Source organism: Parambassis ranga, chromosome 2, assembly GCF_900634625.1.
Source record: "Parambassis ranga chromosome 2, fParRan2.1, whole genome shotgun sequence".
Taxonomy (NCBI): Eukaryota; Metazoa; Chordata; class Actinopteri; family Ambassidae; genus Parambassis; species Parambassis ranga.
The window spans coordinates 9,741,361-10,028,206 of NC_041023.1; the positions used below are offsets into that span (position 1 = coordinate 9,741,361).

Here is a 286,846-nt window from a genome sequence, read left to right on the forward strand (position 1 = left end):
GTTAAGGATTAGCGTTGTGAAGTTATGTCAGTGGAGAGGGCGCTGTGGGAATAATGTCTAGATTCACGACTCCAGCTGCAATCTCACATGTCATTCCACAGACCCGCATGCTCCATAAGCTGCAGCACAGCAATTGACAGCGATGCACATAGTTAGCATGAGTAAGCTGCCTCTGCTATTGTTATGGAAAGCTGTAAAACTTACACAATGCTGGATGCATGGTTGAGGTCAGTTTCTCTGTCAGGCCGTGAAACAGAATAATGATTGTATATTTTACTGTAGCGTCAGAAGGTTAGTGATGAGGTACTGGAGCAAAAAGAGCAGATTTGGTCCTCTTTGTTTTGAAAACTTTCTATGGAAGATCAAACCCCTCATTTATTTTCTTTCCTCTGAAGGTAAACGTCCAGGTTCACATGGTTCACTGGTGCTCTTAGCTTAAAGAAAACACATCACTGTGAATTATCCCAGCACTTGCTGATGTCACTATTGTCTCACTACAGAGGTTTGGGGGACCACCTCATGTGCATTCCTCAGAGGCCCTCTGACAGGTGATCTATGTACGTGGCAGCGTGCTCCATAACCCTTTATTTGTGTCATAACCACAAGCCTCTCTGTGTGTCACAGTCATAGATTTAGAAAGCTGTGTCCACACTCAGGAGGCGGTGCTGGTGAGTGTCGCTGTGTCGGACAGCACCTGTCTCTGTGTCCCCAACTCCTGTAGCCATGGATTTAATCCTCCTGCCACAATAAACACAGGGAACTTTTGTTGCTTCAGCACTTCTACATTAAAAATTAGCTTATTTTTGTAAGCATGACACAAATAAGCTTGATGTTCCCCCAAAATGAAGATTATATTATTATTATACTGTGCAGCTCTTAACCAGCTGAGCAGCTCTGTTTGGGATTCTTCCCAGAAAGCTTCATAAACACGAAAACTCCTGTGCCGTCCCTCTCTCTCCGTGTCTGTGTGCATCCCACGCTCTGACCCATCCCGTGCGCCGCGTCCTCGCCTCCCGCCAGGACTTCTGTTTCTATGCGTCAACTCGCCAGAGCACAGAGGGCTTTCCATCATCGTGAGCTCTTACAGAACAAATGCAAACATCGACGGGCGCTTGTTTGGGATGTCTATGCTGAGTTTTGGAGTTCAGCGAACCTCATCATCACTCTGATGTTCTTCACTTCTTCTGCGCGCTCCACCCCTGCCTGCCGGAGCGGAGGAGCGCAGGACCACAGAGACGCACAAGGAGGGGGGGAGCGAGCTGATGACAGCGGCTGTGGCGAGGCTGAGTCTGCCAATTAAAACTAGAAGGGAAACAGCCAACTTATAATGAACGGATTGTGGGAACTGAGGTTGGTTTAGATAACATGGATCCACTGCATGAGCGCTGCCCTCGCTTGTTCTGTGGTGCTGTTTAAAGCCATTTCGTGCTGTCATTCGTCCAAAGTGATGGCAGCTCGTTAGCAGCTTACTTTAACAGCTTTCTTGGAGTCGGTGTGTGTGTCATTACTTTTCTACACCCCGCTGATTAGGCGACTTCTTACACCTGACTGCTAACAATGATCGCTGAAGGTCACGTTTCAGCGCGACGCACTTATCCAACTATTGTGCATCTCGTCTTCTGCCACCGTGACTTGATTTACAGATAACTTTTGAATCTGTACCAACCGAACAGAGACTTTAGAAGTCAGGGATGACGTTTAAGTCTGACTACTTTTAGTCCACTTTAAAGCTTCAAAGACGAATCGGACTATGACTTGGCCAAAACTTTACGCTGCGCTCCTGCGGTCGATCCAGTGAAAAGTGTCAAATCATTAGTTTAACCGTGATGTTAGGAAGTCCATCAAACAACGGCGGCATCAGAATGCTGGTGCCCCCTGCTCCAAACGACGACCGGCGCGTAGAGTTTGTGGCTCTCACCGCCGTCCACACGGAAAGAAGCGAGCCATCCACCCCGGAACGCGGACACCCTTCTCACCGCACGGGTCTGCTGGGCACCCCGCTACCCGAACCGCCCGGACCCCGGGCCAACCACTCCGCTTCAAGCAAGCGCTACAGGAAGTTGCAAAATTGTCTCTACAACGTGCTGGAAAGACCAAGAGGATGGGCGTTCATCTACCATGCATTCATGTAAGTCATCATTGTGGCATTTCGACAGTTTATTTTCTGAAAACAACTTTTTAAAAAGTCTAAAGTTACAGAACTTCACACACTATGAGAAAGATGTAAAAACCCCAGCAGCAGCTATTGAATTGATGATTTTCCAATTAACCAGCAAAGTTGCTTATGTGGCAATGATCTCGGTTACATGCCATACATCATCTCAACACGGGGCCTTCTGTTCAATTTCCCCCATGGCTCTGTCTAATTAAATGATCAGGAGGACATTTAATTTGTCCAAATTTCCAGGGGAGGCAGTTTTCATTTTTCAATCAAAGTCCATTTTGACAACATTTTGATGACTGTTGGTTGTCACTCTACTGAAAGTTTGTGTTTGAATTATCCAGTGTCAGACTAAACATGTTGCATAACAACTCTAATTTGCTTTGTTATCCAGAGAAAAGCTTAATCTCACCCACATGCATCAAACATATGCACAGGACCTTAAACTAAAGCAGCCCTGCTGCTGCAGAAAGTATACAGTCAGGACTTTAAAGTGCTGAATGTATCCACCATGTAAACAATGGGGAAGTATGAGGTCACTGCTGGTGGCCCCTGTTCCCCTCTGAGGCTAAAACATTAGGTAATAAATGAACTGTGTTGAATTTGTACCCGTTTCATCTCTAAATGTAACCTTGTTAATAACCTAAGTGGGTCTAAGTATCCATTTAAAAGTTAAAGTTCACTCTGTATATTTACTCCTGCTGAAGTGTGTCAGTATATTTCAGTCTCTTTTTTACATGAAGCCAGGACAGTTGTGCACCAGCAGCTGTCTTCCAGCTGTGCCTTGTGGACGGAGCGTTAACTGTGAGGGAGCTCCTTGGATCGGGTCGTGCTTTCTGTGTCGTTGTTTAGACAAGTACAGCTGTCTGCCTGCCAATGCCATCATGTGTTTATAACCGAGGGAAATCCTCCACTGAAGAGCCACGGCTATCATATACTGACAGTACATTAGTGCGAGCCTGATGGCAAATGTTAGTTTCACTTAGCCCTGTTTCACTTCTCTATAGTTGTTTCTTGCTTTTTTCATTCCCACGAGACGTGTCTTTGCAGCACAAAGAGGGCTACATGCTTCCACCCAGTGTGTCTCTCATTAGGAACGATGGCCTTTACAGGGTAGCTGCTGGTGACATTCTCCCTGACATTACTGCGTGTCGGAGTGGATAGAAGCTATGCCATTGTTGTTACTTCTTGGTTAGGGTGGCAGAGCTTGCTCCTGGAGGTGCCCAGATCATGTTTCAGATGCCACGGCCTCTGACTGATTTTGGAAGAGAGCCGCTCCTGTGACAGATTTGTTTTATGTTGCTGTCTGCACCATAAACTATACGAGATGCACGTATGTCTACTTGAGTGCAACATCCCCCCTGATACTCTGTCACTTTTAGCTGTGTATTTGACGTGATTAATTACATATGTGTTGCACACCAGCTTGAGAATTGTACCCTGTGTGAGGGGAAACGTTCAGCCTACAATGAAGCCCAATTAAAGCGGCATTGATCTGTTGTAATTAAACTGAGCTGTAGTGCCGTGTAGAGTGCTGTGCTAACTTCCCTTGATCCTTTAATTAGTTGTGCATTGTAACGAGGGACCCTGGAACAGATGCGCTGCTTCTGGAGGGGCTCTCAGTGCAGGTAGGAGCGGGCTGAAGTAGCTCTCCACTGTAACTCAATGGTTCTGTCACAGCTGCACACATGATGCGTCCGCATAGAGACAACTTTAACATCATTTCCAACATTTTGTCTTGCATGTGAACATCTGTATCTCCTTCTCACTTCCCGCTCCTGCTAGTGTAACAGCTGTATGCTAATTCAGAACTGGCACCTCTCCTCTTCTGGCGCTCACTATATCTAAAAGCTTTATTGTCTGCTCTACCAAGAAAGGAGGGGCAAAAAGAAAGGGACTTGTAAAACCAGAGACAGAAGTGTTCCAGGAAGGTTTTGTAAAAACATCCCACTACTAAGAATTCTTCTGCTCACAGTCCTTGCCTTCCAGGTTGCTTAGACGACATGGCAGGCACACACAGTCACAAAGACTGTGGTTCAGATGGGGTGTGGAGCGTTTAAAATGTTAAGTGCCACATGTCATGTAATGGTCCCTTCACTGACTCACTGTAAAACTCCAAGACCTCTTTAACACCTTTGAATGCCATCTTTTGTTTCACCTGCAGTAAAGCTACTGTGTCAGTAGGAGGGTTGTTCTGCTTGTCTGAGCCAGTTAAATCCATCCTAACACAGAGGCCAGGGTTTATGTTTAGACACGCACCTCTTTGTGTGTTACTATAGATCAGTCTGTTCCATATATAAGATGTGCCAAAATAATCCGAATTTTTAAGATGACTTTTTAAAATCGTTGTTTATTAATAGACATATTGTATAATCTGTGTGTGTGTGTGTGTTTACCCTATGGGCTTGGCAGATGACCAACAACATTCAGAAGGATCAGTTGCAGTGTTTCCCCTCACCTTTGGCCTCTCACCCGTTTCCACTGTAGGCAGAGCCGCATATAGACTTCACATGAGGCCATGTGTTTTGCCCATTTTAATTCATCACAGCAGGAGGTCTTTTAGGGTCGAGGAACTCCAATGTAAAATTAGGTTACCAGCCTCCGATCAGGGTCGCACTGCCTCCTGCCAAGTAATACCCAGATGACACGGCTTGTCATGATCTTGGTTTTGGCTACAAACGCAGCAATCCACTGGATCTCAGCCTGAATATACAGTAAGAGTGCACGACAGGAAAAAGAAGGCAAGACTGAGCACTGGCCCGGCCATAGTGATTGATTAGTTCATAGGAGGATGAAAATATACTGGTCATGTATTATTGATGTTCTGTAGAAGAGGAGCAAGGATGTGAAGCAAAGTTATAACATGGAGGTTTTAGATATGAACATGTGCAGTATCACAGATACAAGTGGAAAATGGAGTAAAGTTTTTATCAGTAAATCATAATCAAAGGACAACTCCATGAATTTAACACATTAGTCCACTCCTCATGAGGAGTCCTACACAGCCTGTGGAAACAGCTGTATAATGTCTCTCGTGGCCCTGGGGGGAAAAAACTTTGATAATGTCAAAGGGATGCCTCAGCGGTCATCTGCGGGACAAAACAAAATCTTAATACAAAAACAGGATACACTTTGGAAAAAAGGTCATGGTTTGGATTTAACAACTGTAACCACATGGTTGAAAGAAACCAGTGTTAACGGGTGTGAGAAAATCTGAAACAAAGAAGAGCTGACCCGTCTTTTTAACCTATTCTTACTCCTTCACAAACCTCATCTGACTTTGTTACATAAATACTTGCAGGCTTTCTTTTTGTGAACTTTCTTAGAGCCACCTGACTACTGCCACCTGCTGGTTTGGAGTTTTTGTTCTCCCACATGTCTCCCACAGTATTTTTTCTATGATGTCTTTTAAAGAAGTCTTTTAAAGATCTCCACAAGCATACCTTACTTATGAATAGTAGCTTAAAGTCACAATATGCACACATAAACACTATCCAGTCATCTGAAAGCAGTAGCTTGATACATTTCCAGTGTAAGCTTGTCCTGTCAGATCAATCTGCCAGATAGACCGTTCAGTCTCAGTGTGAGGGAAACCCTTCTCTTTAACCTTTTATGGCACAAGCCCCACAGATGGTGTGTGTTTATGACAGATTGAGCCCAAAGAAACATTAGTTATAGATGTTGAACGAGATACCGACAACAAGACGTGCAGCCTAATGCTCTCTACAACATCCTCACTCATGGTCTATGACTCTAGTTGATTCTTCTCCCAGCTTTTCTGTTGTACACACACACAAGCTTCCTTTAAATGTGAATTGCCTTTCTGACATGATTAAATTAATTTAGCTCAGACAGCTTGTTGATTAACTGGGTTACCTCTGTCTGTTTACGCTCACAGTGTTTTTCTTCCTTCTCAACCCAGTTTGAGTCGGCTAATCTGCTTCTTCTGGAAACAGTCTGGTCTGCTTTTTCCAGGTTTTCAACCACGCGACACAAAATCCAGTAAAACCGCCACCCTCCAAAAAAACCACTGACGCATCAGGTGTAAAACCTTTCTTTATTATTAATAGTTTGAGTAATGTCAGAAAATAGCTTTTTGTTTTGTTGTTTGTTTTTTTAGTCAGCACACAAATGTGTTTTTATTGATGACTAAGTAAGACAGAGGAGGGAGGAGAGGGGGAGTGCCGCTGTGGGAAGGCACTCTGCACTTTGTGTGGGGTTTTTAACCTGCTAAGAACTGCAGACTGGATGCTTGTTGTTCATTTAGCACTGCTGTGTTTTTTTAATCTGTTCACCTCAGCAGGTTGTGTTAATTCTGCTCCATTAAGAATACTTTCTTCTTTCATCCTTTCTCTGCTTCATTATTCCTTCCTTCCACTTCCTCTGAGTGAGAATATCATCTCTGATTTCATATACTGTCCTGTCTAATTGATGTCCCCTCCCTCACTTGATGTCACCTTCCTCCTCCTCATTACTTATATAGAGGAAGAATACATACATTCACACGATAGCCTGTCAAATAATTAGATCTTAAACACTCAGTTATTTCATGTTTTAGCTTTTCAAAATGCTTTTTTTGTCATAAAATAGTAAATTCAATAAATATTGTCTTTGGCTTCTTTGTAAAATGATGATTTTTCACTATTTTTAACATAAAAACATCACGACTCTAACAAAAAGATGACATGAAAATGACAGGATAGTTACAGGAAAAACTGTGAATGTTGTAGACTGAGAACGATGTATGTCATCAGTGATGTTTGTCATTTTCTTTAATTTAACTGAACTTGGATAATACATTTGTTGGCAACATGCCGCAGTGTGTCGGAAGTTCCCATGTGGCTGTCTTGACGTCTGTTTTCAATGGTCTGCCGCCTTCTCCCTCAGCTGTTTTAAACGTCTTGGCTGCCCTGTGGATTTATTTTTCCGTGGAGCAGCTTGCATGCCCACTTACTCCGGAGTGTGACCGAGGACAAGCAGAGTGAGGAGGAAGGAGCAGGAGGAGAGAGAGCTTGGTTTTAGTTGTAAAGGATCCCATTTTCACTATTGATCCTGTTGGAAAATTCTCTTTCTGCTTGTCCCCTACTACAAAATCCAGAGATACAATGTCTTCCTCAAGGACATGTCAGTGGGGTAAATGCTTGATAATAATAATGGCTTGGATATTATATCATTGTTGTCTAATACAGTAGATTAAAAAGCAAAGAAAACATCCTTGTTTTGGAAACGTGTCATCGTCAGATCGTCCTTCAAAAGGAAGAAAGGGCTTGTAGCAGGACGCGTGACTGGTGTGTATACAGAGAGGAAGGAGAATAGGACTGAGTTGGAGAGAAGGGAGAGTCGAGGTTAGTCACTGTATTAATTTCTCCTTTCGGGGCAAAATGTGTCTCCCTGGGGAGGGGACTGTCTGTCCTGGGATGGCCAACCAGGAATCAGGTTTCCCCCAATATCCAGCCCAGCTCCCTGTGCTCACTTTCACCAGGAATAGGACACACACACAGCATTATCATCAGGGGTAAAGCAAACTACTGTTGTTTATTTACTTGACAGTGCAGAACACATAAAAAGCTGAAGGTGAAATTCAGTACACATGAACAAACACCACAGAGACCTTGAGCCCCAGACAATGATTTAGTTATTTTCCTGCAGATATGTGTCAGTAGGGGGTGTTGACACCCCCTAATCTGCTGTAATCTGTGTTTATGTAATGTTATTGTCGCCGGAGTGGGCCAGAAATACTGTGGCATTTGGCCCAGAGTTTCTAAGGGAAACGCCAAGAGTTTATTTTGAGTAGTCCACACCTTCTAAATACTCCAGATGTGCTTTCACAGCCAGAGACAGTCTCCCAGTGCCCATCTACTGTATATCTTACATCCCCTGTCTCTCTGCATTGTACTGTAGCATCAGTAATTTCTGCACAAGTGGTGAGTCTGCAAACAGACCACAGCGAATATTGACAAATTGTTGTGTCATTTTATTTCAGCCATTATTAAAAACAAAATGCTGTGGATAGGGCATTTTTGTGATGTATCCCCCTGTGTTCATCACACTGTCCAAACCTCTTTCTGTAGCTGCTGACAGATCTTACACAGGAACTTTATAGTTAAGGAAGGATATTAGTTATCTGACTTTATTTTGACTGGAAACAAGCTGTGAATGCTGTTCTGTAACATCAGCTGCACCCTTTGTTTCTATTAAACTGTGTTTGTATACAAGGCCAGAGAACAGTCACCTCTTGTCCGACTGCCATCTGCTCACCATGGGATGTGTTCATGAAGGTGCGAGTCAGTGTGGTGTTCAGACTGCTTAGGAAGCAGGGTCTGTGTGTCGCCAGCAGCTGCGAAGACTATAAGGCAAGTAGAAAATAAATCAATAGTGTTAGCCATTATCTTTTAGCAGCACACTTAAGGTTTGACCCTAATGGGCGGCTGCACTAGCACGCCGCTGATCATCAACAGATGCTGAATAATGTGGAAACTAACTCTGTAGATAACCTCAGATGAGAAATTAACATGTTAGTTTAAACATATTGTGGTGTTTTATTTGCTGGTTTAAATGTCATAAACACAGAGGTGTTCAAGGATAGGTGATGACAGTTTGAAAGGCAAGATTTCAGGTAGTCATGCGGGGCTCTTAATACAACAAGAAATGCAGTTAAATAGTGTTTAAGTTTGAAGAAGTGCATTCAAATGTAAATGTGAGTAAGCTTAGGTGTATCATTAACAGGGTGTAGTGGTCCGACCACCTGACATGCTTCTTAGTGTAACTCTATGTCTTATGTATTTGTTCTTTGAATGTTAGGGTGTGCATTTATAAGTAACTTGCCATGAAAAGAAAATAAGATATTGAATATTGCTTTCACGTGAGTAGAGATCATTTCAAGATCATTCAGGGTGTACGGCCCTGCATAGGTGGGCCAGTCTCATTGATGCAGTTGCGTCCAGCCTCAAACAGCCCCTGCATTTCAGTGTGCCTCTCTGGCTGTTGGTGTTAGATTTTATTCTCCATCCTCGTGTTTGTAACTTTACCCCACCTGTCACGTGACCGCAGTCGATAAAATGTAGTTTTCAGGAGCAGGAGGCTGCATGACTGTGCAGGCAAACCTGATGTGTACAGATTTTAGTATACTTTTTGTCACAAGCTGCTGTATCCCTGCCTCTCTTTGTCTCTCTGTCATTGTGTCTGCTCTCTTTATCCCGGGATAGCCCATGTCTCTGCATCTTTCTCCCGTGTTGTCCCTGCCTGGCTGCACCGCGTACATGGCCCAGCTTAAGTGTTGTTAAGATCATTTTAATTTATAATGGCAGCCACTATAAACATGTGAGGAAGCAGCACCATGGCGACGGCGCTCAAACAAAATCACAATATGGGACAGTATTTATAAGGTCTGCTGCCCATGCAGAGAGCCCTGTGCAGCGTGTGTGTGTGTGTTGCTGCTAATGTGGCTGTATTTTGATCTGCAAGATACATGTGCATCCATGCGTGTAGAGTTACGGAGATTGTGTGCTTGTGTATATGTAGAGTATGTATATAAATTGCTGGCCAGTGTCATTGTGGGCAGAGCATAAGCAGTAAACAAATGTTAACGAGGAAGCTGTAATTACACGAGCTGCCTGTCTTTTTAGTAAAATTGTTTTTTCCTGTGCACAGCCATCTCACGCTCTAGAATGTCTTACTTGCAACTGGTTGCTGTGTAATGTTTTCTATTTCTGTGTAACTTTTTCAGTTCCTGTTGCTTCTTTCACCAGAGTGTTGTGCTTTCTCTTTGTATTCTGTGCCTCTTTGTACTGTTTCTTTCTGTTCTTACCCCCTCTCCTGTGTGAAGCGATTTCACGTCAACACGTGTGTATACAGAGAGAAGGCGATGTTGCAAATTTGTCCAAAAGCTTCATGTTCTGCTGCTGCTCTGGCTGCTCTGTTGTAACAACAGCGATAGGATATAATAAACAGTTATTGATGATGAAAACATCGGTCTTTGTCAAAACATGTGGAACATGGAAAGCATAGCAAAGTATGAAATACAAGGATAATCATAAACCTGCCACATCAAACTGTCCTCATTTTTGTATGTTATAATGTCACAGATTTTTTTTCATTGCATTAAAAAAACACAGCTCCCAAACGCACACTAAATCTCTCCTTACATGCTGGTAGACATCTTCACCCTGTAGCTGTGTGTGTGTGTGTACGAGTGTGTGTGTGGACCCTCTGGTCTTCTCTTGGCCCTGAGATTAAAGCAATGTCAGCAAGTGTGTGATGAGACCTCACAGACGATACCTCTCTCTTTTCCATTCTGGCTCTCCTTGTCTCGCTGTCTCTCGTCTGTCCAATCCATTATTCAGCCACCTCTTTCTGTCTCTTATCCTCTTTTTTCATGATCTATCTATCTCTGTCTGGCTGATATTAACTCATTGAGGTCATTGCTGCTCTTCCCACCACTGCTCCTATCAGAATATATATTACTGTACTATTCTCTTCCTCTCATTACTCTCTTGCACACTCCATCGATCATTGTGATGTCCAAGAAGTATCGCAGAGTGGACATCACTGAGGGCAGTCATACCAGGTTTATCCATCTACAACAAGCTGCTCTGCCCTTTTCTTGGCTGCCATGGTGACAGGCCAGCCCGGCTGAAATATTTTACATGCACTTCATTCATTCACATGACCCCTGTAGGACACATAGCTGTGTGAACAGCAAAGACAAAATAACAAGAAGATGTTAGACGTCTGAGCAGTGAGGCAGGCTAGACGTAGGATGGGATTCAGTACAGGGATGAATAATTCAGAACACTGTTATCATCTTGAGCTCAGCCGATCTTCCACTCGCTGCCCTATCACATAATTGGTTGTAATGAGTTAAAGAGGGGAGCAGGTGTGGTTAAGAGGGCCAAAGTGGTACACTCTGATCCTGGCTCTGCTTCAGCTACACTACAATGTAGAGGAGAAGGAAGACCGATCAGAGGGTTCCACTGTACAACTACAAATTTCTGACAGTCGTACCAAATGAAAACAATACTATGAAAAGTAGAACACACCACAGTGTACACTGTCAGATGCTTACAACTCCAAATTTAGGAAACAAGAAGGCCTGTTTGAGGCATAGAAAAGGTGCTTCCTGTGCCTGCTGTAATAATTCTATGAACAAGTTAAAGTAACAGTTATGTTGAAACTGTACATGAGGAGCGGTGCTCTTTGTCCTACAAAGACTGCATCCTACATTAGCTGTGCTCTTTTACCCACTGTGATAGGTTGTCATGTTGCTCAAGAAGAGAGAATTAAAAAACCAGCACTATGTTAAATTCTCAGTTTTTGGTGAGGTGTTTGTGGTAGGTGGTGTTTCCCGGGAAGCAGTTGTTGTGGAAAAGGGCAAAGCATTGTGGTATGTTTACGAGGACGGTGGCTTCACTGCGGGGCTCTGGACTCTGTCTTAAAATTACACAACATAAAGACAGTCACATAAAGATGCACAGAGGCAGAGAAGGCAACATGACAGCAAGCGATAGCAGTGCTGACACTGAGGAGTAACACAGTGCAGCCCCTCTGTGTGTTGTGACCCGGGTATTACCATGTTATCTTAACAGCAGCACAGATAATGATAGCAAAGACGGATTCTCTTTCCTCATCACAGAACTCAGGGTCATGGTGTTGCTGCCATGGTAACCACCTGACAACATACTGCTGCCAAGATTCTTGTGTTGGCTTTTCTATTGCGATAATATTTGTAATGTTCTCTAAATGTCCTCAAGCCAAGGTATTAGTTATGGTGGCCTAACTATTGTGTCCTTTGTAAATCCTGTCAGCTCTTCCTCGAAATCCGCTGACCACCAGGGTTGTGTGTGACCTCTGCTCACTTTCTCACACCCCATGCCTGAAACTGTTAGGTCAATCCCATTACTCTAAAGTTCAAATGTTACAGTCGCCGCTTTCTTTTTGTTGTTTCTCAATCCTCTAGTGCTGCCCCTGACCCTTGGTAATCCATCACTAGAGATCCCTGCTGCCATGGTTACAAGATTAGACCTGTCACAGAGTAATGATGATCGGCCTGAAATTCAGTCATAGCCATGGTCAAGGAGGAGGGGGGTAGCTGCAGAGCAGGGAGTACATTTTAGGGGGGGGTGGTACTTAAAAAAAAAATAATAAAAAAAAATAAATAAAAAGTTACACGATTGTTTGCCGGCTTGTACTTGTTCATGTTTGTTGCAAAGTTTTGGAGTTCTCCAGAGCACAAAGCAGGAAGTCCCTCTTTCCATATCAACAAACAGCCTTCCCCAACCTCCAGCCTTGCTGATACAAGCGGTGTGAAGGTTGAGCTAATGTTGGCGAAATGTCAGCATTATACAAGCCACACTGGTGTGTGAAGTGGCTTCTCGTATTCACCTAAGCGTTCGTAGGCTCTGTGCTAATTGGCTAGCTCCTGGTAACAATACCACAGTTAAATGTCAGAGCCCTCTCAGCAGTTTGTCCCCATCCTCGGCGCATCTCCCACTTCTGTATAGTACACTTCACTGACGACAACTCCATAAGCAGCAAAGAGCAAGGATTGGAAAAAAAAGAAAAAGCAGCAGAGACAATGGAGCCCAGAGAAAGGTTGTGTGTGTGCGCTTATGCCTGATTATCAGCCCATTCAGGTTTTTATGATGGCCACCATTTTTCCAGCTTGGTGCACAGCTGATGTCAATGTGGATATAAAAATGGCAGTTTCAATTTTTTTGCACATAAATCTTCTATTATATATGTGAACAACTTCACACTGAAGTGTTGTGATGTTGTAAAAAAAAAAAAAATCTTGTGATTTCTCATCAGGTCAATCCATGGACCATGCACACACACTATGCTGTGCTGTCTCCATGAAAGCATGTCATGAACTTATCCTCCCTCTGTGGTTATACTTTAATTTCACTCCATTTACTGGTTAAAAGTGTGACCACGCAGGACATAATTCTTCTGTGTGTTATCATCTGTGCTGCATATTTGCACAGTCGTGTCACAGCGGCACAGTGTCACAAACACCCCTCTATATGAGTATTAATATACATTTATGGGAAGATATAAGTGGATTTGCCTGCACAGATACACAATTGGAGAATAAATGCTTTGCATTAAAGCACATTTAAATGCTTCTGAATTATAAATCAATTTGCTTAATGAATCAGCAGATAATTAGAAGAGAGCTTCTCATGAGGAAAATTATTGCACAAAATAGCAGCAACGCCTTCAGTTAAAAGGCAAAAGCGATTGGTAATTTTCACTGCATTCCTCTGTCCTATCACAAGCCTACTTTTTGTCTACACAAATGAAAGATGATTTCAACTTTCTCTTTGTACTTATGAACTGATTTGATACATTCCAAGATAACTGTTGCTTGTTTTAATACGTTTCCAACGTGTAAACCTGCAGTCAAGGTCAGCACTGCTACTGAAAACACAAAGGTTTTGTATTTAGTGTCTTTTTTTCTGCATACCAAGACAAAACAGTGATTACGGTTTAAATCTAGTTTTGACCACTTAGCAGATGGGTGATCACAGCTTCTCAGCCAACAGTTTTGCCGTCGTCAGGCTGCACACTGGCATATACAAACATACTGCAAAATATATCATAATAAAAACATCTAATTTCAGTGTAATGGGACTTTAAAGGTAAAATTGTGCTGAGTGGATAGATGGCGTGGTTACAGAAATTAATTTTAAATTAAATTAAATTGAGGTAGAATTCCAGGTCCAAATTTTTTGTTTGTTTGTTAAAACCATGTTTTTAAGTAGTTAGGAGCTTATTAAGTTTACACTGTGATGTGTTAGCATTTAGAAATCGAACTCTAAATTAGTGGAAACAATTAGAAAATATAATCATTAAAATATTGTAAATGTCACTTGAAAATTTCACATAATTGATCCTTGTGTTCTGAGGAAAAGTCACTGAAAATGCTTTTTTTATTGGTTTATTACACCAGATTAAATTACTCATATTCAGGCATGTGGTTAAAAGAATAGCACTACTTTACTTCTCAGACCTTTTCACAGCTTTTTTTCTTAAAAGTCATATCGTTGTGTGCAGGAACAGGTAGCTTCTGCGTCACAGTGAAGGAAAGCAGCCTTCTGTTTACCCGACAAATGAAAAGTTTCATTCAATCAGAAGCAGGGAACAGAAGGTTCAATAGTAATGTAATGTGGATTTGGCTGTGTGTGTGTTGATAGTAGATACTTTTAAGGCTGCTGTGACTGAGAGTGACATTTACCAGCAGGGTAAATGTGTCAGTGTAATTGGCACTCTGTTTGAAATGCATCATCTGTGGACAGACGATGGCGCAGTGTGGCTGTTATGCGAGTGTACCATAACGTATGATTGCGCAGTTTTGGTCAGAGTGCAAGCACTTTATTTTAGTTGTGCGTGATGCCATCTGCCAAGGTTGCGCTGGACTCTTTCATTCATTACCACTCTCAAGATTTAAATAATAAATCTAGTCACGTAATATTCCCGAAGGTTGTGGCATTAAGCGCAAAACAAACACAATCCTCTTGTTTTTTACACAACACTCTCATGTCAAGTCCACCCCCCCCCCCCCACACACACACACACACTCCACCATCACCACCACCAACCCTTCCTGGTGCAGTACTACAGCGTCGGATTCTCTCAGTCAGCTCCTTTTCTCATGAAAAAGCACATTTCATCTCTTATTTGTTTGTGTGTTGGTTTTTTTTGTGTGTTTTTTGGTCCTGCCTTTAGAAAAGTTTTTTGTCCCAGAAGAAGGAGGGAGGAGAGGGAGGGGTACCTAAGAGGCCCAGACCTGAGCCTGATCGGAGCTGTGCTGCTCTTGTGCTTTGCAGCCTACCTGCGCACATTTTGCCTGCAGTTGCTATTTAAGGAGAGTGAAATGCTATTAATATCTTTCCACCGTTTCCACATTTCTCCGCTTGCTCCCTTCTCGTCCTCTGCTGATGACACTCTCCTCCTCCTCCTCCTCCTCACTCTGTGCTCCTTTTCCCTTTTTCCACCACCAAGGCTCAGGAGTCCCTGTTTGTCTGTTTGTGTTTACAATCTAAATAGTAAGCACTAGACATCTAAGGTGACATTTGACATGTGTTTACATGTGTTGTGTGTTATAACAGAACTTTCTTGGTGCATCGGTTTGAGCCGCTCTATATGTTTACCAGTGTATGTCCTGTGAAAGTGTCACTGCGGTGTATGTTCAATAACTGAACTGTGTGCTTGTTTGTGTTTGCAACACTGCAGCGTGAGCATAGATTATGGGCCAGTGTTGTCAGAGGCAGAAATCCATGTGCACATACATGTGTAGACACAGTGACGTGACCCTGTGCCCCTTTATGTTCAGAAGCTTCATCTTCCTCCTGCTCTGATGTGTGTGTTTCTCTTTTAACTTCTACTTGTTACTTTGCCAACCATCTGTCTTCACTTCACATCTTTCCTTCTCACTTTCATCATATCCTCTGCATCTTCCCTCTCAGTCTTCCTTACCACCCTCTCATCTCCCTCCTCTTCCTCCTCCTCTTCCTCCTCTGTTGTGTGTAACTGATAGCTTCTGTATCATACAGGGGTGATTCAATCAAAGCTGCATTTTTTCCACAATCCAGCTGTGTGTCTCTGTATGTACGCTGACTGGAGACATCACACATACACACAGTGTTACACATGTTTATTAGAACCATTTTTACCTCACTTTCTCGCTGGCCAGTCAAAGTAATGTGAGATTTCACTTATTTATGCTTACAGGAAAACACGGCAGTAAGAGCAGCTCACTGAGCTTCCATTAAAAGCAGTCTGGTTGCCGTACATTTATTTGTCGTCTGGCCCAGCAGCAGACCAGCAGCCCTCTGGTGCTTAACAGGACTAAGGCCAAACTGTATGCACTTTATATCTACAGAGTTGTAGTGTGTAACAGGTTACTTTGAGGTCAGCAGAAAGACACATAAATATGCAAAGGGTATGTGAATTTCTTTCTTAGTTTCTTCCTTCCTTTCTTTCTTTCTTCCTTCCTTCCTCCCTTCCTTCCTTCTTTCTTTCCACTGTGCTTGCATTTTTCTTGATTCTCCACAGTGTCCACGAGACAAATTACACTCTGTTGGATTTTGGGGAAAACTCAGATATTTTCTGTGTGTATAGCAGAGCATGCATTATGCTTTCTGCAGAATTCTAGTGCAATTACTGAAGCAGACAGCCTTACAATAAATGCACTGAGTTTCATATTATTTCAATCATTACCTGATGATGATTTATTTGAGTATATGTGTGTATATATATATATATATATATATGTATATATATATGTATATATATATATATATATATATATATATATATATATATATATATATGTATATGTATATATATATATATATATATATATATGTATATATGTATATATATATACATATATGTATATATATATATATATATATATATACATATATGTATATATATATGTATTTGTTTATTCATTGGGGACAGCAGGGCAGGGCGTCGTCTTGCCTGGTACTTCCAGGTACTTAAATGAGGAGCTGTAGCTGGACACTGACGACAAGAGGTGACCTAAAAAGTCAACAATCACACAGCATAACTTCACTTAAATCTTGTTTATTTCCCCCTTAAATTTATTTAAATTTATTTAATTTATTTACCTCTAAAAATTCATTTTTAGAGGTGGTTAAAATGACTGTATTTATGTAGCAATGCTTCCCTCTGTGGTCCTTAATGGTTCCCACCTTGTTGTTGTGTGAAAGGTATGGAGGTGGAAAATAAGGCACCTCTGCACCCACTTGTCCTTGTCCCAGAACCAGCCATGATGTCTTCTTGGTGCAGTCTGGGAGATGTTTTGAAGCTGGTCAGGGATAGTATTGTATTCCAGTAAATGGAGAGTTGTGTCTGCATTTTGCTGAAGCCAAGCTGTCGATCCAGCTACCTGTGCTGTTACTGGTTTCTGCAAGTCAGTGATAGAAACCACCTGCGACACCGCTCCAACTCGTCTCCTCCTCGCGGACACACACACAGCATTTTGAGTTAATCGAGGGGAAAGAGAAAGGTTTCGTCAGCACATTGCTCAGCTGATGAACAACCAAAATGCATTGTTTGCAGAGACTCATCTGAGTGTATTTTTCAGACTAACTCTTCCGTGGCTGAAACACAAACTCTCCTCCATGCATGCATCACTGGGCTTGGAAATATACAATGGTAATTGGGGGTGCTTATTCACGCTCGGTGTCCGATGTCTCTCTGACTGTCTAAGATCTACTTTGTCTTTCTATTTGTAGTGTCTCCATCTGGAAACTGCAGTCGGGGCAGGCAGACAAAACAAAAACAAACTCAGAAGTCACTAACCATTTTGTACATAGTGTATAATTTAGATTAGGAGGCCTGTTGGTGTGTATGGCGATGAAACATTTTACAGTAACAGTGCTTCTCAACCACACCACTGCTGTTTTTGTATTTGTCTGACACGTTTTTTTTCCATTTCACTATTATTAACCCAGTTAGAGACTTGTTGATCGTACTACTTATTTTAAAAAGAAAGGGCACCATTGTGTGGCGGCCTCGAGTTCTGTGTTTTTTTTTTTTAACTTTGACATCTAGACCAGCTGGACCAGCAGCTGCCACCTGGCTAATCCTGCCTGTTTTGGATTCACGTGGTGCAGAGGGCAGGCAGTGGTGTGTTTCTGTGTGGATCCAACAATGTTTATCTGCCTCTCTTCTCTTTTTTTTCACACTGTGTGTTGTCATATGATGTTCACACTGTTCAAAGAAACATAATTATTGTAGTGGGGTTAGTGTCACTGATGCAGCACTATGGTGTCACACATGAGGAGTTTTTTGGGTGACGCAGTCCAGCATTTAGACACAACTAGGCTCCATCTGCTTCTGAAGCAGCAATTTTTTCTGGTGCATTGTTTCTAATGGTGTGAATCTTTATTTTTGGCCAATATGGCTGAAATGTTTTGACTCAAAGTTAGTAAGCTGTTTGTTCTGTTCTTTAACAGTTCGTGTTCTTTAACAGTTGCCTCAAACCTAATGATGTAAACGTTTGAGCAGTATTTTTCCATGTCCCCAGAGGAACAGAAAAAGTGAAGTGTTTATACGAGAGCACCTTAAACATGACAGGACACACAATTGATCAGGATATATGCTGTGTTTTATTTGGAGTGGTTCTCAAGCTGAAGTGGTCATTACTTCTACAGGGCAGTCATTTCTGTCCCAGCCAGACTGCAGTTTTTTTTGAAGCGATGCTACAGTTCCAGTAGTTGTACTATGACTAAGACTGCTATTTATGCTTTGCTACACCAATATTATGCACACCTTCTGATGGGATTTGTGTTGGTGTTATGGATCAACAAATCTCTTTTGTTTGCAATTTAGTTTTTTCCCCCCTCTGTTGGTCAATCATGCAGAGAAAGTGAACAGAGCATGTTTTAATGAGTTTTTTTTTTACTCTCAAAAATGCTCTGCTGTCTGATTGATGTGTTTTATTGTGACTTGTGTGTTTCAGTTTTCTGTTGGTGTTCAGCTGCTTGGTGTTATCTGTATTCTCCACCATCCCCGACTACCAGAAGATGGCCAACCAAGGCCTCTTCATCCTAGTAAGACCCCTTCCTTCTCTCTCTCTTTCTTCACGAACACAAACACAGTATATGACCACATCAGCAGACACCATCACAACCTGTCCTTGCATACATGTCGCCTCGCTTACTGCCACTGTTTTGTTTGCCGGTAGAGGCACAGACCGCCATGTAAGCAGGTGAGAGGATTCAGGTGTTGTTGACTGAGCAGGAAATCACAAACATAAAGCACTAATCCTAATAGCTACCCCCTAATCTCCTCTCTTCCTCTGTGCTCCAGCTATGTTAGTAAAAGGTAATGGATACCCACTTCCTCCTTTCTAACCCGACTCGTCCTTTCTCCACCACCTCTTCGCCTCTTTCTTCCCACCTTGCCCTCCTTTTACATGTTATTTAATGGGCAGTGCTTTCACATTCCCTTCATTCTCTCTTCCGATCAATCATCTGGACATTAGCAGTGAATGAGCCATTAGATGCCTTTACTTACATAAACATTTGCTTTATAGCAGATTGGTTCACTGCACATTAAACGCTCTACAGAGTCCAGGAAGTTAACAAAACACACAGAAAAACAGGCTCTGATATAAACAAAAGTCACTCTTGAATATACATATAAATTACATGAAGAAGAAACAGCTGTCACCTATACAGATAAAGATGTCGGATGTGTGGGGTGACACCTTCATGTGCTGTTTTAAAAAATAGAAAATTGACCTCTTAGGTGACGTACTGTGCATTTCTCATGTCATCATATTCAAGGGGCTAAGCACCTGTTACACAAACACTAAATTTATGGATGTGTGTCGCTGACCTTTCACTTCATGTGCGTCGTACAGGAGTTTGTGATGATTGTGGTGTTTGGGATGGAGTACTTCATCAGGATCTGGGCGGCTGGCTGTTGCTGCAGATACCGTGGATGGCAGGGACGGCTGAGATTTGCCAGGAAGCCCTTCTGTGTCATAGGTTAGTGTGTGTGTTGTCAAACTGCTGCATGTTTTCTTGTGAAAAGCGTGACATTTCAGCACCTTATAGGGACTTTTCCCTCACTTTCTGCCTGTCTCTTTTCTTTGGTCTGAACCTCCTCTCTGCAGACTTCATTGTGTTTGTGGCTTCGCTGGCAGTGATCGCTGCAGGGACGCAGGGCAACATCTTTGCTACGTCAGCTCTGCGCAGCATGCGCTTCCTGCAGATCCTGCGTATGGTTCGTATGGACCGACGTGGAGGCACCTGGAAACTACTGGGCTCAGTGGTTTATGCTCACAGCAAGGTGGGAATGACATGTTCTGCTATGAGTTGCATTAAAAATGTGTGTTAATGGTAGCCACACATAAAAGGAGGGCTGCCATTAAAAGGCTGGGGGTTATAGTCATGATGATTACAAATGGGATAAATAATCACAAACATCACACTTTGTGGTTAGTGTTTGTGCCGACTTTTACACATAAACCCACCAACACACATATAGCCAGCTGTGATGATGATGAATCGATGCATCAGCTGTCTAAGCAGAACTGTGCAGCCAAGCCAGAATGAAAGCCAAATGTGATTATGATGACAGTATAGCCAATAATGATGATAGCGATACGTTAATGACAGCAGGAATTATGTGTGGTGCTGACATGTGTGATTGATACCTCCTCTCTGTCTCACAGGAGCTGATTACGGCCTGGTACATAGGTTTCCTGGTCCTGATCTTTGCCTCCTTCCTCGTCTACCTGGCAGAGAAAGATGTTAACACAGACTTTAACACCTATGCAGACTCCCTCTGGTGGGGAACTGTGAGTACTGCATGATGTGCCCACACACAGTAGCAATGGATTTCATCATTTTTATCAGGAGTCAGGCACATTACAAGCATTGAACAAGTGGGTTGAAAAGCAGTGTGTCTATTTTCAATTCTCTCTCTGCCTAGATAACTTTGACTACTATAGGGTACGGTGACAAGACCCCTCGTACGTGGCAAGGACGGCTCCTGGCTGCCGGCTTTGCTCTTTTGGGAGTCTCCTTCTTTGCCCTGCCTGCTGTAAGTCTCCTCAGTCATTCCAGGTCTCTGGTGACTCATCTAGCCTTGACTCATTCTGATTTAAACCATTCAGGGAATTCTGGGGTCAGGATTTGCCTTAAAGGTTCAAGAGCAGCACCGGCAGAAACACTTTGAGAAGAGGAGGATGCCCGCTGCAAACCTGATACAGGTACTGAGTTCTTTTTTTTTATATATACGACATCAGGTAGGATGTGAAGTCTCACCTCTGTTTTGTGTGTTTTCGTTAGGCTGCATGGCGTCTCTACTCAACAGATGCCAAACACTCCTATCTCACAGCTACATGGTACTTCTATGACAGCATGCTGCCTTCGTTCAGGTAGGTGCTCCCATCAGGCTTCATGTTCATCGCTCAGCAGATTCAACCGCAAGAAGTCTGTTGCTTGTTTGGAGTGTGGTGGTAAATGCAGACAGAGATTTGAGATGAGACTGGAACTGAATCATACTCACACACATGCTTTTTCAGTTAAAGGTGGGGTTGTGTTGGCAGAAAAAGTGTTGTTTTGCTCATGATTGAGTTTTTAAATCATATTTCAGTTTCTGTTGTGACTACTTATGACTTTGTTTCATGCTGTGGTTTCCCACATTTTGCATTTATGTATTAATTTGACTAATTTTTATTTGCTTAAACGGAGAGGAGTGTGCGATACACTTTACATCAGCCAAACTTTCTATCTTAAATTTAAGTCTTCACACATCATCCCCTCTCCTTTTAAGTGTTTGGACCATTGATTTGGCCTTTTTGTGTTTTTTTTTCCCCATCATTTGTTGATTTTGTTCATTTGTCATGTGTTTTTATGTTTATTTGTGCACGTGGGTGTCAGAGAACTGACGCTACTGTTCAGTCACCTCCAGCGACAGCGTAACACCAAGAAGGTTCTCCACAACTCCTACCACACGCTGCTGTCTGGGCTGCGGCCCTACAGCTCCCCCTACCTGTCAGGGGACAGGTACGCACCTCGCCACCTCTTACAGCCTCACTGTACACACAAGCAGGTGGCCAAAGGTCTACATACAGGCATCCAACAGGTGTACACACACTCACGTAACAAAACACTTCCAAGGCTTTCTGCATGGTTGTGTTGTTTGTCTAACTGTTCTTCACTAATGCAAACCAGTGTGTTGCAGGCCCTCCTGCTGCTCTGCAGCTTTGTCTGCTTCACTCATACTCTCACCATCTCCACCGCCTCCTGCTTTACATTCACCGGTTTCCTCTTCCTGTCTTCCTCTTCCTTTATTTCCATTGTATCTTCTCCATGCCATCCATCCTCCATCCTCCATCTGTTCTCAGGAAGGCAGAAGTTCCATGCAGGTTTGTTCTTCAAGTCCTGAGCTGTGCCTGTTGACTAGAGGTTGTTAGGACAGAACTGAATAGTGTAAAATTAGAACCAAAGTAGCAAAGAGCTGACCATGTATTTGGTGCATGTGTTACATTAGAGTAGTCTGGTGCAATTGTCTTGTTTTTGAGGAGCCATGGTGTTTAATGGGCTGTCTTGATGTATATACTCTGGGGAAGCCATCTTGGCATGACTCTCCCCCCCCTTCCCCATTCCTCTCTGAGTGCGTCTCCATAATCCAAAATTGCCAGCTTTAGGTAAGGTCACCATAGCAGGACAGAAACAGGCTATTTGGACTATTGAGATGTCACACTTCACTGTTCCACCTCCCCTTGTTTTTTCCTTTGCTGCCGCTTGGGCTCACCACAGGCTCCCAGACCTTCTTGTTCTCCTTCACCCCCACCACACCTCTCTTCCCCTCACCTTCTCTCCCTCTGACTTGTGTGTCTCCCCAGTCAACTCCTTTCTAAAAAGCGGGGTCTCTTCCGGATTCATGCCGGCCGCAAGCAGAGGTATCCACGGCAACAAGCCTGTGCACGGAGCACGCTAAAACGTCACGATCAATAACACCACTCCTGCTCCTCTGCTCCTTTAATGACACGTCCTCCTCATTTTGCCTGAAACAATAAAAACTTTGTGGGCCGGTGCAGTGACTCGTGAAGAGTTTTGTCTCTGTTGGTGACATTTTGTCATAAGAATTAGATGGGAATTATAATGGGAATGAATGACGTCATTTTAACAACCAATTGAACCTTTTAAAAAGCACTTTTGGTCCACAAATGCTTTACTGTGAAGACATGTTTATTTTAATGAAGTTTCTCCAGGTTTGTGTATTATTAGGAGTGCTGGAGAAATGAGGGCTGATGTTGGTTGCTTTAGAAAAAGGTTCCACATGTAAGAATTTGAATAAATTCACATGTCTAAATTAATTTGTGTTGTCAAATTGTAAAAGGGTCCTAATTTATGAATAGATCAAGGGAAGTGTGATTCTTACATTTAGAACCTTTGCAGTCATGATGAATTATTACTCTGTCATGACTGTCTCTGATTTTTAAATTAGGAAAGAATACCAAAATATTCTCACTTTTTTATTCTCTCCGAGAAAAGATTGAGCATGACGTGCTATGTCCTATTAGTCATATGAACCTTTATATAAAAACAGTGTATTTTTCTCTGTTTTTACAAGGCTAATATATTTATGTTTGCATGCAGCATTTTGGAAAGACTCAGTGAAGTTTATGGTCTTGAATGTGTCCAAACCATTTACTTCCTTTTCCTGAGAGCATGCAAAGGTCTTTCACTCTATCTAACTCCATTTCCTTCAGTCTACCTGAAGCATTTCAGATTGCTTGTGTGAAATGCTGTTCCCACTAACATTCCTTTAACTATTTTAAATTTTAATTTAAATGGACGGCTACTGTGTAACACACGCAAGACAAAGAGTATATCATCGTAAAAAAAAAAATGTGCGAGTGAACGGCTTGGCTGGAATTGCTCTGTGGTGCATGACGTTAGCAGTGCCTTATGGATCCGTGACAGAATGTAAGTGGCTGTAGAGTGGGAGTGGTTTCAAGAGCATGCGTTAGAAGTCAATGTTGTTGTTGAGAGCGGCCGCCAAATAGCTTTTCTCCTGTAAATAGATGACCTGACATAGAGGCCTGACTTGCGTTTTGGTGAGTGGTGTGGAGTACTTAATGAGACACCTTTTGTATGGCTGCACTTTGAAGCCAATATTTTGATGCTCATACACTCCATTGAAAGGATTAAGGGAGCTTTTTTGATGGTAGGTGGAGCATTTTCCGCCGTCCCAGCACTACTGCAAGTCTTGAATCAGGTTTCAGTCTGATTTTGCTGATTCAGGTGCTCTGATAGGCACATTAAATAAGCAAATCCTCAGGACAGAAATGCTTTTTAGCAATATAAAGAATGGTGCATTTAGTCAAACTGCCTCCATGATAAGTCAGACAGTCTGTCTTTCATTGAGACAAATTGTTAATGTCTGTCTCCCTGTTTTGTCTGTATGTTTGTGTTAAAAAAAAAACTGACGCCATATTTTTATGTTAATTCACTATTACTAACAAACTCCTTTCTAACAAGCTCAGGCTGCCCCCGTGCTGCTGTCTCAAACTCCCAGGATACCGAGATGTAGTTTCTTATTATGTTCAAAAACATGACCTCTGTGATCTATGAGAAAACTCAGTTACCCAAAAAGAACAGTGCCTACCGGTGTTTAACTCTTTTACATTGGTTGTCAGCAGTAAAATGGGCTTCCGGGATAGGATCAGGATGAACAATTCCCGTTCATCCCAGACCATTCGGAACAAGGCGTCACCGTTGCCGCCTGGTTCCGGTGTCCGTCGCTCTCCCAGCCAAGAGAATGTCCCTGAAGCCACCAGCCCGGGGAAAGTCCAAAAAAGCTGGAGCTTTAATGACCGCACACGCTTCCGCACCTCACTTCGCCTCAAACCACGTCCACCTGCTGATGGTGAGCAGCACACACGCTTTTTATGAGCATACACCCAGGTATCACCTTATTGTAGTAATGTCTATAATGACTGCTTTCCCACAGTAGAAGGGGTTGGAGAGGACAGCGTGGAAGACAAATCTTATTGTGATGTGGCCATGGAGGACGTGATCCCAGCAGTGAAGACACTTATACGAGCTGTCAGGTGAGTCCTGACACCTGAAAACGTTTAGTTCCAGGTATCCATAGACAAGATTTAGATATCTGAATCACACAGCTGTACCTCCGGTCAGACGAGGGGGTGCTTCTCATGGTGAACAGCCCACATTAACAGATGATCACGCTGCTTCCATTTAGGCGCTGGCGTGAGCAGATTCAGCTGACAGAGTAGAAATGTCCACTTAACTGGTAACTGAGCCCTCCTGCATGCAGGGTTAGCTCCCCTGCGTGACCTTGTCGCTCAGCAAGCTCATTCAGGCCGGTCATGTGTGAGGTGCCACGATTGTTATTGGAGAGTACACACACATATATATATAAACACAATCCAGTTGGAGGATCACAACACAGTGTGACAATCGGAATGTACAGAGGCAAATGATATTGTACAGTTTCAGCAAGGACAACTGTAATAACAATTGATGGATGTTCTTACACAATATGTGCCTTATACAGTATATATACAGTACACGTGCACCACATATACTCAGTGCTCTTATTACTCGCTGTATGTGTGAGGAAATGCTTTGCTGTTACATCTATACCACCTATAATAATAAGTAATTTATCATGTTGTGTGAAATTCCAAATTACGCAAATAGCCCACATGGCTCCCAGCAGTATGTTCCATGGAGACACTTGTAGACATATGTGCGGCCTCCCCCCCTCACCACACACACACATATGCTCACAGAATAACTGTGTTTTTCACTGATGGTGGCAGAAAAACTACAATTGCTAGCAGACATCTGGTGTTGGGCCATGCTGGTCTCCAGGGGGGTTTGATGAGAGCGGATTATAATGACTCAGATTCTGGTCCCTGATGTCAGCACTGTACCTTTTTCTTGTGGTGGCTTTTTGTGCATTCTGTGATTCTCCTAAAAGAAATGGAAATGTACGCGCCAATCAATAGTTAGTCTGAACATGTTGCTATATGCTAACAGCTACACTGAAGTTTTCTTCTTCTTAGGTGTACAGCAGATAGATGATTAGCATTCCAGGAACGCGGCGTGATGTATTATTGTTTGATGGTAATATCACCGATAGGGCATTATCCTCAGGTTTGCACTTGACTCAGCAGATCGCTCTGACCTCAGCTGCTCTGTGCTGCAGACAATAGAAGAGAGGGAGTTCCTATAGATAGTGCAGGTGTGTAAACAGCAGGTGCTTAGCACACACACACATGCAATGTCTTAGTGGGTTTTATGATTGATGTCGGCGTAACACAGAATTTTGCAGCAGGCCTTAGTGCTGAGGCTTCACTTTAGATGCGTGTGGTTTATCAGTGCCGGGCTGCCTGAAGGACTGTGTATGGTGTTCTGGGTTTATGTGTAGAGAGAGCAGGAGGATGAGGGTAGGAAAACAAGGCTCGGTGTCTTTTTGTGTGCACAAATCCAATACTGCAAAAAACACACATTTTCTGCAGCCTCAGATGAAGTGCCGACTTTATTAAATAAATAGTTCAGGCATGCTTACTATTTATATATATTTGAGGCGTCGTCATCAGTATTTGTGGTGTTTCAGGTGCAATGTTTTTAAACTCCTATAATGTTTACGCAGTATATAATTACGTTTAAGCGTAACTGCATGCGCGGCTTGGGTCAGATTTTGTTCAGTTAGCGGGAAGCCATATTTGGCAGGGAATCAGACCTGCCCCTGCAGTGGCTCACCCTACTTGGCCCACCTAGGGTTTGTGTCAGCATAACAGTCATTTTTAATTCCTACATAAAACCTCGCCATTGGAGACTATCAGAGATCCACCTTTGCTGAATTGCAAAAAATATTTTCATTGGCTTTGCAAGCATTTCAGGGCACAGCCGACACTTTCTGTCCCTCCAGTCGTCACTGTGTTTTCACGTCTCATTTTGCCAGCATTGGGAAGGTCTAATATCTTTCAGTGAGGTGTGCCAACTGTGCAGTAAGACTGTCAGTGACTGGAAGTGTTCTGAAGGGTGGGAAAAGACAAGACCCCACTCAAACTTGACTGTGTGTTGTGAGAGCCATTTCTTTGACCAGGAAAGAGAGTCAGCATTTTGAAGAAACCCTCGGAGGATCCCAATCTAAAGCCGCCTCCACCTTTCCGCCTCTTCTGTTTCAACCTTTTCTTTTACCCACACCTGAGACCCACCCTGGCAAAAAAATCTGCATCTACCTGCAAAATAAGAAAAGACCGTTTGCAAAAAATACCCTGAACGCAGAAGTCATCAAGAAACAGAGTGCTGTGTGAGGGGGAGGAGAGCGCTGACGGCTGCTACGGCACCAGCTGTAGACCACCGCTTCTCCTCCTCCTCCTCCTCCTCCTCCTCCACTCGCTGCTCCTCTCCTTCACTTGCACCTTCTCCTCCTTCATTGCAGCACCGGTCACTACACAAACTGTATGTGGTTACTGTAAATGCAAGCACCGCAGAACTCAACAAAGGTTATTTCAGAAAATGACCCCTCTCATAAGTTCAGATTTCACTGCTCGTGCAGTGGGGTGCAGGTGTGATGACCTGAATGAGTGTGTGTGTGTGTTGATATACTCCATTGCATTTGTGCTCACAGATGTATGTGTGACATTTTCCTGGAACAGCTGAGCGTTTCTGACATTCAGCTGATTATAGTGGATTTAGTCGCCTGGTGGTGAGAGATATGATTTCTTCATCCCTTCCCGTCCCTCCCTTATTCTCACGCCTCCGTCACTCCTGGCATGACCTGACTGTAGGACGTTCTATCACAGGCTGAGATGACAGCCTGAGTGTTTGTATCTGTTCTGCTTTGCTTACGTTTCCGGCCCTTTTGTGGAGCCAGCATCTCTGAGCTGACAATCGTGTAAGTGATGAGAGGAGAAATGAACGACCCACACAACACAGAACGCCAAAAAAAAACACACACACACACACACTCCTTCAAACTTTCCTCCACTCCCTTCCATTATCTCCCGCACACCCTCTGCTTCCTCCTGTATGACGTCCACCCAGAACAACTCTGGCAGAGGATGCTGTCAGTGATGTCCTCGCCGGGTACAGTTGTGCTGGGTCAACATTCCTCGGTGTGACTCCTCCACACAGGGGTGTGGGTGGTGATGATGAGCTATGTGCACTGGGGAGCAGGAGCAGCTGTGGTCCACTAGTGACTCCAACACTGACAAAGGAGCAAGGGATAGAGGTGTGTGTGTGTGTGTGTGTTACCCATTCTTATCTGCAGAAATGTGCTAATTGCTGAAACAGCAAATACTGATAAGAAAATGTCTCAGGGAGACATTCCATCATCACAATATATCCACATGGTTTAGCAGGTTTGTGACTGCGCTCTTTATGGGGCTGTTTGTGAATGATAAGGTCATGCTGACTTTAATTAATCTTGTTATTCTTAGGGTGTGCTGCATCATTTGAGTGTGAAGCTCTTTAAAGGTGCCCACAGCAGCGATAACAGTTATTGTGGTCCGTTTGTGCGTCTGTGTACGTGTAGGATCTTGAAGTTCCTCGTAGCCAAGAGGAAGTTTAAAGAGACACTACGTCCATATGATGTGAAAGATGTCATAGAGCAGTATTCAGCTGGACACCTGGATATGCTGGGCCGCATCAAGAGTCTGCAGATGAGGTGGGTTTCCCGCACATAATCAGCACTGCCACTGAGATATATGGTATCAAATGTTTGTGAACACATTGCACTTGTGTTCTTTTTTTGTGTGAAAGGGTGGACCAGATAATTGGACGAGGACCTGTTCAGCCCGATAAGAAGGCGCGCTCTGAAAAGGGAGAGAAGACGCCACCAGAACTGGACCAACTGGATGAACTGAGCATGATGGGACGTGTCGTCAAGGTGGAGAAACAGGTAACAGAGGCAAAAATACAACAAGCGCAATGTTTCTGGAGACAAGAAATTCTGCTGTAGAGAAGGGAGAGAAATCATCTCAGAGAAGCCAGACACATTCCAGTCTGTGTGTGTGTGTTCAGGTACAGTCCATAGAGAACAAGCTGGATGCCCTGCTCAACTTCTACTCCCAGTGCCTGAAGAAAGGCTCGTCCCACTTCACCCTGTCCTCCCTGCTGGACCCTGACCTGACATCTGACTACCACAGCCCCACGGACCAAAGAGACCTCTTCCCGTCCGCCAACACACTCAACATCTCCCAGTCTGAGAGCGGCAACCTGGAATGACAGTGAGCTGAGTGTTGGAACACAGTCACAAACCCTTTACTGTACGTCTTCCTAAGGCTGAGTCCTCACTCTGAGCAGCCCACACTGTCATTTTTCATCTTCCTCTGCAATGATCTGTCCCACTCCATTTTTAAAACTGTGTCCTCAGCCCTCATTTCCTTCCAGTGAATGTTTCCAGAGTTGATACAGACAGAGGCCACCGGGTGGCTCCACCTAACAAGGAGCCTCAGCCAAAGCTGCTCACTGCACACGCCTCTTAACCCACTGGATGAGGATGGAAATCAAGAAAGGACACATGTACTATTACTTGACTACTGACCCATTCTGACTCACTCACCTCATGCTACATGACTATCCCTACTGTAGGTGATTAGAATGTGCATTGAGGGTGATTTTTGAAGTTGCTTTTCCCTTTAAATCAAATAACTGGGTTTTTTTGATTCACTGTCAAGCCGGTCGTTCATCCAGTCACCACTGACACAGAAGTAAAGCACTCCCTTGGACCAGGAGGGGCACACTCAGCTGACAGGCAAAGCACCAAATTTCTACAGTACACTGTCTCTTCCACACAAGGGAGTAAACCCTGCTTTAATCACCCAATCATGCAAACAGATCAAGGACGGAGTGTTGCACTGGACAGAGTTTGTTTTCATCTCCATCCCCTCCCCTTAGAAGTTTGATCTCCAACAAGCCCACTTGCAAAAAAAAGAAAAAGAAAAACACGTTTCAAAAGAGGAATGTTACCTATTTAGGATTTCATAAGATGTTCTCTAGCAGGTCCTTCCTCTGCGATCTCTCTGAGGTGCAGTGGCTGACAACCTCTGCCTTGCAGCCCACTCTCCTGACATGCATGCTCCCTGTAAGATAAAACCTCAGATCCTCAGTCAGAATGTTAGACACAGACGTTCTGCACCGCTCGTCATCACACACAGCCCAGCCTCAGGTCAGGTTTACCATCCTTCAGCTGGTTCTGGCAGTCAGTCATCTTCTTACACAAGGGTTGTCCTGTCACAGTGAGTGAATGAGTTCCAGCTTCAAGCTGTTACTGACTGTCTGTGCCAGTGAACTTTGCTCTCTTCTGTCTTTTCTCATGTCCCTCCTGCTCACTAAACACTGATGGACAAAACTGGAGAGTACACAGCATACACCTAATAATGAAAGAAATTCCTTTACTTAAATACTTTGGCACTTGATAAATACAACACATGTTTTTGTCATGTTTTGATTTTACTGTCATTTTGTCCATGAACTTGACTTTATATAACCGATAACAGTTTTTTAAATGATTTAGGTTGTTACAGTGAATATAGGATTTAAGTTAATGTAGAAATGTAGCATTGTTTTTGTAGAGTTAAATCATTGTAACCACACACAGCTGATCACGTTGACACACTAGCAGAGCGCTTGTGTATATTTTTGTAATTGCTGCCAGCTTCGAACTAAAAAAAAAAAAACAACAAAACAAAAACTGCATCATCCACCATACTGTATTTGGCCAGTGGAAACATTTCTTGTCCCCTCCTTTATTTGGTCCAGTCAAGACAGTTGACTCAGGTGCTCCACTCTCCCGTTCAGGCTCAGATTTTTAAACAGTGAATGTACTTTGTTGCTCTCTTGATCCTTATTTTTAGATCTGTTTAAGGTCTGCTGCTGCCATGAGGAATAAAATGGCACTTCAACGCTCGCTGTTGGCACCATACAAGTTTTGCAATTTCATAGAGAGACGCTGTAGGTGGCTCCATTCTTTGAATTAGATTCTAGAAGAGATGCCTGTTTATTAGAGATGTTTTTAGTCTGAGCAGTACTGTTACTTCATTGTCACCAGGAATGTTGAGCTTCACTGTATTGCATGTTGTTGTTTTGTGGTGGCCCCAGTATTAGAAGTAAAAAGAAAAAAAAGTTAAGACGTCTTGAGTCAAGACGTGAAAGGAAAAGACCTGTGCCTTCTACGTCCTCGCTGTCAAACCTAAACATGAACCTTTAAGTGTTTTATAGGACTGTCTATGAAACACCACACAAATTGTTGTTGAGTGTGCTGCATTATTTTCTGAGAATATTACTCTACATTCAGTGTATCCTCTTTGCATCGACGTCCACACTCGTCAGATCTGGAGGCGCAGACATTCGTGTTGTCACAGGAAACTCGACAGGCATGTGTCCTTTCATAAGCATGTCACATAGATCAGAATGGCTTCCACACAACTACCTCTGAGGCCACTAGGGGGCGCTAGTCTAGGATCTTGAGTATGAGAAACAGTAAATGATTGTCTAACTGACTGAATGCTATGCATGACTCAAATCTGCACGTTCTCTTTTTCACTTCTTCTTCTTCTTCTTCTCGTTCATGATGTCCTACCATCAGTCTTTCACTTGACTTGCTGCCATTTGACATTCCAGCTCATTACTCTTTGACTGCTCTCTTACTGTAGGTGATGGAACTGTTAAAATGAAACACAAACTGATCGAAGCAATAAGCAAGAAGCTAACCTAAGTCTTCCAATTTCGATTGATGTGGCTACTGAAGAAATATGGCGCTGATTTATTTTCTAATCTAACGCACACCTCTAGAGATACAAAAATGTGTTATCTGCTGAGGAGAAAATTAGATCACTTGACTAACTTATTAATTTATTTGTTTCAATAAAGCTCTTTGGACTGTATGTTACTTTTGGTCTCTTCTTTTTTTCCCCCTCTAAATGTAAGTGCAGTTGAGTAAGATGCTTTCAGAAACGTTGGGAGAAAAGGTTTCAAATATTTTACTGACATATTTGTCATGACACAAAAAAAATTACACTGCAGATAAACTTAGATGTTTAGAGTAGAATATGAAATACTTTATTCATCCCAAGCTGGAAAAAATTTGCTATTTTTGTTGGTACATTTAGTGAAAAATGTGGGTTTTTTCGGTTCTTATCAGTCACAGTGTTAAGTCTCCTACACCGTAGAAGTGATAGAACAGAGTCACGTGTCGTTTTAATGGGTCGACGATTAAATAGGCAAATGTCTGTTCCTGCTCTTGTGTCCCAGGGTAACATCGTCCAGACTCATCCTGCGTGAGGTAAATATCACAAATGTAACTTTAAAATATCTGTAATTTCACTACCACATCCTGAAGTTTAAACACAGTATTTCTTTGAAGTTACATTTACTGTCATGTCCTGTTAGAAAAGACTAATGACTGAGCCGCCATTGTTTTCTTCCTAAAGTGGAAGCAGCTGTACTTACATAGGCAGTCACTTTGAGCACGGTGGAGATAACGCCGATCCTCTTTGTCTCTGCATCCTTCTGCACACTGCAAAATGATTATTGTTAGAGAGTGACTGATTTATACAGAGGAAGCACTTTGTATGTATTGTGGTGTATTATGGGCAGACTGTGCTCACCTTATCAGATCTTTGTATATTTGCTTTGTAGTGCTGATGTAAGGTTCAATAGTGTCTTCATACTGACAGAGCTCACCGCCAAGACACAGGTGTTTAAAGAGGATGAAGAGAAACTCTCCTCGCTCCTCTCTCCCAATCACACAGAAGTGCTCAGAGTCCTCGTCTTGCAACATCTGGAGGAACCAATAAGGTCAGGAACCCACTCCACGTCAAAAGATATCAGACACACAGACAAGAAAAGAGCAGGTCACCTGTCTGAGTTCATCGTAGTCAGGGTAGACATCATGAAAGCATTTAACCACGTGTCCAGAGGGCCTCAGGATGCCACATGAGTAGATTGGATCAAACAGCTCCATGGAAACCTTACTGCATGGCACAACCTCCACACGAACGGACACCACTGGCTTGTCTACAACATAAAAACATTCCACTGAGATCTGACAGCAGATGAGATCAATCAGTGAGGAGAGGCTCTCTGACTGCAGGACATGACATACCAAGAGGCACCGTGCCTCCGGCCTCCATCCTTCTCAGACTGGATGCCACAACTGGATCTGTGAAGAAACACTACATAAACACAGAGACGTCACTAAACTCTTTATGAGAGGAGGAGAAATACAAATCACAAAGAATCTTATTCTTACCTGTGCAAACTTTTCACTGTTGTAAGGGTAGAAACTGTGGTCAAAACTGTAACACTGAGCTGAAATCCTCCCCAGCATGGACCTGCATCCAACACATACACACACACACAGCCGTTAAACACCACACAACCAGGAACTACACTACAAACGTTTTTCTCAAATCACCATTTCATTAACAGCTCCAAAGTGTCTTTGTCTTCTAGAAAATAAAACTTCTTGGTAGGAAGTGGAATAAAAGTAAATTTCTGCTCAAACGCGCATCCCTCCTCTGCGGCCATGTTTACTCTCAGGTTTGTGTCGTGTAGTCGTCGCTATGGTAACGACAGCCTGTTACGTCACAGTTTGGTCGAATCAGAATTAGAATCAGAATTACTTTATTTACACCCGAGGGGAAATTATTTTTTGTTACAGACAATAGAAATTAATTGAAGTATGAAATTGAAATATATAATAAATATCTAAATAAACTAATAAATAAACTACCGTTTAACTTCCCTGTAATAATAATAATAATATAAATAACTTCTCCATAATATACTTTGTTAGCTTCATATTTGCGTCCTAAACACATTTTGTACCGTAACTTACCGTTTACAACCAGACGAATTACCACTGACCAAAGTAACTAGTCTTCCCAGCCGCCAGAGGGCGACATTGTACTTCTTTAAAACACGCTCCTCTCACAGGACGTAAGTTGCACTGTTATCAGTTTTGTTTTTTCCTTTTTAGTCTCCCTTTAGCCTCAGTGCACATGAAACACCTGCCTCTTATAGGCCTTATTTCTTATTTGTCACTCCTGCAAGAAATGTATTCAGTTAGCAGTTTAGCTAATATGTTAAAACACGTTAGCATCCGTGTAGAAACTTTCCCATTGGTTTTGGATGAAGTCCTTGTGAAGGCCTTGTGATGCAGTCAGAAGTGAAAAACAAAGCCAGTGAGTGAACCTTGGTTTAAATAGTTTTGCCAAAACAAAATGTAGCTTTGTGCTGTCTCCTCGCCCAGCTTAGTTTTCTCTCTTTCCCTTCTCTCAGACTTGTTAAAATGCCCTTTTGGTACATGATTGCGTATCTTAAGTTTAATGCAACTGTAAAGCTCAGATTGTAAAATTTCCAATCTGGAAGAAACAGCTGGTGCAGCAGAGGCATCAGCCTTCATTTATATATTATATTGTTCTTCTCATTGGTTTGTCATTCTCTTGTAAGTGTGTACTCTTTCACAGCCTGTGCACTACTTCCAATGGATCACTACAAATATGTAAACTTATCCTGGCTCAAATACTCCCAACATTCCAGGATGGACATGGATGTGGCATCCTTTTGGTCCACATTCCAGTCGAGGACCCCAGACCCTTATATTCCTCAAAGAGGAGAGATATAATATCTCGTATGGCGATACTGTGATATCAGGATAATGTTGTGTCTGTAGTTATACACATGTATATTAATAGTGAGCTTTCATTTGGAAATGAAAGAATGTTTCTTGGTAGACAACATCATGATAATATGGTGCCCCACTCAGTTTCTTTCAGTCAGTCGTAGAACATTGCATTTATGATTACCCTGTCATTAAATTCTGGTAGATTGTTAAATAGGTCTGCAATCAAAGGTCATGTAATCTTAAAGAAAACAGACAGCTGGGGATAATTCACTGTATCTAGACAGTGACAAGCTCAGTGCAGATTATGACAGGACAGAAGTGGGCCCAGATGCAGCTATTGTATCCTGAGGAGTTTTAGAAGAGAGGAAATTGTGCCAAATGAATGTTTTGACACTGTACAGCCTGGGTATGAAATGACATAACTGAGTGAGTTACCCTGTGTGCCTGCTGATTGCTTCACAGCAATTGCACTTGATTCTGCTCATTAGGTCTATCAAGATCAGAGATGAGACTTGGCAGGCGTGTGAGAAGATGTAACAGCTGAGAAATGTTGAGATGATGGATTGCAGTTGGTGATCATATCTTTCCATGCCGGCATCACAGGTCTAATATCAGATATGGACTTTTTCCCAAATGCTCTTTGTTGAATAGTGATGATGGCATATTAGTTCATTTCCACATATTATCCATGTTTATGTTTATAAAAGGTATGCTGTAGGAACATGCACAGCCATAGTAACCATAACAGCACCCTAGAAGTCATAATATCTGTGTTTTTAACTGATTATGAGCTTATTCCTGTATTGTTTTAGCCTCAGTATTAATATATTTTCACACAGTGTGGCACTGATTTATCTCTGACAAGAGAGAAAGTAAACAAAGTTTTATTTTGTATTGCATGCCTATAGAAAGGTTTCTTGAGCATACAATGAGAAAACAGTCAAGGATGATGATATGATAACAATTGTTTAGCCAAATCCTCTGCTTTAAATTGTGTGTGATGTGCTTGTAAAATGACATTCAGACACAATAGTTTCATAATGAACCATAAATATTTAGGTTATTGAATGGAACAGAACATGTTTTTGTGAATAACTGCACCTGCACATCTCGTTTCCTTTCCACTGCAGTGCCTAATGGATGACAGTCACAAATGTTTATTCAGCAGATGGCTATCCATTCTCACCTGCACCTTGGCAGGAGGAATGTGTTGTGTGGTAACTGTTTTGCACAACAGTGACATAAAGCTACGGATAATGCTCTCTTGAGTAGAAAAGGCCTGTGGCAGCAGAGTCATTACTGACGGGTCTTAGTGTTTCAAATTCCCAGATGTCACTCAGAAAAAAAATTAAGAGGCTTAGTGTGGCTTCAGTTCACTATACCCACTCAAAGAAGCCTGCAGGATGAGCATTTTACACGGATAAACTCATACTTAACCTCTGTATGAGGTCAAGTGTTATTGTCTTACATATCCTTGTACGTAGATGGCAGAATAAGTTGATTTGAAATAACTGGTGTTCATAAACTGCAATGGAGGAGGACATCAGACCTTCAGGAGAGCAGGGTCCAACAATTTCCTTTGTTTTTTATTTGGCCGTCAGTCAGATTCAGCCACAAAGTCTTTTCATTTACTCCTCTAGATATAAAGGGTTAAAGGGAAATGTTGAGATGCAGACTATGCAGAGAAGAGTATGAACTGTATGAACTTATTATAGACTGCACACGTACAGGATACAGTGCACCTTTGCTATTGCAACAGACGAGCTGAAGCATAATAGAGTTGTGCCCAGACACGGAGAACAATGGAAAAAACCTACTGGAGTATTTTGATAATGGATGAATCAGTATCTGAAACATTTCCTAATGATGTCATGGTCTTTTTATTCTAGTCAGGATCAGACAATGAGGCGGGTTGGTCATTCTCAGTCAGTCTGCTACCACCTGCTGTGTTTGTGTGGCACATTGTGATGGTTCATTGAATTTAGGGACTAGACCTAAACACTCTGATAAACACAGCGGTTTAAATTATTTAGGGTTTCTGGCTATCTTGATGTGCCTGACACTGTCAGCTGTGTTGTGCAGAATCAAGGTTGGTACACCGTTCTCTACAGTGAGTACTCCTATTCAGCTGCTGTTCAAATCCATAATATTTAAAAAAAATTAAGGGGAAATTAAAGTCCAGTTTTTTAAGACATGCAGGTCAATGAGCTCAGAAAATACCACAAATTCCAAGAATGAATGCACCCTCCATCCATTATTTCTGTTTTTAACAGGATAATGACCCCAAACACACCTCCAGGCTATGTAAAGGCTATTTGACCAAGAAGGAGAGTGATGGACTACAGCATCAGATGACCTGACCTAAACCTAACTCAGATGGTTTGGGTTGATTTGGACTGCAGAGTGAAGGCAAAGCAGCTGGGAATGTTGGAAAACCTTTCCAGGTGACTATCTCATCAGAGAACGTGCATGAGAAGTGTGCAAAGCTGTCATCAAAGCAAACGGTGGTTACCCTGATCGATCTAATCATGAAAATATAAAACATGTTCTGGTTTATTTTAACGCTTCTTTGTTGACTACAATTCCTTATGTGTTTCTTCCTTTGATGTTTTAGTAATAATCTACATTGTAGAAAATGATGAAGAAAACATATTGAATTAGAGGATGTGTCCAAACGTTTGACTGGTAATTAACTGATTACTTTCTTGGGTGTGCTTCTTACAGGTCAACGAGCTGAGCTGCAAAGATGTTGACAGCAAGAGTCGGGAAACCTATCAATGACGTCACACAGGTTTGTTCATTTTTATATATATTCCTGGGTTGTATTGTTTAGACTGCTGAGTCTGAGTGTTGGTTGGATCCAACCTGCATGTAAAGTTCTTTCAGTGTAAAAAGGATTTATTGCTCCAAGTCACAAACTCAAATAAGTACATCATACAAACACATCTGTGTTGTCAAGTCTTCATCTGAGCACTCTCTTTTATTTCCCCATGTTTATTAAACTCCCATCCTTGCACTCTGATAGTATATCTAAGATATTCTGGGAATCCTCGAGGAGCCTTGCAGGGACACGCCAAGGGAGGAGCACTAAGACAGAGTGAGGGATGAGACAAGAGGGATGGAGGTGGATAAGATTCTCTCTGATGTGATGTGACTGCCTTTTAATGTGTGTCTGGGTCTCACCTTGCTGCTCTGTGCCTCATTAACTTAACACTGTTAACTTACTTTTGGATATCAGGTGGTGTTGTCAGATTGGTCTTAAGAGAGAAGTATTGAGGGTCTTACAGGATTAGAGTTATGAAGGTCAAAAGTCAGAATCATTACATGTAGTGGCTGAGAGCGCTGTTGTCATTTCACCCTCAGTTTGATTTTAGTAAGAACAAAGCAAAACAGATGACAAACACCAGAAGCTTCTCAGATTATCGCTACACAATTATCTTATCCACAATGATGTACAACTCAGAATATTACAAAAGTTGCCAAACAAAATGCCTGCAGTCAAATTCAGCTTTAACTTTGTTTGATTCAAACAGAAAAGCTGCTCTCTCTGTCTGTTCAGGTATCAAAAGCTTTCTACAGACTCTCTTTTTTTATGCAGTCCAAGAAACTCCCACACTGCTCTGCTAATAATTTGGGTGCAGTGTTTTGTCTTCTGTTAGACTTTTTTTTGTAGACCACAACATGTGAGGGTTTTTCCACTTCCCAGACATATCAGTGGATTTAGAAAATCACACAAAATCATCTCTTAACTGTGTGTTGTTAGCTAGACTGCACTGAGGGCACATTTATCTGGGTGTCCACATACTTTTGGGCTTCAGTGTTTCACCAAAGGTTGGTTCAAGCCTCAGAGGTGATATGTGACTGATCTATGATCAAATGAGAAGAATTAGCAGATGATGCTTTGCTTTGCTTCTTTTCAAAAACACTTAACATAAGAGCATTTTACACTGTGCATTTCATATGAACAACACTTTTTATTTATATCCTTTGTGTTCCATGTTTATGACTGAACTTGCTCCTCTCGTGGCCTTTTGACATTCATGAGACAACAGAACACTCTCCTCGTCCTGCTTCGAGACACTTCTGTTTCTGTCCCATGTCGCCACGGTTACAGTCCATGGACAGTGGAACATGATGCTCGATGTTCCAGGAATGCAACCTCAAGTCTTTGCCAGCTTGTCGCAGCCTTTGACAGAGACAGTCTCCCTCCTGTGACACCAATCGCATACAGTACTCTGCCCACTGCCCCCAATAAATGCTCATGTTTGTCTGCTTATTTATGGGCTTCCAGCAGGCAAGACCTACAAAGGTCCTGTAATTCAGTACAAACCATTTAAACAACTTTCTCAACACTGAAAGAAGAGTGGGAGACATGAGAGGAGGGAGGAAGTGGCAACGAAATGACCACAAAACATCTAATATTGACCTACCATGGCCTTTAAAGAATATTAATACACTAGCATAAACACAGAAATGAGACTGTTCCAAACCATGAGATGTTTGTTCAGTTTGCATTCCCTGTGGAGATCAGTGGATTGTTGTGTTGTAGTTGTGTGGGAGTGAGATAGGATAAACAGATGAAAAACATGCGAGCGCTGCTGCTGATGCTGCTGCTGATGCTGCTGCTCCCCAGCTTCACTGCTGGCCCTCTAAACTCGCTGTGCTCCAAATAAAATAAAACTCAGGGCCAACCTACTTCCACTAGTAAAATCTGTTATGAGTCATACAAATATTTCTTAAATAAATTATTTTTGCGTTTAATAAGCCCTTGTATATTTACCAGCAGCACGGCACTGACAGGGCTGATGTGGTGAGGACTTCCTGTCTCCTAAGCAGGCCATTCAGAGGTGATGCTAAACAGCAGAGGTCAGTGGGCTTACATATATGTAGTTTGTATTTGTAAGATTGTGTATTATCGATTGCTCACTTTACCTATTTGTACAGCTATGAGTTTACAAATATACTGTCTGAGCTTGGATGTATTATGCTCCATTAGGAGGGATGAGCACCATCACGGGTGGATGGATAGTTGACAGGTATTGAGTGTTAAGAAGACCACCATGCCTGGTTCAGTCCCTGCGGACCTGCATGGATGGATAGATGTTGGAGAGAGCATATGCAGGACCACCTAAGTCCTCCAATTGTCTTTTTGTATTAGAGCAATGACATCATTGATGAGGGAGAATGGTATGTGTGCAAGTGAGATTCTTCCTCTCATTTCCCTGTGGATGTGCACACACATCACAGATCTGGCCAGCTCTTTAATGTTTCCTCCACTGTCCAATGTTCTGTTTCCTCCTTTGGAAATACATGAACCTGTTTCCTCCAACTGAGTCAGTTTAGCGTTTATTGTGATTACATAAGATGTGACTTTAACATATTATAACCAACCTGTAATATTTGTCTGCCATGCACACACCCATATCTAATAGAGAAGTGACGTGTATGTGTGTGCAAAAAAAAATACAAAATCAAAGCGACACGTCCCTGCATGCCACACTCACTGGCTTGCAAGGCACCTGTGGCAACAAAAACACGCCCTGAGGCACTGACTTTATATTGTGTCATTTCTGGTTCTTAATTTAAAGCGATAACATCAAGGATGGGCTTATATTATTATTATTATGTCTTTCATTTGTGGGTCATCATTCATCATTCTTCAGCATATGAGTGGTCTCAGTTTTAAATATGTGCACAAATTAAATCTACTCTTACCTTGCTGCCTCTCACCCATGGACAACACGAGTTCAGGGGATGGATGGATGGATGGTCGGATGGACGATGGATGGATGGTCTTGCAACTCTGATTTGTACATATTTGCTGTAGCATCACTAAAATTCCACAAGGTTTGCTTTTTCCATGCAATAATAGCTGATTCAGCATCTGCCAGACTGGTGAACCTTATTGAGCAGAAGTTGAAACTGATTACGCTGATATAAAGACAGATTCCTAGCAGGTCACTTCTTGTTATGACTGAATGATTCAGAATCTGTTTCATAATCAATCTGCAACTCAGTGGTTTCATTTGCAACTGTGAATCTGAGGTGACAGATGTGATTGTGGCAGAAGTGACAGACTAATGGTGATATGCTTCAGTGATGATGTTTGTCTGGTGGCCTGCTCTTATAGGGCAAGGAATGCAAAGCTGTGCACATTTTGGACTAAAGCACACTATTTTACTTTTATACATTTTCCAGAATTGACCTTTAACATTTTTACATCAAATCTTCTGTTTCAAAACTTCTGCACACCCTATATTTATGGTCTTTGTCTTGCCACACAGACTGTGGACAGGTGCTTTATCTTACAGACATGCAGTACAAAGCAAGTGTAGATCCCAAGAGAGGATAGGGACCCTTTTAACATGAGAAGGAATTTGAACCTGAAACTGACCTGAACAAGAGATTAAGAGAGAAAAAAAAAACAGAACGTGTCTGGATGTATCTCAAATTAAAGTACATCCACTGCTGTCGAAAACAAAACTGTCAAGTGCCACAGCTCCAGCTCCAGCTGCAGAAAAGAACAAACAGTACAACGACATTCTGATTGTCTCCCATAGGTCTGTGCTTCTCATCAACATTAACTTGTGGGTGTTTTTCCACATACCTGCCACAGAATTATCCAGAAAGCTCGTTGAGCTGCAGCCACGTGTTTGCTTCCAGCATGGCTTTTTGTTTTTTTTTTTTTTAACTATCAGCTGCACACGTCCCGCATGTAACTGGAACAGGAAATGCACCAGAGAGATGGAGATGGATACATGTCCACTCCACCCTGACACAGTGCAGCTGGGACTCCCAGCCCCGCTGCGTGGCATCATGGGAGGATTATGATGCAACACTCAGGAAAAAGAGAGGGATTGTTCCTCAGGATGACTCTGTGTGTGTGTGTGTGTGTGTGTGTATGAGAGACAGTAATGGGCCTACGCCTGTCAGTTCCAATGCTCTTTTTCATGAAGGCTCCATTTAAAGCACATTCACGTAAATGTGCACATCTAACTCTCCTTCTTTGTGCGTGTGTATTGCTTTTCCCCAGAGTGCACACAATGCTGATTCTTTGTGTATGTATAGGCTCTATTGTTACCATGTGTCTTCGGCCTCCACAGTTTGAGTCTATTTTCGGGAAATTACTTAACAAACAGAAGCACCGGCTGATCTGAAATCTGGTTCCCTTTTATCTGCTTCTGCTCTAGAAAGTCAGGGTTTCACATCTGGAAGACTTACTAAGGCCTGAGTCACTGCAGTGAGGGTCAAGGCTACATATCAAATGTACACCCATACATGAGTCTTGCAACATACCACCTACACATGTTGTGAAATATGTTTCAAACAACCATCTAGGATGATTCACTGTTAACTTCCCTGATGAATTGGAAGTGAATCATACACACTCCCTCGTCTGGTGACTTACTCTACTGATTCAGGGGTCACACACACACACACACACACACACTCTCACACACACACACACCTTCTGATACAGATAGCTACAATCTGTGCTCTTGTGCATTTACGGTCAACTAAGCATCACAGTCACACTTCTCTAAATGTGACTCACTGCTGCTAGTAGCTGTGCACAACAGCATTCTTTACATGTTAGCACAACTGAATCACTGAAAGGTAAACAACATGTACAGTAGGAAGGTATAATGATGATTGAGAATGTGGTGACAATAGAATGCAGTAAACATAGCTTAGGGCACTGTTCTCTGGGAGGTTGTGTAAGAGGTGTTAAATCTGTAATTACAGCGTTGCATGAAAAGTAAACCAGAATGCCGCTGATTTAAAGACACACATGGAAGACGAGAAGTTCTGATCAGACTTTCAGGAATGAAGTGAGTTCAGAAAAGTGCTTTTTCACAAGAAACTACCAGGTGTACAACATGCTGTTTTACAAGTCTTTAATATTAAAGTGGAATTCCTTTTTGTGGTCATCCATTTTAATGGAGTTCCGTATATATTGTTAAAATACATTATTGGGATTTAAGAAACAAATTTTTTATTATGGATAATATTCTTTGATTTAATTTTGTGCCAATTTTTAAATGTAAAGTAGCATCTTTTACAGGGGCTTTGTGCAGTCCCAATGGACTGAAAATATTTGATTTATTCATCAGTATTTTCATGCAGTCCAGGTAAAGGACAATGCCATGATATTTTCCGTGTTTTCGTAAATGGTAAATGTATGTAGAAGCACTAACATTTAAGTACCTTTGTGTGGTCAGTGTTTCTTTTCTCCTCTCTGCCTGACACCCTGCTGTGTCACACTTATTGATTCAGCCTTTAACTTATTGATGAGGCCTTTGGGCGGGGGTCTCTGGCACAGCTGTGTCTTTCTGTACCACCATTGTGTCTGTCCTAAATACCCATTCGGCATTCTTTAACCCACACAACACAGGAAAGCTGAAACTAATTAGTGTTTTGTCGTGAATTTTGTGTTTTTTTCCCCCTCACAGACTTCACATATACATAAGAGGTTTCAATGCTTCACCTTTGTCGAACACACACTGGTAGTCAGCAACGTAGCTGTGTGTATGTGTGTGTGTGTGTGTATTGAGTTCTGTATTTTGTAATATTTTCACTGTTCTCCACAAAAAACTTCCAGATTGTCTGGATTGACTGAGTTCAGTTTGAAAAGGAGCACATATTACAAAACAGACTGATGATGTAAACAGATGCAGAATAACTAACACGTGGCTTCTGCAGAAAGAAAACATCCGTAATGTCTGGTACATGCAGAGAATCTGGCCTACCACTCTTCCAAAACTTCACCTCCAGAGGTTTGTACGTTTCTAGAAGTTGGGAGGTCTTTTTACAGGATTTCCCTTTTTTCCCCTTGGCCCATTAAAATTTAAGTTATGCAACCTGTGGCCACTAGATGGTGGGCAGGAGGTCAGTAACTTCAAGTAGACATGACCCTGCATGGGAAGAGGCACAGATAGTGGAAGGGTAAAATCACAGCTAGAAGTTAAAGTGACAGTGGAAAGTGAATTTAGATGTGTTTGAGTGCATTTCACTGTGGAGTCTGATAAGAAGAGGAAAGCATACAGAGATAGCAAACCTGTGGGAGTCACACAGAAAGAAAACGTGAGAGAGACAGCGCAGTGAAGCAGGGGACAGGGCTGAGACTGAAGGGGGGTCGGGGGAGTGGTTAGCCTTGCTGGCTGCCTGTATATAGAGAAGACAGAGTCTGACAGAGCAGATCCTGTGAGGGAAAGAGGGAAGCAGAGAAGAGGGAGACTGACCTTTTAGCCAAACTCGTCTTTACCTGTGAATGACTTCCTGAACACCACATCAACAAAGCTTACACTTTTATATCGGATTACTAAAGCAGGATTTCTTTCTCCACTCAAGGTAACAAACAGTTTGTTTTTTTTCTTCTTCTGCGGAGGGGCAGGTGCAGCCTGCACGTCACTGCACAGCTTACACTGTTCTCGTATTACTTTAAACATCTCTCTGAACATTTAATCATCCCTTTATTCTCTGCATTGTCTTATATTATTTTAAAGCCTGTGCTGTTTCAAGGTATTTACCTTCAGGGTGTGGGATTGAAGGGCACATTATTCAGGACATTTTTTTCTGAAAGGTTATTGGGTCCAGTGTGGGTGTTCCTCAGATAATACACAGACTCACCTGTTGTGGTGGTGTCCTGGTAAGACATCTGTTATGGTGTTGTAAATACTCCCCACAATGACCTGTTTTACAAATAGAGCTGAACAGTCAGAGGAGTCAAGGATTGTGTGCCACAGAGGGAAGTAGAGCTGAAAGGGCTTTTTATACACTCACAGCGAGCCAAGACTGAGTTATCTGGTGGGAGGTGGAGCAGTGATATCTCAAAGTTCAGCTGTGTGAAGGAGAGTGAAAGAGTCACGTGTGTGATCAGTCTGCTTTCTGAAATCACAACATGGAATGTGCCACTTTGTTAGCAGTGTCTAGCTGAAGAGCGAGAGCTCTGTTTCTGTAAAGTACAGTGTAATACAATAAATGAGTCCATTTTAATTTTGGATTCTCCCGTTTGTGCCATTTGAAACAGTGTTTCTCCTGTTGAATTAGATGTCTGGTGTTTTATCTCTAAGTGGCGCTCACTTTACGGACCGTGGTCCTGATGCTGGCTCTGTATTTGTCTGTGTGTACATATATATGTATGTTTGTGTGTGTACTGAAGGGTCATCTGTCCTGTGGATGCAGTAGTTTGGCTGCAGCTGTCTGGAGCACTGATTAGCCATCTGGCAGTGTGTGAAACATCAGTGTGCTCAGATTAAAATCTGTTATATTGCATCATACACTCCCCCATTGTCTTGTTATCCTCCACATATTGACTTTTATGTGAAACTTTGTCTCATAATAAAAAGTGACTGACAAATAGAGTGAAATATTTCACTGGAGATTAACAGTGAGTTTAAGCAACAGATGAGGTATAGTGTCAGGTGGCAGAATTATGATCATCACTGGATTCTATTCGCTATCAGCTTGACCTGAAGGCCTCTGAGCAGACTGGTGGGTGTTTTATTGCACTGCTGCTTGGAGTCTGCCACAACAAAACACTTGTGTAAAGGAGGAGACCTGCCCATCCCATGCTGCCATATGCCTCTCTCTGTGTGTGTGCGTGTGTGTGCGCGCGCGTTTGGACTAAAGGCACAGTCATGCAGAAAACAGACCAGCAAAGATCTTTTCCGGAGCCTCGCTTTATGTGCAGAGTGTCCATTGTTCCCAGAGATCTGATTAGATAATTAATGATGCTATTTATGTAACAAACCCCTCCCATTGGTCCAACCTTGCCCTACTCACACAAACAAACAGCAGTACGTATGGATGATGGTGTGACCTTTAAGGCTCACAATATAAGAGAGCAGACATGTGTAGGAAAAGAACTGGTGCTCAGACCTGACACCTGAAATGACCCCCCCAGCACACTTAAAACCCCTCTGTTTCTGCCATTGAGTGGCTCTCTTCTTTCCCTCGCTTCTTGCTAAGTGCATTTTCACATTTAGCTGCTGTTTGTCTTGGCTGTTTAAAAGGAACTTTGGGAAAATAAGTAGAAGATCTCCAAGAATCACATGGTTTTTTGTATTTGGACCATTTGCTGCCAGCTCTGTTATCTTTTGTGTGTATGTATGTGTGTGTGTGTGTGTGTTCCACCAATGGAGTATTGTGTATGTGAATTACACAGCAGGAGGTGGATGGTGTGTTGGCAGCAGTCATATCCCAATTACCCTGTAACCTCCGCCCTCAATTCCAGTGAAGTGTGAAGTATTTAGACTGTGTCTTCTTGAGAAAAGCAGGCCATCATAGTTCTGTTCATTAGATAGTTATCTTAATCTCATCCTTTTTTTGTATTTCCTGTTCCCTTTAGCAGATTCATCATGAAGCTCATTCTGTTGACTGCAGCAGTGCTGCTCCTGGTGGTGGGAGAGGGGACTGCAGACAGAATCCTATCTAGGAGGACCAAGAGGGAGCTTGCCAGTCCGCTCCATGTTGGCGGGATCAGGGACCCATTTGGCTCATACTGCCAGAGGAGAGGAGGGTGCTGCCCTGGCAGGGATGACCTGTGCACAGTGCCATACCTGGACACCATCTGCTACTGTGACCTGTTCTGCAACCGCACCGTGTCCGACTGCTGCCCAGACTTCTGGAGTCACTGTTTAGGCGTGGAGCCACCTTTTATTGGTATATACATGCACAAATGTGTGTTTTTATGTGGGGGTGTGTGTGTGGGCCTGTGAGCTAGACATGTGAACATGAATTGCAGTTACATACCTGTGACGCCCTGGCCTCACTGTGTTCAGCCTCTTTCTGCAGCTCCTCCTTCATTATATCTAGCCCTCCATGTGTTCAAAATGAACATGTTGATTTCACTAGTTTCTTCTTTAGTTGAAGCTAATGACTTCCAACCAGTATTGTATGTGGTAAAGTCCTAATAAATCCCATACTCCACCCTCTGTAGCTGCTCAGTTGGCTACATTTTGAACTCCCCACACAAGCTTTAGCACCATTCTCTCAGTGCAGAGGTGTAAAAATATGCCAGCAAGAGCAAAAGCCTACCTGAGAACAGTGCAATGAACAGTAGGCTTCTTATTAACCCAGACAGAGTGAGGAGGGGTGGATGGAGGGATGAATGGAGGTCAGGCAAAAGAATGTTGGCTATGTGGAGGGTGGGATTGACAGACAATGGGTACAGGACGGGTGGTAGAGGAGTCGGTGTAGGTATAAGTTCACTGGTCGAAAAACTCATGAGGTGACATGTGTGTGTGCACTCACACCTGTCTGACCACACATTTGGTCTCGAGGAAAGTTATGTCTTTCAAAAGGAAGGAAATGACAGGTTTTCTCTGTCATCTTTAAACAGAGACCTGTCTCTAAACAGATGTTTGTAGTCCATAATATGTATTTTCAGTGTGTTAAGGTTCAGTTCTACATCCGGTCTTTATTACACTAATGTGACTTATTTTCTACTTATTTTGTTATAATAGACTGCATGAGACAGCTGTGAATGGGAAGACTGGTGTGTGAGGGCCTCAACCATAAATCACTCTATCAGCTCAGGGACTCACACCAGAGGCCAGGCAACCTGCTCACACTGTAAATTCCCAGCCAGCTCATGCCCTAAATTCCACATGAAATTCACACTGACAGCGCCTTCCACTGTAAATCAGGTTGCAGATAAATGTCCCTGTTACTCTGTCAGCAAGTCAATAAAGTTTTCACAATCCATAAGTGCAAACTTATAACGTCAAATGAATTCCTAAGGAATGCCAGTGCTGTGTCACTGCTAAGTAGTGCCTGTGCTTTATGATAATGCTGAGTGGACTTTACTTCGCGGCTGCAGCTCACAAATGTTTGTCATTTTTCTGTGTTTAATTATTTATGTAATAGGAGGGGGGGCTCTCCCCTCTATCTCACATGAGGTGGTGAAGTGGAGTGTAAGCTGGTTAAAGCATGACGAAAGCCTGGGAAGGCAGGAAAGAAGCTAACGCCACATTCCTGCAGTGGATTATTGAAGCTCAGAGCTCAATAGACCTCACATATTCTTTGTGTGTGTTTTCTGCACACAAACACACAACTTACTGTTTTTTGTTGTGGTTGCAAGTAAAGGAGTATGGCCAGTATGTTTGTATAGTGTATTAACTGTGTGCGTGCTGTACATGCAAGTGCATCTCGTGTGTCTATATGTGAGGCTCGGCTTTCATAGAGATTAGTGGAAGGATCTTTGTTGTTTAGCCACATCAAACCCATGTATACTAAATTGCCCCTCTTTGTCGTTTCTCAGGCACCTGTGAAAGAAATGGAAACAGGTTCTTTACTGGACAAACATACAAAGAGAACTGCAATTTATGGTATGTGAACCCGTCTTACTCTTTTTTACAAGCATAGAGTTTTCTCTCACCTTCTGACTGTGCCCGGTTTCCACTGAAAAGATTCCATTTTATTTTCATGTTGCACCACAACAAATAAACATCATCATATTTCTCTGTATCCCTCTCCGGCGTACAGTACCAGAAACTGTTAAAATGTCTGTGCACACCATGTGTTTCCAATAACAAATTCACTGGTGGCAATGTGGAGTTATAGTTTATATTCATGGTCTTGCACTGATCACATGATTCATACAGTCTGATCTTTATTCACTCACAGACTCACTTTCCCTTCATCAACACCCTATATTCTTCCCCTGAGGAGCCACTAAGAAAGGCACATGCATAAATAATATTTTCTATCTGAACATTAAAAGTTTTCAAATGGAGTTCCTCAGCAGGCCAGTATGACCTTTAACATCCTTTAAGTGTTTATATTTTGTAAAGCTTCAACATGCTTGTTTTGACTCCTTCAGTTCTCCTTGATAGTGTTTTCCAATTCATTAACGGGACAGATGGGCAGACGTACAAACACTTTATGACCCTGACAGGAAGAGTTTCTAAAAACAGCATTTGGGTGTCTGCTTTTTGCATGACAGACGGCAGTCATGGAGATGTAGTGCACTCCTGAAGAGACTGGAGGGAGGAGGTAAAAGTCAGTGAAGGCAGGAAGTTGAATTCCTCACCTGTTCTCCACCCTAGTTTCTCACATCTGTGTCATTCCATGTTCCTCACAGTCTCAGTTGGTGTGAACATGCACACTCGTAGAGAAATGTTGATTTATGATCCATTTGTATGTTTGTATTTGTTTTCAAATGACAATAACACTGTTTGTCCAGGCCCAGCTGTTAACCCCACTGATCTGAGCTGTTCCTGACACAAGTAGCTGTGTTGTGTCAATCTAATTGCCCTGTAATATGAGTCTTATCAAGACACCTCAATTAGGATGAGGGACAGGTCCTGATGGCTGCATAGACAGACAGAGATGGAAGCTGATAAATGCTGAGGCTATTTCTTGAGTAGCTGTGAGGTGAATATGGGCTCTAGTGTTCCAGGTCATACAGAAAACAACATATATGTGCTAACCCCCCTTTCACCTTTAAACAAAAGGGTCTTATGCACATACACTCTCACATGTGCTTGTTAAAGCAATACACACAGACACTTGAAAAATTGCACCACAACTTTGGCACAGAGGGACACACTCACTCCCTTTTCAAACTCCTACTCTCTCCACTTGTTGATTTCCCAAATGTGTGTCTTCCCAGCTCTTTTCTTTTAGCAACTGCAGGGTGGAGAGCAGTGCTTCCGCTTTAGGTCGACAGGCAGCTCTCCTCCTTATTTTTTCCCCTCCAAAGGCTCTCATTAGTGAGCTCCTGCACACTCTTATCTGCACCTTCTTCCCTGATATCAACAAAATGAAGCCTTGTTTGTGTCAACTATTATAACGCTAGGGGCTGTAACATCAGAGTTCTACTGGCCAAAAGAATTCATGATAACAACTGATGTGTATGACCTGAGTCTCTGGCGGCTCTTTCTCTGTTTTCTGTGATGTGTCTGTCTAGGTCGCGTGTGTTATTTCGTCAGTCATCCCATTCTGACATGATTTTTTCCTGTCAGACAAGAGTTGTCACGCACTCTCAGCTAGCATCTTCATCTGCTTTTTGTTGTTGTATAGCGGAGTGTAAAGGGGCATTACTGCCACCTACTGTGACAAAACAAGAACTCAAACCGTGTTCATTGTTATACACAGTGTATCAGTATTAGCATTGATTGCAGCATATTGTGAAACCCCTTAACTACACTTAATAACTTTAAATGCTCTGACAGCAGTGTTGGAAAACATGTAAACTATCTAACTTTGTAGCAGGAAATAACTGCAGGTCTGACAGCACGACCTCCCTAACACAGCACCTATGTTCAGTGTTGTTTGTGTAAAAACAAACCTGGTATGTGTGCAGCCTTTTGTTGTGTTAATGGGATTTCCAGCTGAGGCCTTTTCCCCCCCTGATCTTGGCATCCTGATATCTTTTTATCTGAAAAGTAGCGCCTCCTTCTTGCACCGTCATTTTAACAGCCTGAAGAAGAGGCTCTATCTATGCTTTTGAGTTGGCCGCCTGTCTGCCTATACCGCACGTCAGATCAGATCCCAGCCAAAGCCAGCATTCTGAGTTGTATAGTTTCTCTGAGGGTGTAGATACCTTGTATCTGACACACAGAGATCAGCGGTCAGATCCAGGGAGACGCCGCGCCTCATGTCATACAGCTGTGTGTAGGTTCTCCTGGGTGTAAAAGGTGTCTGTCTTTAATAGGGAGTGTGACAGAGAATGTAAAATATGGGCCCCCCACTGTCCTCATATTTTATTTTCTGTCTCCCCCTCCATCACCATAAATCTGTCAGTAGACCTATCCCCCATGTGTCCATGGCTATTACTGTACGAACATGCTGCTGTTTTTTACCTGACACCGAGCTGCAGGCCTGCTGTAGGGAGGAAGCGGCAAAAGGTCATTGTTGCGTTCCTCTAATCAAAAGCCTTCAGATGGTGCCTGTGGGACACAGAGCAGACAGTCACTGATATAAACTTTGCAACTGTGCGTGTATTTCTCTGTAGGTGTACACTGTATGTACACAAACATGTCTGAGACGTAGCAGTAAGGAGTGGAGTGATACTGTTTGTAGGTTTCTGTGTGACTAAAGGGGAATTCATCCTCCTCATCACTGTGTGTGTTTAATGATTGTCTTGGGCAGGCCCCCCCCCTCGGTAAATATGATGTCTCATGTACAGGCGGCTTTATAATGTAGATGTCTTTACACGCCTGTGTGGGGAAACACCCCTCATTCCTCCTGTCTCACCACAGACTGTCCTTATAACATTATTCGTCCAGGATTCAGAAAACAAGGAATCAACCTAATATTCAACATTTAAAAGCTGAGTAATATCTGAGGCAGGGTATATATCATCAGAAAGTCTATTTTTGAGCATCCTTCTGAGAGTAGCCATCTGTGTGTCATCATTAATATCCTGCTCTCTTATCGTGATTTCATCCGTCTAAAAATGGATCTGCATTCTGCAGCCTTAAAAGGCTGAATGCTCCCTTTAACCTTTCCTTCTGTTTTTCTTTATTGGCTATTTTTCCACTTGTTGACATTCCCGTCTCAATTAATTTCTTAGTTGGGAATTCCTCTGAGCCTCAAACATACTGTTCTTTCCCTTTTTGTCGTTGTCTTTATTTGTCCTAACATACATATAAAAATAAAAAGCCACGTAGTTCCAGCTGCTTCAGCCTTCCCTAACAATCCCTTCATTTTTTTCCTCCTCTTGTAGTACCTGTGGGACTACAGGACGTTGGGAGTGTGAGCAGAATGCCTGTCTAATAGAGTCTGACATGATCCATGCTGTCAACAGAGGAAACTATGGGTAAGAAGAAATAAACACCAAAAGAGGAGCTATGATATTCATGGATCTGCTATAAAACGTTTATGGAAACCTTTTTTCTGTCTTTCTGTTGCCAGGTGGAAGGCAGCTAACTACAGTCAGTTTTATGGCATGACTTTGGATGAGGGCATCCGATACCGCCTGGGCACACAAAGACCCACCAGAACTATCATGAACATGAATGAGATTCAGGTACAGTACAGCCTGCTGTCAGAAACTTGTGGGTGGTCAGGTTTTTAAAGGGTCATATTCTTCTCTCAAGTGCCCCTGAGGAGGTCATGTAATACTTTATACTTGGTGCTACTGTGTAGTAGGTGGTATTTTTACCTACTTGGCAACGGGGAGACCTAACATTTTTAAAAAATTGTATATTGAATTATATATTATATATATTGTATAATTGTAGATTGACCTATGTGCCCTACATGTATGCATGAGTGACACAAGAAGGAAGCAGGAAGTTGTTGGGACAAGTGAGAATGTTGATTTAAGTGAAATGTGACAGCTGCATTGTATCTTTTCAATTTTCTACAAGCTCCTGCATACCTGCTGTGAATTGGTGAGTCGAGATATGCAGGTTTTAAAACCTATTACAAAAGAGAACAAGAAACGCTGATCAAAACGTTTTTCAACTTAATCAGGGTGGCCTGTTGGAATGCGATGGCGTCGCTGCCTGGAACTCGGTGTCCTCTGATCCGCTTGGCCTTGTTTGCATTTTACCCAGACAGATTACATAAGACGGAACCAAAACATCAGGCTAAGAAGACGGAGGAGATGCTGGATGCCTTCAGTCTACGCCACCACCCTCCATCCATCCATTCCCACAAAAAAACTTAAGAACCCCCCCCCCCCTTCTCCTTCCGCTGTCAGCGTGTCCCTACCTGTGCCAGATCAACCAGATCAGAGCCCATTCATAAACCTCAGCCCCTCCCTCTGTCTTTTTATAGATGCCTTTGCAAATTCATGAATGAATTTATCAGACAAATCACATTTTTTCCGCATTTCATCTTCTTCACGCCTTTAGATTGGAGGCTTTTTGGACTTTGACCTTCCACAACTGCAAATCTCTGACCAGCAGTGCATTCCTTGGTTATGTATCAGGTGCTCAGAATACTTCAGAGGAATGCTGCGCAGGCAGCCAGGGTCTTTATGAAAGGGAGGGGAAGTCAGTCGTACAGAAGTGTGTGCTCAGTTATCACATATTACTGAGAGATTAGGAAAGCCTCCAACCTCGCGTGGAGATTAATAGATGAAGTATGTTTGGCATCTTAGAGCTACCTGAAAGTAAATGTGAACCATCAGGACTTATCATTGAATTGATATTAATATTTTCAATAGAAAAAATGCTTTCTGGGAGCTTTTAGTTAAGTGGGTCTGAGTGACGCACTCAGCTTCCCTCTGATGTAACCAAACGTGGTCATGGTTTCAAAGGGAGAATTGCCATCAAAGGTTCTTGTCTATTTCTGCCGCATCAGAGATGGACACTGGGCCAAATCGCCTGTGAAGAAGCCTCTTCTGCTGCATGGTTGATTAGCTGACTTACGTAATCTGCCTGTGATCCAAACTCGCCAAACAAAGCTCTCCATAGTATTTTAATTGCAGCCTTCAGTTTGTGTGCTTGTTGTGGGCAAACAATTACACTGTGCTGCCCAACAGAGGCCACATTCAAATTCAGGTTGAATGGCTGGAATCCCTGTTTGACATGTTGGACTGTCAATAGCTGTTGTCCTAAGAGGGATGTGTCCATTAAGAGTCAATTTTGAATGTGACTGTCCAATAAATGTAAATCAAACAATAAGTCTTTATTTATGATATATTTTTGCTCAATCTTTATTTTTCTGCCCTTCTCTCAGATGAACATGGATCCTCAGGGTGACCGCTTGCCCCTTTACTTCAATTCGGTAGAAAAGTGGCCCGGAAAAATTCACGAACCACTTGATCAAGGCAACTGTGCTGCTTCCTGGGCCTTCTCCACTGCAGGTGGGTCCTAGTGAAAAGGTTCTTTTTCTCAGCTAGATGTGTTAATCCAAAAACAAAAGAACAAGAAGAGGGCCAGTATTAATCTTGTTTATCTTGTTCATTAGCTGTGGCATCAGACAGAATCTCCATCCAATCAATGGGTCACATGACTCCTCAGCTGTCCCCCCAAAATCTCATCTCCTGTGACACACGGAACCAGGGAGGCTGTGCTGGAGGACGCTTAGATGGAGCCTGGTGGTATCTCCGGCGCAGAGGGTCAGCTTTTCTTCCATTATCATTAATAGTTGTGATTACTTGAATGATCACTGCATACTCACATCTCTCACTCCGCCCTGATAGAGTCGTGACAGAAGACTGTTACCCGTACCGGCCCCCACATCAAACACCAGCTGAGGTCGGTCGCTGTATGATGCAGAGTCGCTCTATCGGCAGGGGGAAGAGACAAGCCACGCAGCGCTGCCCCAACACACACAACTACCACAACGACATCTACCAGTCCACGCCACCCTACAGACTCTCAACCAATGTAAGCACTGCGGCACAACACATTCAAAACTGTTTGTGCTTTATGCTACAGATTTGAAACCTTAAAAACAAAACTCAACCGTGAGGGCCACACTCCTTGAGCAGATTGGTCGAGATAGTTTCAGTAGGGTGTTTAGATTACTTCAGATTTTACAGAAAGTCATGATGTCACTTTTAAAGTGCCACTTGCCCTCTAAAACTTTGTCCTAACTCTGTTCAAATTTAGCCTCATTGGTTCTGGTTTGGCAGCAGACAATGACATCACGTTGATGTTATTTAAACTGCTGTAACAAAAAGCTAAAGTTAGACTTCCTTGTGCTACAGTGGACATAATCTGCTTCACGTGTGGTGTGTTTTTGCACTTTCCTCATGCGTACTTGACTCGCCTGTGAATGACCATGAGAATGTACTGAATTAAGTGCTGAACTCTGAACAAGGGGCAGAGGATGTATTTTTACCAGCTTCCAGGAAATAAGATTAGGGATAAAAACAGTTACTTTAAACAATATTATGAAATTGGACAGTTTATCTGTACATACTGTAGCACTGGATAACCATTACATCGGGTGAATCATACCATTTTACAGTCGGCTCTTTGGATGTTGTTAAGCCATTAAAGACTTTTGAATTATATTCCTGTTTACCTTTGATCCAATGACTCAGCATGTACAGCATCAATCAGCTGATGTTTATCATATGAGGAAAGAGGTAAATATTTGTATTATTATTTTATTGTTATTTAAAGGCACCGTTTAAAGGTACAAAGCACCTCTGCCCTCTCTGTACATACATCTCCCCCTGTTCAGTGTCTAAGCTGCACCCAACATGTAGGTTTAGCATAGCATCCATCAGCTCTAAATGACTGCTAATGCCTCCTAAAATCATTACAGCCTGTTGTTTTTGTGTCTGAATACCCTGGGAAGTCAATAAGTCAGGCATAAGACCAATAAGACCCTGGGTCCTTGCTGAACTCAATCTTGTTATCTGACTTTTAACTTCCAGGGGGGTTGTTTTCATCCTCTCCATTTTACTGACATGTAATGATCTTTCTGTCTGTGTCTCTGCTGTGCCTGTAAATCGTTCCCTCTATCGTGTCTCTTAGGAAAAGGAGATTATGAAGGAGATAATGGATAATGGCCCTGTGCAAGGTAAGGTGATGCCTTTTGTGTGTGTGTCAAATACTTCTGTAAATAATATTTAATGTCCCAAGTGAGTGTGGCTCAAAATAACCCTGCCCTCCTCAGGGACACACAAATTAAAACATAAGCACCTTATGGCAGAGTGTTTGGTGTCTGACAGAGGATGATGTCATGTTTGTCATCCTAATGATTCTGTCCTGAGTTTCAACTTTGACCCCTCCACCTGGTCAGAAATGATGGACCTTCATGTCAGTGATGGCAGTGACTGACTGTCCTTTCTTGCCTTGTCTGGCCCATCTGCTCTGCTGTCAAGACCACTTGAATAGTCTGTGTGTGTCCTCTGTGAGCCTGAGCAAGCCTCTTATTTTTTTTTTTATTATTGTTCAGCAGCGGTGCAGCAACACCGAGTGGCTTCACATGAAGTTTTCTTTTTGTCCTTTGAGTTTCCCTTTAACACAAAGACCTCACGGTGTGTGTGTGTGTATGTGTGTGAGCTGTTAAAGTTCACTTAGTGTTCTCAGTTGGGGAGCACCGAAATGTGCAGGTGGATTTTATTTATTGTACATTCACATACACATGCAGAACTTTCCTCTTTGATGTGTGGGTGTGTGCCTCTCAAGGGAAGCATCAAAATGTGTTTAGTGAAATTACTTGATTGCTTTTAGATTAATCTGAGTTTGAATAAGATTTCTATCTCTGTTCCCTAAAAGATTCAAAGGATAATGAGAGTGTGTATATCCGGTTATTCACCCTACCTTTTTTGTTCTTGCAGCTATTATGGAAGTCCACGAAGACTTCTTTGTCTACAAGAGTGGAATCTACAAACACACCGATGTCAGCTTCACCAAGCTGCCACAGTACCGTAAACATGGCACACATTCAGTCCGGATCACCGGGTGAGTCACCAGAATATAGAAACAGCACTGAACAAGTCTTTTTTCGGGGTCAGTTTTTGAACCAGCAGTTTTGGTCATAGCTCAAGCTTGATATTTGTACAAACACGATTGGACTCAACATAAATATACTTTGGCTTTGTGTTTAATGATGAAAGCTTTTTGCTCTGCGTTATCAACAGGAACCCCATGTGCCATGTTAAACAAACTTTTTCATGTTCTTCAATGGTCAGTTTTCTTTTCCCTTTTTTGGGTCAAATATGTTTAGTCCACTATTGATAAAGATAAAACAGTCCCTACGGCCCCTATGGTCACACATTGCATAGTTACTATCTGTTGTACACTAAAAGTGTTTGTTTTATGCTGTCGTGCATTTGTGTGTACACATGCCAGGTCATTCTTGATAGGAATCCATCCATAATGTTGTCAGACACTTATGATAACAATCTGAGCCTGAGTCAGCAAAACACTTAATGGCCTGTGGACAAATGCCCCCAGTGTGTTTATGCTTGCCAGTCATAGCATTCAGTTTCAATATTGGACCCATTTTTTTTACTATTCATCAGTTTTAACCAAAATTAGGGAACATTTTTTAAAACTCACAGATTATCCTGAAGCCTCAGGCTGGTGTGTCTGACACCACTTCAGCAGAAAAGGTTGAGGATGAATCAGGTTTTAATTGTGCAGTTACTTGTTTGATTCAAAGCTCTGCTTGCACATGTGTTTGCACACATATGAATAAGCCTCACTCCCAGACGATTGCTCTGGTAGACACGCCTTGGCTCCGCTCCTCCGCCTGCCTCAGACAACATCCCCTTCCCCCATCAAGTAACTTGGGCGACCACAAATATGCAGGCGGGTAGACGGCTGACACACCTGGACTTACCTGCCCCCACCCCTACTCTGTCTTTCATTATTCCCTCTCTCTCCTGCTACATCTCCACTATAGCACTGTGTTGTCTCCATCATCACTTTTCATCTGCCCGTCTCGCTCCCTGACTGTCCCGCTTCCTCTCTTTTTTCCCCCTCTTCACATCCAAGCCAAAATACTCCTGTTATCATGTACACCATCCCCAGACAGACAGTTAGCTGTCTGGTGTGTTATTATGTGTTCTTTGGAGGGCAGTAGGAGGCCAGGAGGGGGTTCTGACCTGCAAAATGTCATAAACAGCATTTTTTACTTGTAAATAGTTGACAGGACTCCCCTCTGTGGTTCGTCCAGCTGTTTTTAACGTGGTGTCTGTCGTGACAATGATATGTTGCTGCTCACAAATCTCACTTTACAAATTGGAACCCTATTATGGGGGGCTAAGGAATGTATGTTTTGTGACCATGACCATCCTTCGGTGGCCTGATCCTGACCTGGACAATAGCTTTTCTCTGGCAGCTTTCACTGACATCATGTGTAGGCATGTGTATGAGCCTGTTCTTAAAGCACATGCTCCATGAGAACAAACTGTTTTCAAATGTCTTTCTGCTAAACTGAGTATTCACATGTTTCTTCACCATGCATGTATCAAGACCACACCCTTTGGAGTGTAATTACAACCTCAGTGTCAATAAACAGTGAAGGTATGCAGAGTGTGAGGATCAGGAATCCCAGGTTTCCTGAACACCTTCTCCTCTGGATGTACCAGCAGCAGCAGCAGCAGCAGCAGCAGCAGCACAGGTTTCAGGATGGATGGAGCAGAGCGAGAGAGGAGGTGGTAGGCAGAGGGTTGAGGAGGGCACAGTGTTTTTTTGAGCTCCAACCTGCCAGCCACAGGCATCAGTGTGTTTACATAGGCCAAATCCCATAGCTGTGCATTCCTTTAAGCCCAGGGCCTGGGAAAGTTTGTGGAAAGAGCATTGAGGTCCACTGTGGTGGAAAGGGCATTGTCTGGCCGGCTGATCCTGACTGCACCAGACAGAGAGAGGGGGATCAATCCCCCCGGAGAAAGGGTCAGGTTTGGGATGAGGGGCGTTGAATGAGGGTGGGGTACATGGGCACTGCGGTATGTCCATCATTGTCCTCCGCGAGCAAGTGAGCTGATTGGAGCCTGATAACAGATCAGGAGTGGTCTGATTTTGTCTGCCTCTGTACCAATAAGTAAAGAAATCAGGCATGCATATGGAATCACGCAAACATATACAGGCGTGTGTGTGTTCACTCCTGATTTACAGATCCTTTTCCTCTGGTCTATTTTGGCCTGTTTTGTTTACATGGCTGTTATTAATGTCTGCTCCTGATCAGTGTGACGTTTGTCTCCCCTCAGAGTAACACTAGGCTAATAAAGTAACTCACTGATGGACAGTTGGCATGGTCTGCCGGTGTTGTGGCGGCTGGCTACCGAGTTGGCACGATCTAAGGCCATCCGCTCTATTCCCAGCATTCCTTTCCCTTATAAAAGATAACAAACGAGTGGGTACCGGGAGTCTCTTGGGAAACCAAAGGCAGGGAGTGCAAAAACAGGATGGGAATTGGCTTTGGGAGAATGTTTTGATCTTGACTAGCAGAAACGGCGGGCGTTGGCAGCAGCTAAGCTAGGACCAAAGTGCGTGGCATGATGGGAATTTATGGGCCTTTGCCAAAGTTTCCTGACAAACTGCCAGCTCCACGCGTGTGTATTTGTGTGTTTAGAAATATCTTGTCCTGTTTTGGTGTCCGCTGTTTGTGCATTGACGGGACTGAGGTGGTATTCACTTCCTCATAACCTATCCTCTCCATCCTGTCTCTGGAGCACGGAAATGGCAGAGGAAAAGGGGAATTCCTTGTTCTTTGGAATGATGTAGGAGTCAAACTAGGCGCCATCCAAATATTCTTTTTTCAGGATGTTGTTAACAAGAAGAAAGTTTTTCTTAACACTACCCATGACCCTTGCTTTTCGTATCTGAGCTGACGACATTCCTGATAAGTGTTTACAGCACATGCAGCTCTGATACACTATCGATGTAGCTGTTAACTCTTCTGATTCATCATCCTCTCTGCTTTGTTGTCCAGGTGGGGAGAAGATCGAAACTTTGATGGAACATCGAGAAAATATTGGGTACGTTTGTTTTTTTTCAGTATGTAAAGCACACATCTGTTTGTCCAGCTGCTGAGCTGCCTGCGGGAATACAGTTTAACATAACTGGTGATTGATAAGTTTGTGGCCTAAAGTGGAGGCAGGTATAAAATAATACAAATATTATCTCAATAGTCTGAGAAAATGGAAAACTTACTCCAAATGTTTGTTTTTCTTTGTTTTTTTTTATATGATAAGGATTAAGAAACAAATCAAATTTTTGTCACTTTGTTCCCAGATTGCTGCCAACTCCTGGGGAAAGAACTGGGGAGAGAACGGCTACTTCCGTATTGCTCGTGGGGGCAATGAGTGTGAGATCGAGTCATTTGTGATCGGTGTGTGGGGCAGAGTAACGATGGAGGACATGCACAATCACCATCACCACCACCACCGTCGCCGACACATTTAAAGACACTGCAGATGCTAAAAACCCCACGAGACCTTTGTTTTTGTCTCAGCTACAGTTTTTAAATCGGGGACGGCCTCAAAATCAACTCCAGAGCCCCTCTCCTTTTACATCTTACTTCACTCTGGGGATCAGTATCAATTACTCTTCTCCACCCTCTCTACCTTTTAAACAGAACAGCCCTCCCCACCTCCCTTGTTACTCAATGTTTATGGCACCAAAACAAATACTACGCTAAAGTTCTTTAACTTTGCCTTGTGATCAGGCACCTCAGGTACCTACTGCTCCAAAGACCACACATCTCAGAATCCTCAGAATACTATCTGGTGAAAGATGCTCATGTCAAAGGTGGGTGATGACAGGCAGAGAAGCTCCATCTGATCCTTTTTATTCCTCCTGGATACTTAGTCCTTTCTAGCTCTAAATCCACCAGACAAGAGATGAACCCAGCATCCTAGAGACAGCTTGGAAAAGTGGAAATCTGAGAGCCAGATTATCAGACATCAGACCCTTTTAAAAAGACACGCCCTGCTAAACTGTGTAACCTGATAATATATCATAGGTGCCCTTACTGACATGTATCAGAGGCAGAGTTGGACGCCTCTGACCTCTTTAGAGGAAAGTTATCAGCTGCAGGCTGTAGATTTTCTCTGAATTTCGGCTCAATATTTGGCAACATGAGGTGGTGTCAAATGCAGAGTTTAAGAATGAGTCCTCATACGATTAGACATGTAAAAGCAAGATAATAAATCATGTAACAGATGATAATGTGGCCCTTCATGTTTTTGGTCCAGAAACCATCAGCAGAAATGATATTAATGCTATGTGTGTGAAACCTATACAATGAGCATATGTTAAATGTAAGCCCCTCCTAACACAGATTAAACAATCCACACCAGGTCACCGGCCTAGCACCAACTCTAGGATGTCTGCTGGTACAAAATCCACAGATGACACATTTCCTTGCTGTCTTGTGAGCCATGGACAGTCCAGGGTCACGTTCACCTTTAACACTTTCACTGCCATTAAACACATATGTTTTGGGGCTGCATGTTAGACATCAGACTCTATATGCAAAGATAAAGATATAAATAAAAGCCATGCTTCATCATTCCTGACCCCAACACTTAACAATGAAACACTGATGAGCTGGGAGGTTGAATAGATGTAATGCCTTAAAAAAAAAGAAAGAAAAAAAGTGTGTTTTGACCGCTGATAAAGAAAGTCGTCTTAATGGACTCTGTTTTGTGTACACTGTTACAAATTGAGCTAAAGATGTTATTTTTTTTGTTGCAGTCATATTTTAAAGTTTTATTTTACTACTTGTGTTAAGATGTACTGTACCTAGTAAGTTTCACTCTGTCGCTTTTTTGCTAGTTGTAAGTGTGTGAACACAGCGAGGAGGATGAGGGCAAATGCTGCTGCTAAAGTCGTCTGTGCTGCGATATCTGTCTTTAGCTAGATGCATCGGTGTGTAATAAACACGTACAGCCACTTCTGACTAACACTGAAACAGATTGGAGTCACACGGAATGCAGATGAGCTGGAAAGCTTGTTTAAGTTCTCATTTTGTTCCTTGAGGCCTGTGCCTATCTTTGCTACAGCTTTAGATTCCTCTATTTCAACTGTTGTTTTGTTTTTGTTTTTTTAGCATAGCTTCACTTGAAAAGTAAAACATATTAAACACAGCATATTATTACCATGTACTTTAAATTACATCCCAGCTTGCTTAAGCTATAACTTCAAAAGACTTTTCCATTTCTTCATCATCATGTCTTGTGATCTTTAAGATCTTTCTTCAGGCATGAATAAGCAGTTATAAAAGCAAAGAGAACTGCCTGGATGGACAAGCAATGTGCAGAGTGGTGGAGGAGCTGGAGAGTGTTTCTCATGCGATGTTTGCTTTCATTCAGAAGTAAGGGCGAAGGCAGGGAACCATCAAGAGCAGCCCGACATGAGATGCACAAAAGGTTTACAGTGAATGACTTTACACCAAGAACAATGTGAAAATGAGTCAGTTGAATCTTTATTCTTATTTGTGGACAAGTTGTTCCTTCAAAAGAGAAAAGATTTCTAAACATGACTGTGTGGCAGTCGTCACTACCAGTCTGTAACAGGTTGCAGTATAAACTGGTGTGTGTATTGTGGGATTTGACCAAAGCTGGATATTTTCTATCTGTTGACCAGAAACCTCTTATTTGGTGCGTGATCTCATGCAGTGAAAACCTTCATACACAACTTAATTTTTCTAAGATACAGATTCAGATGGGACCAACTGCAGTTACCTAAATCTGTTTCATAGAAAGTTTTTTTTTTTAAATTTTCAACCAAAAACTTTTCTCCAACTACACAACCTCTCCATCAGAGGAGCTGCAGCAGACATCCACTCAGAAGTTGTGTGTTAGCATCAAATGAACCACTTCATATTCACTGATGTGTAGACTTTATTTATGATGAGATGTGTAAATTATATACAATTGTTCCTCTTTGTTTTCCTGTGCAATGTGTTATCTCCCTGTCTCTTGTACTGTGTGCACTAAATGTGCTCAGTTACACAATAAAGCCTTTCAAAAAACCACACCTGTGCCATGAAACAAAGGAAAAGTGCTGTCATTTCGCACATGCAGGCTACATCAGGTGGTGCGTGTATGAGATTTCAGAATGTTTGTGATCAGTGAGGAGGGACTGGGTGCTTGGGATGAAGCTCGACAGGATGTGGCTGAGTGGAATGGGGACAGTTTTTATAAGGTCCTGCTGCGTCAGCGTACTCTTCTATCACTGAGAGCAATAACTCGACCATCACTCAGTGGAGAATGAGGGGAGGGAGTATGAGCTGTGGTAACAAATGGAGGCAAAGTAAGGAAGGTGTAAGTCCTGATCACCTGTTAACTAGAAGCCAAAGCTCTGCTGGCTGCAGGTTTGTTTGTGTGTTTTGTGTCTGTCCCACAAAAACACCTGTGGATGAAGATCTGTCTCAGAGGGGGACAGTGCTGAAACCTGGTGAAAAGACACACTGCTGTTTAAAGTGGGAGAAATAACAGGTCTGCAAAAATATTGGGGGAACTGTCACATATATCAGCAGTGAAAAGTACCAGCTGTTCTCATGGATGAGCACTTTTCTTTTTCTTTTTTTTACTATGTAGGAGCGGCTGTATCCTTACATTCCTGCATCAGATCTACTATAATTAGCACATTTAGGATGGCACCACTCTTACTGCACATTTAAGTGACCTGCTTCTGTTCCAATACATGAGCCTTTAAAACAGAATTTTACCATAAAATGTCTCATGCCACACCAAATAAATGTTAAATTTAAATGTGAAAAGACTTAAATGTATGGAAAGTTGTTACAGTCACAGCACAGACTGTTACACGCAGGCCCCAGTGAGAGCCTTCCAGCTGGCTATGAAGGAATCTGGAGAAAAGCAGTCAATATTACAGGGCTTATCTCTCTACAGCAGCCACAGGGACCAAGTATGGAAACTTGGATCAAGGCATCTGTTTACATTTCGCTCATTGTTTCTGCGTCACCAAAGCATTCAGTACCTCAGCAGCTTACGGGCTACTTTCCTCACAGCTGATGAAGAGGAATGGACAAAGAAAGAGGAAGCATTTATTACAGATAGAGGCGGTGAAACAATCAGCGGCTGGAGACCCCACCCTGGTCCAGGAACATGATCTTCTTCTTTTTCCAGCCTGTTCGACACAAACTCCCTCCCTCTGCTGTGTATGTTTGTTACAAAGACGTCTGGAAGTATGGAAGATCTTGTTGAGCCCAAGGCAGGGAGCTTTCCCAGAAACAACAATCCAATAAAGAACATGCATTTTACTGTTGGTTAGAGGAAATAAGGTAAAAATCAAATAGCTATAGGCTACGGACATATGTATATATACCTTTGATGTCTTGTTCTCTGCGGTGTGGAATATATTTACATGAAATACCAGAAATATACTGCCACTATAAAGTGTTTCCTGAGGGGATGTTACATTTGTTCCACCATTGTATAGCTTTAGATAAATGGCAAACCACCTGTGGTCTACCACATATTCAGTCCCTGATCCAGTCTGTGATGTGAAGCCCGCATCCCTCTTTAAACCTTTGCTCTGGTGTTTTAGTGCTGCCATCTTCTGGTGGCCTCTCAACACAAAAAACTTCACACTCACCGAGCACCAACAACACTCCAAATGTGAAAATACCACTAATATTACACCCATTAGACACAATATTTCTTTTATTATTTAATTTTTGATCTGTGCTATTCCTAAAAAACCTTTTAAAAAACATGTTAAGCAGACCGTCCTTTCAGTATTGACATCAGACGTCATCTCTTTAGTAGATCAGTCCAGACTGCCTTGTTCTGCTCGTGTTTTATTCAGAGAGGCAGCATCCTGTCTGCCTCCCTCTAGCGTGGACCAGTTCCTCTCCTGCATTCACACATTCTGTAGGCACATATGTAGAAAATACCTGCAACAGACAAAGTGTGATTTTATAATGGAATTAGTTGCACTTACACATATTTTAATCTTTTAGACCACCTTGCAGTCTTTGAAGTTGTGCTCGTCCCGCCTTTCTCACCTGCAAAGAAGTTCATGAGCATGGCCACCCAGCCCAGTATGTACGACCAGGAGAAGCGCCAATCACCAAAGCGCCTTCCCAGGAAGTTGACCGTCACTCCGGTGTAGATGGCCATTCCCAGCAGAACAAAGAAAGCTGACGGAAAAATGATGAGGCACATCTAAGTGACATACACTGTACTGTAATTACGTATATGTGTGTGTTTGTGTTGTACAGAGATCACTCACTGGAGACAAAAAACATGATTCCTGCAGCAAATGAGCGGTTGAACCTCTCAAAGGAGGAGAAGTGTGAGAAGGACATGATGCCAGCGATGATGCCTGCGAAGCACGACATCCCTGAAAGGATCATGAAGGCCCTGGTGGCATTCCAGTAAGCTGCAAGAAAGCAGGTGGAGATCAACAACATGCAGTGTAACAAACATATCCTTATGCTAAATGAACTCTGACACAGTGATCTTCATCACCAGCTTCAGGCTCTGGGATCAGCTCTGAAGCCTTTCAAGCTGTTCAAACAATCTAACTGCTGAGAACTCAGGCAGAGAGTTGATCCCACACATACACACACACACACTCACTCACTTTTGATTTGTTGCAACAACCTTTGATGCCTCACACAGAATTTTTAAGAACGCTGTGTGTCTTACCTATGCTGTCTGTCTGCATGTAGCACTTGTTGGACATGCAGTACCTCCACAGACCCTGGTGGGCATAGTTTCCAGACAGACGGTACTGCATCCAGTAGTCCGTGGCAGTGGACACCACTAACAGGATGTTCCCCACAATAGCACAAAACAGGCCCCCTCCCATGAAGCTGTACATCTTGAGCTGAGGTATTGGGGCAGCTGCAGAGCGACTGAGAGCAAAGTGGATGTTAGGCATAGTAACAATATTATATCTGTGTGACTGCACTACGTACTGTGTCAAAATCAGGCAGAAAAAAAATAAACATAAAATCTATTCATACTCGAACACGTCATGTCAGCTGAATAACATTTTATAATAGTAAGTTAAATGAGCCTCAAGATAAAAATGGCAGAAAAATGAAAATATCTCTCTTTTGCTACAACATGTAAAACACGCTCTCACTGTGCAGCTAATCTAGAATGTGAAGCAGAAAGGATCACACATTTACCTCCTCTTCAGTGGAAACATCACTGTTAGTTCAACTAGTCAAATCTATTCTTTATGATGCTGCAGTTTGTCCTTGATCCCTCTTCCAAATCCTCATGTCCCACCAGTGCTTGTTCAGCAGTAATGAGGTTATATCTGATTCTGACCTGCCTCTATCCAATCACAGTTCATCGTAAATGTATCACTGTGGCATAGCTACACACTGAAAAACATACAGTGAAATTTGATCCCTTACCTTGTTTCTGGAAATGCACCCTCTCTACTGCCCACCTTCCAGAGGTAAAGATAGAAACGTGTGGAGGGGAAGAGAGAGAGAGGACTGTTGCTCACTTTAGGGGGAAGAGAGAGATAGAGAGAGAGTGAGAGAGGGAGAGAGAGAGACAATACTACAACCAAAAAGTTGCCCCCCTCAGTTTTTTGTCGATGAAAGCAAAATCCTTTGCTGCCATCAGTTTCCCTCTGTGTGATGCCCTTCAATGAGACGCTGCAGGGGCCACAGTGCATGTGACCTCTGTATATTGGTGTGTGTGTGTGTGTTTGTCGGTGTGTTTGTCGGTGTGTGTGTGTGTCTGCGTGGGGCCTTAGAGAAGGGGTGGTGGTCCATGTTTCATTTTTTCGGGGGGTTTTGTTTGTTTGTAAATGGTGTGCTCTAGAACTGTGGATATGCATAGGCATGCAGGACTGTCTGTGTCAATGCAACATGCTGAAACACACACTTTTCTTTCAGCGCTGCCCCACCGTGACGGCAGGGAGGGACACATATAGAGGCAGCACTCTATAGAGTCAATGTCTCTTTATGGCGGCTATAGGACTGTCTCAATTAATCTAATCTCTTTTTTTTATTATTATTCATGAGCGATAACTTACAGTGTTTAAACCTTACAGGCCCAAAAATAACTCACACATGTTTGCAAACTGGACACACTAAACACACAAAGAGATTTAAATTCTCACTTTCTTTCCAGCACGCTATGATTTATCAATAAATTAAATCTTACCGCACAAAAATATGAGCCAATTTATACATTTAGCATCCAGAACTTCAAGTCAGTGACTACAATAGTAAACTAATATTATGAGTTATTTGTTAGATGCTCTATTATTATATATTTGGCTTCACTGAGAGCTCATTTTCTTATTTTTTCTGCTGGCAGCTAAATGTGTAATAATACTGAACTGACCAGTCATGCTGTCATTGTCTGCAGATAAGATGATATTATATCTCATATTACTGTCTTAGAGGCCTGTTGAGAGGACAGTCAAATGAAATGAAATGAAATGACTGTCATGGTGGATGTAGGGATGAAAAAAACACACAGACTGAAAGAATGTGTCATTTTCTTTCAATGTGTGGAGGAGAATAAGTGATTTAAATCAGAGATTGCAAACCCAATATTAAACAAAAAAAAGTATTTATACCGCTCAATACAACAATAAAATGTTTAATATTGTCATTAAGCAGTCTGATTAAAAGTGTTTAAAATAAAGTCCCTGAGTGAGTTAGATACTCATTGTTTAATAGTCATAGCAGTTAAGGCACATTTTTATTTGTTTATTTTGTATTATTTTTATTATTATTAAGTTGATTAATCCTACTGTCGACAGTGATCGATTTTTCTGTTTTTCTGTGTTTTAAAATAGAAAGGAAAAATTTAGCAATAAATATTTGTTAAAGTGTAAATAGTTTTTGCACTGCTTCGCTTTTTTGCTGTCACGATTTAGTGTTTTTCATTTAAGAAATCTCATCTAATAGATGATTTTGAGTTTTATCAGAGTATTGACAGTAGTTATACGTGAGATGAGCAGTCAGGCACAGGAACTCCTGAGAATCGTTCTGGAAAGACGGTTGACCTCTTATGACCCGGAAGCTGACGCCAGACCTGAGCTGTTCCATCGGCGGAGTAAAGATGGCTGACCAAGGCGCCGCAGATCCTGGTAACAACAACAATAATAAACCTGAAGCCTCAGAGGGAACTATTATTAAGGTCACAGTGAAAACCCCTAAAGACAAAGAAGAAATCGCCATCGCGGAAGATGCCTCTGTTACTCAGGTTGGTGGATTTCACAGGCGGGTGCTGGCTGGTGCGGTTCATCGCCGTGCTCTAACGTCATGCCCCTGCCCACAACTTCAGCTAGGAAGCTAACTCGTTAGCTCCGTTAGCATTTGTCGTCACTGTTACCGGCTAACTGAGAGTGTGTGTAATTAAAGCGTTTGTATGTAATGAACGTATTACTGCTTAGGTTCACGCTTTATGGGCAATATTACCGTTATTGGCGTCTAACGGAGACATATGACCACGCTAATATTTGAAGTTGCTAACCGGCTAGCCAGCTAACGTTTAGCTAGTTAGCAGCATGCTAGCAGAGCAAATCCCACACCAGCTAGCTATGTAGCCAAACAAGTGTCAGCTGACGGGTACGCTCCTACTGTGCCTTTTTAAATAAGCCGTAATGGTCCAAAAGTGGTTGTGGAATAGGTTATATGTTGTGTGGGTTTCGTTACTCATTTTATTTCAACAGCTTAACAACGGTAAAGCTTACATTCAGTCTAGAACATTCTCAGTGCTGCCACCGAGTCATTCTGCTCATCTTGGGAATATATAGTATTCTCAGTGCAGCTGTTGGCTTGGCGACGTGTTATAGTGAAACCATAACGCAATCCATGTAACCAGAATGAAATCGGGGTTCAAGGAGGATTTGTGTCACTTTGGTGTTTCCTTAAGTAGCCATTTTAAATGTTGTATCTTTATGGTTGACTAGACGTGTGCCCCCCTCCTTGAGACTTGGCTTTTAAATCGGATCTGCGTAATGATGGTATTTGGAGTTCTTGGGAGATGAAAGGCCCTGGGGATGACATTGTATACCTTGACAACTGACGTGACTGGCTGTTTGTTGTTTGTACTTTACGTTGATAAGTCTAGAATATTGCATACATGTATTTAAAGTCACACCACTACATCAATACTTTATTGATTCCCCCTGGGGATCAATAAAGTATCTATCTGTCTAGAGCAACTTAAATATCAGTAAATAAAATGAGGTTAATTGGTAAAATACTGAAAGCAAAACTGTAAGCATTGACAACAAAGAAAAGTTACTGAGTCGGGAAAGTCCCAGACAAACTTGCATGACATTACTTTTTGTTTTATCAACTCAATGAAAATCTACTTATAGTCTTCTATATTGTTTGTAGCCAAAGACAAGCCCAATATTGCTCTACAAATTCTTACATTTTCATAAAAGATATATTTTTGTTGCTTTGCCTTAATGTTCAGTTATTAAAAAAATATGCTAGTTGACGTATTTCAGATCAGAATCAGAAATACTTTATTGATCCCAGGGGGAAATTGCTTTTGATTGGCCAACATCAAAATTGCTATTATGCATTATATAATAAAAGAGTAATGGTAGTTTACCAGATTTAAATTACGGGACCACTGCTAATAGGATAAGGACTTTCTTGGAAAGCATAAAGGTTGCAGCAAAACAGAAGCCAATTAGAGCAGCACTACTGAGTGTTAACACTCTAATTCCCTATATCCTTTATTAGTCATTTCCTCTTTCTGTCTTTTTTCTTTTTGTTCTTAATTATTCTGTCCATGTTTTGTCTCATTGGTCTTTTTTGCTGTTTTTATAGTTTAAAGAAGAAATCTCAAGGCGGTTCAAAGCCAAACAGGACCAGTTGGTTCTGATTTTTGCAGGGAAGATCTTGAAGGATGGAGACAGCCTCAGCCAGCATGGCATCAAAGATGGCCTGACAGTTCACCTAGTCATAAAGACAGCACACAAGTAAGGCAACAATATTACACAAAGCATGAGGGTTTAATATTAGCTCTTTAAGAAGGATTTATCCGTTTTGAAGTATAATCCTGATGTGCAGTTCAGTGAGTCTGGATTTATGGCTGCAGTTATGTTTAACTATGTCTAACTTCATTATGTCCACACATGCAGTCACCTTTTACTACATTTTTCATATGACCTCAATCATCATTGTAGGGCAGGAGATGGTGGTAGCACTTCAGCCTCAAGCTCATCCTCCACTCAAGCAGGCAGTACCGCCACCTCTAGTTCAGGCGCCAACCCCTCCTCTACAACAGGATCTACCGGCTCAGCCCCACCACCCACACAGACACCCAACATACTGAGTGAGTCCAGCTGTGGGTATATGTTTACATCCAACCACATTTCCTGGTGAGATTTACTATGTGTCTAACCGTAACTGTACTCCCCCTCAGCTGGTTTCGGTGACCTGGCTGGTCTGGCTGGACTAGGCATGGGCTCAGCTAATTTCATGGAGCTGCAGCAACAGATGCAGAGGCAGCTCATGTCCAATCCTGAGATGCTCTCTCAGATTATGGAGAACCCGCTGGTGCAGAACATGATGTCAAACCCAGACCTGATGAGACAGATGATCATGGCTAATCCTCAAATGCAGCAGTTGATGGAACGCAACCCTGAGATTTCCCACATGCTCAACAACCCTGAGCTCATGAGACAGGTTAAAGAAACTGAGAATTCCCACATTACGTTGCTGTTGCTTTCTTGAGTTTGACTGGCTCAATTTAAAACATCTCCTCTTTTTATCACATCTCTTAGACCATGGAGCTAGCAAGGAACCCAGCCATGATGCAGGAAATGATGAGGAACCAGGACCGAGCTCTGAGCAACTTGGAGAGCATCCCAGGAGGTTATAATGCCTTGCGACGGATGTACACAGACATCCAGGAACCGATGTTCAGCGCTGCCAGAGAACAGGTAGCTGTGAGAAATGTTTACTGATCAAATATTTGTTTATGTTCTCTGTGTTAGTCCTTATTTCACCTTGTTCAGTAACATTTGTTGTGGCTTATATTTGCCAGGGTTACATAATTAACTATACTTTGAGTTTCTAAATGTGCCTAAACTCTTTCCCTGTAGTTCGGTAGCAACCCGTTCTCAGCTCTAGGTGGGAACTCTGAGTCTGGTGCACAGCCATCAAGGACAGAGAACCGGGAGCCCCTGCCCAATCCATGGGGGCCACCGAACACTTCTAATGCATCTGAGAGTGGGGGCACCACCACAGGAAGCAGTACCACCACAGGTGGCACCAACCCTAGTGTGTCCAACCCTCTGGGAATCAATCCTGGCAGTCTGGGAAATGGTAAGGCAATGGTAGTGTTAACTTGTCACTTTGTCATATGTCTGAGTTAAATCGATAAATGCATTTCTTTTTGTGTGTGTTGAAGGTATGTTTAACAGCCCGGGCATGCAGAGTCTAATGCAGCAGATATCGGAAAACCCTCAGCTGATGCAGAACATGCTGTCTGCTCCCTACATGCGCAGCATGATGCAGTCACTGGCTCAGCACCCAGAGTTGGCCTCACAGGTAAGAAGTGTGTCACGCACACACAGACACACATTTACACATGCATAACACAACCACACAGCAAAACCTTTGCCCTTGAGCATGTTGTTCAGAACAAATAAATTTAACTCATCAGTTGTAATATATTATCATTATCAATATCTGGATTGTATTAGGCCAGAGATTTGCAGGTAAGGTTGTAAGAAAGAGTAAACGACTCTCTGACTATCTCTGACTTAACAAACAAGGAGACAGAATTATAAAACCAAAACCTGAAAGCTGTGGATCCAGATAATTTATTTTTGTGCAGTATTTGCTTAAATTCTTTAATAAAGTGCTAAAGCATCTTCAGCACACTGTAGTGAGTTAGCAGTACAGCCTTGTGTGAAATGACAAATTACCCTGACTGTTTGTTCTTTCTCTCTCCATCAGGTGTTGATGAATAATCCTCTGTTTGCTGGAAACCCACAGCTGCAGGATCAGTTCAGAGCTCAGCTGCCTGTCTTTCTGCAGCAGGTAACACACATTCTTATTTAGTCTAATATAATTGGATGATTTCTCTAAAAGAAAACATAAAACAGTATTATGGTGATTGGTTCAAGTAAAAGGCAGTTTGTAGGCATAACAAACTGATTACTGCTAACATCTTTCAAACTTGTGCCTTACAAGTTATATTTAGCAGTGCAAGTTTGTTGACATATTTTGTAGGACAAGACACTTGATAGATTAGATTTAATTGTGCTTGTGTTTGAGTGTTATTTTGCTACTTTTTCTGTTGGGTTGCAGATGCAGAACCCAGAGGCCCTGTCAGTGATGACAAATCCTCGGGCCATGCAAGCTCTAATGCAGATCCAACAGGGCCTTCAGACTCTGCAGACAGAAGCACCAGGCCTCATGCCTAGGTTTGCCTACACTGAAAGATAAATGTACATGCATTGCCTACACTATGGAACTATATTTTTGAACTCTTCTTCTTTTGGCACAGTTTGATGACAGGTGGAGTACCTGGCATACCCACAGGCGGGGGCATTCCCACGGAAAACCCTGCCTCCTCACCCAGCAGTGCAGGAACAAACGCTGCCCAGCAGCAGCTGATGCAACAGATGCTCCAGATGTTTGCTGGAGGAGGTGGAGGAGGAAGTGCAACGGTACACTCCTAGACATATGCACAGGAATCGCACCCTTAACATATTCATGATGTTTCTTTTTTGAAAGTTTCATTCATTTCCTCCCCGTAGACCCAGACCCCAGAGGTTCGGTTCCAGTCCCAGCTGGACCAGCTGAATGCTATGGGCTTCATCAACCGGGAGGCCAACCTGCAGGCCCTTATTGCTACTGGAGGAGACATCAACGCCGCTATTGAAAGACTGCTGGGCTCACAGCCCTCGTAAAGACATACAGTACATACTGACACACAGACACGTGCATACATACCTAACTCATAAACGCACCCAGCATCTACCGAGAACCAAGAGAAATTAAAGTGTGTTGTCCCAAACTTTACAGAAAAAAAGACTTGGGCAGGATCTGTAAGACCCTCATTCTGCATCTGTTTTTAGATCATTCCTTAGTCCCCCATACGTTCACTTTCAGCATCATCCAGCCAGATCACTGTCACAGAGTGCTGAACCACTCTCACCTCAAAGGGTGTTCTGGTGCAAAGAAAAGGAGCAAAAACCTCCTGAAAAGGGATTCCCAACCATTTTCTTCATCGTTTTCTTCACATAAAATTGGGGTCAAGTGTTGCAGGCAAATATTTACATGATAGATTTAACTCATGTGATGTGCAGTTGGCTTTGTTTCACACTTAGCCTCTGCTGTGAAGCAGTGTGTTAGTATTTATCTAGCAAGTTGATACAGGAAGATTCTCTGGTAATCCTGAACGTGAACAGGAAGATGTCTTGTCCATACAGAGGTTCAGCCACACTCTTATTTCACATTTTCCCCGCTCATGAGATTTTACATAAATGGCTGTTTTTGCCCAACAGCTTTCACTATTTATTGCAAATGCTTAACAAGATGACGCCCTCCACACTTCCCTAAAGTTGTAATTTGTCATTCCAGATGAAAGTGCCCAGTCACGGGTGTACAGTGTCTTTTCCTCAAGAGGCACCATTTATGTGCCTGCTGTCCTCCACTGCCCTATAAAGAGCATTGTCTGCAAATTACAGCCTCACTTGGCGAGATAATTAGAACATTCTCCAGTAAATTTCACTTTTAAACTATAATCAAATATCACTTTGCAGTGTCTCTGAAGCAGAGGACGCTGTTATAATGAATATGAATGAAACAAACAAGCTTTCCTTTCATTTTGATCTGATTCATTTTATTTTATTTTTCTTTTTTTGAGGTGCAGTTAGTACCTAGAATTGATGATTTGTCTCATAAAATAAGTGTAAAATTAAGTAAGCAAAAAAAACAAACAATGGAAAGGCTTTACAAACAATTCTGGTATGGTGCCACCATACATTTCTCAAATCATGTTCTAGGTTGTCTTATTATATTGTTTTCCTTTTGAAAATCTCAGCATTGTAGTTGTGGTAACCTTGGCAACTGCTTCTATAGCTTTGCTTTGTCTGTTGACCTCAGCTGAAAAAGAAAATCCATCTCCCAATTGAACATGTTGGAACTAACTTTTAACAGTACTGTACTAAAAAAAAAAATAAAACATGGTCAAAAACGGTCCATGGCCCTGTCAGTTGATTACAGTCTCAGTTAGAGGGCACATTTCGCTTGTGTTCAGAAATGAAATGCCATCAATTACTCTGAGTTCATGTAAAATTGTTTGTATAACTATGTCTGCTGCCAGAAGGGGGAGACAAAACATCTGCAATACAGTTTATAACTAAAACATGGCTATCTGATAGATTTCATGAAAAAGGGTCCAAAATAACAGAATAATATTTAGTTATAGATTGTATTTACAGTGTATCTCAGTCTTGATCATTTGTTAGTTGACTATATAGTTTCTATATTTTTAACATGTTCAAAAACACAATATATTTGAGTATATATGTGAGTATATGAGTTCTCATTAAGATGCATTTGCTCCTTGAAATTGTTTCTGTCTGCATTTAAATGTAGTTTCTGGGAAGCAAATTGAAAATAATATAATTATGGATCTGTAACGTAAAACAAAGGTAAATATAGAAGGCATGTTCTTTTTTACAATTAAAGCTTGTACTGTGCAGTTTACAGCTGTCCTCCATAAATACATCTAGAATAAAACATGTAAAGTAGATCATAAAGTCAAAGCAAGTTCTCTACCTACAAGCCTTTAAACTTCAGACAGGCGTTGAAATGGCGACATGTTCAGGCGCACAGATCCACCTGTTAGGTGAGGTCTGTTGTCATACAAATGATCTGAATCACAAAAAAGGGCGGAGTCCGTTTCTGATGCCTACCTTCAAGTGGTTCTACCTGTTCCACCTGCTCTCCTCTTCCCCCTCCTCCCAGTCCTCCTTCGGGTGTCAGCTGATGATCAGGACTCCTGCCTTCCTGCTTTCCTGTGTTCAATCAGGAGCTGCCTCTATCCACACATAGAGAAGGAAGCCGCTCAAACCGTTCACTTTTTCTTCTCCATTTTCACCTTTACTCCTTCTCTCTCCCCACCCGAGGAGTAAGGCAGGGTTTGGTGTTGTTGTTTTTTTTATTTTCTGTTGGGAACTTGTGTTCAAAGTGGCTTCAGGATATTTAGAGAAAACAAGAACCCGCCGCCACTGAATGCAGCATGGGGTCGGATGATTCGTATAATTTTGTCTTTAAAGGTGAGTCATGTTTGCTTAAGCTGTGATTGTGTAGTAAATTTCAGTGCGTTCTTGTCGGCGTGTTGTCAGGTGCAGCTCTGGGTGCGTTGCTGCTTCCAACATAGAGAAGGGAAGCAGGAAAAGGAGGAAGTGATTGCTTTCTATCCCGTTTTACTGTTAATAAACCATTTGACCTTTGACCTGTTAAAGAAACGTGATCATATAATTCCTGCTTCACTAAGAGACTGTTACAGTATTTGTTTGTGTCCTTATTTTCCTTATTAAAACAAACTGCCTGTGATTTTCCATTCCATTCATGCCAGAGTAGAGTCAGCCACCGGTTAGATGAGGGTGACAGAAAGTCTGCACGTGTTAGATAAAGGTTATCTGATTTAGTACAGAAAGCCACAGTTTCGGCCAAATAGCAATAATCTTTAATGTGTCCTAATTTCTCATTTGGTAAGTAGATAAAAGTGTCACTAACTATCTTTTGATTCATATTTTTCAGTGGTTTTGATAGGAGAGTCTGGTGTTGGGAAAAGCAACCTGCTGTCTCGCTTCACCAAGAATGAATTCATTCACGACAGCCGAACCACCATCGGTGTAGAGTTCAGCACGCGGACTGTTCAGCTGGAAAACTTCACCATCAAAGCACAAATATGGGACACAGCAGGGCTGGAGCGCTACAGGGCTATCACCTCAGCGTGGGTACACACACACACACACCCGCATGCTGTATGTACATATATCAACATGAGTAATAGGCACATCATGGAGAGGTGTGTATTGATGCCACAAATAGGTGCCATTTTAGTCACATTGATATCACCTCTTTCACTCACAGCAGGTATTTTAATTACAGCTTAAGGGTACAATTAGTATGTTTGTCATAAAGACTAAAATTGTCAAGAGACTGTGGCGTTGGCTGTAGGTAGCATGCTAATCAGCTGAAACCATGTCTGTACCATCATGTAGTTCTTCTTCTCTGGTGTTGGTAGACACAAAAACTGTAACTGTAACTGAAACAGCAATTCCTCCCCATGTCCCACTCCTCATTGCATCTTTATTGTGTTACAAGTAGTACGGTACCTTTGAATTCAGCTCTATGTTTGGTCTTCATCACCTGGTGGACGCAGGTATTACAGGGGAGCAGTTGGAGCTCTGCTTGTCTATGACATTAGCAAACACCTGACCTATGAGAGCGCAGAGAGGTGGCTCAAAGAGCTGTATGACCACGCAGACCCTCACATGGTGGTGATGTTAGTGGGAAACAAGAGAGACCTGGAGACCCTCAGGACCGTACCCACAGAAGAGGCCAAAGACTTCGCAGGTTAGTAATAAACACATATTTCCACTGATCTCTGTGAAATGTGAATAACATCTGTGCCACGCTTCCTCTCCACGGCAACAATCCAGAGAAGAGAGGTCTTATGTTTATGGAGACGTCAGCGTTGGACTCCACCAATGTTGAAGCTGCTTTTAATGAAGTTCTTACAGGTACTACTGTTCAGACAGAATGTCCAGAACTACACTTCCTTGGCTGGACCTGTATAACCTTGTTTGTGTCCATTTTCTTCAGCGATCCATAAAAAGGTATCTAGCAGAGAGGTGACCCGTGGCTCCATCAGTGCTGTGACTTTGTCCAGCCCCATCGGACCATCCAGTGAGGCTCAGAAGGAGCGCAAAGGCTGCTGCAAGAGCTCCTAACAGACTGATGCCCCAGTAGAGATGTGTTGAAGCAAACATCATGCGTGACATGACATAGTTTGCAGAGTGAGGTACCTGCCTGATACTTGAGTAGTTCAAAGCTCTGGAAATATAAAAGATGTATATAACTCAAAAATAATGATCACGTTTTGCAAAGCAAATCAATACTTCTTTTGGTGGCTGATTGATTTTTTCCCCTTGATGTTTTTAGAGACAGATGTTGTTTGCTTTTATAAAAGAATACACAATGATAAACTGAAATAAATTATTTATTCAGTAATGTTGTTTGTATGTAATTATAATACATGGCATTACTGGGCCATTATTTTGGGCTTCTATTCTGTTTTGTGTAATTGATTATGTGGTCCATCGTTACCTCAGTGTGTGACAGCTTAAATGTCACTTGAATATGTCATATATGCAGTACAAGAAGGTCATGTATATATGCATTTTTATTGAATTCACTGTGCTATTAAATGGTATGTGTGGGGCTTTATGGCAGGCTAGAGGGCGCTGTGACTAGCGCCGCACCCGAGTGCATTTAAGGGGAAGTCAGGAGAGAGATAGGAAGCCGGAAGTAGAGAGAGAGAAGTGTGGCAGGTGATGTGTGTTGGCGCCAGGGTGTAGGATAGAGTGAATTGTGTAAAGGTTGTAATGTGTGTGAAGGAGCTCCGGACCGATCGAGTGCTGGAGAAAAGAGACTAGACAGTAAAGCAAGAAACGAGGAATACCAATCCCGGGAACGCCGCACGAGACCCGCACTTGGCCTCCTCGGACAATGAAGTGAAGCAGTTGCCACGTTGGCGCAGTGGATAAGTCGGGCGCTACCACGCGGTGGGCCCGAGTTCGAATCCTTCTATCGCCGACATTGATAACTAGGGTGAGATTTTTCCATGTTTGATTCGTTTTTGGAACTATTTAAGCGATCGCTTATTTTTGTGTATATTTTTGGGTTTTTCTTCATTTGGATTAATCGTTTGGGATTTTTGAGCCAGTGGACTATTGGATTAAGGACTGAGCCTCAGAAAAAGACTGAGTGTATTCGCTTTGTATGTACAAAATATTATGGACAAATGTATGCCGGGTTTGTGGTGGTGGTGATTTCAGTTGGTTGAATACATTTTCTTAAAAGAATTCCCCTGGTTTATGTTCCTTTCAACTAACAGTTAACTTTAGGAGGTCATTCAAAGAACCCGTGTTTAGTAACGTCAGCTAATTCACCTAGCAGATTGTTACAGATGGTGGCCCGTACGGGGAATGATATTGCAGTGTTTTTTTGCATTATTGTATTGATTGTTGACTTGTTTATTGAAGGCTGGTTTTGGGGTGTTCTCGATAAGGATTGTTTAGAGACGTAGAGTAGGTAGCACAAATGTACTGCACAGGTTTTACTGCAAAACAATTGGTTAGTCAGTGAAGCGTACACACACAAAAAAAAAAAAAAAAAACATGGATGATCTGAGAGGTGCCTCACTGGATGAGCTGGAGGAATACCCTGAGAATGAAACTTTTGAGCCGGGCACACGGGCTTCTACACCTACGTCAGGGCCTGGGCATAGTGATCAGCACCATGAAGAAAGGGGAGACACCTGGGTCACTAGGCGGAATCCTGTTGGTGAAATAACTTCCCTACTTAGTTCGTTATGGCTTGCAGACGCGGATGAAAGTGACCAGAGCATTGGTGGAGAGGAGGGTAGCACATCTTACCTCAACTTTCCGGCTCTCACATCCATTACCACTGATTTAGGGTCAGTCGTGGAGAGACTGAATACCCTTGAGAGCGATTTCAGGGATTCCCTTAATAGTGCATTAAATCGAGAGGCCAGCATAAGGAACTATGTGGACCGCAGCATTGGGATGATGGAGGAAAACATGATCTCCACCTTTAAACAGTTTGAAGAAAAATTAGTGGAGTGCCTACAGAGACGGGATGATAAATGGAAAGCAGAATTTGAACGGCTGAAGCGCGCCAGCCTGGTTGCTGTCCATAGGCCCGTGTCACATGCTGAGGCGACTGTCCATCTACCTCCTAGTCGCTCCGCTCTTGCTCCAATTGGACCTAGAGCTCCATTAGCACACACAACAGCTGCCAGTACATTCACCCAAACATCTGATCCTCTTAACATCGAGGGAATAAGTCCACGCAGAGTAGCTCCACTTCAGTTGTCCAGCCTGGCCACTCCTGAGATGAAGGCGAGTACTACCAGTGCAGTTCAGGATAGCCAGCCCACTCCCACTCCAGGGAGTGCTCAGTTTCCACCTCCAGGTACTGGAGGTCTGGCTCAGCCGGGCACCCAGCCCTTTACACTCCGCTCCAGTGTATCTAGTCCAGGGGATGTTTCGTACAACCAGCCAGCTACCAGACCATCTGTGGTTTATTCCAAGCCTGCCATTCAGATGGAGTTTCCTTCTTTTAGTGGGTCAAGTGAGGTATCCGATGTTTTAAATTTTCTAGACCGCTGTGAGATTTTTTTTGCAGTGCGTCCGTTGATGGATGCGGAGCTGATCGGGGCACTGTCCAACAATCTCAAAGGTCCAGCGCACAGTTGGTGGATGGTGGCAAGAAACAGCATTCACAACTGGCCAGAATTTAAGGACGCCTTTAAGGCCGCTTTCCTTCCCCCTGACTACCTCACAGAAGTGGAGGAGAAATTGAGGGATATGGTGCAGCTACCTGGACAGTGTCTGAGGGATTTTGCTTACGACTACCGCGCTCTTTGTCTACGTTGGAAGCCAGACATCTCTGAGTCCGAGTTGGTGCGGAAAATCCTGAACAATTGCAACCCTCGGATAGCAGGATGCCTCAGGGGCACAGTTACCAATGTGGAGCAGCTGGTTCAGATTGGTACCTTGGTTGAGAAGGACTGCACCTCATCTAAGGAATACTGGGGCAAGGTGGACCAACAGAAGGCCAAGGAAAGGACCTCGAAGAAGGACAAGGGCCCGTCTAAAGAGCCCAGGAAGCCTGCTGATGTGGTGACTGTGGTCCAGCAGGGACAGAAATCTCCCGTGCTGCTCCTATATGTTCCAATAGAGGTGAGGGGCAAACAATGTCGTGCTGTTTTTGATACAGGCTGCACTTACTCACTGATGCGGCATAGTCTTTGGCTGGAGATAGCTCGGAAAGGGGAACGACTGCTGCCAGCTGACGACCAGAACTTCGTCCTGGCAGATGGGAAAAAGTATGGAGCTGCGGGGAAAACACAAATATTGTATGCCTGGCATGGGGGGATATGGTCTATGGAGACCCACATCATGTCTGACCAACACCTCGCAATCCCCATCATCTTAGGTCTGGACTTTCTCATCAAGACCTCAGCCATCATAAATATGAGAGACCAGACCTATGGCGTGAAGGGCCCTAGAGGTTATACCTTTTATCCTTTTCTGTCCCTACCCCATGAAGATACCATAGGTCGGGGTCGGGAAGTGGGCTCTAACGCCGGTCTGTATGTGGCTATTCCGTCTTCCAGCTCTGTAATTCCTTTTCCTTTGTTGGAGACAGCCCCTCCCTTTCCAGAATACCCTCCAGAAGTCAGGGAACTGTTTCAGACCTGGCCAACGGTGTGTTCTGGGACATTAGGTAAGACGACTGTCGAGGAGCACAAGATCTTCACCACAGACAATATGCCTGTTCGATGCAAAGCATACCGAGTGTCCCCGCTCAGACGTCAGATCATTACTGAACATGTGGAACAGATGCTCAAGGATGGCATTATTGAGCCATCACAGTCTGCTTGGGGAGCACCGGTTGTGTTAGTCAAGAAACCAGATGGATCTCTTCGTTTTTGTGTGGATTTTCGCCAACTAAATGCCAAAACTCTCCCCGATGCCTACCCAATGCCTATGATACACGAGCTGCTGGAGTCTATGCATGGTGCTGCCGTTTTCTCCACACTGGATATGAAGTCAGGATATTGGCAGGTCGCCATGGATGAAGACAGTAAGGCCAAGACGGCCGTCATTACCCCCATAGGCCTGTACCAGTTCCGTTCCATGCCTTTTGGGTTGAAAAATGCAGGGGCAACGTTTCAGCGTCTCATGGAGAAGGTGTTGGGAGAGCTTAGGGGGAAGATCTGTTATGTGTACATTGATGATGTCATTGTCTTTTCTCCCACCCCTCAGCAACATCTCGAGGATCTGCATGCTGTCATGGACAAGCTCCATCGGGCAGGGTTAACACTTAACCTGAAAAAGTGTTCCTTTTTCCAACGTGAGCTGAAATTCTTGGGTCATGTGGTATCGGACAAGGGGGTGCAGGTGGACCCAGAGAAGACTCTCGCTGTGACATCATATCCTACACCTACCAACATCAAAACTCTGCAGCAATTTTTAGGTCTTGTGGGATGGTATCACAAATTCATTGATCATTTTGCAGACATGGCTGCTCCCCTGAACCGCCTGAAAAGAAACAATGTGGCGTGGGCCTGGACCGAGGAGTGTGAGAAGAGCTTCAATCAGCTGAAGAAGGCGCTGGTGGAGGCACCAGTTCTTATGCAACCAGACCCATCTCAGCCTTTTGAAGTTCATACAGACGCCAGTGATGTGGGCTTGGGGGCAGTGTTGGTGCAGAGGACTGATGATGGAGAGAAGGTGATTGCTTACGCCTCCAGGGGGATACGTGGAGCTGAGTGCAATTATTCCACCTCTGAAAAGGAGTGCCTAGCAGTTGTGTGGGCGATTGAGAAGTGGAGGCATTACCTAGAGGGGGCAGAGTTTACGGTGTACACCGACCATGCTGCCCTGATGTGGGCCTTTAACTGTCCAAAAACGTCCTCCCGTTTGACTCGTTGGATCCTGCGTCTCCAGCAGTTTCAGTTCAAGGTTCAGTACCGAAAAGGTCTTCATAACATTGTTCCTGATGCCTTGTCCAGAGGTTTTACTCATCCCAACACTAATGCAGCCTATGTCACGTTGAATACCTCGACAGGGTCTGCTGATTTGCCCTCTTCACTGGCTGAAATAAGGGAGGCCCAAGAAGAGGATCTAGATGTGGCAGACCTGGTAAAAAAGGCTGACACCAATGATAGGACAGACCGTATTGGGGTTACCATGTTGCAGGGACTCCTGTACAGACGATCTCCCGTGAAGGGAGGGGGAGACAAATACCAGCTGGTCGTTCCCAAATGTCTTGTCCCTGTTTTCCTGGCATACTTCCACGACCATCCTCTTAGTGGACATTTGGGTAGGATGAAAACTCTTCTAAGGGTCCTTGAAGTTGCCTGGTGGCCGTCTGTCCGCAAGGATGTTTGGAGCCACGTCAAGTGCTGTACCACCTGTCAAGTCTACAAAGCCGAAACCCAGAAACCAGCGGGCTTCATGCAACCTACAGCCATAGAGGATCCTTGGGAGAAGCTGGGGATGGATCTGATGGGGCCTTTTCCTCGCAGCAAAAGGGGTAACACCTACCTACTCGTCCTTGTGGATTATTTCACTAAATGGGTGGAGATGTTCCCCTTGAAGGAAGCCAAAGCGCACCGCATTGGCACCATCTTAAAAGAGGAAATCTTCACCCGCTATGGTGTTCCCCGGGAGCTGGTCTCGGACCGCGGGCCACAGTTCACTGGCCATGAGCTGGCCAACCTCTGCAAAGCTTGGGGGGTGACACAGAAATTCACCACCAGTTATCACCCCCAGGCTAACCTCACTGAACGGTCAAACCGCTCCATCAAGACCATGATCGCCTCGTATGTGGGGAACCACCATCGGAATTGGGACCAGTGGATCAGAGAGTTTCGCTTCGCCCTCAACGCTGCCTACCATGAGACCACGGGCAAAACCCCCGCAGAGCTAGCGCTCGGAAGGTCCCTGAAGGGCCCACTGGAGAGACTCATCAGTTCACCACCCACTCCACACCAACCCTCATACTCACTCCTGGAAAGACAAAAACAAATGATGACACAGGTCAAGAGGAGAATGGAGACGTGTCAGTCCAGACAAGCCAGGTACTACAATGCCCGCAGGAGAGGTGCACAACTCCTGCCCGGAGACCTGGTCTGGGTTCGCACTCATCCACTATCCAAAGCATCTGAAAATTTCTCAGCCAAGCTAGCGCCTAAGTGGTCGGGTCCAGCGACGGTGATGAGAAGATTAGGCCCGGTAAACTACCACATACAGTGGAAAGACCAAAATAAAAAGACTGACACTGTCAACATAGTCAACCTCAAGCCCTACTTTGGGGCTCAACCTCCGATGCCTCCGGCTGGGGGGGGGGGATCTGTGACAGCTTAAATGTCACTTGAATATGTCATATATGCAGTACAAGAAGGTCATGTATATATGCATTTTTATTGAATTCACTGTGCTATTAAATGGTATGTGTGGGGCTTTATGGCAGGCTAGAGGGCGCTGTGACTAGCGCCGCACCCGAGTGCATTTAAGGGGAAGTCAGGAGAGAGATAGGAAGCCGGAAGTAGAGAGAGAGAAGTGTGGCAGGTGATGTGTGTTGGCGCCAGGGTGTAGGATAGAGTGAATTGTGTAAAGGTTGTAATGTGTGTGAAGGAGCTCCGGACCGATCGAGTGCTGGAGAAAAGAGACTAGACAGTAAAGCAAGAAACGAGGAATACCAATCCCGGGAACGCCGCACGAGACCCGCACTTGGCCTCCTCGGACAATGAAGTGAAGCAGTTGCCACGTTGGCGCAGTGGATAAGTCGGGCGCTACCACGCGGTGGGCCCGAGTTCGAATCCTTCTATCGCCGACATTGATAACTAGGGTGAGATTTTTCCATGTTTGATTCGTTTTTGGAACTATTTAAGCGATCGCTTATTTTTGTGTATATTTTTGGGTTTTTCTTCATTTGGATTAATCGTTTGGGATTTTTGAGCCAGTGGACTATTGGATTAAGGACTGAGCCTCAGAAAAAGACTGAGTGTATTCGCTTTGTATGTACAAAATATTATGGACAAATGTATGCCGGGTTTGTGGTGGTGGTGATTTCAGTTGGTTGAATACATTTTCTTAAAAGAATTCCCCTGGTTTATGTTCCTTTCAACTAACAGTTAACTTTAGGAGGTCATTCAAAGAACCCGTGTTTAGTAACGTCAGCTAATTCACCTAGCAGATTGTTACAAGTGAAGTATGAATTCTGTGCTTAAGGTTTTCTGTCTCTCCACAGCCTGTAGAGGGCAGCGCTGTTGCAAGTTAAGCCTGAAGCCTGCTGTGTTTCTTCCCTGTCTTATCTCCTCATTAGCTCCACTATGCTTAATACTACCATCTCATCTTTTAAGGTTTATGTCAGGATATTAATACTCAGGTGTGGTTAGTCTCCATGGTTTCAATGTCCTCTTGACAAGCTGTGCCATTTTCTGAGCTTCTGAAGTATTCATTTACACTTTTGCCACAAATAGTAAATTCATTCACACATTGGATGGTTTGATGTCAGCGTGTGTGTGTGTGTGTGCGCGCTCTCTGGACCATGGATGTAATTGGACAGACTCATATGGCACTGGTGAGAGACTGTAAATCTAGAGCAGTGGTAGTTAATGACATTCTGGACAGATAGTGCTCTATCTCTGGCTCACAGATGTGCATAAGGAACCTTTACTGTGGTGTGTGTGTCTGTGTGTGCATGCGTGCGTGTGTGCAGTGTCCCCAAGCAAGATTTCTCAGCCGGAGATGATTTTGCTTCAGTGAAATGACCACAAATGCTTTTATTAAGTTTCTCTTATGAAAATATGATAAGCAGTCTCTACACCAGGCAGTAAATGTTTAATTATATCCTTTCAATGTGGATATTTTTATGGGCCGAGAAAGACATCTGGTGTAATAATCCATGCAGGCTGCACAGGTTGAAAGTCTGGTCATGGAATCTGTAAATCTTGCTTCATCCCTAGCCTGGAGGTAAGGGTTATGTTTGCAGAAAAATGACAAAATGACAGGTTCTCTCTCTGTTTTGTCAGAAGGAGACTACACAAAGAAAGCAGCTTTTTTCCTGCTGGTCTGTCTGTTTCTGACCTCGCCTTGAAGGTGACGCTCTCACAGTGGTTGGAAAGAAGGATTTTTAGCACATACATGTGTTGGCTATTACCCACATGCTACTAGACATGTGTAGCTTGTAAAAAGTGTGTCTAAAGCAGGAGTTGTACGTGCTAAAGTGATGAGTGGTGGTAGGGCACTTCTGACTTCGACATGGATCAGATAGTTATCTGCTGTTGAGGATTTCTCCCCCTGCAGCATTTTGTGTTTTTGAGGGGGAATTTTATCTCAGTTGACCTTTGACCCCGTGGAGAAAGGATTTGTTTTTTAAATCTATCATATCGGTAGCCTCTCAGTTCTCCCTGTCTGCTGTGTTTCCTGATTTCACAGCCTTTTTCTGACTTGGTGTGTGTGCAGAGCTCGTTTTCTGTTGTTTATTCCTGCTTCCTGCGTTTGTTATTTCCTACAATCAAACAAAGTTTCAAAGTTTCCATTCACACACCATAGCAAAAAAAAAAAAAAAAAAACATCATTTATGTGTCTCTCAGTTTCTCAGACTGCATATCAGCAATCAATTTTAACTATATTTTTTCTCCAAAATGTCATGTTTTGATAAGTTATGGAAAACTTGCTGTTTGCAGCTGTGTGACAGTAGATTTTTCAGTTAATCCCGTGGTTTTTAAGTGGTTTATTTAGCTTAAGAAGTAGGATTCTTTTCCCCAACTCATCTTCCATCTAATCTTTCATCTGCTTAAAACATATATCACCAAATTTGGAGATGTTATTTGGGCAGTCATGGCTAAAGAACAGATTGTGTAGTAAATGCCCTGTATAGGTCTGCCATGGTCTGTGAGTGTGTGTAAATGTGAAGAAGCAGGTGCTTTGTACAAGTTCCGTACCTGGCAATGTGTGGTGTTGGTGTTTTATTTCCTGTGTGTGACACGACAGTGTGACAGCCTCCATTCCTCCATCACCCTGCGCCTGTCAGCAAAGAACACAAATTTGTTACTTCCATGTCAGCTGACATCATCACATAAATAGAATCAAGAAAGTCAATGCATGCTGATTTCCATGGTGATGTTGTTATGGCGACCAATCAAAAAGAGAGGTGAGCCAATGGGTGGCTGTGTGTTCAGACTCTCTCTTCCCCAAAATGCACAATGGAGAGCGAGAGGGGGAGCTAAGAGGTGGATTATTGCCTGGAGGTGATTGCAGAGAAAATGTTGAGTGTGGTTATCGCTGCTGCTTGAAACCTGGAGCGCTTTAGTCTCAGCTCAGCTTTTCATGAAATTAAAATGTGGCTGAAAATCGGCTTCCTCAACTGTGTGTTTGTACATTTGTCTGCCACCTTGCTTTTGGCTGTATCACCTCCCCATATGAAGCTCCTTTAGAAAGCCTCTAATTTTATAATGGAGCCTGCTGTGGTTGGTTCTGTCTGCGTTCAGGGCCCAGCTGGGGTCACAAGACTCCTTCTCCACATGCAATTAAACATGTTGCCAGCGACAAACAGAGCAGAGCCTCAGTCAGCATCAGTCCACTTAACATAATATTACATATCTCAGTTGCCATGACAGCGGCAGTTTTTGCGTGTGATGCCAAACGGCTGCAGGTGTGAAGCGATGCATTGAACCATCACTTGAGTGCTGCTTTTAACTGAAACCTGAGACCAGAAAAAGCGTAAAGTTAGATTGTCATTAACACATTACCTCCGCTGTGACAGGTGAGCTTTCTGCTGAGCGATGACATCTGGCGAGTAGGAGGCAGATCATGTTTTAGGCAGCAAATGGCAACTTTTTCTCTCACACATTAGTCTTTTATCCACCTGACTTTTGTGTGGTTTAGTGTAGCTGCTCTGACCACTAACCCAGAAATTCTTGACAGGCGGCTCAACATTTTACCCATCAGAACACCAGCGTTTTAGCCTGGCACCACTCCCACACTGGAAAGAAGACACCTGGCTGAAGCTAGAATACCTCCAGCTTTCAAATGTGTGACAAAGCTTTCTAACTATGGCAAGAAAAACTTTCAGCTGCTCCTTCCAAAGGAGGGAAAAATGGGCAGTAATAACGCACAACCCCCTGAAAGTGCTCTGCTCTTTCTCAGAGGAGCACAAAACGCCGAGCAATACAGTAAGTGACAAAAGGGGGTGTGGAAATGAGTTTAAAGTGAGTAGATATTTCCATGTCTGTATTTTTCTCCTCCTTGGCTGTTGTTCCATGTGGCTCCTGGATTGGAGAACAGTCCAGATGAAAGGGCTCAGCCGTAGATACGCCCTGAGCACGAAGGTACCACACTTCTCAGCGTGCAGATGCACGTCACCTACTGCAAGACACCGTTCACATCATTTGACTTTATGGCTTCTTTGTGTAGATTCTTGCAGTGTGTGCATTTTTGGGTGACAATAGTGTTCTCTGTGAAGTTATGTATTGTGAGAAAACACATGTTGTTGTCTGCTTTATTGATACACGGAGCAAACATGTATAGGACAGTTGAACTGAGGTGACCCTGTGTGAGTGTGATCTTTTCAGGCCTGCATTTTTAATTATTATTCTCATACCTGAACTTCGTTTATATTACAGCCTGGTCAGACCTGCTGTAGGCTCGTCTGCATGTTTATGTATTGTGTGGTGATGTTTTTATGTGTACAGTGTGTTACTGCATGTGTCCTGTGTAGTTTCCTCTCCATGCAGTGAAAGCTCCAGGATGCATCTAAAAATAATACCATGGGCCCGAGAGAAAAAGGCAGTGTGGATGGGAAACCGTTTACAAAAGCAGAAGAACACGTGGCTGCTTCCTAAATCCTGCTGGATGCTTTGATTTTTTATACACATTGTTTAAATAAATTGTCATCTTTTCTAAATTAACCTGTAAATATTGAGTTACTGTGTGAAATCCAAATGTGTCTTTTGGTTAGTGAGCAAATTGAGATATTAGGGCAGATTTATACACGAGTGGTGAGGAGATGAGGAAGAGGAGGCGGAGGAGGAGGTGGAGGAGGAGGAGGGAGGGTAGTTAGGGAGGCGGAGGAAATCCAGATGGGAAAGGAGCAGCCTCGGCGCCGCAGGACTGAGAGAGAGAGAGACTGGAGGAGAAGACGGGGATCTTCATGTGTGCCTGGAGATGAAAACACTTTAATCAAACACTGAACGAAAGGATTTCAGCGCGGGGCTGACATGTATTTTGGTAGGTAAACACGGCGGAGCTCCGCTTTTATTCTCACATGAGTTTCTTTCTGCTGATGGGGAGTCACTTGTTGCTATGTCGGAATGGATGAGAGCTTAGTGAAGTCGGTCACCTGCAGCGGAACACGCTGCCTCATGTAAACTGTTCATCTGCAAGCTTTGTGTCACGAACACGAGGATGAAGGAGAAATATCACAGCGGTACGCGCACATACACACACTTTGATACTTTTAAATACATGAAACTACACATCATCATCGCGACTTTCCACCATTGCATGCAAGCTGATCAGTTAACGATTTAGCAATCTTGTTTGTTCAAATTTGTGTGTATTTGTGTGCAGTTTCAACCCCACGTGTCTGACAAGTTTGTTTTTTTTAATTATTATTTTTTTTTTCGTTGCGGGTGCATATTGTGTAAGCGCGCGCCCTTCAGACGCGAGCTGGTTAAAGGTAATCAGAGTAAATGGCACAGCGGATGGGTGTGTTGTGATGTTGATTATGATGATTACACACGCGAGCTGGTCCAGAATCAAGCTGTAATCAAGCTCAGAGGACATGCAAAGAAGCAAACAAGACTCCACAATCAGGACTCCACAACACCAACAACACGCTTATCACACAGCAGCACGGCCTTACCATAACTCTGTGTGTGTGTGTGCCAGGCTTTATGTGTTTGATTTTAATACAATAATGTGTTCGAGGATGTAGTTGATTGTTTGCTTGTGTGTGAAATTTGCTTTTTATTATAATTTATTGAAGTGTTTTCCAAACAAAAATGAAAGAAATTCACTTGATTTTACGGATTTAATGTTCATTAGTGGTGGAGGAAGCAGCTGGGTAAAGTCTGCTGAATCAATTATGGAAACTGATCAAAGATGGAATCATGTGTTTGTAGTGTTTAATTGTATAATTGTGTAATTTGTGCAAAATAGGAATTGTAAAATCCTAATTTCTGTATAGTGAAGCATGTCAGTGCAGAAATCTGCTTCAGCTTTATCTGATGTCCTTCAGCCAAATGATCCAAATCATCACAGTAAAGGTGTGAACAAAATATCCCAGAATAACAGGATAATATGCTGTATATGTCACAGGTTTAATGAGTCAGACGAAGTATCAACCTGTGAATGAAAGAACTCGGCCTTTGTCTCACCTGAGGAATGCAGGTTCAGCTAATGGAATAGTGGGGTTTGGCTTAAGTGGAGTTGGATGAAGTACTTACAGTCGTTGTTGTACTTAGATTGTGGTTGGGGGTAATCACACTGTAAAGAAGCAGGCGGGAGGACGCACAAATAAGCCAACTGTGGTGGATTTAGTCACAAAGGCCCTGTTTGACAGCGCCTCTGCGCTGTTCAGTTCCACTGGACTCTGTTCACAAGTCTCACAGCAGTAGACCCGCAGCACCTCTGTTCTTCAAGGGAAAATTGCCTGTGTGTCGATGGCATCTGGCGGCTTGAAATTGTTGGATATAACAGCCTCAGTTTGCCCTTTGAAAACAGCAATAATGCTTTGTACGGTATGTGGCAGCCTTGGCGACCTGTCTGGAGTGTACTGTGCCCCCCCCCCTTTATTAACCTCTACAAACAAATCAGGTTAATGAATAGATGGATGGTATGTGGCTAAAATACACAAAATAATATATAAAGACGCAAGAAAAACTGTGGGTAAGCCTTTTCTACACATCATCTAGTTCTCTGTGGTCTTATACCACCATCACCATCTGAAAGAAATCACCTCATCTCCATATGTTTATGTATCTGCCTGTCTCCTCCCTGCTGTCTCTCAGGTAATGTGTGTCACAACGTTGTGCCGCCGCTGGCTCGTCCCACGCTGGGCAGGACCCAGCCATCCCCCAACCCCAAAGCCCTCCTTCCCTTCCACCTGCTGCCTGGATTCACTGACGTGAGTACTGTCAGTCATTAGCTGTCATGGCAACCACACTCTCACCAACTACTATGTCTTTGTATCAAAACCCAAAGTGCTCTCTTCACTGCAGCAGTTTCTGCAGAAAGTGGAGGAGTTCATTTCATGGAATAGCATGGCTGCATGTATTTTCAATACACAGATGTATAAGCACTCTGCCTACACCTTTCCAAATATATCACCTCTGATGCAGAGAGCTGTGACATTTCCACACAACCTGGGGGGTGGAGCTGGTTCCTTGGTATTCCTCCCACAGAGCTTTTCTTAGCGCTGTCTGCCCCGGTGTTTGTGAAGGTGGAGAGAAGCAACGTCGGCCAGGTCCAAACCCCGAGGAGAGCTGATGTGATGTGTGGTTTACACAGGAATCCTGTTATATGTCTGAGTATAATCCCGGTCGTATAATGTATGAAATCACCTTTTTGGCTTGAGTCAGTGTAGTAAAGGTAGTGTAGTTTAGTGAGTGCAGCCTTTTCAAGCCAGAAGAGCCAAACTTGTACAGAAATAAACCAAAATTGAGATTTTAAATGGATTAATAGGCTCAGAGCCACTCATAAGCCAATCACAGAGTTCCACCAAATGTCACTCTGAAGCTAAACTGACAGTCTGCCTTTGTTCCTCCTCTCCTCTTTGTTTTGTCTCATTTCTGCTGTTAGATGGTGAGCGAGCTACAGAGAGACAAATTGAGGGTTTAAAGAAAGAGTCCTGTGAGTGTGTGTGCCTTTCAGCATGCAGTGTACTGCATTTATTTTGCACATGTGTGTGTGTGGGCTGTGTGTGAGTGTGAGCCCATCTGCCACCTGAAGAGAAATCATTGGTCTCGGTCTCAGCCCCTTTTCTCTTTCCATTTCGCCCAGCTCTCCTCTCCAGCCCTCTCATCCAACCCCTCCACTTTGTGCGAGTCTCTTGCTCCGTCGCCTTCTTTCACTTTGTCTCCTGCTGTCATCGTTCCCATCCCTCATTCTCCGCTGCACTTTTCCCCTGCTTTCAGAGGTTTCAGCCGCTGCATTTTGTTTTACGGACGGCTGTTGCTCAGGTGGTGGAGCAAGTTGATATCCTGCCGCTACAAACGCAGTGACTTAACCACCCTAAAATCCTGTCGTAACTACTGTATTAATGTGGACTCACCAGTCAATAAAACTATCAATCCAATTTATTAATTAATGTTTACTGCTGCAGCGATTAAAAATACATCTAAATAAAGCTTGCTGCTCACTGTGCATTATAATGTGTTTTCTCGTCTGGGGCCAAGGATCGCTGCTGCCCTCTCCCTGCTGAGTCATGTCCCTTCCCACCTGTCTGTAACAGCCGTCTCTCTCATTTTGTTCCAACACTCCTCACAGTCTGCAGCCGTTGGAATATTTTCAAAAAAAAAAATAAAAATCACTGACTTTTGCTGCGTTTGGTATTGATTGGGTGTAATTTTGGAGAATTTAACTCCTTGTTATGTACAAAGCACCTGAAAAAGGAGCATCGACCAAACGTTCCAAACAGAATGGACAAGAAAAGCCTCTTCTGCCACCTCTTTAGACTTCAAGGCTGCCGTTAACCACCGACTATTATCTCAATAGATTACTTATTTTATCAGTAAAGCCCCTTTAGTAGAAGTAGAGAAATGTTTGACATTTTACTTTAAAAAATGACTCACATTTTTGTCAATTAGGCAAAAACCGTTCCTGTTTATTAAACAGATAATACCTCAAAATCAGAAAAAAGGTGTTCTTTGAACAAAAAGCAGTAAGAAAATGTTTTCTCAAGTACATTTTGTCAGAGAATCATCTCCCTCCTCTGAATTGAACCTGTGGGTGTGAAGTATAAGTGGGCGCACAGCTGAACTCCGGCTGCCTGTGTTTTCTCCTGGAATGTGTGTTTTTATGTGTGGGTTTTTTTCTGTGTGTGTGTGTTTGTCTGCATTCTCTTGTGAATGTAGATGCAATGTGTCTCTATAAAGAGCTGCACACGAGTTTGTTTAGTGCCCACATGTGCGTTGTCATGGTGACAAGGTTACATGCATGCCTGTATGTGTATGTGTGTGTGGGGATGTTTGTCATGAGTCAGGGATCCAGCTCTTTCAACTCGGACCTCACCAGCTGTGTTGGCTTGTAGTTCGTCAGTGAAAGTGACGATTGAGTCTAAGAAAATAATCATTTATATGACAAAGAACCAAAAGCAGCAACACATTCATCATAAGTCACTCCTTTCAGGTGCTTGATGTCATATGTTCACACATAGCTGTCACCCCAGCATGCAGTGTAAATTCAGGAACATTCATCATTATAAATGTTGAAGCTCTTGACTGTGATCCAGGTAAAAGTCTGCTTTGCCTCACTTGGCCATATGTCTCAGCTCTGACATGCCACCACCTTAAAATCTGGAGAAGAATGTGCGGCTATAGCTGAGTTTGTATGGATGTCATGTCTTTTTATTTATTGTATAATCCACTGAAAGTAGCAGCAGCTGACGATGTAGTATCTGAGTAAGAAGGGTAAGCTGACTTTGCTACAGGTGCGACTTCTTGAAAAAGTGCAGTGAGTGGAAGTGCAGGGCGAGACAGAGTAAATCCACAGAAAGCCAGGAAGGTGACTTTGATCAAACAGACGCGAAGGGAGAGGCAGAGGGTTCAGAGGTAAGCAGATGGAGGGGTGAAGGGAGGAATGCCTGATGGAAGGTCAGATGGTTATACTGGAGCCTTGGGGCTGAAGAGGGAGGAGGAGAAGGAGACGGAGAAGGAGCAGGAGGTTAAAATGTTCACTCATATTCTCATAAATGTATTATTGATGTCTTACATGATATACTTCACTATATTTCCATGATTTTGGTTTTTATATGAGTTGGCCCATACACACTAACAGCTGCAGGGAGACAGAGACACAGATAAGAGCCCAGTGACTGCTGAGATGCATTCCAGTGCAGATTAATGATCAAAGAAAATGGGAACAGACACACACACATACACAGATTCTGTTGTGCTTTCGACATTTTAAGAAGATGGAATTCAGGTTTGGCACCAGAGGAACAAGCACAGTCTCCAGTGCAGTGCTATATGTTCCAAGGTCTTGCTAAACTAGCTGGCTGACCCACAGAAACACATACATCTTGTACATCATTGCAGACCAGATTTCCATAAAGCCTCCCTGCTCTGGCTGCATATATGACTTCCTACATCTCATCTCAGGTAATAGGTTTGTTTTGCTCCACCAAGGCCAGTTGCTTTTATTGTAGTGAATACATGTGCTCATTACAGTTGTCATGAACAGCCAGAGGTGCACTGAGTTGTGTGGATAGACACTGGTATTGTGCATTTTGAGTGTTCACAATACAAGGTAACACAAACACCACTACACAGCATGTTGTTTAAATCTATCTTCATTTCCTCTTCCTGATTTGTGCTTCCATGTCATGGAATATCAAGAAACACTGACCCCACAGGTGGCTGCAAAAAGAAGCTGTGGTGAACATGGTGAACATGTGTCTGCATCAAACAGTACATCCATATCTATCCAAACTTGTGCCCCGTTGATCTTCGACTGTCACTTTAAAACAAGTTCATCCTTGAGTTTGTATTTGTAGGGATTTACGTCAAAGTGTTCTTGAGAAATCACACCTACAAGAATAGGACCGACAGGCAGGCAACCTGAAAATACTAACATCTGTAGTGTCAGGATGTGTTTGGGAAGTTTTGCTTCTTTTCTGCTCATCATCTCATGTAAGCAAGAAGTGGTTAGAGAACAATGGGACCCAGTGAACAAACAACTTGACAGTATTTTTAATGGAAGCTGGTTATGGAGGCATATTTCTCTAAGTATTAGCGTGTGGAACATTGAGCCACTGGTGGGCAGAGGAGATGTAAAGTATGCTGCTGATCGGTCTGACATGTTTAATGTAAACATGCTGCTGCTTATTTTCTGCTATTTAAACGTGCCACTATTAGAACAAAGTGATCTGCTATGATTCAGCCATGGCCACCCCTCCTTTCTGCACACATCTTTTTTAAAGCTTCAGGAGTGTCACTTTAAATGCATTAGTTAAGGTCTAACATCCTGACAACAGAGAGCATGCGATTTATGCACTTGGTATGCTGTGGTGCTGCCTCCATGTGTTATGCTGTATGTTAGGTCCTCCACCTCTAACATCAGATGTTATAAATCTGTGCGTCTCAGAAGGAGCCCATTGACTTTATGACAGTAGATCTGTGAATAACACTTTTCTTGTCTTTGAAAATCTGAAACCAGTCTTGACCTTAACTTCACACTTCTCCTTTGTTGCAGATGGATCACATTCATAAAGCTCTGATTGGCCCGAGCTTCGGGCTAACCTCGCCCCACAAGAGGAAGCCTAGCTCCTGTGGAGTCTGTCGGCTGAGGTTTAACTCTGAGGTGGGTGGTGTCCTGTGGGAATGGCACTCTAGTAATTATTTTTCTTGCACTGTGTTTTAATTTGTCACACACACCCTACATGACCGTTAAACCTGCCCCTTAATACAGCTGCCTGACTGGTTGTGCGGTAGTAGAGCTGTATTGTGCTAACTGGGTGAAATGTGACTAATATCTAACCCTTGCTTTGGTTTGTTTTAAATATAAAATGATGAAGAAACTAAAAGAGTTAGGAAAGGACTGACTGTCTGCAAACTGTGGACAGTTCTGTTCACATTCCAGTCATGCATTGTGAAATGAAATAAAAACATTGACATGTTTATGTAACCACTGAATTGTTAGTTCATACCTTTTTGTTTGTTGATGGCCACACAGGCGCAGGCGTCTTCCCATTACAGTGGCACGAAGCACGCCAAAAGACTGAAAGCTCTGGACGCTCCGGATTCAAAGATCAGGACCTCTGAACCAGTCACCAAGGAAACCACATCGCAAATCCTCTCGTCACCCTGCTCACAGCCCTCCAGCTCTGACACAACATCAGGAGGTGTGTGACTCTGCAGGCATGCATGCTTTATACGTATCTGTGTGTGTGTGTGTGTGTGCAGACATCAAATGCATGACAGTGTTAGATATATGAATGTATGGCTCAAACCCTCTTTTCCCAGTCACGACTTAACTCTTTGATGTGATAAACCTCCTGCTGCTTTGGGTAGCACAGTGAAGAGATTAAAGGTTGAGCATTATCTGCTGCTCCTTCTTCATGTCTACATTTTCTGACCTCATTCAGTGGCCTCCTTAGATCAAAAGCTCACTGAAAATGCTTTGAATACGATCTGTGTGTTGCTGTAGAGCCTATGTGTGTGTGTGGCTGCATGTCAGCATGAGCGCGTGAGGTGTGTCAAAGCGCTGACTGCTCTCTCCAACACGTGTGCATATATATATAACTTGACACCAGTGATGTGAGATTTTGTGAGAGAAAAAGAACGAACAAATCATTTTAAGTTTGAAGATAGTTTTAGGGGAAGTAGATGAGGCGTCTGGAGAGCTCTCTGAAGATTACTTCAGTGCAAGAGCAGGGAATCAGTGGAAACAAACAGACACCCACTCAGCTAGGCAGAGCTAATCATTGTTATTAGCAAAGAGTGAATCTTTAAATCAGTATGTGCTCCTCCAGGAGTAAGTCAGTTGCACAAAAGATAACACAGCCAAATCATCTCTATACAAAACCCTCAAGTTTAAGTGCAGGGAGGCAGATCCCCAGGGAAATTATTCATTATTAGTGCAACTAGACAGGCTGAGAGCTCATGATCTTCACTAGCCCTGTAAGTTTTAAGCTTTCTCTCTGAAAAAGGCCTGTTTTAGTTATGGTGTAAAAGTTTAGCTGACTTTCATCTGTCCTTTTTTTTATTTGAAGAACCCTCACCCCCTCACCCTACCTCAGAGATGGCAACATCGAGCAGTGGCCCCACTGAACCTGTGGAAACCCCCTCTGATCCCCCCCAGTCACCCAGCCAACAGGGGACAACAGAGAGGGAGATTCAAAAAGAGGGAGAGCTGGAAGCTCCAGAGACAGAGACAGAGGAAGAGAAGGCTATACGTCTTCTCTACTGCTCCCTCTGCAAGGTGGCCGTCAACTCAGCCTCCCAGCTCCAGGCACACAATAGCGGTGAGTAAGAGCCAATGCTGTAGTTTTATTACATGTTCTGTGTTTTAATGTGACTCTGTATCTCCTCAGGCACTAAGCATAAGACAATGCTCGAGGCCAGAAGTGGTGACGGAGCCATCAAGTCCTTCCCAAGGATGGGTGTCAAAGCCAAACTGGCCGCACCGTCTGAGTCATCAACCGGACTGCAGAACAAAACTTTCCACTGTGAGATCTGTGATGTGCATGTCAACTCGGAGACTCAGCTCAAACAGGTCAGCTGAGGAACATGAAACTTTGGCTTGGTTGTGGTGAATACACTGCAGCTGTAACAGCACTATTTTGTCTAGGAATTTAGTAGCTTATGCCAGTTTTGGATATCATTTTAGATGATAGATAATGAGTTGTTGGTGAAGAACTGGGAAAATGTCTGTGAGTTATTGTCAAATTTTTTTCTAGTAGTGTTGGTCCTTACTATCTTATCTTTTTGAGACTAATCCTCTGTGAACATCACACACTTTTCCTGGACACTTACAAGATCTTTCTGCCAGTAGGCTGTAGCCTACTCTGTCTGCATCACTACACACCACAGTTACTCCCCTCTTCATCAATACCACATCAGCTACTGCCTACTAACCTAAAAGGCATGAGTGGGAGTGTCACACTAAATGACTCAAAGAGGTTGATTTTCTCCCAGAACAGAAAATACTTTGTTTACTTGATATCAAGTGCAGATAGTGTGGGTATTTGTAGCTCTGTGACACAACCAACAGCACTCTGGCTCCCTGCACGGCTCCTCGGTTCTTCCTGGTTAGCTCCAGTTGGACATGTAAAGTTATAAAAAAGGTCAGCTGTCACACAGATTTGCCATCCACGCAGTTCGCCGAGTTAAAAGCCTCAACAGAGCCATCATCACTTTATCTGTCATGCATTACAGACAGGAAATTCAGACGCATGCATATTCTATTCCGAATCACAGTGTGAACATCTCACACCTGTCGCTGCAGGTGAGTTAAAATCACAGATCCCTCAAGATAATGAGCCCAAAGCTACTAAGCCCTTTCCTGTTTCAGCCAGCGTGTGAATGTGATGCTAGCATCTCTGTTCGTGACGGGAATGCATAGCATCGGTCTTCATATCCGACTGTCTAAAAGTTAACTTTGGCCAGGTGCTCATGAATATTTAGCAGTCCACTGCTGATTGTGTGGCACGTTGGCTGCTGCCATCTGTTTGTGCTTGTCAGTCAAATCAAAAAAGATTTCCAAACCCGCCCCTCATGAATATTTCGAATCTCAGTGTCACAGCCAACAAAGTGTAAGAATTCAGCCCTTATTGTCCAAATAAAAGCTTTGATTATGCTTGCTTTGATTTCCTACTCACTGAATATTCAGATTACAGAGCGAAAGCTGTCTGACAAGTCGTCTTTCTTTGTCTTCATTGTGTTTATGCTGTCGTCTGGGTTCATTTTTTTCCCCTATGTGTGTTTCTCTTCTCCGCTCAGCACATCAGCAGCAGGAGACACAAGGACCGAGCGGCAGGTAAACCAGCCAAACCAAAGTTCAGCCCCTACACTCCCACCCAGCGTCACCAGAGTTTCCAGGCAGTGAGTACTCCGCTACTGCTTCACTGTCTTTCACCCCTTGTCAGTGTGTTTGTGTACATTGAGCTGATTCTCTAGGGCCTCTTCCAGGAAACTCCACTCCCTTCTGCCAGAGAGACAAATTGTCAGTGATATGGGCTGAAGAGTAATATATTTTCAGGGTTTCTCTCCTATGACGTTATAAAGACTCACTAAAAGCAGAGTGGATTATTGACTTCTACCTGTATTTGCCAAGGGCTTTCTCTGGTTTCCTACTTAAACTACTGTCTTCATATTAAAAATGTCTTTATAGCTATTTGTTTGTCTGTGTTTCCTCCTCAGATAAGACTGACTCTGCAAAAAAACCAAGACCTGACCAAACCTCTGGCCTCTTGTCTCATGCAGCGTCAGCTCTCTGCTGCCGCTGCTGCTGCTGCCATTGCCTCGTTGCCCCCCTTCCCTCTGCAGCCTGCCACAAACTCGAGCCCCACCTTGTTTCACAGCCAGCCACTCCCCCAGGCGCTGCTTCATCCGGCCCCTGGACCCATCTGTTCAACACACACATCGGTGCTGTTTTCTCCATACTGACCCCACCGATGTCTCAATCACTTCTGAACAATGGCTAAATGCCGAACAGAGGCCTGAACAAGATGTGATATAAGACTGCGCTCCCTGTGCTCCACATGCTGGCTGATGCTATGGTTGTCACAGAAGACTATTGGCTGGAGACGTAGGAAGCATACAAGCAGTGAGATGAGTGAAAACAGAGTATTTTTGGTTGTGTGAGGGTGTGTGACTGCAAGGACACATGCACATAAGACCCAGGGTGACTACAAATGTGTGTGTTGTAAGGAATGCCACACGGAGCATGCTTGATTATTATTTTCCAATAAACACTTGCTGTGGATAATCACATTGATTTCAGTAGATTCTTATCCATTGCTGAAAATAATTGATTTAAAGCTCCAAAATGTGCAATTTATTAAATAAATAAGTGCAATATCATATCAGCATAATCATCAGATGTTTTTTTGTTCCACTGGAGACTTTTATTAAGTAGAATCATATGCAGGGATAAACATTCATCTTTGTCCTTTGAGCTTCTTGTGTACGTGTTCAACTTGATGCTGCCAGAAATATAGACACACCAATCCTCAGTCAGACGTCACCTCCTCTCAAAGCCCATGAATCTCTGCACCCAGACTTTGACCTAAACCCACTTCATCCTCCTTTGCTACTTAGCAGCATGCAAAAAATTATCTTTCCTTGGTCTGTGTTCAGGTATTTCCCTAACCCCCCCCCCCCCCCCCCCCCCCCACGTGCACACACACACACCGTCCAGTTTCACTAAATCAAGGCAGGAATGTTCTGATGAGGTTTACTACACTGCACCCCTAAGCGATGTGGTCAATTATGTTTAAAAGAAAGTTATTTTAACAGCCTTGAGGTATGGACAGAGTTCATGTGTCAGTACATGTACTGACCTGGTCTTTTTTCTAAGAGGTGGTGCCGTGTCAGAGCCTGTGTGTGTATTGTGCTGCTTCTTCAACTTTCCATGACCCCTCAGACTATCTTCTTGCTTTTAGTCTTTCATCAGGCAGCTGACACCAAACTGGATTAATTAGCTGGATATTTTTACATCTGTCTCCTGCAGCCACTCCAAAGTACATAACTCCACCAATTCAGAGAATTATTCTCCAATCAATCAAAAGTCACAGCAGCCACTATTATTATAATAATAATTAAATGTCTGGGGTGAAGATTGTGAACATCTGTGTGTGGGATGCTCAGCTCTGCACTGGCAGTTGGAATTCAGGCCAATTTAACTCCCTGGCCCATTCACTTGACAGCCGTCACTGCCTCATCTCCTTCACCTTTTGTCACCTTTCTTTGGTTATCTAACAACACACTCACGGCTACCCCCTCCACCCCAGCAGCTTTCTGTCTCCACAGTCCACGTCAGGCATGCTCGCATGCACTCATAAACATATGTCAGCAATACAGAAGCCTTGACTTGGCATCCAGGGAATTTTTCATTCTGTTCTACCTGGAGAGACGGTCCAACTTAAAGCAGGACTGTGCCATGTCAGGGCAGCTTTGCTTGCTGTTCGCAAAAAATAAGACTATAATAAACTCTTGGCATGAGGACGCAGCTTTTTGGACGTCAGCTCGTTGCACGTCAGCTCGTTGCACTTTAAAATCATAAAACAAAGGGGGTCATGGGCAGTAAATATAGTATTGACTGCAGCCAACTAAACTGATGGATGCACAAAAGGATTTTATGAAACGAGTGGAAATAAAACAGAATGCGCCTGCAAGACGTTCTCTGAAAATTCTGCCTTTAAAAAGTGCAGATTTAAAGAGATTTAATGAGTGGAGATATGCACTGTCAACATAGCCACTAGGCTTGTTGTGTATTTTTGGCTTTTTACTATGAACAAACACTACATGAAGCTACACTATTGCTCACTGAACACTCAGATATCCAATTTTGACCTGCTGGCTTTGGTTGTTTTTGTCTAGATTCTCAGTGATGCAGATTATTGTGTGTCTGAGTGTAAAAATGAAGGCACCTGGAGTTGAGCTGAGTTAAAGGCTGCTTTAGCTTTGGTGGAAGTCACCGGCAATGCTGATTGTTGCGTGAGTCGAGGTGTGAGTGTGTGGTGAGCTATCTGCTGTAACTGGCTGATAAGTGGTGTCGTAGGCCACCTCCTCAGGTTAGTGATGGCTGTTCTAGTTTTGGTGATTGTAGTAATCGTGGATATTTATGGAGGTTAAATAATCTGCTCAAAACTGTTTTTGACCAGGTAAGGGGCAATTCTTCATTACAAGACCTGTGGGAGCAGAGTTCTCCAGCTCTAGTGGGCATGCAGACAAATGTGAGTGGGCAGAGGGGAGCTGCCGCCAAGCACCATCTGTCTGAGTCTACACGCTTCCATGCCCATCCAGGGAGCAAAGGTTGAAAGTTCAGCCAAGGCCGTCAACAACACTTCTTGCCTGAGTAGCATTTGTTCCTCTTGCAGCGGCAGACAGGATTTGTTAAGTCCCTGTGAGGCTTTCCAGTCCTGTGGAGGCAATGCAGCAGTATGGGCACGAAGCAGCAGATCAGAAACGTAGGGGATGTTGGCTGTGAAGTAAATGGCGCAGCAGGGTGTTGAAGAGCAGGCTGTAAGGCATAATGGCCAGGCTGCATCCCACAGAGAACTGATTGTGTGAGCGAGGCTCGGTGCTGCTGTCATCTGGATTTAAAGTAACGCGCTGGTACTGTTCCTTCTGTTGTGTTTGTTAGCAGACACTGGCTTTGCATCCTCTGAAACACAACTATCATAATTGAATTAAGAAAATATGCATCATGTGACATCACTGCTACACTACTGCACCTGCAACTTTATGTTGTCAACCAAAACAGAAGGTCCTTTCTGGGATGTTACCCCTGACATTTACTGTAGATGATGTGATGATGTGATTGGATGTTCTCATTCTTGTCGTGCAAATTAAAACATGATAAGATTGCACATGGCCGCCCACTCTTCAGATTGGGTTCTACGCAGGTTTCCTCAGCTGTTTTTGTTTCAGAGTTTGGTCTTCGGGGTTGATTACACAGGCTGTGTTATGATTTCATTACCATAAACTGCGAGTATGGCACAATCTGCACATTTTCCATATTAAAAAGTGGGGTTGTGTATTTTTGGCACCAGCAGAGGCGAGCACACAGATTAAAGTTAATACTTTTCATCTGGTAGAAAAGTAGATGATCGTTTCATTGGCCAGTCAGACTGTCTGGACAGGGATGTGTGAGCTACAGATCTGAGTGGACGGAGATTCATTTATGATCTCTTAATAATGATATCGCTGCATCACATCAGTAGGTAAACAGACCTGTATCTGTCTTCTACTAAAAAAGGCAAAGTGTGTTGATGTTTCTACTCGTCTTTATTACACCTTAATTTCTTGGGCTGCCACAATAATCACTCTATTTTTATTTTAATCAGTCCCTCCTTTCCTTTCCCTGTACCTGTGATAATAAGTTTCTTTCAAGGCAGCTGACATGTGGATAGTAAGGGGTGGCATGAAATGACTGTGTGATGGATTTGTCCATTAAAGCAAGCTGAGCTAAAAACCTGTGGAGTCCCTCTGGCTGTCTTTCTGTCTGACTTTTTATGTTTCGCACTCTCCTTTTCTGTCTTTTTTTTTTGTTCTTTTAACACAGGCACACTCACAAAAACACACACACAAAGCACCACTCAGTATTACCCTGCTGTGAAGGAACAGCTGTAACATTTGCTTGCTTTTAGCAAGAATTTTTTTTATTTTTTTTTTTTTATTTTAGATACTGTATTAATCCCAGAGGGAATACACCTTTTAAGTAAATAGAAGTCATGTTATTATTACAACAGTGAGTCATTACAGGTCTGTATGGCTCACTTTGTAACAGAGCGCTTACTCACCGCCTTTAACCCACACTAAAATGGCATGATTGTCGCACAAAAAACAACTTATTTTAGCTGCAGTTAAGGTAATAAAGTTTTGTTGGTAATAAAGATTAACTGCTACATATCCTCACTGTGGAAATAATCCTGCAGAAGTGCCAAACATTTGTGAGAAAAGTCAGCTAAATCAAGGAAAGCTCGTATGCTTTACTCTGAGAGCCATGCCTGTTTCACAGCTGAGGCAGCCTGCTGAAGTCATTTGTTTTCAATGGGTGACACTGACGACACCCGAGCTTTACCAAAACCCCTTCTTTAGCCTCAATATGCCATTCATTTGGTTGGCATAGACGCTTTCTTGGATCCTCACTGACAGAAGGTCCAACTGAATGTTATTAGCTGCAGCCAGGTGTGAGTTTCTTCCCTGGGCCCTGCCAAGTGAGGCATGCCCTGTTTGACTTTGATTTGGGAAAGTAGATGAGATCATGACTAGGTATGCACTACTAAGTACTCCAATATTTATGGAACATTTATTGAACAGAACCTGAGAAGGGTGGTAATGGTACTTATGAAAAGACAGTTGAGTATATGCATGAAGGCATATGTGTGTGTTTATATAGGCCTAATGTCAAAAAATAGGAGTCTGGACAGTGAAGTAGGCTAACTTATGACTCAATTTATAATGCATTTACTTAATAATTGACTAGCTTTCTGTGCTACTATGTAGCCACAAGAGTTTCAGAAAAAAAACCTCAAAGGATATAGCTCAAACACTGCCTGTCAGGAGGTTTTGAGATTAACACAATTATCAGTTCCATCCACATGCTGCAAAGCACTTGCTGCTGGAGCTCTTATCTCCAGCAGTCAATTATAAATACTCATTCTGGACTACTGAATGAGCCTGACCCTTGATGAGTCTTCATCTAATTTACATTTTTAAGGAACTTTACTATGGCTTTATTTCCCACTGGTGCATGTCTTCCACTTTGCTTTTGTTTGTATCCAATAGACAGACAGGAAAATGGTGAAAATGGACTGGAACAGCCAAGAATTATAATTAGATAATTGTAGTGTTGTGTGGTGGTCTACTGTTTTGTCTCACAGGATCAGAATATGCAGACAAGCGCTGAATACTAAAAACTTACATGTCCTCTGAGAAGAAATGTGTTTATATCTTGTAATACATCAGCGCCATCTAGCGAAATGTTTATGTTAAGTTGGAGGAAGTGACGTTTTCTCACATTTTTACCAATCAGCAGCCGCGGCTCTGAATTCGAACGTCAACTCTCGGAGGATACGACGCAACAGAATGGATTGTTTTGCTGCGTAGTTCAATACACAGACGTATTTTATCAATAACACAAAAACCCAGCACGCTGCGTGATATACAGATTCAGGTAGGTTTAATGTGTACGTCAAATACAGCAGACTACTGTTACGTAAAAATAACACGCTACATTGGTAACGTCTCCTAGCGTGCTAACTAGCTAGGTAGCTTGCTAGCTCTTACGCTTGGTTTTCCTCTGATGTAGCGTCATTTTTTTGCAGTTGCTCACTTAAATAATTAACCACGCTTTCAAATAATTGTAGATCCTGAGCTATGGCGAAAGAACGGGCACAGAAAAAGACATTCAAGGAGAGTCTGGAGGACATTAAGGAGAGGATGAAGGAGAAGAGGAATAAACGACTGGCTAGAGCTTCAGCTCCCAGCAGGGGAAGAGGAAAAATGATAAACAAAAGCAGTGGTAAGAACATATCTGAGTCTGTTAGCGTTTTATTTAAACTCGGAAGCATACCCGACACAATTACACCTAATAATGTGTCATACCGCTTGATTTTTTCTTATAGGGACTAACTCCTCACACACCATCCTTAATGGTCTCCAGTTAAATAACAAGTCTTTGGCTTTGGCGGTGCAAGCTGAAAAGGAGAAGGTGAAACACGCCAATTCAGTGATCCTGCACCTAAAAAAGGAGCAACAGGCGCTGTTCCTTCACCTGCTCCTGCTGAAGAAAAAGCTGAAAGAGCAGGAAGTTCTGGTAGCAAATGCTTCACAGGTACAGTCTCAAGATGTGTTTGTTGTTCTTGTGCAGTTAATTATACAAGTCATTTTTTAATAACCGGACGTCACTGCAAGGAAATATATTTATTTTCTTTCTTCACCGGCCTAGACCAAACCTACAGGCATCGTTGTTGAACCTCATCATCATGTGGATTCGTCTAGGTGAATTTTAAAGTAGAAATCTTAGCTCATAATATGTGTTCCATCCTTTCATGCTGACTATTAACATTTGTTGCCCTTCAATTAACAGAGGAAAGCGGGTGAGCCAGAAACTTGACGAACACGTTTTGTGTGAAGCGTCACCCGTCAGTGAAGGTATAAATATACTAACTAACAAAAATATACTGATAATATTCCAGGTCAAAATTTGGTATGGGCTGTATGTACAGAGCTTTTTGCATTTTCAAAAATATAATAAAAGCTGTATAATAAAAATATAAAAGTACAAAACCCCAGTTAACAGTAGAAATATAGTTTTATTTTGCTGAGCTATAATGTATTCTAATTTTCCAATGTATTTGTTTTGTACATTTTTTGTCATAGATTCCCAGCAATCCAAAAAGAATGTAGAGCTTCAATGCGACAAGCAGATTAACCTGCCACCTACAGTGGGCGTGCGACGTCGGCATGCAGATAGAACCAGAAGTCGGTCTGAGCATGTGCAAGGACAGAGTGAGGGAGATGCTGGTTGTGGTGCTTTACCAAGTCCTATACATAGTAACAACAGAGATCCAAAGCAAATGCAACAAGGAGCAGAACCAGAGATGGCAGAGCCTATTGACACTGAGGAGTTGCAGCACTCAACTCCCGAACCTGTTCCAACCAAAAAAAGCCAGCAGCAGCCTAGCAAAAAAAAGGACAAGCAGCAGCATTCTGCCAAACCAGAACCACCGTCACGGAAGCCTGAGAGAGGTCGCAAACCAGAGCGTGCCCCATTAAAGAAACCATGGGAGAATTCCAAACCCAGAGCCCGCTCTAAGAGTCGGGACCGGTCAGCTACACGAGCCAAAACAGCACCTTCGGCACAGAGCAATAAGCTCAACACGTCACTGGGATTTAATGATACATTTGACTTTGACAATGAAGAGGTCGTCCATGTCACACCATTCAGGGCCAAGGCAGAGAACAATCAGCCAGCATCTCCTATTAATAAAGCGTCCCTGCAGAAAGAGCAGGCTCAAACTGAAGCTGTAGCTGAGGATTCCAAACACGAGAATTCTTGCTCATCATTGCCATCATCTGAATCGGAAGACAGCCTATATGTCCCTCAAAAGCCCAAAAGGAGACTTACATCTCCTAAGGAGACTAAGGTCACTATCACACGTCGAGGCCGGCCCTCTAAAGTAATCGGAGAGAAAGAAAACATTCCTCCAAAACAGAAGATCTCTGGTGAGCACCTACACTCATCTGTTGAATCTGTTGTTCTTTTTGTTGTTTTAATCCTTTGCATTAAACCAGGTGTGTCCTTGTTTGTTTTTTGTTGTTGTTGTTCTGAAGTCTTCAAAGATGAAGAGTCTGAGTCTGAAAAGGCTGTACAAAACCCTCACTCACCTTGTTCAAGCTTCTCTAACAGCCCAAACCCTGCAGTGTTGGAAAATGGAGATCTTCAAAGTAAGTTAATGACTCTTACCGTAATATTTTTTTACAGAGCAAATTTCATGCACAGGATGTAGCTCAAAGTGTATTAAAACCACATGTTTAATCAATTAGTTTGATATAATAGTAATCAAATTGTAGCATCTTGAAGCTCAACCTAGTATGACACTACATGTCATTAACTATCACATAACACAGGACAAATGCACTTATTCTGATGGGATATACATTTTAAGGACTTTAGTCATGTTAGTAAATTATTTTTCTCTCCTCACCAGACAACAGTCTTGAGGAAAAAAAACATTCAGCTTGTTGAATAATGTTTGCTTATTGGATTGAATTAAAGATGGTGATGAATGTTTTTGTTTTTCTTCCACAAAGTGGAGATGGACCCTTTGCTTCCTGTTAGCCCTCTGGTTGAAACTGAGATGATGAGAATAGACAACGTTGTGTCAAATTTTGGAAATGCCTCCTGTGAAACTTCACCAATTTTACTGCACAAAACACCACAGATGCTCAAATCAAAGAAACGTAAGTCATCATTTGATTTTTCTCAGGAATGCATGTCACAATTAAAACTCACTGTGAAAATGTCATGTTTGATAAGTTCTGTTGCCAATGGCCACGTCACATTCTCCCTTTTCTTTGTTTTGAGGTTATTGCACTGTGTTGTAGCTGTTCACTGGTGAATACACACAACTCTGGTTTCTGTTTTTTTTTCTTATGGATCACATCTTCACATGTCTACAGGTGGGCTTGGTGTAAGGAGAGCAGGGCGGGGCTTGAGTCTGTGTGATGTGACCAATCTGTCCCCTGCAGCGTTTCGCAAATTCTCCTCCGGTGGCTCACGCCCCTCTGATGCCCGATGCTCCACCCCTGTTCCTGCTCGCAAGCGGCGCTGCACCATGGTGGTTGATTACAAGGAGCCCTCACTCAATGCGTAAGTTCGCACACTGATGCTGTTCTTTGCTGTTCTTTGATGCTTTGTTCTTTTTAATAGTTCAACATTTATTTTTCACTCCTCAACAGGAAACTTCGGCGTGGTGACAAACACACAGACTTGCAGTTCCTCCGCTCCCCGATTTTCAAGCAGAAGTCAGGTAGGAGGTCTGTGAAGCAATCAAGGAATTCTATGAGAGGCCAGCAGCCATTTGAGAAATACAATGAGTCTTTTGTTGGATGTCGCTGAAGACGGCCACCTTATTTGTCCTGTCTGAACTCGGTGTTGTAGGCATTGTCACCTTTGAAAGATTTCATGGAGTGTGACAAGGGTTAATTTGTCACTGGAGGTTGAGACGCAGCTGTGATTGTTTAAATTCTTTTACACAAGTTTGTTTCGTGCTTATTTTACTTTTGTCTCTTTCTGTCTAGGTAAATGTAGTGATGACTGATTATTTGTCAACTTGTTACATTTGTGTGTTTTAATTGACACCCTGACTGAGTACACATCTTAATCTAATAAAGCCTGAATTTTATCATTAATTACATGTTTGCTTCTATAATATGAGAATAAACTGTTCCTCCTTTTCTCTTCTGATCTATGTATGCTTGTAATTATAGTGAAATACAGTCATTGCATTGAGGAGGCGGACACAAAATTAGCCTCACCGGTTTTATTCAGTCTATAAAATAGGCTAAATCTATGTCATTAAAACCCAATTGTACAAAGAGCATGAGATAATTTTTCCAGACATATTACAAAAGGTATTTTTTTCCTAAAGTTTGAAAAGTACAAACACCTTTTTTTTCTTACAAAACAGCAAAACTACTTAGTATTGCACAATCTTTTCATTTATCTCCAAAGTATAAAGTTATCAATCTCCATCTGGGACAAAAATAAGAAATAATAAATTAAGACCTTGTCTTAAGCATAATAATTCTTCTAAATTACAGCACATAAATAAGAATAAACTCTAGATAATTAAATTAGTCCTTAGTCAACAGTGTAATTTATATGTAAAACAAATGGAGAAAAGAAGCTCTCATGTTAACTAATACTTGGAAAAATAAAAGTGCATTTTTGATAGTCAAACTGCCCTATGTGGCTTGGTGGAAAAAAAATTCTGAGAAAGAAAATATATGATATATACACATTTGAAATATACAATGGGTATAAGTGCCTCAAAATAATTAAACTCTACAAATTTAAAGTTTGTCTTCATCTTTTGGCAGGATGAACTCATCACAGACAAACTTTGACCTCTTTGACGCCATAAATGCTCACAAGAATAGAATTCTAATAGACAGGGAAACGCTGTCACTTTCCTCACAGGTAACACTTTTTTTGTAATGCTGCAGATGTGGTTATTTTTTCATTCTTTACCTGAGTCAACTGAGAGGAGGAGGCAGACACTAAAAAGGCAGTATGAGAACAAAGGAGTGCGACAGGCGGCGATTCTCCAATCAGCTGTTCTGTGATGCCTTCCAGCATCTAACACAAATGATAACGGAAACTTTCTGCCCTGTTTAATATGTATGTAACTCCATCACACCTTCTGCGGTCCTTTCTTTCTCTAGGCCTCTGGGATACGTGATGACATACAGCGACACAGTGCTTCTCTTGTTTGAAATCAGAAACTGTCATACAGTTCTTCAAAGGGGCCTCTGTGGCCAACCTTTCAGTGTAACTATCAGTCTAAAGCCACTGCTTCAGGATCTAGGCCAGCGTGCATCAAACATAAGACCCGTTTCACCATTTACATTACGATATGAAACCTTCCACCATCAGTAGTCCTAATCTTTGCTTGCCTTCTGCATTATCTATACCTTTAGCATTCATAGGGGGCTGCCTAATTCTTTTTAAGATCAGGAGAAACTTGTGCCTCTTCTCTACTTCTCAATGAGGCCTGCTTCTTTGATCTTGGTGTAGAAGAACTTTTCCAGTAAGTTGGCACACTTGTAGTACTCGCTCTCTGGGGGGTTGTATTCTCGACAGTTGGTGAAGATGCGCTGCATGTCAGCCATGAACAGCTTGCGGGTTGTGTAGTACCTGCTCTTCAGACGCTCGCTCATTGTCTTGAGGTCTGTGAAAGGAAAATGTAAACATTAAAGCTACAGAACTGCAGAACCCTTGTTCCCTGTCTGGCAGTGAGAGTAATTAAACAAACACTGTCAATATGGGCAGGACAGAATAATCACAGAACAATGTGGTGTGATAATAGGAAGGGACCCAAAGAAGTGCTTTGTTTGGTCTGTTGTGCATTAACCCACACCCCAGGGCCAGCTTTTGAGAAAACTCCTTTACCCAGAAGGGATGATCTGAGCCATTCCGTCCTCCCCTTCAGAGAGCTGTAATCATGAACACCCTGTACTTACCCATGGGGAAGCGAATGACTTGGTAGTACCCAGGAGCCTCTGTTTTCTTTACAGGCTCCATGAAAGGCCAGGCATTCTGATGGCTCTAAAGATTCACAGACGAGTCACATAAGAAAGAAGTGTGTCAACATATAGTCTGTGTGTGTGTGTATATGTGACTCTCCCTTACCTTCACATGTTGGAGAATGGTTTTCAGAGTGCTGTACAGTTGATCTGGGTCCTTCAGTTCCTTCCTAAAGAAAACATAATGGTGAGACAAATAATTTTTTTATGTTTCTGTCTGAAGTGATACAGTGAAACCGCACATTGTTCCCAACAGGGTCACACTTACCCCTTTCCTACAGGCTTCCATCCAGTTTCACCTGATAGTAAAATGAAACTAAAATTAAACTCATATATCACTAAAATCCTTCATGAAAAGATGAGAGAATCATTATGTATGCTGTGCAGTTATAGTAACATACGTATTCCAGGAATGCTCTCAATGGGAATCTGCCGGACTCCATCCTTAAAACAGGACAGCCCTGGATAGACTTTTCTAATTTGAGCCTGCTTCCTCTCTATCAGCTTCTTAATGATCTGAGGGAGTTGGATGAAAATGGGTAGTGACAGTGAGTGCAATTATAGAGAGAAGCATGTCAAGATTTAAATTAAAAAAATCACCCACATACCTCCTTTTGCTTCTTTATGATGACAGAGAACTCTGTGTAGGGGATGCTGGGGTTGAGTTCACAGCCCATGAGTGTGGCTCCCTCATAATCCTTGATGTAGCCCACATACTTGGCTTTGGGAATCTTGATGTCTTTTGAGAAACCCTGAATGGGAGGAAGAGTTTTATTGTTTCGGAGATGTCATTCCCTGAGTAAAGAGTTAACTCGTTCTAATGTTACAGAGAAAACATGGTACCTGTTTTTTGAAGTAACCGATGGCATACTCATCAGCATAAGTGAGGAAGTTAAGGATTTCATGCTTTATGTGATATTCCTTCAGGTGATTCATTAAATGGGTTCCATAACCCTGTAAGCACACAGCCATAGAACAGGCAAGAGTTAAAACTGGCCTTCCACATATGATTGAACAGCTGTTTAGTTGAGACAAAGCATGCTGGCCCTCACCTTGACCTGCTCGTTCGAGGTGACGGCACAAAAGACAATCTCTGTAAAGCCTTGCGATGGAAACATTCGGAAGCAGATCCCTCCAATCACACGGCCGTCCTTGATCAGTGACAGCGTCTTGTGCTTCCTGATAATAAAACATACATATTAATCTTTGATAGATTTCTGGACATGAGAAGTGATGAAAAATGTATGTTCCACTCACGGATCAAAGACCAGCCGTGTGATGTACTCTTTGGGCATGCGTGGAAGCTGGTGGGAGAACACATTCTGAAGGCCGACGAGCCACATTAAGATTCTTTTATTGGGCTTCTGGTTTAGAGAGTTCCCAATGACGTGAAATTCAATCACCCCTCTGCGCTCCTCTAGGCGGGCGGCTTCGTCACGTGCAGAATGGGCCGAAAGCAGACTGGTCTGTGCAGAAAGAAAGTTAATAATAATGACGGTCACCTGGTTTAGAATTGATTTTTTCAGTACATGTCATGTTTTTTGTTAAATGTTAGTGTTTTTATGGATAGGTTATTAAAAAAACTGCATAAAGAATGAGCAGTTACCTCTGGAATAGTGGCAGGATCAGCAATGGTTGCCATGACTTCATTGATGAGGTCCATGGGGATGTCGCCCACCACCCTGGGTCTCTTGTTCTCCTCATGGTGAAGGGGCTCAGAAGTTTTACGCTTTTCTCCAGCTATTAAGAATGTATGGACACAGAGGACATCATCACTTTTACACATTAACATCAGCTGTATAATCTGTTTGAGGGTACAGCTTTGAGGCTGGCAGACATATACACAGTGAGTGGAGTGGGACGGATTTAGATTATAGTGGCTAACTTGAGCTGGGTGTTCACTGTTTGTTGTCAGAGATGTTACACAATCGCTTGGCATCGTTACCTTCTGAGTCATTACAAGCTTGTTTGTAATACCTGGGTTTGACTCGAGAGCAGAAGCTGTTTTTCTGGCAGGACTGACACTGCCGCCGGTGGATGGATCCACTGACACTGGACTGGTGCTGTAGTACAGTGATCGGGCCACAGGTGGAGCACTGATAACTAAACACCAACAGGAAAGACAAAGAATGTAGTTATATTTCTTACATTGACTAAATGTGTTTAAAATTCAGGTACCATGCTGAAAGGTGTGTCTGTGAGGTTGTGTCCTTTGCTGTGTGCTACCTGTGTGGATAGGAATCTGTCCTCCTGCAGCTCCCGCCAAGAAGTCTTGGCTCCAAATTGGAGAGCTGTGACTGTACACCTCCTCCTCCAGCATAGACAAAAACCTGAACAAAGAAAACACAACAGCTGCTTCACTCTAACTGGCTAGAGTCTGGTTTGATACTGTGGATGTGCATACTAATGTAGTGTGTCTGTGAGTGTGTCTCTCCTGTAGGCACACTGTTACAATTTGTATGTTCTTACTTAGGAAAGTGTGTGAGAATGAGGGTGCGTTTCTCAGGGGGAAGCTTGTCCTTCTCCTGTCTGGCCTGCTCCAGCAGCTGTTTTCTCATCACAGTGAACACAGAACGCAGTAGTGTCCGGCCGAAGATCTGAGTGGTCTCGTACCGCGGTAGACTGTCGCAGAACTGGGGAACGTTGCAGTAGCAGAGCCACCTGTAACAAATCGTAACACAGAAAGCATCTTAACAAACACTGTGGATCTGTCAAAAGCACGTTGCCGGGTTTGATCTCTTCAGTAAAGCAACCTGGTGTAATTAGCTTTGTATCCAGCCACGTCATCATTGGGCACCCGTTGGCGTCTCTGTGAGGGTGTTTCCAGCTGCCAGTAGTTGATTTGGTTGAGAAACATCTTTGCTAGCTCCATGATGGTTTGACGTTCCTTAGATGGTAGGTGACTGAATTTGTACTGAACAAAATTGTTCACCCCCTTTTGGGAAACACATAGAAAAAATAATTACAAAACACATTAATTAGAATGGCGAGTTGTTTTTGTCTGAAGCAAAGACAGATACTGTATGTTTGGTTGTAAAATAATAACAGAATGTTGATTGTGCAATACTGGATGTGCTCTGCTGGACAACTAATGTAATGATACCGTTTTTAACTTGTCCCAAATTTTCTGTGTATCTTGGTTGTCATAGCAACAATTGGAGGACTGATATCAGCTGACAATAACTCACCTGTTCGATGCTGGGTTTTTCAAAAGGAGGACTCTCCTGTGCTTCTAACATGGGTTTTCCCATCTGTAGGATGGATTTCCTCAGCAACTGAAAGGTAAACACATAATGAGCATGTTCACTTGGGTTTAAGTGCAGTGCGCTGAAAATCCTGTTTGTACATATTAATAGCAAAAATAAGTAAATTACTTTGAAGAGAGAAAAGTAGACTTGTTTAGTGTCGGCATCCTCCTCCTTGTGAACGCACGTGTACAGATACTCCACATCCAGGACAATACCCAGAAGTCTGTTCATCTCCTCTTCTGAAACATTTTCTAGATGGGTCACATGATCACCTGAAAAAAGTAGATTTACACATCCCTCTAAGCCTCTACACTTTTTGGTATTATTTTGTTGTGTAGCATCTTTCACGGATGTGCGGATGTACCCAGTGTGTGAGAGCAGCTCCGGCAGGGCTCCTGCAGGTTGACTGTGTTGGACTGTTGGTCAGTTTGGGGTGGTGTTGGAGGCGGGTTCTGACTTTTCCAGCCATTACACTTACAGGCTCCCTCAGCCTATGAAAGAAGAGCTGATATTAGTGAAAGCACGAGTAACAAATAAAAGTATATTAACTTAAGAGGTTTTGATAAAATATTTTCTTTTTGCTATTTTAATACATTTAGATTTGTTATGACTGACTTTGTTTGTAGGGAGGACAGGTTTGTCGCCATCATCTGTGGGGGTGCTGTACTGAGCATGCGCTTTAAAACAACAACAAACTCCGCCCCCTCAGCAGCTGTCACCCTGTCAAAACAAAGACCCCGTCCCTCTCTGCGGATCATACGCTGCATAAGGCCAATAAACTCCTCTCTGTTTACCTCCGCTCTGACACACGGCACGGGAACACTGTAAAATTTCCTGTGGAACGCATGAGACCGCTCACGAACGCACGCAGACAGACAGCGAGCCGCTGCGCGCACAGCCAGCTACTCCCACGAAGCAGCGCCAAGCCAATGTTTACGTTCACCAACCCCCACCTTGACAGAAACATAGTAACGTCGTAAAACCACTGGGCTGCTTGCAGCTGGAAGGCTCATACCTGAAAGTGTTTGCATAATAATAACACCGTGTTCGTCACATTTTTAGTATCGCCTCCTCTGTTTTTGGCTCGTGCATGCAAAATGAAAAAAAAACATTGAAGTGCGGCAATGGCTTCCTTTGCTGCGCTTGCATTTTGAAAACTATTGCAAGCAAGCCCAGGAAATAGCATTTATTAAGAGTAAGCCCTCACAACAACGCTTTTCAAAAGTCTGCTATCTGCAAATGTAGCATACTTTGCAGGATGAATACACTCCGAGTTTTTCCAGTTTCTTCGGCCGCGGTGAGGAGCGGAGTTGCGCCTTCTTCACGGCGATACGTGCGGATCCTCCAGCGGCGCCGGAGCCCTCCGTCCCCCCGGCTCCGGGAGCGGCCGGAACGAGGCCCGCGGCTCCGATGGCCGGCGAACCTTGCTGAATCCCAGCGCTGTCGGCCATGATTCGCACGGAAATCCGAAAGGACCGCCGGCCCGGAAAATATTCGCTCTGCCGTCCTCTCTATTCCACAAGCGGCGGATCATCAGACATGGCGCTCATCCTTATTTTCAATTTCTCACTGTAGGCCCATTTTCCTCCGCTAGGGGACTCAAACAGGATAGGCCAGCTCCCAATTCCGACAGAGAGGTCACAAAATGCAACCATTAGTAGGAAAATTTCAAGGTCAAATGTGACAGAAATAAACGTCAGACCTTTTATCTGAGCACACAGATCAGTCTTATAATGCAATAAATATATTTTATAGATAATTTATAGGATTTTAAAAAAAAATCTCATTTAACATATGTTCAGTCCATAAAAGCAAAAAAAATTCTCCCAAACATTTTTTAAGTTTAAGGTCAAAGATGATAAAATAAAAGCTGATTTAAGTTGAGGGGCCTTAGTGTAAAGAATTACTTTGTACAAAAAGTCCTTAGACATCTAGTTTCATGCATACACACACAGGCTGATTACAATAATAAATGATCAAATTTATTTCAGTATTTATTTGGTCATTACATAACAGTACTGTAAAATGCTTGCATTTAAATGTTTTCGGCTGCAATTAGGTGTTCACGGCAAAACAAAAGAACAAAACATACAATTTACATCCCTATTATATGTTAAGTCATTAATTCACGCATAGCCAGTACGCTCGCTGATAGTTGTTATACTGTTCCTACATTACTGTCACAATGTTATTGAGATTTTGCAGCGGGGCAAACATGGATGCTCATGTCTTGTTGACTCGTCTGAAGCCTTTCAGTTCAGAGGAGTACTTACTGGGAGGAGTACTGCATTAAAAAAAGGAAAAGATGTTAATAAAAGTAACCAAAATGTTTTTTTCTTTTCAGAAAACCGACACAAGACTGATGATGAAATAAATGCAATCTTGTTTTTTTGTTAATAACACTACATACATTTATAAAGACCACCACTGATTATAATTTAACCATTTGTGTGAAAAAGCAACAGCAACAAAATCTAAAATCCAGATTGTAGCTGTTTGTTTTTTCCTCTAACTGTACAATTTTTTTATGATTATCTAGACAACTCCCTAGCAAGCATTAGTCCTGTCACTGGTAAATCAAAAAAAGGTAAGACTACACTGCAACACCCTATTTACAGTATATTATTTATATATTTATATTTATTTATATATATATTTATATTTATGTCACACTGGCTGAAATTATGACAAGATATATTCATGAGCATCATTAGTGCAAGGCATGAGTAAGACAGACCTGTAAAAAAAAGAATTATTGACCAGAAATATACGTATATATGTGTCCCTGTATGTAACAATGTATAGACTGGGAGTGGATAGGATGGTAAGAAACAGGGGTGTGCTCAACATTGATGCAGATGAAGTGTAACAGACAGTGTGTGTGTGTGTGTTTGTGTTACAATGTGCAAAGATGTTTTGGTCTGACGAGGCTAGGGGGAAGAAGTCAATGGTGTGTGTTGTGCAAATGTATACACATACACATATTCTGTGTGTATGCGATCTGCCAGCCCAGGCCAACTTTATAACATACCGACACACAACAGTGTCTAAAGCACTTCCTAAACAAGAAAAGATGTCCAAAAAAAAAGAAGATTCCAATAGAATTATGACACAACCTAACATATTGCACCTCCCCAATCACCTACCATCACCTTAGCTTTTTTTTTTGACCCAGGGCAAACCCAGCGGCATGTATAGCAACATTGACACAATGGCAAAGAAAATCATATCAAGCCCTCAGCCTGACCACAAAGGGATGGTTTATACAAGGCTTATCAACAGACACACATCGGGAGTGCGAGTGGTGGCACAGGTCCTCTGAGGACTCTGCGCTTTGTAGAGAAATCTAGGTAGAGCACTTTTTTTTCCTGTTCTGCATTGGCCCTTGCAGACACTTGACTCGCAGATTGAGTACTGTGAAACATTGCACAATGCCACTAGGGATAGCTACAAGCAGGCATGGCCCCAACAATGAAGCCTACAGGGGATTATAGGAGAATGTAAACTAGTGCTACGTTGGGTTTGATGGGGAAAGGGCATGGATAGCAGTGGACAGGCAGAGGGCATCTGAGAGGGAGACTTTGTGACTACAGCCCACATAAACTATTCCAATAATGAGAGATCATGAGGTTAGGGTTCCCCTCCCTCCCTCACCATTCCTCTTTCTAGATGTTTTACTCTAGCAAACGTTTTTTCTGTGCTACTGTGGACAAAAGGTACAACACGATTTCTCCTTTTCTTTTTTGGGCTATGTAAATATACAGTTATGTGCATTGAAAATAATTTGGAAAAAATAGTAAACAAAGTATCAAAAAAGAAAAGAAACTGACTGGTATTAGAAATGCAGTAGTAAAGTCTTAAGCTATTCCAGAAAAGGGAAGTGGTCACTTCCTGTAAATGGAACTCATATACACCAAGGAGGGAAGATGATGGAAGGCAAGGTTTACTAATGTCACTAGTATCTGCTATCTCTGATCTATCAAATAATTATTGATAGATGTTACAAGCTGGATGGCAGAAAGTAAGACAAAGTGGTTAGGAGGCTTCACCAGGTAGCAGCAGAACCATAATGGAGGGAAAGAGGCAGAGCCATGAAGAAGAATCTGAGTGATGGCATTGACTTCGCTACAACAAAAAGAAACCAAAGTAGGGTGGAGGGAGCATCTTCTTGTTTCAGAGAACTGGTGACACGTTGCATTAGTAACTGCAGTGGCATTTTTGGGGCATTGGCCGCATTAGTTACTGCTATACAGGTTGGTTGGAATGAGGGTGTTCTTCATGTTAGTTACTGCAGCACGGAGCCTTAGCTGGCTGAGCAGCTTCTGTCAGATCCACTCCTCGGGTCCGCCCACTGCTGGCTCCTGCAGCCTGAGGCTCACTTTTTGGCAATCTCTTTGCTAAAGGAAAAAACAAAGAAATATAATTAAACTAGAGGGACAGGAAGCAAAGCTATAATTGTAACCAACTTCAAAATCCAAAGCTTGACCTATAACCACGCAGCTAATCAGGTTAAATACTTTTAAAGATTAAATACAACCACTCTTTGAATGCAAGTATTGAGAATTACCCACCAATAGCCATAAATATCTCATTCACATTCATCGATGTCTTGGCTGATGTCTCCATAAAAAGTAAGCTGTTGTCATCTGCATAGGACTGGGCATCCTGTTAACACAATGTAAACAATATCAGTTAGAGATCATGTTAAAAATGGAACCGAGGCTGTAGAAATCACTGGTCTAATCAGTGCCACCAAGATTTGCAAAACATTGTTTGGTCTGACCTGGAACTCAACAGCTCTCTTATTGGCAAGGTCCGCTTTGTTGCCTGACAGAGCAATGACTATATTAGGGCTGGCTTGTCTTTGTAGTTCCTTCACCCAGTTCTTTGCCCGTGCAAAGGACTCCTGGAAAAAAAATGAAGAAATTGTTCTACTAGGATAATCCTGTGCTATTTCACGCTTTAATGTGTTCTACAAATAATCAGGCTGTTGGGACAATCTGTCAAGTGACCGTTGAACGTGCCTCATTTGTGATGTCGTAGACCACAATGGCAGCTTGTGCTCCTCTGTAATACATGGGTGCCAAACTGTGGTAACGCTCCTGACCTGCAGTGTCCCAAATTTCAAACTTCACTGTTGTGTCATCTAGACACACTGTCTGGGTAAGAAAGGCCGCTGAACAGATAGAAAGAGATAAATGGAGAATCAGCATAACAGCATCAATAGCACACTAAATCAATGCTCTCTAGAGTAAACAAACATGTACAAAGTAGCAATCATTCTCACATCATTAGGTATTGTTTTTATAAAGGCAGAATTGTGTTAAGTTACATATTTAACTATATACTCTGAATATTGTAAGAAATAGCCAGGCCTAATAATGCGATACTTACCTCCTATTGTGCTTTCCTGGAATTCATGGAACTGGCCCTTGACGAAGCGAAGCACTAAGCTGGACTTCCCAACAGCTGATTCCCCCAACAGCACCAGCTTAAACTGACAGATCTTGTTCCCCGCATTGGGTCCATTGGGTCTCGTAGCTCCTCCTCGATTGGCCATGACCTAGGCAGATCCCTTGGTATCTGGTGTGCTGTACCTCACTATTAAGGCTTCTGCTGTAAGAAACAAGAGAAGGAATATTTTTTCTAACAATCATAGAATCAAAAATAATACTAAACTCTACCACCAGCGCCAAAACATAGGTAAAATATAATAAAACATATAGCTTACAGTAAGTAACAATACAATGTTTGCAAACACTAAATTTAAACAACTTGAGTAAGAGTTACTCCAGTTTTGCCACATCCACAGTGGGAAAGCTGTAGGATCAACAATGTTGGCTTTTTGTTGAGGGAATCCATAAGGTGTTTACTTCCTTGTTGCCCTGCCAAATGTTTTCATTTGTAACCTCACCTCAGTGCAGACTACATAACTAGCATTAAAAAGCAAAATAAAGACTACGGAGAATCATTTCATGGGCATAAAGCAAATTCTTGCCCTTCTGCCATTGTTTATCTTTTGGCAAAACAGAGGCCAAATACACTAATTAATTACACTATTATTTTCTACCAAGTACCATGTCTTAACTGAATATACCTCTTCTCTATATGGTATAATTTAGTATTTCAAATAACTTTCTGCAGTTTTTGTTATTGTTGATGATCGCTTCATCAGACAAAGCTGTTTTTAGATCTATAACTAAATGCATCATTGTTGACGAAAGCTTTTCTTGGTGACGCGAAGTAGGGGATTTTGCCACAGTTATAAGTAGCAATATCCTGCCACCATTTTCTTTATGCACACCACAACAATGATTCATGACAACACTGTTTAAGAGTGGATGAAACACCTACCAACATCCTTCAGTCCTGTTCCAACTGCAGGAGTGGCTGTATGGATGCATACCAGGCATTAGTGCATTGCTTAGTAATGTTTAGGAATGAAGCGCTTGCTAATTTATTTGAAAACAAATAGCTGTTGTCAAGAGATAGTCAGAGTCTGTGTACAACAGGGAGAATTTGTCCATAGCATGATTTGGAGTTATTTGGAGTTATTCCCGACCTGACTTTTACCACACCCCCAAAATCAGATGCATGGCTACCTTTGTTACCTTTATGAGTGACATTGTTCTCTTGAGGTGTTGAAATATGTTTTTGTGGTGAACATTAAGGAGGTTTATGAAGATGTAAATACATGTTGCAAGGTATACATAATACCATCTAATCCAGACACTGTACACTTGTTAATTTTGCCATTTTGTTTGTGTTTGTAATCAGCAGCTAGACAATTGAATACTGCAAGAATGTACTTGTTCAAAACAAGACTGCAAAGTCAGCTGTTATTACATGTGCTGTTGTGTCAACCTGTCAGGTCATAAATCAGTTAGGTCATTAATAAGTGAAACTGTATATGAGGAGGGCTGTTTAAAAGAGTACCAACATTGGGGATATTATAACTAATTTACATAAAAAGCACGTTTTGACGCCAATGCCACAAAACATCAGTATAATAATTATCGAGGAAGCTAGATCGGGTGAAATACTTAAACGAGCAGGAATAATAGCAAGAATAACATACAGCGATCAGTGGCTGTATTTACTCAGACTCATAACACGGGACTGTCAACAAACACTGCGCGCACTACATGACTGCGATTCGAACAAAATATGTGGATTTTAATATCATTGTCTGACTATAACCACATTTGCTCATGTCAGAAGTGGACATACACCTTGTTTTGATATTAGAGGGGAGACGCCATTTTCCAAATTGTTTTTGTTCGCTGGTTAGTTAGCTTACATGCTGTTAGCTAACCTTAGCTTCCTAACCTGGCTAGTAACATAGGCTTTAGCTTCGGCTAGGATGTAAAAACGCAGAGCAGCATGACACAAAATATGCTGTCTATTTACAGCCTTATAAAATTCAAATTCTGTTTTGTTGCTGTTATTTAAAGAGGAGTAGCCATCCCATCAATTAGAAAACATTCACATTAGCTTTGTAGCACTGTTAGCATTCCACCCACCTATTTCAACCATTTAGCTGGTAGCTACGCAAAGACACTGCCTGTCAAACTGGAATACTAAACGTCATAAGTCACTTGCTAATGGCAGCACATCGCCATATAAGAGGCAGAGCTGTCTCAATTGGATGTCAAAACAGATCTGTATGTTCACATTCAGTTAGCCATCAAACATCATCGACATTAGCTGAAGTTAGCTAGCGACAACGCTAGCCAATGAAGCCACCGATGACAACTGAGCAAACGTTAGTCACTCTACCAGCTGGAAACCACAACCTGTCGATTCATGTCAAGTACCCTACCTGAGAGCCAGGCGATGTTGTGAACTTTAAAAACCACCGTTGCAGTATACTGATACGACCCCGGGAAACTGTGGTGGCGAGGTGATGTTGGGGAACCAAGAAAATTATTTCAACAATCCCGTCACGTCTCCTCCTTTCTTTCTTCTCGCAACTTCCCCTTAGAACCAAAACACAAACAAGCTCTTCCGCTCACCATGCCACGTCACAAAGCGCGCCTGCGCACCACAGTACATCTCATTACTGTAATAAATGAGCTATGAACAAAACCAACCACAATTTAAGTGCAGCAACCCATATGAAAAGTCAATCTCTTGTCCCCATGGAGGACCTGGGTTGGAAACCAGTTATTAAGAGAGTATAAAAATGTACATTTTTATGTCAGCAGTCACAAAATCTGAAAAAAGTTATATTACCAAATACAGGTCCTGTGTTTATAGGGCAACGGACATAAACTCACCGCCTTGCTTATCACATAGGCCAAGGGATATTTATGCAAATAGTACTTTTTATACTAGCAGATCTATGTAAGGCAAAAACTGTAACATCCCAACAAGCCAACAGGTGGCGATGAAGCACACGTTCAGAGTTTAACCGGCGAAGAAGAAGATTCCTCCTCTCTTCTCTTCCGGAAAAGGCCATGGTGGCACGTTTTATTTAATGTGGAGTGTATATTTTTAATCTTTTATCAGCTATGTGCTGTGTTTTATAACAGTAGGTCTCTAACGCGCACGGCTGCGAGATTCATGTAGTTCGCAAAGAGTCACTGAAGGAACTAAAGACCAGCATCCAGTCATGGAGGAGGTGGAGACCCCCGAGGAGCTTCTGGCAAAGCAGCACCGCAAGGAGAAGAAGGACCTGCAGGGTAGCTACTTAAACAGTTTTCATTGTTTTAACCTTTGTGGCAGCTAGCACTGACGTTTCTGTGTTTTCGTATATCTTAAAATCTAGCCTGGTTACGTCATTTTACATTCTGACGTGCTTGCCAGTCTGAAATGCTCTTTATTTTTCTGTAATAGCTGACAATGATTACAGAGTACAGATAACACACAACAAAATCAGATGTTTATTTTACTCGTTTTTAATCAGTAACAAACATTATGACGCTTTGATATGATTATATCTGATGGTATTATTTATATATTGTCCCTTTAACTTCAACTTTCCAGCACTAGATGAATATTGTTTTGTCAGCCGTTCTGAATTTGTTTATTTTCAGCAAAAATCCAGAGCATGAAAAATGCAGTTCCCAAAAATGACAAGAAGAGGAGGAAACAGCTAACAGAGGAGATTACCAAGCTAGAAGCTGACCTCAGTCAGAAACATGAGGAGGAGTGCAGGCAGCTGAATTCTACAACTGACACAAAGGTAAAATCATCAAAGACCAATCAAGTACATTTTTAACAAATATTTAAGCACTTTGTTGTACTAAGTTCCCTCCAGAGGCTCAGTCATCTTGACTGTAGCAAGTGGGTTTCTAGTACAGTTTTTAAAAGTAACATTTTATTGTGTGTTTTCACCTCTGTCTATGTTTTTATCTTCAGCAATATAACATTTGCCACTTTTATTCTTTTGGTACAAGGTGGATGAGATGATAAATGGAGTGGAGACCATGAAGGTGGAAGGTGGAGAACAAGAAGAGGTCAAACAGCCACGAGTAACCAAGGCCCAGAAGAGAAGGGTGAGATGTAGTTTAGTTGTTACATGTTATTGGTAAAACATATTTTGTCATACATCTACTTAGTGTGCAGGTGGGGAAGCCCCTTTTATCTGTATTGTGATTTCATCCTATTACTGTGTTTGCTTTCACTTGAATTTTGTTTCAACTGTGGCTTAAAGTGCTGATAGGTTTATTAAAATGATCACGATCCACTTCAGGACAAGAAGGCTGCCCAAGACAAGGAGAGGGAGAGCAGGATAGCAGAAGCCGAGGTGCAGAACCTGCAGGGCTTGAGACATCAGGAGAGCTTGAAGCTGGATCAGAAACTTGCCCAGGAAAATCTTCAAATCAAGGAGATCTCTTCTGATGGCCACTGCATGTACCGTGCCGTCGAGGACCAGCTGGCACAGCGATCAAAGGTACACATTGCTGTCAGAGAGTTATAACCACAGTTTGAATATCTAATCAGACATGTGATAAGCAAAGGAGTACTGTTGGAACTCCTGTGCACCTGCACTGTTTGGTCTTTCTGCTGTTGCAGTCAAATACATGCATACTCTTGTCAAGTTTATACACTGAGACCACATTTATTCTGTTGTCTTTTGTTCTGTTTAGCCCGAGTTAGTCATAAGTGTGAAGGAACTGCGAACGCGCACTGCTGAGCACATGAGAAGCCATGCTGATGACTTCCTCCCATTCCTTACCAACCCCAGCACTGGTGACATGTACACAACAGGTAAGACTATCTTTGTTTACAAAAACATACACTGCTCGAAAACATAAAGGGAACACTTAAACAACACAGTGTAACTCCAAGTCAGTTACACTGTCCTGTTAGGAAGCAACACTGATTGTTGATCAATTTCAGCTGCTGTTGTGCAAATTGAACAGATGGGTGGAAATGAGAGGCAATTATCAAGACAACCCCTATAAAGGAGAGGTTCTGCAGGTGCTGACCACAGACCATTTCTCTGTTCTCATCTATTCTGGCTGATGTTTTGGTCACTTTTGTCAGTGCTCTCAATCCTAGAGGTAGTATGAGGCGGTGTCTACAACTCACAGAAGCTGCTCAGGTAGTGCAGCTCATCCAGGATGGCACATCAATGTGAGCTGTGGCATCCTTCTGATGCATGACAATGCTAGGCCTCATGTGGCTGAAGTGTGTCAGCAGTTCCTGCATGATGAAGGCATTGATGCTATGGATTGCCCTGCCCGTTCCCCAGACCTAAAACCAATCAAGCACATCTGGAACTTCATGTCTCGTTCCACCCACCAACGCCATGTTGCACCACAGACTGTCCAGGAGTTGACTGATGCTTTAATCCAGGTCTGGGAGGAGATCCCTCAGGAGAACATCCGCTGCCTCATCAGGAGCATGCCCAGGCATTGTAGGGAGGTCGTACAGGCACGTGGAAGCCACACACACCTGAGCCTCATTCTGTCTTGTCTTGGGGAACTTCCACTAAAGTTGGATCAGCCTGTAATGTGATTTTCCACTTTCATTTTGAGTATGGTTCCAAATCCAGACCTCCATGGGTTAATCATTTTGATTTACATTGATTATTTTTATGTTATTTTGTTCTCAATATATACCACTACGTAATGAATGAAGATTTTCATTCATTGAGATCTAGGAGGTGTTATTTTAGTGTTCCCTTTATTTTTTGAGCAGTGTATAAGTATATTATTGTAAGAGTGAAAAGGTTGGAGTGAAAGTAAGTATTTGTGTGTATTGTTTCCAGATGAGTTTGAGAAATACTGCAGTGATGTGGAGCACACAGCAGCATGGGGCGGGCAGCTGGAAGTGAGTCCTTAAACTGTGTCATTTGGTCAACATATTGTGTTTAATTGTACTTTTCATATGTATTTTTTAATTCCACAGCTACGAGCTTTGACCCAAGTTCTTCATTTGCCAATAGAGGTGATCCAGGCTGACTCTCCTACTATAAAAATAGGGGAGGAATATGACGGTGAACCCATCACTCTTGTGTAAGAAGATTTCCATATGTTAGATTTAAATGTGCACAAACATTTGTAACATTTATCTTTGCATAGATTTTCCTCAGACCTCTTCAATAATAGAATATATTCTTATTGTTTACAGTTACATGCGTCATGCCTATGGTCTAGGAGAGCACTACAATACTGTGGAGCGGCTAAAGGACCCAGCCAATGTGGAGGAGAGCTGAGAGTCTGCTGTGACAGACGAATGTGTGTAATGCAGAGTTTAAACCCCTAACACAAGGACCCTTACACACTATTTAATTAGGAGTGTGACCCTTTCTCTGATGTATAAAGCTAAACAGAACAGCAAGTGTAACTGTTTTCAGAATTAGCTAAATGGTTGCTTATTGTATTAAATTCAGAAAGACTGAAATCTGTTAGCTAAAAACAGTCCCATCACGCTAATGAAAAATAGAAAAGAAGTTAATGTGTCAGTAACTTGATTTTGTCTTGATGACACCAAGAGTACCTCTGAAGCCCATTTTTAGCACACAGGGATGTAATACTTACTTTTCTGTCATGTTTACTTGGGCAGGAGAAGACACAGCTTGTCTCCCAGCTGACTATCAGGAGTGTCTATGAGTGGTTGTTGAACCTTTGCAGTGATCTTGGAATGAACTGAGCAGCTTAAAATGTAAATTATATCAATATTACATAAATGCAAAGAGTACAAATATTGGCTATACTGACTTTTATTTTGAATATTTGTAATGTGTATGTGTATGAATAATATTTATGGGCAGTTTCAATTAATTCAGGGTGGGATCAGCAGAGGGCTCAGATCATCATTTTATTTAAGCTTGGACCACTAGATGGCGCTGCTGCTTTAAGCAGAAGGTCAGAGTGTGGAGTCGCCATGGAAACGTAAGTGAGCGCATTACTTTAGCAAATGGCTAAACCAGAATTAGCTGTTAGCGTGTCCACGGTTAGAACTTTATGTGGCGGAGCAACTTCTCTAAATTTAAGTTCGAAGAAAATAAACAACGTTCCTAAGCGTGTTTCCGGTCTAACGAAGTTGTCGGTCCTCCTGCTGAACAACAACTCCATCACCGGGCTCCCCGCGGACCTGCTGTCTTTGCGACGAGTGAGTGTCAAGTCAACACATAAACTGTTGTGCACGTAACGTGATATGATTAAAGTTTTGTCCTTCGTGGGATGCCTCTCAGCTGTCTGAACTGAATTTGGGGAATAATGCTTTGAAGAAGGTCCCCTCTGTTTTGGGGCATCTGGAAACGTTGAAAAAACTTTACCTGTTCAGCAACCAGATCACTGAAGTGCCGCCTGATGTGCTAGGTAGGTTTTTACTGTTTATCATGATTACCACAAAACTCCAGCTAGCATAGCCTAACATTCATGTTTTACAGGTGGTTTACCAAACCTCACTGTCCTCAATCTGAACCACAACAAGATCCAAAGACTCCCAGCCGAGATTAAAAGGTAAATTACTGTCATGTTGGTCTAATACCTGTATTTGTAAAGCACAGTAAGATTATTAATAAACTTGTTATGTCTGTCCTAGCAAAATGAATGACACAAATGCTTTGAAAATAATGTTTCTGTCCTAAACTCCCTAAACTAGCCTGACTAAGCTTCTACACCTCAGTGTACTGGACAATAATCTGGAAGAAGTCCCTGCAGAGATTGGGCATCTCACAATGTTGTCCGAGTTAAACCTAACCTCCAACAAGCTGTCTGTGCTGCCTCAGCAGCTGTACAAGTGCAAAGACCTGACAAAGCTGCATGTAGCTAGAAACAAGTTGACCAGCCTACCAGAGGTGAGTATACCTGCAATTTCCAGTGCATACTGTATGTGCCTCATCGTCCCCTACAGTTTTGACGTGTGTACACACGGGACAGATTCCCTAGGACGATTTATAAATTAGCTCGGTCATTTAGGTTCTGCTCTTAGGTATCTTTTACCAAAATGTCTGCTGTAACAGTTTAGTAGACTAAAATAAATATTTTTCTTAAGCGTTTAGTTAGGTCCATACTGTGTGGTTATGTGGTAAAGCTTTTCTTTTTAGAGTTAATGCAATCCTCACCTTGTTTCATTATGATTGTAATACATTATTTGTCATGTAGAATCTATTTCATGTTTTTGTTTATTATATGAGTTCCCAGCTGTTGTATGAAATGTTTCATTGTCAATAAATGTGGTTGACACAGGGCATTACGGCACTTACAAAACTTCATATTCTGGATGTGGCTGGGAACAACTTGTCTATGTTCCCTGTAGAGGTATGGTATATAATATTAGGTAAACTCCACGGTGATGCAGTTACATTTGTCTGTGACCTGACTGTCTGTCTTGGCTGAATCTGTTTAGTTTCACCTGCTGCCCCTGAAGGAGCTGTACTGTGAGGGCAACAGGTTTGTGAAGCGTAAGCCAATGCCGTCGGTACAAGGTGCTGAGGTTCTTGCATTAAAGGTAGGTATAATGGATCATGCATGACATTAAAAATACACATTTTGTCATTTAAACCTTTGCTTCTACCTTCTTTTATATTCCTACAGGAACTGGTTGCCAGATTTGTCCTGCGGACGGGCAGGGACAGACATTCGTGGGTCCATATGAGGCTTCCCCACTACCCATGCCTGACTACGCTGTTAGCGAATGCTAGCTGTTGTGCGATCTGCTTTAGCCCCTTCGTTACCACCTGGCTGGAGTGTGTGCATTTTATAAGTCTGAAGAAGGTAAGGTAGCCGTGACGGTATGCTTCTAAACAATATGATGATTAGTATGTGATACTTCACTGAAACAGGATAAATATCTTACAGTGTTCTTTGTAATATCTATGTGTGTGTTAGGATATGAAAATGAAGACTTCGCTGACCGTTCCAGTGCGTGCCCTCCTCTGTTCATACAAGTGCTTTAACACAGATGGACATTACTACTATGGTGTGGCAACAAGTTAAATGTCTCTGTGTTAAAAGGTGCCATCTTAATAACAGTTGGGTCTCATGTATCCCAGTAAAAATCATCAGAACAGTGCAGTTTTGGCAGTAATTGCGTGTTAATTTGTCAGTGTGTCTAAATGTTGTTTGACCGTGTTGGCACTAGGTGGCAGTAAATTAACACTGAAATGTCTACATTTGGAGGAACCTTGTTTTTGTAGTTAATTTCAACAGATGCCTTGTGACGACTGCAGCTTTTATAAAATTGCTAATAATAGAACAGACCTGTCTACAGCTGGGTGCATGGTGGCTCTGCAGAAATACATTGTTTTACACAAAACATTTCTGTTGCGGTTTTTTTCACATTGATTGATCAGTAGAGGCATGCAATGTCACTAACTTTGTTCAACTCAAAGTCTATATAAAAACCTAACCATTACATTTGCTATTGAATATTTTGTAAGGTGTGTTTATTCAGAGTATCTCAGACACTCTGAATAAAGGCAGATCCTTTTCTTTAATCAGTCCTAAGCCTCCTTTGCTGCCCCATCTCCACCTCCATCTTCCACCGCTGGCATCTGTTCCAGCCTGCCAGACAAGAGAAAGATAGAGAGAGGGAGGGAGAAGAACTTCATTTCTAGCAAATTAATTTCCCATCCACGCCTCCAGAGCTTACTAGCTCGTTCACTAGCTGCAGTGGCCGCTGCTGTGTATGTCTGCTGAGTCGAGCCTCATGCATAATGCATCAGGTTTAATTGCAAACCCAGAAACTAATGACTTTGGACTGGTTAACAGCAGGGGAGCCATACATCTCGAGCAAACTGAATGAAAAATCAGCTCAGAGGAGAGAAAAAAAGGAGCCTAGCCCCTAATTGATGAATAATTGAAGCGGCGAGCTACAGGGCATAATTGTGACATTTTGTTTCAATCAATTTCCAAGTGGTGTGGGCGAAAGTGCACTTAAAGGGAAAAGGCAGTGACAATGAGTGAGAAAGAAAAAGAGAAATACAGGGAGCGGACAGCGATGGAAATGGACATTGTGTCTTCGGTCATTGTGATGACATTTGCAGGGTCAAAAGACAGAAGTGGACAAAATGACTTTACTTACTTACTCTGTAGGTTTTCTTGTCAGACTTCTGTTAGGTCACTTGTTCTTCTCAGCCAGTGGATCCATATTCTTTTCAAATGGTTTCTTTTGTTCATTTTCTCTGCTTAAGTGGACATGGTGTTTCTGGCAAAGCCCGGATTCACAGTGTAGGCAGTGTAGTTAGTTTACTGGCAGAGTACGAGGGCATGTGGCCACGTCAGTCAGTCTACATTGAACTTTTTGGCATAGAGTGGACAAAGCCTGGGGGCAGACAAAAGAGTTGCTGCTACTACCTGAATTCGTGTGATTTCAGATCCAAAAACAAAGCTGCGCAAACATTCTTTAGCTTTTAAATGGTTCTTTGCCCCTGATTATTCACGCTAGATGCCTACTGTGAACTCTGATTCGTTATACATCCACAGTGAAATGTTCCATTGTTACATCACTACTGATTCCACTTCAGTGCCTCTGGCCCTGGAAGAGAGCTCTATGTTATCTAGATTCAAACTTTTTAAAGGCATAATTACCATTGCTAAGATTAAACAAACATTGTTTTGTTCTCGGGTGAATTTTCCAATAAATGATGCATAACTTTACAGAACATTCACTGGATTTCATCACAGATTCACAATAGGCTTTCGCTGATTATTTTTGAGGAGTGTAGATGAGCATGGCTAGTAATTAGGTCATTGCATTCTACTGGCACCACAGTGCTGGTTGAAAGGCCAGTAGTACGTGCCTTCTTAAGGGCAGCAGATGTTGCCTCCTGCAGCAGCAGAGCAGCACCAGCTCAGTGACCTCAGGACTCGTCTGGTGTCTGGTGTCAGGCTTCATGCATGCATTCACGCTGCAAAAGAAATCAAACGCAAACACTTTACCCGCTCTGCTATGACAGCACATCATCGCTTTGTTTTCATTATGTTGTTTCACATAACATGCAGTCACACCCCCACGTGTATGCAGATAGAATTTTGAGCTGTCCCTTAAGATTGCTACATTGAGAGTGAGAGAGTTTTTTTCTGTACAGAGCGTCTCTTAAAACTGCACGCAGCATGATTGACGTCTATGGAAATGAGGAGGTTGCATCCTCAAAGGAGACACCATACGGATGGGAGCAGCACACTGACGAGAGGCATCTACAAAAGGCGCTTGTAAATTCCTGACATGCCTAACATATGTTAATGAGCCATTCTCTCGCTCTGATATAATTACTGTGAGGGGATATTGCCTTTGGTGGAAATATTTGTCTCGCATGGCATGGCTACCTCATGGGGGTGAAAAAAAGTAAAGAATGATAAAGTAGCGGGTGCATAAATTCTCATTTACTATGCTTGGAGGTAAAGAGAGTGATGCTGGCAAATCCACTCAGGATGATATATTGGAGAGAAGGCACCTTGGGTTCATTACATACTTCCTTTGTTAAAGCTCTTTCTGCCGTCTTGTATCATTTGTTAGGGAGTATTTAGTCTGTCTTGTCATTTGGAACGTTTATGTGGGACGTCTTCTGAGGAGCGCTTGGCTGCCTGAGCTCGTGGTGTGTCCTGGGGCTAGAAAGCAAAGTGATATGTAAACTAAGATCAGAGGGCAGGATGCAAGCATTGATTGTTGTTATGAACAACAGGTTCTTCAATTTGATCTGAAGTCAGTGTGTTCTGTTTTAAGGAGACATTTGTAACAAGTCAATATTTAATCAAGACTTACAAATGACACCAACTTTCATCAGAGGATAATAGCACTTGGGGCTGTCGACATTTGCTGCTTTAGCTTGAAACATGGTTTCTTGCCTGGAGAGACTGATGTGTCTAAAGGCTGCCACTCATGGTGCTGAACACTGCTTCTTCTTCTGATGTTTGACTGAGCTGCGTCAGTGACTCACTATCCCATCTAGTATTACAAAGTGGTGTTGTGTGATAGTACAGTTCAGGTTATGTCTTTGACATGACGCATGATTATTGTCAACTACTACAAGTGTTACACATTTTATTTATCATTTCCATTATCCATGTTGTGGATGAAGCTGCATAGGTTTAGATGGGTAATCCAGTATTTGCAGCTCAATCCAAACAAACAGCACCAGGTAGTCTGGTGAGTCTTCTACAGGACATTTAGTCATTTTCAGAGATCCGTCAAAGCCATGATCGCAGTCTTCACCTCAGAGGAATGATTTGACTCCAGCCCAAACTGATTTGTCCCCTTCTCTCCTCAGGGCAACAGCAGCAGTTCTATTAAAATGAGTTGCATTGATTGCTGAAGTAGGGGGCTTGAGAGAGAGAGAGAGAGAAACAGACATTCAATAGCAAGTGATAGGCCAGTGTCATAGCCAGGAGTGAGCAGCACTCCAATCAGTAGAATCTATTGTCGTGCATTGCTGCCCATGACAGATCTTGGTATCGAGCCACTGGCAGAGTACCAGAGTATTGTCTGCTTGACGGCTGCACAATCAATTCTGTTGTGTTAGTAAGAACTCTGAGCACTAGGGGGCAGTATGATTCTCTGCTAGCTCTGAAGCAGATGGGAAAAGGATGCACTGATGCACCGAACACTGAGATATGCCTGATGAATTTAAGAGATAGAGCAGCTAATAAAAGCAAGAACAATAAGCTGTTATTGGAATTGTAAGTTTAATTGGAATCTAAGCATCAGATGAAAAACTCTGAGATACATTTGACTGTTAAATCTAATATATCTGACTAAAGATATTGAGAAAGTTTCCTTGCACTCATTGTTGCATATCAGTCACACAACATCGGAAAATACACCAGATGTACAAAACAATAACTGTACAATCTCTTCATCAAAATCAGTGCAATGCAACACAGGAGCTCCCTTGACAAAGATCAAAAAGTGAGAGGAAATGATCTAGTCCATCAGACAATGGAGAGTACATGTACCAGTCTAATAAGCCAGCTTCCTATTGTTTTTTTTTTCACATCACAATTCGGTATAGATTTAACAGTTTCAGAACAGATGAGATAACTGTCTGTCTCTGCTGAGGTTATGAGGAAGTGGCGCCATTAGTGAACCATTCCTCATTAGAGGAGTTTTGAGACGAGAGCCCGGCCGTCAGGCCAGCTCTTGCTCCCTGGCAGTTCTGGGTCACCACCAACCACACTGCAAAAACACCATTACCAGGCTGCATGTGCTGTGGAAATAAGACAAAAACAGTGCCACAACTTCAAAAGAAGAAATAAATCTTTAATCTTGAGTGTCTTTGAATCTTTGGAAGTTTCCTCGGGTTTGGTAATAACAGAGACCGTAGAGGGATGAAGAATCTGTGTTTCTGTTTGCTCGGGAGCAAGCGAGTGTTTATTTATTTGGGGAACAAACTGGAGGGAAAATGAGGCTGAAAGATATGTAGCTGCTGCCGTATACCTTTTGATGTTACTTCAGATAGTTCACTCAGTAAGACGTGATATTTTCTAAAAATAGCTGTTTGTTCTTTCTTTTTGCTTTTGTCCATATTTGATTCAAAAGTCTGGAAAATGAATTCAGCCTGTCTGATACACCGTGACGAACGTGTTGAGTTGACCCTCGGAAGTCTTTTCAGTTCTAGTTCCATTCCACTCTATCACCAGTTTGATTGACACCATGCAATCTCAAAACCCAGTTTTGAGGTCATGTGATGGCCACTGGAGCATGCCCAATATCGTGAAGCGGCAGGCGGGTGGGACACCAGGTAGCAGCATCTGGTCTCTGGGTTTTTCTAGAACACACACTGCCTGTGGCGCTGCAGGCTTGGCTGGCCGAACATCTGTCTGCAGCGAGCAGGCCGGCTGGATGAGCAGACTCGCAACCCAACCAGCCAGCCAGCCAAGTGAATGTCCTGCACACATGAATGTCCTTCAGGAATATGTGGGTTAATGTCTCTGTTGTCTCAGCTGGGCTTTATTCCGTCCTGTCTGTGACATATTTCCATTGTTTGTTCTTTGTTCTCCAGTAATCCCTGAAGATAAAGAACACATCCGCTAAAACTTCATGTTTATTAACGCTTAATTTCTTGTGAAGCAAATGTAGCAAAAGTAACCTCTGCCTCCAGTGAACTTGATGCATATTAGAATTACACACGATGCCAAATGTAGTCGTAACATGTGATAATTTAACACAATCACAAATTTTTAATCAATGAATATTATATCAAGAGCAGAAAACAGGAAAACATCTAAATACAATCAACACCATTTGTATACTGACGGATTCAATGATCATAGGAAGGCCAGTGTTGTGCATTATTAAGTTATTGAACCTTCTACATAATCCTTATGGACTGCATATCAAACATGTGAACTTCACATGCATTTATTTTGCAGGTATTTAATCATAGAAAAAAATTTGACCTGATGATGTGTCTGAACTCAAAGTCGACAATGTGAGTCATTATTTTCAACGCTTCATGTCTGTCTTTCGCATACTCTATAGTCTCTTGACAGACTGGAAATTCACAGGTTACAGAAGCGTAGGTTGCGGAAAGAATTTAGCATTGCTGTGCTCAGAATGACAAGGACCTGCTGTGAAACTCTAGGCAGCCACCATCACCTCGCCAGGATAATTGAAGAAACTTTTACAGTCACTGTCATGTCAATCATGTGCTGTCTCCCCGTGCAGAGGGATAAACATTTCCAAGATAATTAGGAGAGTTCAATCTGACAAAAAGCATCCATTTACATACAGCTTTAATGAATCCAAAACATTCTTTACAGGACATTGCTTTTTGTGTAATTAGCACACACGTTTAATTACCTCAAGAGATGCGCTCAACAGAGGCTACAAGGTGTATTTTTTTAGCTTACTAAAGGCACAGTTTGACCTTTTCCATTTCATTTTATTATTGCATCTGAGTGAAAGCGGCAACAACAACAAAAATACTATAACAACATAACACCTCATGCAGCTCAGGCCTACAGAAAAGAGCAGCATGATGCATCGCGCCTGCTTGCTCCCTTCTAATCCAGCCTTGCCGACAGCAGATGGCCGTCTCTCCCACAATGCCGTGCGGTCGCAGATGTCAACAGAAGAGGTGACAAACACTCTGCAGGTGTCTGTCCCTCTGCGTCCCCAGTGTGTGTGTGTGTGTATTTGTGCATGCATGTTTGTTTGTGTGTGTAGTACAGGGGACATAGAGCATCTTTCTTGCTGAGGAGAAGAGTGTGTAATTGATAGCAGAGGACAACCTGCAGGAAGGAAGTGACATGGTATTCTAAATGGATAGGTTGGCACAGTCTGGCACAAACTGTTGGGACAGATGCGATGGAAGTCAACATTAGTCATCATGGAATCTTAGAGGCTGATGTATGTTGAGGGTCTTCTCCTACAAAATGATCACTACAAAATGACAGTGTGGTCACAGGATGGAAAATATGGTAATGTTTCTGATACACAGACCAAATTTGTATCAAGATTTTGCAGCTCTATAGAAAGAAATAGCAAGTATCTAGTATCACTGCAGCATTTCATGCTTCAGTGTTGGATCCCTTCTTGACTGTACTGTGCAATCTGCTCCCCTTCCCTGTGTGCTGGCCAGGCCAGGTGTGGTGGTTGGCAGGGGCTAGCAGAGCCAGGTGAACAAGCTGCTGGCCAGGTGCCCTCCAGAGGCTCGCCACACTGACCAGATACCAGATGGCTCTGATGCACCAGCAGGCAGACAAGCACACACACATTAGAACACACACATACACATACACAGGCAAGTGGACCTTCTTGCGCATATTTTCTACACACAGACACTGGGATGTGTGCAATAAAAAGCAGAGCATTAGGAAACATTGCAAGCCTCCAGTGAGTTAGGAAGTGAAATGCTTAATGTGCTTTTACTGTACTTCTCTCCCAGCGGCCAAGGTAGAACCCATGCACAACACAGCGATATACAACTCTCCCCACCTCAGAGCGCATATAAATGTCACTCATGAAGTCTAAAGCTGGACTAAATCAGGGTGAATTCTGGAGTTTATAGCTTTGGTGCTTTAAAACTAACTGTGTTGAGCTACTAATGTTAACTTTGTTATAGTTAAAAGAGACATTACACTTCTGTAAATATGGGTTGTCAGTAAGATATTTGTCTGCACTGTACAATGCTCAGTGTTTTAAAGATTACTTTGTACTTTAGCACAGTAGTACAGTTTGAAATAGCTCCTTGCTGAATAATTTTTTTATTTCATTTTAAATAGAAAGCGATGGTTAAAAGTGATATTTTACAGTCAGTTTCAGTTCAGGTCAGGTTTAAAATGAATCCACACCAGGTCAGGGAGGGTTATTTCAGTGCACTTTTTGTAAACTTTAATATATTCCATTTACTCTTGCTGGAAGGTCCACCTTATCTGACAAGGCCTGAAAGCCTTTGAAACTAATAAGAAAGCAATACCTCTGTAGGTTAATATGATGTCAAGAACCTGTTTAAACTCAGAACAAAGCAGCTACTTAACACAGCAGTGTCTGAGACCTGAATACAGTTACAGACATGTACAACATCCAGCTTCCATACAGAAGAAATGACAGCCGTGTCTCCTGGTTCATAAATCACACTTGTGGGCTTGGCCTGGAGAAGACGGATCGGCCATCTGTAAATATTTATTCAGCATCTCTATAATTAAACAGAACCAATACATCATGTCAAGGCATACATGTCTGATGATGCCGGCTCACACACATTGCTGAATAATACAGTAGGGAACAGCTTGGTCAAACATTTGTTGTAGATCCAAGAGAGACAGAGACAGACAAAGATAGAGAGCGCAATGAAGTGACGAAGGACAGATGAGTCCAACATGTTAGACTAATAAATGGTGGACTGATAAATGCAAGATGTCATTTGACAGAGCAATAGTGGAAAAGAAATCAACAGATGAAATGATAAATTCAAGATGTTACACAAGAGGGAAGAACAGCTGAGAAAGATGAGTCGCAAGAAAAGATGAATTCGAGGAGGAGGAGGAGAGAGCAGGAGGGTCTGCTGGAGGAAATGGTTTCATGATGGTCGATCGTTTGACCTACTAGCCTCCTGCTGATGCAGCTCCACATTAGTGTGAAGAAAATGAACTGGGACCAGGATAAACTGGTATCTAGTTCAGAATACACACTCTCTGTGTATTCTTGATGAATGTTGTACACTGATCATATCTGTCAACGCTCCCGTTTATCTTCTGTATTTGTCTCTCAGGACAGCGACAGAGCTTTTTTAATGAATAATTGTCTGTCAGGGATGCATAGGATTTCGTGTTGCCAGATAGGAAGCACAATCTACAATCCAGACACAATATACAGTTGTGGAAATGGCCCTCGACTATATTAGGTGGATGTATGTAGCTGTTTACTGCACATGTATGTTTCTGTGTCAGAGTGTAGGCCTGCTGTGTTTTTCCTCCTAAGTGTTGCTGCATTTCTTGTGTCTCAGCCTGTGTGCAATTTGTTTATTAGTATGCTGCTTGTGTCTGGATTTAAATCCATACGGGAGCTGCCATTTCTGATCTGAGACATTTCATGCAGATAGAGAACAACGCTGCAACCTCTCCTGGTCCCCTGACAACAAACCCCACACAATCTTCATCCATCTTCCTTCCCCCCTCACACCAATCAAATTTGTGTGCCGTGGGGAGAGCAAAGAAGTCCCATGTATATTTCAACAAAATATCTCAACCAATCTGCATTGCAAAAATCAGAGAAATGTGACATTTAGAATGAAAAATTGATTTCACAAACAAACCATTCACGAATAAATTGCCTTTAATCAAGACGTTGCCTTGACATGCCTGCAGTGCCTCTATCATATTTTAACATTTTTATTAATACATAGCATAGGAATATATTAATTTTATATCGTCCACAGGGACAGGCACATTAAGTATTCCACAATAAATATTCTATTGGCTCTGTCAGGCTTTTCTTAAACTTTTGTCAACTTTAAAAACTTGTTTTTATGACAGTCAGGATGAACCTGAGTAAAATAGCACACCGGAGATCAGAAGAGGGTAATGCTAGCCCTACCAATATTGTCTTCTGGAGGAAACCTTTCCAGGAAACATGCTATCCCTATAGAATAAATGTAGTGTATTCTTTACAGTAAATAAAAATAAATCTACACTTTTGAATAGTAAAACCAAAACGGAGAGAAATTCTGTATTTTTAAGAGCCAGCCAATAAAACTGTCACAATGGGAAATATGATGGTACTGCAATTAAAGGAAAAGCGCTCACAGACGAGGCTTAATTATGACATTTATATCTTTCTCCATACTCTCAGACTGTTCGCAAATATCTGCTGAATCATTCTGTCTTGCCTGTCACATCATTACATACAGTAGAATTCAAGACCCACAATACATGTAGGGAGAGCATAGCAGCACTGGTCTAAAGTGCTGTCATTTACTTTTATCCACTACCCAGGTCCTGTCACATCTTTTGGCTTCACTGAAGCTCCAGCAACACCTAAACTACACACACACACGCACACACACACACCACATGTGCCCCCTCAGAGAGATGGATGGCATGCATTCCCATCTCCTCCCAGGCCAGCATGCAGGTGCACAACAGCTGGGGAAGCTGGGGAAGAGGGTGCTGGGTGTAGAGGGATGGTGTGACAGAAGACCAGGAACGGGTAGATGGAAGTGGGGCCAGGAGATGTAAAGGATGCTCAGGGAAGAGCTATAAATTTCCTCCGGAGCATTTTGAAGGCTTATGGCTTTTCCTTGTTTGACCAGACAGCAGTACTAATCTTCAGTGTTGCTGCAGTTGTAGAGCCCAGTTTCACCACATGCACTTGGTCACAGTTCCCGTTCTTGTCAATGTGCATATACTTTACTTCATGAGCAGCATTGTCCCTGTTGATGAACATGTACAGTATTTTCAGTACAGTCATTTTAAAGGTCCGGCTATAAGGACTTCCTTTATGTTTATGTGGTCGATGTGAGAACAGAGTTTTGTGTTTTTTATTTTGTTATTATACTGCGTAAGTAGAAGTTGCTGTTCTGATATTTAATGATAATCTAAGCATTGTTTACTATTTTCTGAACAAAAAACATGATGAAGCTAATTGTCATTCACAGCACTATATGTATCATGTAGTCATGTATGCTTTCTTTGATGCATAGAGTCAAGGTTAAGCTCCATACACACCAATTTATCACTGATCACAATAACCCAGAGGGTAAAACAAGATTTTCTGACCATCCATATGTCACAGGGTTTATACGAGGCTTCATGCTGTGTCTATAGGTGAAGTCTGTGGGATATTTGAATGATAGGGGATGAATCCACTGAGTAGGAAACAGTAGGGTTCAGGATGACTGATGGACTGTGATGTCCCACTGTGTGTCATGGTAAACTGTTTTTGAGAGTGATTTGGTTCAGTGGGTTTAGAAGCATGAGGGGTCTGCTCCAGAGTTAACAGCAGATTGTGGAGACATTCAGGAAGCAGCTAATGTCAGTGTTTGCATATGTAATGATGAATGTACGATATATTTCTTTACACAAGGATAAAACACTTATAACACGTATATATATATATATATATATATATATATATATATATATATATATATATATATATATATAAAAACCCATACACTAAAATCACACATGGCAGCATATGTACACACATTGAAACTGTATTGTGTGTATGTGTGTGTATGTTAGTGTGTCATCCATCATGCAGTAAAAGCACAGTAAGCAGTATACTGTGTGTTTGGCCTCAGCTCCTCATTCAGCCCTCATTAGCCATCAATCACCCCCTCTTCTCTGGCTGCCTGCATGGGAAGAGACCTCCTGACTTCATATCCTAGCAAGATGTTCACTTTGGCACCTAAACACACACACACACACACATGCATGCACGCACTCACTCAAGCACACACACGCACGCACACGCACACACGCACGCACACGCACGCAAACACGCATGCAAAGAAGTAAAAATGTAGACTTGCTCACCCCATGAAGTCAATGTCAAATATGGAGGTTCTGAGAAATGCTTACTTATTGAGAAGGTAGTTGCTGTGAGAATGCAGAGCTGGTGGAAGGTCTGCCTGTTCTTCAACTTATGTTGCTTGTTTATCCTGCAAAGTGCAATGAGAAAGTAAAAAATGTCAAGGGGAATTTATAGTTGTTGCTGTAAGTGCTGCAAAATGGCAGCAGTTAATATTTTCATGAAAAATGTCAGGCTATTTTTATTAATGACTATGGATATACATTTATCTAAGCACAGAGATTCATTGTTTGTATGTGAAATTCTTTTTTTGGTAATTAAGACACAGAGAAAGTTGTGTATAGACAGTATTATTGGAAATCTTGGATGTGAGAACAGGGTTTGTGTTTGTGTGAAACAACTGTGGCTGTGTCAGCTGCATGGTGGATTACAGGATGCTGCTATGGTTAAGGGTGCGATTGGAGTGTAAAGAAAAGGAGAGAAAGTGTTTTTTTCCTGATGAGTTCTTTGCTGAGTTGTCACGATCCCCCATGAGGATTAGAAAGTTTTGTGTGCGCCACTTAACCTGCCGGGTAGTGTATGGAGGCCATAACTAACACTGGTGAGCTGCATATGTCACAGAAGAAGTGAGGCCATAGTGTTCCAACATGCAGAAGGATACAGAAAGTTTCTGAGGTTCTTTGTAGTTTGTGTAGTTTGATGTTACTGTCCTATTCTGCTAATGTCATTTTTGGTGTATTTAGTCTTTTATTGAGTCATTTATTTCTCCAGTCCTCTATAGAATTGTGCGTGAAACTTTCCCCAACCTTTCTTTTAGTTATTTTCTTTGACTGTGTTATTATAAGCTATTTTGAACTTTGTTACTTTGATATTTGCAGGGCGTTCTTAACAATGCCTCTGATAAAAAAGAACGAAATTTAGTTTCATACCCTTTATCCCTGACTTCTTCACTCCTCCCCCTTCTGGTCTCTGTCTCCCTCTCAGTCTCACCTCCTATCTGTTCCACCGGCTCTGCTCATCCATTTCTGCTCTCTTCTGTCTGTTTTGCTATTTTTCCTTTCCTCTCCACTGTTGTTTCACTGTGTGTGTCTGAGAGAGAAGGGGACACAGACAGACGGAGAGAGGCCTGACACATGGGCCCAGTTCCTTAATAATGTCATTCGTTGTGAACGCTATTAGCAGATTACCCTTGGCCCAGGGCAGCCTAGCCATGTGCAGGAACTAGATAACCTTGTGTTCGGTAATTTAATATCAACACTTCCCCTCTTTTCTTACCACGCTTTACAACACACAAATACCCTGCTTGTCCCCTCCGGTCCTATTTCTTGAAGAGAGGGGGAGGGAGGGAGGGAGAGAGGATGGGAGGGGGGATTACAAGATAGCGACTTCTTGAAGATTCCTTTCCTCTGCTGAGAAGTGTGGCAAATCGGCCCTTGTCCATGGATGTGAGAAAATACATCATAAACAGGCTTAAAGTGAAAATTCCATCAGATTTAATGCAGTGAATTTAGCTCAGCGCAACATCAAAGGAGCCGCCCATCTTTTAAAAAAAGCCCCAGATGGGGTAATGTCATATCCCCCCTCCTCCTGGTTTTCCCCCTATCATAGAACTAACATTTACCACATATCAGGGCAGTATGAAAAGCGCACAGGAAATTGTCACACAGTTTGATTCACTAAAGAGTGGGTGAGAGAGGTAGCGATAGACTGTAAAGAGAAGAGAGAGATCTAAAGGAGCAGGCCGTTATAGAATCAAATCCCACGCTCTATCCCTCACAAGCTGAATCACAATCCTGCATTAGCAGCTGTATCACACTTCGTCCTGCTGCTGCTGCCTGGGAGCCAAGCGGGAGCGAGAGGGCCAGGCGGCGTGGCCCTATCACTCACCGGCACTCTCTCACACCAGCATTACCACGCCTTTATCTCATCTCCTGCAGCCCGCCACGGCCGGCCGCCTCTCGGTCCTCCAGGCTACTTTACTAATAACCTACTCCTTATCAGTCACTGTGCACCTCTGCCTGTGATCAAAGAGCCAATTAATGGAGCGGGGAAAGGTGAAGCATTCAAATAATGGAGACAGCTGTTTTTCTCTGTTTGAGAAAATCCATTTTGTATTGTTATCGGCTCCAAGCAGCACCCCCCCAACCCCAACCAGAGCTTAATTCTGTCTGCTTCTGCCTGGCTTGATAACAGAGAGTGAAAGAAGACAGGGGGAGAGCAGGCAGGAGATGAGGGGGAAGAAAAGAAGCCCTGGTCACAATGAACTTCATGTAGAAGAATGTGGGAGGAATATCAGAGCAGTCCAACTCATCCCCAAGCTTTATCAACCCCTAAGTGGTTCAACACTGAGATAAAGGGGGGTCATCAAAAGGCAGAGCTTTCAGAGCTGCTTTATATGGCTTCACTGTCATTGAATGGGAGCAGCTGATTTTAGCTCTTTGAGGTCCAACATAATCTTGTCAGGAAAAAACCTGAGGTTAGTTATATGAGGTTAATTGTACTGGTGTCAGAGCAGCATATAAATAGCTCCATCAAAGCTCATCTTAACTGCTTTGTTGTAGTGTGTATCACTCATTTAGCCCTGTCACTGTATTTGGTGACATTTTAATGCATTGGCTAAGGTTGCTGCACCAGATGTTTAATCAGACTGAGATGTGATACTGGAGTCAGTTCAAGAATTAGGTTGATTTGTTTCTTATACTTAGCAAGCACAAAGATTTCCAAGAGACATATTAATAGAATGATAATCACTGCTTGCAAGGCCACAAATGGGCTCTGGCCCACCTTTGCAGCACCTTTGCAGCAGCTGGTCTTTGGTTTAAAATGGCCTTCATGCAGATAGAGGGAATGTTCACAGATATGACCCAAAGTAGACCCGGGTGTCCATGCAGTAGTACAAGGTAGTAAAAAGTGAAAAATAAAATCAGCCAAAATTAAAGCCCTTTAAAAAGGTAGTAAAATTTAACAAATGCAATTTAACTTGGTAGTAAATTTTTCATCACCACCTCAATATATTATGAGTTTACCATTTGTGCTAAATGTTTGGATCTACGTGCAGTGGTGCGGGAAGTGCTGCATGTAACCCAAACCCTAACTTAGCGCTAACCCTAGCTATAACCCTAACCCTAATGCAGAGGGTTAGGCTAATCCTAGCTATGGATTAGGATTAAAACTAGGGTCAGGTTAGGGTAAAAACTAGGGTTAGGGTTACACAGTTAGGAAGGTCACAGAGTTGTGGTTCAAAGTTTAATGCATTCAGCTTACTGGGACCATAGACCGTAATAGTCTCAGTGAGCCGAATGCATCAAACATTGAACCACAGCTCTGCCACCTTCCTAACTCTAACCCTAATCCTGATCCTAAACCCTAATTCTGAGCTAATGTTAGCATTTTGGCTGTTGTAGGCATAGGGCCTCAAGTGGGACACATCCTATATCACCCTTTATCAAAGTGTGATTTTGGTAATCCTGGAATCCTGCCTTAATGAAAGAACACAAGTCTTCAGTCTCTGGGCAGGAATTAACATATTTATTACACTGTAAAGAGAACAACAATACCAGAATTATACTGCAAAGTTTCACAGACTGACAGACCATAGTTTACAGCCCAAAAAAAGAATAAAAATCAAGAAACAAACAAAAAAAGTCAACAAGAAACCACAGTTCTGACATAGTAGACTGGAAAGCTCTCTAGAGGACACTGACTCTAAGCGATGGAGAGACCGCTTAGTGTCAGCCTACCACTAACCTGTGGTTTTCATGTCTCAATTAAGTATTGCACAACAACTTCAAATCATTTGAGCTCTTTTTTTCCACAATAAATTTTCTCAAAAGAACAGAAAATCCCTCCCACCCGTGAAGTTTAACTCAATCCCCCCAGTTTAATAACACGGCCTTCACTGTTCACTGTCGGCCCCGACATTTCCCCAATGTTTCTTTATAAGTAGGAAATTTAAATAACATTTCCCCCTATTGTGAAAAAACAGGCATGCCTAAATTCATAGCCTTAGTTTTTTTTTTTTTTTTTTTGCATTTTTAAAACCCCCAGCTGACAAGTCGACAAGCATTTTAGCATGTCTTCACAACAGAGAAGAGAAAAGGAGAAAAGGTTGGAGGGGAAGGAGGGGAGGAACATTTCTTATCTGTGACCTTAGCTCGTATCATCGAGATAGGAATCGACAACGCGCTTTATTAAAATTAGCACAATTTCTTTAAATCTGTTCAAACTCTTGATGTATTCTAGAAATGCCACAGGCATAAAGGAACATAACAAAGGTTTTTTTTCAGTTTTTTTTTCTCATTTCTATTCATTTATGTTTCATTTATTTATGAGGTCTGCATTGTTACCAAGTAGTGATATGGTTTTGCAGCTGTATGAGCTTCAACTTTGGGTTTTTTTTATTTTCCTGTTCTCTTGTGCCCATTTGGTTTCGACTAGACCAGTATCAGCGCTGTGACTGATGCTCTTATCGTGCTGTAAGAGGTAGAGTGAGACTTGTTTGCCACCGAGGAATTTGTAGCAAAACACACATAGAAGAGGGAAGAAAGAAAAAAACTAATAATAGAGCTTCTCCATGAATTTGTCTCATTTTTTTAAAACCCAAATTTTGCCCTGATAATAATGAACATATTTGTTGTATACAACATAAACAGCTTGGCTGTTTTTTTTCACAGCTTCTGAGAAGTTGCTTAGTAGGGTGTCAGACACCTTTTTGGATTGTTTAACCCTTTAAAGTCAAGAATGCAGGTGTGTGTTTTTAGTTAGACGACGAAGGGAGAGATGAGGAAGTACAGAGGGAGCAAACTGCCCCAAACCTTTGTGGGCCTCCACTTGTTCCTTGAGGTCAGAATTTGTACGCGCTTCTGTGTAGCACCAAGGTGTTTCAGGTGTGTGTGTGTCAGGGTAAGTGCTCTTTTACAGTGAATGAGAGGTTTGTTTGATTTTACACTAATGGTTTCCAACAAAACTGCTACCGATCATTGTAAAAAAATAAAATAGAGACTTAGAGAAGTCTTTTTTTTTTTTTTTTTTTACAATGATCAGTAGCAGTTTTTTTTTTCTTTTTCTCAGATTAAAAGGAGACTTCACCTGAACGACAATAGACCTTTAGGTGAAGCCTCCTCTTTAATCTCAGAACTCTGAGTTTTAAATCTTTGAAAACTTTGATTTCAATCTGAGAAAACAATTCATATTTTTTTTTCTTGAGACTGGACGTAACACTCTTCCACAGATTTTGATATACATAAAGGACAAATGGTTTTGGTGTGAGTCTCACATTCACCTCTTTGAATGGGCACTTAGTCTGACATATGTGAAATGAGAAAATGCATCAAGAAGTATCTTGTAACTATATGTTCTGGGTTCATGTCACATTAGTTGTTATTGCTCCGGTTCAACCGGTCATGTTTTAACTCACATTTTCTCATTTCACATTGCAGGATGAGTGCTGTTCTAATAAAGTTACAAAATAAATTAAAGTTGTGACACTGAAATTGTGGAGAAATAAATAACCAAATGTTACAGTGGACAAACCTCTTTTTTTTCAAAAATTGTTTTAAATCAGGATTTTGGTCCTTGGTGTCAGTCTTTGGCTGTTTTGGTGTTTTTCTGTTTAACTCTTGTGTTAATACTGTGTGTTACCTGGTGCTTTGCAGTGTTAAAGCTGTCAATCGGAGTCTACACCTCTGCATTTGGAAAGTTAGTTTGTTAGATTTTTTGTATTTTTTTGTATTTTGTACTTTTTTGGTTGTTTTTCCAGTTTTTCTAAAAAATAACAAATATTTAACAAACGTTCAGTAATGTGCATGCACTGTCTGTAACTATTCAAAGAAACAAAAACAACCCCTTCCAAAACAAAACGGAAACATGGCTGCTTTTCTTAGCATGTCGAGTAGAAAAAAAAAAGAATGATTTTACATTTGTCAACTCCCCCATTCAAAGAATGTCAAACAGTTAATGCAGATAATACTAGATACAAAATAGTTGATGAATTATGGCTCTATACCAACAACACAAGTATGCTGAAAAGAAGCATGCCGAAATAACCTGTGACAGTGCAAATACATTTATGTATGTCCCTTGTACAAAACATTTAGGTTAGCATTCCGCGCAACATGCTAGTTCTCAGAAAAGATCTGGATCGGACTCAAGTAGCAGCTCTGAGATATAGCTTGTGTCTTTTCTTGAGGGCGAAAGGGAAGTCAAACTTATAGAACTACGAGGAATCTACCACTTACACACAGAATAGAAAAGCAGCTTGGAAAAAAGATAACACTTCCTTTTTTTTATCTCTTTTTGCACCAGCTAGAGAAAGATTTATGAAGGACTTGAAGTTGTGACTTGGTTGAAGTACTATGCATTGTCACAACTGTCCAACACATATACAATAAATAACCATCGCTGACACCACAGGACAGAAGTCTTAAACACCATGACATCTACAGAAAACGAAGAAGAACATGAAGAAAGATGAGAATGTTTCTCAAAGCTGAGACAGGAGGGGAGTATCATAGGGCGAGGCTCCACACTATAAGTTTCCAGCTCCGGGCACCTGGCGGCTGCTTTCCAGGTGATTTGACAGTCTCACCGGTGGGATGATGACTTACTTCCTGTTTAAGAGCTTTCATGACCCACCAAGCATGCATGTGTGAATTGTATTCAGTACATCCTCCACATGTGCGTAGTGGGTAAAGTTTTGTATCTTGTCCAAGAATTCTTCCTTTTACATCCTTCAGGGAGACGGATTTGTATTTCCCAGCCCACTGACCTGGATATTATTACAAGTGAGAGAGAAATAACATTGGTTGAACAGCTGGCTGTGCTTGCAATCTGCTGCACATCTGCCTATTACACGGCAGTCTATGGGCCAGAGATTCAGTCCATCCTTCTCCCTTCTTCAGGCAGCAAACTTGTTTATCCATCTGCCTGTGTGTCTTTCAGGGTATTTAAATCTAATATCTTTCTTTACAATGAGTTTGGATGACTTAAGTCGTTTCCCTTGGTATGCTGTTTGGTAAAATGTCTGAGGTTGGCTAGTCTCATGTCCCAGGAAGGAAATAATTCAAGGATGAAAAATAAAAACATTCAAAAAGGGGAGGTCAGATATACTTGTCTCTGATCAGTCTCTTCATATTTACAGGAAATTAAGATAAGCTACAATGACAACAACATTAACAACAACAGGTACAACGACAAACGGACAACAAGAATAGCAAGTGTAACAATAAAATGATGTCAATATTTAAATTCATTCATTCAAAACAAAGAATATCTTTGTGTTTCCTTAAAGTCATGGCAAGTCAATATGACCTGATTATGGACGCCCTCTTCCTCCTTCTATGACTACGCTGCAAGATAGACAGAAGCATTGCCATCTCTTTCTGTTAGCCACCCTTGCAAGGCAATGTAGACAGTCATACTGTTTGTGGGGTTGAGTGCTGACTGCGGCACTCGGGAGGCCTCCAACCTCAGTGTGAGTCTCTTAGCGTGGTGTGCCATCAAGGGCGGAGGAGGACGGGGTGCTGGGGGTGGATGAGCGAGGGGTAGCAGCAGGTGGGGTGGCGGCCGGACTTCCAGTCCCGCTGCTTGGGGTGCAGGCAGAGGAGCTGATGGGAGCAGGGGTTTCTGACCCCGGAACGCCTCCCTGCTGCTGGCTGGCCTGCTGTTGCTGGGCCTGCAGAGTCTGACCGCAGACGTGGTGGTGCTTCTCCCAGTCCTTGTGCTGGCAGAAAGAGCCGCAGTAGCGTGCTGTGTTGCAGCCGCTGCATGTTTCACTGGCCTTGCGTCCACAGTTCCAGCAGCTCTGACAGATAAAAAAAAAAACAAGTTAACTTAACAACGATGAACTTGAGTTTCACTTATTTTAGGCTCTATTCATACAGAAAATAATCACATGATCATGAAAGCAACAGGCGATGCGATGATTAGAAGCTGGTGCTGCAGACTGCACATCAAAAAACAAGTCTCTGCTCTCACACTTAAGCTTTAAACAAACCAGAGACAGTAAAAACCCATCTCTTATTACACTCTTTATATCTATGAAACCACAGGGAGAGCATGTCAGGGCGGCAGCAGATCCACAGGAAACAGGAGAACAAAGTTATAAACAACATCTGAAAGTTCTCCTCTGGGGCACTAAACATTGCTCCTGCAGTTCAGATGTGAGACATATATCTCCTTTACTTAATCGATTATACGTGATTAGATGAGGAAAGCTCCCTATTTCCTCTTGGCTGAATCGGTAACACTTTTCCTAGGCATATCATACAGTTACTGTAATCTGGCCTATAGTCCACCAAACCAGTTTTAAACATGGAGGATGTTCCTACCTCGCTAGAGTCTTCCTGCTGGTTGATGATGGAGAGTGCGTCTTCGGCCGCTTGTCGCTTGGCCTCAGCTACCGTGTGCTCCATCTTAGCCCGCTCACTGCTGATCATCTCATGAGCTTTACGCTCTGCCTCGGCCACAGCCTTCTGTAGCTCTGACATGGCCTGTCGCTTCACCTCATTCACCGCCTCTTCTGGAAAGAGTGTGGACACAGAGGAAGTCAAGCCTCCCGTACCTGCAATGTAGTATGAGTTATATCACCCTGTCGGTGGGATTTTATTCTCAGTTACAATAATGCTTCAATGTTTGACTAGACTCAGACATTACTAAACTTTGATAAACGCATTCAATAGCTTGTATTTATAATTGGTTCCTGCATGAAATTGAAATCTTGTTGTCATTATGTTTGGTTAAAATGTGTGCTTAAAATGATCGTATTTTTTCTTTTGTTGGAGGAAAAATATCCTCAAGACAACCACATGAGCCAATTAATCCCAGGTAATCACTCATAAACTGTGCTTTTGAGCTGGAGCAATGTGTTATTTTCTACTTGTTTTGTGTAATGAATAACCTTGCCGTGTGGGTGTTAAGCGCTGGAATTCCAACTGAACGTCAAAGCAAAAGGAGGGCTTTTTGTTTGCTCCCATCAAGCCTGTAACTTGACTAATTGTGTATGCAAATCAGGCAATTTATATTTAAATTATGCATTTCCATTGTGATCCCAGAGGCCCATGCGGTGAGGGGAAGTGGGAAACCGGTAGGACACCATGCAAGGTGCTTGAATATTTATCACCAACTGTAAACATTTTGCCCATTTCAAACAGATGTATTCACGGCTGCACTCCATTGTGTTAAAAAATCCTATTTTGCAATCCTCCGTGGGTCACATTTAAATCAGTCTCTCCTCAGACAGGAATATAAGAGACTGAAGTGAAAAGGATAACAGAAATACCGAGAAGAATGCGGATAGAATGAGAAATTGCAGGCACCATTTATCCTACAGACAAAAGATAAATACAGCTGTATGTCTGACAAATATGCTCCAATTTACTTCGTTTCCTTTGTACATATAACACTTGTATTACAAATGTAAAATCTGTTCTCAATATCAGTCTGAGTGTGTGCTTTTATGGAGACATTTTCACTCCTTTGTGATTGAGCTAAATTTCTAAAGCAGGGTGGTTTTGTCTTTAACCTGCTGTGCTGCCTGAAGTCATGGAAATTGCCCTGCTGCCCTGTGATATATGCCTTGTGCATGGAATTGTGATTACACACCAAATGCCTTAGATGGAAGATCGATCAAAGCTGGTGAGGGGAAGGAGAGTTCTGGAGAGAGTCCCGATGGTGATGCTCAATTCAATTTAAATGCATATTACTTGTTCTGAGTATCTCACACATCATGCTTGGTCAAGCAAGGGGACAATTTCTTTTCTCCAAGGGCTTTAAAAGGCACATATACTGTATCACTCATGGTGAATACAAAGTGGCTTCTTGAGGGGTTGAACCCTGAGTGTTTCCAGTGCTTCAGGACAGCGATAATGGTGACTGCAGCTGCAGCTGACACACTGCAGCTGTGCTCAGAAGGTAAAGAATGCTTGTCCATGCTAATAAAAATAATGGCAACTAAGTTGTTAAAACAACAGATTACTTTCCGTACTTGATTATAACTGGCTTTGTGAATTTCCCTCTGTACTGCTGGAGTCAAGTAGAACAGCAGCAGTGTCTGTGGTTAAGGGGACTACAAACGTGCCAAAAGCAAAAAGATATGCAATCTTGCTACTGTGCTTTTAACAGCAGAACCACCGGACAGCTGTTAAAGCTACTTATGTCCCCTATTTGACTAGTGCAATAAAAAGACCTGACATCATATTTGGAGTGTGCTGGTAAAACTCTTACTAGTACTGTATCAAATGCTCATTAGTTTTTTTAATGCAAGTAGTAGGATGAGAGGAAGTATGGGGTTTACAGGAACATCTCTCAACTTGGTTATCTGGATAAAAATAAGATAATTTATATCATCCTTTAAACTACAGGCAGATAAAAGAAGAATGTATTTGGGAGTGTTGTTTGGAGGCATGAAACTGCTGCTCACCAGCTTTTTTCCAGATCTCTTCAGGGACGTAGCTGGACACAGGCCGGTGCAGCAGCTCCCTGTGAATTTCTATGGTAGACACAAACACACACAACCACAGTGAGACCAGGGTTTTACGTAACAGAGCAAGAGATTAATATATAAACTTAAAAAGATCAGAGGTCTAGAGTTGACCCCTGTGGGACTCCGCATTCAATATTAACTTTTCCTGGCAAAAACATTGCTATAAAAATGGAAAAATGCTACAGATGTTGTAAGAAAAGAACAAAGTAAAGGAGGAAATCCAAAAAGTGATTCAGAGTATGTGTATGCGGTCTACCTGATGATGCATTTTCCTGTGCTGCCGGGCTCTGCTGCCTTGACTGCCCACTTGCAGCGCCCTTCTTCAGCTCCTCAGCATCACTGTATCGTCGGATCCAGTAGTTGAGCTCCTCGCGGTCGGCCTCCTGGCAGCGCCTCAGTACCGTCAGCGAGCGCCTTGTTTTCTCCACCATGTCCATGATACAGTTCAGCAGCTGTGGGGTGAGAAGGGAGCAGACACAGCGCTGAGTTTACACATAGACAGGGTGGATGGGTTCATTTAAATTCATCAGGGGTGTAGTTGTGGAGGGTGGAGTAGTATCATACTGTGTACTGTGTAGTGTGGTTCTGTCTTGCATACATAGGTGTATGTTTCTGAATAAATAGGATTGTCAGGTCACACCTCTCTAGTTAACATATATATATGATTATATACAGTCATATATGATTGATTGGATTACACTGAACACCAACAAAGAACAGGTGAAGCATCATTGCACGTGTAAAAAATGTAGCTTGAACATGCACAAAATGATAGATAACAGCTACTCAATGATCAGCGACAGCTGACAAATGAACATGAAATAAACAATTTACTAGTATTTCCATTTCATACTATTTCACTATAAGGAAAACATGCAAGCGTCCACATGCATGTCTACTTTTTACATAACAAAACAGTTTAACTTTAATGATCTATGTTACTTACAAAGACAAATTGTAGAGTATAGTAATAAAAAATGTTATTACTTTTCTTACATGGTCAAGGTGCTTCCACTCCTCAGCCCATTCTCTGTCCGTCAGCCTGTGGTCAATCACTTCCTCCTGTCTGGTCCCTGTATGCATACCTGTTAGAATGAAGGACAGACAGACACATGGGAAGATAAACAAAGAGAAAGTCAGTGTGACACAGATGATCGATCCATTTCTCTCTCCTTCTCCCACATTGCCCCGCCCCTTCTTTGCAGTCTCTCCTCCAACCCGAGGGCATGACATAAATGACTGAGATTCTAGTCCAGTAAACATCCATCACAGGACAGGACATGGTAAATGTCCCCCCTATTTTTAGGCCGAAATCATCATTACAGTTTTATCAAGGCTTGGTCTATGCAGAGAAATGCGTTAAAAGCATAAAAGCACCTCTGGAGTTCTCATTTATTTCACAGTGGATCACTTCTATCAGCCATTATGTTCCAGTTGCTTCAGCTTTGGTTGGTAGGATGGTGGTCAGCAAGCACCCAGCAGGCTGAAGCAGATGCTGACTGATTATAATTACTCATCTTAGCTATGTTCCCACAATATCCTTCTATGTCCTTACCAATGGGCCTGGGTCTCTCCCGGATTTCCCGATGATTAGAAGCAGGATGTCTGTAGGTGTCACGGTAGTGATGGGCAATCGCCATGTCGTCTAGCCTGTAGTGCTGTGGAGGGAGTGGGCCTGGGTGAGCCATACCGTTGGGCTGGTAGGAGAGGCCGTTGGATGGGCTGAATCGCTGAGCAGGGCTTATGGTGCAGGGCCGTTTGCTGGGGTGAACATCTGGGTGCAGGGCACCATCTCGCTCAAAGCCATTCTCTTTGGTTCTAAGCAGAGACACAGAAAAAGGTGTTCTGAGCTTGTGCTTTTTTAATAGTTATCCATATACCTGTATATATTCCTATTCACCAAAATTATTTTCTGTTGTTAAATTTGAGCTGTTTTTAGCTGTTATCAGGCTTGAACAATTTCTTTCAACAGTGACTTGGCAGATAACAAAAGACATCTTGAGGCACAGAAGAGGATGCAACTACAAATCAATAAAAACTTGTAAAAACGAGTGATTTTGCTTTTGTTATTTTATACAAGATACAGTACATTCTACATCAGCTAGGGGGGACTGACAACTGACTGACTGACAACTTGTGTGAGTCAATCCTCCTATCTGAAAGTAATTGCCATATGTATGTATGTTTTGCCTAGAATGCCTAGAATCATCTGGAATTCTTTTATTAAAACATGTATACACACACACAACTAAAGCTCTCTCTCTCTCTCTCTCACACACACACACACACACACACAGTTTCCAGGGGATCAGGTGGATTTTTGTTAGGCTGCTTCCGAAGATTAATGTGGCCAGGTGTATTCGTGCATATGTGTGCGTGCATGCCTGCACATGTGTGTGTCTTGTATGTGTGTGTCTGTGTGTGTGTGTGTGTGTTCTTGGTGCTGTCAGTTCAAACTTGCCAGCCTCCCCCGCTATCTGCAGTCCTCCAGTTCCCTCTCTGTCTCTCTCCTCTTTCCCATCTCTCCCTCTCTCCGATGAACAGATTGAACTTCTTAATGAGCTGTTTTTATGGGCTCCTAATGCTCATCCACAGCTCTCCATATGCTCTTTCCTTCCATCCGTCCATCTCTCCGTCTCCCTTGACTCATCCGTCCTCCTCTGCACCCCCCCACACTGTTACCCCGCCAGCCTTCCTACTGCAACAATGTTTATGACTACAGGCACAAGACTATATGCAGTAACCATATGCAGTGCACTGACATGTGTACACACATACATGAAGACAATTTACATGTATATAGCAATGCTTTTAATATTTCACTCAGAGAGGTCATGTTAGCATTAATGTTCCTCATGGCTTCATTCAGGTTTTTCTTAGCTCGTTCCTCTCTGTGAGGCCTGTCCTCATGTCCTCCCTCCTGTTCTGGATTGTGATCAGCCTGTGTAAATGTTGCGGGGTCCTAGTTTGTAAGATCGCTGTTGTGACTTCCATGTGAACGTGCTGCATTCAGACATAAGTCTAACACCACCAGATGCCATCTAATTATTCATTCATCACAACACATGTCTGTAAAGAGGTTTACAATGAACAATGTGAATCAAACTTATCAGAATTTAAACCCATCAGCGAGCAGGAGCTGTATTTTTCTTAGACGTAACTCAACAGAATAAAGCACCATGGTGTAATTATACAGCATTCCATTGACTGAATTAATATTCTGAAAATACGCTGACTTAGACTGAATAAACTATGCAAGCCATTCCTGCACAGGTACCACTAATTTTGCTGTGTCAGCTGTAATTTAAATACCGGCTTTGTTGAGAATTTACAGTATATATTATACAGTATGTTGTTTTCCACCATATGCATACTGCACTAAAATATACCTGGTGTGGTTTCTGCTGGCTGTATTATTAATCAGAATGCCTTGATAGTGCGTTGTTGACTGTAATTAAGGATTCCCTTTCAAATTCCAATATTCTGACAAAGGCTCCAATAAGTAAGGATACAGAGCAGAGGTAAGCAGAAACCAGAGGTGCTTAGCCAGCCATATTGGTGCTGGAGCCTCATCTGTATGTGTTATCAGCCCATCTCCCTGTAGACACAGAGACACACACACACACGCCCAAACACATACGTGTACATGAAGCACAGAGAATCGCGAGCACATTCACACAAAACGACTGCATTTTCTCACTGAATACAGATGCCTCCTTACTTTTTTTTTCCTCCCTCTCACTTATACGCACACACCTTTTCCCCTAAGCTTACTCCCCTATGCACCAGAAGGCCTGCAAATATGCAGGTATTACAGAAAAAGTCTGCCTATCTGACTGTTGGGGGAAAAGAGGTGAGAATTATTAATATCTCATTCAGCATTTTTGTCCCTCAGCAAATATAAATTGTACATTTTCCTTTTTCCCTTGCCTGTATTAAAAAAAATTAAAACCCCAGGGGCTTTATTCTATAACACAATGCAATGTACTTGAAGCACAAATGCATAACAAAATGCAAATGTTCCCTCCAAAAATGCTTAATGCAAAAATGCAAATATGGGGCTTTTACTGGGCTGAAAGGGTTTAAAACATTACATTTCTGTTAGAGAGAGGGATTCACAGCTTGTTTTTGTGCTCAGAACGTCTCAATGCTTGACAATTAGAGTGTTTGTTAGTGAGTCATTATGAAAAGTCTATCACAACAAATGGATGTAATGATTTTACTTTAACTGATTCAGGCACAGCCACACATATCTAAGTAAGCATGGAAGTAAGTGATATCATACAAAATGGAAAGATGCATACCCATTCACTGACACACTCATAACTATCCTCTATCCTCATGATGTGTGTTTTCATGTATGAGTGTGTTTATCCAGGTCTACTTTCCCTATCCTCCTCCTCTCCTTAGTTCTGGCCCATTAGGAGCAGGAGCAGGAGCTGAAGCTGAGATGTCCACCGGAGCACATCACGAGGCCCCGGTGACGCACACAAACCCATACCCCATACATACATACATTTACACACCACACTGTTGCATTGCGTTGGCTCAGCTTCTGTCTGTAGAGTAACATAAGAGCTCATGGAGATGCCGGCAGCCTCAAAGGGGTTTATGCATGAGACCAAATAATAAAGGAGCTGCTCTAAATGTGGGGCTGGTACTATGCCCACTTTAAAATATGCCCAATTAAAATTCACCTGTCTGGCGTCCTTCTCTTGCCATTCTCATTGACGTCCAGCAGGAGTTCAGAGGAGTCCACAGGGGAGGTGGTGCTGGTGTCCAGGAGTAGCTGCTCGTGCTGGGCCAGGTACTGAGCCGGGTTTTGCTTGGCCAGCCGGGCACAGTGCAGCAGCTCCCTCTGAAGGAGCGGCAGGTTAGCCTAAGGAAGGAAACAACAGAGATGTCGCTGATATATTCACTGTGGCCTTTCAACACATTTAAAAATATAGAAAAATGAGCTGTTTAGTGAGGTTCTGCAGAAAACAGTGACAACAATCTGTCAGATCTTCAAGTAACAGGAAGAAATAATAGAATATATAGAGATTACACTCATAGCTTTGAGCAAATTTTCACGGGCTGTAAGATGTTTAACAAAGATAATTCAATCAAACTGATGCTGTCATAATGCAATGCTCTGCAAAATTTAATTTCCAATGAGCCTGTTTTCAAGACTCCTCACATGTAAACGCAAGAACAATCACTTCTGTCATTTAGGGGTAAAAATAGGGGAAATGAAACAGCTTGTAAAAAGATCATGTTAAAAGGAAAACGTCTTCTATCCACAGCAGACGTCTCTGACATTTTTTCTTCCACCAGCCACACATACACTGCTCATTTTAACTGCCTTCCCTATTTGTTTTTGTTGTTGAAAATGTCATTTATATGTCAGAAACAGCCTGGAAAGCCCCGAACCTACACAGAAAATGTAATGCTATATGTTACCCGAGTTTTTCTGTTCCAAAAACACTATTTTGAAGCAACAACAGATCCATTTCTTCAATGTCATCTAACCCTTCTTTGCTCATTACTCCTGAACTGCCACTGTGACCCAGACTGCATTAACACCCCTAAAGTTTCTCTGTGGTGTATGCATGTTTTAGAAGAACAGCAGCTATTTTCAATCTCTTTGACATACTGGAACAAGGGGGTCTGCTTTCTTGTGTGGAGTTACAGGGCCATGCAGGTATGTGAGCATCCACTTCAAAGACCTCTGATGGGGTGCATTTTTGAAGCAAGAAGATGAAAGTGTTGCGTCAGGCAGGCTCAGAATGAGAGTGGGGGCTATTTTGGCGAGGTACATCACAGGAGCCTTTTGAGGGGCCATCTTTGCAGGTTCGTTAATCTTTGTTTTGGCCTCGAAAAACAAAATCTCTCCTGCTAGTTTTTTTTTTCTCCAGTTTTCTAATCTTCTCCCTGTGATTTTCTTTTATTCACTCCTTCATTCTTTTTTCTCTCTCTTGTCCTACATTAGCAGACAAATGTGCTTCGTCTTCTTTGACCATTTGATCCTGTCTTGAAATAACACTAACAGCCATGAGCTGTTTTGCGGTATTAATGTTATAATCACATGAAAATCTCTCTCTGGTAATTGGCTGTAGTAAAAGAAATGCCAAGCGCTGGCCTCTGCTTTACCTGCCCGAGTTAATGGTCCGTTAATAGTTTATGATCGTAATTACTCTCTGAAAAAAAAGAGCAGAGAATAGATTGCTTTGACCCCGCTGAACTCATCATATATTAATTAGAGGTCATCCTAATTGCCAGCGAGATGTGGGATGCATTAACAAAAAGACTGATTCAAGAAATGCACGACCACTGAAGACACTGCATGGATCATTTTTCAGATGATAAAGTATGCCGATTTGCCTCTCTGTAGTTACAATATCTGCACTTACACACACACACATGAAAGGGAAGATTTTAAGTAGCATTCAGCAGCCACAGCTAAAATCTGTTCAGGATGATTTATTGTTCAAATACTGGATTTGTCATTTTGTCAAACGGTGCCAAGAAACAATTCAGAATATGCCACGTTCAGGATGTGCTGTACTTCATCAACTTTCTCTTTCTGTATAATTTGCTGTTAGAGGAGAATAGTGGCTTTGTTTTTTTATGTCTATTTTGTCTTATTTCAATCATTTCCTATCACGGCTCTGTTTCATGGCTAAGTGTGTTTATTCTGCTGTCTCATTTATGCTTGACAAAACAAAACACTTGACAGTAAAGACAAGAGCAAACTTCAACTTTAACTCAAAAACAGAGGAACATTGTTAGCTGCTTTTAACTCTCGTGTGGCGGGTGTCCAGCAAACACATCACATCACAGGCATTGTGTGGTTTATGATTGCCTCCTTCCAGTAAAGAGTCCCAACCAATTTGTGGTTTAGTATTAAGAAAAAGGGAAAAAGGAGTTGAGTGGGTATGAGACGATGGTTGGGGTGGAGAGAAATTGGAGGGGTCGACTGGTATAACATTAGCTTAATGAAAAACTCTGAGCCCTGACGTGCATTGTTGCAGCTGTGCTTCGACGCACCTATAAAAGCTCCCCCACACCTCCAACTGCTCTCTGCTACCATATGGTAGCTGGCATTAAAGGCCCCGCAGTGGGAAGACACTAAAATTAGACTGGGGAGAGAGAGAGGCAGAGAAGGAGCGAAGGAGGGAAAAAAAAGAGTTGCATCTTTGATTCCACAGCTATCCCAGTGATACACTCACCATCTGGCGAGGAGAGGAAAAGGGAAAGGAGGGACCAGAGGATGGATGAAGAACAGTAACAGAGAATTGAAGGGGATAAGGACAGAGGGGGAGCATATGAAAAGGTGAATGACAGGAGAGAAAGATGAAGAAAACTTAAGGATGAGGGAGTGATGTAGGGAAGGAGACAGAGAGGACACAAAGTCCTCATTTGTACTGTTAACAGCGAGTAATGGTGGCTCTAGTGGGACCAATTTTTGCTGCCTATAACCATGCCAGACCTTAGTGGATAATATCAGCTCATGAATGTCAGACATGTGTGTGCAAAGAAAAGTGAGATGATAGTGCTTTTATAGATTTGGAGTGTGTGTGCTGTTTTCATAAATAACATTGCCCTTCCTGTCACACAGAGCCTGAACAGATACACACCACAGACGAAAAAGGAACAAAACAGACATGTTAAACACACAAATATCTCCCATCTGATGAGTATGAGATTGCAAAGCTACATAAAAACTGTCGGTTCCATTCAAATTTAACCAACACTGTCATTCTCCTGACCGGGAGTTCTGAGGTGTAGTTAAAAAAAGCCAAAAAGCCATTCCAGAGTTGTGCAATAGAAACAAATGAGCTCTTTGTTAAACGTTACACCTTCCCCTGCTCCCCATCTCTCACTATTCACACTGATATTGATCTTAGCTTCACCTAGACCCCATAACTTGATCTGAACTGCTGCTGTACAGTACATCCCTCAGTATAACCTCCACAAGCCCCATTTGTCATCTTTGACCACCAAAAACAAATCATTCCACCGTCAGACTGCTTTAAACATCCAAAATAGGCACCTACTTGACACAAATGCACCAAAACACCATCCCTCTTCATTTTTATCAGCCAAGCTGGAGGAGAGATGGGAGGCAAGTGACAAATGGGCTGAGGCAGGGCAGGGCTAGATGCCTAAGAGAGAGCCCTTTTCTTTAGTAATACACTGTGCTAATGGCTGAAAATGGGAAATACTTGCTGCAAATGTGGCTTAGTGGGATGAAGAATCAATGACACAAAGAGAAAGAGGAGGAGGAGGAGGCTGGGAAGGAGGACTTGAAAGGGTATAATTGTCCTCAGGCCAAAACCTCACTCGTTGTGTTCCAACACACGTTCAGCATGTTTCTTAAAAAACTACTTCTTTCCACTTAAAATGCTGTACAGAAAAATTATAGTTTGTATAAGAAAATAATATCAGACCTAGTGCTGAAATGATGTGTTCATAGTTTAATTTGGAGGGAAACAGAGAACTTGAGCAAAAGAGAGGAGAAAAAAACTGATGATGTGACAGCATCTTGTTAAACACCAGAGAAACTGAGTGAGAAGCAAGAAACAAACAAGAAAGATGTAAGAGAGAGAGAAAGCTGCACCGAGAAGACAGACACTAAAAATAAGGAGAAATATCATGAACATAAGTATGCACATCTGGATCTGGGTTGGATAAATGCTTTCCAGATTGGGTCGATTGCACAAAACAGGCAGGCAGCTCTTCTGTAGTAATGTTTAAATACGTACCTTCAGAAAGGGTACCACAAAAGGTCGCAGAGGAAAGTTGGTGGCTTCTTGGAGCTTGGAGTGAAATTCTTCGATGGTTAGCGTGGAATTCTGGAGGAGAGAGAGAGAGAGAAAGAGAAAGAAAGAAAACACGTGAATCCATGTGGAAGGCATTAAGTGATAATATTACTTATTGGAAGCTAAGCTATATCCTGGCCTGGAGTGAGTGTTTTGGGTTTTGTAATGTGACCTACCTGTGAAAAGAGCCGCAGAAAAACAAAGACACACATCTCCTTCATTTAACAAAACAAATGCGCATGCTGGAATATTGTCATCACAAAATACGCTGCATGAAAACGGAATAAATGCTAGTTTTCGAAGGCTTGAAGGTGAACATTGGCTGAATAAGATAGCATCCAGCTGTCCATGTACTGTTGAGATTAAAGGAAGTCTGGCTAAGAAACACAAATAGCATCTAAAATTCCTTTTTTTAAAATAACTGTCTGCTCTCCTTATGCCCATTAAATGCCTGTTTATTATCCAAACAATGCACATATTCTATAATGAGGAAGAGACCTGTGACATGAACAAACACAGGTTGATTTATGCACTGCATTAACAATATAACACATGTTGGCTCAGATGTTGTAAAAATTGTGCTTTTTGGATTGTTTTTCCTTTTTGTTTGTATCACTTGAACAATTCATTTTACTGTTGACACAAAATCTGTTCTGGTTCCTGTAGCATCCTTGTCCTTATCAACACACCGCATAATCCTAACACAGTGGTGCCATTAAGCAGCACGCCTCTGTCACCTCTCTCCATCAGTGCCAGCTGAATAACTGTCTGCCTCTTTTCACAGGCTTGATAAGACCAAGGTGACCAAAATACATTACAGTAGGATGTGTTGGACATGGATGCGTGGAGGAAACAGGAGGCATGGGGTGCACATTTAGTGTGTTTTTTTCTGTAACATTGCAAATATGTAGATGGTATCAATTCACATAAATGGCTGACAAGACAGCAATAGCGGCACTATTTTTAATTTTCAACATGAAGTATTCCCGAGATGCAGAGGAGTGAGAGAGAGGTGAGCATGCACACGGGTAAGAAGTCTGCTTAAAAAAAGAAAAAACAAACAAACAAACTAGAGGAGGAAAAATATCAAGCTATATAGAGAACATAAAAAAGCAGCAGATTTTTCCTCCCCACACTCTCAGTGTTATTTCCCAGACCTGAATTTTGTTACATTCAGTCTTACATCTGTTCGCCCAGATTGCGTAGGGGCTGTTCTTGACAGCTACTGAAACCTCCTGAGTCTCCCTCTCTCCAGCTCCCCAGTACACAACTAGCTAATTAACGGTGTCACTCTTTTCAATAAGGCAGGGGGAGGGACAGAGACAGTGAGTGAGAGAGGAAGAGGGGGAGAAGGAAGGAAAGAGAGAGAGAGAGAGAGAGAGATGGTGGAGGAGGTATGCAAGCCAAAAGGACACAGGAGAGACATGTGCATATGCAGACGGTGAGAAAAATAAACATAGTGAAGCCAAAAGGAGGTTATGCTCTGTGTGGCTAATTAAAAAAATTCCTCCCTCCATCTCCTCCGCCTCCTCCTCCTCCTCCTTTCTGCACAACATTCAATCACTATTTCTGTATTCCCTTGCTCGTTAAGCTCAAATCTTCTCAGATCACACAGATATGCGGTAAATCTTCAGATTTGCACATGTATTTTATACCAAATGCTTTCAATGGTGCAGCCTTGATATGAGCATGCTAAGCTGGAGAACACATCTGCCTCATCAAACCTCTGATGGATAAATATATTTCTACATTTGCAAGCTTAATTTGTTTTTGTTTTTGTAGTAGCAGACTGAAACCTTACATTTAATAGCTAGTCATCCTTGTTTGTTTTGTTATATATGGTATTGTTAGACAAATTCAAAATTACAGGAGGTGCGTGTTTTACTCACTGATGGATCTTAGGTGAGAAGTGTAATTATCAGTAATGCCTTAATTTGTGTATACTCTTAAAACCATAGTCATCCTTTGATTGCAATTACATCTATTTATTAGCTAAATAAATAAATGAGGGTTTAATAAGCAATTGGCTGATGTTGATCATCAGACACCTGCACAACCTTGGTTGTGTTTCACTTTCAATAAATGAAGTGCAATAAAATCCACCAGGAAGCAAATGTATAAAGACTCCAGAGAATAAAAAGCACAGGCATCATTTTTACACTGAAGAACACAGTTTATCAAAGTCATTTGAGCATTAATTGCTGTGACTAATAACTAAAACATCAATATTGACTTATATTTAAAGAATTATAAAGTTCCTCTAATGGGGCTGCCTTCAAAAGTGAATCAGTCCCCATAAACACTGATGATTTAATGTTCAACTCTACAGCAGAATAATGTGGGTTATTTGGGATAAACCTAGAAGTCTGTATTCACAGTCTCTGGTTGATCCCTTACAGCTCACATAGAGCTACTTACCACTAGTCCCAGCACTAATGTGCGGACCCGTTCGCCGATTTCCGGTGAGATGTCGTTCCCAAACTGCTGCAGAGTTGTGAGGAAGCGCTTGAGCTTGCTGAGCTGCCGGGCGCCACAGGCCGGTGGCAGCTGCTGGTTGGCCAGAGAAGACGATGACGACGAGCTAGGGCCATTGCTGTAGCCATTCGGGGGAGATGGGGCACCATTGAGTGCTGTTGGGGAGTGACTACTGCCATTGGTCACTGTGTGAGAAAAAGAACATAATTTAAGATTATTAATAAAAAAAAGCATGCCTGAGCATGTACTCAACAAACACCAACAAAGGAAGGAAACAACACAGGTCAGCTTCAAGGAGACCTAACCCCCAAAACATTCACAATCCCCAACATTTGTTTTCAATCACTGCAGCTTGTTTGATGTTTTTTGTAAAAAACATATTTCTGCATTTGGAGACAAGCTGCCTCTCTCCACCTCCGCCTGCCTTTCCCTTCTTTCCTGCAGTCTAAACAAGCAGGGACAGTGCGACCCCCCGCCGTGCCAGAGCACAGGAGCAGTCCGTTTCTATGTGTGTGTGTGTGTGTGTGTGTGTGTTGGGCGGAGGGAGCTGGTTTACAAAGAGATACAAGGCGGCATAAAGCTTTCTCTCTAATGAGATTAGGTTTTGACTAGCGATCCGCTCACTCGTCTGGCTGCCGTCCAAAGCCGCCACTGTAAAGAGAGGAGAGAGACGAGATACTCTAACTGCATCTGGTAACAATTACGTCGGATGGAAATCAAAGCATACTGCTTTGTTAAAACCTTTGGCATGTGTAATGAGAGAGCCGGGCCTTTCCTCCCTCATTGCACGGAAGCCCCAATGTTAATTGAGGAGTGTGAGCGTTTGCAACACAGAGAGAGAGAGAGGGATACAAAGGAAAGAAGCGAAAGTAAATACCAAAGTAAGAACCAAAAAATAACAACTGAAAAAGGACTAAATACAGCGTCTTGCAGAGAACCAGCACTGCTAACACAGACTTGAGTGCTCTGAACATTTTGAACTGCTGGGCCTCTGATTCTTTGATTCTAGTGCTCTTCATGCAAGCAGTTAAGTATGCACTTCTGAGTGAATACCAGGCTGTAATTTGCTCGTCACAAGCTTATGTGCGCGTCATGGCAGAGCTCCAGCAGTGTGTAAGCGTGGGCGTTAATGAAGTTGTTGGGGGCGTTGTTGGGAATGACTGCAATTTGGAGAGGCTCAATACAACTTGTTAAGAATGTCTTGTGATGCTGATGTCTCCTCTTTCCCTCCCCCCTTTTTAGTTGTGTAGTTAGCCTAGCTTGTGCTCACATGTGTCAGGTCTGTTTTTTATTGTGTGTATATGCATTGCATATATTTCTCCCATGGCGTGAGTTTTATGATTATCATATTTCATGCTGTTCTGTTCTTTTCTTCCATTTAAAGGATCTACGGTATATCACAATGTGTGTGAGTGATTCCTTTGTAAGTTAACATTGGGTCAGGGGCACACATAACACCTGTAAGACTGGGGTTTGTGTTCTGTGATGAATCATAAGATCAGGATTATCTGTAAATATGCAGACAAGGTTAATTTTGTCATCAGAGAGAGATGCTGAGTGTGTGAAAGCTCTGTTACTTGCTCCAGAATGATTTGAAAGTAGTATAGGAAAGACTCTGCATCCACGGAAACTATTGCTGTGCATTCATTAATTGGCAAACAAATCCTGTTTACATTCTTTCATCCACAGAATCATTGAAAATTAAAGGTTTGCTCTGGAAATGGCTTTGCTTGCCAACATGCACAATACCAACTTAATACAGAGATACACTTACGTGTGGTGGGTGTGTAGGAGCTGTTACGGGGTGCTCCCTGTGTACTGGGTGGGGGTGGCATAGTAGGAGGGGTCAACCTGGACTGTGTCTTGACGTCCGCAGGTGAGTCGGGCATGGTGGAGTGCTTCCCAGTGCGATCTGATGAGAGACAAAGAAAAGATTATAACAACAGTTAAAAGGCAACCAAGTGGTCTCTGTGCATACACGAACAATACAGCAGGCGCAAACAGACCAGGTCTGAATAATAGTGAGACTAATGCATATGCTCTGACTGTCAAATGAGAGGGACAGACGCAGAGACAGACAGAGAGACACCTGAGAGAGGAGTGTAAATCTGCAGCGGGTCCAGCTCTCATTCCAGCACCATCTGTGCCATCCTGCAGCCCGCTGTACAGAATGGTGACACACAACCCCCCCACACAACCCACCAGCTAATGACTGCAGTGCTCATTATACTCTTACTCACAAACACTTCCTTGATGCTTATATCTCTCGATACTATATTCACATCTGTTCAGGATTACATTATCTTGAAGAATTCCAAAACAAAACACTGTCTCTGATGATGTGCCCATTGTCACCTAATTCAGATGCCTTGTGCTCAGCAGATAACTGACCCTACCAAATATATGAGAACACGACATTATCAGAGCCCTGCAGTTGCGAGAGGGCCAAGCCTGTTATGTGCAAGAGGTGATACACAACTTCTCTGAGCAACAGCAGTAACAAGCCTATCGCAGAGTCAACAGTCTGTTATCGAATGTGTCTCTGCGGTGCATTGTGAAAAGGAGATTATAAAACAAATGATGAAGACAGAGGAAGGAGGGTGGAGGGAGAGGAGGGAAAGGAGGAGCTGCAAAAGAAACATCAGAACTATCTATGACATTTGGATCTTTGCTGTAATCATGGAGGACTCACACACACACACACACACACACACACACACACACACACACACACACACTGTAATCAGTGTGGTGAGGATCCATGTTCCACAAACAGGGTGGCCCCTGTCATACATTCTTCCCTACGACCCTCAAGCGTGTTTGTGAGCATTTTTGCCTGCATATGTATGTGGGTACATAACCTTATATTTACATGTTTTCTGCAGATTTTCCACAACAATGTGTTTGTGGTGCTGTGTTACCCTCTATAGAATATATTAGTGCTGGTCTGTGCCAATACTTTTGGATCCATAGTGTCAGGTTTAGATAAAAAAGGAAAAGTGATGTGACAGGGACAGGACAGTTAAAGCCTGTTAGCCAGGCTCCAGCCTCAGTAGCACTCTGCTTGGCTGCAGCTGAGGTGCACTGTGACTAAGTATTTTAGTCATGCTAGCTTGGCTTTAGCAGTGAGAGATGGAGATGTCACCGAACTTCTGCTTAGAAAGTCAACCATTGTTCCACTCCTGACTGGATGTGGAGGGCAGTTTTGTTTATTTTTCATGTTGAGCAGAGGGAGTATGTTGCAAATGAACAAGATAATCTGTATTCTAACAGCACACATACAACATGTAACCACACCTCAAAGTGTCATGACCAGCAGCATGTTGTGGAACAATAGGTTTTAAAGGTGTACTGTGGTGAAAAGTGAGGGATGCTTTACTGTCATGTATCTAGTTATACTGCACATAAAAAGTGATCAAATAACACAGTCTAGATCTGCTCCTTGGTGTGTTCCATGCAATAATAGAGCTCAGTGGGCTTGTTCTTATATTTTATTATGACACCATTGACAATGGTCTGAATGATCTGATCTGAGTGTCATCTGGGAACAAAAACCACAACATTTCATCTGTTATGCTTTTAGAGTAACTGGGTTATCAAAAATTCACAGTTAAAAAGAATGTATGGGAGTAAATTCACTATTGACTCGTAACATATCTCAGTATTGTCTCTGCAAAGGAAGATTGGAATGAAATGAAGAGGAAAAGAGGATAAATAATGAGAGGAGCATGAATGGTTGCAGAATTGAGATTAGTGGAAAAAAGTAGAGTGATTAGAAAAGCAGAGAACAGAGGAATGGAGCTGAAAGACGAGTCAATATAAAAAGAAGACAGAAAGAGCCGAGCGACTATCCAAAGCTCTCCTCTCTCTCTCTCTCTCTCTCTCTCCTCCTACTCTCTCTACCTTTTTCCTCTCTCTCACACACACAACCTTTCTCTCTACTCTGCCAGCCTGGCCCGACTCAGACAGGTTTACTACTCTAATTTCACCATAGTAAAAAAAAAGAAAAGTCTGGACTATTTATTTTATAAACTGAGGACAGAGCAGAATAGTGAGTGGAAACATATAGTCTTACCCCTGGCTGCCAGCTATCATATCCTGTATGCCTGCCTAAAATATGATCTATGAAAATACAAGGTAGTTAAAGGAGACGGCTGTGTGACAGGACCCAAGGTAATTCATCATTTTCCAGTCAAACACAAAGACTCTACATGTATACACTTAACAAGCCTAAATTAAACTGGGTAAAGTCACCATATCGCACATGGTTGTGCTTATCCTGTTTCAGTGGATCTTTGAGCTCATGCTTTCCATAGTTCTGTATATTTCTTTTTCTAATTGTGTGGTAATTTCTGGCTCCGTTCACTTGATCCATAATTATGAGATAGAAGGGCATCAAATTAAGATCCGAATTATTGTGCAATTACCTTCATCTTTGTGACAAGATAGGAAAACAGATGGACAAAAATGACTCACATTACAACAACACAATTCAAAGCATACACAATAGCAGCAGTTTCAGACAGGGTAAATTGCCAATGACTCCTAAAAGGTCATAAGTGGGGTGTTTTACAGGCTGGCAAACTATTACTACTATAAAAGAAGCAGAAATGCTTTTTCTTAAATTATACATCTTTAAACATCCATGTGAAGAGCGCTGAGTCTAAACTTGAAAATCCACTCACACAGGGAACTACAGACCCTGCGGTGCTATGAAAAGAGGCATTTGTTTGCAGGCTGGTAATTGAGGGATAACACCTGGGTCAGTGTTATGATTGGATAGTAGTCGTAGGGTGGAGAGGAGAGAAATAAACCCTGAAAGCATGCGAAACTCATCTGCAGTCCCTCAGGTAAAGAAGATAAAGAAGGATAAAAAAATGAATTAGTGTGAAATCTATGCACACATACACACAGACATTCAGGCAATAAGGACTTTTTGCTCACCCTAAACAGCATCATCTTGGTTTCTGATTTGATTGAGAGCACCGTAAAGCACATAAGCAGAATAAAATCAATGGCTTCATGCTAACCAAGAAGGGCTGCATCCAGCCATTCACTCTGCAATCGCTTTGCCACTTGAATCAATGGCAATTTTGCCTCTACAAGGTAATTTACCCAGTTTTGGAATAAATAAATAAAAAATATATTCAACAGCTCACTTTATAGACAACAACTCACAGCCTATGTGCCATTCATTTCTATGAGCAAACGTGACACATACAGTATGTTTTAATGTGAAAATATGTGCAGACAAACAATCAGCGTCATTTTATTACAGCAGAAAGTGCTTCCTACCTTATGCATTATTCAATTCAAAAAGCACCCTTAAACAACCTTGAAAAGTTCTCAACCAGTCTAATACATCTGTTAAGAGTTAATGCACATTACTGTCCATTTATTAGCCCTGTTATGTGGAGGCCGGCTGCATACTGTAGGTAATGCTGAAACCCTGTGGCCAGCTGATGGTATTCCCCGGGCTGGACAGGTATTGATGTGAGGGGCTTTAATGGAAAAGGGTGATGAGTGCTTTGACTTTGCCTAACTCACTTTACGGCTTCTCAGAAGTGCTGTTGTCCAGGAATTAATGGATTGAAGAGGATGATAACAGTTGTTGAAGAGGCAGCAATTAGCTATGACGGAAAAGAAGAGTCTCTTCAGTGTGTGTGTGTTGATACACTCTATCCAGGCAGAGGTGCCAAACGTATTGATCATGCCAATAGATGACAGTGGTTAATGTCTCAAAACACTTCATACATGGTTTTATCGAAAACATCATAAAGGAGCTCTTAGCACAAATATTTGTTGTAGAATTGGTTCAAATGAGATTTAAACCCACAGGAATATAAGGGCTGCAGCGGTGCCTTATTAAATGTATATTGTTACCCAGCTATCATATTGATTGTGTCACAGTCAATTACACTGATGTCTGAATGAAGTAGGAGCTCCCTCAAGGAACGAGTCTGTGTTTGCTTTAGTTTTAGGGTTATACTAATAGCAGAGGTGCTGTTTTAATGCTCCATAATCAGTGTGTGTGTGAATTCATACATTTATAATAAATGGGATGGAACATATTTATAATATAAGCTCTTTTCTTGTTTTCATGATCACTAAATGCCACAGAGCCACAGATGTTTCCTTTTTTTTATCCAAAAAAGCATCTTTTTAGACACTGAAAAGGTCCTGAAACCATATTTTAGACTCTACTCTAACCTCCCTCACATCTCTTCAGACATGCTTACAAAAGCTTCCAGTTAAAACAACAAAACAAAAGCCGACTTGCTCTGTAACTTTTTTATATCGATCCTAGAAACGATGCAGAACCCTGGACAACCACCTGCCACTCAAAAGGATGTCTTCACACTTACATCACCCGTTTGCATCGTCCATGATTACGTGATCCTCGGTGTTTGTAAAATCTCTCTCTTTCCTTCTTTTTTTCTTTTCCTTTCTTCGTCTTTCTCTCTCCCTCGCTCGAAACCCTCTTTTAGCCGAGCTCAAAGAAAGGAGATTTTTATCCCCCCGCTGACTTGTGATACATGCCTTTTCTAAGGTTACATGCAAGTTACATCACTCGCCTAAAACAAGGTTGTTGCAATGAACGATATCTAGAAGGAACGTGGTCCCTGAATACTAGTTCAATGTGTTACTGAGAGGACCCACAACTTAAGGCAAAAATACAATGTAATATCAAAACGTATCGCATTTCATCATCACACACAAAAGCTAGGAGGCCATTTCATATTCTAATCACGCTGTGAAACCAGGACAACACTGCCTAACCTTGATGTTTTAGATTACTCGTAGAGGCTACAATGACTTCAAAGCCTATCATCAGAAGATAGAGTCAAACAGTCTCCATTACACACTTCATAAGCTAAAATTGCCTCTGTGCGTATGTGCATGTTTGCATACTGTATGTGTGTGCTGTGATCATACTGGAGACCCAGAAAATGATGTGATAACAGTGGCAGTAATATGCCACTCGAGAGCACTTCACACAGGCAAATCCCATTCTTCAAAACGACAATGGATTTCAATCATGCTGGGCGAATTTTCGGGAGTTGGCGGCTGTGACATAAACAATTTACGATGCGGTGGCGCCTGTGTGAGCGCAAGATTGTATAAGTCAGACATAAGATACCACTATTACGGAGTTAAATGGGAAAATGCATACAGATTGACCCACTTGTGCATTGAACACACATGCAGAAGACCATATAATGGAGACATGCATAATGCTTTGAGTGCACACGTTGATACGTGTTGAAGTGAAACCTGTGCAACACCAAAGCTACGGGAAGCCTGTGAATTAAGTGCTAATGTCCACAATGTGCCAGTGTCTGTACAGAATGGAACCTCCATGCGTGTTATACAAACACAAACACACAATAATGTGTGAAGAGAAGGAACAGGGCAGATAGGTAATGGAAGAGACGAAGAGATACTGAGATGGTGTGAGAGCTGCTTGTGGATATTGCTCTGTGTTCTGGGCACAGATGTGGAGAGAGGGACCAAGAGACTGACAAAGGACAGAGAGAGAGAAAGGGAGGGAGGGAGAACAATGGAGAGAGTGAAAGGACAGATGTGTTAAGGCACAGGGACAGGTGGGATGATTGAGATTCAGCTAGAGTACACATAGAAACAAGAGAATCTATCTGTATGCAAGTGGCATAACATACACACACACACACACACACAGCCAGATGGAACAGTATGCAGAGCATGTCCCATCAAACTCCACCCGCTTGTCAAGAAGATGTATGGATGCGACGCCCTACCGCAAATCCACAAAAACACAAATACATACACATTCTGCAAGGATGCGTGCACACATAGTGAACACATCTACACAACTCTCTCATCTTCTTCACACACAACCATGCATAGATCTTCATCATGGTATTTATTTCTCTTGCAGCAGATGCAGGACGCAGAGGAGAGCAGTACCACCATCAGTGTACCAATTTAGACTTCCTTCTCTTCTCTTTCTGTGCTGCTCTCCTTCCCTCCAACACAATATGAGATGTATGCTAAGCCATAGTGCCTGAACTACTATGCATTTTGTGGGTTTGATTGATCATTTCATGCTATGTAGCTGCAGTGAAGAATGCCCTCACCCTGTCTCTACTGCTAGACCTTCACCATCTAGTGTGTAATTTAAAGCAACTCTATGGAGGATTTGGAGGAATTGCTCGCATGTCCCCCTATAGTCTATTGACGCCATTGTCTGCTACAACTGTCATAACGCACTGCAAACTTCGTTTGCGGATGTGACACAAACAGTGTTCACAGAATAACAGTGAAAGAGTGGTGTTACACTCTACACTGCAAACAGATCTGCTCCTGATCAGTGCTGTCAGTTTTTTTGCATCTCCCTTTATATCTGTATTTTTCTCTCTGTGCAACATAAGGAGATTTCTCTATTGCACAGAAAGGTCTGAACACCATCTGTTCCACCCCACAAACATTAACACACACACACACATCCTGCAGCACACTTCAGCTTGCATTCACAAATACACACACATACACACACACACACTACACACCGGACAATAAAACATATGTGGTGGATGACATTAGAATCCCACGCTCTCTTAAAAAAACAGATTTATAGCAATGTCTGTTTTACCCATCTGTTGAAATAAAGTCTCTCCTGCAGACAGAAAGAGGAAGCAAGTGTTAAGGAACAATAAAAGTGATTCACACTGCCCGTTATGCATCCTCTCAAATTGAACCCTCTCCTGCCACATCTTGTTGCCAGGCAAAATTGGACAACAGCTTTTTGTTAAAAAAAAAGAGTGGGTGACAGAAAGTACAGATACAGAAAGATGAGGAAAGGGAGGAAAGTAAAGCAAAGGGTCAGATAGAGGTAAAGAAAACATGAGAGACAAAAAGTGAGCTAGACAACTTTACCACTGTTAAGTACTGAGCTTACCCGGATCGTGGAAATGTTACTTCCCTTTGAGACATTTTTCCACAGTGGGCCTCAACATATTTAGAAAAGTCCATCAAGCTCTTTGTTTATGCATATAAATCTGCCTGTCATTTTCATTAACAACATGATGTCGAACTAATGACATAAATGCAGCTTTTTGGGGAAACTCGACTGATAAAAATCAGATTTAAGCCTCAGTGAGCCATGTTTGGCCGTTTGATGGAAGCCAGCCTATTGAAAATTGCCTTCTGTATACAGTTTGGTTCATTGCGGATGCCATGCTGACACAGAGCAAAGTGAGCCCAAATGGGTCTGGGTGTTTTCCCAGGCAAGACTCTATGCCAGCAGGCAACTCACACAAACCTCTGAACACACATCCTGATGCCTGCAACAGCTCTGTTTTAGCTTCACACACATTCAGGAGGTATCGCTGCATACAATTATGTGTCTGAGGGTTAGTAAGCTGTAACTGTAAGTGTGTGGCCATCAAGGAGTCAGTTTTATAAAACCTAGCACACCAGTCCTACTACATAGTCCCCACTAGTCCAGGGGTTGTGGACAGTGATTTACTTTTGTAGAATTTGCTGTAGTGGTCCTTCACTGAGCTCAAGGGGAAAAGTTCAGTCTGTAGTGCTGTCCAGGTGAAAGAGGATCCTAATATTGTGTTGGGGCTGTCAGCATAATAGACTGTTTTCTAGGTAGGAACCAGGTCTCATTCATGGTCACAAACTGTTGGACAGATCTTTTGGGATCCAGTTCAAAAATGGCAGATTGTTCCTTGACGTCTGGACCCAGTGAGCTGATGCCTTGGTCACATGGAGACATTTTCCAGGAAGATACTCAGCTCAGGTACAATGTTGTGTTATTTGTTGATCTTGTCAACCGTCTCCTGTGATTGTGATCAGCAGTAAGAACTGCAGCAGAACTAGGGTGATCTTTTTGCCATGAATCTCAAATGGAGCCTAATTGAGCCCATGGAACAATTTTTTGAGTATCTAAAAAGAGTCACTTCCTCACACATGCATACACAAACCCTCTATAAACTGCTTGACCGTAGCTTTCCAGCACAAGTACAAATCACACAAACACACTTATGCTGCATGCACAGGCACACATGCCAAAGTGGCAATTTGTATCTTTTCCTAGCTGTATTCCCTTGAGCTAGATGGAACTCAATTTGTATCTGTGTGAGTCCGTGCTAAAAGGAATCATATTGCTGTCCACAGGAGCAAAATCAATTTTCAACAGACAGTAAAGGCTCGTGTTTTACATGACAGTTATTTTTTTTAGTATGTGAGGAGAGACAGAGACACAAAGGGAGTGGAAGGACGAATGGAAGGGGTGATATACAGTGCCATCAAAGTGAAAGAGCAGTTATTGTATATAAAAAACAGACAGGGATAAAAGAGTGAAGGGTAGAAACAGATTGTGTTCTAGAAAGGAGGAAGAGGAGGAGAGGATGCCGAAGAATGTGTCTGACAAGGAGAGATAACATTAAGCGCCTATGAGGGACAGATGGGGAAATCAAATGCGAGAAGCAGAGGACGAGCGCAGAAAAAAAAGGGGGCATAGGCTAACAGTGAGGCTGGGTGGGGGTGAGTTGAGGTGGGGGGGGGGGTTGGTAGGGAAGGGAACAAGCTTGTCTGCCTGGAGTTTTCAAAATATCACATGACGGCTGCCATGTGTTGGAAATTACTGCCGGTTAACTATCTTCCCCAAAACCGCTTCGAAAAAATATGTCTGCAATTTATGAAATGTGTTCCAGGCTCTGCTAAACAGAACCAGATTTGCAAAACAGAAAAAAAGCCTTTACTCTTCACTGCCTCCTGCTCTGAAAACCGCTACTCCCCATTCGTTTTATGCTCCCTCTGCCCCACCGTTCCCTCCTCTGCCCTGCAGGAGAAGATGTTTACAAACAGAGTCTTAGTCACATCTGGTGAGCAGGGACTTGGCGAGTGGTGGTTGACGCGACCTCAGATCTGGGCATTTCCAGGCTTTCATAGAGTGTGTGTGTGTGTGTGTACCTGTGTGTTTGTGCATGACATGGTGGCCGTGGTTTGCTTAATGGCTCTGAGTGGCTGAGTATGGCTGGAGGCGAAGGCGGCAGAGTGATGGCCTCTGCTCACAAACAAACACACATATAGTACTCAGTACCACCGTGACCCAATCCAGGTGACCCATGTGTCTTAGCCTCCTTTCATTTAAACATTACCCACTTTCTCCTTGGCTGTTTCCTCTCATGGTTTCACCTTGTACTGCCTCACCTCCCTGTCAGCCCACAGCCATCTGAGCCCTGACAAACAAGAAGAGAGGAGCTGAACATGATCAAGAAACTTTTTCACACGGCTGAGCTCCGACACCAGCAGCTGACATCTAAATTTATTTTAAATTTATATTAAATATTATTTTTATTTTAAGTAAAAGTATGATGTTTTTTCTAAACGTATCCAACTGGTGCTTAAATCCAACAAAAATCACTGATATATGCTGTATATTCCAAATGTATCTACAATCCACCATGAAAAAAACTGTTGACTTTATTATTACATGCAGCTGTATATATGTGACAATGCCTTTATTTATCAGGACTGTAGTGTCATCACATGTTGCAGTTTTTGTTCTGCAGTAGGTGCTTCAGATGGCGTTCCTTCACACATCCAGCTCCCACTGTCCATCAAACAACTGCAGCTTTAAAGCCAGCATCAATCTGAACCCTGTCCCCACACCCACTATTGATACTACTAATAGCACCATCGTGACAGTCACATTGTTTTGCTTTTCTGCAGCATAAAAACAAACGCACACACAGACTCAGACACACAGCCTCACTGCTCTCCAGTGCTACAGATGGATGCCACCACTCTCTCTGGAGCGTTGCCAGCACCAGCGAGTGAACAGCTTGCCTGGCACAGTGCTCTGCGTGTGTGACGATGTGTGTGTGTGTGTGTGTGTGTGCCTGCAGAAACAGTAGCGAAATAGCCTAGCACAGATGGGTGGCCAAATTCCCCACCCCTCCTGCATACACACAGGAACACAAAATACACGCACATGCAGACACGCGCACACACATATGCTCCAGAATAGAGACACACATCCAGAAACACACACACACAGAGTGTGTGTCTTGGTTCTGCTTAAGTGTTCCCAACCTGGCACACGCTCCCGCTTGCACAGCTGCTTCCTCGGAGGCACACACACTTATAGACTCTCTCACACACAACAGAGGAGTTACACACACATGCACATCAGTGTACACTTCCTGTTTATGACATGTGGAATATAAAGCCTGCTCTGACCATGCACACATACAAACATATGCATTCCTGTGCATCAGCCACACAACACTAATGCAGGCCTTCATCCTCTATAGTTATTCAGCGATGTATGTTTCTGCTTGTTTTCTCTGCAGAACACACAGAGCGAAAACATCAAGGCGTTTAGCTGGAAAGCCTCTAGTGCTGGCAACCTGCCAGCAGAGGCCCATAGATCAGTGTTAAGGCACATCACTGTTTAGTGACTTGACAATGAAATTAAGACATGAAAGCTCTTGCTGGAACAATATAATTAATACAATTAATTACAATGCAGCTGTGTACAGCTGAATTTCAAGGTGTGATGTAAATTCTTGTGACAGGCTGTTTGATGTCTCTTCATGCCATCACTTTGTGTTTGTTTATTGGCTTGTAGCTGCAGTGGATCCATCAAGTGCTGCTCCAGAAAAAAAACAGGAGGTTTCATATTCATTCAGGGTCAAAGGACGCTCTCCTGGGATCAAACAAAGACAGAGAAAGTTTACCAGAGGAATAAGTCTGCAGCGAGACAGCCTGCCAGTCAGTCAATGAGCTCAGGCGGCTGGCAGCAGGTACTCTCGCCCCGGCACATAGGGGAAAGCATGGTGGCTGGCAGTGCCAACTGTGCACTGGGTAGCAGTGCCAACTCTGCCAGCCTTGCAGTGTCTGTTTGCCAGTGCCATCTGGGAAGAACAGCTCTGCGCACATACAGTACCTCTCCTCAGCTCAGAGGGCACAGACTCACACACACACGCATGGATGCGCACAAGAAAGCAAGGGCAGACACACACTCCACATGCATGTAGCATCCACAAATATGCATGGTATGAACACACATACACACACAGACACACGCACAGCCGGCCGCTGACAGCTCACCATCTGTGCGCTGCCTCTGACTTCTCCCTCTGCTTCATTCTCTGCCCTTGTTTTTGCTTTCATAAACGCTCAGTCCCTTTCCTCCTTTCCTCACACACCATCACTGTGTCTCGTCTTATGAGATACATTTCCACAAAGCCACAGATCCCTGCGTTATGTCACGACCACCTGTGCATAGATACTTTTTTTTTAATAAATAAGATTAAAACATATTATTTAACAGGACTTTTTAAGGCTACATGGGACTGATCAGTCTCTCCTTTGTGTCACATGAGATGAGATGATCATCCACAAATGACCCTGGATACATCACATAGTGCAAAAAGAGAGAAAATATAATGCAAATTAGGTGAACATAAGGTAGTGAGAGAAGAAGAAATATCTCAGGCTCACTGCACAGTAAGAACAAAATGGTGAAAACCAATCTAGAGGGAAAAATAGAGGATGAGAGGAGTTTAAATTGATGAAAGTAAAGAAGAGAGGACAGGATATATAAAGGAGGAGAAGAGAAGTAGGAAGGTAATATGAGTGTAGAAGCGTGGAATTCACATCAAAGAGAAGCTAAAGCAGGTCACTGTCTTTACCAGAGTTTTTCCTTGGGTGAAGCGCTCTCTCGTATGTTTCTCATTTAAAGCAGCTGAACCACTGTTTAAAAATGAAGGCAGAGGCAAGACACAAGGGCTCTACTTGTACTCCTGTCTTTGTTCTGCTGGTTCACATGTGACTTATGTGACTTAGCCAATTAGCTCATTTGAACATAGTGCCAATGCTGTTCCATTCATCCTAATATGTTGTGTTTCTAAATCACAGCAGTTTAACAGCTTGAGTTTTGGAATACTACCTCTTCTTCCTCCACAACACAACAGCTGTAATATTTTCACAAATCTCCCTCCTCTTTCTATTCTGTGTTCTATTTATTCCTCACTGGTCACCAGTGCCTGCTATAATCGTTTGATTGTTTCTCTCACCATCTATCGTCTCCTCTCACCATTCATTCTGCTCAGCCCCATCACAAAGATCTATGACTGAACACTCTCTCCTATGATTCTTCCTCTCCACGGCCTCCTTCACACTTAGTTTGGCTGCCTCTTCATTGTGCCCCCTTCTTCCTGCCCTCTCTTTACAACTTCCAACAATTTTCATCACTCTTGCTCCTCTATCTCTCTCCGTTTGCCTCCCCGTCCTTCTCTCCAGCCAACCCCCTCCACCCCAAAAGACACCACATGCTCTGGAAGAAGTAGCCTCATTACAAACAAGGAAAATCCATTTGGAGCAGCCGTCTGCTGCTTCTCCGACCCCCTCTGAACTCTCCTGAGTAGAAATGGCCCACATCTCTCCTCTCCCTTCTAGACTCCTTCTCTGTCTAATTATTTCTCTCTTTTTCTCTGTCTTATCACTTTCCCAGCTCTGTTCTGCCTTCATACTTACTCTGTGTTCATACTCATCAGGTTAGGGTTCAATATCACAGCATTATTTACAAATTTAATGCAAAATAATAGAAGGTTATCATGTAGATTTTACATCTACTTTATATTAACAGGCGGAGATGCATGATATATTCCAAATAAACCCCTAGCAGGTCAACCCTACATTTGATCATGCTCTCAAATGGTTGCTTATCAAGGGTTTTGGCCATTATTAACATGGCTGCCAAAAGGTTAGCCTTAAAGACTGGTATCAGATATCAGATGTTACTTCCAGGTTAAAACAGGACATCGATGTTAGACTTGCCATCAATACAGTGTATAGCTAATGTATCCAGTACCTACAGGAAGCATTTATCATGTTGTTTAGTGACCTCAAACTTTAAGCGTGGGTCCATACCGTTAAATTAATGAATGGATCGATTCTTAGCAGTGGTTTTTGCAGTTAGAAAATGAATCACTGCAGCACCTCCTGTCATTTTCTCTGCATCCCTCTTCTTCCAGCATGGCTCCCATTTTTCTTTCCTCTCCCACTCTGTCTTTTAAAAGCTCTCTGTTTCTTTTCACCCCTCATTCCTCCTCCAGTGCGCTCTCTCTCTCTCTCTCTCTCTCTCCCTCTCCTTCTGCTCTGCCATCATCACAACATCTGATTAACATATGTCTGGGCTTTCACTCCCTGTCAGCTTGCAGGCATCTGCACACATGCAAACACACACATTCACACAAGCTCATGCAGTATGTCTCTGGTTCAGGAGTGTAGAGAAGACAAAAAAAGGTGCTGAATTTCCCCTGATCCTCATTTTATCTGCATTTTTATGTGTGTACGAACAACGAGGATAAGAGTCAAAGCATCTTAATGTTATTGCAAGACATCAAGCTTCACATTCCCCAGCGAGATGCCTAAAATGCTCGTAATGGAGGAGAGGGAAAAAAGAAACATAATAATGTAGAGAGAGAAGAGAGAGAGACAGATGAGAGAGAGAGAGAGAGAGAGAGAGAGAGAGCGTGTGTGTGTGGTGATAAACAACAGCAGTAGCTACGCCAGCTCCCCCTGAGACTTGTGGTCCCTAAAATTACTCACATTCAAACGTAGACTCTGTCTTTAAGCTCATATTTCCTTTAATAAGCAGGCACTGATAGGATGGATTTAGTTAACTTCATATCCCACTTTCCAGTTGTTGTAATCGGAGATCTGTTATTGATTACCTTCAGCAGTGCTGCCAGGAAGACCTTCCATGCTAACCAGTACCAGCTCATGCCGGTTCAGCCATCAGTCAGAACAGGGGAGGTTTTTTTTTTTCTATGATAAGGTTTTACCGGCTCGCAGCATCCCAGTGAAATCATCTCATATGTGTGGAAGCACGGCGTTGCAGCAAGCTGAAGCCTCTTTTCAGATCATTTGTTCTCACTCCTCTGTCCCAGATTGCCTGGAATCAGTCCCACTTTCACCGTCTCATCCACAACAAAAACATGTAATAACAGCAACAGACGTAGGCAACCAAACAAACACTTAAGCGCGAGGCTTGCCAAAACACATAATCCAACTGACGGCGACAAAAGCTTTAAAAAAACTCCACAGCCAAATAATGATGATTGTTTGCATTGGTCTACATTTTGTAATACCTGTAATTTCACCAGCTTGTTACAATGGCATTCCCTGCCATTTATACACTTTTGAGAAAGTGACAAATACATTAGATGGAAATAGCATTGCAAATACCACATTTACAACAGTATGGGATATGAGTCGTGCTGAGTTAAATTACTCTCTGTGTGTGTGTTTGAATGAGAATTAAACAAGTCAACTCGTCAAAACGCTGTAACACGGCAGCCTTAAGTAAGCTTGCTTTCCTCTTTTCATATCTCCGTCTACCTCCTCACACCCCTCTACAAAAGCTATTAAAGACTCAAACTATTTGTGCTTAAATTCAAAACCCACAAAATGCCGCATTAACAGACTGAATAGTCACACAATGCTGATGAAGAGAAAATGTTTTGCTAAGAGGATTTCAATGGAGCATCAATGCTGTTTTGTGTGTGACTGATCCATCCTGTGTGTGTGTGTTTGGGGGGGGGGGCTATGAGAAAGAATGGGAGTGACTTTTTTGTGGAAGACTTGGTAAACTCAATAGAGCTTTCGAGGGCCAACTCAATGATGAGTCAATGAGGTGCACTTGAATAGCAGGGGTGATGGAGTGAGACACACAAAATGCTCTTTTCTCTCTCTCACACTCCTCACACTGAAGTCCCATGAGACACCCTCTGGCCACTTGACATGTGCAGGTTTAATGGTGCAGAGCAGTGTGTGTGTGTGTGTGTGTGTGAGAGCTGCAAAAGTACAGGTTTATGTTTGGACTAATACTACGTCACCATATAGCCAGACATGTCTGCCTTCATGTGTGTGTGTGGGTGTGTGTGTGTGCATGTGTGTGTGTGCACTTTCTAACAGAATACACGGGAACTCACACAGTTTACACCCCAGTGGAGACCATTAGTGATTCTCTACCAGACAGACAAGGAAGATACAGTCTGAGAGAGACACACACAGGAAAGAGGCAAAAGTGTAGCAGAGAGGGAGGGTGGAGGGTGATGGGGAGACAAAATCAAGAGAAGAAGGATGAGAGAAAGAGACAGTCAGTGACAGACTGGCACACTAATACACACACACAGATGGGGAGATAAATGAACAGATATTCTGGCGGTGCTACATAACCCTGAGAGGAAGGGAAAGGGAACATCAGTGCAAACGTCAGTACTCTTCCTCCCCACGACCAACCAAAGATGGCCTCAGCTTTAGTGCAATCTGATGTAACTTGCCAGAAACACTCTCAACGCTGCATATCAAACGTAGTCATATTCCAGTCAATCAAACTGAAAAGGGAGGATATGTGTATATATCCAGAATGTGCCGCATTCTATAGGTAGGAACTTTAAATACAGCAAAAAGGAAAATGAAGGTCGAATAGGAAGAGAAAAGAGGAGGTGATTGAATAAGACATGAAGGGAGGGAGGAGGGAAGAAGGTGACCAGCTTGTCTGGAAGTGCAGTGGGCCACAACAGGCGCTTCACTGGGGTTCACTGAACTGCACTCCTGGTCACACATTACCTCTGAGAGCATATGTGTGTGTGTGTGTGCACAACAACTGCATGTGTGTGCACAACTGCACAACTCTGGAGGTTACATATGGACTTGGCCTTTGTGGGTGTGTATGTTTGTGTGTGTGTGAGGGACAGGGGACTGCAGAAAGAGAGCAAGTGAAAGTGAGTGCAGTCGAAAAGGTGCAATCAGCAGAGAAAAAAAAGCGAGCAAGAGACTCCCTGTGTGTGTGGCAGGTCCCCAGCCATCTGGACACTCTCCTCCCTCCCCACCTCCCCCCTTGTTCTCCCTCCTCCTCTTCCCTCTTCCTTTCCTCTCTGCCGACTGGTGTTCTATTCATGGCGGACCCATTTCACCTTTCAGCGTGTTACTCCCGCTCGCCACAATACATGCTAATGAGGTAGAACAAATGACTTTTTTTTTGCTGTGGGTGCATGCATGTGTGCGGGCCTGTGTGTGTGAGTGGGTGGATGGGTTACTGAATTCTTCCAATCTCAGCTGCTCGCTTCCAAAGCACGCATTTAAGTGCTTTAAAAGTTGTAAATGGTTATGCATTTTTGTTTTCTCACATGACAGGACAGAATAGCTGCAGATTACTTATTTGATGTCGCTGTGCAAAAAACAGTAAACTTAATATGTCCAGTACACATTTTTATATAGAATCTATGTAGCTGCAATTTGAATGCACATCCCACTCAAGGCAAAAACAGATCTAATAGGACACAATCCAGCTCCTGCCACCACTCTCGGCCCTATAAATCCTCACACGCAGCCACCTTCTATTTATCCAGTGTTGAGTGACTTGGCCCAGTTCCAATCTGATCAGCTCTGTGATGATAAAGTGCAGAGGAGACAGAGAAGAGGAGAAGAGAGCGCATTTCTCTGTTCTCTGTAACACAGATGACACGAGATGAATGGAGCGCTCGATTTGTCGCAACAGTACACAAGATGCTGGAGACATCGTGAGAGAAGTGGAAAAAGGGAGAAAGTATAAAAAACAAAACAGGCAAAAAAAGGGGAGTCCCTGGGCGCCGAAGGATTGTGGAGCAGGATGCTGAAGAAAAGGTAGAACAGATGAGAACAAGGTGGGAAGAAATGTGCAGAAACACAGAATGACATAAACAAGTCTCCTTAAAGGAGTTGCCATTTACAGTATCAGTAGGTGGCGCTAACGATACATCTGTACACCTGCCAACTCTCCCCTGCCCCTCTTCAACCCCCCTGCTCTCTCTCCTTTCCTTACTGAATCATTGTGACAGCTTGGCTTGGCAGTCATAATTAACTGAGTGCACTAGCTATAGTGTAGCACTTCATGCAACATACCACGACGAGCCAAGATCAGAGTGGACTGCTCACACAGTGATAGTTGTAAGTGTGTGTTGATAAACTAGAGGTTGTCTGCAGTCATCTGATGTGTGCATGCATGTGATATTCATCAAAATGTTTAAAGGTAAGGAAGAAAGAAAAACTTCTGACATTTACTACTATTAAATGGAAAGATTTATTTTTAAAGGCTTTTAAAAGATGACAAAACATGGTGGGTCTTCGGTATTTAAAGGTTACTTGTTTCGCTGTTTCTCTCTCCCAATAAATCCTGAACCAGAGGAAAACCATTAATTCCTAAGCTGCATTTCTAAACATTAAACCCGGATTTGTCCTGCAACAGTTGTGGAACAAATTGTGTTATTAAGGCATCCAATTAAACCACCCAATTCCCCTTATCAACGCCACAGTTCTCCCAAAACGAGGGAAGCAACTTCCACGGATGTGACTGTTCCCACAAAAAGAAAAGAAAATCCTAAAATCAGTTTCACAGCATTTAGGCAGGACTAATGGAAATGGTGCCACAGTTCCTTTAACTAGCACAGCAACAGGAACCAGGCCATTCCTGGCTCCCCTCCCGGCCCCAGGGGCCCAGGGCCCAGCCCAACTCACCACACAATGGGTCAGCAGAATGAGAGGAACCACCGGCCATCCAGAGATAGCCCCGCTGGTCAGGAACCAGAAAGGGAACCAGAAGGAACCATGGGAGGGGGGGGGGGGGGGGGGGGTGGGAGCACAGAGGATGGGAACCCAGGCAGCTAGCAGGAGAGGGTGGGGATGGTTGGCTGGACGGGGTCAGGATGTGTGTGAAGGGGATGGTGTTTGTGTCTGTGTGGAAGAGAGCATAAATGCCTTGTTCCCATGAAGAAGCTTGTACACACAGTACACAACACACCCAAACACTCACACACATTCAATGACACACACTCACTAGTCCTGTCTCTCCCAGTCCAGGATGCTTTTGCTTGTTTTCAGGTAATTACACAGTGATCATGCGATGAAGGGCGGATGGAGGAAAGTGGATAAAGGAGGGAAGCTGGTGGTGGGACGTGACCCCGCTGTCCTTGCTCCTGCCCTGGGTAAGCTATCTGGCTTCCTCAGACACTGCCTGAGGCAGCAAACAGTGAGAATAGCTGTATTCTCTGAACTTAACAATGTGACTTAGCCACAGAGACAAGCTGGAAGACCAGAATATGACCCTGGTCTCCCTGCTTCCAGCTCTGTTTTGGGGTCTCTGTTGTAACACACATACGTACACATGGTGCCCACTGTTTCCATGACAACAAGTGCAGCAGATGTTCTCTCCCAGCTGTCAAAGGACATGCACACGTATGTGACATGCAAATATACACACACGGATCAGAGAGTGCTAAAGTGCTTTTTTAGCTTTTAGGCTCTTAATGCTGAAGTCACAGAGCAAGAAAAGAGCAGAAAAATAAGGAGACAATGACAGACAGGTCTTAAAAAATACACTTACACATTTCTGCATAAAAAGATGTTTTTTTAAAGACTCTGCTTTGATGCCTGCAATGACTACAAAAACCGAAACCTCTGTCAGCGTATAGGTCTGTTTTTATTAAGACCGTCTTTTTGCTTAGTACTTTATGTTCCTCACCTGTCTAGCCTTGAACCAGACTCATCATGTGTCTGGCTGGTCAAATAAAACACTTTGTGCTTCCCTCTTCCACTAGCACAAGTGCACCATAACTGCTGTTCTCAGGCTCTAGAGACAGAGTCTTCCTAAATCAAAACCACTCAGCAGCATCAGAATTGATGGTTTTCAGGGGATGGAGGGATGTCAGAGTGTGTGTGTGTGTGTGCATGTTTATATGTATTTGTGCTTCTAAATCCCTCTGTGCCTGCAGCGTAAGCATTACCTGGGATTTTAAACCTTGTCACTTCTGTTCCTATCAATTCTGAAGATGTACAGTGTGATGTTCAGACAATGTTTACAATGTGGGAATGTGAAAATAATACGTGTTTATTTTATTGAGCAAATCCATACATTTATTTTTCTTACACGGTCACCTTCTGATTCAATTTTAAGTGAGAACGAAAGCTCACATTTCAAATGAGAGACAGCAATACATCCTATATCGTTACCCTCGATGCACTCACACACCAAGGCACTGTTTTGTTTTTGCTCTCTGAGAATTTCTTTATATCTTCAGGCTGTGTCACATTTTACAAGCTTTCTTCCACATACCATGAATACACCATTGCTTTTTTTAACCAATCCCCAGTTGCACTATAATTTTCTATTACAGCGGAGCAGCTATATATAGTGTATACTGCGGCTCACATGTAGCTGTGGTTAAGACTTGCTGTGTGGACTCTTTGACAGGGACTAGTTAAATATAGGTTGACTGATTTCATGTGTATTTTTCCCTGAATGCTGAAACGCTTCCTGCATTGAGGCAGTTCAGTATTGCTGGCTGTCTAAAAGAAGAAAAGAAAGGAGACAGAATCTGAGGAAAACACATTAGAGGTCTAAAAAGCAGAAGCTTGTATTCAAGCTCAACAACTTGGAAACTCATAAATGTTATTTAACATTGTCTATGAGGTATTTCTTTGTGTGCCTCTCAGTTGCTTGACTCTGTGGTTTTTTCTTGGCCTCCAGCAGTTTAGAGTCACTCACACAATGTGTTCTGCTAGCTTTCTCTCTGTTTCCCACTTTCTCTCTGTTTTTCAGGGTCTTGTTCTCCAGCTGGCACAGGCAAACAGGCTGACATCAGAGCCACAAACACACAGACCTCATTCACCCTGCCTATTACTGCTGCTTTTCAATCTGAAGCTCCAGTTTGGATTGCTCTAACTGAACACTGTTTATATCTCAAGAAGACGCTGATGTTTTTTTGTTCTAGCAATGACTTTGTGCAACCGGCACCTTCTCTCCACACATGATGGATATCTTATTTTTTTATCTAACCTTCCCATTTCACAAGCAGCACTCGTCACCATTCACCTTTCTCTCCCCATCCCCTCTTTGTAATCACAATATAATCCTTTGCAATCAATTCTCCATGAAGATGCTGCCTGGCCCTATTGACACACACACACAAAACTGTATAGTAATTATTTGGTGGGCTAAAACCACTTAAACCAATGACATTGTCAAACATTTTAAGTTGAAATAAATGAACACAGAAAACAGGTAGATGAAACATTTCACTGTATTTATCCACAAGTGCTATCCTTTTCATATGGTAATGGTAAATAAACATGGGGTCAGGACCACGTTGGTGTGTTGTGTGCGATCACTGATCAGCTGGTGACTCGGTTTTGTTATAGTCCTACAAGGCTAAAGCCCGGGGCTGTGCACGACTAATGCATTAGTGTCTCTGGCAGTCAGGGGCATCTGTCATGTGTGGGTACATGTTTATGTGTGACTGCATCCATAGCCTTGGGCAAATAGGCAAATCCAGTGACTCTGCTTACAATACAGAGACTGTGGTGCTGATGCATAGTCTGAGACTCACACAACACCTCACATGGCACACTCACAGCACGCTCATCTCGCCTTCATTTTTAGATTGACAGCCCTGCCATATGGTGCCTGAGCTTTGTTTGCATATTCAACTCTTTACTGTTTGTGAGCATGTGAGAAACCAATTTGGTGAGCGCACACCTGTGTGTCTCTAGATGTGATATGATGCGTAGTTCAGGCCTAAGTGTGAGATGGGTGCTTTTGCAGACATACAGTAAAGTTGCAGCTGCGCCACGACACAAAATCCCCTCACAGCTGTGAATTATTATGAGGACAATTTAATGCGGCCAAAGAGGAAATGGTAAATTAAAATCCTAGCTCTGCTGTGATGTTAACGTGTGCAGCAAAATGTTTGTGTGCATCCAATTCCAAATAAAATTCCAACAAAGTGAACTGAGGCAATGCGTCACTGACTCTATCACCCTGAGCAGCAGCAGCTTCACTTGTAAATGTGTAGCGGAGGTGCAGACAGAGACCCAAGGGTGCCTCTCTCATGCTTAAGGGAAAGATGCTTTCCTCTCACTAAAGCATCCTCAAACTAACATCTAGGCAGTAATTTGTCCTCTCACAGGGGAGGCATAAAAACCAGAGCCCCAAATTCTTTGCAGTTATGGAAAAAGTGAAGAGCGAACAAAAAAGCCAAAATACTTTATCTCCGCCTCTAACTGAAAGTTATTACATTTTCTGAATGGTATGACTTTCTAATGGTTAGCATATGTGAATATGTGTGCACAGAGAGAGAGCAGTAGTTGAGGTTAAGTTAATAGCACAAGCAGAGGGGGAGCTGGGAACCCTTGGGTTATAAAGGATACTTGTTTCCCCGCCGCACCGAAAACCAGATGTTGATAAAGAGACATGGGGGAGGAGAGAAGGCAGATGGGCAAGAAATTACCATCACTTGGGCCAAACATCTTGAAACATCTGCAAAAAAATTTCGGACCTTACAAGGGGAGACGGATTTATGCTCTCTCTCTCTCTTGGATTTTCATTGCTCCGTGAGAGCCCTTCTCCCTCCTCTGCGCTGCACCTACTCTCAGCGTTTAAAGAGTTACGCTGCAATCTGGAGCTGTTTAACTCTTGGAGGAAAAAAAAACAGCTTGGTTTCTTCCACGAATGGCTTTATCGCGTTGAGAAGACAAACACGTCTGTACGCTGCAGGAGCCATAAAACTTCAGAGCACGCCGCCGGATCAGGTCCACTATCATGCCGGCTAACTGGATATGAAATACTACAAATTTCAAGGTACATGGAAATGCAGACGCACATTCTGTGAGGACCAAAACAATAATTCATATCTTATTTCTAAAATGTGGTGTTCGGTTACCTCGGAGACTCATCATGTATGCTACTATGAAATACACAGCTGAGGAAGGCTTGTCCATATGGTTGGAGCATGACAGAGGGGAAGAACAGATGCTTTGATTAAAGGGCTGTCAATCGCAAATCCATAAGAGCAGCTGGGGTCATCAAAGTATCAGATGACACCACAGACAGACAGATAGATAGATCTATCTATCTATCTATCTATCTGTCTATAGATCCTTTGAGAAGAGGCAGCTGTAAGAGCTCCCTGATCTGGCTGAATTGCCAGAGCTTCCTTTACTTAACCACCATTTTCAGACAGAAATATCTGGCTTTTTGAATATAAAAAATGGCCACCACAGTGTGTGTGATCACTTTGAATATAATGTTTCTTTGAAGATGGAAATGCCATCAAATATCAATTTTAACTCCAATTTTGGTGCCACTGAAGACTACATAGACTGTGAGCAAACAAACATGCAGGGTGGCTAGCAACAATTCAGGCTATTGAATGTTGGATGAGTTTCGGAGGGGGTGGCGCAGACAAGATGCGCTTCAAGTTAAACAAAATACAGGCTTTTACTTGGCCCCATTTTGGGAAAATAGACCAGCTCCTTCCATTTCTTTATGTAACCCCCACTGTCCCTTCTGCCACTCCAGCTCTTTCTCTTTGAACCAATTTCCAAAATGGCCCTTCCTCGAAATAATTGACACTCTGCGTTTATCATCTGAGACACCTGCTGTCGGTTTGACAACAAGACAATCAGACGGAGAGAACGGCCGTCGTCCCATTGTCCCATCTCCCTGTTTGTCTGTGACACTAACTGACAACAGCTGGAAGCCCACTCTTCCTACAATACCCATCATCATCATGCAAGTCAAATTCAGCCACAAAAGAAAGAGGGTCTCATTATGTGACTGTAGTGGTGTGATTTTAACCAGCAAGGACAGGAAACAATGATTTTGTTGTGTCTGCTGATAGATAAAAGGCTTGAAGCTCTTAAAACAGCAGCAAATGTGTCTACACTGACTGTATTTATTATAAAGAATAAACTCTGCTGTGCGTTAGCCACTCACACATACCTCTCCTAATGTGTGTTTTTTTTTTTTGAACACAGCCTCCTACATCCCCATCTCTCTTCTTCTTCTTCTGCTCTCTCGATGTAATTGACTGAGCACATCAATACTCTGAGGAAAAAAACAGAGGGCCCACTGTCTGTGTCTATTGATCTGCACTTCTATCTCTCTCCCTCTCTCTCTCCCTCTCTGTCTGTCTGCTGATCTTAATTACACTTCTTTTTACCAGGCTAGCCAGGGCTGCACTCCAGCGGCTGCCCTTTTCATAAAGTGTACTGTCTAAATCCATACATCAAAATTAATGAGAGAGAACTGAGCTGTAAATCAAACATCCACGCTGATAACACGAGATGGTGATCGTAAATTGTTGAAAAAAAAGAATAGAAAAGAAATTTTCTCGTGTTCATGCATGTGAACGATGTTGAATTTAAGGAAGCGACCTCAGTTTGGATGATTAAAACCACCAAAGCGTGACAGAGCTGAGGTTGAGGTTTCTCCCCACCTTCTCTTTCTCTTTTGTTATCTACTTCCTCTTTCTTCATGTCGCTCTTTGTCAATTTGTCTGCCTGTTTGTTTGTTTTAGAGAGCTGTCTGTCCCCAATCCTCCACCTCTCTCTCTCTCTCTCTCTCTCTCTCTCTCTCTCTCTTTCACACAGACACACACACACACAAACAACTTTTATGGTCAGGTTTTATGGACTGGTAGCAAAGCCAGTCTGTCTATTCTTCAACAATTGCCCTCTCGTGAACTAAGGAGACAAAGAGGCTCCTAATCGCATAGTTTCACAGCTCATACGTTCCATCAATCAAACCTGTCTGTGTGTTCTCACTGTGTGTGTGCGTGCTCCCATCTCAAACCTCTGCTGAATTACAAAACAAAAAAAAGCTATTAGAGATGGCAGCACTGTTATCTCTTTCCTTTCCAATCCTCCACAAAGACACACACATTTAAACATATACAACTCCACAAACAGACACACTTTTGTGCCCCCACTACCCCTGAATTCCTCTCCTTTCCTCTGCCTTAATCTTTAAATGTAAATTGGGTGACAGGTGAATATTGAGGAGGTGAGCGATAACGGGTAACATCTTCACTCGGCCACATTATCATCGCTTCACATCACTAAGAAGCGCCTATTCAATATCATTACCTTTGGCAGAGTGCAGACGTGTGTGTGTGTGTCCTTTTGTATTCATTGGACATACTGTGTAGACACCTGCATGTGCACTTACATTACACACAAACACACACACACACAATCACATCCAGTGGCTTATCTTTTGGAATAAGAAAAGGGGCTTGTCAGGATGGCACATTGTATGTATGTGTGTTTGTGTGAGAGTGTGTATGTGAGAGGGGAAAGCAATGTGCATTAGGGCGATTACAATATCAGCCGACTCCAGATGGAGGCAGGAAAATAAACAGTGGAAGAGAGAGAGAGAGTGAGCGAGGGGACAGACATCATGAGAAGGAGCCAAGGAGCCTAACAGAGATGGATTCTGTGAGTGTGTGTGAGAGTGTGTGTGTCAGTCTGCCTGTGAGCGATACAGTTAGAGAAAGTAAAGTTAATTAGAAACTCAATCCCTGTCTATACAGAGGACTGAGTGAGCGGTGTGTGTCTTTATATCGTCCTGCACATGTCTATCAGTTTTAGCCGAGGAGCACTGAGTGTGCTACAGTTAGCGCCCAACCGAACACCTGAGAAACTACATCTCCCAGCTGTCTGTGTTTAATGACACTCCCTTTGCAGCTGCTGCTGAGAAGAAGAAGAAAAAAAATCACCTACAGGAACCAATCTGAATCGTTATTTGTTTCTTAAGTGACCTGAGCTGTAAAAACCTCCATGAAACTTGATGAATTGTCAGACTCTGCCCTGCTGGCCTCTTTTTCACTTGCCCAGTAAGTCTCGTGTTATCTGGAGTAAAAACTCAAACAAGGCCAGTAAAATCAGTTTGTAGTGCTCACTGTTGACTTTGACGTTAAATAAGGTCCTGTAAAGGCCAACTCACAATAAAAAACAAAGACCTCTTGCTTGTTGTGAGTGTGAACACACACACCACATACACAGTGCAGCACAGTGAGCCTTCAGAGAAACCACACACCTACCTGCAAGCCCTTTTTATACCAATGCTGCTCTTTCATGGGTGATGAAATTCAATAAGCAGTGAAGAGAACTGCCCTCTCACTGATAACCATCAATGGGCTCATCGATCTACTGTGGCACGTTTGTGTGTATGTCTGTGCGCACACACACACACACACACGATTTAATCTATAATTCACTCTGGGACTTGGTAACAGACAGCTCTGAATAATCAGAACAGATCTATACATCTTGAAGGAGTTCACGGAACACTGGTTTTACTATCCATTTCAGCAGCAGACATTTGGCCCTCTTGCTTTCATGTCAAGTGATAAATTAAAATATTCGGTCTTTAAACACATCAAGTGTTAGAAATGACCACAATGATCATATAGGCTGGCAGCTATGTTAAATTTCAGGTATGTAGCCTACTAGAAGCACCAGATAAACACATTTAATTAAAGCATTGAATCACCATACAGTTTCAACCTTTCCACAATATTACAAGACAAATCTCTGTCATCTGCAACAAGCTTCTCTTACATTTTCTGGGTTACCGTGGTGACTAGATGTATTCCCACCTCTACAGGAGGGCACATAGGTACATAAACACTGATCCCTTCCATGACCTTACAACAACTTCCACTGATGTTTTCCTTGTAAGGACAGGTTAAACCCTACACTTGATGCTGAGCGTCACCATTTAATAGCATGCAACATCAGTACAGACTTCTATAAATAACAACAGGAAGTGTACAACCTTACAGCTGATACAGAAGAACACATGGGGCTCCGTCATATTGTAGTCTGTATATTAACTCTGTTGCCTTATCATCACTTATTCACCATATAGCAAACCTGGACCATGTCCAAATGACTGTGTGTCACAAAAGAAGTACTTTATAATTACATCACAGCACTGTGGATCTGTGCTTAAGGGGAAATCTGTGTTTTCTTACATCTGAAATTATAGTAACGCACTGTTGATGTAGCTGTGATCTAAACACTGTGTTTGGATGGCACTAGAAAGCCATGTGTGTATACGTGTGTGTCATCTGCCATGACATGTAAGTTTAGCATCACTAGTTTGAACTGCCAAACCAGGGTATATGTGATTCTGTGTGTGTATGTGTGTGTGTGAAGGCAAGAATAAAATGGCTGCCATCATTTTTGTAAGGCCGTCCGTGTGTGTGTGTGTGTGTGTGTGTGTGCAGTGGTCTGATGCGTTTGACCCTATAGCCCTAGAGCTGGGAGGAGGAGGAGGAGGCGGGGGAAGAGCGGGAGGGAGGGAGAACAGGTGTGAGGCAGGCTGGTGGTTGGGCAGATGGCCCCTGGAAGTGCTAGCTGATGCTGGACCACAGAGAGTTTAGCAGCTATCGTTAATACAAGCCTGTTTATACAGTGCACACACACACACACACACAGTGATAACCTGCAAACAGCACTTATCATTTACTCTCCCCTTGTCACTGGCTTTGTTTACTTTTCATTTACTCCTCTCTCCCTGTCTCTCGCTTTATCTCTGTAAACACACACACTCCAGGTAATGGTCTTTTCAGTCAAGTCACTACTTTCATGGGAGTCTCAGTGCTGAAAGAATGGGCTAAAAACACAACAGATGACACAATAAATGACGGTCAAGTCACTTGCTCTGACCACTGCAGTGAATAATGACATATAATGTCCACTGATAGAAGCAGCTCCTTATCATTACTAATGTGTTATTTTGTGCTTGCAGCATCCTCATAATGATTCCCTGTCTCAGATACTCCACCTCTGCACTGCTTGTGAGATCATTCTGCTTACAAAGCTCTGCTTTGGACTAAAAACTCATCATAAAAAAATCTCCAAATAAGCCCTGTGGTTTTCCAGGATATATTCTATATTTTGCTCTCTTTCTTTGCTCTAAGCCGTGAGAACAGCTCCGACAGCAGGTTGTGCCATAGCATCCTCTCTCCCTCCCTATAACCCGCATGTCTGCTCCTTTTTCCCACTGGTATAAAAATACATCCCCCCCTTTAATTTCAGCCATATACAGTACGCCACGCCGTTATGAAGAAAAGATTCCGTTTTTGGTGCCTTTTGGTTATGTGATGATGACAAAGTCTCAGCGGGTGGAGATGGAAACTTCACATGGGTTTGACAGTTGTGTCAGCGCTCCGGAGGATGTTTTCATACGCGCACTCTGAAATGCAAAATCTCTCTAAATACTTTCCAGGACTCCCGAGAAGAGATGAGAGAAAAAAAGAGAGAGGGAGGAAAAGAGAAGCAGCACAAAATACAGGGCAGATGGCAAAAGCTGTTCTCCACATTCTTTTCAACAAAAACATCTTGGAAGCACAGAGAAAATATTTTTTCGGCATTTTTTTTTATCAAGAATTAGCCTTTTTTTACTTCAGTATTCAAGAATATGATCTATTTCTTCTAAGTGAATGGACAATCAGAGATTGATAATCGCGTGTTTTGGAAAAGAATAAATCAGACACGTCTGTTTATCTGTCAGTTGATGTGATTGATTGATTTTGAACGGACTTGATCGGTGAACTGAAGTTGCCTGTTGCCCGCAAACAACTGTCCATGCAGCTGCAGCGTCTGTCAATATTTAAACAGTTCATTCTGTGATACTAATTGACCTAAACTACTACGCGATGCTCTGTGTAAATGCAGCTTTATTGTTTTAATATCTTTTTTTCCTTAATGTTCCCTGCTCAGCCCTGTTTCCTATGTGTTTTGGTACACACACAGATTGTTATTATGCACCGCACAGACGCATTGTCCGCCCGTGGAATAGATCTGCTGCAGGTCTTCACAGATATTAAAAAGAAATATTTATGTAACTATAACAAAAACAGTGTAGGCTGTCTTTGGTTATTATTAAACAAACATGCACGTTTAGTGCATTGGAGCTCCTCACAGTCTGTTTATGAAACTAAGTACAAAGATGTGAATTTCTTTGGTGGGTCAGCAGCAATTTCAGCATATTTGTCTCATAATTTTGCGCATGTATATATATATCCATGATGGCGCAAAAACAATCCACCGAGGCGAACCTGAAAATCAAATTATTATCATATCAAGCAAAAGAGAGAAAAAGAGCACTTACACTGAAAAGAAGCAGAAATTCCCACCATGCGGTACGTCGATGTGAGAGGGCTAAATAATTTCCAGTCCCTTTGACTCCGCTCACGGTCCCCTCGATGATCCGCCTGTGTCGGGAAGACGAGAAGAGTCCAGCCAGCTCTCAGGAGGTTGTGACGGTAATACTTCCAGCAGCTCAGAAATGTGTTTCAAACTCCGACAAAAGAAAAAAGAAGGGGCTGCTTCGCTCGCGGGTTGCAATAAGTGATCAGTCACTGGGGGTTTTCAGGGTGGGAGAGCCGGGAGTCTTGTGAAGGCGCAGAGGCGAAGAAGGAGGAGAGATGAGAAGGAGATGCAGAGGGAGGATGCTGTACGGCGCAGGGCACCCGTCTGATTTCTTTGAATAGCCACACTTTCTTCCAGAATCCTTTAAACGGTGGTCTCAGTTCCGACAGGAAAGCTGCTTTTAAATGTGAGAGAGAATCATGCACAGACCCTCGGTGTCAGGCTCCTTGTGATCTGCTTCTCCGCTGGCGTAGGGAAGAGGAGTAGCGGCGCTCTGCCTCCAGTCGGCGGTGCACAGCAGAGCCAGGTGGCGATGGGCGGGACTGAAGCGCTGCTGAGGAGGAGGATGAGGGGAGGAGGGGGAGGAGGAGGCGACAGGGGAGCGGCCAGCATCTGTGTGTCCTAAAACAAGTTGGAAAAAAGCAGGGTCAGGTCAAGTCGAAGTGTTTTCTTGTGTACCAGTGGCTCATGAGGCATTTTCACGTCAAGTCTGCTTTAAACAATATTACATGTCAGGATGCACATTTAAGTCATCATCGGTTGATCTAATTGACCTCAGTTGATCTAAAGTCCTTCCACACTGGACACACACGCTAACATCAGGCTTTAGCAGCGATGAATGTAAACATGCTCAGGCTTAGAAAATGGTAACCTCCCCAGCTGAGTCATGAAGCCAGTACAGGAATGTCAAAACTGCAGTTCCACAAATGGCCACTTGATGTTGTTCTCAAAAGTGAGTAAATCTCCTTTGAACCCCAACTTTACAGTAAAAATAAAAGACTGAGGCAGAAGAGAGCGGCGATGGAAACAAGTAAATAAACTGATGTAAAAGAGATAAAACCATCAGATCAGCATGGACCAAGCAAGACACATAAATTGTCTTTTCCTTTATCCCTGAGGGACCTGTAATGGTCCTGGAACCCTACTTTGAGAACCACTTGTTCACACAAACATCAGTAAGTGTCATAAAGCACAACCAGCCAGCTGAATGCTTGAAGGTCTCGTTCATTGTTATGTTTGTGTGCAAGAAAAAAAGTAGGTCTGTGTGATGCATGCCTGTACTTCACACACACACACACACACACTGCATCTCTATCTTTCTCTCAGCTGCAAAAGGCGCAGGCGGGTTGGCCTGCAGTAACCTAAGGCAAACACTTTCCCCGGACCATCTGGAAATCATCTCGCCCGCAGAGCCAGTGAAAGCACAGAGCAGAAGCTACGTTTACAACTCGGTGATAACAACTGGTCCACTTGAACTGCATGGATGAACAAGTCATGCACCGCTGCCCGTCCATAACATCTAATAAACATTCTATCTATTTTGTTCTATCTAAACCTGACTTTGTTGCTTGACATCCCTTTATATTGTGATGAGATGTGGGTTCTAATTCCATCCATTACAAAGGTGACACTTTGTAAAGGTTATCTTGCTCAGTGTGATTTAATGGGCAAACGTGAATCTTTTCTGAATCTATCTGGTTCAATAGAGCATCGTCACAATGAAAACATTTCTTACATTTTGCCTGTACTGTATGGTACCATCATCACAGAGCTCGTTGTTCCCTCAGTGCAATCTCTGTGGGGAAAGGATGATGCCATTAATGGCAATTGTTTGCAACAGTACCATTGTGAATTTCTCATCTTTCCCTTTCTCATCTCTGCCTTTTTGTCGGGAGAGGTTACACTGTTCTCTCACAGGCAACATGTATAGATACAGTCTCTAGCACTTGGACTCCACTTACATTTTCCTGCCTGGGTTCTTTTGTCAGTCTCTGACAAAGGCTATGGGATGTGTGAATAGATATCTTGAGAGAAGGTGGACCATGGAAAAGCAGGGAAGGATCAGTGAATGATAAGAGAAGGAAATGATTCATGGTGAAATGAGGAAGTCTGCGGTGGTGAGTACATACCTGAGAAAAAAGTGGCCTCTGAATGAGACACTTGAAAAGGTCAGAGTAGGTGTAGAAGTAACATGCCCATTCAAAGTCAGCAGCCTACTGTGGCCATAGAGACCAGCAGCACTGTGAGGATGTCGTCACTCCTCGCCTGTTTGTGTCCGGAGCGCAAGTTCTCTCATGACAATCACAGCGAAACATCTTGACAGCCGGAGGCACAAGGATTGGCGTTGAGGAAACCTGCAAGGGAAAAGAGAATAGGGCAATGATCCATGTATGTGTGTGTGTGTCCTGTGATAATGGTGTGTGAGAGCAGGAAACACACAGTGCCTGTTTTTGCTGCAGGGGTTCCTGGAAGTCAGCCGCCCAGTGTGATCGGCGACATACATACACACACACAAACACACACACACACACAGGATACCTCGCCTCTGGAAGGGAAAAACATGCTGCGTCTGATACATGTGGACACAGACAAGCAGACTTCCTGCATTTTCCCACCTACTGGGCGGCCACCTGTAACAGTCTCTCTTTCTCTCTCTCACACACACACAGACAAACACACACACTCACTTTATATGCATGAGGACAAAGGCAGAATATAAATGGAGAGTTGACAGTAAACAAGTGTCAGTCAAATCCCTGTAATTATCTGGCATTTGATCAGCATTGCCCGAGGCCTGGCCGCCCACCCTCAACATCATCAACATGGCTGCTGATAGAAAAGCTGGAGGAGAAGAAATACTCAGCTCACCTAGTGTTAATGTGCATCTGACCTACCTATGGAATATTAACGTAAACAAACCTCAAAGGTGAGCGCGCAATGATGAAGCTTCTGAGATTGTATTTCACTAGCCCGTGCTTAAGAAACTGACCTGTGGTGTTAAGGTTCGGCTATCCTCTGAAATGAGGATTCTGCAGAACATCCCAGTAAACTCACTTATCATAGACGTAACCTCGGAGTCCAAAATGTGAAGCCAGTGTTAGAGTAGTTTAAACCCGCATTCTTTGTAGCGGCCAGCAGGGGTGACTGCTGCAAAAAAGAAGGTCCATACCACACTCAAGTGTTAGTTTCATGAGTTTTCTTTAATACACAATTTGTTTTGTCAGTTAAGCTTATCTGTCTATAAAACCCAGAGCCTCTGCAACTTTATCTGTCTGTGTCTCATTTCAGGGTATTCATCTGCACTTTGAAGTCTCCTGGTATGGCTGTAGCAAACCAGCATATACATGTAGAGTACAGTACATTCTTGCAAGGAAACATTCACACAATACCAGTGAGAGTGAAAACACTTGTTGAACCGAGGGCTTTCATTTCTGCTTAGCTCTGAAAAGTAAAATTCCTCTGCAGATTGAACTGTTTGAGAATTGGAGCGCAACCAGCAAGTAAATTCTTTTTTAGTCATGTCCAAGGTAACAGTAACTTTTTTTGAGTTGTTCTCAAGTGATTCAGCACAGAGTGAATATTTGATGAATCTGTGATAGAAAAGAAAAGCAGCATTGATGGAGACAGGGAGTGCCAGTCTGTCAAGGGGAAAAAATGTGGCTTTTATTGAATGCCCTCACAAGGTTAATTGGTTGGAGTGTGTACACGGAAAGAGTCAGAGATTTTCTTAACAGCATCAAATTTAATATTTTCAGATATTTGGGTGAATTTTGTTTAACCTGCCACCGCACAGCATTGCTCCATTGACGTAGTGTCAGTCTGAATCAAATGCAGTTTTTTTTCCCCCCTGTCACAAAATAATTAAATATTTACATATGGTGTGCTACACAAATTATTCCCAAACAAAATCACTCATCATTCTAGGCAGAGTCGGGAAGGTGAATTTGAGCGAGGTGTATAGAGACAGAGCTGCATAATATGATGGCAGCTGCAGTGCAGCACCTTATGCAGGTAGAGCGTTGAGAGAAAGTCTTACTCCCTCACTGGGGTATTATTGAAATTCAACCAAGCAAAAGTAAGTGGGCGAAAACTGACAACCTCACCTTTCTCCATGAGAATGTAAATGAGCAACTCCAACTTCTATGGAAAATATCCTGACAGCAAGCAAATATGTACAGTTAGGCAACAACTTTTCATTTATCTGATCAAAAATCGCCCTCAGTGGACCAATTTTTAGATAACTGTAAAAACGTCTTTGTGTACATCAACACCAAAAATGACATATTTACATGTCTTTCACCTTCTATGTAGATTAGGTCTACTCTCTCGCTCTCTCTTTACATTCATCTCCTCTTCTCCTCAGTTGGGTAGCGGGAAAAAAAGTTACAAATTCAAGAGTAAGAAAGATGCAAGAAAATGATTTCCTCATCAGGCGGTCTTATAGAAAGTCTGTTATTTTGAAGTGAGCAGAGCTGCTGAAAGTTGAGACCTGATTTTACACTGGGGGATGATGGAGTGAATTAATTTGCCAAGACAGGACCATGTTTTAACAACTGGTGACACACTCAGTCAATGAGACCATTACAACATTTGTGTGTGCAAATTAAGAAGCCAGATATACTCACCATTAAAATTTTATATGTGCCATAACTCACAAAAGTATATGCATTAAGGGCTTATATAGACATACAGTTATACTATACTCATAGTTTTCCTCCAACAAGAAGTAACTCATTTATAAAGAAAAGCAATAGGCATTTTCATTTCTCTGAAGGTTTTGCCCTTTGTAATTCATTCCCTTCTTGCTTCTCTTCGACAGCTGTTCTAATCCCTTTGTTGTCGCCCAGCTGATGAATCATCTTCTGAGTCTCTATATGTTGGTGAAACAAGTGTACAGCACAATTCAATGGATGAATCTGCATGTCAGCTCTGAAAGTAATTAACCACCTAACATCACTCCTTTGTCTTGGGAGACACAAGTGTGTTCTCGACTTCTCACCCACTCTGATGAACACAATTTTGCTGTTTCACTGTTTATTCTCAGCACACAAGCACACATTTAATGCCTTTGGATGTTATACCATAATGGAAAAACGTCATCAACACTCTACAATATCACCATAAGAAAAAGGTGTTTTGACATAGGTGGAAAAAGAGTGCCACCAAGCCACACGTCTGCTGCGTGGACTGAAGTTTCAATGTTGCCACAGCATGTTAAAAACCGAGAAACAGATAGAATAGATGGGACAAATACTTAAAGGTAAAGAGAAGATGTCAGTAGGTGGAGTTGGAGTGAGCCTGTATGCATTATAAATGGAAATGCAGTACACCAAATAGCCAGTGTTAAACCATTCCCATATTGTGGCTGTGTAACACTTCATCTACACATGTATGTGTTGCTGCCAAAGGTTGCTGTGATTGGCGGCGATGCTGCTCGCCCCATCCATCATCATCACCCACCTTGCTATACCTCACTTGCAGACCCGACTTCCCAACTTCCCCCAAATCATCAGCCAGATGGCCCTCTCCATTGCTCGCTCGCTTTACACACCTGATATGAAGCTATCCGTCATCTGATAACGACCGAGCTTTGGCGGTCCCCCAGCTGGGGCCTCTGCTGCGGCACTGGGCATTGGCGGGTAGCAGGGATGGGTGGTGGCGGGGTGGTGCACAGCCTGACTGCCCCTCTGATGGATTAGTGCCAGGTATAGTGTGGCTGGGGAGGGGCTGAGGGGTGTTCCCTAATAGGATTCACAGTCACCCAGCAGACCATGGAACAGGTGGAAAAGAGGAAAGGAAGGTGTGTGTGTGTGTGAGATAGAACGGCTAGTTATCTATCTTTAAACCTTGACCCTGTCAGACTGGAGCCCAAACAATCTGAACCACTGCCATGTCAGGACAGAACTGATGTATAGGAGAGGATTATTAAGTTATCAATTATTTGATCACAAACATTTTTTCCTCAGTTTTTTAAACAGAAATCCAAGAAAAAAATCTGAATCAGTTAAAAAAAAGTCACAATTATATACACAGAAAATACAATAAAATGTCTGTGGCCCTAATGATGACATTGTCCTGTTAATAGGATTGGCAAATCAATATAATATAGTATCTGCTTGAACCAAGCTGAATGTGTATGCATGTTAAATGGTGTAAAACAGCTTTATTTATGTGATTTTGAATGACAACAGCCGGGCTGAGGCTGACACAGTAAAAATATTTTACGTGCAGTGTAAAAGTACCATAATGATTGTCATCCACACATTGCATGAAATGTGTTCAGTGTAAATAATGACTTTTTAAGCAGTTAGATACAGTACTTTACTTGTTAACAATATCTCGGTGTTAGGATGATTGACAAGAGAAAAATGCCTTAATGGCTTATGTTGAGCCTAATGTAGCACCGTTTCCGACTTTACACATGCCAGTGCACAGTGAGGGAGACAGGCACGACAAATACAGTATACACAAACGCGCACACAGACATACATTTACACACTGCCGCTCACGACACACACACACTCACAGACCGACAGTTCTCATTAGTGAAGTCAGTGTGCTCTAGGCAGGCAGGGCCCCTGCAGCAGTCTTTGGGAGTCAGAGGAGCCATTTGTCAGTGGAAAACAATTAGCAGGGAATGATCCGTTCCATTGGTTTTAATGAGTACAGCCGGGTCACTCTGCTCACAGCAGCAACATGCAAAGGTCATCAAAGGCTCAAAGCAATGCACACCGTATAAGTCACATTCATACGCCAATGCAGAAACACACACACACGTTCATTTTCACCTCTTCCAACATGCACTTATGTGCACACGCTGACATCCTGCTACCTCATGCCACACCCAGCTCTTTCTCATCCCTTTCAGAACCTCCACCTCACTTCACATCAGTGAAGCCATTGAAGAGTCATCATGCAGTGCAGTCTTGCATTATTAGTGAGGTATTGTCCATGAGTGTGTGCGTGTGTGTATCCCCCTGTATATGTGTGACCTTGGACTGTGCATACGGCATAATGAGAGCAACAATGTTAGTGTGGGTGTTAGCTGCAGTGTTATGGCACATTTATGATTGTTTTCCATTTGAAAGGATAATAATATCACTGACAAAAGCATGACAGTAATGAGATGTATGTACACTAGATTATCTCACTGCTGATGGCAACAGATGAACTGAAATAGAAAAAAATTTGATCAGATATGTTTTGCTTCAACTCTTTGTTGCCTTTGCTTTTTCTATTTCCTGTAGAATACAGACAGTAATGTATCTTTTATTATAGGAAGATGATTGAATGATTGATGAAAAATAATGATTGAATTGATTTGTTTATTTTGAGGTAAAGCAGGATTGGTCAACATATTTAGACTTACCAGAAGCACTTTAACCAAACCACAGGGCACAGACAAAAGTAACAAAGAGGAATAAAAATGTATATGAAGTTATATGGAGTATTTAAATTAATTTAGCTCTTATACTACTGTACATACATTTACATTATTTAGCTTATGCATGAAGCTAAGTCTAATTATTTGCCCTGACTTTGAACTCTGCCCGACACATCATAAAGCTGATTTACTGCTCCTCTCAGTGTCTCTCTCACTAATTTTGCCCTTTTCCCAAGCTACACCAACACCATATAGAAGCCTTATACGTCACATACAGTTTTCCCTGTCAGTGTGTATGGCTTTGGTTTGAGGAGAGAGGGAGTGGTGTGGTAAGACGAATGGAGACCACCAGTGGAAAACACACAAGGGTTCAGACAGTGTTCGCAGAGGAAAGGGTTGTCCAACAGTATCACCACTTCACTGCATTTAATGGGCACATTAAGTGAGCAACGGCCATTTAGAAAAGAGCCCACCTGGTGAAACCGCAGCCTCCGAACCCTTCCCCCATCCCACTGAAAAACCAGTGGAAACCACCTCAAAATTGTTTTTTGGAACACAGTGACAAGTAAAATGGGCTGATGGTGGGAGATGTGGAGGGTGTTTAAATTAGGAAAGTCCAGCCCAACATAGCATAATATTAAATGTGGTTATTTCTATAGACCTGTAAAGAAACACATTCACCTTTAGATTTGGAAAACTTATAAATAGAAAATAGATTGTTTCTTTTTAAATAAATCCATCCAAATAGTAGATGCTGTTTAAATGATCTCCAACAAAAGAGACTTCCAGCTGGCAGGCGTGTTTTAATTGACATAAACAAGTATTGTGTTTGAAGCAGCTAATGCAGTGTGCATTGATCTATAGATTAGTGTAAGTGATTTTTACATTCCACAGTTATCCTTTGGCAAAATAATTCTCTATTTTCACAAAACCTGGAAAACCATAATTTAGAATGAAGGGACGGACTGCAACAAAGTGCTAATTCAAATGTCATGGCCATCTTTAAAATAAACTACAGATGATGGTTTGGAATATTTCAGCTGTCTGCAAAATTTCTGTGCGTCAGCTATGTCAGGTGACTCAGATATTTAGCCATTATTTCCTTTAAATGTCATGGCTTCCAGACATGAGTGTTAAAAATGATTTCTAACATTTATTTAGTGAAGATTCAATCTTCCTCTTTCTCTGCTTTCTCTCTTTCTCACACATATATAAGCTCGCGAAGTGCATCAGCAAATGAAAAGATGTGTCACGGCAATCGGAACAATGTAATTAGAAGTGTGAGAGAGGTGGAAAGTGCTTTATGGTGATAATGTGGCACAGTAATTAAGGGGAAAAATCATGACCCCAGTGCCCATGGCATTTTTAAAAAGAGTCATTCAAGCTCAAGATTACACAGTGATTGTCAAATCAATGGAGGTGAGGGAGGGAGAAGGAATGTGGAAAATGAACCTGTCTGCATGGCGGTGCATTGATGATGAGAGAGACAGGTTCAGTATGCATGTACACGTTTGTGTGTGTGTGTGGTGGGAAGGTGAGAGTGAACCGAGGTGTCGATTCATGTACTTGGAATTGTTCCAGCATTTTAATGCAATAATCGCAGACCATCAGTTTTTATCAGGGGAGGAAATGTTTCATATGTTTCCTGCAGCATACATGCAGAGTGGTTGGGCATATGTGCACTTGAATACAACGTGTGTGTTGTGTTCAGCAGTGTTTTGTGTTGAACAGTGTTTTTGCTACAGTTGGAGCCACGACGAGGGAGTCTGACAAAGGGGAGAGAGGGAACGAGGTAGACAAAGAGAACAAGGGAAAATACAAGGGGAGCGATCTTGGTAATGACAAGCACTTCACAGTCAGATCCGACCTCCCTCCACCCACGCACCCCGATGAGATAATTCCTTTTCCAAATTGCAATCAAAGCTCAGAAAAACACTTGAGGAGCAGGAGCCCTTTCAGCCATTAACTCGCCAGGTCCTGGGGTGCTGCTTTTTAAATATTACATTTCTTTGAATATGTTTTCTGCACATTGTTTTTCTCTACCTTCTAATTGTCAGTCATCTTTTCCTTTGTTTTAAGCTCCACCACATATTGGAGTTATTAATATTCCAGCTGAGAACCACATTAAGAAATGATTATTAAAAAAAGTTGATGCACTTAATCATCAGCTCTTTTTTTGTTTGCTTGCTTAAGTATATCAGACAGAAATCCACTTCCACATGAAGGCTGCTGTTCTGGCCATTTTCATCACTTTCACATATGAGAAGAGGTGTGTGAGTGTGGAGGTAATGGCTGACGTCATATTTTCATGAATGATTTGGTAAAACAACAGGTCCATGCCCTCAAACCGCTGAATACATAAACACTCTTCATTCAAGATAACACAGTGACCCAGTTCAACGCTGGTGTGACTGTGGATCCCCACACAGGACCTGAAAGACCCTGAAGGGCAGAGAAAAGAAAGCTCAGTCCTGAGCTGTAGATTTGGTGTCAAGTGGCTCTATTTGTCATAATTATGTGGTTGTAAAGGGAAAGTCTAGAAAAGGTCTAATCAATCTGATTTAATTAAGTGCAGTCAGTCATTTGAAATGAGCAGAATAGAATTAATAAGCACATTGTAAATTTGCATTTAAACCCATGTAATTATGCCAATTCAGTGGCCTCACAAGCACACTAATTTTTTTCAAAAGAGCAGAAGAGACAGAAATTATTTCTCCATTTTCTTTTTTTTTTATTTGATTCTGAATCAATATGCAATGAGGGGAAGTGCCTTAAATAATAAAGATGTCATGTGTAGCTGATTGTATAAAACCAGGAGCAATGTTCGACATTAACACATTCTGCTTTCCTGCTGGATAAGGATGCTTTTTGTGCCAACTAACAGGAATATTTAAAGTGTCACTTTTATCAACTTTAATTTAATTGTTCAAATTAAATGGGACTGGGACTACAAACTGGTTTCAGAAAAGAAAAAAAAATGTAAACGCTGGGACCACCCTGATGTGTAGAGTGAGGCATAACTCGGCCGAGCATCAGTAAGTGGAGGAGACACCAAGGATCATTCAGGTCTCTGCGGCTGGCTTGGGTTGGAAAATGATGGTTGATCAGGTGAGAAGGACAGAGAACAATCAGTCGTGGGTTTGCTGGATAGATGGATGACTGCGTAGGAAGGCCTTCTGACTTATTGACTGACTGGCTGACTGATTGACAAGGTGACTGTTTATGTGTTGGCTCACACATGGCTGATTCTCTGAGAAGCACTGAAGCGTTTCCCCCGGAGAGATCCCAGCACGTGAAAAAACTTCCATGACTTTCCTTTTGACCTCATTTCATCAGAAGACACTTCAAAGACTGTATAAGTAAGGTGTCACAGGAAAACGGTCCACAGCACAGAGGCAACAGCTTCACAAGAAAGGCTCAGGAAACATGAACTGACCAACAAATCTGTTTATCTAAGAAATCATTGACAGCATTCCTGAGGGATAAAATCTTTAAAATATAATGAATCTACTCATGATGGGAACATCAAAAAAACAAATAAAGATCCCACGTAGGAATCAAACTCATGTGTCCTTGCTGATAGTGAAACAGCTCCACGTTCCCTCCTAATACCTCCGATGCTTTAAACAATCCTGCTATTAAAATCTATCATAATTTTCTCACAGTGAAACTTTGCCTTCATTACTGATGTTTAAAACCCCCTTTTTATTTCATGCACATCTTTTGAACTATGCAAAACATGTCAAACATAATTTTCCATGCTGTGAAGAAGAATAATAGCACACAAATAAACATCACAGCCTTGCCATCACAGCTTACCTGCCATGGAAACAGCTGAAATTAACCACCTCCCACAATCCTTTGTTCTATTTATGCTTCAAATTCCGCTTGAGCAACTCCACCTCTCCCTCTGAAAACCATATGGGCACGATGCAGGGCCCAAGCTCTAAACAAATATTACTTTCCATCAGAAGCAGCGCTGCACATCTGTCATTTAACCAGGACCAGCTGAGAAAGGTAGGTTTCTTAACAGAACATGTGTGTTTGCCTGTGTGTGTGAGAGAGGTTCATAATTGGAGTGACTCTGTTGTTGAAAAGATGCCTACGAGGATCTACTGTATCTTACACATCTATGTTTTTTGCTTTCTCCTTGATATCAGAATGCTGCCTCGTGCTCCCAAGATTTCCCAGGCGGCGCCGAGTCATTTCCAAGCGGCTTCCTCCGTCTTGCCGCTAATCAACAAAGTTAATTTGTTTCCCCATTTATTTCTATGAATCCTCAAGCTACCACACTTGGGTTTCCACCGTTCCACAATATATTTCTCCAGCTAACTGGCAAAAGCTCTCTTCATTTATCAGATCCACACAGCCGGCTTATTACAAGAGTCCTCTTATCTGTCATATTTCCTTCCAGTAGCGCTGCAGCGGTTACAAATGGGACTTAGTCTATCTGGCTTGGAGCTGATGAGGGGGGAAATGAAATTATTGCGATTAGATCTGACCCATATGCTGGAGTGCTTGCAGTGTGTGTGTTGGTGTGTGTGTGCAGCGCTGGCAGAGGTAGTGCTATTTTGTTTTGTTTGTGTGTCGCTGCAGTGTGGTGGGTGACAGTGGCTAGCAGCAAGATTAAGGCATTAGGCACCACTGAAGGTAGATGATTACACTGAGATCATTTTCTATTGGTAATATTTGGTCATTTTCAGTGTTTCAATTGATCTTTTCCGCGTCTTTCATCTTCCTTTAGTTTTCTTTCTCCTGCCTCTCTCTCATTCATTTTTTTTCTTGCACTCACCTACATGCGCACACACACGCACACAGCCAACCCCTTCGTTCGTTCTCTTTCTTGCTCTTTCTGTGAATAATTGAACAGCTAACCCCGGCCAAGGTTTAGTGCTATCTTCTAGCGTGTCGTCTGACTGCCAATCAGTTGACTCATCTACTCTTGTGGAGAAAACAAACAGGAGGGCACTGATGCAAGCCAACAGGCAGCACTCCAAACCCTGAACCAACAGAATGAATAGTGGGCTGTTATCTGTAGCAATCCAACCACAATGAGGGAAATAAATGGATTCAATAGATGTAATAAATAGATTCAGCCTTTGCTAAGACATAAACAATGGAGATCTTACTCTGAGCTTTTAAAGATAAAAAGAGAGAGATCCTCACAGAGAGAAAGAGAAATTGCTTAAAATTAAAATAATCCTGTTCCAACTGTGCTGAATACAGTGTATATACAAATACACATGTGCAGCAGACATTTAACTCCCTGCATGATTAGCCAAGCCCTGCGATGGACTGGCAACCTGTCCAGGGTGTACCCCGCCTCTCACTGTAGATAGCAGGGGAAACAAAACAAAAAACAAACAAACAAAAAATATTTCAGGAGATAATTCAGTGATCATTTATTTGAAAGAAACACACTGACTCTTATTCAACAGGTGGCAATTATTAATATTTATCACTTCATCCACCACATTGCCGTTTAATCAGCTACATTTATATATGCTTCTGCAAATCAGTGACAGGCAGCTTGTGCTCTTTGAGCATGTGGTCTGTGGACATATAGGTAAGAACCTCATTTACTCCAGCTCCAGCTTCCTGAGTTCTTCTGTTGCTCCATTTATGTTACTGTATTAGCTCTGTCGTATTTCTCCAACATTTCCATAACTGAGAATCACCTGCCCTTAAACCTCACCTCCTCATCTCCTGCTATCAGAAAAGATCAAGGTGCTGCAGCACCAGTCAAGCTGTCACCATCAGCAGCCCTCTCTGTACTTAACAGGGTCGGATCAATAATGATTGGCCGGGAGGACACAAGGACGAATAATGAGCAACAGGCCCAAGGGACAAACTAACAAACACATGGATCAGTTTTTATCCTTGATGTGCTGCACACACAGAGCAGTGTATTTTTCTTAGAGTGGCACACAAGCAGAAAAAACACCATTACATTTGTTTTCATTGTAAATTAATCACTATTTTTCAACCTCTTAAATGAATTTAATGTTAAAAAAAAATAAATGACATTAATTTGTAACAATACCTGTTGCAGCCTCATTCAATTTCCTTTTTCTTCTTTAAGTAGAAATTGGATTCCCGTGCCTGGTTGTTCAGACTATTTTATTTTTTTCTAATGGTCTTAATGCACGTGGTTCAATGCTGCCATTCAAACTCATTTCATTAGCATCAAGTCTGTGGACAAAGATAGCCAAGGTCCCCTCAATGCAGCTTGTTTCTACAATAATGGGCTGCAGGGTAAGTAGTGAGCAGAGGAAACATTTTGAAAACCATTAGGCCTGTCCCGTGTTTGTGTGTACATGTGTGTTAAGGTTACAGGGACTGTTAAGTGAATAAAATGTGACTTAGTGCACCAGAATCATTGGCGTACATGGAGTGCAGTTCTTTGTTTGTCTCTTTCTGTTCTGCAGTTTTACAAAGACGCTCTTTGGCTTTAAATTCAGTCATATCCCTGATTTATTTTTCTGAAATATAATTTTTAGTAAAATGTATCTGCTCGGTCTCGTGCTTCTGTGTGTGCACGGCAAAGCAGATTAGCATTTCTTGGCGTCTATGTGAGCACATCTGCACGGAGGGTTCAACATCTGGATCTCACATTTTCTCTCACCACCACCGCCACCACTGCTCCCTCTGAAAATGAGCACACAGGAGAGAAAATAAGAGAGAAGAAAGTGCTACTCAAGCGGAGAGGTAACTAGCATTTATTTTAAGAGCATTTTCCATGCTTAAAGCCTTCTTCTCCTTCATATACACTTTGTGCTGTCATATCTCCATGGGCAGCTTTAAAAAGCTATTGTCAACTTGACATTTATCCTTATTAAATGTTTAGTAAATGTTTTTTGTATGTGTTGTCCCCATAGTACATGCAACACACACACAGTCCAGCTGAGGTGGCATCCTTTCAGCTGGGTTGACTTACTGGTCACAGAGTCAAGCTCCTGCGCTTTGGGACAGACAGTCGGTCACAGAGCCCATCCAAGACCCATTTAACTCTCTCACCCAAAACAGATGTCAAAACACCAGCCACACACACACACACAGACACACACACACATCCCTCAGCTACATGAGATACTTGAGGGATATTTGATGAACTGAAAAGTTAGATTTAGAGTGGAACGATTTACAGTGATCACGTCTGTCTGGACCTTTATGGGATTACATTTCATCTGTCCATATACAGAGTCGGTGGTCCAGAGGCAGTTTGGACAGCACCTGTTGGAAAACGAGAAGAAAGGATCCAGACAAATTTGAATTTGTCTTCATGCTAAAAATCCCTCTCTGCTCTGCTGATATTTGTGCTGTTGCCTCTGCTAAGGTAGAGAAATGATATGAAGTACTGTAAGTTAGAAGTGTTAAGAAAAGTTTAACTTTGTAACTGCTGTTGAAATGTCTGAAGGGCACGAGGTTTCTCTGTCTTTTTCTTTCCCCTCTGTCTCTGCTTTTCTTTGATCATGATACAAGGATATAGTCACTTTAAAATCTCCCCAGGCCTTCGCTTCCCTTCCCTTCTCTTTCTCCCCCACACCACTACCTCCTCCATTCTCTCTCGCCACCATCTATTAGATGACAAGGGACCAGTTCAGAGTCCATATCAAAGCCCGTCTGTCTTTCTCTGCCTTCCAGTCATCCTCTGGAGTCGGTATACAGCCATCCATGACCGCCCCAGTGCGTGCTGTTCTCTGTCCCCTTGACTTCAGAGGGTATCTGGGGCTGTGGAAGCCTCAAGGTGGTAAGATAGAGCATGAGCTGACTCCATGCTGGTCAGTTTCATTATCAGGCTGCTATTGGCTAAAAAAAGGGAATGATGTGGAACAGAAGAAGGCTTCAAAAAGGTGTTAACTGTAATAATAATGCTATGCAGTATATAAATATTTGTGATAAATAATAACATTCCTGAGTAGGATTTTACATAAACAAGTGAATATGATTACATACATTTGTGAGCACAGGTGTCTGCTTACAAATGCATCAGTAACGTCAACTTCCTTATTTATATGCCTCTTTGGAGCGTGAGTTAACACTAAAATGAATTGGATTGTATATCAGTTTTGACAAATCTCTTCAAATGGTAGAAAGCAGCTGTGAGTCTATGAGGCAGAAAAAGCTCAAGATGGCAATGTTTTCCACGTGGGAGTACACACACACACACACATACTCATGCACGCTCACGATACATGTACATTTCTCCTACTGTATTCATTCTTGTTATTCACCTCTTATCCAATCACCCATATGAAAATTTACATTTTTTTTTTCACAACTCTTGGTTTGGAAGCTGAACTCTGCCCACTGGACAGAGAGACTTTTATCACCGTACACCCTCAAACCCATTTAGGTTCACATGTATGTCGTAGTTCCGGAGACACAAAAACTGATTTCAATTGGCTTGGCAATTTCAAAGCACAATTTGATAAAAGTATAGCAATCAGGAAGTGCTCTTTCAGGCATCTTTAGAACAAACCAATCTTGAGTGGAAGTATAAAATAACCAGCTGGTCTGCTAACCAACATACTGCAGGGTTCAATGAAATGTTTTCATTTCATCTATTATTTGAAATGTTGACAGTGGTGGTTTGCATGTAAAGTATTTCCAAGGTTCTCCTCCTACTAAGACCTATACAAAAACATTATTGTAAGACCTTGATGATTAATTTTCATTCCTGAAGTGTGGACACAGAAAAACAATGAAAACGCTGCTCCAACCTGAATGCTTCTATTTCCTCATTACTGCAAACCTCAGTTCCCTGTCCTCCTGTCTGAACTCAGCCACAAATCATACACTTCATAAAATATTAATTGTTTGCTTCTGCTCAAATATAGTTGAATGATTTGCAGTTTCACACGCAACAGCTCTAGTGAAATCACCCATAATGCCTCTGCTTATGTTTTCGGTGTGCCCCTCTCCTCTGTATCCCTTCTGTGACCTCCCTCCAGCTGTTTAAACTACAGCTCTGTCTGAGGTATGGGGTGAAGGAGGAAGGTATGGAGGCCATTCCCTGACACACACACTTCAACTAATCACCCTCAGCTATGCCAAATGCATTCACCTAAAGCCTCAGCTAACATGCTAATAGCTAACAAAGAGTTTACTTGCAGCAACAGTTAGAGATAGAGAAGTAGTAAAATTGTGGATTCACTTTATCTGTATGCATTTCTTAGCACAGACTTATAGCCTTCTATGGGCAACGCCAGATGATTTCTTTGGACTCCTTTTTCTTGTTTTTTTCCATGTGCTATTTACCCTTCTTGTCACATTCACATCATACCACTGAGTTTGACAGAATCACTGTTATCCTCATGCTTACACAACATAAACACATGACCTCTGTCAGCAAGGGGAAAAAGAAGACAGATGTCTGCTTTTGTGGAAATGACACAGAACAGTTACTTTCTTCTCATACCTTTTCCCTTTTAAGGTTCTGGTGGCTGGGAGTAGTTCTCCCTACATATAAATTTAGTTGGCTCCGCCTCAGTCTTGGTCCTGTTCTCAGGCCAGGGTTCCTGGCAGCATGCTTATTGATGACAAGACCATTCCTAGCTGGCTTAAGAGTGGTGGATAGAGTGAGTGTAATTGATCATAGACATCTGCGACAAGAACAAGTTAGCTTGCCAGAGAAGCTGTAAAGGAGGCTAAAAACTGTGAGTGGAGACTCACCTAAACATAAATCCTCATCCTCGATCCTATACAACCCTCAACTCTAAATCTAAGTGCACAGTCTTGCCTCTGAATCAATGTGCTATTTAAAAAAAGCAGATTTTTAACATGATGAATAGTTTTAGCAACCTTACCATGAACTCCTAGCAGAAATAAAGTGAGAAATACTACCTCAAGTTCAACATTCACACAAGGACGATTTTAACTGCGCATTACCTCATCCGAATACTACAAGAGATCCCAGATAAGCATGCAGCCACCACTGCAGCACGACACCTTGACATCATCGCAAAATCAAACGCAGAAACCTTTGAGTTGCCAACAGTGGCTTGAAGATGTGGGAGTTACTTGTCAAATCAGACAGGTAGATAGGATGCTGACAGGCAGCAAGGTAAAGACGCAGGGGAGCATAGACCAGCAATTAGTGCAGATTGATTTAGGTTGAGGAGCCACCCACGTCCGTCTTGGCAGGAGCAAAGTCGAGGCCAGCAGCTGTGAGAAGCACCAGGTTAATTAGCGGTGTGTAGATCACTTCAAGTGTGTGCGCTGTGTGCTAATATAACTCTGCTCTCCCTCGTGAAGTGTGTATGACCAGATGTGTGCTAAATCGCACACATTACTAATGCCACCCCACCCAACAGGTTCATATACATTAAAAGCCACACACACACGTACAAGTGCAGAAAAATTAGCACCAGTGGCAAACAGCTGGCTCCATCATGCACTGCCCTTGGTTGATTAGAGGGACTCCATTTTAGAAATATATGTGCAGACAGAAATGAGACACAAACACATACCAACCCTATAATCACACATGTGTGCAAAACTGTGCATGTGTGTTCATCATCCTGACTCTCTGCAATGCCTGGCTTCTCATCCTTGGCAATTAAAAGGTACCAATTGTGGTTGTCATTAATCAGCACGTCTGCATGGCAGTCTCCAATTCATAACTGTCAAATGCAATGGGCAGAAAATAATAGGTCACCAATTATACACAGGGAGCCTTGTAAGGCTTCGGAGACAGGGGTTTTAAACAGAGCACATACTGAGTCACACGCACTCACACAAACTGAACAAACATCAGTGCACTCAGAAGCGCTGAACACACGTGCACGCCAAACACACAAAGAAAAAAAACACACACCACACCGAGAAGCCACACACCTTCCATTTCTTCCCCAGTGAGAGGTTTGACAGGACCTGAGGTGAGGAAGAGGGGAGAGAGAGGAGGAGGGCGAGCGAGAAGATGAGAGAGCGACTGTTCCAAGTCCTTTAACAACAGAGCGACTAAAATGAAACAAGATGTTTCCCCTCTGAGGGCCGGACTTTGTTTTAGTGAAGGTGGGAAGCAGCTGTTGAACTTGAGCCCCAGAAGAAAAGAAGACACAATAGAGAGTTGGCCTTTATTATGAAATCCACTCAGGTTAGTGGTGCAAACAAATGGAAACATTCTTGTTCTAGACAACAACACACACACTGACATCTTTACTCAAAAGATGAGAGCGACGCCTAAAACTGTGATTATAAATCTGCTGCAGACTAATAAAGTTTATGACTACTTTAAACTGACATTTTCCCATCACAAGTAAAAGCATGTAGTAAGGCATGTAGAACACACACAAATAGAGTACAACACACTTTCCTACATATGACTTAAATTCACATTTGGATTGGAGAGCAGAATGATATAATTGCCACCAGATGTAACAGCCTGTCGAACAGCAAGTTCTGGTTTCTAAATAAACAGGCTTTTATGAGTCATAGCCTCATAGTGGCGACTGAGCTCTGGTTTCCCTTGTTGAAACACAAATAAATAATCAAGAGCTCCCCCTCAACGTTCCACCATTACCATTTTGTTCTTGGCGAGCTGTCGTGGAGTGTGGGGGGGGTGTATGTTTCATATTAGTCTGCAAGGAAAGAGTGAAGCGTCCGTCCTTCTCAAGATGGATTTGTTTATTGTTTTGTTTTTTGGCATATTCTTGGCAACATACAGTGCAAACACGGTAAACACACACACAAACCACACACTCTCCTGCATGCATCAGCGAGCTGCACGTCAGTCTCAACAGTATAAGATTTCTGCAGTCTTTCTCCCATGTTGTGTTTATGTACTCATGCAACTTCTTCTGTAAACTATATTACGTTATTAGATGACTGCTATGTGTGTTGTTGTTTGTGTTTAGTAGTAAATCAGGTCAGTCAGGTCTATCAGTGCCAGGTCAATGTCTCCCCTGGTGTCTGTGGTTCTCACACTGGCGCACTGTAGAGGGTGACACTTGTAGCAACGTTAACAGAAGTTTCCAGCAGCTTGCGGTAAAACGGAAGTGTCTGAGAAGATTTTCTGTTGTTCTGGATAAAAAAAACAAACTGTACACAGAAAAAACTAAACAGATTGATGACAAGGACAAACACAGGCCCCAGTCACTTTTATCAGCACACTCCAACCAGGAAATGATCACATTAGGTGTAATAAGAATTAGCAACCTGGCTAGCTAGAGAGCTGGTATGCCTCTCGAATTATTAAAAAGCCTCAACCCCAAACTCTGATATGAGGGCTGGTGAGACATCAAAGTGGACAAACATTTCTGTCAGTTACTCTTTAAACGAACAATGTGAGAATTTTCCGCGATTTCACAGTACTGTGTTCCTTTAAGTTACCCGCTGTCTCTGCAAGTCAATCATAATTAATACTTTTATTACAGTCAAAGCACCTTGTGATTTGACACCTGCTCACAAATTAATAGGGACCTCTTTGGCCATGTCAAGCCAATGAAAGTAATACTATATGTGCTAACTGCTGTATCGGTAAAGACAGTGATGGCTGATGTACTTATAGGACTTGTGCCTCCTGCAGGTAGTGTGAGTGATTTTATGGCCCTGCTATAGGCAAATCCTTCTTCATGCTTTATATCAATGACGTTAAATTTCAATTTTCAGTTTTAGGACCCCATCGATCTGTCCCCATTTACACCAGTAACACAACTGGTTTCCGTTTTATTGGCTTACGATTACAACATTCGTGCTGTTAAGCAAACACCAACCTTCCATTTCATCCACCCCTCTCATCGCATGTACAATTATCCACTCAGTGCGCTGAGCCCACTGTCAAACCTGCAGTACCCGGGACGTCACACTAACATTATCCCATGTGTGTTAGCAGTCAGTCCTTTTGGTGTCCAGAATAAAAGCTGGGGGGACCTTTCTCTCTCCACGTGCCAGCAGCTAGAATTTTTGTAATTGACGGCCAAATTATAGAGACTCTGCAGAAAGCAGACAGGTTAATAGCCTGCATAGAAGACAGGAAAGAGTGTGTGTGGATTAGAATTTGCAGAGATTAGTGTGAAGGAAACATGCAATGGACATGTATGCAGAAGAAGAAACTGCATAATATTTATTGTTAAATGCAATAAAGTCATTTTGTCCTTTTACAGAGAGCTGTGTCTCTTGATCTTGGTAAATGTAAAAGGTTAGCCATGCATAAAACTGATGAGGAACGTGGGGGAGGCCATTTGCCATTTGTGCCTCAATGCATTTTAATGAGAAGATAAATTATAATAAAGCACAGACACAAACATACAAAATGGTGATGTGAAAATATATTTTAGTACAGACATTAATCCTGTTCCTGCACAGTGCAAAACATCTAGCTGGCCATCCAGCATCTGTCCAAAAAGTGCTAAAAATGCATGCTGTCTTTAGGTGAGGAAATATACATTTCCTTAATAATTGCTTTTTTGCTACTTAAATGCAAGTAAAAGCACAAACTACACAGAAGTAAGAGAAATGTTTGTCTTCGTCAGACTGGGTGGAAATAAAATTATTTTTTTTCCCTCAAAAAGACTCACAAACACACCTTTTTCTGACTACAAAAGACTGTCATCATCGACAGTATTGACAGATTCCAAACATCACTAAAAAAAAAAATAAAACTAATGACAGTCACCTCAACTTTCTATGCATTGGGTGCAATCCACAGCGTTGCTTTTTCTATGCATGGATAACAGCCAGGAAGCAATCTTTAGAGGTATTGTCAATGCATGGTACTAAAAGGAAAGAAAATTGTTCCAAAGAGACCAAAAGACAACATTGTAGCTGAGTGTAGAAAATATATTCAGTCAACAGCAGCTTCAGGTAAAGGAAATAACACTCTGTGAGGAGAGAAACATGGAGTTGGTAGTGTACTGTTGCAACATTGACAATGTACACATCCACCTGTAGCCAAATTCTAATCTATTTCACATTCTAGTATGCTAGCTGTGTCTGTGTAAAAAAAAGACAAAAACACCAAAGAACCAACATACTGTATAACACTAGTGATAATGTGGGTGAAGAACTAGCACTTGCCATTAGCTCTCAGCAGCTCAGTTTCCACATGGTCACCACTGGCCTTATCCTCCAGCACAGCTAATGCTCTGTCTGTCTGCAGCTGTGTCTTGCTGGGTCTCTTTAACAGTATCTTTGCCCATAAGAGCCTCTGCTTCAAAGATGGTACAGGTAAATTTAGAAAATGTAGGAATGTGTTTCATGCAAACAAGTGACAGCATATATAGTGCACAGCTCCTGGAGTTACCATGAAAGAGCTCATACTTTCTTTGAAAACAAGTGAGATATAGACCAAAAATATTAAAAAATCAACTAAGTAATCCTTCAATGCATAATACCTGGAGATGCTTCCTTATATTATTTTTCTGTTAATACAAAGATGGGTCCTTTAGTGGTGGCTACTCTTCCCTTGCTGTCTACTCAGCTTGTAAATTGCTCCATTTTGGCCCTTTGACTATGAAATGAAACATCTCAAATAAATTACCTCTTTATGAAAAATGCTTGGTTTTGATTCTGACACATGCAATCACACTAAGAGTGCACTACTTTTCACCCGTTCAGTCCACATTCAGGCTTGTCAATTTGGCATATTTCAAAAGCCTGTTGATTTCGGCATAAGCAACATTTCGCCCTAAAACTGCCACTTATCTATCAGGCGAACCTAGAACATGGTTAAAAAAAAAAAAAAACTACAAAAAGAGATTCCACATGCACACAGTTCATAGCTGGTATAAAGGAACCAGCCACTGACAGGTGTTAAAGAAGTGCTACAAACACACATATTATATAAATGTGTGCATGTGTATGTGTGTGTTTCCTTTGACCAGCCCTGATTTTAGAGCATGGCAATTACTATAAATCACAAATGATGCCAGTGATTGATCAGGAAATTAAGTTGATCAACAAATTCATCATATTTCCATCAGACAGCATTTCCACCTGCTTTGATTTCAGCTCATCACAGATTTGTCAGCCTGGCAACAATAAAAAAAATAAAGTATATAGACCTGACCAGCTAAATGTGCCAAAATCCATGATGCTCCAGACACACTAACATCACGCAATTCTCATTAATAAAGTTGTGGTCAATGTCAGTTGCTATAACAAAGGATAGTAACCATTTAATGGCATGATAAGATTTAAGGGAGGGGGAAAACAGGCACCGATTTGTACTTGAAATCATGAATACAGAGGGATTTCCCATCATTAACAACACAGAGTGTTCAGAGAGGATGGTGCTCACAAGTAAATGTTTCTGCAAAGGCCGCCAATCAAAAGACAGTGAGCTTTAAAGTGAGGCCTATGCTTTAGCCTCATAACTCAAACATGTGGAAATCACTGCATGATCACTTTAATCTCGCTCTTTCTTCATAACTCTGTAATTCTCACCTTCAAAAGCTCCTTACCCCCCACCCCTATCCTTCCTGCATCCCCTCCTGTCCTCTCTGTGATACACAAATTGTACAACAGCTGGAAGTGGAATGCTTCATCCCGGCTTGGCTGGCCACCAACTTTCTCTCTCTGCTATTTTAAGCTGCTGCCTCCTTTTCTCTCTGGTTCTCTCTCAATTTAGTAGAAAGCATAACAGACACTGACAGATGTTGAATCCCCGCTTTACTCCTTATCTCTCTCTCTCTCTTTTCCCGTGCTCTCCGTTTTATTGGTGAAAATTTGTGCAACAGCCATTGACACAGATGTTGAATGTTGTTCGCAGGACCCAATTCTCGCTCCTCCTTTCATTCACTCACTCAGTCTGCACCTGTGCAGAGTCAGTGCCAAGCTCCTGTTGAGTCTTAATGGGAGGTCCAAACCTTCCCGGAGCTTAGCTCATGAAAGCAAATCTTCCGTTATTATACAGCGTATTATGAGCTGGGGCAGCCCTGTTTGGAGAGTCACTGGCAACTAAATGATGCAAGAGGTCACGTGGATGCAAAAGCATGTAAACACAGACGTGTACACACACAAACAGAGGTGCACAGGCATCCCCTGACATGTAATAACAATCCATTGGTAGACATATAGCTTTTCCATATGTGAACACAACAATATTACTGCTCATCACAGATTTTTGTGAACCATGATGTAATGCGTGCAGCAGGACAGTTGGATTTAACATGATAATGTAATGATGTGCAAAGAGAACAAAAGTAAGATGCCATATCTGAATTATTAAATTATGACATATGACATACAACCTCATCTAGTGGTGGTCCATCTAAGATTTGTTAGGAAAAAAAAGCTACAAACAGATATCCTCTATGAATGACTCGTGGTTGCCATTGACTGCTGCAGGTAGACTGAAATAAACAGCAAGTGAAAGGAGAGAAGACACTGAACCGTGGAGGAAAAGGCAGGAGAGAGATGAAAAATGAAAATGAGCAAAAATGTAATGTGTGCAGGGAAGGAGAGATCAGGTGAAAAAGAGAGAGAAAGGGAGGGAGGGAAGGATGGAGAGGAGTGAGATAGCTGAGAATGAGTGTGAAACAGATCGGAGGCTGTGTGCAGAAGCAGCAGATGGACTGGGGAGCAGCAGAGCGAGGTGCAGGAACAGAGCCTTTGTTCTCCCTCATGTCTGTCTGCCTGTTTTTTTTCTGTCTGAATGCATGTCTTGCTACCTTTCTGTCTGCCTGCCTGCCTGCCAGTTTGTTTGGAACTGTTTTAACGCTTCCCAACACACTTCTGCTACACTCATGTCTTCCTCTCCACTTTCTTCCCCTCAGTTACTCGGACTTACTAACTCTACCATACCCTCTCTTCCGCTCCTCGTTACATGTGTCAGTTCTCATCGCTTCTCTTTTCTAGCAATTCCAATTATCTCCTATTTTTAAAATCTCGTGCTCACATCATCTTTCTATCACCTTCCATTCGTTCTCTCCTTCTATGACCTCCACACTACCTTTTGTAATTTTGTCCTTGTGTTTCTCGGTCTCTCTCTGCAGTCCCACTATCATCTATCCTGCTATACCTCCACAGCACTTACAGTCCCAAGAGAACTCGAAGACCTCCTGTGTCTGACTCTCCCTCCCTTTTCTCCGTTTCTCCTTCTTTTACTCTTGGCTTCTTTTCTCTCTACGGCAGCCCAGATGTTCTGGCACATGCCATTACACCTACACACCATTAGTGCCAATATCTCACTCAGGGTGAGAGTGCGCACATGGCAGAGCTCATCTGTGACAACTTTCAATTTCATTCTTCACATGAATGTACAGTACATTTCAGATAATCAACCATGCAGCAGTCAATATTGCAGTAATATTTAGTTTGAGCTGTTATTGATTTTAGGGCAAAAAAGCATTATTGAACTCTGAAGTGAAAATTTTGTGAGCATTGCATTCCCTTTCCAAATTGTACATTTGAAGTGTTTTATGTGTGTATGTATGTATGATTCTGTCAGAGGCACCCTCCAAAGATCATCCCAGCTCTCCTCACAGCAGGGGAGTGCAACGCCATGCTGTGAACAAAGGATTAAGAGAAGACTGTGTGTGTGTGTGTGTGTTTGTGCATGCGACTGCACACACATACAACCCCATATCCTCAGGGCTGACTGCTGCCTAGCCTCTATTCTCTCACCATCCATCTCTTGCTGTGTGTGCATGTGACTATGTGCACACGCGTGCACACTGATACTATCATCATATTAACATAGATGACAATCTGGCGCGAAGGTGCTGATCAAAGATAAATTTCCCTCCCTGGCTCGCCTCCCGTTAATTACGCCATCTGTGTAGGAACGTAGCGTCCTGAGTGTGGGGGAGGCCGATCCGTCAAATGCTCCCGCTCTCCAGCACCGACAGGAATTCACCAGAGACTGATCGCCTCCAACCCTCAGATAGGTTACGCACACATGGCTGCGAGGGCACACACAATTGGTGCTCGGTATACACATACACAGCTCATGCCACAGTCCTCTAAACTGTAAAACAGCCATTAAAACCACAAACCCAACACACTGCATGTACACACTACATGCAGTACCATATAAGCACTCCTGGTTCAGTATTTGAGTCACATCTCTATGACAGGTTTTCATTTGACAGTGAAACACATTTATTTGCTAACTATTACTATTTGTGTATCCAAAGCTCCATTGTTGTTGTCCTACAGGATTTGGCCTTTGTAAAGAGACAACCTGTCATTTCTTTAACAGTTTATAACCATGAAAGAGACTTGAGTCAACCACTTCTGCTAAAGATAAAGGTACAATCCAAAATCCAGTCAACTCAGTGAGTTGTGTAATTGTGTTGTGTAGTTGTGTTAGATGATGCAACAATGTTTGGGATGCAAACATTGTGGTCTTTTGGTGGACTTCAAACAGGAGGCTGATCTTTGATATGATTTGATGTGGGAAGCTAACAAGAAGCGTACTCTTCCCCCAGGACAACACTCCAACTCACAGCGGTGATGGCTGCTATCCGGGAAAGTAGATTTGAAATTGTCTGACTCTGTTCAACTGATGTGACACTATTCAGCAAGATGACCATAGCTTGCCAATATTACCCTTACATTCTGAATGATTTCAGACAGATGATACAACAACATCCACACACTTCCTTGTATTCAATATGGGAGTAATCTTATTAGGGTAATTTTATTACCTACATGAGGATAACATGGAACGTCATTCCTAATTGGTTAGTTACTAAGTGCTTTAATTGACAGACACATCTGGGGGAGGCTAAAACACTGACAAAGAGGGTCACCATGTCAAAAGAAGAAAGAAGAGATAGAAGATGTCTAAAATATCGTGAGTATCAGTTTAGCTGTGCTACAAGGAACCCTATTCCTCCAGAGAGCCAGTAAAACAAAGAGACACTGGTGCCCCATGCCCCACACTCATGCCAGATGTGTGGGGTGTGCTTTACGAGGGGGCACTCGGCACAAAGTGCCACACAACGGAGAGGCACACACCATTAATCTTCTTCCTCTGGGATGCTTTAGATGTTGCAATGTTTTAAGAGTCCTCCATCCCCCCTTTCCTTTACCCTTCTATCCTCATTGCCTCTTCCACTCTATCATCATTCCATCAATCCTCCCATCTGCCACGCTGTAAACTTTTCTATTCCTCCACACTTTTCGAAATGAAATCTTAAGCTTCCACACATGCATAGATGTTCACTCACTTCATCACCATCCATCCATCCATCCATCCATGCTTAATCTAATTTCGATGAAACCCCCCCCCTTCCCCCTTTAGATTCTCTCATCCTTTCCTCCTCCCCTCCTCCAGCATTCCCACCAGTCAAATGAAGCAGTCACAGCTGCACAGCCATTTCACGGGGGGCCGCACTGATCACACCATTACGATTATTGACTACATTAACTAAAGATGCAAGGGGGAGGAGCTGGTTGTAACATTGGCCACAGTATTGTGTGATCAATATACTCTTTGAAGGGAGAGTATAAGATGAAAGAGTAGATTTAACACATCAGCAGTTTGTGTCAGGTATCCTACAAAGGACAAATAAACTGGCACCAACATCATACTTCAAACAATGAGTCAGACAAACATGTATGTAAAGTGTCTGTTTCATTATATTTTCTGACTTTCTCCTATGTTGGAAGAATACGTGTTTCCTTTAAATCTAGAGGTCAGACAAACCAAATCAGCTGTATCCAGCACGACATAAACACAAACAACCAGTTTGCTTAAAACAGACTTCTGAAAGAAGTGAGTAATTAATTACTACATCCACCACCCACTGGTGTCCTTGGAGATGTTATTGGACAAGCAAAGTTCTGGATTATGTGCAGGAGCCTTTCAACAGGAGCGAGGAACATTGATGTGCACTCTATACTCATTGAAGCATTTGATCCACACAAGAATCAAGGTCATCATTAAAATTTCAAAGACTTCAAAGCAATAACGTCTTAAGTACCGCTGAAATTGACCATTAAGAGAAAAAAAATGTAGTTCAGCAGCTTAAAAATTCTCTTTCATCCCTTGAATCGTTTTCATTTGATGAACCTATTGAGGGAAGGTTTGTGTGGAGGAAAGATATGAAGCAAAAACAACTCTGAGTGCTCTGTGAAACTAAAGTACATCGGGAGTGTAGATTTTCTTCACTGATGTGTTTTCAAAGTGAATGAAGCTTTTTTTTAGTGTTTCTATTGGTTAGACTTTCACCATTATATTGAGGGTAACAGTGTTTGGGTTCATGTGCCTGCACTCACTCCTACTTGTAGCATTTGTGTTTATGATTATGGTGCACTTTTGGGTCTCCAGGCCCCGCTGATGAGCGCCAGGCTCTCCCAGGATCCTCCTGGAGCTTTCCCAGATGGCTCGCAGAACTCCTACCCGTCTCTGGACTGGCATTGCTGCCAGGCCCTCGCTCACTTGCAGGGCACACAGACTGGGGACTTGGCACATTTCTCTCTCCCAGGACAAAGGAGCAACTTTTGGAGGTCATCTGAGTGTTCTTGGACCAGCTGTACTTTTACCAGACTGGGAATTTACATTTAATTTACAAAGATTAAACACAATGAGCTAAAATATGACATAAGAAAACTATATAACAGAATTATGTTATGAAGCCTGAGTCAAAGGCAACAATGCAAACTACAGACTTACACTATTCCAACATGATAGCATGTACACTATAAATGTTGGCAGAGAGAAGGCTGCTGGTTTTTTTAAGTGCAACAAGCTCTGCCAGCCTTGCTAGTGTACAGTCCTGCATGACTTCATTTTTTATGTTTGAACATTGGGACAAATGTTTATCTTTTACAGTGTATGCCTAATTATAAATAAGGTGACATTCAGACTTTACGTTAACCCATCACACCATGCTGTCATAGGCAACTTTTTCAGTGAGTTTTTTTTTCTTTTTTTTAACAGAACTCCAAATGTGGTGTCAGGAGAAAATGGGGGGAGATGAAGATAGAGAGCAGAATTAAATGATACGGAAATTAGAGTAGGCGTAAATGACTCGGCGAGGGTGAAGGACGGAATAAATTGGATTCAACTGATTCTGGAGCCAGCAGATAAAATCCAGCAGGGATAAAAAAAGGGACCATCTATGCTGTCACATGGAACGAGATGTGCATGAGTGTGTGTATGCTCACAAGCAGAATTTAGTCAGCTGGTCATTATTAATGAGTTCTCCTCACTTTGCAGCCTCTCTCTGATATCACACACATACAAGAATGTCTACACATCATGCATTGCCAGTGACCTTGCTGTGCTGGACTCCTTTCCTGTTGTTGTTTTTCTAAACTCTCCATGTGTTCTGCGTGTATTTCTAGTGGTGTCAGTCACAGGGTTCCGGGTGTTCCAGGATATGTGGCTGTGATGAAACACATTCCTGGATGGTGCCATCTCTGGGAACTTGGCTGTCCTACTGTTCTCCAGCTGGGGAGGTTACACACCTTGAGCCAGAACTGCTCTAGTTGCACCTGTAAGAGTCTTGTGAGTCTGTGTATCTGTGTCTTGAGATAGTGGTTATCTCTGAGGTATAACATGCCAAAAATCTGAAAGGCATGAAGAGAGAAAATGAAGAAAAAGAGAGAAAAAAAAGAAAAAGAACAACAATAAAGAGAAAGCGTCACAGAGAGACACAGATCAGGAAGACTGGAAGAGCATCCAGGGACACACTCAAAGGAAAGCCCTGAGGGGGCAGAGCAAAAAGAGAGAACGGGTGGGGGGGCATAATCCTTTCCCCCCAGAGAACCTATAGAGCTCATGACCATAGACAAAGAAGACAACTCTACAACTGTTACCCATGCAACCAACATGACTGTTTAATCAACTGTTAGTAGGAGAGAGTGCCCTATGCTTCATTCATGTGCCAGATGTATCGGGTGTGTTTTACAAGGCGCTGGTTGGCACAGAGAGCGAGAGCAGGTGAAATCTGAGGCCGTGTCATACTGAAATGTCCTTGAGAGAGACTTTTACAATTTTAACCAGGCCCAAGGGTGCTGTTATGTGGCTAGCTTGACCCCTGATGTCCCTGCAGGGAGAGGACACATAGGACAGACACACCACTTTGCAGTGATTTCTTAGCATCCAGTGAACAATTTATCCACGTTCTTTATGACCTCACATAGAGATGACTCTAGATCCAAATGGGAGGTAAAATTAAAAGAAGAATAGGCCTAACTACTGCTCAGTCTATTCAAACCAGTTCTATCCTACGTTTCAGGTGTCTTGTCTATAGGCATCAAAATATTGATGTAAATGTCTTATTGTCCATCATATTTCTTTAAATAGCGTGTACATAGTGCTTCATCTGAAGGAGGGTAAATTATAAAATACAATATATAATCTATGATGCACTTCACTGAACCTTAGTATGAACCTTTGTTAAAAAGTTGGCATGAAGTCAAAGTCAGATGACCTCTGTGCCTCCTGTTAAAAGCTACAAGTTCTAGAACGTACCCCTAGGTACTGAGACCTCCAGAGCGAAGCGAGAGCAGCGCCTGGTGAGCTCCCTTAATTACTTCTCTCCCTCCCTCACTGCTAATACCTTTATTTTATTAGGCCTGATCTGATTCATATGCATAGTGCAGACATAATTTTGATTTGAAATTCCTTCTTATCTGCGGTGGCTGGGACTACCCCTGCATGACTGCATCCAAAATCAATTACCTTGCTTGGTCTCCTGGCGAGCGTTTGGTGGGGGAACAGAGTGGCGGCGCGTACGGGCTCTATTACAAACTTTTAACCTTAAAGACAATGTTGTTTTTAGCTTTGAAGGACATCTCTGATACAGGAGTGATGCAGTGTTTTATGGATGAGGAGATTGTCGTATCACTTCAAAACATTCCCTCATTCAAATCCCTCACTGCGAAAGCTGGTTAGAAGGAAGGATATTGTCATGTCAGTCAGGTTGAAACAGAGACAAATACTGAATGCAAAACTTGACTTCTAAAGCTCCAAGTTGCTCTCGTTCCTCAACTGACAAACCACAAAAGAACTGCAGGGAGAAAAGCTGTCTGCTTTCCACACAAAACACCAACCTCTGTCTGACAGTTTTGTCATACAGCATCTTGCCAGCATATTTACATAAGAGTAACACCTGTGTTAAACAAACATACTCAAAGATGTTTGGCTATTCATTTGCAGCAACTTCTCGTTATGGATCCATTATGGAAAGCGCCCAATGCGTCGGGGTGTAATGACACAGGCAATGCTTGCTGTAAAACAGTGGCATATGGCTAAACTACACAACATTAAACATTTTGGAGAAGGTGCCTCCCTGGTGCCTAAATAGCACAACGCTTTGGCAAATAAACCATTACACAGTGTGAATGACTTATGGACTCGCACGGCAAGCTGAGCTTCTTAACCATGTTGTACCGAGACAAACAAAGCAGCACGTAAAAGGGAACAAACAGCAATATAAACATATGTAAAAATATACACACACCACATGTGAGTAAGCTAAACACTAATATAACAATATATAAATTACAGTAAATACACAGTTACATTACATCAGTGTATGAATCCCTCACTGCTGCAGAAGATGGAACAAAAAAGCCCCAAATTCCACTGTGTCTCAGCAGGGACACATGTAATCCATCAACATAACTCCATCAGTCAGCTGTGGGAGCCATCTTACACTGAGCTTTAAATGAGCTCTGCCTGTTAAGACAGGGAGCAGGTTATCTTTCATAAAGACCCTGTTGTGCCACCATGTTGCTACAGTAGCCAACAAACACTGGCTGCACAAAGGGCGAAGGCGAAGGAGTGTTGGAAAGTATCTGTGAGTATCAGGTAAAGCTTCTTGTTTACACTCACAGCCTGGTGTAACAAAAGTCTTAATAGTTGCACCTACAATATATAACATGAGGCTTCCACATGCATGCAAATGTATATGTGTGATGACACATAGACTGTAGTCAGTCAACTGGCATCTCTACTGTGCATTTTGCTGTAAGCTTAAGTGGCTCCACATCCTGCCTCTGCTTCCGCATCTACCTCTTTATGCCAGGCATGTAAACCCTCTCCGTCATGCAGTTCCAGCCATTTCTGTGTGATTGATGTGAGTGCTTAGCTGGGCGACAGAGGTCACAGTGCCTGGGAGATTGTTTTAGCCCTACCTGCTCCTCTTTTCCACTTGCATCTCTTTTCTTTTTCTCTCTTTCTCTCTCTCTCTCTCTCTCTCTCTCTCTCCCCACCTGGAGTGTCATGAACCCTCTCCACACTCCACCACCTAATTATATCCTGGACGTGTAAATGTATTCATATTCATGAAGGCACAGATGCTAAATTAACTGTGGCAGGGACACGTCGCACTGTGCCGACTGCACAATCTGCTTCCTCCACTTACAGAAAGGAGGGAGGGAGGAAACGGGTGTTTGTAGCTGGAGGAGAGAATACTGAGGGGAGAAAGACTTAACAAAGAAGTGAAGAAGAAGAGGAAAAGAGAGAGACACTGAAGGAGGAGAAGAATTTTTTGGGTTGCAAAAAATAATAGGGTAGGAAGAAGGAGGAGGAGGTGAAGATCAGGAAGTGACAGCCGTGGTTCGTTGGCCAAAGTCACCTTATGAAACCTTAGCAGGGCTATGAGTCATCTGAGATGTCACCCTCCCTGATCCTTCTTAGTGGTCCCGCCAGGCTCCTGCCAACCTACAGCGAGCACACTCAGGTGGTCACGTGGGCCTAGGTGGTGATGAGTGACAAATCAAAAAGCCAGAGTGCATAAAAACTTGGAGCCGGTGGCGGCAGAACGGCGCGCAGGGAACTCAGGGGCAGATGGAGGGAGGTGCAGCGGTGCGCAGCGAACAGATGGCCGTTCCAAACTTGATATATGAAATTAATAACGTTTCTCAAATAGAATTCAGAAACAGGAATACATTACCTGAATTTTAATAACTGATTCTCTCTCTCTCTCTCTTTCTCTCTCTTATTTTTGCAGTGGGGGGTAGAAAGGAGCATTTGCATGTCAATGAGAGATGTGTGGTAAACAAATAAGTAATGCGTCCAATGTAACGGTTGTGTTTCTGCTCCTCCTATAGAGTGTTTACAATAAATCTGTCCAAATACAGTCACATCCCCTGGTATCATTCACAGAGCTTACTGCACGTCCAGCTAAAGCATCATTTTACATAGCAAGGAAAGGAATATTAGAGTATCAGGAATATTAGAAAACAAACAATGTCTTGAACGACACAGAGTCCTTCTCTTTCTGCATCGACTGAAGGACGGTAACATACCTAGAGCCTAATGCTTTTGACTGACTTCTATAGTGAACTCTTTCATTGCTTGGTTTTAGAAAAAAAGATTTTGTAAGAGTTTTAGCACTGTTTCATAGTTTGGCCCCTACAAAAAAAAAAAAAAAAAAAAACGCGGCCATGCATATTCAAAGACCTTTAGTATTATGAGGCACACTCATGACACAGTGGTTCTTCAGGGCCAGAGCCCATTCAGTTACACATACTGTTTTTTTCTCTTTATATGCTGAGCTCTGTGATGAAAGAAAAATCTCAGTAGAATTAAATCCTGCTGTAAAGTCATTTTGTAGAATCTGTTAAGGCAAAAAAACATTTCTGTACACCAGAGGAATGGAGCAGAAGTTGATGAGGAACTAAGGTTAAAATGATTTTTTTATGTACAGTATGTCAGTCATTCTGCTTCAACACGTGCAGGGTGGAGAGGACAGGTAACTACTTGACTACTAATTTCTAAAAATCGATATTATATATCAATAATTAGCCCTACTTTCACAGTAAATTACACTAAAAGTGCTTTGAGACAAGACAGTTTTAGGAGAGAGCTTGTGTTATTCTTTTTGCAGAAAGCTTAACCCATTAAGGGGCAAATAAAGGTTTTCTTAATGTTAATCTTATTATTTTGTGCAAAATACAATTAAATTAAATAAAAAATCAGTTACAATAATGACTATTAAAGAGTCCCTTGTGTGATTTGTAGTGTGTAAAATTATGACATCAACAGTCAGAAGTAGTATCTAGAACTTTCATGATGTCAGGTCTGATTATTTTTACTTTTTACTAAATCAGTGCTATGACTCGATACCACAATAATGTCAGGGTGAGATCTCAGGCTCTGCAGATTTCCAGAGTTTCAGCTGTTTAAAATGTGGCCAGCCCAAATTATAGGCGGCAAGTAAAGAAAAATTACTTTTTAAATGTTTGTTAACAGAACTGTATATTTTCTTAGCCTCAAAAAGATACTAGTGTGTGTGCAGGGAATCAGCACTGAATGGGCTTAATGCCACATTCATGACCAAACCAGCACTCTTTGCTAAACAATCCCACATTTCAAGAGGGAAACTATGGCTCAGGGATTAAAAAAAAAAAAGAACAGCATATGGTCAGAGCTGCGTCAGTGTGCCTCATCTCCACTACACTAGCGAGCTGCAATAATGAACTGAAGCGTTTTCTTCACATGAGATGATTCAAACAAACATGCGACTGATGGTTCTTTAAGGTGGGCACATACAGCAGGGACGCACCTGGCATAAGAGGTTTAACTGCACTGTAAAAAGGCATGAGTTTTCCACTGTGTGTATGAAGATTTAGGGTCATTTGAGAGGAAGTCAGGTACAATTTTGACAAACTGATGAATATGCAGCATAAAACTGGTGACAGCAATACTGTACTCCTGCAATATGTAGTGGGAGTGGTAGCATGAGAAAGTTGGAACAGGTTCAGGCACACAGTCTGTTCACCTTCACGGGAAGAATGACAGATGGCTCTGTAGCAGAGCACAGCAGAGCGAAGCTACTACGTCATGAAGAAGAACTTTGCGTGTGTGGGACTTTTTGACAAGCTCTGGTCTGCAGCAATTTGCGCCTATACGGACGTATACACCTGTGCACACATTTGCATAAGGCCATTTGAGTGAAATATCGATAAAAAGCACACAAAAACATTTACCATCACAATGTCATTATCAGTGTCTGTGGGGCAAGTCAAGAGCCTAAAGGTACATCTCAATCCGTGGGGGTATACGTTCCCTCCACAAACAGAAGGTAGAAGTTGGCGAGGCATTGTGCACATGGAGAGTGTTACTTACTGGTTATTGTGGTGGTCATACTGTGTCCCGTATGGCAGTGTATAAACGAACAGCATGCAAACACCTTCTGTCCAAACATCTGCGACAGGCACATTTTTAGGCTCCCTTCCAAAACCTAAAAAAAGATGGAAGAAAAAAAGATCTCAGTAGCTGCTTGGCTAAGCTCGCCTGCTCTCATCCTGATGGCTTATTACTTCATGTTATTTTCCCCCTTGTCATACAAGCTCCATGAATGAGACACAATAAACTTTTCATTTAGAGTTTTCATTTCGATTAAACTGTTAATGTTAAAAAAAAAAACTTTTTTGTGGTAAAATCCACTTGGCACAGTATAAGAGTCCTTCTTTAACTACAGCAAATGAGTCACACTGTAACGAGTCAATCTTTGGATGCTTTTGTTTGATTGTGTGCTGGATGTGTCATCACGGGTATGCATTTCAATAATTGGAAAAATATATATCCCAGAATATATTTAAATATCAGTATGGTTCCCCTCATCTGTAAAATCACAACATTCTTTCCCCACACAAAGAGTGATGTGATGTCAAATTTGTAAAAATTACAATATCATTTTTATATATACATGTGTTGTTAGGGAACAACATCCATAGACACTGAAGTTAGAGCAAAGATGTTTTTCATCTACGAGTTACATGAGTTACATGACTTGGCCAACCCTGTGTACACAAGTGCTTGGCCCGACCATACATAGCTGGGCAAGGAGGCGCCTGTTATAAAAATACACAAGTGGAAGCTCAGCTGCAGAGACTCTGCTGCTCCTTCTCGAGGCATCACGTCATGCATTCCTTCTGTTTTCACTCATTTTCCAGTGTTTCTTTTTTTTGCCGCCAAAGTGTTGCCCCCTGAACACGACTTATAAAAGACATCCAGTGTCAGCCAATTATTTTGGACTTTGATGGTCATAAATCAAGGCTGACCAATAAAAACGAAGACAGCCAAGTATAATGCTCATGTGTGACTCCAACTGGATTGTAAATGAAGCCAGATGGGTTGGGAGAGTGCCACTGAACAGAGCTGGATCCCATCACTAAATGGCTGTGTGTGTTTTCCCCTCGCGCACAAATTACGGCATCACCTCATTCAGCGGCATAAATCAAAGCCCAAGCTGTGATATGCGCAGGGCATCTCTCCATCTCATTACTAAAATAAATTCTCTGGCAGCCTTGGATGTGTGAGCCCCGTTTGAATGGCTGATATTACTACAGTCTGTACTTTTGTAGCTGCTTTTATTTTGGAGCAATTTCCAAGCCATTCATGTGATTTCAAGCAAGCTGAGACATGCTTAGAGATGAAACAGACACTGGGAGTGTTACCTCATATGGGACCTCTGGACATTTATTGAGGAGGTCTGACATGTTTGGATCTGGGGGGGATGCGAGGAGGAGGAGGAGGACAAGAAAGCTGAGGAATGAGCAATGGGCAGATTTTTGAGGAGGTAAAAGGACAGCAGTGACAGACATGATTAGAAGGAAACAGACATGCAGGCAGACAGTGATGGAGATATTTGGAGGCTGGCCTACTGAGCTCTGTTTTTTCCAGAGACACAATGATGACCTTCATTTTTCTGCTTTGACTTCCATTGTAGAGTGAAGAAACAGACCAATGTGAGAACCTGGGTTTCTCATTCAGTGATAAGACAGGTTCTTCCTCCTGACAACGAATGGTTTTTCTGCTATTGTCTCTTCATCGCACAAAAATTTACAAGGGCAGCTTATGATATTTTTGCTCTTGTATGCTCCAGCTCAAAGAATATGGCAAAAATAACAGTTGTGGGTGGATTTACGGTATATGAAAGAGGTTTACATATGGTATTCATGAAATATCCGAGGTCAGGGAGGCTTGGCCGAGCTAAACAAGATTCCCTACTTCACAGGGCTGGACTACTTCATCAGGCAGTAATGAAACAACATGAGGATGAAAGACCGGCCTTTCTACAGAGAATGATTCATGGGAGCAGCGAACAGCCCGGCCTGTTATGCTTTCTGCATTATGCTTTCCGAAGGGGAAGTACTCGGAGACTGGCACCCGATAAAAGGAAGTTTTCAGTCGATATTTGGGCCTGGTGTTTGAATGTGAAGGTCACTGATACAGGTATGTGAGAGGTGTAGGAGTGGTGAGCTCCTGCAAGGTTGCTGACAGCATTGGTCAGCTGTCAGTCAAAGCCAACAAAAACAGATCTATTATGCAGTCTGTAGATGGAGAGCAAGTGGCCGTGCTGCCGCAGGCAACTTTTCCACGTCTCCATCTCACTTTGCTCAGATGTGCTTTTTTTTCCCCCATGGGATCTGATTAGCAAATAGACAGCAAATTGGCTGAAGCCTGAGCGTTTCCCTGTGTGACCAGTAAATCAATTAGTTGGTTCAATTTTAAATCATTGTATGAGACTGTGCATCTATTAGTTAGGGTCAAAATGGGTTTCAACAGTCTGACGGGATATGCAAATTGTTTTGAAACTTTAGATACAACTTTGATTGGTCTTATTAAATAAAACATCTGATTTAAGTTACATGCAGTCCATTCAGAGCAGTGAAGGCTCAGCATGACTTTTTAATGTATATTTGTGATACTGACTTGCATATCAGCCAGTTCAGATACTGATCTAAGCCTGTCAGCACCAGTTTGGTGGCGCATCATTAGTGAAATGACCTTGTCCTTACGGCAATTAATGGTTTGCCCCAAATGAAGCGATGTATAGTGATGGAGCATGAGGTAGACAGTTAAGTCCTTGAATATGTAATGCTCTCAGAGTCACAGGGACTCTGCTGCACTGCATAGATCTCCACCATCCCCATCCTACCCCCTTACTCTGACTTTTGCTGCTGTATTAGCCTCAGGATTGGATGACAATGGGCAATACAAACATACATTCGTATATTTCATGTTAACAAGCTAACTAGTATCCTTTCCTGGGATGTGGGTTGGGGTGTAATCAAAGAGGAATAGCAATGCATTTTCTCATTTCTTCAGGTTCAAACTGGGTTAGCTCAGATCTTATCCCACAGGCTGAGCCACAAGCTTAAAATACCTCTACAGCTGACATGATGACAGCGCTCACACTCACTCACACGCTTGCTACTGATCCTGTGACACGTGCTGCTCATCTGTGGTCCATGTCACAACAATCTATACAGCATGTTGCGCAATGTTTAGTTAAGGATTCATGTGTTGTTTAGACTAATAGTTTATATGTTTTCCAATTTTAAACACATAAAGGTGCTGAGAATGGGACTGCTGCATGCTTAAATAGAACTACAAAAACACCATAATGTAGACAATAGCAAAGAGAAGCAGGACAAGAGGAGCTACTTGATATGCAGATGCACATGTGACCTTGTTTGTTTTGTCCTTATCAGCTGGCTGAAAATCAGTCCAGACTAACCTTTTCTCTTTGCTTGCAGGACTGTCTGCCTGATGTTGTGTGGGTAACCCCCTTCCAACCAGGCATGGTCTCTGGCACAATACACATATCATCTGTTACACACTCCAGGAATTGTCAAGGTAGGCAACAGCAGGCGTCAAGCCGCAGACAAGTCATACATCTTCTGTGTTTTGCTTGGAGGACATGGTGGGGGTAATGGACAGAATATGTGTTTGTGTGTTGGTATTTGTGTGTATTTGAATACATCTGAATGTTTGTGTAAGTGTGCCCATCTGTATGTGTGTGTCTGCTAACATGCCTCGAACAAAAGAGCATTGGTTCATGTGGAAAAACATGGACCTGGATCTTATCATTCAGTGGTTTAACACTGGCCAGACCACCGCTCGCCAACTCCAGGCAGCAAATTAAGAGCTGGGAGCTGCCGGCTACACTTGTGACAGGGACGTGATGGAGAGCAGGCAGGCTGGGCTGCTTCACAGCTCACATGGGCCGTGATACGAAAGGAATGCTTCCCGTGTATATCCAGAACAAGAAGTAAAGGAATGAAAGCCTAAGTCTGTGCATTTGTGAGACATCAGAAGCCCCTTTTTAGAGATTCTGTGCATGTACACAGTTTGAACAATGGGATATTTCATTAATGTAGGAAACTCATTTGCCAGCCATCTGTTGCATCAGTGTGTAAGACAGGCTGTATAAGACAAAACATATCATTTTTCAAAAAAATGGCATAATAGTGTGTGAAAGTGAATCACAGAGCAGCCTTTTCCACAAGCTGCTGTTAGGTTAGAAAACAGAAGTCACCTTTTTATACTCGTCCAGGAAATAGTGTGTTTTTAAATCATTTTTCATGTATCTTCGTGCATAAAAGACAAAATAGGTAGAGATTGTTCGGGGGAGGAGGAGTAAAACCATTGATAAAGACTTTCTCCGGACACTCATGTCCTGTGTTGGACCTTTACTCTTGAGAAAATGAAGAAGAGCTCTATGGCTGACAATCTTTATTGCACAAATATGCCTCATAACACATATTTAATGTGTCGTTGAAGCCAAAAACCCATCCAAGTAGTTCAGGTGCTGAACTCAAAATAGATAGCATCACTCAGCAGGTAAAAAAATATTAAAGTAAATGTTCCATAAGTTAATAAAAACAGATGCATGTATGACCTCCTGTAAATAAACGCTGAAGAATTTCATCACCCTAAATATTTGACCGTTTAGAGGCACAGTGACCCTTTACTACCTCCAGTGTTTTTGACTTTCTGCTCCAGCCATGACTCTCTGACCACCCGTTGACTCCCATTTTTCTTTCTAGTACCTCAGCTCTCAGATTGCTTTCCTCCTCCAGCTTCCTTTTTTGCACATTTTACTTCGTCATGCTCCTTCTTTCTCACTTTCCTCTTCAAACTGGTGGACTTACTGTAAAAAAGAAAAAGACGTCTGTTCATTTTGGACACATGTCAGGTTAGGAGACATCCTCCTCTAGTCATCTGTAAAACACTTTGACTAGACTGAAGACTTTGGAAAGTTGCCACCGTCTTTTTCCACACACTGGCTCAACTTTGTAGATTTATGGTCATGGTAATACACTCTCTCTTTCTTACGCCTCCTCAGCCTTTCTGAATGACTAACATTTACAATTTATTTCCTCTTCACTGTTCCCACATTTATATAATATTTCTTTATTGTCAGTTTGTATTTCTAGGGAAGCACTTCTGTAATTTTAAACCAGCCGTCTCTGTTAAAATATAACTTGAAATTAAAAGGAGCCTGTTCTTTGAAGAGAGACAGCGATACCCAGCGTTAATCTGTACTCAGGAAGGATCGAGATGTTAACTTCCTGTGTGCCAAGAAGAAAAAAAAAATGCTCAAAGGATCTTTTACGCTTGCGAAATGTTTGCGCATCCAGCACAGTGTCCCTGAAGTTGTATTTCACACAATAAAATGTGGTCTTGCTGTTGCAGTTTTCCTCGGGTAACCCAGTTTTATTTTGACAGCTTGTTCTCAAATAAGTCAGATGCATCCCGAGAGGTTTCACACACAAACACACACTCATGCACACAGACTCACAGTTCTAAAAAGAGCTCTAAAATATTGAACTCAGGTACTGTTAGTTCAGTAAATTTGAGCAGTTATGATCACCAGAGTTATAATGAAAAAAACATCTGAATAAAGTTTAGATGATTTTAGAAGAATCAGTGATAGAGCTTATAAAAGTTTTACAAAGCAAAAACATGGGAAAATAAAAAGTAGTTGAACAACTTTCTTAATTGCCCGGTCTATCTGCAAGCATAAAAAATATATTTGATTTAGAAATAATAGAAACGTTTAAATAAATAAACGTTTTAAAAAAGTAGCTATAGGTTTTAATGGCAGTCAACAAGCTAGGCATCAAAATACAACTGCAAGAGCAGAATGGAAGAGAAGTCCACACAGCGTATCTGTAAGTAATATTTTTTTCATTTACTACAGTTTGATAATGAGATTATTAACTAAGATTGACTGTTTTGTTAGAACTCATAGACGTTGTGGGACAAACAGTTTTGGTTTTAGTAAAGTTAGCTCAGGGTAAATCTCTGGAAAATGAATGTACAGTAAACCATTGTCATGTCCTCTGAAGCGATGGAAACACGACTGTGTGTGTGTGTGTGTGTGTACAGTATCTGTTGTACATTGGTGTGTGTGTGTGTGTATTCAGTCAGTTAAGCAGGCTTGAATCCAGCCGCCCCTCCTGTGATCCTCTGTCTCCATTTCTTATCAACAGCACTTTGTCGTCCCTGCCTCCCTGTCAGTGCTGTGTGTCTGCACCACCTCTCCGCCTGATAGCCAGCAGCCGCCTAAATACACCTGCACTCTGTCACACTGCAGCTGCTTACCCCGGCTCACAAATGAAGCGCACCTTCGTTTCTAGGCATTTCAATCCTATTTACATACATTCTTGATCAATTTCCTATCATATTATGACATATACAATCTGAATACATATCTCTAGTGAAATGAACCGAGATGCAAACATAACTCGTCATTAGCTTGGAGTGTTTCCACAAACGGCAGTAACAAATTGTACAATTAGGCATAGCTGCATGTCTGTGTGTTCTGGTTGATGCTGGATTGTGATGAGGAAAACGGGAAAACGATTATATTATGAATTTGCATGCAATACTTTCAAAGCTCAAGCTGTTTTTCTTCACTTCCAGTTCAAACAAGTAGGAGATAAAAATTGCTTGACTGCCATTTCTGTAAAATGTGCGTGTAAATTCTAATGATGTCTTCAAAGCTTTAAGATTTAATCCACAAAATATTCATCCTTTTCCTCCATTTGCCATTAAACAGTGAAATGAAAGCTAGTACTGCTGTACTTCCCGAATCTGTCCCGCTGCACTCCACTACCTGACTCCAAGTCACTAAATGTTTATCACATCGCCTCTCATATTTCTTTTTACTGTCCTCCTTGCCCTTATCCACTCTAACACTCCTCTCTCTGATACACTGTATTGTATATCTTTTCTCTCCATCCCTTCATCCCACCAGCGTTTTACTTTTCAGCTCCAGACTGTCTGGTTTTCATCAAGTGAGCCCGCTGGCACCATATTGACGCCCACCAGGCTTGTTACAAGTTAGAAGCCTGATAACCTGCCCTGAGGCTGCCCTCTTCCACAAACCAACACTCCCTTTCTTTTAGCCCCAGAGGAGGAGAGCAGAGCAGACTGCAGCGGAGAACACAAATATCTTCAGATGAACACATTTTTAATATTTAAAATTTAAGTTTTGTGGTATAAATATGTTTAAGCTTAAGTTTGGAGAAGACCTGGTAGCAGTGTAAATTAGAGGACGTAAGGTCAAAAGCAGCCAGCTTAAATGTCCTTGGGCTGGAAATGTGATCCTTGCCAGCTGTGTTCTACAGAAGGTGCTGTGTCATAGCTGCTCTGAGGTACAGATGAAGCATGATGAAATTAAACTGCACAGGAGTAACTGCTTTTACAGTCTAAATTCATTAATCTACTGTTGTTTCTGTGAATATACGTATCCTATAAGAACACAATAAACAAGCGAATTAACACATTAAAGGATCACCTGACCAATATTCAGCCTTATTGCTGAGGACATGTTGAAAAGCAATAACAACAGTTATTGCAGAGGCAGTGCTGTAACAGCTGTGCAAGCCAGACAGCTCTGAAAACTCCTCTGTGTAAACATCGCACGTGTCAGAATCACCATTAACACTGACTGGACATCCACATAAAAAAACAGAAAGTGCTTTAAACTTTTAAAAGTATTTACCCCGCTCCTTTCACTGTTGCACAAACCTCAAGAAGCCACTGACAGCATAATACACCCGAAACACTTTCCACAACCCGGCTTCTCTTTAGAATCAATCATCCACCTCAAATCACTCTCTCATGCTTTTCCCATCAAATCTGTGTCCAACTATTTGTCATTCTTGCATGCTAAGGCCCTGCACCGTATAACACCGCAGACAGATCTGAATGGCAGACAGCAGGAGCATACACAGGAGGGCCATGTGAGTACTTTAACAGAGTCGGTGGAACAATAGCCTGATGTCCAAGATGCTGCTCTGGGCCCGCCACACCTTCACTGGCAAAGAGAAAACAGGAGTGACAGTAAGTGGTTTAAGAGGAGTGCTGTGTGTGTGTGTGTGGGCGGGTGGAAGCTAATCTAAGTGTGTAGTGAAGAAATATTGTTTCTGCATTTTCCTATTTGTGTGTGCATTTCTGCATATGTGTGTCTGATTATGGCAGCATATGTGTTTGTGTCTGCCCACGCAAGGTTATGCGTGTGTGTGTGTCAATGCAAGAGCTCAGCCTACATTGTGTAGGCTCTGCACCAGCTGTGTGGGCCATGTGGAGGAGGATGTATCAGGGGGTCAGGAGCTGGCAGCTGGCAGGGAGGGAGGGAGTCCAGCGCTGTGTCTAGAGGCCCAGACATTAGGAGCTGCTATAATGCACTGCTCGGAGTTTTGTGTGTGTGTGTGTGTGTGTGTTTATGTGTCAGAAGGGAGTTTTATAGAAAAAAGGAGAAAGAGGGAGGGAACATGAGGGTGCAAGTGTTTGGTCTATTAAATCAGATAAGCACATTAACACATTAACAGCAATGAAAACACACACTGCCACCTCATAAGAGTTTGTCTCTGTCGAACTGGCCCCCAGAGTCAGTGCACATACCCAACATCCACACTGTGCAGGGTTTGTGGCTGAGCAGTCATTAACACCTTCACTGGGTGTCTGGTTTTCCTCTGACACCACTGATGGTTTTGACCTCTGGAGAGGCGAGGTCACACACACACACACACACGTCCCATGTGCTGTTTCCGGGGACAACATCATCACAACATGTCTCACAGAGGACACGGCCGACAGAAGCTTCTCAATCAGATAACCTGATCTGATATTTATATTAATACTAATACTAATACTAAAACTAAGACTTATTCTGCTGTTATTTCAGTCTTAGTTTTGATTAGCATTCCCCACTTTGAACACAAATTGTGAGCTATAGGAGGTGAACAGCTGTTGCACGGTCGCACAGGATGTAAATACAGCAGTAGCCATATTAATAACTTGATTTATAAGTATAACTCAACAGTGAGTGCAATAACACCTCCACACCACGGAAAAAAAGTGTGCATAGAGATTTGCTAACTGCATAATGGAACATAACATAATGCAACCCTAAGTACATCTAACAAGCAGACAACAAACACAACAAGAGAAACTGTAGAGGGAAAATAAAACCATAAAACTAATTAACAAGCCACAGTGATACAGAGGTATAAATATTACATATCTATGTAATATCATCATATGTCATAACATATTTAGCATCACAGTTATTTATTTTGTTAGTAATCCAAACAATCCAGAAGAATCTGGATACATTTAGTGTCAGTTCAGATTTTTCATATTTGTTTGAGTGGAACAGCATTTTATTCATCATCCAAACTTCTGTTCTGATACAAGGATTGCTTGTTGACTCCAAAAAATGTTTATTTGCTAATAAATGCCACCTCCGTGTAGTGTAGCTCAGTATGTATTGGGGGGAACTGGCACTTATTATATCTAAAGCATATGCAGAGCAATGTAACAGCTTGTTTCATTAACACTAACTTATTTACAAGAGTAAAATGGAAGTTTCTAACTCCCTGCTTGAAGCTGCAAAAATCTACCACCAGCCAAAACTGACTTATATTATATATCTATAAAACAGCTACAACTACATAGTGGTTATTAAATGTTGTGTATTTTAAAATGTCACAAACCAAAGGCTACTCCAATCAAACCTCCTCTAATCATTGTTGTCAGTGGCTCCCTGAGGTGAATGTAATATGTCTTGCCCCCTGATAAAGCGTCTGTGTGCTGGCAGGTCTACAAATATGCTGCAACATCTGTGAAGCTACTCGAGGTCCTAACGTTTCACTCCACTTGCAGCTAAAGCAAACAAGGGGAAACATATTGGGAAGGAATTAAGGGCAGATTTGAGACAGGCTGTATTGTTAAGCCTTCACCAGTAACATGTCTGTTTCAGTCAATGTCTGCAGACGGCCTGACCTGGCAACCACTTTATGGATGTGGCAAACTCAGCCAAGATTGGTGATTTGCAAGCTCTGGAAGTCCTTCTATTAGGGAAAGGAAGGGAACTTCTCAGGACAGATATGTGGGGGGTTTGTAAAAGGAAAAACAGGTCATAAAAGTGATGAACACTTGACATCGTGGTCAGGTGAAACCTGCACCTTGCCTTAATGTGTCACTAACCACCAGATCCAATCAGCAAAATATCCGTCATTCATCTTCTAACTGAGAAAAACACATCCACAGAGCAGCAGACAGGGCACACCCGCTCATTTGTTCATTTGCGAGCTGAAAAACTGAACAGACGCCGGCTTCTCCTTTCGGCGTGGTGCCGGCCGCAGCGGCAGTAGTGGTGGTTGGCGGCAGCACGCTCATCATTCCACAAAACCCCAGCCAGATGTCCCAGAGCCTGTGAGGCAGGTGGGCCGGGGCCCCCCTCTGCTGCACCACGATGGTGCTGGCAGCTCTTCAGACCTGCTGGGTATAACCTTTAATTCACATGCTTTTTCTGGCATGGTGGGCCGAGGGGCTGCCATCTGCCCGGCCTGTTGTGGTATAGAGAGACAGAGTGAGTGGAAATGAGAGGGAGAGAGAGGGAGTGTGTGTCTGTTTGTGCAAGAGGCGGGGTGAATGACTGAGCTTCCCAGAGACCACCTTACAGAATATTGTTGTGGTAGGCTGTCAGGTGTGGTACAGCACCATGGCACACACACACACAGAGTATCGCATCTTCGAACACATATAAAGTCTGTGCATTATCCTGCCTGAGTAAGGAGTTTGAAATATGTCCTAATAAAGACTCAGCAGAGTCTTGCATCAAACGTCAACACCTTGTGAAGCGAACGTACAGATGCTCACCAGATGCAGGGATTTCTACTTCATTCAGATGCATCTTAGATTATTTACAGTATCGTCTTTCATCTGTTTGCTAACAGAACCTTTATTGCTTTGCAGCACTGCCTGTCACAGAGGAAGGGCAACACTGCTTGGTTTAGAACAGATGTCATTAATAATCCCTCGGCATAATGAAACACAGCTGATCCCTAAGTCATGATACAGTCAATAAAAAACAGTCACAGAACAGAACAGTCACTGCAGAGGTGAGCAGGAAAACTGGCCTGCACTTAAACGCTTGTGAAGAAAAATCATATTATAATGTTGGGAATTATTGCCAGACTGAATTAAATGATAAGATCAAGGTCAGAGTAAGAGGGAGAAACAATTTAAAAGAATCTTATCTCCTGTTGTTGGGGTAAATCTCAAAGGAGCGGTGGATCTGTGCCACTTAAGCTAACACCAATGAGACTGAAGTTTCACATCCGCAGTAGCAACATACTTTATTTTTAGTTTTTAGACTTCTATTTTCACTTTTATTCCACTTTCTGATGCATCAGGGTTACTCATATATGTCATATTAGGGAAGCGGTGGCCTTTATGTCACATTACATCAGATTGTCTATCATCACACATTTCAGTTTAGTGCTTTGGCACATTTGTCTTTGTGCTGTTGTCAGTGTCTGAGTCTGATCTTGAACAACACAGTTTGAAGTTAAACTTGTCCCATCTCAGCTACAGACAGAAGAGGAGATGCGATTGTGTCAGTCATGCAGAGTGAGAGAGACAGAGACAGAGAGAGAGAGAGTAGAGAGTCTCTTCATTTAATGCCTTTGAATTAAATGAAGAGAAAAAATGATAAAGGCAAAGAGAAAAAGGCGAGTCAGACGAAGAGAGGAGAGGAGGAGATAAATGATGAGCAATATGCAGCACATGTAAAAGATAATGAATAGAACGAAAATGCCAGAAATAGAAGAGGAAGAAGAAGTACAGAAAAATGGAGAGAACAGTGAGAAAGAAGGGGGGGGGTGCAGAGAGGCAGCCACAGGCCTGCTGTGTGGTGCATGGCGTAGACTCATCATTCAGCTAATTATGATCAGGCTTTTCCCTGCAGGCACAGCAGCACTGGAAATGGAAAGTCTTTGTTCTCACACACCCCAATGGAAGCGATGGGGCATGGCGCCATGCAGATGAGATGTGTGTACACACACACACACACACACACACACGTATACACACACACACAGACACGCAAACACAAAGCAAGCATGCAGCCTCATTAACACTACATGCACACACTGTGCCTACTCCCACACGTACATTCCCATGTACATAGCTGAGAACACACACACAAGCACAACAATCACCATTCACACCACACTTCTCTCTTACTGCATGTTGCCAGACATCTCTCACCCTCACTCACACACACACAGAGGAAGCTGTACACAAACATCATCAGATTTAGCTTTTCACCAAGAAGGCATTAAAACAGTATGATGACATTATCAATTAAGTTTGCACCTACTGAGCCAAGTTATCTATCGTTATTAGAGTATACCGGCCTCTTTACACAGACCAGTGGGGTATTTAATTAGAAAAGTGAAGAAAATAATGGATTTATGTCTAACAAGGATTCAAGACATTCTGCAAAACTGAAGTCTAGCTTCTAATTAATTACTGTGCCATTTCTGCCAAGTTTGGGCAATTAGGACAAATGCATGTACACAATAAGCCGACTTGCGGGGTCAAACATTAAAACAAATTATCCATAATGACAACAACTACCTGTCAGAACCACGCTGCGATGTTCATGGCCACTGAGCAGCACTTATTCATTGAAATGTATGGGTATTTCAAACACTTCATTACAAAAGAAATGGAAATGATTGCTTTATTAATAAATAAAGCAAAAGAAGAAGACATGGAATTAGCACAGAACTAAGGGCATGAGCATCCTCCCTAAAATAAAACATGCCACTTTGGATGTGGTTGTCCAGCCAGTGTTAATGCTGCAATCAGGTGAAATAATGAACCTCAGGGGCAGCTGGCTCAAGGAGAAAGCTAAAGGCAGCCCCCCAGAAACCATCAGATCCAAAAGACCTGGCTGTTTTCAAAGAGCCATCATTTGTCCTCAATAACAGTTCCACTGAGTCTGGTCCTTATTGTTTTAGAGCCTGACTTTTCTCAGGTTTTTGACAAAGTGAAGTAGCGAGCAGGCAATAATTATGGTTTATATTCTTCATGAAGACACACACACACTTAATATGTTCCCTGTGTCACTAACCAGGCATCCAAACATTTTCACAGCTCGGGAAATAAATTGCTGCAGCTCTACACATTACATCAGACCGTGTATTCAGGGTCTACATGGGAAAATGAAGAGGTCAGAACATAAGATACGGCGATGGACTGACTCACATGAATGTGAGAAACACTGGAATAATAAGGGCTGAAAGAAGAAGAGTGTGAGGAGAGATTCTACATTTTTGAACTATAACTATCAATACTGCTCTGTTCAATAGCACTGACATTCCCTAAAGAGACAGGGAGGACACAGCCTATTTCAAAGTGATTCTCTTTGTACTGTACCTTAAACAGAATATGTGAAATGAATCCTGGTGCTAGGAAATGAAAGTTCTGCAAGGATAAAGATTCAAATTAAAACATATTCCTAAAATACAATCTGTAAAAATGTCTCTGGTGGCCGAAAAGGAAGTGTTTTAAAGAAGAACACCACTAGGTTTGGTGTCTTTAACTACACTGATGTGTCACTAGCTCAGAGTGACGACAATAACAACAAAATGACATAAACATGTATTGTTGTGCTTTCATGCAGAACATTGTGTAGCATCGCAGCCCCCTGGCAGCCAGAGAAGATCTTCTGGCATGGCTCTGCACCACTCTAGTCTCCCTTCTCTTGTTTACAGCACAAACACATCTGCCTTTCACGCATAAGTGGCTCCTCAGAGTTGTGCAACAGTAAATGATATCCCACTGCTCCCACATAGAGGTGTGTATCTCAGTATAATGTCCCCAAAGCTGGAAGGACTTGGCAAAAATACACAGGTTGTTTTAATGAGCTGCTTATCATGGTGTGGGTGTGTGTGGGAGTGTTATGAACAGAGAAACACAACAGAGATTTTTAGTGTCTCCAGACTGAATGGATTTTTTTCATTATTTGGTGATGTTATGGTCAGCTGTTGTCAGCGTTAAATAAGACAGTATGAGTGTATTTAGCCGCCTCTTAATTCTTACCATTCCCCTGCTGCCGTGCCACACTGCAGCAGAAGCACGGCAAAGTTCAGTTTTTGTCTCATCAGACCAATGAATCATGTTCCTCTCTGTGCTCTCTGAATGCCGTTAGGCTAAGCAGACTGTGCATTTCACTTAAGAGTGCCTTCTGTTGAGCAGAAGTGTGGATTGGCCTTGACCTACTAATTTCATGTTGCTAACAAAAAGCCAGACTCCTTCCACAGATGGATAGTTAGACATTTACAAAAGTCATTCCACAAAAAGTTGTTTACTAAATCATTACTGATGCACAGTATACACTCTCTGCCTGTAACATTTGTGAAAGCTTTCTGCCCAGACTCTCATTAGAGCTGAATCAATATGCCACAGAACGGGACACCTCTGAGAGGAATCATGATGGGAGAAATTATGTGCCATTACCAGGTAAATGCCTTGTGCGTAATTATTATGTGCCGGACGTGGTAACAAGCCAAACAGGCTTATTAATTCACCACAACAGTGCTTGTTGATGAGCAAGCAACGGCACTTTAAGAGATATTCTGGAGGGAGGTGGTGACCCACAAAAGCAGAACTTTATATATGCACAGTGCTGTGGGCTAAAAGACCGGTATTCATTTCACCTTCTATTCCTGTAAACTCAATAAACTGTGCTGCCATTAACAGAAAAGGAAGATAATGACACATGTTCAAAATACTATAGGGATGCATGACAGTCAGCCAGACTGAGTTGGACAGCATAACACTACTGCATGTTGTATGTACCTTTACTCAAATCTTTTTTTATCAAAGGTGGTAACTTCAAAGTGAGCAGATGTTATAGTTCCACAAGGCCAGATTTAAGCCAGCACACTGTGACCCTGAGCTAAATCCTCCTCCACTCTCTTAATAATGTTGTTAAAACAGAAAATGCATTTTTCTCATTTAACACACCCTTCTCATCACTCACAAATCAGTTCAGTTACCTTGGTTACTAACCAAGACATTAATTCATTCACTATGTATGTTGTTCACAAGCACATAAAAAGTATAAACTTGCATTACTGCAAATGCATTAATGTTATTTCCACTCAAATTATTTACCTCATTGTGGCTTCAACAATGTCATGAAATCAAAGCTCCTATTCATCAGGAAACAACAGCACTTCTATATTCTTCTGAGAAACAATCACAGGTGTAAATGTCGACCAGACAAACAAATGCAGCAAACAGTGTCACTGTGACTCAGTTTGTGCAGCTAAAGTGAAGGGAAGCACTGTACCTCCTTAGTTTGGCATGCTGTGGAAGGAAAAGCTGTCACTGTGGTGGACTGTAGGAGGTCTGAGGTTATAATGGTCAGATCTGATTTTTCCCTTTCTCACTTCCTGTTTCTCCACAAAGCCCTTAAATGCCTGGCACAGACAGCCAGAAGCATGCGGAGAGCAGTGGATGGTCAAACTGTAAGGCAACAACCCTACTAACCAGATAGTCAGTTAAGTAGCTGACTTCAGAGCGAAGCAGCCAGCCAGTGCAGCCGAGCGTCTCCTTCACGCTGCCAGCTCTCTGTTTCCTCCCAGTAGCTACAATGTGGGATTGTTTACAGCTCTTTTTATAGTCCAGTGAATAAGCCCTTATTTTCTCCCAATCTACCCCTGCTGGGAGAGCCAGCCCAGACAGTGGGAAGTAGCCCTGGGAAGTCGTAATTATATTTGGCAATGTGTGAGAGCCACACACAAACTGCACAAATACATACACACACACAAAAAAAACCCACATGCGCACAAAGAAAGAAAGAAAAGTGTTTAAATGTCATCACTTATGTGGACCCCTCTGAAAGAAAATGTGTTTACTGGTACCAGGCAGCTCTTAATGCTTGTCTGCAGATACACATCGGCACATATGGGCATACAATTCCTGCCATCCATAAAGGACCTGAGACCCCCCCGCAGTGATACAGCTTTGCTTGAATTCACGTCCCGCTCTGTCTGAAACGTATGTTTAACAAGCACTCTGGCACATTTGGATGATGATGATGATGATGATGCACAGACCTGTATGTGTTTAATGTGAGGCCAAAAAGGAAAAGTGTAAGTGAATAAAATAATGATTAACAGTGTATCAGTACCTGTACATAATGATGAGACTGGTTTGTCAGAAGTGTCAGATTCTCAAATGAGGGTCACAGCAACATTACAGCAACAGAGGGCGAAAATCACGTTTTTTTTCTCCAGCAGCAGTTGCAAGGGTCCTCTTAAGTGCTTTGTGTGTCTGTGCAACATGTGTGAATACGCCATAAACCATTCCTTTTTCACAAATGCAATTCAGCCTTTCAGACTAACAACATTAAATCAGATGAATAGGTAATCCACTGCGCCACAGAAAATTTGCATTGCAGGGCAGGACGCCGCCAAAATGGCACCGAGCTACAAGTGGATAAAAATGGCTGATATTCTGCATCCTGCCTTCCCTAGTTTGCAATAGTGCTTTTAACAATGAGGCTACAGTTAATGTTAAACCAGTGAACAACAAATTCAAAGAATCTTTTCATACTCAGTCAAGGCTTTTACAGCACAATAGCTATGGGCAGAGGATGAATTGGATCACAGCACTGCTGACTAACTATTAGAGCACTGCAGGAATGTCATTTATCAGTGTGTGTCAGTTTAAATTTATGTTGTACAGCTGTATGGATTATAGACAAAATAGAGGCCTCTGGGTCTCTTCTAATATGGCATTAAATGTTTTAGTAAATTCCTTATAAAGTACTGGTAGCCTAAATCATTACAATTTCATATTGATGAATAATGTTAATGTCAAAGCTGAATATTTTGACATTTAACAATGTGATATATTTTCAAAAAAATTATGACAGTGGGTGCTATTAATTGTTTTTCTACAGACAGCGTGACACTACAAAGACGGAAAAGATTAAAAAAAAGTGTAAAACCTGCAAATTAGCAGTGCATGCTCATTACAATATTCCTCCATATGTTGTGATACTACTTTCAGTTTTGCATCTCATTATCATGCCATTACGAGAAAAAGCCATTAATATGCATAATGCAGATAATAATGGAATTTATGACAAATAAAAATCAAAGTTGTATCAAAGCTGAAAAGCTGTCAGAGTGTTGAAAGGTGTTTTTACAGAGAAAACTGAACAAACAGCCAAAAGCCACAGAAAAGAAGAAAAATAGCAAAGAAAAAGAGGCTCTCAAAGGTGAGACGGGCGAGGGGAGGGACAGGGTGCGTGGGAGACGGAGAAGGGGGAGAGCTGGATGAGCTCAAGCCAGGCTTGAGGGTGAGTCAGGGGGCAAGTATGCAGGGGATGCTCCCAGATTCACCCTGGTACTGGCTTGTGTCGAGGCCTGCGATCCGTCTGGCTCACCACAATTTTATCTGTGATTGAGGGAGGAGACGTTGGGTCAGGGGCAGGTGTGTGTTTGTGGTGGAAGGTGAGGGTGTGTCTTTGTGAATGTTACAGGCTGGAAGGAGAAGTACAAAGATAATACACAGAAAAAAATTTGTTTGGACCAGTTGACACAGATGGTGACAGAATGATGAGGACAGGGTGAGAAAGGCCACTCTGTGTTATACAATGGAGTTTAGTTTGGGACACGTTTCATGTTAAAACTTAAGAAACCACTGGCTAGTGTCAGCTAGTGGAAGGAAAGTGGAGGGGCGACAATGAAGGGAAAACATTTGGAATATTCTGCCCGCTATAACTTATGATAACAAGCAGGTGATAAGAGCCAGGAGTGCCCTACAAGCCATCATGTATGGACAATAACAAGCTGCATGTGTGGCAAGGCAAAAATAAGTAAATAAATCACAATAAAATATAATTTTATTTTCTTAAGCACAGTGAGTCTCTATGCCTGTTGTATGAAACGTGTTGCCTAAATAAACGTAACCTTCCTTATCCATTTCTGAAGGTGTGTTTTTTATCCACAGTTTTTGGTATTGTTCTCCATGTAACATAGTAACAAACACAACAACAACATTTGTCACAGCAACAAACATTTTAATTTCAGCATCTGTCAAATCCACAATTTCTTTTTATTCATATTCAAAGCTTCTTGTTTCTCATCTGGAATTGATTTTGTTGTTTAGAGGGTGTGGGGGTGGGGCTGACAGCACCAATAAAAGGAGATACATTTATAATTTTGTTCAAGGAATTTCCCAGATAATTTCCAAACTACTGGCTGCAAAAAGTCTGAAGTGATTTGCAGTGGACTGTGACTTTCAGAAACAAATGATTATTACCAGCTTTGGAATAAACTAATATTTATACACAGCACATTATTTGTCTTTAACAGCATGCTGCATTGGGATTGGAGAATTTTCTTTGTTTTTGTGGGCTTTTCATAGAATCCAGCTGCCTTATTCTTGGTGGAAAAGATGATTAAAAAATGGTGAACCAAACCGAAAGGGGAGGGAGGACTATTGTCTGCATAATTGTAGTTGTAAAGTGCTAAAAGAATAACATCCAAACATACAGCATGTGATCATGCATTTGTGAGTGTGATCAACATTTCTGTAGGCTGAAGTTAGCCTACAGGAGAGGGCCCTCACATTGTGCACACTCAAAGCAGCTCAAGTGTTTGTGTTAAAAAAAAGGAGAAGGCCACAGGTGTGTATCCTCTAATCCTATCATTAAAAACAGGTCTGGTACAGATAAGTGTCACACACACTCACATACTTCCCTCTGATGTGTATTAAATTTAATGACACAATGCCTCTGTGGTGGAGGAGATGTCCTTCAGACAGGTATTGGTAGGTCCGTCTGTGTAAATGCCACATTAGCCCCAAGGCCTGTTAGCTTGCTGTTTCTCTTACTCACTTTTAATGTGTGCATGTGTGTGTGTGTGTGTGTTATTTAAGGAGGATATTTGGAAGTCAAATGCAAATATCAGAGGAAGTTTTTTTCCTACTTTGGAGTGTGGACACCTGTGTAAACTGCCACATCAGTGTGAGCAGACAGCCGCCTGTCAGCTGATGTTGATTCTGTAATAGTTTCAAGCTTTTCACACACAGTGACTGGAAGACATATCTGGAGGATTTAAGCAGCTTTGTAGGGTTTTAACTCATTTGGGACTCAGAGTGCGCCGCCAGCAGTATTTAAGAATTTATCATGTATAAAAGGATTCCCAATGCTATAATCATAGTTTTTGTTCAAAATGTAACTTCAGGTCAATATTTCAGTTATGTCATGATGCCTTTCTTACTTTTTTTAAATTAACTGACCAAGTCACCACTTTAGCATGATTAATAACATTAGATAATGTATGTATGTAGTAGGCAGAAAAAACTCTCAGGCCTTCTCCAACAACAGTAAATTCAGCATTTGGCTTTCATGAAAACATATTTGTCTACTCCCATTGCGTCACAACCCTTTTACAGAGGACTTTCTGGTACACAACATCCCGTATAGCAGAGGTGCAGAGATTGAAAAAAAGAAGTTCTTGGTGAATGGCTCTCTTTCTTCCTCTAATTGTGCTCTGACTGAATGATATCTGCCCTGACCTCTGGTGACCCCTGGCTCAAGGGGACAAGAAAGGAGGAGAGACTGGACAGTGGTGCACAAATAGAGAAAGCAGTGTGTGCATATGTGGGACAAAGACAGAAGAAAGGGAGAGAGAGGGAACATATGTGAGGGTCCCTGCTCCCCTTTTTCCCCTGAGCTATGAGTCCTGTGACTCTGTCTCTTCTAAATCAAAGGCAGGGCACAACCATGGTCATTAAAACACAATGACTATCCTCTTACTACCTTAAAAAGTTTTTTAAAGAGCTTCATTTCATGTTAAATGTAAAGATCCCCAGAGGAGCCCTTACAATTACAATTTTAAACAGGACACAAAGGCACAGGCTGCAGTTTGTGTGCACAGTCCCTGAAATACTGAGGCCACGTTCTGCCTCATTACCCCTCTGACATGAGCTATGTGGTCAGTGTGTTTCACCTATGGAAGGAGCAAGTGAGGAAGATGGAGAGGTGAGCACGGAGATTGATAGTCCCCATATTCTTCGACCATGTATCATCTTTCATTGCCCCAGTTGCCAAAACACAGTGATGGTTTTCAGCGCATTAAAACACCACTTGCTAATGATGTAGGTTACACTGCTAATGCAGCTAATGTGTTGTTCCTGTGGGGTTTGGTTTCCTGAACAGGTCAACCAAAGGCCTGTAAAATGAAAGAATGGCCAATTATTCAGTCTTTTATTAGCAATTAGCATGATATATTGTGCTAAGAAATTAGCAAAGAGCAGAGGATTAAGAAGGTTAAAATGGAGATCAAAAGCTAGACCTAGAACTTAAGATAAATGTTAATATTGATCCATATCTGCCTGAGTCTAAATAGGCAATATAAAGTGTATAAACTTAACTAAAGCTATAGTACAGAATTGTTTCTTCTTTACATAGAGGTACACTTGCCACTGATAGAAAAATTAAATGACTTATTTTCTTCTAAACTGGGTAGTTACTGGAGAACCTGAGGGTTGAGAAGTAATCACGTGCTACTTGAATACATCCATCACTGCTTGCCTACTCTCTGGAACAGCGATTCAGAGAGAGAGAGAGAGAGAGAGGAGGAAGAACCTGAGATCGTCTTACGTACTGCAGTAAACACCACAACCATCCAAAAAGAACTTGTCGAAGTTATTCCCTCAGGTAATTCCATGCTCAGTAGTGCATTGCCAAGCATGCCACTGAGAGAAACACAGCAACTGTGCTGTGTGTTTTTAAAATTTAAAGAGTAAAACTCCTGTCAGTCAGATCGTGTGTCAAGTACTGAAACTACTCTGCACACATTCTGGGTGTTTAATATGTTTCAAAATGTTTTAAGCAACAGGTTTTCTCTCTTGCTACTTAACGTGTTGTCATCTATGTTACCTGTAATCAAAACAGACAAGCCATGGCCAAATCTGGCATCTGCCACTGAAGCCTATTCACAGACAGCTCTCATGCACACTGCAGGTTTTTTTGGCAAGATAAACCATACCTGAAAGGCAAAACAAAAGGACGCCCAAAACAATCAGCCTTAGAGAATCCAAAAAGAAGTACCCACTAGTTACTAGCTTAATGTGCTAACAGAGACTTCAGTGTGCTGCCTCTCCATTTAACTGTTGTATACAAGAGGGCCTTATTCCCAGGTAAATCAGCCTCAAGTGGGACCAAGTTGGATGGTTTACTCAGGGTGTTGAGTCTCCTGGGAACTGAAGGATAGGATGTCAGCTGCTGCTTCCTGCTTTAGCCAGTAACAGGAACTGGCTCTGCTCCAGTGTGTTCCTGTGTGTGTGTATGTGTGTGTGTGTGTGTGTGCATGCTGTCAGACGGAGGACTGGGCAACAAGCCCAGGTGCAGCAGAGCCCAGGTGTTCCTCTATGAAGAACACAATGAGCGTGTGCAAACATGGAGGGACAGACAGGCAAATGGAGAGGGATTGGTATCAGAGAGCACACCTGTTGAGCACCTGCCCCATCCGCTCATGACACACTGATTATAGACGTAGCAGTTGTAAACACACACACACACACACACTCACAAAGCCAAAATTTGCACATGCACTCTTCCTTCAGATATTGTAACACCGCAGAGACAGTAATAAGGTGGCATAGTTTTCCATCATAAGACTCTCTTCGACATCGCACTAGTTTTGAATTTTTGCAACTTTTCTGTCACTCTTCTTCCTGCCCTCCCTGCCTTTTCCCTGATCTCCTGCTGAGTCCTTCAGTCTCTGTGTCATTAGGCAGCGCATCAGGGATTAAGAGGGCGATGGGAGGATGTGATTTGCAGCAGAATCCACTAAGTCTGGCATTACCACGCACCTCACAAAGCACGGGGGAGTTTCTAATCCACCGCACAGCACAATCCTGCTAATGCATTCATATCAGACACACAGAAAACTCAGGTCGGCTGTGAATTAAGCACCTAAAGTATTACTGTCATGTTCTGCGGTGACGTGTTTGTTTTTAACATTAAGGTCAGCAAATACCTGCATTTCAGGTTAGGCGTTAGGTATGAAGGGACATCATCTGAAGGACAAAGATGTGTATAATAAAGAGAACCCCCCAAATACTTGACAAATATTATCACTGACTACAACTTAAGCACTGCTGCATCCATCCATCCACAGGGTCAGAGAGGGAGCTGCAGCCTATCCCTGCTGTAAATGGCCAAGAGGTGGGGTCACAATTTAAAGGTCGCCAGTCTATCACAGGGCTGTTACTCAATCATAGCTATAACTACAATAAAATAAGACCAATATCCAAACAATGTACCTATAACTGCAATGATATCAGCATATTCAACGTTTTACTGGAAAGAAACTGAACACACTAACTACATGCCCCAAATCAAATTTTGAATACTGTCATATTCAGAATAAAAACGGAATATTAGTATGCATATGCACATGCTGAGAGGGGAGAGAAAACAGAGGGGGGGAGGCATTATGTGTGAGACCAGCAGTAGTACTTGGTGACATGCTTCATCAGTCCTGTCTTCTCACTATATCTCCCTAATGGGAGCACAGCAGTGTGTGTGTTTGTGTGTAAATGTGCATGTGAGGAAGAGAGGGAGCGATGAGCCTCCCTGTCAGAGTGACTTGTAGAGAGACTGTGTGCGATAGAGATAGGGACTAAATGAGCTTCTGGTGGGACTGACCCTCCTCACTTCTCACCGGTCCGTCAGAGAGACTGAGCGCTCCACTGGAGCATGGCCACAGGCACGGTTCTGAATACTGAAAATGCTACACACACAGACACACACAGATGGAGAAAGGCAGCGGCAGAGAAATGCCTGCCCTCTCCCTATTTTTCACACGCACACACACACACATACAAACAGGCACATTTTAGAAACTAAACAGAAAATACAGTGAGGTTAATGTGAATTTGTGTTCACATGACATCATGGTGTGAATAGAAAATGTGACACAATGCATGTGTTTGTTTATGTCAAAAGCAAATAACATACAAGCCAAACCTAGCATGCTCTGAGTGCAGTGTCTGGTTCACCAGCAGTCATAATTATGATTCATGTCTCTGTAAACAGCCATACATGTATGATAACATTTCCTATTGGCAGTGTGGGAAAGTGTAGCACATTACTTACTGTGTGTGTGTGTTGTGGCATATGCAAGATTCAGGCTAAGTATAATTACTCTTGGTGACATAGCTTACATGACTAATGAGCGGAGTTTGGGCGTGAGGTGTCTAGCTCATTTGTCACAGGAGGGTAAGGTAAAACTGTGTATTCAACTCTGTGCTGTTCAGGTCATGCTAAATGCTCATACAGTGCTACTGCCTTATTAAATTCCTGTGCAAACATAAGTCAGTGAACACAATCAATTAGCAGAGGAGTGACACGCAAGAGGGATGACTGATAATTCGGTGGCTTATTACAGAAATCATACAGCTTTTGCTGCATTAGTGATTATGAAAGAATTATATATATGAATTCATCTTTGATTCTCACAGACTGCTGCTTCTTCCCTGAGCTTTATAAAGAGCTCAGTGGCCGTTTTGACAGTGATGATATAATGCTCTACAACCAGAGTATGTGAATGTTAAAGAGGACTTTAACCTTAGGCCATAAAATTATCAACCACCCCTAACACTGACTGTTAGAGATTGCACTGTAGTATCCATCTCACTGATAGAACCAGAGTTTCTTTTCACACATGTAAATATGCTCTAGCTCAGGAGACGCTGTGACATAACCAATGAAGACAAGACACAGTCAATACGGTTTAATAACCCGTTACTGATAGAACACCATTGTTTATAGCTTGGAATTAAAGTCATCAGCAAGAATTAGCAGCAAGCTTTTAGCCCATAAAAGTAAATCGACACAAAGGTTCTTTTATTCATTAACTTTTAGCACTCAAATAATGTCCACATTTACTTTTAACAACTAAATATAAACCTTCTGAGATTCAACATTACAGGTGGTAATTCATAGGTGTTAATAAGGCCTGTTCTGCTGTCATTTAAAACCATCCCTTGCTTTATTTATTTAATAATAACTCCAAATGCAGATAACCTTATTTCTGAGCTGCATCCTTTTCAGTCTGCAATTATGAAGTCATCAGCTAAAGGTTTCAATTGTAAACAAAGACATTTATAGCACAAAGTGAAAAATTTGCAATGTAACAGAAGTAATTGTCATGCATGCCAAATGTTTATACACAATACAAAGAATTTTATAACAGCACTAACATTTCATTTTTCCAAATACGGGTCTGTATAATATGTGCTGCCACATTCTTTCCATTGTGCCCATGTCAAGGCTCTTGTAGTCAATAATGTTGACCTTTTAGATAACAGGTGTCACGTATGAAGGTCTATTAGGCCTGGCTATCTATTGTTACACATCTGAGTGACTCCCAGTGCTGGGGGGGGGTGGCTTTGGATGTACCAAGGCGAGATAAAAGCTGCTGGGTTAGGGTACGAGTGCACGCTTATCATAATGGTTTCTTTGACATGTAGTCTTTAACTAGAGGTCATGAGGTCATGGGAGAAAAGAGGAGAAAAGGCAGAAACTGAAAGCTAGAAATCTGTCTCACATTTCAGGAATCATATCAGTGGCTGAACACAGTCAGGCACAGATGTAGGACTTTTTATTGCTGGAAAACAACATGGAATAAGGAATGATAGAAGGCCTCTTGTGTGTTTGGTATTGGCCTAGTGTGCATTACAACATTAAAACATTCGTCATATCCAAAACCATTTCCCCGAAGATGACAGTATTGCTTTTGCTGTGCATGAAAGTATATAAAAAAAATACCATTACAAAGAAAAAAGTGTAAATGTACTACAATAAAAGCCCTTGACTCTGCACTTTCTGGATAACAAATAATCTCTAACAGTAGAGGCACTCTGACTGAACTGGTTGATAGAAGGTCAATCCTAGCAGGCCAGGAGCACAAAAGCAGTAGAAAAAAGAAGCACTCTGTATAGAAAGATCCTCTAGAGGACAATATAAACGTCAAGGTGTTCCTTCAGAGAACCAGCATTCGCTCATCACTCATCTCCATAGTTTCCATTCAAATGTAAGATCATATTTATAATGCTCATCCTGAGAATGTGTCTGCACGCTGCAGGTGCAACGTGTTGTTCTGTATTCTGCACACATGTTCAATCAGGATGAGGGCTTTGTGGATTCTAATCTCACACTTTGTGATCTCCAGATATCCGGGAGGAGATCGGGTTTGTGCAGCGGAATGTGAGGCAAGTGTTTGTCCCGATGTGACGAGAGCTTCAGCAGGAGATTTACATTTTTCTATTAGTGGAGAAAAACAGAGGGACGTGACTCTGCAGAATATCATTAACGGAGCTCACTCTCCACTGTAAAAAAAAATAAATAAAAAAAAAGAAGATAATTTTCTCTGCTGAATGTGGATTTTTTTTTAGCAGAATGTTAAAATAGTGACACAAAGCGGGAGGTCAGTGAGTATTCAAAATTTCATTCTTAGTTGGCTCAAAAGAAAGAAGCTTTTAGAAAAACTGAATTATGGTATTAATAAAGTATAGAAATATTGGTAGTATCATGGCATTTAAATTCATCACATAAAAAAAACATTTATTTGGAATGCAACTTTTCTTCCAGACAGACAGTCCATTCTCCAGGTAAGTGTCCAAATGACTTTGTTCAGGCTGAACAAAATTTGTTTCGGGGGCCAACTGCACACATCAGACATTTTGTATCTACCCATTCTTGTCCCGGTGTAAAGTGAAAGTGGGTTTTGGTACTTTTTTAATCCCCATCTGAATCCAAGTTAATCTCTGTGCTCAGATTAAGATAGAAGAAGGCATAAACACAGAGCACAAAGAGGAGGATGGCTGCGATGACCAGGAATGCATCCTGAGAAGGGAAAAGAAAGAGATTTTAAGATATCGTCACACACACAAACACACACATTAAGAGAGGCACATCTTGTGAATATATCATTCATCATACTTTAATTTAAGGTATTAAAGTGAGACAACACAAGAAAATAACCGAAACCTAACCCTCCTCCTTTGAGTCATCTCTCCCACAGTAGAAAGTTCATACTCTTTTGGAGTCAGGGTTCAAAAAGTTCAAAAAGGACACAGAAATGAGTGTATAGTTGATCTTCCTTATAAATTAGGTCACTCACATACATCCTGTGACTGACATTTTAAAGCATCACATTTTCTCTGCTCTGGAAGAATTCTCTGAAGTAAATGCAGTTTATTCAGGTAATGAAAGCTGGAAAAGCACATGGCAGCAGGCAGGAAGGCTTTTAAAGCTTTTAAATCTCTGCACCACGTTATGTTTATTGAAAACTGATATTAGCTGCTAGAAGACTTGATTGCCATATGTCCCGGTTCCAATAGCTTGAGATAGATATTTTTATGCAGATAGAGGTACCGGAGTTTAGACTGCGTATATTTAATTAACATGATACACATATTCAACCACAGTTAATGTAGACCCAGTATATTACCAGTAGGCCCTCCAGAAAGAAAACTGACTAATAGCGGTCTGCTGGAGCAGAAGCTATGCGCAATGGCACAGGACAGCTTAGGGAAACAAACACATTTGACATTTGACATTTGAATGGTAGCAGTGGACTCAGGGTTATACTCCTGTAAGTCCCACCTGCTCAGAAAACTGGCAGGAGTGCTCCAGTTTTCATTTTAACATACTCCTAAATTGCTATGCACGGCCAGCATAGTGTGGGAGTAGTATTAATTATTTAAAGGTACTGACGCAGCAGCAGTATTTAATGGTAACTGAACTTGCTGCTTTTGGTGAACTGCTTTAAAATAATTACAGGTTCATACAAGACATTCATTTGGAATATTAGACTTTTTTTTCCATTTAGGATCTAGATTATGTGGTAGAAAAGTAAACTTATATTATTTACCCTTTTTCCTGCAGTTTTAGCCCCTTGACCCTGCAAGCACTTATATTCTGTGTTTAGAGGCAATTAGAACATAATGAGTGTATTATCTGCAGCTTCAGTCCAGTCTGTTTACAACTATCTTAAAGGATGAACAGTAACACGCTGCTGAACCTTGTATCTGTTCACAACACATTATCTATTTATATGTGAACAGAACATTTGTTTTTCACACTGTTGCTAAAATTGACTAAAAATGCCGTTTCACACACTTCTAATTAGTATTTAGCCAATTAAGTATTTAGACACCTGGATGTCCATCCATGAAATTTATACATTATTAGTTCAGGTAGGCCATTCTTTACCTGAGGGGGAAGCTTTCAGGCTTTCCATGCACGCATGTGCAAACGCAAGAGACTAGATCAGAGCCATACCTCCAGATATCAGAGAGTGCAAATGGAAAGAGAACTGTTTTTTGACTCTAATGCTCCTAACGGAACTAAGTGAATGGCAATTGCACCTGCTCTCACTGAAAACAAAAGCCATATGTTTGGGGATTTTGAAAGTAGCTGAACAATAAATTACCAACGATGACTGAAGACTTCAGTATTATCTAAGAAAAACACCTTTCAGCATCACATTTAGAATTCAGGCATTAAAATGTTTTAAAATCTCAGAACCCACAGCTCGCCTGCAATTCTACTGAGAAGTTAAACTTTCTTCAACAAAAATGGCCTATTTTTCCCCCTTTTTTTGATTTCCTATTGGTTAATTGTCAAACAAATTGAGGCTTTCCAAAGGAGTGGTATTCAACTTGAAAATGGGAATTTGGAGCGCTTGTTCATTATGTGGTGCTCACACGATTACAATCTTCATCAGCTGGAGTTTCATTAGGGGCACTCAGAGTATTGAACAATGCCAGTTATTCTTTATCAAGAGAACTCATAAGTAGAAAACTTTCTAATCAACACTGGAGAGCTTGGAGAGCTTTAAAAGAGAGTGCAGAGTACAGTCTGATTGGAGGTTATTCAAAAAGAAATATTTGATTTGAATGTGTAGAGGAGTTTTTAAATCACAAACTGGGCCACAACAACAAAGGTGGCATGACGAGTGAATTCAAAATACATGTATTCCTCTGCATACTCATTCATAATGTGACAATCTTTGTAGATATTTATTCATCTGTATACAGATTTATAAGTGAGGTTGGGGTGATACAAGGTTAAAATGACAAAAGCGGCAACGGCAACAAAGAGCACCATGACAGATGTAAGAAAAAGAATCAAAAAGAGAAAAAAAATGATTGGCAATTTGAGAAAACATCAGTTTAGTAATTTTCTTACACACACACACACACACATGCAGGACTGCAAATTCAAACCCACCGGCTAAACTGCAGAGAAACGACAGAATGAAAAACAAGAGTGAGAATGAAAGAGAAAACAAGTGAGAGATAAGGCTCGGCACAAATGAGGGGTGGTGGGGGGCTAATAATAATTCCTCTCTGACGAGGGCGGTGGGGGTTGGGGGGACAATTAAAAGGCGTCACAGCATCCACAGCTATCTGTGTACATGTTGTAGTGCAGAGTCATCAGCAGCATTGGTCTTCATTAGCCTCAGCCCACATTTATCTACATCCCAGCAGCCTCCAAACAGCTTTAAGTCCTTGCTTAATTGGAAAACTTTTAAATTTCATGCACTTTAGTTTCATATATTAACTGCTAGGCTTCCACCGCTTGATTTACTTTTCTATTTTGCCCAGGCCTAGGAGAAAAGAGAACTGTTATCAAATCACGGAGGCTTGATTGTTTTCTGCTTTTTTTCCTTGTGTTCTCTGGCAGCTTTGAAAAATATGACAAAGAGAAGCGTTTGTAATTCTGTCAGCAAAATCACAAAGTGAGTGTTATGCTTCTGACATAGGTAAGCATTTCATTCAAACGCCTTTGAGACAACAAGATGCACAAAATTGCAATACCGGCTTCTTTCCCTTCCCCGTCTTTGCGTCATGTTCCAGAGAGAAAGAGAACAGCTGGTTACTGTGACTTGTCTATGAAAACAAGCTGGAGGGGTTTCAGTGAAAACACTTGAGTTGTAGAAAGCACCTGCACTTGATTGAGATCATTGTTTTCAAGGAGAGTAGCCCACTGTGTTGACTCTTGCCTTTGCCTCACAAACACATTTGTGTGCGCCCACATGCGCACACATCCTCAGACACAAACACACAGCCTCTCTGCCCACATTTTGATGGAGACCTCTGGATGGGGCCCAAACACATCATCATCTTCATCATGTGGCTCTCTCAGCACCGGCGGCAGCTGCAGCACACTTGGCATGCTGGGAGTCTGGTCCCTGTCACCCTGGCGACAAGCCACAGCTCAGTGACATCCCCTCATCTGGTCCATTTTTTTGTCTCTTCCCGTTTATATATTTATATATAAGTGTGTGTGTGTGTGTGTGTGCTATACACGTCAGATTCTGAGGCAATATGTGGAAAGTGGATACACACAAGCCCCAAACAACTGTTGGAGCATTTGCCTGTAGTCATGTCTTATGACTTAGGTGAGCAACTGGCCTTTGGAGTATAATTAATCAACATCAAATGCCTTGAACCTACATTTTCAATGAGGGGGCAAAGATTACTTTGTTTGTGAGGGGATTTCATGAAATTCTCATTTGTGTCTCAAAACAGAGAAACAGATATTCAGTCTCATCCTTTACACGTGCGTTGAGGCCACTTGAAGCATTTAGTCAATAGGAAACAATTTAGTAACCCAGAAAACCTACTGTACCCTAAATAGCACAAAGGGCCATGAAGCCTCCAGTGCTATTCAGTCTGTCAACACCTCTTAATAAACCCAAAAGTGTGAATGAGCTACATTAAGTATAAGCCTGGCAGATGTAACAGATCCAAAAGTCTGTTCCAGCCACATGTTTAACCAGATGCTAATGTTTGGATTCCGTTTTTCTTTCTCCACTACTGCTGCTACTCAAATGAAAGTCTAAAATACCTCCAAATAATTCTCAAAAATGTTGTTCTATATGGCCTTGCGCGCACCGCAACTGACAGTCACAAATGACAGCTGGAAGATACCCAGAGTCATTATCTGTAGTCTCCATCCTTGCCAATTCCATAAGCAATTTTCCTCCAACTTTCTAGGCTCAGCAGCTAAATAAGACTGAGGGAAAAGTGCAGAACTGAACAGAAGGCTAGTGTGCCAATTAGACAAGGCAGAAGGCTTGTTTCCTGTGCTGCAAGATAATGTGCTGGAGGTACTTTGAAGGCGCTGCTTCTTCTCTAGGCAACCTGAGGAGAAACTGCATACTGCACTTCCTGCCACTTTCTTTCTCTCTGCTGTCCTGACCCCATACTGTCCACTGTTTAGACGAGCCCCACACTTGTGTTAATGCAACAACACATTACTTACGTAAACAAACTCTGACTCAACGGGTGTGTATGAGAACCTGCATAAAAATAACAGGTGGCTGTTTTTTTTTCTTCAAGCAACCCAGAGAACTCATCACATTTGTGGGAACAGAAGTTCTCCCTCTCTCACTTTCTCTATCACAGTATCTCCATCATTTCTCTGCCAACATATCCAGACTGCCCTGTTACTAGGACAGCCCCGAGACAGCCTGCCCCGGCAGCTGCCAGATTTCTCTGTGCCCGTATGTCTGCTGGCCCTTTTGAGATGCCAGCTGCATCTGAGACCAGCATCTCAACCAGGGACATGGGGTATGGGATGAAGGGGGGGGGGGATATAGTAGTACAACAAACCTGGGCAAAGTATGGCCCCGTCCCTCAGAACCAGCCCCCTGCCCTTTCAACGCAGCCTGCAGACCAATCCGTAAACAGAATGACCACCCAGAAGAACAACAAGAACAAGACCAAGAAGAAGAATATTTATGCAGACAACAACATGCCCCAACATCCAAGATGGGCTTATTAAACCTGCAGCCAAATCTTTGCTGGCAACCAAAGGTTCAGAGACAGGGAGGGGGGACTTTCTACTGTCATCACAGAGCTGTGTAAAAATCACTTCTTCAACTTCATATCACGCTAAAAGGACTTGATGGGAAAGCAAGCGTGACCAAATATCCATTACATTTGGGTTGAATTTCAATCGAACTCGGGGCCAAGAGGTCTAAGTCAGTTTAATATCCTCGTCCCAGAGGTATTTTTAATCCGACCTCTGAAAATTCCTCTCGTCTTGGGCATGAAAAAACATGAATTATTCATGACCAATATCAATATTTCAAGATATGGACTAATCTAATTGGATTAAAGACGTGTTTAATGAGGCCTTGCATGTCTAAGAGATGCATATTTTAAAACCTGACCATTTCACCCAGTGTTTAATCCTCAATGTGATTTGTTCATCTCTCCGCACATCGTGGCAACTGAGGCTTAATGAGGAAGTGAAGCCTTTTGGCTTTTGATATACTGTAAACAGAACCAGGAAAATAAATATGCAAAAAAAAACACAGATGTGACATGTGTGACATGTGTGATGAGATGTATAAAATGTGCATTTTCTTACAATTTATTTTCACTTAAAAAAGACTATAAATCACACTGCAGGCTTGATTTCAACCTGAGGAGAGATGGCACTTCCAGCCAAATTTGTTGGTTTCTACAATTTCAAAGAGGATTTTAACACCCATGACAGTAGACTCACAAGAGGTTCTTCTATTTAGAGAAACCTTTTTTCTTATTCAGTTGGTAAGCCAAAAGCATAAACAGCAGTGGCACATTTGCCATTAGAATGATAAACATAGAGTCATCCATCTTTGCCTGCACAGCAGCTTCTAATCGCTGCAGTGTGACAAAGCAACAGAGAGATGCACCCTAGCAACACCCTCACCTCCATTTTACATTACCTGCTCTATCCACCCCCACTCACTCTCCACTTATTCTTTTTCTTCTCTGCTTGTTATACTGTCCACTTTTATCCTAATGCTTATCCATATCCATCTCAATTGCAACATCTGACTTTTAATGAATTAATAATGTGTTTAAACAAATTATGTCTTCCTTTTTGTTGAATCGTACACTTTCTTCTCTTGAGAACATCATTTCCTTGATAATAATTAAATAGATCTTTGCAGAGCTGAGGGCCACATCATATAATTACAAGTCAATGTACAAAGTAGATTACTGTAGGGAACATTACATTCCCAACAGGAAGTTTCTACAGTACATCAGCTAAGTGTCTGGAATCTAGTGAGACATTCAACCGAACATGCAGACAGACAGATGGACAAATGGAAAAAAGATGGCTGGCACACAGACAGACAAGCAGAACTGCAGATGGGTTAGACATGCAAGTGAAAATAGTGGAATATGGGTAGCTGCAGACACCTGAAGTGGAAGTTACAGAAAGTCTCACCCTGAATCCAGAGGAAGTCTTCTTTGCTTCAGCTTTCAGCCGGGTTGCCTTCAAGACCAGCTTTGTCTTTTTGTAGTCCTGTTTACCTAAAAGACAGAGAATTAAGACATGATTGGGTAAAGTGGTCTGGCACAGAGTAACAAGTTCTATTTGGTGCTGCTGGCTAAGAAATACATCCTCAGCAAGCTGCAAAACAACACATTGTTTTTATAAAGAAGTTATAACATCTGTTGGTAGTTGTAGGAAATGTTGCTCTCGTAAAAAGATCCAAGCTAGATGTTTCTTCCCGTTTATAGTTTTCCTATATCAAAAAAAAATTAAGAGCCTTGGGGCTGCAGCTTCATATTTAGTGGATATGAAATTATATTAATCCTCTCACCTACCAGTGTTAAAAAGCTAATGAGCATTTTTGCTAAAACACAAATGTTTTCTTCTTTTTTTGCTGCTGGATAACAAATATTAAGCCAGAGCGATAAATAGGCTTAATGTAGAGCTGTTCTATGATTTCTACACTTAAATTTACGCCATTGATCTCCATCTGCATATTATAATAAATCTTCTCTGGCCTGAGCTGCACACAGATCACCTGTGCTTGCTTGACTTCCTATGGGCTCACCTCCTATGGGTTAGTCTTGTGGGCAAACTGGCCACCTGGCAAAGCGTGTGTGTCTGTGTGTGAGTGTGTGCGTTTCACATGAGGCAGAGCCGGCTGTCCTGGTTTAATTAGGAACAACACACTGCAGGAAAAGGAACTTTGCTAACAATAGGGTGGAAAGACAACAGCTTGCTGAACAGTGGTGTGTGTGTGTGTGTGTGTGTGTGTGTGTGTGTGTGTGTGTGTGTGTGTGTGTGTGTGTGTGTGTGTGTGTGTGTGCGTGCGTGTGTTCTGGTAGTTCTTGTATCTCTGTGAGAACTTGTCCATACACACAGACTGTGGACATTGTACCAAGTCCTTAATGAGGTTATTTTAAAACTTAAGTTCAGGGTTACATCCAGATGTGGTCAGGCAATGATTAGGGTCAGAGTGAAGGTTGCATATAGAGATCAGGTGGTTATTACTGGACTGGGAAATCAAAGAACTTCTTGAGGATTGAGGTGCAATAGAGAAATAGACATGTGTGCAACAGAGAGAGAACGAATGCCTGGGGTCAGCTTCAAGGTTTGTCTCAGTGATGTGACATGCCAAGGTCACCTGAAGATTTCACTTTCAGCTAATTAGGAATCATTTTACACTGGGAGAGAGAACAAGACAAAGAGAAGGAAGGAACGAGTGCTCCTGGTGAACTAAAAATGAGCTAGTGTGTGTGTGATTCTAAAAAACAAAGCTCCACTGACTTTCATAGGGGTAGAAAAGCGGAGATGACTATTACTCTGGTGTTCTACGCTTTAGCTCTGTCTCACTGCACACCTTCTCATTTTCATCCATCTCACTCCCACTGCTTTCATTTTTGAGATCTCACATTCAATTCCAATCCTTTTTCTCTCTTTCTTTCTCCCTCCATCCCTCCTGGTCCTGAACTTCTCCTTCACCTCCCACTGACTCTGTGGAGGGCTAATAGAAATGGTGAGCATGTTGCCAGGAGCAGACAGCAAGCGAGTGGGAATTCATTAGGGGGGGCAATGGATGTCTCCTCCACTTGTCAGAAAGTGGAGGGGGGGTGGGGGGGGGGGATTTGATTGGAGGGCACCTCAGGTTACTCACCATTCACACAAATGGCGCCAAGATTTGGATGTGATAATACTACACAGAGAGCTGCAAAATCCTACAAAACCAAAGAAAACCAGGAAAATACAGAAATCCGCATTTTGAGGAAAATCTGTAAAATTCAAATCAAGTCACATGGTTTATTCTTAAAAAAATAAAAGACCAAACATTTGCTGTGACTAAATAAAATTCAGTATTCAACAAATACATGTACTGTTGATCTGTAGGTACCATGTTTTTTGCTGTGAAATACTAGAAAAAGACACGGTTTAAACTAAACACTTTTTACTCTTCATTTTTTTTAAAATACTAGTTTAGTTTGGTTTGTTAAGCTCTGTCCTTGTGAACCCTTTCCTGCAGCACAATTCTCAGTAATACTCAAAAATAAAATAAAAATATTAAAACTTAAGCAAGCAAGTGTTTAGATTTAAACTGTATTATTATTACTACTACATTTAAAATGTCTTCCACAACTCACACCTGTATTATTTTCCTCATTTGGAGGGCAAAACCTGTTCTACATTTACATGGAGCCATTATGTTAACCTGCAAAAATTCATCACAAACCAAAGCACCCATAACCGCCTGCTAAGAATGGGTTCTTAACAGGAGCTAAATCAGAATAATTAGGCCAATTAAGAGTATGATGTGTTGATATAAAGAATATATGGAAGGTAATTACATCAAGTTATGCAAGGTAACATTGTGTTACAGGGCTGTGCTTTATGCTGGCTTTGTCCTGATGTCTGTTTGTGTGGATATGGAGCTTACACACACACACGTCCTGATAATATTGCACTGGGCTTATGAGCGATCCTATTTGTCACTGCCGCTCCCCCTGTTGCAGCAGTGCAGTAGACACTTTCTGTCACCAATTATCTACCTGCACTGGGCTACACACCATCCTCCCATCGCTCCCTGCCACACTGAAAAGGCATCACTGTCCTCCAGAACAGCAATAACAATGCCACGTCTCAGAGGAACATTAACCCTTGTGAGGTGGCCTACAGTGCCTTCTGGGAGGGTTCCCTAAGTGTGCCTTCCATTGAATTCATCGTTGATTTCATGTCAAGAGGAAAAAAAGAAAGTGAAAATGGCCTTCTCTCCTCTCTCCCCCCTGCACCACTTCCATTACATTCCATTAGAGAGTGTGTTTTGTGCATTCTTTGTGTGCATGTTTCTTGTTACATTTACCTATAAGTGATGTCTGATGAAGACTGGGGAGAAATAGGTTTTTATCTTGAGCCATTACTCTGTTTAGCATAATGAGACAGGTAGGGGGTAGTGGCTAAAATTAGTCACATGTGATTGAACAGTCAAAGGGAAGGAGAGGGAAAGGTCTGTGATTTGTGTGTCATACAAATTGGCCATTAAATTGAAGATGAGACAGGGTTAGACATCTAAGAATACCACTGTTTCAAACTGATAACAAACTTTAGTAGTTACACTAAAAAGTAATAAGTTCCTGTGACATGCAGTGTCAAACCAACAATACATCTATTTTGCAGTCAAATAATACACATTATTATCTTAACAAGTGTGGGTAAAATATGTGAGATACCTTGATTATCCCACCTGCTTTTAGTTTGAACATAGTTCAGTTTGTACTAGAGGTATACATGTGTGTGAGGAGAAACCTGAGGAACCTGAGGAATTCTGTGTGCGTGCATGAGTTTGAGAGGACAAGCCATCCTACATATGCACCACATGCAGAGTGATGGGGTGATTTGGACAGACAGGCCACTGTCCAGTACTCTCTGAGCGCCCCTGGGACAATTTGGGAAACACACTGACAGCGTGTCTGACAGTTTCTCATGCTTTGCTTTGTTTCTGTGTCTATGTGGAATGGCAGCCAAATAGTCAGTGACCACATGGTGTGGATCGCTGGCATCTGCCAGAATGAGGGGTGGTAGAACTAGAGGACTGATGCCAAACACATGGGAGATATTTTTTTCTGTGTTCTGTCAGTGAAGGAAGCAGGGCAGTGAAATTTAATCTATGTGCAAAGCATAGAAGTGAAAATTGTCCATGATATAATGACAAGAGGCTTACTATGCCTTATTCTGTGACTTACCTACAGATGGAAGGGAATTATTTCATCTGCAGGAAGTTTTTTTTTCTTCTGCAAGAAGAACAATTTCAAGGAGTGATCTTTTCTTACAATGTAAAATGACACCTTCTAAAGCTAATATAATTTCCTACTTGCCATTCTGTAACTGGAATTTTGCATGTCTTTATCTGTTTAGACAATTTCTCCTAGTTTTCAGCAGGCAGCAGCAGAAATCATTACTTGAGCACTTGCACTTCCTTGTAAGCACGCTTTAGCTTTACCCATCCTGAGGGCAGTCAATTATAAAGGGCTTAATAATGGTATTTAAAAAGAGAGTGTCAACAGTAGCCTTTTGATGGCCATCTGACATGACAAAAGCACTCCAGCAGAGATGATGGTACAGCTCAACAACCAGCCTGGACTACTGCTGATGTGCCATGAATAAGCTACCTATTATAACTTCAAATTACCCATTCCAGCTCTCAGAAGACCAAGCCCCATGCTATCTTTGAAGATTTCATTTTTCTACACCTTTTCCCCCCACTCTGTTTTCCACCTTTGCTGTTAAACAGTGGTTTACTGAAATTGCCCGATGGCCATTCTTTTCAAAAAAGAAAGAAAGAAAAGAAAAGAAAAAAGACAGCAAAATGGTTGAAATTGAGGGGCGGCAGAGATGGGACCAAAGTGCCCCTGACAAGTATGTTACATATTTCTGAATTGATGAGATGCGCTGAAAAGAAAACACTAAATGGAGAAGAAGATTTTCTGCACCCCAGTAGGGGTGGGAGATGAGCTTGTTATGTTATGTCTCCGTCTCATTTGTTAAACCTGCCAGGTTTTACATAATGGCAGATGGTTAGGGGATATCTGTGGGCTAAGTAATCCTATTCTTCTGTCCCAATATAAAAAACATATGCAGCTCCCAGAGTTTTATAAAACCTCTCCCTTTTAGCCTAGTCGAGTAAAAACAATGACATTTGTTCATGTAGAATTTTCCACAATTAAATTAGAAAAGAGTTAGTTAGTTAGTATTAGTTTATATCATCCAAAAAAAGTACCTAAATGTTCAACAGACCAAGACCAGGAGCTTCATTACTTGTCTCACTTCAAAAAAAAAATGTAAGATGAGTGTGTCTAATAAGAATACACACATTTCATGTAAACAACTCTGGGGAATAAAAGTAAAAACTTGAAGCCCCTAGGGCCAACAGAGCTCCCCTTTTGTATTTGCATTAGTCATAGCTGGTCACAATTACCCAGCTTTGCTTTGGGCAACCTTTTGGTTTAGCTCCAGAAGAGAAAAACAAAAAGACATGATATGAAGTGTATGATCTTCAAGCCACCACGGCTGGCATGCTAGAGGCAACTGAGGTTTTGATGGGTTCCAACCATATTGCTTTAGTTAGGCCTTTGTGATGGAAAAAGAGGGCTGAACCAAATACTGCAGAATTAGAGTGACAAAAAGTGCCTGACAAAACAACATGTACAATGAATTCAGTAACAACAATATGCAAATGGAGAAGGACAGACACGTGCAGGCATCAAAAAATCCTGGGCTTTGTGTCTAACCACCCCTTTATCTAATTTTCAGTTACTGATTGGTTATAAGTTTAGGCACCACCAGTCAAATTTTCACAGACATTCTGATCGCTCTGACAGTAAAGGAGAATCTGTTTTCTGTAGTATAATGTTAGCTACAGCTAGCATAATGATAGCAATTTGGCATAGACTGGGGTTTTAGTAAGGACCAGTGGAATTCTGATACTAGTGTTGGAACAAGTCTATATTAAACCACCACTGTCCTTTTTCAGGAGAAGACGGGCTGGTCATCTGGGATGCTGCTTAGATGTCTTTAAGGTTAATTACGTCCACAGGTTATAATCTAGTTCTATTACAGTTAACAGTTGGTTCTTCTAACACAGAACAAAAATGGATCCAGGAATTTGCAGAGAGGCATTGCACAACCAACTCTGAACCGGAACATTTTGGAACAATGCAAAATTACCGCTGAATATCTCCCTGTTACATGTATGTGATTTATTATGTGTGATATCAGCCTGTTTCTATGAAGGAGCGGGAGCATTCAGTACTGAGTTGTGGTTTGTTTGCCCACATCAAGCAGTAAGTTATGATTTTTGTTGAAAAAATATTTCACAACAAGTAGACCATCAGTCTCCACTCAGGAACCTATCATGGGGTTGGTGTTTTAATTGCCAAACAATATATTGATGATCATTTTGATTAAACTAATCAGTCATGGTGTGCACAAAGGGTCAGATTAAAAGCAGACGCTCAGAGAAAGAAACAAAAACAATGGTTTTCTTTAAATCTGTTGCCAACCAATGTCAACATATCAAATCAACTGGCAATAAATATGTTATTGGATTCGACTAATTAACTGTTGCTCAACAAATTGTTCCTGCAGATCTGGGATGACAGACAACTTACCAATCTGCTTTCTATACTGATCCACTGGTAATCTGGTTGTGCTGGCGTCCTTCTTCCCCATCCTCCCTCCTCAGCCTGACAGGAAATGAGAAGAAAAACAACCCTCTGAGTAAGAGAATTTCACAGCTGGCTCACAATTGTCACACCTGATCATTTAGTTTAATCAAGTTTATATATATAGCTCCATTCCTGTTACTGTAGCCTGAGATAACTTGTGAAATCTGCAGGAAGGATTCCAGTTAATACACGATCACACAAAGAGTCGTCAGTTGTGATCAGGCAGATGGTTTATCTTTTACATACATCTGTTAGACATAATTTCATTAATTCTCATCACCTTCCAAGTGTGTTATGTTCTCAGTGTGTGCACTTCCTATCCATTTCATTTAGTCTAACACCATTTCCCCTCACACCATGAGTTTTCTTTGATTACCCAGACAGCACAGAGGTAAGATACAATGAGAAAGAGCTATGAATAATATAGATGGCATCCTTAGGCTCCATGATGCCAGTGGATGATTACACTCATGTATCAGAATAAACACCTGTCAATAAGAGCTATATGTTGTGTATAGACGTGAAGTCACCAGAATAACCTCACCTTCTGTAAGAACTGATAAAACTCAGTGTGTTCTTGCATCCATCCAACATACTCGTTTCGCAGTGAGCTCTGCTCTATATTCCAGACAGGCTCTCTCACAACACACTGCATCAATCAATAAAGTAGCCCTTTGTTTAAAATACTGGGAAAAGTAAGTGTGAGGTGAGGGGTTCACCTGTGTTTTCTGATGCTACTGAAATGTCTGACTGGCTCAAAGATTTAAGAATGTTTCAAAGGAAAGCACATATGCTTGGACAAATTATATTCAGTATCTACCAAGCATTACTTATTTAATGATCATCATAAAAAAGACCATTTTTAACCGCAGCAATGAAGAAAATGTGTATGCAGGTGCGCACATAAAAAAAAAAAGAAAAGTATCATTGTGTAGCCAAGAAGAACAAAAGTGTTGGAGAGGCGAGAGTTGCAGCTGGGGAATAGAGCAGAGAGAGACTGAATTAGCATGTTCAAGGAGCGTGGCTGGCTGCCGCTGCTGACTGATACCTTCTCATGGGAGACCGCTGCTGCCTTGGGATACCTGAATTTTTTACCTATCACTAAAAACACTGCTTTCAGCTACATTTCAAAGACAGTTAGTGCCTGCATGCAGGAGGAGGATATATGCACAACTATTGTTCTCCAGCTGTTAGAAACCAGAGTCAGCACATTAGAGGAAGCAGAGAGAAGACAAAAGGAAGAGAGGAAACGGTCCAAATGAAATGTTTACAGTTGGACACAGTTGGTTCACAGCGCTGCTAGCAATGTTGTGCTGTGCTGTAACATCACAATATTGTACCTAAATTGCCAAAACCAACACATTTGGAGCCTTTATCATCACATGCAGTCCATTTACTCTGAAATTTCCACAGACGTGTCATGGCATTTTTTGCAGCAGTGGGGTATAAAGACAAAACAAGGTGTTGGTGCTGTGAAAAATGTCCACACATGATGACAAGTGTATCGTTAGTGTTAATAAAATAATACTTTCATGTCCATTTTTACACATTATAGTCACAGATGACAAGACCGATAATACATTCTGTTATTAACAGTTCCCAATCCCATTTTATTGGAGACCTAAACTAGGCCATGGCAGAGTGGATTTTTTCCACAAACTTTTCATCATACTGCAGTTTACTTGAGTCAAGTGTATTATGGTTTTAATGCTATTTTGGTCTCCCAAATACCACATTAAAATACACAGCATACAGGTGGGTAAGACTTGCTGATTTGCACTATAAGGTGTTATTTCTGTTTCTTCTTATTGGTGCTAATTAAGTAAACATTGTAAACTGTTTTGATGTGATAAACCCATCTGCTTTTAAAAAAATGAATAAAGAGATGACTGACACCATTTTCTGTGGCATGCTTATTTTAAGAGCAGCACTGCTGCTTTTAACCAGGCGGACCTCATGGACTTGTTTAGGGTCAGTACTCTGTCAGTCAGCTTTGTGGAAAAGACCTGCTACAACTCACTGTTAAAAGAGGGAGGCTTCTCTTTTTATCTACGTGAAACAGAGAAAAAGAATTATCTCGAACATTTGCAGCACTTGCAGAAGTTCGTTTGAGGATACCAGTCTAAAAAAATAAATATAACACATTCCAGTGTGGATGTACTTGACAACATGCAGCCTTCATTCATTGCATTAGCGCTAATACTTACAGTGTGGTTATTTTTCGATAGAATGAGTCGCTCAGTAAAAGTTCTCCTGCATTACGACACGCCTGGCAGCTCTACGTGGACACGTACGGTGACAGAATTGACCGTTTTAAGGTACTTTGATCCAGATTTCACCAGAATGCCAACACACCACTTCCTCCACGGACATTTCCTGGGTACGCGTCAGCATCGATGACGAGCAGACATGCTAACCAATCACACGCCAGTATATATAAAATTGACCAATAAGGACGAATCTGGGCGGGTCAGTCCGACCAAAACACAGAAGGAGCGCGTGATGGGTTGATAAAACTAATTAGGTCAAATAAAAACAAAAATAGCACAAATGATTATAAAACGGCTCAAAACTCAAACCACCAGTGGTGAAAAGTAATAGTAATTTATATAGTAAAAGTAAAAGTATAAAAATAGTAAAAAAAAATAGTAACTTTATAAAAAATACTAAATATGTACTCAGTTTCAAGTTTCAAGTTAAATAATTACCTAAAAACACTATTCTGCACAGGCCAGAAGGTTTTTGTATTAATTTAAGTATTGTATCATGTAATCATGTGTTGTATTCATTTTTTCATTTTTTTCAGTCAAGTTTAAAATTTGTATTTTGTTTGTTTGGTTTTTGTGTTTGATTTTTTTTTTGCACACAAGGACGACCGCTTCCTCGTATCTTCCTTTAAGTTAAACATTGTTAAGAATGACAAACACTTGTGATGTTAATAAGTAGTCGTATTTGTGTGACACGTTGCCTTTGAGTCATTCTCGTCTTGTCAGATTGCTACCAATAGTGAAGATGAAAACAATAGCATTGTGCTGTGGCAATTAAAGACAGCAACAGCCGACCTCATCAAAGACGAGGCAATCTCACGCTACAATGTTAATTTCTCTTTCATCAGTCTTTTTTTTTTTACGTTTTTTTCTTTGTTTACTGTGTAGAATTTTATTTCCCCCTAATTGCATCCAGCCTCATTGCTGCCTGGGGCTTCGTGCAGATTATGGGGAGACTTGCCACCGCTTGTAACTTATTGAAGTTTAAAATGATTTTCTGCTCTCCCATGGGCATGCCATTTGCATGCAGCACAGCAGTAACTAATAGATGTAATCTGTCTGTAATGTGCCTGTATTATCCTTTACTTCCAACAAAGCTGCCATTCTTAAGGAGCACTTTAACACTGCCCCTTGATTAAGACACAAGCATTCAAATGACATTTGTCAGTGGGCATATTTTCAATCATCACCAGGAACAGGTAAGGTGACATCAGGGTTTGTAGAAGATGAACACTGAGCCATTGTGGCATTCATGTGTGGGGACAAGTTGGATGTTTTTATCTGTCCAGATAATAGAAAACTGAGAAGACTTAACATAAAATACCTTTTTTTCACATTTTATAGTGTGTATAATGTTAAGTGTGTACAGAATTACATACAAGCATGTCAGCCCAAATGCTGTTGACAGCAGTCAAACCTGTTAACAAATAGCCTCAATAAGAAGCCTGAAACTATTGTCTTAATATGGCCATCAAAAGCAGCATGAGTGTAGTTAATGCAGAGCTCAAATGTTCTCTTGTTATACTAAATGTGTGTGATTAATTTTTCCCGTTGAGTGAAACAAACCAACGTGCTGTGTCTGTCACACTGATAGATATGAAAAGCATTAACATCAGCTGCTACTGTGAATGAAAACTAGGCAGGATGGATTTGCCTGATGCACAGCTGTAGTGTATAGCTAAAATGTATAGATAAGTGAGATGAGAGGATTTCCCTCAGGGCCTGTTAGCGTAAGGTGAGGGATTGCACCAACGATTGAATGATAGAAGTTCAGCTGTAGAAATGTATGCAGTGACAGAATAAAATAAATCACAGATTATTGGTAGTTTAAACTATGCGTTTATGTGTTATGTATTCTTTTCTCTTTCTGTATTTGAATGTCACTCTTTTACACCCTGTCCCTCTCTCTCCTTCTCTATGTCTCTCTTCCTCTTCTGCAGTTAGGCGTCCTTTTAATTGCCAGACATTAAAAAGAATGCTGGAGAAGAAGAATCCCTCTGGGACACTGGCTGGCTAAATGGCAGCTCTGCTGCCATCGCCTCCTCCTACATGAAGCAATGAAGACGTGTCAACATAATCTTGGGCAATTTGCAGTCATCATCAGGGGGACTGATTAATTTTCCGACTGTCATCTGTAAACAGCAAAATTGTCTTTCTACATTTTTATGTCTTACTTTAGAATTTTCAAAGTAAAGTCGTGATTAACAGTCAACAAAAAGTGGCCATAAGAGATAATAGAGTTTGTAGACTCTTTTAAAAAAGAATCTTCAATCTGCACAGACATTGTAACACATATTATAGTTCATTGTTTACCAAATACCCCTTATGAAGAAAAGAAAAACAAGGACCGTGACGTCGCCCGGTATGGCGCAGCCGGGGCCCCACCCTGGAGCCAGGCCCGGGGTTGGGGCTTGAATGCGAGTGCCTGGTGGCCGGGCCTTTCCCCACGGGGCCCGGCTGGGCTTAGCCCGAAGGAGCGACGTGGGGCCGACCTCCCATGGGCCCACCACCGGTGGGAGGAACCGTAAGGGGCCGGTGCAGAGTGGATTGGGTGGCAGTCGAAGGCGGGGGCCTCGGCGACCTGATCACTGGACACAGAAACTGGCTCTGGGGACATGGAATGTCACCTCGCTGGGGGGGAAGGAGCCTGAGCTTGTGCGGGAGGCCGAGCGGTACCGACTAGATATAGTCGGGCTCGCCTCCACGCACAGCTCGGGTTCTGGAACCCAACTCCCCTGAGAGGGGTTGGACTCTCTTCTATTCTGGAGTTGCCCATGGTGAGAGGCGGCGGGCTGGTGTGGGCTTGCTTATAGCCCCACAGCTTAGCTGCCATGTGTTGGAGTTTTCCCCAGTATGTGAGAGGGTCACCTCCCTGCGCCTTCGGGTTGGGGAGAGGTCTCTCACTGTGGTTTCGGCGTATGCGCCGAACAGCAGTGTAGAGTACTTGACCTTCTTACAGTCTCTGGGAGGGGTGCTGGATGGCACCCCAACCGGGGACTCTGTCATATTGCTGGGAGACTTCAACGCCCACGTGGGCAGTGACAGTAACACCAGGCGTGATTGGGAGGAACGGCCTCCCCGATCTGAACCCGAGTGGTGTTTTGTTATTGGACTTCTGTGCTGGGCATGGTTTGTCCATAACGAACACCATGTTCGAGCACAAGGTTGTCCATCGGTGCACCTGGCACCAGGACACCCTAGGCCGGAGGTCAATGATCGATTTTGTAATCGTGTCAGCTGACCTTCGACCTTGTGTTTTGGACACTCGGGTGAAGAGAGGGGCTGAGCTGTCAACTGATCACTACCTGGTGGTGAGTTGGATCCGTTGGTGGGGGAAGAGGCTGGACAGGCCCGGCAGGCCCAAACGTACTGTGCGGGTCTGTTGGGAGCGTTTGGCCGAACCCTCCGCTAAGGAGATCTTCAACTCCCACCTCCGGGAGAGCTTCACCCAGATTCCGAGGGAGGCTGGAGACATTGAGTCGGAGTGGACCATGTTTTCCACCTCCATTGTCGATGCAGCCGTCTGAAGCTGCGGCCGCAAGGCCTCTGGTGCCTGTCGTGGTGGCAATCCCCGGACCCGGTGGTGGACACCGGAGGTCAGGGATGCCGTCAAGCTGAAGAAGGAGTCCTATCGGGCCTGGTTGGCTTGTGGGACTCCTGAAGCAGCTGATAGGTATCGTCTGGCCAAGCGTGCTGCAGCGAGGGCAGTTGTAGAGGCAAAAACTCGGGCCTGGGAGGAGTTCGGGGAGGCCATGGAGGAGGACTATCGGTCAGCCTCAAAGAGATTCTGGCAAACCGTCCGGCGCCTCAGGAGGGGGAAGCAGTACTCTGCCAACACTGTATTCAGTGGGGGTGGGGAGCTGTTGACCTCGACTGAGGGGGTGGTTGGACGGTGGAAAGAGTACTTTGAGGGTCTCCTCAATCCCACCAACACGCCTTCTATTATGGAAGCGGAGGCTGATGACTCAGTGGTGGACTCGTTTATCACCTGTGCTGAAGTTGCCGAGGTAGTCAAAAAGCTCCCCGGCGGCAAGGCACCGGGGGTGGATGAGATTCGCCCTGGGTACCTTAAGTCTCTGGATGTTGTGGGGCTGTCTTGGTTGACACGCCTCTGCAACATCGCGTGGCAATCGGGGGCAGTGCCGCTGGACTGGCAGACCGGGGTGGTGGTCCCTCTTTTTAAAAAGGGGGACCGGAGGGGATCACACAGGGGGATCACACTCCTCAGCCTCCCTGGGAAAGTCTACGCCAGGGTACTGGAGAGGAGAATTAGACCTATAGTCGAACCTCGGATTAAGGAGGAGCAATGTGGTTTTCGTTCTGGCCGCGGAACGCTGGACATGCTCCATACCCTCCGCAGGGTGCTGGAGGGTTCATGGGAGTTCGCCCAACCAGTCCACATGTGTTTTGTGGACTTGAAGAAGGCGTTCGACCGTGTCCCTCGCGGCATCTTGTGGGAGGTGCTCTGGGAGTATGGGGTCCGTGGCCCTCTGCTGAGGGCTGTTAGGTCCCTGTATGACCGGAGCAGGAGTTTGGTTCGCATTGCCGGCAGTAAGTCAGACCTGTTCCCAGTGCATGTTGGACTCCGGCAGGGCTGCCCTTTGTCACCGGTTCTGTTCATAATTTTTATGGACAGAATTTCTAGGCGCAGCGAGGGACCGGAGGGGATCTGGTTCGGGAACCATAGGATTTCATCTCTGCTTTTTGCAGATGATGTTGTCCTGTTGGCTTCATCGAGCCGGGACCTCCAGTGTGCACTGGGACGGTTTGCAGCTGAGTGTGAAGCGGCTGGGATGAGAATCAGCACCTCCAAGTCTGAGGCCATGGTTCTCGACCGGAAAAAGGTAGTTTGTCCTCTCTGGGTGGGAGGAGAGCTCCTGCCCCAAGTGGAGGAGTTTGTGTATCTCGGGGTCTCGTTCACGAGCGAGGGAAAAATGGAGCGGGAGATTGACAGACGGATCGGTGCAGCTTCCGCAGTAATGCGGTCGCTGTACCGGTCTGTTGTGGTGAAGAAGGAGCTGAGCCGAAAGGCGAAGCTCTCGATTTACCGGTCAATCTACGTTCCTACCCTCACCTATGGTCATGAGCTTTGGGTAGTGACCGAAAGAATGAGATCGCGAATACAGGCGGCCGAAATGAGTTTCCTTCGAAGGGTGGCTGGGCGCTCCCTTAGAGATAGGGTGAGAAGCTCAGTCACCCGAGAGGAGCTCGGAGTAGAGCCGCTGCTCCTCCACATCGAGAGGAGCCAGCTGAGGTGGCTCGGGCATCTGGTTCGGATGCCTCCTGGACGCCTCCCTGGGGAGGTGTTCCGGGCATGTCCCACTGGGAGGAGGCCCCGGGGAAGACCCAGGACGCAGTGGAGAGACTATGTCTCTCGGCTGGCCTGGGAACGCCTCGGGATTCCCCCAGAGGAGCTGGAGGAAGTGTCTGGTCAGAGGGAAGTCTGGGTGTCCCTGCTTAGACTGCTGCCCCCGCGACCCGGCCCCGGATAAGCGGTGGAAGATGGATGGATGGATGGCTGTTTATCACACTAATCTGGGAAATGCAACACGGTGGTAGCCCTTTAGCTGGGCAATGCCATGCTTCACTACATCCATGACTTTTAAGTCCATTATATTTGACATGTCTGACAGTCATGTTTTTCATCCCTATACTGTCCTCTGAAAAGCAAATGTCTCCAAACACGTAGCTTGTGATTGTTTGACAAACATGAAAATGTAATTGTTCATTTGTGATTCTCCTGTTTATTAAGATATATGAACTATATAAAGTATATAAGATATATTGATGTTAACATATCAAAAAGGACTAATGTCAATGACCATATTTTCTGACAGGACATATTTCACTTTCATTGGAATGGATTTCAAAAGTCTGATGTACTGCCAAAGTTTTTGTGTATTCAGATTAACTTAAACAAATATTGTACCATAATTTAACTGAAATAGCGTTCCATGAAACAATCAGATTGAGAAAAGCTCAGAGACACGCTGTGCCCTCTAAATTTATGAATTCTCCGAGACTGAAGTTTAGCATCCCCCTTTTCATTTCCATCCTCAGTCATGTTATTGGCTTGCAGGAGAAGACACAATTCTTCCTGTTTAATATTCTTATCTCAGTTTTCCTGCAATGTCTGCACTGTGCGGTGAATTCTCTCCCCTCTATCTCTCAGTCCCAGAGTTCCCTCTCATTGACGGGGAACTGTATCAGCGCAGATACAGAGGGAAATGAATTTGGGGTTTATGAAACGCAAGGCCTCATACAAGAAAAAAAAAGTCCCACAGACCTTGAGAGATAAGTTATCGTACAATGGATTTAGTCCTGTTTCGCTCCAGTCATTATCCAGATTTTTATCAGAGCCCAGTGACTCTGATGGCTGTGAGTTATCCTCGAGTGTAGGCAGGTTTGGATGTGTCAGGTATATCGTCACAGTGCATATCCTTTTGTGATCTGCAGCAGGAAAAGACTTGAGTAGAATGGTATGTAGTAAGGTTCCAGGTTAGAAAAATGTTGATCAATAAATACAGAAGGTTAGCTTCACTGATGCTGATAGCATCTGTGTTATTAAAACAAAAACAAATGAAGTGTAAGTAATTTTTTTCTGACTGTATGGTAGTAATCAGAATTATAAACATATTAAACTTAGCTTCATCAATCTATTGTCCACAAAAATAAATCTTTAGTCACTTTGCCTTTCCTCATTTTGATCATCATTACACTGCACAGAGGTCTATCCACTATTCTGAATGTAGATATCCATTCGAAGACTTCAATCTGTCCCACAAAGTGCTTGACTATGTCCCCAGCTGTGTCTGGTAACTGCCCAGTTTCACGTCTAGTGTTTGTACAGGTGTTGCAGCTGGATCTCTGCTATAGGTCCCCCTTGGTTATACGGCAGACCAGAGTCGGCTCCAGCATTTCTTTTCACTGTTTACTCTGGCAAGTTGAGTCCAAGTCCTGCTGAGAGCTATTTTTGAGGTGCTTAATTTTTGTCGCTTTGGCTCATGCAGAGATCCACACCAGCACAAATGCATAAACACTCTCAATACTTGTCCAAAGACACACACTCGCACACAGATCCATGCAAAACCATCCACATAATCTCAGACTTGCCCTGCCAAAATAAATTTGGTACACCCCGCCACCACCTCGCCTAGTTGTCACGAAACAGCTGCAGAGTTCTGACATGTTAATTTCAACCCCGAGTTGACCTCCAGCTAATTATCCTTCAACTCTGTAAACACTAGTAGCACCAGTTAACACCAATTAATGGCCGCTGATCATTGCCAGATGCTGCACCTTGAGTAATTCGTCTACACTTGCACTTACAATTTCACACATTCATGTGATTCTGGATTTCTACGGTTTTTTTGAACCCTCGCAAAAACAATTACACCACTGATTCACACTCGTATGCCGTATGTACAAAGACACAATATTCAAATGTTTACCTATCTCTGATGGTGTAATAAGACTCAAAGGTACACATGTATGTAATTCCACACATTGTTCAAATTCTGTTAAACACACACACAAAAGGAAAATTATAGCATTATGAAAAACACATTTACATCCATATACAAAATAAATTCTGAGCACCAAATAATCAAACGCTTTATTCTCTCGCTCGTTTCTGTCTGCTCCAACATTATTCTTGATTTGCTGCTTCATTGTTTGTATTGATTAGTTGAGTGCGCACTGTTTGCTGTCTTGCCTGCCAACTGTACCGTTGCCAAGGGAAAGCGTGAACAAACCTCTGCCAGCATCAGCCTCCTCCAGCAACAGCTGTGCCACATATGCTGCCGATCAATATAAACAAACATGGCCTCCCTGCACCAGGGATAAGGATTGACAGGTATGATTCATCTTCTGTGCCACTGGTGGGAGGTGTGAGTAATAATAAGCAGAGATAGATCTTTACCCATTGTGATACGACTACTGGGGTTAGTAGGGGTAGGTCAGAGAGATCATTCACCCCCCAAGGTAACTGGCAGGGTTCCCCACATAACCCCTCACAGTTTTGCTGAGGATTAGAGCAGCGTGAATCCACCAGGGTTGTAATTTGTGGCGTTCTGTACACAGAGAGAGCAGCAAAGATGAATGGGGAATAGGCATGGATCATTGGTGCCGTGCCAGTCGCACTGCAACTGAGCATATTCAACACAGACAGTGGGGAACATCATAAGTGATTCATGAGACTATGCTTTTTAATAAATACTTTGTAAGCTACACCATTTCAGCATATGATTGTCTCATCAAGAGAGTGCTGTTTGATTGGTCAAAATAATTATGAAATTTCTATGCAAGCACCATTTAAGGGTTTTGATCATTGTGCTGTGGTCCTTTGTGGCTCCATGACAGGAGCACTGCAGCTTGTACATCACGTATGCCATTGTCTCAGAGGCACAGCTGAAAACATGGGCCACGGAGGACAATAGCTCCATAGAGTGGGTATGACGTCCCCTTGATGAAGAGTAATGGCTTGAAACAATATTTCCCCAAGGAGTAGAATTGAAATCTGAACACTGTGATATGGTTTCATCGCCACACAATTTGGAGATGTCAGATCAGTTTTGCCAGGCCCAGCATTGTCTGAGAGAGCAAACCAAACCATAGGAGGAATATACAGACAGCGGTGCTGTTTTTACTGGCTGACATATCTCATGGTGAAGGCTGAATACATGTGTTTTAATGTTACAAGTTAATCTTATTAATGTGAACACAGTGGACAAAATAGTCAAAACTTCATAACAGGTGTGTTCTGGCAAAAAGCAGCTTTGGCTTTTTGGCCTGGCTGACAACTTCTTCATGCTCTCCTACCACCAGTGCCAAAAAGTCACATAGCAAAACACTCGACTTTGTTAAAGTATGCGGCTGTCAAACAGAAAATAGAGTTCATAAATGATTGATTAGATGATTGATGTCTTTCAAAGTAGCACTGAATAAATTGTAAATTCACTCAAGTCAAAAGTGTGAACCTGTGAGCCTGTGAAACTGAACTTTGGATGAAACCTTAATAAAAAAAACCTATACTTGAGTGTGTATGTGTGTGAGAGATAATAAATGATTGATCAGATGATCAGTGTCTTCCAAACAGAAACTTTTACAGCCAAACATGGGTCCCAAAAAAAGCCCTGTTTATATACAGTCTAATAAATAAATGAACAAATCAATGAAGACCGCAAGGCTGAGAGTGTCAACACACATAATCACAAAGTCACACAACTGACAGTGCTGCATGTTGGTTCTCCCCTCTTCTCTTTTTTCTGGAATCTGAAGTGAAATGTGCCACAGTGAAAACTATGTTTGCAATAGTGATTTATATTGTGTGTGGTTCCTCAGACTTAGCTTTAAAATCCCTCAAGGCACACTGGTCCACTGGAATGCTAGATGGTCAGTCAAGCTGTGCAGCTTTGAATTCAAAATGAATTTCATAAGAAAAACATCAAATATTAGTTTACATGTTCATCTTCTTTAGCTGTTTAGCAGTTGTCCAGCCATTATATTGTGTTACTTAAGTAGATCTAGTGTGTACATTTCTGACTTTCCTTCTCCAAAACTGAAATCTGTGTTAAAAACCTTCTGCTGCAGCACATTAATACAAAATAATAATAATAATAATAATAATAATAATAATAATAATAATAATAATAATAATAAAACATAATTCATTCAAATGGTTATGATCTAAACTTTAATGAAATTCTAACACCCCATAATAAACACACATGCTACTCCTAAAACCTTTATTTTGAATCACAATGTGTCTCTGAGCTAAAGCTTTTGGAATAATTAATAACAAAATTCTTTCTTTAATCAGTGCTACTGATATGGAGCTACTTAATAATCAGATTTGATATTTAGATAAGGGTTGATTGGTGCATTTAAATCAGACCCATTGTGTGGTGAAGTCATTAACAAGACCATGACTCTGTTGGAAGCCTCCATCATGCAGGCTGTCAAAAGTCAGTGCTGACAGTCTCCTCTGGCAACCCCTGCTTCACACACTGACGTCACCACTGGTTCCAGCTGCAGGAGAGAGTGTTGAAAGGAGTCGAGGTAGCAATCACTGCATTAAGAATAGGTCAGCAAGGTATACTGCTGATTCCAGATGATACTAAATACTCACAGTCAAAGCCATGGCAACAGTCTTTTCCTTGTGTATTCTTAAACTAGAGCTGCACAGCTGTAGAGATAATTTATTTGTTTACTTTATTTACCAGTCAATTACATTTTAATGTGACTCGCCTAATGTCCACATTCTGTCTTCAGATGTGGTCTATGTAATGACTGTGATAGATAAAAGGCTGTTTAATTATGCCAAACCCTAATTGTGAGCATGCAAAGCCTCCATTAGAGCAGCCCTGAATCTATATCATCATTGAGAGGGGATGAGCATGAAGCCTTTGTCTGATAGCAGATATTATTGCTCCCTAAAAATGCATTGGAAGTGTTGCAGAGGAAGCTGCACAGAGATGGATATTTGAATGTTAGACTGTTGGAGGTAATTCTTGAAAACACAACAGTGAAGATGTTCGTGTTACAGCAACAACAGCTGCTCTCCTTTCTGTTGGACACAGCAAGCCACTGCCCACGCAATTATCATTCTGTCCTGTATGCACAATTGTCGAAGTTGTTAAGAGGAAATAGAATATTCTAGTCATTCCTCTCAGTTGCCGTGGTTTCTTTCAGTCCCAGTGTGATGCCATTCATTACTGCCCTGTCAGAGCTCTCACGACTCGAGGCTCAACAACTAATTGAGATGACATTTTCGAATACGCTCACTGCTATGAGCTACGAGCAGTTACAGGCATGCTCACAAACCCATAGAGCCCCATATTCTCAAACAGTGATTTAAAACCTTTATTAGAGGTTATGGCAACAAAGTCGACTCCTGTTGCAGCTGTGCCTGCCACATTTTACACTATAATTTAAGAGATTGTTTTTATTTTAGCTGCCTATTTTGATTCAGCGTGGAGACAAAAATCTGAGCTTTTTAAAAAAAAAAATAGAAATGAGCAGGACAAAAGAGTGATAAAATTGCACCCTTTAAAAAGTTACTACTGTTTTTACCCTTGCAGAGCTCAAGCCAAACCTTCACAGGCAAGAAATATGAGGCTGTAATTTCACCGTCTGATCAAAATACTTAGAGAGTAAATGAAATCAAATATCTTGATTAATCATACAATGTGTGATCATTAGCATTTTTGCAATTTTATTTAAATACATGTTAATATTCAATTATTTTCAGTGTCACCTTCACAGATTTTGGTGCACAGCAGCTCAAACATGCCAAAGCTAAGCGTACAATACAAAAGGTTTCTTAGGTTTCCAATAGGAAATGGAACAAAGCATAGGGAAAATAATTTTTCATATGATTTCCTTGATGCCCACAATTAAACAAGAAATTACAGATACTTAAAGCTGATTTACTCTGTGAAGCAATAAAATGTTGAGGGGAAAAAACATTATTTTCAATGATGTATTCTCAGCTTTACTTCACCTTACTTTGCAGTGAAGCTCAGAGCAGTCTGAGGGGAGTGTGGGCGCTCAAACACGTGTCAGAGTCACGGTCGTGGGTTGCTAAGCGTGCCAACGGAGAAAAGGGGCAAGAATTTGTGGCTATTGATTATTTAAATTATAAATATATACATAGACACCCTCTGTAATTTATGTGAAAGCTAGTAGTCTTCCCTATGTCTGATGCAGGACATCCCAAAAATGGATCATAAACTGACTCACCCTGGACAACTAGGAAGAGTTTTAGTGCTGATGAGCAAGGCAAATTCACAGTTGGCGTGTTACCAGCTGTCCGGTAACATACTGCGAACATGTCATCTTCATAATTTAATGTAGTTGTGATGAAAAAATAAGCGAGAGGATTTATTTAAATGAATTTTCCATTGTGTTCCATATATGAAATCTGTATCACTGTATCACTATTCATGTGATTAAAAATAAACCACCTCAGGTCAGCTCTTCCAGTTTGTTGTTTAAACTTTCAGTCAGTGAGAAGCAGTGGGAAAACATTTTTATTGACTGAGGGTGCTAAATAATGATTTGATTAAAAACACAGACATGCACGCACACACATCCCGGCACACTCACAAAACAGCACAAACACTGTCCTCAAAGCCGAAGAGACATCGCACATGAAAGGTGCTCGACATCAGAGGGAGTCAAATTGGCCTTGGCTGGGAGGATTGGTCCAATCAACCTCCAACCGTATAATTAGTAATTAGATTGGGATTAGAGTCAACTCTGAGTGGTGGAGCGTGGCCAATTCAAATCAGCATATGAAATGTGATTAAATTAATAAGAGAAAAATTGAAATATTAATGTCCCTTTTTTCCACTGGGTCTCAGTTTGATTGGTTTGAACTTTGGTTAATTATGGACTCACATAGAGCAAAAAATTTCTCTGTTATTAAACTTTGTTTTATTTTATTGGAGGAGGCCATTTTCCAAAGTAGCAGACGTTCGTTATAAATGTCCTTATGATCACCCACTCACACAGCCTGTAAAATAAATCTATGAAAACTTCCACTTTTTGGCATGTGTAAAAAATATGTTGTATTTTTGTAATTTTTAGCTGCATCTTTCCGTGTATTTTATTGGTTTGTGTGCCGTCAAGCTGGTCAGAAAAATAAATATTTTACAATCTCAAGGGAGTCTCTGTTGTAAACAAGAAGTTAAATAAAATAAAAATCACACTAAATAAATAAGTAAATACCGACTTGACTTCAACAATCCATCTCCAGCACCAAATAATCCCTCACCAGCCGATTATTTGGAGGAAGCAGCAGGTTAACGCTGCTGCCTCCAGCCCCCGAGGGTCTGTCCTTCCCTGAGACCGTCTAACTGGACTGCTGCAGAGAAACTCTTGTGCACCTTGAATGTTTTACTTTGCTGAAGTTTGTACAGTGGAGTGGAGGAGGTCAGAGCACATTTCTTGGGCTAATGGCTGTGGAAATAGAAAGTTGGTTGGCGCTGCACAAATAGATGTGGTGATTGAGCTCCTTTTGATTTACGCTATAGTAGCCGCAGATAATTCAGCTCCCTTTCAGTTTTTCACCATTGTGTCAAGAGAGTGACCATTTGTGTCAAAAGTTTCCTGCATGATTAGTGCTTACGCATTAAAAGGATTAATTCTTAACAATAAGCCTGTCATTATGATCTTGATTTTTTAAAAGATTTAATAAGCGTGGTGATCAAAGGGGTTCTTATGTGAAGCTGACAACCATTCATTTAGCATGGGCAGGTATTTCTTCTTGCCTATTAAGACCCCATTTAAAATTTGTCCTAATTCCATTATTTAAACTTACACAATTCAGTTTAGTATGAAAAATATATTTGAGACGACATGCTTCTGAGTCCCCTCTGTAGATTATATATATATATTCACTCTCCTGGCATTAAAAGGCTTAATAATTCATCACATGACTTGCAGTTCTGCTATATTTTAGTGTAATCTGGTGTCAGACATTGTGGGGTGAGCTTTTAAGCATGTATGAAAGATTTAGCACCAACAAGCCACGTATGAAGGGAAGAGGTTAAATATTGAAGACACAGCCGAGCCCTGTTGTAACATGTATTAGTGCTGCGTTGGGTTCTAGTTCAACAACTGGGACTGCTGGTGCTTTAACCAGCAGACAGGTGTGTTTTACAGAAAACAACAACCAGACAGAGAAGGAGGGTAGAACGAAGGTGAACGGAGACAGAGAGGTAGAAAACTCAGGACTGAGAAAATGTGCCTGACTCCTCTGGCTGCGCCCGGAGCAGCTTCCTCACCCTGTCGATGCTCCTGCTCCACACAAAACTTTATATTGTATCTTTGCTGAAAGTTTCTGACACAAAATGAACAAAAGTTCTGGTTAAAAACAGAAACTGAATATTTTCCAAAATCAATGTGCCAACTTCCTCATACCACGAAACACCAGCTCACTCCAACAACAGCTTACTGTTACACATTTTTAATTAAATTGATGAAATGCACTCACCACAGGTACCACTGCATATTGCTAAAACATATTCTGCACATATAGCAGCTAAAGAGCATCTCCCCTCTGCTGCCGGATTGACTGTACTGGCTGACAATATATTTACACATGTGTTCAAAGCTAAATATTTAAAAAAAAAATCAAATTCATTTTTATTTCAACCAACAAGTGAAATATCTGCCTTGTTATTTTATACATAACACATTTTCAATCTGAAATTTAAATGATGGTTTCATCACAAGAACAGTTGATGTATGTCTTTTTAAGTTCAATAGATGAGAGCGTTTATGCCAGCCTATTGTACACTATATTTATTGAAAGGGAGTGATTCTTGGCAGAGGCTTCTATTATGTTTTATTAATGAAGATGCTTGTACTACAGAGGGAGGGGTAGAAAAAAGCCGCTCACACCGCTTGCGGGACACGATCACTCAGTACATTAAAATGTATGATACAAGGGAGTTAGTGAGACGGTTATCTGTGTGGAGAAAAAGATGAATAAATATTGAAACGTCTTGATGAAATATTAACACCAACACAAACAATAAAAGTAACTAAGGGATGTAGGAGTGGCCAAAAAGCCCACAGGGGATTCATTTTCAAAATGCAGCAAGCTGTGTACGGTCTTTTAGACATTTTTCACTGAGGGGGAATAGAAGCAATTTTCTGAAGCATCTCAGATGAACTGCTTCGCAGCATGAGACAATAAATATTTCTCTGAGATCACAGGTTTTCCCTCAGAGAATCCTTGTTTTTAATGCATCAGTGGGAGACAGAGGGGCAGAAAAAGGGGCTGTGTATAAAATATGATGACTCCTGAGATGTTTGATTTATGGTGGGTGTATCTTTTGATGCAATATTCAGTGAAAATAGTTCCTGTAAGAAGAAAAGACTTTTCCCCCTGATGGACAGGTTTGTCATGTAGCACTGTTATTAATGTATTTATAGTTTGAACCATTAAAGTTTGCATCTGTTCCTCTTATCTTGTTGCCGTCCTATTAGTTGCTGTAGTGGATTGTGCATTGTCTTAATAAAAGTTGCATCTCATCTACAGCTTTCATGTCAATACTCCATTTAAAATAACTAAGGAAGACCTGCACAAGCGATATTTATTTTGAAAGTTGAGAAATTAAACAAGCCCTTGCTGAACAGTTTTACCTTGTATATGTGTTGATAAGTAGCTTCATACCCTCACAATCTAGTAACAGTCATGCATTGTACATTAAATGGCAATCACAGAGACAGCGCGGGCTACAGAAAATAAGAGTATGTTAGCGACAGTGACAGAAAAATGCCACCACTGAAACTTGCATGGCAATAATATCACAGCAGGAAAAACATTATAATATAAACAAGCATATTTAAGCTCTGCTGCTTTCATCTCACTCAAAACTGTTAAAGTGAAAAGAGAGGGGAAGAAATCGTACACATACAGGGCTAATGTGCATGGGCAGACTGCGGCTTATTTTGCAGAGTTTATTCGCCCTGTGATTAGTGATGCCTCAGTGCCTTCTCTGTTCACAGCATTTGTTTTTGTCTCCATACCTCTCCAGGTTGATTGTGGGGTATAGTGGCTGCCTGCATTGCGTGCACAAAATAACAGCTCATCAAAATAAGAAAACAGATTTTTACAGGAGAAAAGCACGAGTTTTATGTAAACACACACAAAACACATCGCTATACACATACACGTGTATGAGAATGTTGGGGCAACACTAGTGTTTGTACCAGGCTTAGTAAATTTCAAGAAAATTGTGGCTTCGGTTAAGTTCTGCCAAGTCTGCATTAGGCAAACTCATTAGGGAATGGCTGTACTGTGTGTCCAGTGTCACTATAAGAATAACAGCTCTTCTATACCTATTTACAACCAGATGTTGCCATTCTTCCTTCCTTTGAATCGTCATCCCTTCTTTTCTTTCTTTTGCTGGTTTCCTACTGATCACATCATTGCTCACCTACTCCAACAATTACAAAGGAGATAGTGACAGGATCCCCACTGTGTGGCAGAGCAGCCAGAGTACAAAGTATCTTCATGTTCTGTTGTATGTTGCATGATGTGTGGGAGAAGTGGAGGATCAAAGCAACATTCAATGGAGATCTCTTGAACACAAAGCCTTTTATGACAAACTGTATCCCAGAAAGCCTGATGTGACAAATAACAGCACGGTGAGGGATTGTGACTTCCCTCCACTCAGTGCAGGTCTTCTTGGCTCTGAATTTAATTGACATTCTGACAGCATCCATCATTTTAATTGGATCAGGTGTAAGGTAAATAAGATCATGCTGTCTTATTAAGTGCTAGCATGGTGGAGGGATATGCACTTTCCTCACCATCACTTACAAAAACATGGACATATGTTTAAAGTAGAATATAGAATATACATTGTTATATTCTTCCAGACAGACAAAAGAACACGCCATCTCCCACAGCTCACACCTCCTCCTCCTTTCTTCTTACATCCTGCTGCCACCGTAGGATATCAGTATCTCTACCAATCCAGCCTAGATTACCTCCACCCCTCTGCCATTTAAGTACTAGGCCCTCAGGTGGGAGCCTGAGGGATAGAAGGGAACGTCTGTCTCATGCGTAGGAGTCCACAGCTGCATGGCGCGTCTGCTTCCCCTGCCTGTAGACATGCTGCCATTCATCGCCTCATTACCATGGAGGAGAGGAGCAGAGGATGGGTGAAGGTAGGCTGCACAGACTGCAATCAGCTCCCTGTTGCTGTTTTTCCACACACGGCATATCTCATTTTAGTTTCTGCATGCTCCGTAGCCTCCAGTAATAAAAGTTACCCTAAGCTGACAAGTAAAATAAAAAACACTTTAGTTTGATGAGGCTGCCGTGAGTCATGAACCTGAATCGACGGGTAACGGACTGACTATTGATTTTACATTTCAGTACCACCGAGTGCTGCTATAACACCATCTGTATGGTGCTGTGTCTTGTTATTATGGAAGAGGATTAGGACCAATGTAAGAAGCATAAGGTCTGACCTTTTCTCCCAAAAGAGAAAAGCCAAAAGAGAAAACTCTGAATGCATTTAACTGTTTGAACCTCAAGCATTTTTTGTTCAGCTGGGACCCGTTTTTTCACGGCAGTATAAAATCTTGCACCTCTGTACAATCATGGCTACAACAGAAGAGAACTCAAACATGCCTTTTGGTAGTACAACAGTTATAAAGCCAAGAATATTTAAAGAAATAAGAAAAAATAATTTTCTATGGTTTGAACTCAATCTATTTCTTCACCTGCTCTAATCCTCTTCACATGACAATTGCTATTGTATATTGTAAATGTAATTTTGCATCCAACAGACTGCAAAACAACTCGTTTGCAGTCACTTGGGAGGCATACACTTCTCATTAAGTGTCGTATATAGGAACAAAATGCTGTGTAGGAACCAAGGACATCCATATCTCAATTAGGAGTTGTCAAAACTAGACACACGCAGCATCATTTTGTTTATCAATGGCAGCGTATTGTTTAATTACGCTGCCATAGATGGGTTTCACAGCATACCAGCTAAGCAAATAATGTAACAAGATGGATTTTCATATAGCGGCGCCTCCTGTGTTTCAGCGCTATTTAAAGTTTGGCCATAAATTAAGCACTTATGAATTATTCATGACACCACTTCAGCACTCTCCTGAGGGAGGGCGGCTGGGGTGTTATGCAAAGTGGGGATCTCTCTCTCTCTCTCTCTCTCTTTTCTCTCTTCTGTATCTATCTTCCTCTCTCACTCTCCTTGACAGCTGCTGTCTACATTATCTCACTAATGGTCCGAATCAATGAGTCGCTCTTACACTTGCACATGTCAGAGTCACAGAATCATACAGGTTGTTGAGACAAAGTTAGCAGCAAATTAATGGATTCTCTTAATGATCTAAAATTCAAACAAGATGAATATTGTGGTCATAATACTGCAGAGGGGAATTTTAGAGGCTTAATTGAATTTTTAGATTTTTTTAAGATTGCATCCTCTGGGTCAGATATCCATCCATCCATTCATCCATCCTCTGAACCTGCTTTGTCCTGTAGTACAGGATCACAGGGTCACAGGGGCACTGGAGCCTATCCCAGCTATCCTCGGCGAGAGGGTCACATGTCCTTTGCATCATATTACAATATGTTGGAGACCTTTTGTGCCAGTTCTAAGCAGGTGGAGTAATGCTCATCCTGCCATATGAGGTCATGCATGAAGGCAACAAAGTTCAAATTAAGAAAATAGGAGAGATGGTGATGGGCTACAAGACAAAATATGATTTTGGCTATGTGCACCTACTTTGATCACCATTCATCTCACGTTTGAATGGTGTGCATCATAGTGCATGCTGTATTGGTTCAGCTACTTCAATGTATGTCTGTCCATCCAGTAATTATTTTGACCCACTTTGTCCCATACAGGGTCAGGAGGGGGTTGGACTCTAACCCTGCTGTCAATGGGCGAGAGGCGGGGAACACCCTGGACAGGTTGCCACTCTTTTGCAGGGCTAACACCGAGAGGCACACAACCATTCACACTCCTACTCACACCTACAGGCAATTCAGAGCCCACAATTAACCTAAAACACATGTAGCTGCGATGTGGGAGGAAGCCCGAGTACTCAGAGGCATGGGGAAAACATGCAAACTACATGACCAGCAACCTTCCTGCTGCGAGGCAACACTGCTAACCACCATGCCACCCTCAAGTTCTCTGTCCACAATTTAATTCATCACAACTGCTTACATTTTCAAGGGTTTGGTTTGCTACAAATGTCAGGCATGCTTAGAAACCAGCACAGGTTACTTTGTTGACTTTAAAAAAAAAAAATTCTGTGGCAAGTTTCAAAAATTCTAATATTTCTCTAATAACATTTAAGGTTACCCTTCCTTTTTGGTATTTCTCTTTTAAATTCTGAGAACACAATTTAATGAAAAAAATGTATTTACTTTGCACCTGATGCTTGGTTTTGTGCAGTCAAGTCTGAGTGATAAACACGAAAATAAAAATGCGACGAAAGAGACGATATACAGAAAAACACAGCAGTTTCCTCAGTGACCACTGGAGATCAAGAAGGTTGAAAGTGTGGAGTTGTGGGTGTAGTGTGGTGTTTCTCTCAGTGTGGGGTAGGGGTGGAGAGTGGACAGAGCAAGGCTACTTACCAGAGTCCACTAGTGCTGAAAGGAGGAGGAGGAGGGGGGAAAAGTGTTGACAGCAATTTCACCACAGGGTGGGAGCACACACAGAGCACCCCAGGTGCCCTGGCCCATACACAGGGTCTGATTGCAGTAAATTGTGGTGCTGTTTTTAGTACACAAACAAACCTTACTGTGTGTCAGGCTGCTTCGTTCACTGAGTGGGTTTGTTGAGAAAAGAGAAGAGAGTCTATTGGAATCATGAGGGTTTTAATGTATGCTTTATGTACTGTATACTTGATGTGCATGTAAGGGAAGTGGTCCTGAATCTAAAGTAGGATTCATACACATATTACTACTATAGCCACATGGAACTATTAGAAATGTGATTTTTCCAAAGAAATCCCTGAACAAAATGTACTCCTCTAACTTGCATTATACAATTGCACTCTGCCTTTTTATCAGTCAGAGCTTTTTATCATAAAGCTACGAACACTTAAACGTTATTACAGGAATACATTGTATGAAAAAATGATGAAGCATGGCCAGTCTAATAGGCTGCGACATCTCATCTGAGATTCCCGCTCCGTCTAACAGTGCACTTATTTTCCCAGAGAGAAAGTATTTTCCTCTATCTCATCCATCTCGTTTATGCAAATGACTGTCTTAATTTGGTTAGGGGCAGAGTCATGTGGGAGACAGGAGAAAGTACAATCTTGTTTACCTTAATGGGCAATGTTTTCAGGCCGGTTAACCAATTCAGAGGCTCATTTAGTCATGCTGGAATCAGGAATGAGGAGACTAATAGAATATGAATTTGACCACAGTGTGGAGAAAAAAACATCTTGTGCCTGACAATTAAACCACTGGCTGTAAACACACAAACTAAAACACAACTTTCATTTTTTATTAACAAAAACAATCAACAGTAACAAAATGCCATCCATAAAGTCACTGTCTGTGCTACTCATTAAGTCTTTTTATATCTCACTACTCACATTGCATTATAATATATAATGTAATGTCACCCTGCTGTGCAGATAACCATTGAGATGTGAACAATTCCTCCACAGAAAAGTAACAATAATGATCCAAAATGGTGCTGAGAACAAAGGGCTGAGGTATAATAATTACAGCTGCCACTGACCCTTCTGTGATAGCCACACACAGCAAGACAGCACAGGAGAATAATTACAGCAAAGCATTTCTCCGTGAATGTCCACTCACTGTGGTCTCCTTTCTCAGTCTTTCTTACCACTCTGTGCTTTTGTTGAAAACACAAGATGAATGATTCTCTTTTTCCCCCTCTCTGGCTCTGACACCTCCTCTGGTCAAGGACAGTTGTTTTTTTACAGTTTTAAAATGCGCATTTCTGCAGGCACAGATATATGTGTCAGTTTAGCACTGACGTTATCCGTATGTGTGTTTGGATGTCAGTGTCTACTTTACATTATATTAATCATTAATAAATTCATCTGAATGCATATGAAGAACAGCTAAACTTCAATACATTAGTTCCATATTTAATCTTGTATATAAAAGCCTAGAATGGTCACAGATGAAAAAGAATCTCATGATCTCACCTGACCAGTTTATTATATCAAGACTATTTGTATGATCCTAAAAACATGTCTCCTAGTCTAGATATTCCACACTGCTAAAGCGTAACTCTTAAAAAATGATGATGATGACGTGAAGGTTTGTCAAATATAAATGTTTTCTGTATGTGCAGCTCTGCACATACAGACAACACAGTGCACCTCTGTCCTTTCTGCTGCAGTTTGCTCCATCAGTAGAGCCTGAGAGTAGAGTCACACCAGCACGCTCCGCTGGGCCCTGTGAAAGGACGCCAGGTTAGTGTGAAAGGCAGCCCGGGGGGACACAGTGTGTATGTACAAATGCGCGTGTGTGTATATGTGTGAGCAGGTAAGTGAACATTCAGGTTACTGGCTTGTAGCGATGGAAGCTACAGTGCATCATTACCTGTGCACTTTGATGGGTGTGACATTCACCTCACACGCCTCTGTGGTCATTCATTCATTCTCTCACACACACACACAAACACACATCAACAGTGCAATGTTCATTCAACCATACAGGGGGAAACTGTCACCTTGTCTGATTCTCTGTTTCACACAAACACTTTTTTTCACTCTCGTAGCAAAAAAAAAACACAAACAAAAAAAAAACTAAAACATAGAAATATTCTTTTTCATCCTACATTTACATTAAAGCTCTTACTGTGTGTTACATACAAAAACATGAGAAGCTGCTGTATTTGGTCTCTCACACACACTACATGCTATTCCTCTCGCTCATATTCAGCACATCATACTCTGACGTCATGCTGTGTGTCATTTTAGCACCTTGGAGGCAACACTGAACTCTTCTTCATTGATATGCAGAGAAAGAACATTTGGAACTACTCGAAAGAATGAGGTGCATTTTGTATTAGTGCTGCACACTTCTACCATCAAAACACCTGCTGCTTTAGCATGAGACTGGCCACCAGTTAATCAGTCCTTTAGTATCTTGGGTACATTATCTGGCTACATGTAATGTGCTCAAAATAGTTACTGAGAAAATAAACTGATGACATGAGAGACCAGAAATGATGGATAGAGCCTTTATTTGTCTTCATTTTAAAAAGTAAGCACGGCACTACCCTTTGACCAAGCTATTTCAACCCATTAGTCATTATTGAGATCTAATTACTCAATTTTACACAAATACACACAAGTCAGTTTTGGATTCTCTGCACATCTTTTGAGTCATATCAGCCCACACAGTTGCTCATAGCCTCACAGTGTCTCTGTGTGAGCGTTGGAGCCATCTGTTGGGGTAAACGTGTTGTCAGAAACAGTGAAAGTGAGATGGCAGGGAAGAGACGCTCACCCTGAGGCACTTCCTCTGTCATCACTCTTCGATCCCGCTGTGCAGACCATGAACATTAACTTCCCAAAGCACTCTGGGTAATCACTTTCTGCCTCACCCTAGCCAAAACAAAGATTGCAGGGGATTTTCCGATGCACACAGTTGGCACATGGAGCAGGAATTGACAGTGAATGAACACTTCATTCAAGAATGTTTTATATAAACAGCAAGTGTTGAAAATTGGGGATATGTGAAACAGACAAAGTGACTTAATTTGAGGAGAGATCAGCATGGCAGATCTTTTGTTGCTGTTCATGCTAATGAGTGCTTACAATGAACCCATACTGGTGTCTAGTAAGTATTTATGTCCCCGCAGGGCAGTGTTTGGCATCAAAAGGCAATCTGTGTGCTAAGTGAGTGTATTGATGCTCTAATCCAGGTTTTCTTTTTTTGATATTATGACCGGCAGCATTTAAACATCTGCCACGTTACAAAAGCAGACAGGCTGATATATGTGGAAACAGACAGGCAGCTGTTGAGGAGACAAACAGGTAGAGAGACGGACAAAAACAGCAAACAGTGAGATGCACACGCACACACAGACGCATCCCAACCCATTCAGCATCACCGGCCAATTGATTCTCTTCAAACTCCATCTGGACACGAGACAAATAGAGTCATCTGCCGGCCAGTGAGGTGACTATAATTTGTTTGCCTGCATGACTGTAATATTCAGTTTCTCTCCAGGTTAAAACACAATTACTTCCTAGCAAACACCACTGGACTAAATCGGCCACAGCCACCGCAGTCCTGCCATCTGTTGCTTGCTTGCAGTAGGATGTGAGCATGGCTGGACATACATCACCTAATACAAGCATGCGCATTCATATTTCAGCAAACATTGAGATGCACACAATGCTCACAAACATGCATGCAAAGTATGTGGCAAACAAAAAGTGGCACACAGATGCAAAGCAGTGCTTCGACAAGTTTTGATGTCTGCAATCTGGTAGAAATGGCAGCAGAATTGAGCTGTTCTCACCGATAAGACTCAATACATATGGAATGTGTTTTCACCCAAACGCAGCTGGATGCCCAATCACCTGAAAGTGTCTTCTCTTTCTGCAAAACTGTCAACTTCACCCAGTAAAATAACTTTTAAAAGCCGATTTTCCATATCCACAACAACATGTTCCATCATCTGCTGCTATTTTGAATTCAGGCATTTTCAAAAGATGTTTTTCTACTGCAGGAACCTGGGGCAGTCACAAGGTGGTGCAATTATTTGTCGGCTCGGAAGTGGTGACATAAAAAGTCAACTTCATCAGACTTAATTCTCGGTGTAACAGGCCAACAAAGCCTGCACAGCATCAATTTACAAGAACATACTTTTTTTTTAGTGGGCTGTTCATGACAGCCCCCTTGTTCAGTTCCTGCAGTTAAAAATAACGTCTTGCTAGTTGAAATTAACCAAATCAAATCACAAAAGAAATAATAATCATTACATTTACTGTACTGTTGTTTTCATGCCAGAAAAGGGGGG

General features: G+C 42.2%; 14 protein-coding genes across 24 annotated transcripts; 8 read left to right on the top strand and 6 right to left on the bottom strand.

Annotated features, from left to right (window-relative positions):
- The first annotated feature begins 1,112 nt into the window (after positions 1–1,112).
- Positions 1,113–31,480, top strand: kcnq4 (potassium voltage-gated channel subfamily Q member 4). 3 transcript variants are annotated; one of them, XM_028399104.1, is made up of 14 exons: positions 1,113–2,128; positions 18,657–18,747; positions 19,563–19,689; positions 19,818–19,993; positions 20,379–20,504; positions 20,639–20,749; positions 20,823–20,918; positions 20,998–21,086; positions 21,592–21,717; positions 24,360–24,589; positions 24,674–24,773; positions 28,235–28,366; positions 28,462–28,600; positions 28,723–31,480. In XM_028399104.1, the coding sequence occupies exons 1-14, from the start codon at positions 1,827–1,829 to the stop codon at positions 28,924–28,926; spliced, it is 2,049 nt and encodes a 682-aa protein (XP_028254905.1). In that variant the 5' UTR covers positions 1,113–1,826; the 3' UTR covers positions 28,927–31,480. The 3 variants fall into 3 exon arrangements, with proteins under 3 accessions (XP_028254905.1, XP_028254906.1, XP_028254907.1); XM_028399105.1 differs by having other exon boundaries at positions 24,677–24,773; XM_028399106.1 differs by having other exon boundaries at positions 24,363–24,589.
- Positions 31,481–31,843: 363 nt separating this feature from the next.
- On the bottom strand, positions 31,844–40,103 carry cfap300 (cilia and flagella associated protein 300). The gene is made up of 7 exons (XM_028400011.1): positions 40,046–40,103; positions 32,954–33,035; positions 32,807–32,876; positions 32,561–32,718; positions 32,310–32,482; positions 32,152–32,218; positions 31,844–31,975 (listed from the first exon to the last, which is right to left on the bottom strand). The coding sequence occupies exons 2-7, from the start codon at positions 33,029–33,031 to the stop codon at positions 31,844–31,846; spliced, it is 678 nt and encodes a 225-aa protein (XP_028255812.1). The 5' UTR covers positions 33,032–33,035; positions 40,046–40,103.
- Positions 40,104–43,513: 3,410 nt separating this feature from the next.
- Positions 43,514–61,681, top strand: tinagl1 (tubulointerstitial nephritis antigen-like 1). 2 transcript variants are annotated; one of them, XM_028395765.1, is made up of 12 exons: positions 43,514–43,681; positions 45,684–45,994; positions 47,595–47,661; positions 51,006–51,098; positions 51,194–51,308; positions 52,970–53,096; positions 53,201–53,351; positions 53,436–53,622; positions 54,724–54,769; positions 55,533–55,656; positions 58,634–58,679; positions 58,936–61,681. In XM_028395765.1, the coding sequence occupies exons 2-12, from the start codon at positions 45,691–45,693 to the stop codon at positions 59,104–59,106; spliced, it is 1,431 nt and encodes a 476-aa protein (XP_028251566.1). In that variant the 5' UTR covers positions 43,514–43,681; positions 45,684–45,690; the 3' UTR covers positions 59,107–61,681. The 2 variants fall into 2 exon arrangements, with proteins under 2 accessions (XP_028251566.1, XP_028251556.1); XM_028395755.1 differs by having other exon boundaries at positions 43,515–43,681; positions 45,681–45,994.
- Positions 61,682–63,506: 1,825 nt separating this feature from the next.
- LOC114431916 (lens fiber membrane intrinsic protein-like) lies at positions 63,507–64,833 on the bottom strand. Its single transcript, XM_028399596.1, has 5 exons — positions 64,814–64,833; positions 64,326–64,534; positions 63,907–64,056; positions 63,680–63,814; positions 63,507–63,568 (listed from the first exon to the last, which is right to left on the bottom strand). The coding sequence occupies exons 1-5, from the start codon at positions 64,831–64,833 to the stop codon at positions 63,507–63,509; spliced, it is 576 nt and encodes a 191-aa protein (XP_028255397.1).
- A 1,838-nt stretch (positions 64,834–66,671) lies between these two features.
- ubqln4 (ubiquilin 4) lies at positions 66,672–72,839 on the top strand. Of its 2 annotated transcripts, none has more exons than XM_028400123.1 (11): positions 66,672–66,863; positions 68,450–68,601; positions 68,809–68,969; positions 69,048–69,310; positions 69,409–69,567; positions 69,730–69,952; positions 70,038–70,177; positions 70,589–70,672; positions 70,943–71,058; positions 71,142–71,304; positions 71,395–72,839. In XM_028400123.1, the coding sequence occupies exons 1-11, from the start codon at positions 66,720–66,722 to the stop codon at positions 71,545–71,547; spliced, it is 1,758 nt and encodes a 585-aa protein (XP_028255924.1). In that variant the 5' UTR covers positions 66,672–66,719; the 3' UTR covers positions 71,548–72,839. The 2 variants fall into 2 exon arrangements, with proteins under 2 accessions (XP_028255924.1, XP_028255925.1); XM_028400124.1 differs by having other exon boundaries at positions 68,809–68,957.
- Positions 72,840–73,633: 794 nt separating this feature from the next.
- Positions 73,634–75,886, top strand: LOC114453588 (ras-related protein Rab-25-like). Its single transcript, XM_028433542.1, has 5 exons — positions 73,634–73,923; positions 74,411–74,606; positions 75,039–75,232; positions 75,319–75,399; positions 75,482–75,886. The coding sequence occupies exons 1-5, from the start codon at positions 73,887–73,889 to the stop codon at positions 75,607–75,609; spliced, it is 636 nt and encodes a 211-aa protein (XP_028289343.1). The 5' UTR covers positions 73,634–73,886; the 3' UTR covers positions 75,610–75,886.
- A 10,690-nt stretch (positions 75,887–86,576) lies between these two features.
- LOC114428697 (zinc finger protein 385D-like) lies at positions 86,577–97,237 on the top strand. 2 transcript variants are annotated; one of them, XM_028397336.1, is made up of 8 exons: positions 86,577–86,709; positions 88,494–88,609; positions 92,896–93,003; positions 93,376–93,544; positions 94,415–94,666; positions 94,736–94,917; positions 96,144–96,245; positions 96,564–97,236. In XM_028397336.1, exons 1-8 carry the CDS (start codon positions 86,700–86,702, stop codon positions 96,807–96,809), a joined length of 1,185 nt encoding a protein of 394 aa, XP_028253137.1. In that variant the 5' UTR covers positions 86,577–86,699; the 3' UTR covers positions 96,810–97,236. The 2 variants fall into 2 exon arrangements, with proteins under 2 accessions (XP_028253137.1, XP_028253145.1); XM_028397344.1 differs by lacking the exons at positions 86,577–86,709; positions 88,494–88,609 and adding an exon at positions 89,273–89,334 and having other exon boundaries at positions 96,564–97,237.
- Positions 97,238–101,905: 4,668 nt separating this feature from the next.
- Positions 101,906–105,768, top strand: sgo1 (shugoshin 1). Its single transcript, XM_028399245.1, has 10 exons — positions 101,906–102,045; positions 102,239–102,393; positions 102,497–102,705; positions 102,820–102,872; positions 102,961–103,025; positions 103,254–104,099; positions 104,208–104,321; positions 104,688–104,837; positions 105,057–105,246; positions 105,336–105,768. Exons 2-10 carry the CDS (start codon positions 102,249–102,251, stop codon positions 105,493–105,495), a joined length of 1,932 nt encoding a protein of 643 aa, XP_028255046.1. The 5' UTR covers positions 101,906–102,045; positions 102,239–102,248; the 3' UTR covers positions 105,496–105,768.
- Positions 105,769–105,915: 147 nt separating this feature from the next.
- kat2b (K(lysine) acetyltransferase 2B) lies at positions 105,916–112,521 on the bottom strand. The gene is made up of 18 exons (XM_028400517.1): positions 112,183–112,521; positions 111,297–111,423; positions 111,059–111,204; positions 110,873–110,959; positions 110,438–110,619; positions 110,154–110,345; positions 109,911–110,014; positions 109,662–109,787; positions 109,291–109,424; positions 108,942–109,150; positions 108,737–108,863; positions 108,528–108,638; positions 108,293–108,436; positions 108,086–108,200; positions 107,953–107,983; positions 107,791–107,854; positions 107,622–107,706; positions 105,916–107,329 (listed from the first exon to the last, which is right to left on the bottom strand). The coding sequence occupies exons 1-18, from the start codon at positions 112,381–112,383 to the stop codon at positions 107,136–107,138; spliced, it is 2,379 nt and encodes a 792-aa protein (XP_028256318.1). The 5' UTR covers positions 112,384–112,521; the 3' UTR covers positions 105,916–107,135.
- Positions 112,522–112,892: 371 nt separating this feature from the next.
- rab5aa (RAB5A, member RAS oncogene family, a) lies at positions 112,893–118,938 on the bottom strand. 3 transcript variants are annotated; one of them, XM_028393708.1, is made up of 6 exons: positions 118,755–118,938; positions 116,327–116,545; positions 115,957–116,108; positions 115,716–115,838; positions 115,504–115,597; positions 112,893–115,329 (listed from the first exon to the last, which is right to left on the bottom strand). In XM_028393708.1, exons 2-6 carry the CDS (start codon positions 116,490–116,492, stop codon positions 115,214–115,216), a joined length of 651 nt encoding a protein of 216 aa, XP_028249509.1. In that variant the 5' UTR covers positions 116,493–116,545; positions 118,755–118,938; the 3' UTR covers positions 112,893–115,213. The 3 variants fall into 3 exon arrangements, with proteins under 3 accessions (XP_028249509.1, XP_028249501.1, XP_028249518.1); XM_028393700.1 differs by having other exon boundaries at positions 116,327–116,548; XM_028393717.1 differs by lacking the exon at positions 118,755–118,938 and adding an exon at positions 117,287–117,307 and having other exon boundaries at positions 116,327–116,548.
- Positions 118,939–119,344: 406 nt separating this feature from the next.
- otud6b (OTU deubiquitinase 6B) lies at positions 119,345–122,829 on the top strand. The gene is made up of 8 exons (XM_028393685.1): positions 119,345–119,616; positions 119,971–120,119; positions 120,334–120,432; positions 120,630–120,830; positions 121,027–121,147; positions 122,154–122,215; positions 122,294–122,400; positions 122,516–122,829. Exons 1-8 carry the CDS (start codon positions 119,547–119,549, stop codon positions 122,598–122,600), a joined length of 894 nt encoding a protein of 297 aa, XP_028249486.1. The 5' UTR covers positions 119,345–119,546; the 3' UTR covers positions 122,601–122,829.
- A 475-nt stretch (positions 122,830–123,304) lies between these two features.
- On the top strand, positions 123,305–125,331 carry lrrc69 (leucine rich repeat containing 69). Its single transcript, XM_028400094.1, has 8 exons — positions 123,305–123,499; positions 123,582–123,708; positions 123,780–123,852; positions 123,995–124,190; positions 124,582–124,653; positions 124,742–124,843; positions 124,930–125,109; positions 125,224–125,331. The coding sequence occupies exons 1-8, from the start codon at positions 123,305–123,307 to the stop codon at positions 125,329–125,331; spliced, it is 1,053 nt and encodes a 350-aa protein (XP_028255895.1).
- Positions 125,332–139,829: 14,498 nt separating this feature from the next.
- Positions 139,830–188,590, bottom strand: runx1t1 (RUNX1 partner transcriptional co-repressor 1). Of its 4 annotated transcripts, none has more exons than XM_028399336.1 (11): positions 188,073–188,590; positions 159,843–159,980; positions 158,012–158,253; positions 155,537–155,626; positions 151,487–151,668; positions 148,345–148,607; positions 147,777–147,874; positions 147,046–147,241; positions 146,727–146,795; positions 144,637–144,869; positions 139,830–144,110 (listed from the first exon to the last, which is right to left on the bottom strand). In XM_028399336.1, exons 1-11 carry the CDS (start codon positions 188,098–188,100, stop codon positions 143,790–143,792), a joined length of 1,860 nt encoding a protein of 619 aa, XP_028255137.1. In that variant the 5' UTR covers positions 188,101–188,590; the 3' UTR covers positions 139,830–143,789. The 4 variants fall into 4 exon arrangements, with proteins under 4 accessions (XP_028255137.1, XP_028255140.1, XP_028255138.1 ...); XM_028399339.1 differs by having other exon boundaries at positions 143,790–144,110; positions 144,637–144,827; positions 147,786–147,874; XM_028399337.1 differs by having other exon boundaries at positions 143,790–144,110; positions 147,786–147,874.
- A 57,761-nt stretch (positions 188,591–246,351) lies between these two features.
- On the bottom strand, positions 246,352–263,417 carry triqk (triple QxxK/R motif containing). Its single transcript, XM_028400928.1, has 4 exons — positions 263,250–263,417; positions 260,986–261,060; positions 254,783–254,868; positions 246,352–248,389 (listed from the first exon to the last, which is right to left on the bottom strand). The coding sequence occupies exons 2-4, from the start codon at positions 261,044–261,046 to the stop codon at positions 248,282–248,284; spliced, it is 255 nt and encodes an 84-aa protein (XP_028256729.1). The 5' UTR covers positions 261,047–261,060; positions 263,250–263,417; the 3' UTR covers positions 246,352–248,281.
- Positions 263,418–286,846: the final 23,429 nt, after the last annotated feature.

Excerpts from the sequence above, each read along its gene's own strand:
- kcnq4 (XM_028399104.1), top strand. The coding sequence starts at position 1,827 with ATGTTAGGAAGTCCATCAAACAACGGCGGCATCAGAATGCTGGTGCCC. Across the intron at positions 19,690-19,817 it reads GAAGCCCTTCTGTGTCATAG|ACTTCATTGTGTTTGTGGCT; the intron begins GTTAGTGTGTGT and ends TCCTCTCTGCAG. Across the intron at positions 20,919-20,997 it reads CCGCTGCAAACCTGATACAG|GCTGCATGGCGTCTCTACTC; the intron begins GTACTGAGTTCT and ends TGTTTTCGTTAG.
- cfap300 (XM_028400011.1), bottom strand. The coding sequence starts at position 33,031 with ATGCTGGGGAGGATTTCAGCTCAGTGTTACAGTTTTGACCACAGTTTC. Across the intron at positions 32,877-32,953 it reads ACAGTGAAAAGTTTGCACAG|TGTTTCTTCACAGATCCAGT; the intron begins GTAAGAATAAGA and ends GTGTTTATGTAG. Across the intron at positions 31,976-32,151 it reads TGCTCAAAGTGACTGCCTAT|GATGAGTCTGGACGATGTTA; the intron begins GTAAGTACAGCT and ends TACCTCACGCAG.
- tinagl1 (XM_028395765.1), top strand. The coding sequence starts at position 45,691 with ATGAAGCTCATTCTGTTGACTGCAGCAGTGCTGCTCCTGGTGGTGGGA. Across the intron at positions 45,995-47,594 it reads CGTGGAGCCACCTTTTATTG|GCACCTGTGAAAGAAATGGA; the intron begins GTATATACATGC and ends GTCGTTTCTCAG. Across the intron at positions 53,352-53,435 it reads TGGTATCTCCGGCGCAGAGG|AGTCGTGACAGAAGACTGTT; the intron begins GTCAGCTTTTCT and ends CCGCCCTGATAG.
- LOC114431916 (XM_028399596.1), bottom strand. The coding sequence starts at position 64,833 with ATGTTTCCACTGAAGAGGAG. Across the intron at positions 64,057-64,325 it reads CATGCAGACAGACAGCATAG|CTTACTGGAATGCCACCAGG; the intron begins GTAAGACACACA and ends GCTTTCTTGCAG. Across the intron at positions 63,815-63,906 it reads AATCATGTTTTTTGTCTCCA|CTTTCTTTGTTCTGCTGGGA; the intron begins GTGAGTGATCTC and ends TTTTTCCGTCAG.
- ubqln4 (XM_028400123.1), top strand. The coding sequence starts at position 66,720 with ATGGCTGACCAAGGCGCCGCAGATCCTGGTAACAACAACAATAATAAA. Across the intron at positions 68,970-69,047 it reads CATACTGAGTGAGTCCAGCT|CTGGTTTCGGTGACCTGGCT; the intron begins GTGGGTATATGT and ends ACTCCCCCTCAG. Across the intron at positions 69,953-70,037 it reads TCCTGGCAGTCTGGGAAATG|GTATGTTTAACAGCCCGGGC; the intron begins GTAAGGCAATGG and ends TGTGTGTTGAAG.
- LOC114453588 (XM_028433542.1), top strand. The coding sequence starts at position 73,887 with ATGGGGTCGGATGATTCGTATAATTTTGTCTTTAAAG. Across the intron at positions 73,924-74,410 it reads GTATAATTTTGTCTTTAAAG|TGGTTTTGATAGGAGAGTCT; the intron begins GTGAGTCATGTT and ends CATATTTTTCAG. Across the intron at positions 75,233-75,318 it reads AGAGGCCAAAGACTTCGCAG|AGAAGAGAGGTCTTATGTTT; the intron begins GTTAGTAATAAA and ends GCAACAATCCAG.
- LOC114428697 (XM_028397336.1), top strand. Across the intron at positions 93,004-93,375 it reads GGCTGAGGTTTAACTCTGAG|GCGCAGGCGTCTTCCCATTA; the intron begins GTGGGTGGTGTC and ends ATGGCCACACAG. Across the intron at positions 93,545-94,414 it reads CTCTGACACAACATCAGGAG|AACCCTCACCCCCTCACCCT; the intron begins GTGTGTGACTCT and ends TTTTATTTGAAG.
- sgo1 (XM_028399245.1), top strand. The coding sequence starts at position 102,249 with ATGGCGAAAGAACGGGCACAGAAAAAGACATTCAAGGAGAGTCTGGAG. Across the intron at positions 103,026-103,253 it reads AGCGTCACCCGTCAGTGAAG|ATTCCCAGCAATCCAAAAAG; the intron begins GTATAAATATAC and ends TTTTTGTCATAG. Across the intron at positions 104,100-104,207 it reads TCCAAAACAGAAGATCTCTG|TCTTCAAAGATGAAGAGTCT; the intron begins GTGAGCACCTAC and ends GTTGTTCTGAAG.
- kat2b (XM_028400517.1), bottom strand. The coding sequence starts at position 112,383 with ATGGCCGACAGCGCTGGGATTCAGCAAGGTTCGCCGGCCATCGGAGCC. Across the intron at positions 109,425-109,661 it reads TGCTCTCGAGTCAAACCCAG|CTGGAGAAAAGCGTAAAACT; the intron begins GTATTACAAACA and ends CATTCTTAATAG. Across the intron at positions 107,330-107,621 it reads AGTCATTCGCTTCCCCATGG|ACCTCAAGACAATGAGCGAG; the intron begins GTAAGTACAGGG and ends TTCCTTTCACAG.
- rab5aa (XM_028393708.1), bottom strand. The coding sequence starts at position 116,492 with ATGGCCAATCGAGGAGGAGCTACGAGACCCAATGGACCCAATGCGGGG. Across the intron at positions 116,109-116,326 it reads CCAGGAAAGCACAATAGGAG|CGGCCTTTCTTACCCAGACA; the intron begins GTAAGTATCGCA and ends CTATCTGTTCAG. Across the intron at positions 115,330-115,503 it reads TGAGATATTTATGGCTATTG|CAAAGAGATTGCCAAAAAGT; the intron begins GTGGGTAATTCT and ends TTTTTCCTTTAG.
- otud6b (XM_028393685.1), top strand. The coding sequence starts at position 119,547 with ATGGAGGAGGTGGAGACCCCCGAGGAGCTTCTGGCAAAGCAGCACCGC. Across the intron at positions 120,433-120,629 it reads CCAAGGCCCAGAAGAGAAGG|GACAAGAAGGCTGCCCAAGA; the intron begins GTGAGATGTAGT and ends GATCCACTTCAG. Across the intron at positions 122,401-122,515 it reads GGTGAACCCATCACTCTTGT|TTACATGCGTCATGCCTATG; the intron begins GTAAGAAGATTT and ends TATTGTTTACAG.
- lrrc69 (XM_028400094.1), top strand. The coding sequence starts at position 123,305 with ATGGCTAAACCAGAATTAGCTGTTAGCGTGTCCACGGTTAGAACTTTA. Across the intron at positions 123,853-123,994 it reads CTCCCAGCCGAGATTAAAAG|CCTGACTAAGCTTCTACACC; the intron begins GTAAATTACTGT and ends TCCCTAAACTAG. Across the intron at positions 124,654-124,741 it reads TGTCTATGTTCCCTGTAGAG|TTTCACCTGCTGCCCCTGAA; the intron begins GTATGGTATATA and ends GAATCTGTTTAG.
- runx1t1 (XM_028399336.1), bottom strand. The coding sequence starts at position 188,100 with ATGGTGGGAATTTCTGCTTCTTTTCAGT. Across the intron at positions 147,875-148,344 it reads GGAGAGACCCAGGCCCATTG|GTATGCATACAGGGACCAGA; the intron begins GTAAGGACATAG and ends TCATTCTAACAG. Across the intron at positions 144,870-146,726 it reads AGAGATCTGGAAAAAAGCTG|GTACGGGAGGCTTGACTTCC; the intron begins GTGAGCAGCAGT and ends ACTACATTGCAG.
- triqk (XM_028400928.1), bottom strand. The coding sequence starts at position 261,046 with ATGGGGAAGAAGGACGCCAGCACAACCAGATTACCAGTGGATCAGTAT. Across the intron at positions 254,869-260,985 it reads TCAGTATAGAAAGCAGATTG|GTAAACAGGACTACAAAAAG; the intron begins GTAAGTTGTCTG and ends TCTGTCTTTTAG. Across the intron at positions 248,390-254,782 it reads AGACTTCCTCTGGATTCAGG|GATGCATTCCTGGTCATCGC; the intron begins GTGAGACTTTCT and ends TTCCCTTCTCAG.